This window comes from Alosa sapidissima, chromosome 14 (genome assembly GCF_018492685.1).
Source record: "Alosa sapidissima isolate fAloSap1 chromosome 14, fAloSap1.pri, whole genome shotgun sequence".
NCBI classification, from domain to species: Eukaryota; Metazoa; Chordata; class Actinopteri; order Clupeiformes; family Clupeidae; genus Alosa; species Alosa sapidissima.
In genome coordinates, this window is record NC_055970.1 from 10,989,657 (window position 1) to 11,194,290 (window position 204,634).

The following is a 204,634-nucleotide window of genomic DNA, read 5'->3' on the forward strand; positions in this document are numbered from 1 at the left end:
CGGGCTCTGGATCTGTGCAGATCTGACTTGATGTGATGCATGCTGGGTTGAACACAATGCATACTGGGATGGACGCAATGCATACTGGTTAGAAATTCTGTCCGACTTCTGTCAGCCGGGGAGGGACTTACCACCGTGACACCATGTCACATGACCTTAAAATATCGCGGGAGTCTTAGCCTGCAGACAGATCTTGTAGTTGCCTTCCACGAGCTGCACGAGCTGAAACACGCCCTCATGACGTCAGTTCAAAGACGTGATAGGGCCATTTGGGAGGAATCTCCTCATGACGATTTTGATGGGAGTGTCATGCTGCTTCCTTATGTTGGAATATGCGAAAATAAACAGAAATCGAAGGGATACTTTCTTATACGTGATTTCTGCAACAATAACAGGCTTGCCTACTGAAAACGTTTGGATATTCTGTTATTTTCTGCTGTTGGCTAAATAGATAGACACACATATAGGGGAAACACTTGATATTGAATTTATGTGCTACAATGCAGGCCTGTTAACTGTATGACAACAGTGGTTTATTTAAACTACATCATAAGAATTTATTTCGTCAGTCATCATGCTCATTTTAATGAGTAAGAATGAAAGTTCTGCTGTATTGCAAACAAAATTCTGCGATATCTCCCGCGAGTCACGTCAGGCAGACTGTAGCCTGTCTGTCCGGGATGAGCTGCCCTCTGTTGTACCTCCTCCCGGCTAGCCTCTTAAGCCATCCTGTTCAGAGTCTATGGTTGCTATAGCAACCGCTGCTGTGCTTCATACACTGAGGAGATAAGCATGCAATTGTGGTTGAAATACTCCCGAAACACAAAGAAAACAAACCAAAATATATCTATGCAAGAACATGGGATGTTGTTGTATTCCAAACAATAAGCCAACAGTCGTGGAAGGGCATTACTACGGTTAAATCTCACTATAATCTCCTAGCTGTGCGATATGTCCCATTACAACCCATTGATTTGATTTGTGTTCTTGCCGTCCACTAGGCTATTTTGCTGTGGCGCGAACAAAACGTGACGTCACTTGCAAGGGGTGAATATTCTATAGGTGACCTTACCAGAGCAGAAACCAAAAACACACAAAAGTGCTGAGATTCAGTACTTCCTCCACCACTGCCTTCCGCCCACACTTTTAAATGCTATGAAAACACATCGCCTAGACTACCGTTCTAAAATCAACCTCTGCTTTCTGATCTTACACATCACACTTCACCAAGATGGTGGCCATTTCAGTAGATTTATTCACTAACATTGTTGTGGAAACACAATAAGCATGGAAACTAAATGCACACTTCCTGCAACTGCAGCTTACTTGAAATAAGTTACTCCTCTAGTAGCCTAAGTATTCACATGAAATAAAACAATAAAACATTGAGACCATTCAACAAAGCACACTTGGTAATCATAGACATAATATACATAGACGCTGCATCGACCGCTACTCCCTACTAGCGCTGACGAGACGTGGAGCCGCCATCTTGGACCGGTCATCCACTCCACTCAGTGTAATCTGTTTCGCCGGTGCGATGAGCTGTCAGCACACTTAATCAATCATATCTCACTGAATACCGAACAGATTCTCACGCTTTTTTTTTTTGCTGCAAAGGTCATACATGTAGCTATGATAGAGGACACATGATTTAGCATATTTTTAATATTCATAGTGGGTTTAACAGTAATAGAATATTCTGATATATGATATAAAGTGACCTGACGTCCGATATCAAAACTGGGAACATCCATGTTTGACAGCATAGACAAAACTACTTTGATACAAGTTTATTGAGTTAAATATAGTTCAGTTGACAGAAAAGTTCCATCAACAGCATTATTCACAGAAAGGTTCCATAAACAGGGCTCTCAAGTTTTGAAGTTTTCAAGGAGTGAGACTTTGTTTCTGGGGGGGAGGCATTGGCACAGTGCCACGTCCCCTCCCCCCTGATCGAAGTACATGAAAGTCCTACGTCTGCTTGAACTACTCGTGGCGCCAAAACAACCAAATGAGAAAAAGCCAAAATGGTCTCTTGAACAGTGGTGGTTCTGTCCGTGTGTGTGTGTGTGTTTATGAGTGATGTTGTGTGTTGTAAGTGTTTGTGGCAAATTTTGATGCCTTGATGACTGATACTGGGGGCTCCCATTTAAAGCCCTGTGGTTCAATGTCAGCCATTTTTACAGTCATGAGGCCATCCTTAAAAATATTCTTGTTTGCAGTAAAATGGGTCGGTAGGTAGGTCAATATATATTTTTTTTAAGATTCAAAGTAAAAAAAAAAAATACAATTTTGGTCATGGTGATTACGTAGCTATGAATTTAAACAAATGTGACATGGCAGACTTTGATCTTGAAATCTCCTGGCTTCTTCTTCTTATTATAACCTTTTCTTTTTACCTTTTCAAGAATTAATGCGACGCTAACCGCTTAACGTACAGACATGTTGAAATAACCGTTCTGAAGGTCTGGAGTGGGGCAAGAGAGTTATTATTTCAGATTTTTTATAAAGTTTATACTTTTTAAGAAATAGGGGATTAAAAATGGTAAAAAGCTAATTTTTCCCCCATAGACTTGAATGGCTGTGATGTCATAATGGCCTAAAGCCAGCTGCGCTCGTTAAGCTCCCAGAGTAGTTCCCGGGCAAATTAGAACACTGACACAGGTGTCACCTGTGAATTCAACCGTCTCAGCTTCTAATGCATACAATCTGGTGCTCCCTAAAACTACACATCCCGTAATTAACTTGTGCGCATGCGCAGTAGCGTTCTCCTTGCCTCATTGATTCGATTCTACAGGCACTGCTGCTGTCAAGCATCCTCTTGAAGAAAGTTTACGTTCTTGTTGTCTGGTTCGTCCAACAAACGACGATGAAACGGACGTTTTCCTACCACACCCAATGTAAGTTACAATTATTTGTGTTTTGTATTTGAATGGAGTGTGTGAAGTCTGTTTAAAACGACTCGGCTAATCAAGTAAGCAAGCAAGCTGGCGTTAGCTTTAAACTTGTAGCTTAGCAACATAGTAAGTTCAGAGCCCGTCTACGGAGAGCCTTGCCACTCCGTATCAAGTCCCATTGTACCGAATTTTGGATGCAGTTCCACCAGAGTTCCACTGGGGGCGATCGCCATGAGTGCAGAATTAATGGGAGTCAATGGAGCTAGACGGCTAAATTTGTCTCTTTCACCTGATTGTCGTTGACAAATTTCAAATTTGATTGTAGTTTGTATAACTTCAACATGGGTTATAGGTCAAAAGTTGAATGAACGAGTACTTATGTCCTTTTGATTTCTTACAGGTTGGGTCGTTGTTGCACATAACACGCTAGCATTGTGCTAATGAATGACATCATTGACACATTTGAAAGGCTTTTTAGAACAATTAAGTGACTTTAAAATATATAATACTCAACCAAGTGTATTTTCTTTGCCTCCCCTTTCGAATGCAATACTCAAATTACTTGAAAAAAAATTATATCCCAAGAAAAGTGGATTTTGAGGGGTACAGCTCCATAGACCTCCATGCATTCTGCACTCGTGGACGAGCGCCCTCATGTGGAACCACAGAAGGAACTGCAACCAGTTCAGAAACCGGAAGTTTTCCGAGAGTGGCAGTTCTCCCCTTATTAGACATTCTCTGGTAAGTTCATGTTTCTAGGTTCGCGGTTGTGTGCAGTGGAGGCGGTAGCAGCTAGCTAAGGACTCAAATTGCCAGCCAGCCGCCTTTCGTAGCGATAGCTGGCCTGACGAGGGAAATGGCAAACAGTCACTGGCTGAAACTTAGCCTTCGTTTTGAACTACGTTTGTATGAGTGGCTCAATGAGTTAAATCTCCAGTTACAAGGCTAAGACAAGCACCTACCTCACCTAGCAGATCTAAGATTACTGCATTCACCAAAAAACTTGAGGTATGGGACAGGCGCCTCGATCACGACAGTATTATGCCTTTGAGAATCTGAGTGAAATCACTGAAACGTCTGATTCGGGAGCCACTGTAGGCCTACATCACATCCCTGCAAAGTTTATTTCAAAAATATTTCCCAACCAGCAGTGATCCATTTAATGCAGCATGTTGGCACATTATGTATTTATTTATTATATCTGCAGCACCAGCTGATTTTAACTCTGCTGCCGAGGATATATTTGGAACTTGTCATTATTTCAATAAATTTGACAATTTTAAGTTTGACCTACCACTTTCTTAGAACGATGAGGGACAGGTGGGGTTTAAAAATGCCCCCTTGATCTAAGTGGGGAATGAAAGAAAAAGTTTGAGAACCACTGGCGTAAAATAACTTGATTGTAGGCTTAGCTGTTAGTTTGTTGCTCAGTTGAACATATTTATCTAACAGCTGCCCCCCCCCCCTTCTATTTCTGTTAGGTGCCGCTTCACTCTGCTACTGAAGGATCAGGCTGACTGCAACTGCTATGGATGGCAGGAAAACACAGTACACGTGAATTTCTAGATGAAGAGTGAATAAATGCACTTGCTTAACTGATAACAAGTTGTCAGTGGTTATTTACACACCATTGACACAAGTGTGAACATTTGTATGGACTCAATGATGAAGTCAAATGTCAAGGCCAACCCCACCTTGAGTGTGACATCTCAAGAATGCCTGACGCACAAGGTTTTTTGGTACAAGGGTTTGTATGAACGCAAAGATTAAGTGATTCAATGTTTTTTTTTCAGGAATCTCCCCACCAACATTAACCCAGCAGCTTTCCATCCACTATTGTAATTCCTCTGGCATTACATTTCTAGTTTTGTATGTTCCCACCTTGCTAAAATTGCTTGGGTACACTTTGGTCAACCAGACGATGGGGAAAAAGCGGATTTAATAGCAATTTAGCCAGACGTCTTCTATGCAATGCTTCTATGTGGCAACAACAATCCTTCAACAATCTTGAATATTTTGTTAAATGCACATGCAGAGGAGGGGCAGCAGGCTACGAGAGAGAGCGGGGCGGGGTAAGGAAAGGCTGGGTGCGTAAATAGCGCAGCTCAATGGCAATGCAAGGATCTTATATTTATTTGAATTTAAATTAAATGAAATTAAACAAAGAATATTAATATGTGGCGGCCGATTTTGATTTAATGGCGCACCGCCACAGATTAGTCAATGTATGGGAAACACTGATGTAATGACACAAGCAATGTAATAATGCTAATTTGTTGGGGTAGGACTATTCAGCAGGCAGAGGTGGAAAGTAACAAATTACATTCACTCACGTTACTGTATTGAGTAGCTTTTTGTGTATGTTGTATTTTCTAAGTAGTTTTTAAAATCAGGTAATTCATTTTATTGTACTTGGCTACATTACAAATCCCATCCGTTACTGAGTAAAAAAAGTTAAGACTAACGTAAACTGAAAGGGAGAAAAAAAATCCCCTACCGTGGCAATCAAGCTGGCACCAAGTCTCTCTGAAAGAGATGGAGATGGAGGCGGATCACAAGATCCTTCAGATTACCTATGGAAAGTGTATTTTCTGCTCTTTCAGTGGGTTGTCTCAGTTCGTTTTTAGCACTACGATAGCGGAGATATTCAAGCAGTTTACCTGAGTGTACTGTACATTTGCAAAGGCAGGACATTTGCAAAACGCATGGACATATACTTTTACAAATAATTGTGTAAACTACTCGTCTTTTTTCTATATTGATCTACTTTTACACAAAGCCTCACAAGACCAGGTGCTAGGGCTCAGTTGTGTTTCTCAAGTGGCTGAAATGTGGTCAGTTTATAAAACAATATTCTAACCTCTGTAACTTTGTGCCAGTACTTCACACTATTTTTCTGATTGTTTCCTAAACTACAGGGTCTCAGCTTTCTAAAGAGGTCAAGGATTTGATGGTAAGCTAAAATAGGTGGGAACAGTGCCCTCTGAAGTTCTGTGCACTGCAAAGCTAGCAAGGATGAGCGTGCCTAAATTTGAAAAATCAACTGCTGCTCAAATTTAAAAGAGAGCCTCGGTGATTTTTCACATAGATCTCCGTTTTCGAGGTCACTGAGTATATATATTTTTTTTTTTAAAAAACGAAAACAATTGGTTTTACCTATAGCTCGAGTTGCTGCAGCCAAGCAGCTACAGCGCTACACTATGGGGGCATGGGCATGGGGGCTCACGATCATGCCCCCAGAGTGTAGTGCTGTATCTGCCTGGTTCCTTTAGCTGCTCGCTGCAGCAACTCGAGTTAGGTAAAACTGATTATTTTATTTTTCTAAGTAACTTTTACTTAAAGTACATTTTAAATGAACTACTTTTTACTTTTACTTGAGTACATTTTCAGATTGGTAATTTAACTTGTACTTGAGGAATATTTCATCAAAGTATTGGTCATTCTTTGGGAAAGTGTATTTTGGTCTGATTAGGCCCACAACACACATTAGAACATATATTAATATTTCTTGAAGGCCTTCTGTTGACCTACGTTTAAGTTGATCTTTTCTGTCATTTTTGTATGTAAATGATCAGTCATCCTGAGTTCACCAGCACAATGACCTCATGATGTACACGCTGGCAGAAATCTGGTGTCACCATTATTTATTGGCTTGTTATTTAGTGTATGTGTGAAATTACATTAACATTACATTACATCAACATTACTCTGATCATGTATTTAAGCATGATCCATAGGACCATATTGGTCTTTTATGGATGGGTGGAGCCAGGCTGGAAATTGTATACAGCAGGTGGAAAAGCACAAAAGAACACCTTATCCAAACCACTGATAAGCAAAGTTCACATTAAGATAAAGCAATTTAGATAAAGGTAAGAGGGAAATCAAATTAGGGTATTTGTTTCAGAGATGTTATAATGTGTGTAACATTAGCAGTATCTGCGCAACTAAATACAATAAAACTAATAAATATACCACATGTAATAACAGAGAGTTTTTTCAGAGCATATGAAGTGAGTGTAACACCTCATCCAAACCATTGTGGTGATAAACAAAGTTCACATTTAGATAAAGCAATTTAGATAAAGTGGGAGGAAAACCAAATGAGGGTGTTTCAGAGATTGTAGTGTGCGTTATATCAGCAGTTATATCAGCAGTGTCTGGCAAACTAAATAATAAAGGCTGCTTATTGAATGCACATTAAGACAGTGCCATGAGTGAACATTTGCAAGAAACATCTTACCAAAAGAGTTGAAGAAGAGTGAACACTAAGGGACTTCTTCAGTTGAATGAAAGAGTTTACTGATCACAAATATGTCATGATGGTTCCAGTTACATAACAAAGACGTGCACTTACACATGCAGGCTGTGGTGCTTTGTCTGCATATATATGGACAGGCGTAGTAAACGAAGGGACCTTTTGCCACGTCTAACGTCTATTTTATGAGAAAGTCTTCCAACGAACAAAGGATAGTAAGCTGACAAAGTGGAATCATGCAGGTATTTTATCAGAATGGAAAAGAAACCCCAGAGCCCGTAAAAGCTAAAATATCTGGTAAGTATTTCACTCAAGCTTATAGTTTATCAATGGCACTGATAACTATTTTCTTTGTTTTTAAGTCTATGTTCAAACAAGTTTACATATAAAGTTTGTTGTATGTGCATTGAGTGATGGCCCTGATTTATGGTAATTGTAGCTGAACAACAAAGTTATTGCTTTAAACCCTCTCTCACTGGTTTACAACTACACTGGTGACAAAAGTTGATATTGAACAGCTGGTTGTAATGATCAGATAGATAGATAGATAAATAGATATAGAGAGATACTTTATTGATCATACCATGGGAAACAGCATGATTCCTTCTTTCCTTGTGTTTGCCTGCATCCAGGCACAGTTCCTGACTGGTTACAGGGGACCCTTGTGCGCAATGGACCTGGGATGTTCTCTGTTGGGGACACGGCCTATAAACACTGGTTTGATGGCATGTCTCTCCTCCATAGCTTCACCTTTAAAGATGGTGAGAGCGAGGAGCAGAGCACACAGCACTACTTGCACTGAGTCGCAATGCAATACAACAGCTACTGATAGTGAATGCTGTCACTTTCCAGGTGATGTCTACTACCGGAGTAAATTTCTCAAGAGTAATACTTTCAAAAAGAACACTGGTGCCAACAGGATTGTGGTGTCTGAATTTGGAACCATGGTCTATCCTGATCCCTGCAAAAACATTTTTTCAAAGTAATACCTGAATTTCAGTGTAATAGTTTCTCATTTTCAGTTGAAACTTATAAAATGAAAAGGAACTGAAATGAAATGATGTTAAGCTGAAGAGAATTCAGACCCATTACATATATGGCTTCTCCACAGGGCTTTTACCTATCTCAGCAATGCCATCCCTGATTTCACGGACAACGGCCTTGTGAGCATTATAAGATATGGTGAGGACTACTATGCAGCATCTGAAGTGAACTACATCAACCAGATCGACCCTCACACTCTGGAGACAGTCGGGCGAGTGAGTTGAAACATATTTACTCTAATAATACTGATTACTGAAAATATGTATTTCTTTGTTTGTTTTTTCATTGAGTTTACGAATGTGTACAAATTATCATTTTGCAACATTATCATTTCAGAAAAATCACTAATTAAGCAAGGTGTGAAAGAAAGCCCTCCGTGACATTATGAAACTGATATTCATCCTCAGCCAATATGTGTGAATAACTTCTGTTCCAGGTAAATTACAGGAACCATATTGCACTGAACCTGGCTACTGCTCACCCTCACTATGATGAGGAAGGAAACACATACAACATGGGCACAGCGATCATGGGGTTTGGCCGACCCAAGTACATGATATTCAAAGTTCCAGCCAACGCATCAGGTATTAGCATTAAAAACTGCTGTGGACAGGATGACGTACAGTAAAGCATTTTTTACTTAGGCTGTGTTCACATTTGCCATCTTTTTTGAAGCTGCTGACTGAAAATGACTTCAGTTATAGAGATATAGAGAAATACATTTAAGCAATATGGCACGAGTAAGAGTGGCTTTGGTAGCAGATATTGACATGCCTGTGATTCGGCCATAGGCACGAGGCCAGACCTAAATGTTGTTATACAGTTTGAATTTATTTATTTATTTATGTATACATTTTTTTTATTTATTGCTAATGTGATTGCAAAAACTCCAAGCTTTTTGACTAAACAAACCTCTGTAGTAGCTCTTCATTTAACATGTTTAAACTAACTTACAGGCTAGCTAACTACTTTGCCTCACAACAATTTCCTATCTGAGCTGATTGCTGCAGAACCAACCATCTTATTTACATAATGACAGAGAAATGAAGAAATGTAGAGATACAGAAAAAGATCAATGAAGAAATGTAGACATACATAAAAAAATGAATGCAGAAATGAATTCTCATTTTTCATGACCAAACTGTGTAGACGCCTTTTTTTATTTCTGTCTGCAGATAAAGACAGTAAAAAGCCAGACTTGAGTAAAGTGGAGAAGGTGTGCTCCATCCCCTTCAGATCAGCCCTCTACCCGAGTTACTTCCACAGCTTTGGCATGACGGAGAACTACATTGTCTTCGTGGACCAGGCCTTTAAGCTGGACATCCTCGGGCTTGCAACGGCCTACTTCAGAGGGGTCAATTGGGGAGGCTGTCTCAAGTTTGACAAAGATGATGTTGTAAGTGACAGATTTACTTTGAAGCGGCCATTGTGTGATGTTTCCCCTTTACGTTCCAGATCATGTATATGACTTATATTGTTCTGTTGTAGACAGTATTCCATCTGATCAACCGGAAGACTGGGAAAGCAGTTTCCACAAAGTTCTATGGAGATCCTTTTGTGGTGTTCCACCACATAAATGCATATGAGGAAAACGGCCATGTTGTATTTGATCTGATCACATACAAAGACAGCAATCTGTACGACATGTTCTACATTGACAACTTGAAACAGGACACGGACAAATTCATAGAAAGCCACAAGATCTTCTCACCACCAGTCTGTCAGAGATTCGCCTTACCCATCGCTGTTGAAAAGGTGCAGCAGATATCTCTGCATGAATTGCAGTCCAATTAGATAAGGTTAACCCTTAAAGGAGTACCGTCACACCGGTGTGACAGGAATGTTGGGAAATTAACATTCTAAAGAATATCTGGGTTCATTGAATTCAACATAGAATTTTAGAACCTTCAATTGTTGTGGAACTTAGAATGTTCAAAAACCTACACCTTTAATAGAGTCCCGAAGTCTGACGTAGCGTTTCCATGACAGCAGAATCACTGGATCTAAACAAACTTTCGAAGTGGCTTAAATAGCATTGAATGTAGACATGTGGCATCATTTCTAGCTAATAAATTGTTTTAAATGTAGGCTATACCCATTTAAACGTGCTTTGCCTGCTAGGCAGCAGCTTACCCAGATAACACGGATTCCCTGGCAGGTGTAATATAAAGAAACAAAATTCCAGTGGATATTTCACGTCTTCTCAAAGACTGGCGGCTGTTAAGAGTGACGTTTTTTGCTTAAAAAATAAAGCCAAAATACGTGCGTGAATTTTAGGATTTTAACCGCATGCTGTGAAGTTACATGCAGGTCTCTTTTACGGAGGAAACCCATGCTAAAATAAAACTCTGTAGTCACGAATTTGATCGTGTTGGTATGAATATATGTTGTAGTATGTGATTCCTACAGTGTAAAAAAATATACTAACATCTTAGAAACGTTGTAAAATTATTTAAATAGATTAAGAAAGCCACCGCTAATGGTGATTTCAATGGTTAGATTGATTTGTTTAGATCCAGTGAAATTGCTGCCTTGGCAACGCTACGTCATGGCTTCAGTACTCTATTCAATTTGAATTACATCTGTTAATGCTGTGTGGGGCACACTCTCTCTTTCAGGACACTCCAGTAGGCACAAACCTTGTGACACTAGAAGACACCACAGCAAAAGCAGTGATGCAGAAGGATAGCTCAGTCTTCTGTTCGCCTGACCTACTCCTTGTGGGTAGGTTTTCTGCTTCAAATGGTCAATAACCTGGCTGACACTGGACCAATTTTCAGATGAAAATTAAGCCAAGTTTATGTTTGCTTTTTATATGTAAATAGATACGGTCATTTTACACGTTGACCCTTTTCGTTTGTTTCGTGAGCTTGAAGTGAACAGACAAAATCAACGCTCCGTCGGTATCCGTATCTGTTTTTAACGTTGAGCATAATTGAGGCTTTAATCTGGACCATAGACCTCTCCAGACTGACTGAAGCTAACTCTCCAAGTCCTGACCCAGGGGGTCTGGGCCCTTTCAGTTCACATTCGATTTCCAATGAGCTTTACCAGAGGTGAAATTTAAACTAAGTTGGTATATTAAACTCATACTGAATCTTTTCAGTAGTACAGCAAACATATCTGATTTTGTAAAAGGTTACTCTATTTACTATTTTCAAAAAGAAATTATATGTGCGTATCGTTTAATGCTGACGCCATCCACCATATTATATTGCCCTCCCCATGCGTGAAAAATGCTTGATTGTTTGAGCGGAGCGATATACCCCCATTGATACAATGTGGAATTCCACATTAAAAGGTGTCTTTTGTTAAGCTGCAAGTGGTCACGTGCTTAATATTGTATCACATTAATGATGAAGGGTCAACACAGTAGTAAACCATACTTTAATAATTAAAATCTGAATTCTTTTGGTCGAGTAATGTTATTGTAGGCACATGATTGCCTGTGGTAACTAAATCTAATTTGACTGAGATCCCACATCAGATAAACATGCCTCATACTAGCTCAGGAGTTTTTATTCTCATTAGTTAAATGCACTAATGCACATTGCACACACACATACACAAACACTCAAATAGCATTTGATCAAATGAGGATATGTTGTGCGTCTTTTGGAACTTTTTATATTATTGTTATTTTTTTTCACAGGTTTAGAATTGCCACAGATTAATTACAAATTTAATGCCAAAAAGTACAGATATTTCTACGGCTCCAGGGTGGAGTGGTCTCCACATCCAAACAAGGTAAGACGATGTCACAACACTCGATAGGGCAACAGATAACAGTAGGGACAGATTTTCTCATAAGGGTTACAAATGCAGTCCCTCATGTTTCCCGCAGATTGCCAAAGTAGACATCGTCACCAGGACTCATAAAGAGTGGCGCAGTGAAGAGTGCTACCCATCTGAGCCCGTTTTTGTGGCCTCACCCGGCGCTGTGGAGGAGGATGACGGTAAGTGGCACAAATAGAACACAAGTCAAGGCAAGATATCACAGTTTAAAGCAACCTGTGTTTACCATGGTGCTTTACACAATAAAAGAAAAAATAAATGCAAAGCAGGAATATGAAAATATAGTGTCATTTCTGAGAATCGTCACATGTGTTGTGATGGTATGATGTCAAAACTATCCATACAGATTCATAAGTATATGGTGTTAACAGTATGAATATATTTTTCCTTTTTCTTAATTTCAGGAGTCCTTTTGTCCTCGATCGTGTCTCTTAATCCAGCAAAAAAACCCTTTATGCTTATTTTGGACGCCAAAACAATGGAGGAGATTGCACGTGCAGAAGTGGATGCTTCTTTCCACATGGACCTGCACGGCTGTTTCATTCCTCGCAAGGACAGTAACTAAGTAGGGTTTGGTATGGTCATATTGTACATAGATAGATAGATAGATACTTTATTGATCCCCAGGGGGAAATTCAAGTTAGAGGGTTTTATATTGTGGCTTCATTAAAGTTTGTAGTTTGTAAAGGGATGCATAAGATTGAGCTAAAACCAAACACAACAAATTATTTATAAAGAATATTTGAATAATATAGTTTGTATGTACTTGTTTACACATAATATGTATTTTAAAGCTACAGTGTGTAGGTAATCTTTTGTTAGAAATGGAATAGTATTCAAAATGTTTTCATTAGTACATAATACCTGTAAATATGTTTTTGTTAGCTTAGAATGAGCTCTTTATACCTAAATAGGGTGTGGGTCTGCATCTGTCATGTTACCCCCCGCCATCATCCCAGAAAGGACAAACCAGCCCCAACGGAAAAGAAGTATAGGAATAGTAACCGTATAGGAATACTATAGATATACATAGGAATCTTACAGTATTTTAGGACATATAGAGTATAGTAAATGAAACGCCTATGAAGGAAGGTGCTTGCTTGATAACCCTAGTGAAATGCTCTTGAAGGCTGTTCTGTTGGTTGTTTTTGTTAGTGATTTGTGATTTGTTAGTGATTTTGGTTTTGACGGTAAATAGGGCTTGGTTATTGATTGGCTGTGTGAAATCCCCTATATAGCACAATGAATGATAGGTATATTACAGAATATCATTGAAGTATCATACACTACTGTAGAACATCTTTTAGGGGGAAAAAACCCTGGTTCTAACAGGGTAATTTTGTGTTTTCACCACTTGAGGGCTATCAGAGTTTACCCAACACACTTGGAACTGGAGTGTCAATTAGTTACAAGTTAGCAAGCTCATCACTAGAGGCCACTGTAGCTTTATTTATGTTTAACTCAAGTCTTCAATAAGGTGTATTATGTAATGAACTTAATTGATTTAAAATAAATTTACTTTAAGTATTCATATTCATATAGTACTTGGCATATTGCATTTGGCCTTTTGTGAATCATATGAGGAATTTGTGTTTGTTGTGTATTTGTTTAATAACAAATGAAGAAGAGGTAATCTCCAGGAATTTAAATTAAAACTGTTACTGGTTTTCAAACCACATCACAAATGGCATTTTTAATCTGGGCTAACATGATGTCTAGTTGATTAAAACAAATACCAAGCAAAAGGGTTAGAAATCTGTAGAATCTGTATTGTCAGGACTCAGGAGGGAAGTGAGCAGACAAAAAAATCATTGGTGGTGGCATCATTTGTTAAGTGTAGTGAACTTCTATTACGCACTGATTTGGTACAATATTATTTTAGCTCAAGATCCTCCCAAAAGCTTAAAATGCATGAAATGAAATGAAAAGCATGAAAGTATAGCACAAAATAATATCACAAAGGTCTTGAGCACAGACTAGACTACACCGAAAGAAATACATCCAGTCCCAGGACCTTTTGAACATGCCTACGTAATGCATTTATCTGGAGACTTTAGACTCTAGACCAGGGGTGTCAAGCCATCTGAATACATTTGTTGTCTTCCCCTTGGATTCACACACACGACAGTGACTGGCTGCCCTTTGTGGTCAATTTATTAAAAAAGAAAACCAGTAGAACTGGAGGACCAGTGAACAAACTGAATAAGAATCTTGGATCATAACTTTTCCTCATATCAGATGTGTTTGGTTCAATGAGCTGGAAAAGATATCTTCAGCTTCAAGACTAACTTGTGGTAATTAAATGTTTTGTATACTTGGTACAAAACCCATGACCAATGACCAAAAGTCCACTTTCATGGGTTAAACATTCACTTGAAACTTGAAAATCCTGATTGATAGACCTCTAAATATATTCCTGCCTGTCAATCACAAAACAACGTAGTAATAGGTCAAGCAAACAATATTTTTTTATTCCCAGTGTGACTAATCAATATCCCAATTCAGGGTACCTATCATTCCATTCACTCTGACAACTTGACTGATAATGCTAGGATATACTGTTTGCATCATGGAAACAATTTGTGTATAATGTGGCCACTGAACATCTCCAACACATTCAGGACATGATGTCATCAAACTATTTATACAATTTACAATTTACCCAGGAAGGCAATCAATGCCTTTTTAATTCAGACACAATATTTACATTTCTGTTGTAAGCTATAACAGTCATAAAATACATTTAAAATTTGTGTTGGTCCCTTTCTTTATCTATAAGCACTCAACATGACACAGTATCATTATTAAAACTAATCTCAAGTGTTATGACTTTTAAATCATTCTAAATAATATTTTACCATATGCAACATGTTGCAGTAAAATGGAATAAAATTAAATTGATAAATTCTTGAGTATTTCCAGGTTGCTCTACTTTTCTACTTTAGTGGGGCAGCCGTGGCCTACTGGTTAGCGCTTCGGACTTGTAACCAGAGGGTTGCCGGTTTGAACCCCACCAGTAGGCATGGCTGAAGTGCCCTTGAGCAAGGCACCTAACCCCTCACTGTGCCGGGATTAGTGTGTGTTCACTGTGTGCTGAGTGTGTTTCACTAATTCACGGATTGGGATAAATGCAGAGACCAAATTTCCCTCACGGGATAAAAAGAGTATATACTTATACTTTTATTTTTGGAATAAAATTAAATTGATAAATTCTTGAGTATTTCCAGGTTGCTCTACTTTTCTGTCAGTAAAACAGGGCTCCTCAGATAGAGAAAACCATCTGTCAGTGGCAAAAAGTCGTCAATTTTCAGTTTCTAGGACAATAAGCGGAATAGCGCCTTGATGAACGTCTTCCTTCTCTGGTTTGGTTGCCATAGTAGTGTATGTGCGTAATTCACAAGTCGATGCCACAACTGGTGATGATTTGCACCAGAACAAATTCTGGTGCAAATTTTTCTTTGTCTGAACTCGCGTTGCATTAAACAGTATGGAATTGGTATCAGGCAACTATTACTGGCAAGGCAAATAGTAACGGGAGATACATATGTTACCACAATGTAGTATGCTCTGTTAAAATTTGCAACATTCAGTGCAAAATCTTATTGCGTGGTTGGGCATCCAACAAAGAAAAAATAACAGAACCACAATGGTCACTGACTTTGTAACTCTAGAACGGCTTGCAGTATGATGGTTGTTCACACTTCCCTGACAAATGAACCTTAAAAGCATCAAGCAACAAATTGACAATAAGAGCATTGGTAGAACGAAAGCAATGAGAACGTGTTGAAGAAGGTACAGAGCAAGCCAACTCTGCCCATTTGGGAAAGTGAGCACGCACATGTTTTCCCCAGCAACAGTTTTTACTGTGGCAAAAATGGCTGCTGGTGCGGTGGCCACAATGGCCAAGATCCATAATCCTGCACTAACCCATTTGACAGAAAACTTCCTATGCCAAGTGCAGTTTCTCAGTGTTGAGGTGACAGACCAGCAACAGGTGATGCTCATTGCAGTCAAGAAGAACACACTAGCATACATGTTCATAACATTGATTGACACAATAGCTTTACACAACTTTACACCAATGGCCAGCTGAAGTTCAAAGCAATGTGCACTGCCCAAAATGGCAGTGTGAGGACGGACTGAAAGTCAGTTACAGCTAAGTTAAGGACGAAAAAGTTAAAGGAACCGTATGTAAGAAAAATATTTCAATTAATCATAAAATGGCCCTGATATGTCACTAGATATTAAGAAATCATGTTCATTTCAAATACTTATATCACTGACAACAGTAGTCCGGCCAGGATATTGTCATTTAAAAAGTGAAGTTGCAGCCCTCAACTGATGTTGATGTTGTGTTTTGTCATGTCATGTTGTGTTTTGGCCTGATGCGCCACCCTCCACCTATCTACTAATCACGAAGTCAGTAGTGTTTCGCCATCAGGGTTGGCAACCTCGAGTCAGGGGGGAGGGGGAGGGGATACACCGCTCTTCAGTATTTTGAAAGTGATTGCAGTACCAGTTTTGGCCACAATCTTACATATGGTTCCTTTAATGCTGGATTTCTTTCCTTTCTGCCTTAACTTCATAAGAAAAAATACCAACAGGTTTCCAACGAGTATAAGTATTGATGTGTCATCTATGGACTCAAGACTGTTAAATTAATGATCCGACAGAGTTTTGTTATATGGTCCGTTTCCAGTCAGGTTGAGGATCTCCTCCATCCTTTCAGTAAGAGTGACGGCAGGTGCTTTCATCAGCACCGGTCTGTTTAATGTTTGTATATCAACACAACTGACTTCAGTGACATCTCAATACAACCACTACCTCATGTTCCACATTTATAGTCTGAAAAAACAAGCAATTGTTTGTCAGCTCTTGAGGTAACAAACTCTGTAAAACTGCGTTCACTGTTGTTCCGCTCACTACCTATCTAACAGCTTTTTATATAGGATCCTTTTGCCACTCCTGCCTTAGGTGGGAGAGCATTGGAGAAAGTTGTGATTGACAGTGTGTTCTGATGATGCAGCTAGTAACATTCTATATTTGATGTATACGGTAGTCCAGTCAAGAGCTGTATAATAGAGCACAATTCTGACAGCCCTGCTGGAAGAAACTAGCCTGGGTGTTCCCATGCTGCCTTGCGCGCGATTTGATTCACGCTGCTAAGGCAGCCTGGAGCAGATTTTCGCCTGAGATAGGGAACGATCACAGAACAAGGGGGAAAGCAAGACGATGATGAGCTATGCACAAACACATTTGATAGACATCCGTGGCACCCAATCGGATCTGGGCATTTTTTTCAAATACGAGAAAATTAACGTTTGGTTCCCAGACCACGTCTCATTGAGAAGTGGTGGCGCTAGCCAGGCTATTTATTGGGTGCCACGGATGTCTATCAAATGCGTTTGTGCATAGCTCATCATCGTCTTGCTTTCCCCCTTGTTCTGTGATCGTTCCCTATCTCAGGCGAAAATTTGCTCCATGGTCTCTAGGCTGCCTTAGCAGCGTGAATCAAATCGCGCGCAAGGCAGCATGGAACACCCAGGCTAGGAAGAAACAGCCTCTTTAAAAGAGTTTAAGCCAGGTGCTCTTTGTCGCCCCTTTAAAGAGGTATTTCACTTCATAGAGCAAATTGAGAAGATGTTTGGGAGTAAGGCTGGTTCCAATCTCATGGAGCTCTTCAATGCAGTGAGTGTCGTGGAGAAAAGAGTTCAGGAACTTTCCAGCAGGCTCCCATCGTGCTGTAGTATGCAGGGGAAAAAATAAGCAATTGTTTGTCAGAAAAAAAATGTGTAAAAGTCATACGGTTGAGGATAAGAATAGACAACACAATTGAGAAACATCTGGGAAAAAACAAAACTTGAAAGATGGACATCTCGGAAACAAGAGCCAGAGTAATAAGATGAAACGCTCCCTCACCTACCAGCCACCAGCCAACAATACTGCTCCCTCACCTACCAGCCACCAGCCAACATTACTGCTACACCAACACTGCTGCTACACCAACATCCAGCCACCAGCCAACACCGCTGCTACACCAACATCCAGCAGCCAGCCAACACTGCTGCTACACCAACACTGCTGCTACACCAACATCCAGCCACCAGCCAACACCGCTGCTACACCAACATCCAGCCAACACCACTGCTACACCAACATCCAGCAGCCAGCCAACACTGCTGCTACACCAACACTGCTGCTACACCAACATCCAGCCACCAGCCAACACCGCTGCTACACCAACATCCAGCAGCCAGCCAACACTGCTGCTACACCAACACTGCTGCTACACCAACATCCAGCCACCAGCCAACACCGCTGCTACACCAACATCCAGCCAACACCACTGCTACACCAACATCCAACAGCCAGCCAACACCACTGCTACACCAACATCCAGCCAACACCACTGCTACACCAACATCTAACAACCAGCCAACACTGCTGCTACACCAACATCCAACAGCCAGCCAACACCACTGCTACACCAACATCCAACAGCCAGCCAACACTGCTGCTACACCAACATCCAGCAGCCAGCCAACACTGCTGCTACACCAACATCCAGCAGCCAGCCAACACCACTGCTACACCAACACTGCTGCTACACCAACATCCAGCCAACACTGCTGCTACACCAACATCCAGCCAACACTGCTGCTACACCAACATCCAGCAGCCAGCCAACACCACTGCTACACCAACATCCAGCCAACACCACTGCTACACCAACATCCAGCAGCCAGCCAACACTGCTGCTACACCAACATCCAGCCAACACCACTGCTACACCAACATCCAGCAGCCAGCCAACACCACTGCTACACCAACATCCAGCCAACACCACTGCTACACCAACATCCAGCCAACACTGCTGCTACACCAACATCCAGCCACCAGCCAACACTGCTGCTACACCAACATCCAGCCAACACTGCTGCTACACCAACATCCAGCAGCCAGCCAACACTGCTGCTACACCAACATCCAACATCCAACCAACACTGCTACAGCAGCATCCAGCAGCCAGCCAACACCGCTGCTACACCAGCATCCAGCAGCCAGCCAACACTGCTGCTACACCAACATCCAGCAGCCAGCCAACACCACTGCTACACCAACATCCAGCAGCCAGCCAACACTGCTGCTACAGCAGCATCCAGCAGCCAGCCAACACCGCTGCTACACCAGCATCCAGCAGCCAGCCAACACTGCTGCTACAGCAATATCCAGCAGCCAGCCAACACCGCTGCTACACCACCTGTGTAAGTACCCAGCCATCATCACTGCTCCTCCACCTGCAGCTGCCCGCCACCGCTGCTACATCAATATCCAACAGACAGACAACTAGCTGCTCCACCACCTGTCAGTACCCAGCCATCATCACTGTTCCACCACCTGCCAGTACTTAGTCATCATCACTGATTCCACCATACCAACCGCAAGACAACATTGCTGCTATGCCAACATCCAGCTGCCAACCAACATTACACTGCTAACATTACTGCACCAACCAGTTTTTAACTTCTCGCTGATGCTACACTAACATGCTACACCAACCAGTACAGTAGCCTAGCCTATTTGCACATATCTGTGAGCTGGGGGTGGAGCAATCTTGTTTTAGCTTTAGATGGTGTGACATGGGGATGATAATGTTTGTAAGATTTTTAATGACCTGTTGTACTTGTACATTTTTTCATCTGTCAGTATATTTTACTGTTATTATTCCACCTACCCAAGGACTATGGGCGGAAATTAGCAATATTTGCTATAACCTGACACTACTTGTGCAAGGATAATGCATTTTTGTGCACTGTCCCTGATTAAATAAATACATTACAATTACAACATCCAGCAGGCAGCCAAAATCACTACTATTCCAACTATATTAAACCTATTTGTTAAGCCACCCATGTAGAAGTGTAAACCTAACTGTAAATGCATGAACATTAAAACAGTAAAGCTAGGACGCAACAACAGCAGTGGATAAAATGAATATACAATAACTTCAAATTTGCTGGTGTTTCTTGTTTAAATATATAGGCCTATTATGGTTACATTTATTTAATAGATTTAGCATGGTCCTTTCTGTAAAGTTAGTATTCGATTAGCCTACTTATTTAGCCTACTAGATTAACTCTTTGACATTGTTGTCTTATTTCCTCTAAAGATAAACGCCACGATCAACATGAAATAGCCTACCAAAAGCAAAAGCCATGCCAGTGCTGATAAGAAAGCTGTCAAACATTTTCTGACTAACTATGTAAAATAAACTTTTGATAAATTAAATTTTAATATGATGTTTACCTCAGATTATCCATGTGGTTTTCCGTTGTTGAATCAACAGTGCCGGTTGATCCAGTCGTCGTCCAACTTCACGTCAAATTTGACTCAAATGACACACGTTCATTTCTTCAAATCAGTGTGTGGGGAAAACCGCGTTAAATGTCACAATACTCGATATTGCAACAGATAGCCTAACGGTAGGGACAGATTTTCTCATAAGGGTTACAAATTCTGTCCATCATCTTTACCGTAGAACCAGAACTCGAGTGGAGTGAAGTGCTACCCATTTGAGCCTATTCTTGTGGCCTCACCCGGCGCTGTAGAGGATGACGGTAAGTGGCACAGAACACAAGCAGAGCCCGTTTACGGAGAGCCGGATCACTCCCTATTAACTCCATTGTACCTGCAATCTGTTACAGTTCCGCTAGGGGCGATCAGGAATAAGTGCAAAAACAATGGGGGTCTATGGAGCTAGACGGCTAAATTTGTCTCTTTCACCTGGTTGTCGTTGAAAATCGAGGATTTGATTGTGGTTTCTGCAAGCTCACTATGGATTATAGGTCAAAAGTTGAATGAACGAGTACTTACGTCCTTTCGATTTCTTACAGGTTGGGTCGTTGTTGCCCACAACACACTAGCTTTCTGCTAATGAATTTGAGGGGTACAGCTCCATAGACCTCCATTAATTCTGCACTTATTCGTGAGCGCCCTCATGTGGAACCAGAAAAGGAACTGCAACCAGTCCAGAAACCGAAAGTTTCCCGAGAGTGGCGGTTCTCCCCTTATTAGACATTCTCTGACACAAGTCAAGTCAAGACAGGGGTGGAGCCAGACGGGTGGCTCGGTGTGGCACAGGCTACCCTTAAAATTGGACTGGCCACCCCAAAATCCTAGTCTATGGTTGGCCATTATGACGGTCTATGGCGGGACCTTTCTTGATGCACCTGCAGCGCTAGTTTGAAGTGTCAGACAGACGTTGGAAAGTGGCAAACACGCTTGCCATTATACATGACTTATTGTTTTTAGCAGTTGAGTTTAGGCCTACAGGCTACTGCTTGTGCTAACAGGCAAAGATATCTATTTACCTATCGCATCTGCCAGTGCCTATTTATCTAATCACACACACACAAGTTGCGTCTGTTGAATCACGTCATTCTAGACTTATTTTCCTACCTGCTTATTTTACCTAGCCTACCCTGCCAACATTTGCTAGGTCATTAAGTGTTAACTGTGCCTAAAAGCATTTAATTATAATACTGTCCTAATCAAGGTTTGAAAATCGGAGGTGCAGGCTACTGTGACCTTGGTGCCCCCTTCTTTCAATATTATTATGACCGCCGCGCAGCGAAGCGGCGGTCATATAGGTTTAGTCAGATTTTTTTTTTTTTTTCTTTTTTTTTTTTTTCTTTTTCGCATGCCCAAATTTCCGTCAATGATTCCCGGGACACTGAAAGACCGGGGTACACGAAACTTGGTGGACATGTAACCCCACATGGATAGCATGGAACCATCGTTTTTCGTTTTGATCTGTAGCCCCCCCGCTGAATTGGACCCCCCGAAAGGAGGGTAGGGCAGACACAGTTTTCTGTGAATATCTCGAAAACCGTAGGGTTTAGGAGGACCATTTTTTTTTTGTATGTTGATCTCAAGGGGCCATGTCAACCCATTCCATAACCACTCATTTCATGTATAGCGCCACCTAGTTAAACACAAAAAAGTAAAAATGAGGTGGTGTAATTGAAGGTATCTGTGACCTAACATAGTCAAAACTGCACGAAATTGGAAGTGTAGGATCATTATGACACCCTCTGTATGCACGCCAAGTTTTGTGGAATTCCGTTCATGGGGGGCCACACAATAAATTAATTTATGTTACTATACACCAACTGGCCTGTAGGTGGCCGGAGACAGTTTTCTGTGAATATCTCGAGAACTGTAGGGCCTAGGAGGTCCACCTTTTTTTGTATGTTGGTCTTAAGGGGGCATGTCAACCCATCCCATTACCACTTATTTCATGTATAGCGCCACCTAGTTAAAAATTAAAAAGCAAAAAATTAGGTGTTTTCATCTCAATATCTCTGGCTGACAAGGTCAAAACTGCACGAAATTAAAAGTGTAGGATCATTATGACACCCTCTGAATGCATGCCGAGTTTTGTGTACTTTCGTTCATGGGGGGCCTTACAATAAAATAATTTATGTGTACATTTAGTGACGTACACCAACAAGGATTCCCGGCACACTGAAAGACCGGGGTACACAAAACTTGGTGGGCATGTACCCCCACATGGATAGCATGGAACCGTCATTTTTCGTTTTCATCTGCAGCCCCCCCGCTGGACTGGACCCCCCGAAAGGAGGGTAGGGCAGACACAGTTCTCTGTGAATCTTTTATGGTATGTTGGTCTCAAGGGCCCACATCAACCTGGCTCATAATCACTCATTTGTGATTTGCCCCCCCCCCCCGGTAAAAAATGAAAATCAGTAGGATTAAAAGAAAGCCAAAACTAGATGTACCGCATAGCGGTACAAAATATGACCGCCGCTCAGTCCTGTACATCCATTCCGCGAAAATAAATCACACTTCAATTTGTCTCCATCTTTTACTCCATCCCCCACTCTTGAAACTTTTGTGTATGCTTGTTTGGCATGCCTGAGTGTGTGTGTGCGGCTGCACAGAAAGTAGCCTACTTGTGCTGAAAAGGTGAATAGATTGTAGAATAGCCAAAGAAGATGTAGCATTGTTATAAAACCTTTAAAATCTCTAAACAATCACAAGTAGGGCAGGTCATCACAGTTCATCCATTGCAACTGGATTGATGAAAGGTCACTTACACCTGTAGGCTACATTGTATTTGGGAAAAGCAAAAGGTATCAGCATAATGTTATTTATTTATTTTTTATGTATTTATAAACAAAAACATCTCTGTCAGTTCCATGCCGTTTTCAACAGCTATCAAAAACAAAGGTCATTTTTGGATGGATGGATTTTTTGTGAATATTTCTTCTTCTACATAAGATTTTAGTCATCTTTAGTTCATGTAATACTTTATTGTCAATGCACAAATTAAGTAGTAGTCTGAAACGTTATTGTTAATGCACAAATTAAGTAACAGTAGTCTGAAACGAAATGCTGTTTTACATCTAACCAGTGGTGCAAATAACTGACATGTCCAAATGGGCCTTGATGAAATGCGTCGCTAGACTGTTCATACACATTTTAACGGGCCAAAGCTGAAGAGCTTTAGTCCGTTATTGTTCGTGCAAATATAGGCTGATTCATGTTCCCTTGCATTGTGTAACTGAGGTCCATGGCTAGTCTGGCTTTCATCAGACCAAGCTCAATCTTTTAAGAAATCAGAAAATAAATAGCGGGCAGATCAGGCTGGGTTCACCCAGCCTAGTCCATAGGCACCCGATATTGTTTAATTTTCAGATTGAGATATACACGCTCTGGCTATTCTAAATGCAAAAATGCATTAGGGAGTTATGACAAAACTGTAACTAACAAACTAGATCCTAATAGAAAGCTGTTAGCTTCCCTAAGCTACAGGTAGGATTATAAGGTAGGCCTATTTACAACATAAATTGTCAATAGGCTATGCTGGCGACACAAATAAAATCTCCTTTGGAAACCAATGGCTTACGACTTACAGTATCAAGCGGACTTAAACTGCCATATCGTGGCGAAAAGTTGTAATAACATTCACGCAGTTCCATGAGTCAAGGAAAGCGCGAATGAAGTAGCCACTTCTAAATGGGACCCACTACACAGTAGCTTAAGGTGTGTTGCTAAAGCAGCCATAATGAAATGAAGGTGTCATTGTTTGGATACTTCACACACACGTGCTTTTTAATTTCACAGACTACAACTACCAAGCTGGAATCAAAGCACATCGATTCCCCTCTCACACCCTGCACGCACTTAAAACAAAATAAACAGGCGTCTCAGTCTCACTCATGTATAGGCAAAACTGTATCAGACCGGTGTAACGTTGGTAAATCTTCCATTGCACAGAATGATTTTGTAGCACGTGCAATAAATGACAGTCGAAAGATACAAACAGTGCTGCTATCAATTTGCCTGGTATAACCGCATTTATAGTTTTCTACAAATGCAATCAATCAAATGGGCCTCCATCACTCAACCAACGCTAACGGTAACATTACCTAGGTCCTTATTGATATTACAAGATTAACGTACCTGCAGTAAAAACCAAGCATGTCCGATAAACATCCTCACTTCATCCTCACTTACACTTCATGTGAACATCGTCCTGTCCTTATTAGATGTTCGCTGCGGTAAATTACAGTCCTTGTAGGAAGTGTCCATTATTTTTTCAACCCACTTTTAACTTCCAAAAAAATTACGTCTCACTGCAACGATGCGCCATCTAGTGGACAAACGACTACTTATCGCCAATACTGAAAATGCAGCCATGATGATGATGATGAATATTTTGGCTTTCTTTTGATCCTATTGAATTTGTAATTATGTATCGGCCGTTCTAATACCGATAGTATGTGGGTGCCTGTGTGTGTGCATGTTTATATGTGTGCACCGCCATTTACAGGCCAATGAGTGTACAGTCACTAAATGTACACATAACCTAATTTTTTTAGCCCCCCCCATGGATGAAATTCTACGAAACTTGGCATACCCCCAGACCCCCAGAGAATGCCAGGTCAATCATACACATAAAATTTGGTGCAGTTCTGAACATCTTAACTGAAGATAGGGGCGATTAAAGCAGAATAATATTGCATTTTCATTTTTGACCGGGGCGGGGGGGGGGAGGGGGGCAAATCACAAATGAGTGATTATGAGCCAGGTTGATGTGGGCCCTTGAGACCAACATACCATAAAAGATTCACAGAGAACTGTGTCTGCCCTACCCTCCTTTCAGGGGTCCAGTCCAGCGGGGGGGCTGCAGATGAAAACGAAAAATGACGGTTCCATGCTATCCATGTGGGGGTACATGCCCACCAAGTTTTGTGTACCCCGGTCTTTCAGTGTCCCGGGAATCCTTGTTGGTGTACGTCACTAAATGTACACATAAATTATTTTATTGTAAGGCCCCCCATGAACGAAAGTACACAAAACTTGGCATGCATTCAGTGGGTGTCATAATGATCCTACACTTTTAATTTCGTGCAGTTTTGACCTTGTCAGCCAGAGATATTGAGATGAAAACACCTAATTTTTTGCTTTTTAAATTTTTAACTAGGTGGCGCTATACATGAAATAAGTGGTAATGGGATGGGTTGACATGCCCCCTTAAGACCAACATACAAAAAAAAGGTGGACCTCCTAGGCCCTACGGTTCTCGAGATATTCACAGAAAACTGTCTCCGGCCACCTACAGGCCAGTTGGTGTATAGTAACATAAATTAATTTATTGTGTGGCCCCCCATGAACGGAATTCCACAAAACTTGGCGTGCATACAGAGGGTGTCATAATGATCCTACACTTCCAATTTCGTGCAGTTTTGACTATGTTAGGTCACAGATACCTTCAATTACACCACCTCATTTTTACTTTTTTGTGTTTAACTAGGTGGCGCTATACATGAAATGAGTGGTTATGGAATGGGTTGACATGGCCCCTTGAGATCAACATACAAAAAAAAAATGGTCCTCCTAAACCCTACGGTTTTCGAGATATTCACAGAAAACTGTGTCTGCCCTACCCTCCTTTCGGGGGGTCCAATTCAGCGGGGGGGCTACAGATCAAAACGAAAAACGATGGTTCCATGCTATCCATGTGGGGTTACATGTCCACCAAGTTTCGTGTACCCCGGTCTTTCAGTGTCCCGGGAATCATTGACGGAAATTTGGGCATGCGAAAAAGAAAAAAAAAAAAAAAAAAAAAATCTGACTAAACCTATATGACCGCCGCTTCGCTGCGCGGCGGTCATAATAAATATTCATCATCATCATCATGGCTGCATTTTCAGTATTGGCGAGAAGTAGTCGTTTGTCCACTAGATGGCGCATCGTTGCAGTGAGACGTAATTTTGTTAAAAGTTAAAAGTGGGTTGGAAAAAAACAATGGACGCTTCATACAAGGACTGTAATTTACCGCAGCGAACATCTAATAAGGATAGGACGATGTTCACATGAAGTGTAATTCCCATTTCTTCTTGAAGCCGAAATAAATCTGAGGATGTTTATCGGACATGCTTGGTTTTTACTGCAGGTACGTTAATCTTGTAATATCAATAAGGACCTAGGTAATGTTACCGTTAGCGTTGGTTGAGTGATGGAGGCATTTGATTTATTGCATTTGTAGAAAACTATAAATGCGGTTATACCAAGCAAATGTATAGCAGCACTGTTTGTATCTTTCGACTGTCATTTATTGCACGTGCTACAAAATCATTCTGTGCAATGGAAGATTTACCAACGTTACACCGGTCTGATACAGTTTTGCCTATACATGCGTGAGACTGAGACGCCTGTTTATTTTGTTTTAAGTGCGTGCAGGGTGTGAGAGGGGAATCGATGTGCTTTGATTACAGCTTGGTAGTTAAATTAAAAAGCACGTGTGTGTGAAGTATCCAAACAATGACACCTTCATTTCATTATGGCTGCTTTAGCAAAACACCTTAAGCTACTGTGTAGTGGGTCCCATTTAGAAGTGGCTACTTCATTCGCGCTTTCCTTGACTCATGGAGCTGCGTGAATGTTATTACAACTTTTCGCCACGATATGACAGTTTAAGTCCGCTTGATACTGTAAGGCGTAAGCCATTGGTTTCCAAAGGAGATTTTATTTGTGTCGCCAGCATAGCCTATTGACAATTTATGTTGTAAATAGGCCTACCTTATAATCCTACCTGTAGCTTAGGGAAGCTAACAGCTTTCTGTTAGGATCTAGTTTGTTAGTTACCGTTTTGTCATAACTCTCTGATGCATTTTTGCATTTAGAATAGCCAGAGCGTGTATATCTCAATCGGAAAATTAAACAATATCGGGTGCCTATGGACTAGGCTGGGTGAACCCAGCCTGATCTGCCCGCTATTTATTTTTTGATTTCTTAAAAGATTGAGCTTGGTCTGATGAAAGCCAGACTAGCCATGGACCTCAGTTAAACAATGCAAGGGAACATGAATCAGCCTATATTTGCACTAACAATAACGGACAAAAGCTCTTCAACTTTGGCCCGTTAAAATGTGTATGAACAGTCTAGCGACGCATTTCATCAAGGCCCATTTGGACATGTCAGTTATTTGCACCACTGGTTAGATGTAAAACAGCATTTCGTTTCAGACTAGGCTACTGTTACTTAATTTGTGCATTAACAATAACGTTTCAGACTACTGTTACTTAATTTGTGCATTGATAATAAAGTATTACATGAACTAAAGATGACTAAAATCTTATGTAGAAGAAGAAACATTCACAAAAAATCCATCCATCCAAAAATGACCTTTGTTTTTGATAGCTGTTGAAAACGGCATGGAACTGACAGAGATGTTTTTGTTTAAAAATACATAAAAAATAAATAAATAAATAAATAAATAACATTATGCTGATACCTTTTGCTTTTCCCAAATACAATGTAGCCTACAGGTGTAAGTGACCTTTCATCAATCCAGTTGCAATGGATGAACTGTGATGAACTGCCCTACTTGTGATTGTTTAGAGATTTTAAAGGTTTTATAACAATTCTACATCTTCTTTGGCTATTCTACAATCTATTCACCTTTTCAGCACCAGTAGGGTACTTTCTGTGCAGCCGCACACACACACTCAGGCATGCCAAACAAGCATACACAAAAGTTTCAAGAGTGGGGGATGGAGTAAAATATGGAGACAAATTGAAGTGTGATTTATTTTCGCGGAACGGATGTACAGGACTGAGCGGCGGTCATATTTTGTACCGCTATGCGGTACATCTAGTTTGCATCCGACTAATAGTGATTTTCATTTAACCTATGGCCTGTCAAAATAATATTAGCATTCACAGCGCAAATTAATTTAGTCTTTTACGCAGTGGAGAAAGTGACTGCGCACGGCAAGAAATCTCGGTGGAATGCTTTGCGAACTCTTCCCATATAGCCTAATACATACAAACCATATATCAGAATAAACAGCAGACCTTACCGAACACAAAGGTGTGAAGCATCCCCCTGTACAGATAGCCATTCCAGAGTAATCCGGTTTTGAATTTGCAGCAAATTTCTACATGTCTCCAACTTTGGGCTTTACATTTCATAGCAGGTCAAATAAAACATAGGCTAAATGTTAAATATAGCCTAGATATTTGTAAATATTAAATTCAGATGATTTACAGTTCTATGTAATCGTTCATGTTTCATGTTTTTGGTCATGTTTCGTAGCCTACAGTGATGCAGGTCTATAGCCTACTATTCATCAAGTTCACGCATTATAAACACTCGTCGCATATAGACTAGGCTAAGCAATATGAATTCTGGTGACCATTCAACCAGTCAAGGATTTGTTGTGAAATATTTAAATTTTGGGAAGTTTAAGTAGCTTAGGCTAAACTGTATGTTTCTTTTGTCCCCCATGCCTGTTTTATTCGTCCCGACCAGGAGGGATAAATGAAACATTGCGCACGTTCCACTTTTGCTTATATTTTGAACGGTTTTGTTCAGAGCTGAAAGTGCAACAGTATTTGACAAAAGACAGATGTAAGTTATTGCTAGTGACAAAATATTAACTTTCGGTGTGGTCTCTTTGTAAATAATGTTTAATTAAAAAGTATTTTGATCGTCCCAGCTGTCCCCTAGGCAGGTGTCCTATATCCAAGGGGAATATTCTCACCCCTATGTGTTGCCACTCTGTTTCGAGAGACAAGGGGTAGGCTAGGGGAAGGAGAAGGGGAAGGGGAAGGGGAAGAATGACAAATGGGATTGAGCCTTAGGGTCTGTATGAATGTAACATTATGTTTAGATTAAGGTTAGTCTTTAATTGGTGTTTATTTCATTCATGTTTCATACAAAAGTATTTTAAGCATTTAGTTGAGAGGTGTTTGTTGATTTTGGATGACTTTGTTATAGCTCTTTGCCAGCTCAGACAAAAAAAGCAGGTCAAATTATTTTTTAACAGCTACAGAAATAGATGGCCATAGATAGCCATATAATAGAATAGAATATATTTTAATGTCCCTCCCCATGATGGAATTTGTTTTAGCACAGCATAACCCATTAGCATTAATAGACAACTTAGATTTAATATGTTTGTTTATTTGTATTTACACAGCATAACCCATTAATAGAGATTTAATATGTTTGTTTATTTGTATTTGCATTTTATTCAAATACAAAGACATTGTATGTGAGAGTATGGTCTTTGCCCTTCAATTGATGAGTAAGGTGTTTGGTGCATGGTTTTCCTAACGTATTTGTGCTAATTTAACATCTTGAGCCTGTTTCTGTTTATCTGGATGTTTTGCCTCATGCCACCCTTGAATTAATCAGTGCTCCACTAGGGCCACCCTTGTTAAAAATGTCTAGAATCGCCACTGAGTCAAGATATCACAATTTAAAACAACCTGTGTTTACCAGTGCTTTACACAATTAAAGGGAAAAAATGTCAAGCAAGAACATGAAAATATAGTGTCATATCCATAGACTGTAAAAAATAGGTAATATCTGAGGATTGTCACAAAACAACACGTTGTAATGTTGCAATGTCAATCGGTAATATCTGAGGATTGTCACAAAACAACACGTTGTAATGTTGCAATGTCAATCGATAAGATTCATGTAGCCTATCGGCCTGCTGTTAGTTTTCAGCAGTATGAATATATTTGCTTTCGTGACTTCATTTCCGGAGTCCTTCTGTCCTCGATTGTGTCTCTTAATCCAGCAAAAAAAAAAACAACCTTTATGTTTATCTTGAACGGCAAAACAATGGCAGAGATTGCACGTGCAGAAGTGGATTCCTATTTTCACATGGACCTGCATGGCTATTTCATTCATAGCAAGAACAGCAGGGTTTGGTTATGTTGGACCATGTTAGAGGGTTTCACATTGTGGCTCTTAAAACTTCATTAAAGTTCATTAAAGTTCGTAATTTGTAGGGATGCGCTAAATTGAGCTAAAGCCAAACACATTTAAAAAAAAAAAATCATATTCTATAATCATATTTTGTATTATAGAAATGGAATAGTATTCAAAGCAATGTTTTCATTAGTGCATAATTAGGCTACCTGTATTGTCTTGTATGTACATAAGTGTTTTTGCTATCTTAGAATTAGCTCATTATAGGTCTGTATGGAGTCTATGATATATATATAAAATAATATATATATCATAGATAATAATATATATATAGCATAGAGTCTATGATATATATATATATATATATATAAAATTATATATATATCATAGACTAAATATAAAATATTTATATTTTATAGGAATCTTACAGTAGTTTGGGACATAGGCCTATGTATGCTTTGTATTTTAAGATTGTAGCCTATAAGAATGCTATACAGGTGCATCTAGAAATCATACACATAAAGTTAAATATTTCAAGTATTTTTTGTTTTTATCTGAAAACAAAAAAAGGTTTGACATATTTCACTTAATATGTAATGAATCTAGAATATATGAAGGTATATTTTGGAAAAAATGTACAGGGCAAGGATATTAGGCCTATTGGGTTATTTCAGAATATCGTGGAAGTATTATGCACTACTAACTTCTTCTAGTATTTCTATAGTTCTTTTTAGTCAGGGAAAAAACCCTGCTCTAAGAAGGTCCTTTTGTGTGTTTTCACCACTTGAGGGCTGGCCATCTCAGTTTAACCAATGTCCTTTTAGGCAAGTCCCTCCACTCGACGGCCATATTGCAACGCTTTTTGGGCACTCATCGGGCATCTATTTCGGCAGAAATGCGCGCAAGGCTTCACGACACCAATATTGCTCCAGCAGCGAGATCACAACACATGATTGGCAGGATGTCTTCACAACACACCACATTATTGGCTCAATGTAGCCTATTCACAACATGATTGGCTCAATGGCAACGTTTTGCCACGAAGGGCTGTGATATGCGTAGACAATATTGGCAGTGTAAACTAAGCCCATGTATTTCTATGGAGGATTATCAAAGGACCCTGAGCAAACTGATCAACATCTTGGACAATGAATGTCATCCACTCCACAGCACAATTACAAAGCAAAAGAGCTTGATCAGCTGGAGACTTCGCTCACTGCTATGAACAACTGACATGCTGAGGAAGTCATTTGTCCCCAGGGCCATTGAACGGTTCAATGCTTCACTAAAGGGAAGAGGAGAGATAGACTTCTCTGCATAGTCTGTCTGCCTTTCCACCCTCTCCATGTTTGAGTACTGACTGTCTGTTTTACTACTGTCCACAGCCTACTGTTTTACCACTGTTTTACTGCTACACTGTTTTCATGCTATATTAGCACACATGACCAATGGCTTCTGCTACAATACTGAATGGCTGTAACCCTACCTCAACCTATTCTTGCACTGACATAGTTTTTATATTACCTTGTCTACATTATACATTACTCTCTTATATGTCCATATTTATTTATGCTGGTCTCAGACCTTATTCTTCTATTCAATTCTGTTGCAATGTTGGGCTACTTATTGCACCTTCACCTTGACACTTACTCTCTTAGAGCACCTTACCATGCACACAGAATTACAGGCCCAGTCCCGGCCCTGTCACTGCAAGCGCCTCATGCTTGATCATCCTTAAGCACACTGTGGATTTTTTGTTTTAGTTTATATAGTATTTTTAGTATTTAATATTTTAGTTTTCTTATCTTGTACTGTCTCTATTGTACAGTGGAGTTTTGGTATATGTATATACTTATATTTACTCTTTATTTTTACTCTTTAAGTGCATGTTGTGTGTGATGTCTGTATGCTACGGAGACCTTGAACTTCCCCTTGGGGATCAATAAAGTATCTATCTATCTATCTAATTAGTGAAATTGTCAATATCCTATAAGGACAAATTTGAACTATGTCTGGTCATATCTTATGCATCTTGTATCTTGTTTACAGATTGATAAGATGGATTTAGGTGCAATATGCGGTATTTTGCACGTTTATTTTTTAAGCATTGCGCCCAGGGGTGTGGCAATTAACAACCTAGGGAGGGTCCTAGCGCGTTGTCTAAAAATTGCTATCATACACCACCTAAACCTGGTCAGAAGTCAATGGCGAGTTGTTCATATGCTATTTTAAGAGCGCATGTCAACAGTCATATTGGCAGGTGCACGCACCATCCTTCTATCATTAATGAACGCACACCAGCGCACGTCCATGCAAAGCATTACAAATTGCACGATTACAATGGGAAACATAATTAGAATAAAGATATTACGAAATACTGTGCATCTCATGATGAGCAAGTTATTCACCATCATTTGCAAATTGGTAATGACGGTTAAAAGTGATTAGGGGAGAGGCGAGAGACACGGAGCACAGCTGAAGACGCACTGTCACGATATAAGCAACTCCTCTGCAGGATTATTCAGTCATTGGAGCAATATTAGGGTAAGTATTGCTTTTTCCAGCCTATGTTTTCGGTGGTAACCCATTGTCAGTCAATAGTGAAAGTAACTGCATATAACTGTCTTGTCGTTGACTGACTCCTTGGTGAAGTTAGTTTCACTTTGCCAATGAGTTCAAATAATAGACGTGCGTGAAGGCTATGCTAGGTTTTAGTAAAGCATGGTTTAAGAATGACTATTCCATACGGTCTCGCAAGCAGCAAATGCGCCGTTGAATGCCAAAATACCGATGCATTTATTTGACATATCGCGCTTTGCGCTGTTAAAGGGAATGACAGATGTCATTCTCATTGGTTTAAAATGATGCCCCAAACACACCCATATGACTGATTAAAAAACCTAGGAACACCTTGTTGCGCCATGCGCTCCACGTTTGATAAGAAAAACCCCTCCCAATGTGAACTGGACATCCTACTAAATTTGAATAGACTTTTGACGAGTGACGATGCGCTTTAGAATGTCATGATAGGGCCCTTAATCTACTTAATGCTGACTTGAAGGGGGTGAATATTTAGGCAATTGCTTATTTTGTATTCTATATTTTTAGTTAATTAACATTACTTTGTAGAAATCTGCTTTCACTTTGACATTAAATAGGGTAGTTTTGTAAATTATTGTAAAAACAAAAAAGGCCAAATTAAAATTGATCAAGATTCCATTCATAAAAACAGTAAAAGGGGAAATACTTTTTATAGGCATTGCATGTTATGTATGCACACGCCAGCCAGTTATAATGGAGACATTGATAATGGGCTAAGCCCGAAACGTTTGTTTCCTAGCTTTTTGTCCTTACTCATTGTAAAAACCTCGGCTCTCAATACAAATTGTATTAGTATCGAGCCCTTGAGTGCGCCTCTGCTTTTTTCTACTGTAATACTCAACTTTTGGAGTTCACGCACCAGGCAAAACATTACAAACGTAAAACGCAGACGCCGATTCGCCATTGTTCCACACCAGCCAGTTAAACATTGAATAGGCCTATCAATAGATTAGGGGTGGGGAGGCCTATTGCTTTGGCTGCGGTATGAGTGATGCGTGTGAGTCTGTTTCCGTTGGCAGCAGTTAGCATGTTAAAAAAGCAGGGAAGGCAGTAGAGGAGGATGGGCTGGACTATGCTTTTGTACAGAAGGAGCAGGTGACAGGGGGCAACAGAAAGTGATCTGAGCTTACGGATGGCATAGAGTCTCTGTTGACTGCGTTTTTGTATGTCAGTGGTGTGTTGCTCAAAGCTGAGTTTATTGTCCAGGGTGAGTCCAAGGTATTTGAAACAGTCCACTATTTCTATGGTGTTGTTGTTGATGCAGGTGGGGTTGTGGATTGTGTCAGATGGTGTTCTGGTGTTGGTGATTACAAGTTCCTTGGTTTTACTGATGTTAAGCTGAAGGTAGTTGTCAGTGCACCATTGTGTGAGGTGGGAAATTAAGTCTTGGTATGCAGATATGGAGTTATTGTCATTGAGAAGTGCAAGTACAGCAGTGTCATCAGAGTATTTGAAGTATGTGGTGATGGGTGTGGGACTGACGCAGTCATTGGTGTAGAGGGTGAAGAGGAAGGGGCTTAGGACATACCCCTGCGGGGCGCCGGTGTTAATTGTGGTGAGTGGTGATGTAACTGTAGTTATCTTGACGGCTTGTGGTCTGTCACTGAGGAAGTTGTGGATCCAGTGGATGAGGGTCGGGGGGACGTGCAGGTGGTGGAGTTTGTTGATCATCAGGTGGCGTTGGATGGTGTTGAAGGCAGAACTGAAGTCAATGAAGAGTAATCTGGCGAAGTTTGTAGGTGTTTCAAGATGTTGGAGGAGGGAGTGGAGGAGACATGCCACAGCATCCTCTGTCCCTCTCCTGGCCTTGTAGGCAAACTGGTGGCTGTCCAGCTGTGGGCTGACAACTGGGAGGAGGGTTCTGAGGATCAGTTTTTCCAGGCATTTCATGATTATTGAGGTGAGTGCAACTGGCCGGTAGTGGTTGAGTTCGGAGGGGCAGGGTTTCTTGGGTATTGGTATGATAGTAGATGTTTTCCACAGCACTGGTACAGTAGCAGATATCACTGGAACACACAAACATAAAGATACATACATATGCACACACGCACACACACATAAAAACACACACATGCAGGCAAGCAGGGACATGCACACACACACACACACACACCATTACCCCCCCACACACACTCACAAGCAATCACATTTTCTTAGATTTGAAAAAAGCTTTTGACACTGTCAACCATGAAATACTTATCCACAAAATGTCTTATTTTAATTTTTCATCTAGTGTTACTGACTGGAAGAGATCTTACCTGTCAAAGAGAGTTCAGTGTGTGAGAGTTAGTGGTGAGACATCACCACCCCTGAGGAACGAACTGGGCCCTATTCTGTTCAGCATCTACATAAATGACCTGCCATCAGTGTACACTGGATGTGAGGTACAGATGTATGCTGATGATACAGTCATTATTTGTTCATGCAAAAACTAAAGCCCAAGCTGCTGCCAAGCTCAGCGATACAATGGTACATGTACGTAAATGGCTTACTTGCTCTCAGCTGTATTTCAATGTTAAGAAGACAGTCTGTATGTTTTTTAGCAAAAGCAACACTGTATCTCACTGTGATCCCAATGTCTGTGTGTCTGGGGAGGTCATTCAAACAGTTACACAGTTTAAATATCTGGGCATTATTCTTGACTCTACCCTATCATTTAAACATCAAGTGAGAAAGGTAGTGCAAATAACCAAATACAGCGATCTTTAGGTATATAAGGAACTGTTTGACAACACCTGTAGCAAATCTATACATGAATACTATGATAATCCCTCACCTAACATATTGTATGACAAGCTGGACCCAGGTATGTAGCACAACATTAAGGCCTATTTTATCACTTCACAAACAAGCACTTAAAGTCTTGGACAAAAAAAAAAAACTTTACCACCACTGTAACATTCTTACTCAGTTGGGAAAATATTTTAAAACACAGTGATGCATGCCTAATTTTTAAGATCATTAATGGGAAGGCTCCCCCTCCACTCAGCACTTTTATACAGCAAAAGTCATCTAGCAGCAGAACCACAAGGTCTGCCTTAAGAGGGGACTGTGTAGTCCCTCTTAGGTCCAGTGGACATTAGAAACTCCACCTCTCACCATACATTCACACACCATCTTAAGGACTGGCTTTTGAGCTACAAAAATGTGAGCACCTCTCATAATACATTAATGTTGGTCTGCCTCTATAGTTTAGCTGTCCTGTAACCCATGGTGTATGTATGATAGATAGATGGATAGATGGTTACTTTATTGATCCCTTAAAGGTTGTATGGCTGTATGGTTATATGTCTTATGTTCTAAATGTTTTAATGGAGCCAGTCCTATGGCATTATGTTTTATTGCTGTATATCAATTGCTATGTGATTTAATATGTTCTATTTTTTAGCCACCATGTGCCTAGTATAACATCTTGCCAATGGACTACAGTTGACAATTAGCCTGCTGGCTAACACTGGCACATTTACAGAAATGTTGATCAATGTGCACTGTCCTTTAAATAAATAAATTAAATGAACACACACAAATGCAGGCAAACAGACACACACACGCGCACGCACACACACACACACACACACACCATTACCCCCACACACACACTCACAAGCAAACACAGAGCAAAGAATATGCACACACTTATTTACATATACATTTACATACACAAAAGTTGCAAGAGTAGGGGATGGAGATGGAGACAAATTGACAAGCGTGATTTATTTTTGCGGAGAGAATAATAATGCTTTATTTGTATAGTACCTTTCATACACAGAGTGCAGCTCAAAGTGCTTTACATTTGGAGCAACACAATAATAGTCAGTCAGTCATTATCAATCACTTTCACTTTTCTTCATTGCTGTGGCCATTTATGATCAGCAACATATCAGAAATATAGAAAATAACATGTAACACAGTTATTAGAGAAGAGTCAGTCATTCCCCTTTGTTGCTGTGGCCGTTTATGATCCAATCAGCAACATATCAGAAATTATTAACTATTATTAATTATTAACTAATTATTAATTATTAACTATTATACTACTATGGATATATAAAGGCTTTGCTGACAAATGCCTAGGCCCCGTTGATGCGGACTCCAAGCAGCCAACCTTAGCTTGAATGTGCAGGACTGAGCAGCGGTCATATTGTCTAGTTATAGTGTAAGAGACATCACTCGTCAGGACCAATGAGGGAAATGGGAGTGGTCGAAGGAAATCGTGAAGCTGTCCGCGCGCTGTTGGAAATATGTCAATTGATTATAAACCCCTGTTAAACCTAATAAATCTGACTCCGCTCAATATTAGAAAAGTTTCGGTTCATTGTAACATTGTTATCCTTAGTGGGTTGATACGCCCACAATACATATTGTTAATGAGAATGCCTAACTCGTTTTCTTGTGACACGCGCTCAAGCTTAGGAATGAATATATACTATAGTCTCCTCCATCTGCCATCGCTGACAAACTGCCCACCGCTGTGTAATGCTTGGTCATTTCATAATAACATGCCAGCTCCCAGGTGATTTAGTTTCTACGGCGGCGATAACTAATCCCAACCGTCCATTATGCTAGTAACGTTACCTAAACTGCTACTCTGGACTACAAGTACAATAGTAAGGCTATGCGGGTCAGAACATCACAATTTATTTGTCAGGTACAAGCAATTCATCCAATACATTATAGAAGGTACATCTAAATGAATAATGTGAAAGTTAAGAAAACAGGCTAAGAGAATACTAAGGAAAATCATACGAGACAATCAGAGAATGAACATACCAGCTCAGAGGATGATGACTACACACCTTAGTGGTGCGGGAGATTCTGACTACAGAATGGCTCCTAGAATGCTCTGTGAACCTCACTTAGGCTAACTAGTTTGTGGTTGGTTACATTGATATGGATCACATGATTGGAGGTCAGCTGATTTTGGGTCACATGAGAAGTACTTTGATGAGACTTGAGACCATTGTTGTAGCGAGTGTGCATTAATCAAGACATGACAATGTACACATTAATTACATTTCCTGCTTCCTAGTTAGTTTCTCCTGTGAAAAAGGCAAAGGTTAGAGATATAATAAAAAGTTGTTGTAGCAGCAATATGTGACAATGGGCCCACCATGAGGTCATACCATCATGTGGTAGGGTAATTAATCAACAGTTCACATGATCAGGAGTTTGATCAGTATAGAAACAGTAGGACTCCTTACAATAGCAATGCTATAAGATTTTGGGAACACACATATGTGTGCAATATATTTGTACAATGCTTGAATTTTCCCTGATTTGCTCATTTATAGGGTGTCTTTTTGTGTGTGTGTGTGGGGGGGGGGGGGGGTCTCAGTTATCGGGGGTTTGAAAAGAAATTGTAAGAATTACTATTCTGCCAAACAATATGTGTTATTCCAAAATGGTTCTCGCTTTAAATATTGCCTGTAGTTCCTTTTTGTTCTCTGCTGCCAGGGTCCTGTCCTCGACAAAGAAGGTAAACAACGGCTATCAATTATAAGAATGGGTCAGGAGGAGGTCCAGACGAATTGAGATGAGCCATCAGAATCTCATGAACTCAACCATTGTTAGGAAGTATTGCCATGCAAATATAGACAAAAGGTGTTCTCACATTTATTGTTAAAAAGAATTCCACTGCATGCCTAGAGACAAAAGGGCTAATTGCCAAGATGACCCTGCCAATTAGTTGGCAGGAAGTCAAGTATCAGAGACTATTTTGGCAAGGGGACGCTATCTTAGGAAGTAGGTGACGTCGATAGTAAGTGGGAGTCTCAGTCAATATTGCTTAACCAATCGATAAAGAAGGGAGTTACGAACAACAGAGAATGCTGTCGGCCCCTAGTAAGAGGGTGTGTATATTCATTAAGTGTGTATATAAGTGTTGGCTTTCCATTATTTGGGGATTCATTTTGACGCCGGTGTTTCGAAAAGTTTATTGGGAACCTTATTACTGCTTTGATTGGAATAAAGGATTACTCTTTTTATTACATTTTGATTGGAATAAAGGATTACTTTTATTACATTTTTGGAGGGCCTCCGTTTTTCTTACATTGGCGAGCCACCCACCGCGCAATTTCTGGAAAAAGAGGGGAGGTAAGTACTTGCTATACCAAATTTCTACCAGAGATCTGCATGTTAAAATGACCTAATCAGGAGGCATTAGGATAGGAGAGGAAAGCTATCCTAATTGTTTGCTTTGCAAGAAAGGCCAGCAGCGCCTGCATTGCCTTAGGAAGTTGGCCAAGTTTAATGTGGACAAGACCTTGATGACCCTTTTCTATAGGTCCTTCCGTAGCTGCCGTAGCCTGCCTACTCTCGTCGTTTTCTCCTCAAGCCTATTTGCAACCCACCTCCACCCCATTTCCTCCTCATACATCTGCTTATCAATGTCTAGTTGTTGTCATTGATGTCTGGTCTGTTCTGTAACCCATGGGGGGTTTAATCTTACTGCTCCCTCTGCCTTAGGCTTTCCGTGTTTGCATGGAAGGGCAGGGAGCTCCCAGAAAAGAGCCATACTGCCAAATGAAACATTATGCATTGCAAATAGTAATTAACTATCTGGACAAAGTGGTCCTGACTGAACTGTCTTTTTTTTTTTTTGGTGAGAGGAACACTTTGCTGCTATTTTCTTAGGTGTGATGCTTGCCTGATTGCCAATGACGCTATAATTGCTGGATGTATCTGAAATGAGGTTCCGGCTGGGATAAGTCTCTGTTCTCTATAAAGAGGGCAGTCTGAAGTGATGTGGTGGGGAGCAGACGTGGAAGATGGAGCTGGGGGGGGGGGGGGGGTTCAGCTTGTCTGGCCTAGTGAATGTTAGCAGGGCCCCTTATACATCTGACAGCCTACCTCCAGTATTGCGTTTGTGTAAAAAAAAAGTTTTTTTTTTATCAATCTGTATCCGTGTGGATGTGGTTCTTGTCTTGGGGTAAATTAGTCCCTCGAGATGACAAAATTGCCGCTGTTAAGTGTATAGGTTAAACCAATACATGGTAGGACTTTGACATTCTGTGCTTGTACTGTAGTGCTTGTACTCTGAATAACTTTCCACCTTTGTAACCATGATGCCACTGATCAGTTGAGTCTAAAATCTATATGACAAGGGCATCTCTTATGACCAGCCTTTGAGAGAGTGTGATTAAAATGCTGTAGGGTAATTCCGGCGCAAAACTGTCACATCCATAACGGCAACACAATGCAATGGTATTTAGTTGGTGTTAAAGCCATCTGAATACATTTGTTGTCTTCCCCTTGGATTCACACACATGACAGTGACTGTCCTTTGTGGTCACATTATTGGAAAAGAAAACCAGTAGAACTGGAGGACCAGTAAGCAAACTGAATAAGAATCTTCAGGATCATAACTTTTCCTCAGGTGTGTTTGGCTCAATGAGCTGGAAAAGATATCTTCAGCTTCAACACTAACTTGAGGCAATTTTATTTCGTCCACTTAAGTGTTTCGAATACTTTACAAGTGGAGTCCCACCATGGCCACAAAGTCAGCTTTCATGGGTTAAAAATTTACTTGAGCCTGTGATAAAATCCTGACCTTCATACCATAAAGCTTGAGATGACATTGTACGTACTAGTACTCCTATTCTAATAATAGCATTCTCCGAACTCCGAATTGTCGTTTCATCATACCTAAAGATAATGTTTTGTATGCTGATAATGCAATAGGACTTGTTCCTGCACATATTTTTGCAGCAATTACAGTTTCACTGGGCTACATCATAACAGATTTGAACTCCTTAACCTTGAATAGAACATAGTAATTAACTCTTCCATATCAGCCATGAATAAGCATCAAATGTAAAGGCTGAACTTGAATTTCAACAAACCAATAAAGTCTCTGTCGGTGAACTATCCAAGTAAAGTGTTACTAGATCTTTGGCAGATGCTTATGGAAACTACTCAAATACAGTGCCTATAAAAAGTATTACCCTCTTCTTGGATATTTCCCCTTTTACTGCTTTTATCAATGGAATCTTGATCAATTTTGATTTGGCCTTTTTTACAGTACTTTACAAAAATCCACTCTTTAATGTCAAAGTGAAAGCAAATTTATTTTATTAATATTAAAATGACTGACCTAAATCAACAGGGCTGTTCACACCATAATTGACATATCCATGCAGGCTCCATGCTTTAATTGCGGCCAAAGGTGCATCTACTAAATGCTGAGTTGAAGGGTGTGAATATTTATGCAATTGCTTATTTTGTATGGAAGCATATGGGTAGCTTTATTCAAATGAGAATGCAATCTGCAATATGCAATTCAAAAAGACATTACATTATGCAATTGACAATTCATTATGCAATTTAATATTGCAATTTGCAATAATATCCAACAAATTTTATTTTAATCTGCAAAGTGACAATGAAATCCTAAAATCAATTCCAATCATTTTGGTTAAAAAATAGAATAAACATGGATTGTATTGCATTCCATTTTGCCATGGTACTTCAGTCTCAAAATTCAAATGGCAATTCATTTTGCATTTCAATTTTCAATATTCAGTTCCATCACTTAACTGTCAATTCGTTTTGCAATTTAATATTTAAAGTGCAATGTAGGATTGCATTTTAAAAACATATTTGGCAAAACTGTCAATGCCAGCCTAAAAAGATTTTGGATTATTTTGGGCAAAACGTTTTGCCATCGTTTTGAGGCATTTTATTCAAATGGAAAAGAAATAGCGCCCCCCGTGATTGCATTGCACTTTGGTCACGCTCTTTGTGTTGCAAAATTCAAATGGCCATTCAATCTGCCAAACGCATTGCAATCTGTCAAGTCACTCGTCAAGGCGGGGAACTAGGCTACGTCACTTCCGTGTTTACGTCTTCCGTGCAGTCTCTGGCCGACAGACCCGGCTGTAGAGTGACAGGGGGCATTTGCGATTTTCAAGGGGGCACATTTTTTTTTATGGGGGGGGGGGGGAGTGTTGGCGGCGCAAACATATCATGTCACAGTTGATGAATAATGTTAACCGTGACCGCGAGTAGGCCTAGTGTCCGCGAGACCCAGCTGTGTTCTTACATTATTAAGGCTCTTACTGTATGTTGCTGCTGATAACTTTGCCAACCAGCGGCATCTTTAGCAGCACCCCCTCCCCCCAGCATAGATTTGGCCAAACGTGGGCCCGGAGCGACCGCACCCCCCGGTCCGCTTATGAGGCTAGCCAGACCACGGAGGGGAGTCTCCGTTGTGTGTGTGTGTGTGTGTGTGTGTGTGTGTGTGTGTGAGAGCAGGGCAAGGAAAGGCTGTGTGAGTTTTAGCCTAACTGACGACAATGGACGACAGAGTGGGCGATCTAGCCCTACTTGTCCTGTGAACTCCAAAGAGCTCTGCAATCTCCCTAATAGGAGAGGTAACCCTCTATTCCTTCCAGTGGTATCCACAGGTCTCCCCACCAATCCTACATTGCACTTTAAATATTAAATTGCAAAACGAATTGACAGTTACCTGATGAAACTGAATATTGAAAATTGAAATGCAAAACGAATTGCCATTTGAATTTTAAGACTGAAGTACCATGGCAAAATGGAATGCAATTCAATCCATGTTTATTCTATTTTTTAACCAAAATTATTGGAATTGATTTTAGGATTTCATTGTCACTTAAAATACAGATTAAAATACAATTTGTTGGATATTATTGCAAATTCCAATATTAAATTGCATAATGAATTGTCAATTGCATAATGTAATGTTTTTTTGAATTGCATATTGCAGATTGCATTCTCATTTGAATAAAGCTACTCATATGCTTCCATAACTTTGTATTATATACTTTTAATTAATTAACATTACTTTGTTATAATCTGCTTTCACTTTGACATTTTGTAAATTATTGTAAAAAAAAAAAAGGCCAAATTAAATTTATCAAGATTCATTCATAAAAACAGTAAAAGGGGAAATATCCAAGAGGAGGTGAATACTTTTTATAGGCACTGTATGTTATGTATGTATGTACACGACAGCCAGTTAAACATTGAATAGGCCACTATGATTTCTCTATCAGCAAGCAATTAAAAGCAAGATAACTAAAGATAGCTGCGAGGTTTCTAAGAAGTGTGATGGTTTATAGTTGTTAGTAGAATAGAGGTATTGTGGGGTGGGGTTAAACCTTTCACAAGTCTTCATAAACGTCTGTCACTGCATGTGAATGTAAAATAATTCTTTCAAGACAGGCTCTGACATCCTGAAAGGAAAATGTACATTTACAATCAAAACAAAGAAGAGAATCCTGAGCCAGTTGAAGCAGATATCACTGGTAAGTTTTTTTTGTTTGTTGTTGTTTGTTGTTTTGGTGGGTGTGTGTGTGGGGGGGTGATATTTGTGACACAATGCAAGTAGAATGCTCCATTGACTTGAATGGGATTTCCGAAAGTTCTAGCGGTCATTATTTCTTGGGAAAGGACCTCTGAAAACAAGAATGACCGCTGTCAATGGCAACGGAGTTTGTGCTTAGAACTTCATTCAAAAGTGAAAGCAGACAGTTGATCAGCTGTGTTCTAAAGAATGTTTGATTCAACGCCGGTCATCATGGGAAAATAAGTCCCTTCAGGTCGAAACAAGACCCCTCCGCTGGCGCGTCGGGGTCCGTTTCGCCCTGTCGGGACTTATTTTCCCCATAATGACCGGAGTTCTATACATTATCCCTTACTTATCTATAACAAGGACCCGTATATTCCTTTGTTTGACTGAAAAGGGAAATAATGTAAGATCTGTAACAATGTCACCAAATTGTAAATGTTCTTATAAAAGTCTTATATTGCTAGCCTAAACATAACTTTTTTTTTTGGATACTGTTGAGTTGCATGTTACCAGACAGTATGTTTAATGGGTACAGATGTATCATAACAGAGGTAGAAATGCATGTATTAAATGTATTACAATTTGATCCTTAAGGAAAGATTCACAAGTTCCGTGGACCATAAAAGAATTTTGAGAATGTCAAGTATTTTAAGAATAGTTAATAAATTAATTTATAGAGGAGGACTGCATAACTCTAGCCTGGTCCTACTAGACTCTTGTACATTTCATAATGTACAGTCTGGCCACTTTCCATTGCCAAGCGTTAACTTCCTTGAAGGCGAGTACTCTGTTGAATTTTAAAACTATTGGATCTGCCCAGAGCCACTCTGGATCTTCCATAACCAATCGCTAACGTTTGGTCATGACGTATCGACCTCACAACCTCAACGTCATCGTTCTTAGCCACCCCCTCTGTTCGCTGATAAAATTTGGCCTGAGAAAACCCATGAATATACCGAAATCCCAGACGATGTACTGAAGGAAAATGAAAATTGAGCAGAAGTACGTACTGTAGGAGGGCGGAGTTAGGCTAGCATAACTCTGGCTTGCTGACTGTATCTCTACAAAGAAAAAAGTTATCATTGTGAAGAGTAGGAGACATTTTCTTGACCTAAAGCTTATTTATATCTGGGCCTACATGCTCAAATTAGAGATACAACAAATTACTTAAACTTGACATCACAGCAAGTCATCTCAATCTGTTTTCATTCACTGCCAGATTTTGGCCAAGATATTTGTAGCGACTCTTTCTGTAAGTTTGAGACACAACGGTGTTCATTTCTGCTTGCAGGAACTCTTCCAGACTGGCTTCAAGGCACTTTGGTGCGTATTGGTCCAGGTATATTCTCTGTGGGTGAGACGTCCTACAACCACTGGTTCGATGGAATGGCCTTGATGCACAGCTTTACAATTAAAGATGGTGAGGGATGCTTCCTCATGTACAAGAAACACCTGTTTGGACCCAATACATGATTGAGGAGTTTATTATTCCTTCCGGATTTTTAATATATATTTTTTTTCAGTGATTTTGTGTCAATGATTCCGGGGACACAGAAAAAGGGGCACCACGAAACTTGGTGACACGGAACCACTGTGTTTCGTTTTGATCCGTCCACACACACGCACTCATGAACACACGCAAAAACACGCACATGAAGATACACACACACACACACACACACACAAGCAAAAACTCACACACAGATATTACATTACATTACATTTGGCTGACGCATGTTTAGCCAAAGCGATTTAAATATGTCAACTATATTACAAGGGATTACATTGTCCCCAGAGCAACTTGGGGTTAAGTGCCTTGCTCAAGGGCACAACGGTGGAAGCTGGGAATTGAACCGACAACTTTCAGGCTACTGCATGCTAGCCCAGTTCCTTAACCGCTACACTACCACCGATATGCACATATAAGCAAACACACATGCACACACACATTTACATACACATTTACATACACAAAAGTTGCAAGAGTAGAGGGTGAAGCTGGAGATGGAGACAAATTGACAAGCGTGATTTATTTTTGCAGAGAGAATGTGCAGGACTGAGCGGCGGTCATATTTTCTAGTTATAGCAATGCTATAAGATTTTGTGAACACACATATTGTGCAATATATTTGTACAATGCTTACATTTTCCCTGATTTGCAAATTTTGCACATTTGCACATTTATAGGGGTTTTTTGTGTGCTGTGTGTGCGTGTGGAATTTATTTCAATTGCGGTATTACAACTTCAAGTGACAAGCTGATACATATGTTTAGGTGGAGTGAGTCACCGAAGCAGGTATCTCCGTGGGGACACTTATAAAGCCAACATGGAGGCCAAGAGAATCGTCGTATCTGAGATGGGCACAATGGCTTACCCGGACCCTAGAAAAAACATATTTTCCAAGTAAGTAACTGCTGTATCTAGTAGTAGCCTCTTGTTGGGATTCAGGACATATTATCTTGCTAAAGGTACATGGTCTGTCTATCTGTATGTAAAAATGAAATTTTTTAATACGCAGGTTCATTACCTTCCTCAACCATGCCGTCCCAGACTTTACAGATAACTGTGGAGCGAATATAATACAATATGGGAAGGATTTTTATGCCACCTCTGAAACCAACTACATCAGAAAAATTAATCCAGAGACCCTGGAAACTCTGGATAAGGTAGCTAAGCCACTGGTCTGACCTACCCCACTGATCTTGGGGCAGCCGTGGCCCACTGGTTAGCACTCTGGACTTGTAACCGGAGGGTTGCCGGTTCGAGGCCGACCAGTGGGCCGCGGCTGAAGTGCCCTTGAGCAAGGCACCTAACCCCTCACTGCTCCCCGAGCGCCGCCGTTGAAGCAGGCAGCTCACTGCGCCGGGATTAGTGTGTGCTTCACTTCACTGTGTGCTGTTTGTGTTTCACTAATTCACCGATTGGGTTAAATGCAGAGACTAAATTTCCCTCACGGGATCAAAAAAGTATATATACTTATACTTATATACTGATCTCTCCCATGACACGTTTTGGTCAATCATTACTCTTACTCTTACTGCCTTTCAGGTGGACTACCTCAAATACCTTCCTTTGAACGTGGTGTCCTCCCATCCACATTATGATAAAGAGGGAAATGCCTACAGCGTGGGCACATCAATTGCTGATAAGGCCAAGACCAAGTACACAATATTCAAGGTTCCAGCAGGGACTAATGCAGAGGGTAGGTGTTTGGATTGGATGGAGTCACATGAGTTGTGAGTCATATTGAACCAACTATAATTTGAAATTCCAGACAGTATAATTTTAATTATTTTTTTTTAATAGTCCTGACAGACAAGCCAACAGATTTGTGACACTGTTTGACCACAAGTTTGACCACATTGCTCTATACAAGCATCAAATATAGTAGGCTAGTCACAGAGCACATAATCATCTGCAGTGATGCATCATGCATCATTCCAATATGAGCGGACTCTTTTTGTGACAAAATGATTCCCACTGACTTTTTTACAGATACCACTCCTGTCCTGAAGAACATGGAAGCCGTCTGCTCAATTCCCTGCCGTTCCCTTCTCAGCCCCAGCTATCACCATAGCTTTGGCATGACTGACAACTACTTTGTTTTCATCGAGCAGCCCTACAAACTCGACATCCTTAAGATGGCTACAGCTTATATGCGCGGAGTTAACTGGTCTAGCTGCCTGAAATTTCATCCAGAGGAAAATGTAAGTGATATCAGATTTATGATTCGGCTATAATTCAAATTCAGTATCTTGACAGACATGTAACAGGGACACCTGCTGCAATATCTCATTTTCGCCCATTTTCCCCCAGACTCTGATTCATCTTATTGACAGAAAAACAAAGAAAGAGGTGCTGACTAAGTACTACACTGGTGCTACGGTTGTCTACCATCATGTGAATGCATTTGAAGATGACGGCCATGTGGTGTTTGATGTGATTGCCTATGATGATAACAGTCTGTATGACATGTTCTACCTTGATGAGTTGAAACAAAGAATGGACCCAGGGTCATCCTCCAACAAACATTACAGTTCACCAAAATGCAAGAGGTTTGTTCTACCACTCACTGACAAGGTACGTTGCCTGGCTGTTCGGTAATAGCCCTACTTATAATATCGACAATTATGTAGTCAAACATTGCTTATCATTTACAAAACATTTCTGTTGATGTCAGGAGTCTGAAGTAGGAGAGGACTTAGTGAAGCTGAAATACACTACAGCCAGTGCTGTGAAAGAGAAAGATGGAAAGTTGCTCTGCCAACCAGAGGTTCTATGTGGAGGTAAATCCTCTTTAAGTCTGCTTTCTGTAAATATATACTATATCAATGCTTTTGCTCAAATGCTCGTCAACATTTTGTCTCATAGGACAGAAGCTGGGTTCTGTTTTCAGCTTTTTCTTGTTTCCTAAAAATCTATGCAGGTGTAGAACTACCCAGGATAAATTATGATTACAATGGCAAGAAGCACAGATTTGTCTACTTGACAGGAGTGGAGATGTCAGCGGTCGCCACAAAGGTTGGATCCCTCCCATTGTATCATGCCACTATGAATAATAAATTCATAGCTGTAATTTATAAACATATTTTAAATGTAATAAATAATATTACCACAATTGATTATGTATATACATCACAACAGATTGTTAAGCTTGATGTTGAGACAAAGAAAGTGCAAGAATGGACTGCAGAAAACTTCTGGCCATCTGAGGCTGTCTTCATAGCCAGACCAAATGCAGTTGAAGAAGATGATGGTAAGTCATAATGTGTAGACCAAATAAAACCCTGGACATGGAGTTACAGTTATTGTATAGTTTTCAATATCAATACACTTGAACATGTGTATAACCCTTGTAATGCTTTTCTTTTCTTCTGCTTTTCTTTTCTTGTAGGTGTGGTCCTAACATCTGTGATAAATACAGTGGAGGGTGAACAAGGATTTTTACTTGTCCTTGATGCAAAGACTTTGAAAGAAATAGCTAGGGCCCGAGTACAAGCACAGCTGGCCATGGACATGCATGGACGCTTCATTCCACAGGGCAGTTAAATTCAGTGTCAAGAGTATGCATTTTTGCTAGGACTATTATGGATGAATTATTTTCGTCAGTTTCTAGATGTGAAATGAAAGACTGTGATACACCACTTTTGCATATTTTACTTGTGTCTGTCAATATATAGGCTAATCATTATAAATGTAATGATTATGAGCTATTTATATAATGCCACACTAAGAGTCTAAATCTCAAGAGTTTCTGGTGTTTCTGGTCAGAAAACCAAATATTTTTTGAGTACATGATGCACAGGGACTACACTATTATGAGTAGGCTACACAAGGACTGCCCTTACATCTTATTGTGAACCTGTCTCACTCAATAGTCTGAAAGTATCTTTGTTTACATGTTGACGGTTTATAAGTGATATAACACCACTTGTTCAGCGGTGTCTTACTTAGAGTGTTTAGGCTTATGGAATCAAATCCTTTTTATACAGTATGTCAGTCATGGACTGTATGTTAAGTGGTTGGACCTTCAATGACAATTTGTTTTATTGACAGATTTTCTTTTCAACATTTCAGCATTTTAACATGCATTTTCCCAGCATTTTGCGGTGATTTTTTTAACAATTATATCTGTCATATGCAAGTCTATGTAGCTCTCTGTCTTTGTTACCCAAACAACAGCCCACAACAAGAAATGTTACAATGTCTACCATCATGTGAATGCATTTGAAGATGACGGCCATGTGGTGTTTGATGTGATTGCCTATGGTGATACAATAAAACTAGAAATCCTGGCAAAATGGAGCAAAACGTTTTCCTTTTGAACATGCCCCAGTCAGACCTACCTCGAAATAGCAGGTCGATTTAATTGGCTAATCTGCCAGATGTAGCCATCAATCAAATCAAATCCAAATATGTGGGGTAAGTTTAAAAGCAAAATGTTTTGCACAGTTTTGCTACGATTTCGGGTTGCAAAGACATGTTTGGTCGCACATGGCTTTTGAGGTACTTTTCTCTCTTTTGGTGGGTGTGTCAGAGGTGCTATCCTATCAGCATCGACCTGTATACAACCCCCCCATTTTAAAAAACGATACGATACAACTTTATTTGTCAGTTTGTGCTGAAATTCTTTTTGCATCCCTAGCAGTGAAAAAGCAGTGAGCACAGCATGCACCTTGTCATTTACAGATACTGTAAGAGTGAAAAGTTGAAAAGGAAATTAAACCTTTATTTACATAGATTTCACCAGGCTTGGAATAAATTTAGAAAAGAAAGCAAACAATGGCCTTCTTAGAGCACTATTATGTACCATTGTTTATGTTGAATCACACACTTTTGCAACGTGAACCATGATTTCTTAATAGTTTCTAGGGTACTGAAAACGCATGGCAGCCAGGGTGCGTTCATTCACAAGGAACAAAGTGTGACTGGATAAAAACTATTCACTCCCCATCACTACATGTTCTCACACTCTGCCAATCAAATTGCATAATGGTAGGAAATGGGAATAGGAAGCAATTAGGAAAAGAGAGGAGGATGCAAAGAGTAAATGGTAAATGGAAATATTATTAACGACACCATGTTTTTCATCTGTTTGAAAATATTTAGACCTGCAGAGAAGACCTAGCAGGCCCTGATGGTCTGCCACTTCAATATCTGTATATTTTTGGGCCTATTCTATCTCTTTACCAATGAATAAAATTGATCAAAGATTCATATACCCACCTCATTTCTTCTTCAGTGACTTTAACTATATAACTATAACTTCCATTTACTCAAGTGCATGTGGTGTGTAGCCTACATTTCCTATAGTCATAAACATTTCAGGGTTAAAGTCGTGAAAGAACTGAAATGTCTGTTGTGAAATTTAGCATTAATATGAAACACGCTTTAGGTCAAGTCCACCATAGGTATAAGGTCATGTAGGCTAAAGGGTCAAGGCCCATAGAGGGTTTATGCAAAGGTCTTGTGGAGTAGGCTAATATATGGCAAGGGTCACAATTGGGAAGTTATTGTTAAAGGTGCGATTTGTACGATTGTTACCAAACGTTCTGTAGGCCAAAATCAAAACACTGGTGAACGTTCTCAAGACTACCAGACGCGAGCCTCTTCTGGGTTGCCAGATGTAATGAAGACTTAGCTAACGTTCGTTGACCTGCAACTGCTTTAACGTTTCTCCAACCATGACCCAGCTACACCAAAGATCCTTGATTACTAGCTCCGCTTTAACCCTCTCTGGCTACACATTACGAAAACAGTGAAAACAAAAAATACCTCTCTAACCAAAGTAACATATTTAGCTGAAGTTAGCGATGCAGATTAAGTTTAGCCTAGGCTACCTGTTGTGGAGAAATATGGCCAGCTCTGCGTCAGACTTGATATTCTTCGTTTGATGAAGACGTCACCATCTCAGGAAGCTCCTCCGATGTCCACTTAATTTGTTTCTTGTTTTAATTTGGAAATTTGCCTGCCTCTCGTAGGCGTTCATGACTACAACTGACAACTGTTGACAGTTGGCCTTTGCTAATTTGGCAACCCAAATAGGAGGACGCGCTAGCCCATTATTAATACGCTATTCTAGAATGAATCGTTCAAAACATAAACGAAAATTCCAAGAGATTCCGCCCTGTAACTCATTGTAACTTTTTTTCATGGGTTTTACGGGGTTTTACGGGTTAGAGTAATGTTGTCAAATAAGCCATTACTTCAATTCATCGTGTTTCCTTACTCTCTGACAACATATGGTGATCATTTTTGGAATGGTTACAGTTTATTTTCCATTATTTCCTACATACTGGACCTTTAAAGGTGCGATTTGTAGGTAGGGTTGCCACCTGTCCAGGATTTTCATGATTGTCCAGGATTTTCATGGTCTGTCCAGAAAAATAAAAATAAAAATCCTGGACACTGAATGTCCCGGATTTTTGTACATGATGCGCAAAATGTGTATTTCACTAATTGAAGCGTGCCTACGTCCAAGAAATATAGCCAGCTCTGCGTCAGACTTGATATTCTTCGTTTGACGAAGACGTCACCATCTCAGGAAGCTCCTCCGATGTCCACTTAATTTGTTTCTTGTTTTAATTTTGGAAAATTGCCTGCCTCTCTTAGGCGTTCATGACTAACTGACAGCTGTTGACAGTTGGCCTGACAGTTGACTTTGGCAACCCAAATAGGGGGACGCGCTAGCCCATTATTAATACGCTATTCTAGAATTAATCGTTCAAAACATAAACGAAAATTCCAAGGGATTCCGCCCCGTAACTCATTTTTTTCATGGGTTTTACGGGGTTTTACGGGTTAGAGTAATGTTGTCAAATAAGCCATTGTTTCAATTTATCGTGTTTCCTTACTCTCTGACAACATATGGTGATCATTTTTGGAATGGTTACAGTTTATTTTCCATTATTTCCTACATACTGGACCTGTAGCCTATTGTTATGCAATTGTTCCTTTCTTCATACTGGCAAGCCTGGGGAATGTTCTAAAGCAAAACATTTTGTCCGGTCTGGAACTGACGCAAGGAGGTGCGTAGCCTAATCAAGGGAAAGTTTTTGACCACATGCAATGGAATCTAAGAAACGCTGCTAGAGGGCGTCCTTGGATAAAAATCGTTCTCTATCTAAAATCTGAAATCGTGTGATCAAGAAAACAGCTATTTACCTCTTTTTTTTTACCATGAGTATCTTACCACTGAGTAAGATACTCATGTCCCTCTTTCTCTAGAAAAACAAACTGCGGTCTATCGAGAGAAAAAAACGATCCAAAGAACGATTAATAAATAAATAAAGAAAAAACAAATCGAGCACATCTCACATGACATCATCTTTCCGCGACGGCATGTAGACAACTTGCAGCATTGATCTTGGGGACATGACTTTTCTCTTTTCTGCGTGATTGATTCTAATTTGGGAAGTTTATTTTGTACGTTGAAATCGTAGAACTCTGAAGTGTCATTATGATTGCGGTTTCAAGATTTGCTGTCAGATGTCATGTAAGTTAGCCTACTGCAGTTGTTGTTGGGGAGTCTTTGCTCAGTCTTCATTGTGATAGCATAGCTAACTAAATTAGCCACTGACCGGTGATGGTCGTCTCATGTTGTGCATTATCGACAGCTTGAACGGTTGATAAAATAGGTGTTTTCAATATGTATATTTTACATTTACTGTAGTTTGATGTATGTGCAGGTGGCATCTTGACTGTCCACGTTAATTTTAGGTCTCCTGTCACAACGTTACTACTGTTATTAGTCTACTATATAATACTGCTGTTAACGTTGTTTTGCAGAGCAACGTGTGCAGATATGTGGCCAGGACATTGGCAACACAAACTGATGGCGAAGTAAGAATTGCAAGTGTATTAAAAGATAAATTTCCTCAAGCCACGTCTCTAAGGGTGGTAGATATATCCGGTAAGCTTCACGTTACTCAATCACATTATGTAACCTATTGTGACTGTTTGTAGAGCGACACAACTCCTGTGACGTTAATTGATGGCCGAGATGTACTATTTTACAGGTGGCTGCGGAGCTATGTATGAAATACATATAGAATCTGATGAATTTAAAGGTAAAAGAACAGTACAGCAACACCAGCTCGTGAATCAGGTAACTACCTTCACATGAACACTTTAACACATAGCACTAATTATATTATTAGGCTAATGATTGATTACAATTAATTTATGCTGTAATTTGACTTTGGCAAAGTTTTTTCACAAGACTGTCTACACCCTATAGCTTTCTTTTCTTTTTTAACCTATTTGGGTGATTAACTTCATTGACTGTTATAGAAATGTGTTATTGGGAAAATGCATGCACTGTTAAGATTTGCATGTATGTAGAGTGTAGTCTGCAATTTTTCTGCTGTGAGAAAATATTTATAGAACTATGTCACACATCTCAAGGTAATAGTTGACTTTTGCACCTGTCTTCTGTGCATAGTGATGCATTGTCCTTAATGATGCATATTTGTAGAATGTTTAGACAGCTGAAATATGTAAACGAAAACACAAAGGACTGAAACATGGTGTGCAAAGTGCCTTATCATTGCAATATAAGTAATTTCTTTTTATTTCAAGAATGACTTGCCACACTTTAAGTTTAAGGCACATTTTATAGGCAACTTTTGATACGGTTTTCTAATTAATTTTCCTGCTATGTTAAGTCATGTAACTGACAGATAAAAAAAAATAAAAGAACAGGTAACTCCAACTATCTGCCGAACTATGCAGCTATGGTCCAAGTTGGATCACCCCATGATAATGTTCACATCAACTGTATCGCCCAAAAACATGAGTTGACATGAGTATTTGCAAGACTTTCATCAAGGTCAACCATGCTGTTGTTGGAGTTTGTAGTCTGTAGATAGATTACGAGTTTCAACCAAAACTCCTAACTACTACTTTAGTAAAAAAGTACTTTTACTTTACTTTACTTACTACTTTAGATATTTAGCTATAGCACTTATAGCCAATCAATATAAGTTCAACTGGGCAGTTGTGTTTGAGACATGCATGTGTTTGGTAGTTATGCATTAGCCTCTCACACTCGGTTTTCTTTTTTTCTTTTTAGGCACTAAAGGATGAGATCCAAGCCATGCATGGTCTTCGAATATTCACTGGTGTCCCGGGAAAGTAGAAAGCAGTTTGTTATTTTGAACTCCAAAATATGTTTTTGATTGAGAATTCCAGAGAGTATCAAAAGCAAATATTTATGATTCGCCTCACAGTGTTGCTTCCTGTCCTTTTTTTTTTTTTTTTCCTTCTTTTTAAGACTCGGTAGTTTTTCTGTTTATTCATGCCTGAAAAAATAGAAACATTCAAATAAATAATTTATTTCATTTTATGTAAACTGAATGGAGAAGTCAAATCTGAACAGTTACGTGTACAAAACTCCTTAGAATCATTCAATCTATTAATAGCTGGAAAAGGGACTGAATTTGACTGTACAGCATTCATCATTATGTCTCAGGCATTAATTTTCCCTCCATTACTGTCCCTCTGTAGTGTGAGATACAGTGAACTATTTATGGAATGAAAGTGACCTTAGATGCTACTATACGCACAAGCTCTATGTTAAGAATCCATGCTGTTACTTAGTCAGTTACCAAAGATGAAAAAGGCCATTCCACATCGTTTCAGCTACCAGCATTCAGCACACCATCTCAGAATTGGCTGATATTTTTCTGTTCTTGAAGAACACTCTGACATGACTCTGACATCAGGCAATTCTGAAATGGTGGGATGTAAAGATGTTCCCAATTTGACTGAAATGACCTGGAATGACCCAGAAGGTGTTATTCACAAGTCCGTCTATATTGGCCTTTCCCTGAGGTCATACAAAATCTTATGCTCTGCAGCACTTGTTTAGATCAATGACTTGTTGAACAGTTAATTCACCGATAACAAACAGTAGTAGCTACAAAGATTGTATATTGTTATTAATAACGTGTACATGTTGAGAGTAAAGTTGTATATTGCATCAAAATATATCTTATTCTTATGTCTGTATTTCCTTTAATATGTACATAAACATTCTGACCGCTTGGGGCCTAAAATGGCAATACAGTTTCATGTTTCTTTGCCACCGGTAGATGGAGGGTGTCGTCACAGACCAGCATTAATATACCGGTAGCAATAGGTTAGAAAAGTGAAAACAATTCCTTGCCTAATGGTACCTTAGTCTGAGTTTTGTTAGATCCAGTATAGGCTATACTGTTCATTTTTCAAATCCATATTCAAGCTATGGTAGTTAAGCATTTTGGGCTTGTCCTCTATGCCTGGAAGCAGTCACGTTTCAGCAGCCTACTGGAAAGAAACCTGTAACAAAAATAGACCAAAGGGGCTAAATTGCTATTATCTGACTAGACTAGTCCATTTATGTGCTATTCTTAAAAATGGCACTTAAAATCAGTTTAAGGTTATATATATTTTTTGTTACACGTGTACACACCGTTTTACGGTAGTCTTTCACAGCAGCAAAATCAGTTCAGCCATAGCAAGAAGAAGCATTTGCTGCACTCTACAGGGATACGCAACCTGCTGTAACCACATCGCTGGGAGGGGTTGACGGACCCGTTAGTTTGCTATCTCCGCCTGCTCATGAAACCTACGGATATGCCAAAGGAGGGAGCGGAGATGACTGAAGAAACTGAGCAGATGATTGAGAAAAATTGTGCAAAAGAACCAGAGAATGTCGCGTCTCCGGGGGATGCCAAAGAAATGCGCGTCGTAGTGCTTACTAGCTTTGGGGGTCTCAACAAACTCCGGGTAACCAAGAAACCGATGCCAGATCCACAGGAAGGAGAAGTCAAAATTCGCGTTAAAGCATGGTAAATAAATTACAGTCTTTTGTGGATAAGCTGGTTACTCAAGGTACTTACAATTCAGAGTTAGAGGAAATTATAGTTGGATGTGGAACTTTGTGAAGCTGGCAGGATTCCAGCAACATGTTGCACTAGGCATCAGCAGATATTTGGTCCATGATGAAGTGGTGTGTTCTTTCTCACTTCCATCAGTTTTTCTGGAGCCTCTCTGCATTGTTTAGGATATTGCCTTATTAGTAATACCATAGTGTTTCAAAATTGCTCATTTGCGTGTAAGCTGCATCTCTTGGTTTACTATTGATCCAACCCGATCAATAAATCAACAGCGATTAAGTTAGAAATACTGTAGGGAGCAAGCGTGCAAGATTAATGTTGGAAAAAATTATCAGGTCAAGTAGCCTAACTCTCGTTGTCATTAAGCCTAGCGCACACATCAATTTAGGGTAGGCTAATCTTGTTTATTTGGAGAGATTGCCTAACTATTTCAGTGGGGAGCGCATATGACATTTCCAAATCTACACTGCTGCTAGGCGAAACACATTTAATATGCACATGTATATAAATTGTTTAATATGGATCAATCAAATATAAATCCACAACACGTGAATTAATGAATAAGCTAATCTAACACCCACACCAGCCATTAGTTTAGGACTACCTCTTGAAAACACAACACAACAAGGGATTTGACCCTCTTATCTTTTCGTGGGAGGTAGGCCTAAGCTTCCCCGTTTTTATTTGTTCTGCTATAGTAGCCTTTTTCAGGGACAGAGTGATGGGAAATGTATCTCATGCATACCTATTAAGTGCCCATGTGTATCTCATGTGCGAGTGAAAAATATTTTAGAGCCAATGAACTTTTCATTTAGGCAATATTTCACTTATAGGCTAATAGGTATTTTATGCAATTCTGTGAAATTGACTTAAATGAGACTGAGGACTCTAATACTGACTAAAACTATCTGTTCCTTCTCATTCATTTTTGTTTTCTGAGCTGACAAACAACCCCTTAAAATGTATAGGATTTATTACATGTTTATGATGATTGGGGGTTTGCACTGTCCATGTAGCAAATATGAGTTTTCATTTGAGATTTATCTTGGCAGTGGCTTGAACTTTCTGGACCTCATGGTTCGACAAGGAAATATTGATAATCCTCCCAAGACTCCTCTTGTACCTGGTTTTGAATGCTCAGGCATTGTAGAGGCTCTGGGAGACAACACAACAGGATTTGAGGTAGGTGAATCACCCTCCGATGACTCACTGACGCCCCATCGGAAATAACGGTAGGCCTTTGTGTAAACTACCATTTTAAAAGTACGCTTTTAAAGTATACACATGGACTTAATCTACAAATACTTCGATTTCTTGAACAGTTGTGGTTGAAAGAAATCCGTTTTCATAGTAAAATGGTTTGATCAATTTAACATGGACAACAAATGCATGATCAGGTTGTCTTTAAACTGAAATGCATCAAGCACATTATTGTAATCCCTAATAATAATAATAATAATATTTTATTTCTATTGGATTTTTCAAGCAAATGTAAGCACAAAGTGCTTTACAAAAAGGAAAAAGTACAAAACATTACAAAAAAACATACAAAACATTTAAGTCATTTAAATAAATTAAATGGAGAAAAATAATGTTAAAATGGTGAAAATCATCCAATGGTTATGATTACAATCAGCTGGATAATTCACCATTGTTTATTGATATCTTTGACTTTTGTCTGTTTTTCACATGTGAACATGTGTTATTACATGTGAATGTGATGAGTTTACAGTATACAGTATGATTGAAGTGCTATTATATGGTGGGCGGGCTGCTCCCATAAGTCAGCCAAAATGTGTTTTCCATGTCAGCCTCTAACCTTGATCAGATGGGTGCTGTTATTCTCCACAGATTGGCGACCGGGTCATGGCATTTGTGAATTACAATGCCTGGGCTGAGGTGGTCTGTACGCCACTGGATTTTGTCTACAAGATCCCCGATGATATGACTTTCACTGAGGCCGCTGCCTTTTCCATGAACTTTGTGGCCGCCTACATGATGTTGTTTGAAGTTGCCAACCTCCGAGAGGGCATGTCAGTGTTGGTGCACTCAGCAGGAGGAGGTGTGGTACGTTACCTGCCCGTGTTCTCAAAAGATGTTTAAGTGACTTGTACTGTAAGTGCTTGTAAGTGACTAATAATGACTTGTACGATATTTATTTGGGACATCAATTTCAGCTTCAGGTCATACCCAGCTTGTTAAATGCTAGCAGCACTTCCAGCTTCAAACTATATGCCACTGTGTGAATGAATCATCTCAGTTAGTGTGCTGTCATTTTACTGTGAACAGATATGACCTTCAGGTCATGACCTGTATCCCCTCCTATCTTTCTCATCTGCATATAGCAAGAGATTAAAAATAATTCACATAGTTGTTATTCACACACTCTCCTGGATATCATTTTCAGGGTCAAGCTGTTGCTCAGCTCTGCTCAACTGTTCCCAACGTCACCTTGTTTGGCACTGCCTCACCCTGTAAACACGAGGCCATCAAAGACTCGGTGACTCACCTGTTCGACAGAAACATCGATTATGTGCCAGAAGTGAAAAAGTAAGGAATCTTTTGCCAATACCAACTACTCAGACATGTTGCATGCTACTGAGAGAAAATAAACCCTATATCTCAACTCTGGTTTAAAGTCAGTGATGTGGTTTAGAGTGTGATAATAATAATAATAATAATAATAATACATGTATTTTTTTATAGCGCTTTTCTAGACACTCAAAGACGCTTAACAGTTTTGATTACATAGATACAACAAACAGACAAGGTACATAGACAAGGTTACATGACAGACAAAAGAAAAGAAAATGGACAAAACAGAGGCAAAGCTAGAGAGGTTGGCAATGAAAAGGAGGGGAACACTGAGAAAGTCTCAATATGCAATGGAAGTTTCAATAGCAGAATATAAGACAGGGAAGGACTCCTTAGATGAAGGGGATGGGAATTGTATGGTAAATGTATGCAGATGCAAGTTGATAGTCGTAATGCTAATATGATCATAGAAGCCACGTCAGTATTGTGCGGATGGATCATTACCCATAATTGAGTGCGGGTCTGTGTGGCCATGGTCGCCATGGCAACACATCGAGGGAGAGGGAGGGAAGGTGTTTCTTAAGGGAGGAGTGCCCATAGTATCTAAATGTAGCAACCGGCAGCAGCTGATGTGACATGTGCAGCAGCTGGACCAATGAAGAGTCTTTCTGTTCAAAAATCCTATCATGGTTCACAATAGAGGTTGTAGAAGAACTTGAGTTCTCTGTGCTACTTCTTTTGAATACCTTGTCCATGGAGTGAATAGAGCTCCTCAAGACTTTTGACAACTCCCTATGAGATTGTTTTTGTTAATTGTCCTTAACAGGTAACAGGTGCGATTTATTAGTCATTTGGTCAAGGCTGATGTATCCAGGCCTTGTGTGTGGGATCATGCCAGGGATGTATACGATTCATCATTAAGTGAAATACTTGGAGAAATATCTCTAAAGCTTGAGTATGAGAACCATCATCACAGTACTTAACCAATGCAGTACACGTTAAAGAATATCAAACCAGGGAGTGTGAGGGAGGGAGGGGGAGCTTAATACTTCTTTCATCTCCATGACCCCCACATTCTTCTCAGGATCAGCACAAAAGTAAAATTAAATTGGTTTCAAGTCATTCAGTCCACACAGGCCATAGGCATCACAAGACCGCTAAATCAGGCTGCCACACACGCTGCCCAGCCAATGGGAAAGTATTAGGACCTCTTGAACATAGCGTGCTTTTCATTCCTGCCCAGTTTTTCCAATGCCTTAGTCATTGTATGGAAAGAAATATACCTATTAGTTGTAGGTTATATAAACAGCAAGTTAAATTTCCATTTGATCCATTCCATGCGTTCTGCTGGCATTTTGCGTCAGACTGCTAGCCGTTCCTCTTTCATTATGGGCCCATGTTATGCCTGCCACATCGGGGCACCAGGCGGGGCGTTACGTGTCTTTAGTTTGTGACCAACGCAGTTGTCATCTTCCTATCAGGTGCGCACGTTGTCTAAATAGTGAATCAATATAAGCACCCAAGGGTGTGTCAGTGTCAGATGCTCTCATTAGTTTATTGGATGAATTAATTGGATGAAACGTAAGTAACCAATTTGAACCATACGCCTGGCATCTATTTATTCTTTCTTTAAATTAGCAAAAGTGGACTTGGACACACCCTAAATGCACTTCAACCATACACTTGACTAGGGCCCTAGAACTCCTTAAAGTGGATAAATTGTTTTACTCAGCCCATAGTTGGGGATTAGGATCTTCATGAGGAAAGTTGAAATATGTGTGGTATGATGGAAGCATGTGGTTAGGTACACTCTGCAGGCTGATTTTGAGATGAGATGCTTCCTTGTGTTTTTATTAAATATCTTGGCCTTGGGTGCTGAATGCTGCCTAGGCCTCTCAAAAGAAGAGAGACTGATGGAATGTCATGTGCCCCCATCCCCCTTCCCCCCCCCCCCCCACCCCAGGATCTCTCCAGAGGGGGTAGACATTGTACTGGATTGCTTATGCGGAGAGAATACTGGGAAAGGCCTGAGCCTTCTCAAGCCCCTGGGAACGTACATCCTTTATGGTAGGTATGGAGCCCATGCCATGAGCCAGCCTTCTAAAAAACTTTTACCCAAGCACAGACAGATGTCTGTTTTGATAGGCATCTGTATGCCCTCATTACATGACTGGTTTTGCGGTCATTGCTGGCATCTCCCAAGTGGACTGAGTTCTACTGACTTAAGATCATGGCTGTCAAATAGGGTTTAAAAGTCAAAACCACAACAAATTAGCATTTGCCATTTAATGTATTAAAATGTGCTATTAACTTGTTATCTAAGAGATTGAATATTTAGTTGTTCACCTTTAAGTTTGCTAGTTTGAAAGAGAACCCTAAATCTGTTCTGTGTTTTTTAATGAGTTGTACAATGACATTTATGTCTCACTCTGTTTCTCTGTAATACAGTAGCATGGAATTGAATAATGAATTCCAGTTGAATATGACTTGTTTCCAGGCTCATCAAACATGGTAACAGGAGAGACAAAAAGTTTCTTCAGCTTTGCCAAATCTGTGAGTACTGCCTCAAGTAACTTTATTGTCATAAAAAAGAATGAAGAAAATAAATGCATTCCAATGTATAGGCCCCCTCTGTATATTAACCTCATAACCGAAGAAATTTAGCAAAAGCAATGTATAAACCTTGGTTAATGGGTGGGAAATTACGGTATTCTGTGATGTCTTATGGTTTCATTGGAATCCTATTCAAATAAAAGTAACAGGTTTTTCCTGATCACTCATATGAATGGGACACTTTTGAAACGTATGGACTTGAATATTTTCTATGTTGTTTTCTCCAGTGGTGGCAAGTGGAGAAGGTGAACCCCATTAAGCTCTATGATGAGAACAAAGTCATGGCTGGGTTCTCGCTCCTGAACCTCCTCTTTAAGCAGGGTGGATGCAGCCAGGTGAAGAACGCGGTCCACAAACTCTTTTCCCTTTATAACGAGAAGAAGATAAAACCTCTCGTAGACTCCCTATGGGCACTGGAGGAGGTAAGTAGTACTAGTAATAGTACTTACTGTACTATTATTAATAAGATTTATTTATCGAATTGCCACGAGTTTCATTCAGAGATGCATCATTTTAGTACTTGAGTTCTTGGTATCATTTGGCGACAAACAGAAAATTGCCCTCCTGCTTAGTTTACCCTTCGCTATGGTGATAACAGGTGACAGGAGCACACGGAAGCTGATCAAACGATCATGTGCCGACCATCTGGATTATATCCAGTCGAGTCATGCCAGTGCCATGAATCAGAATCACTGTCAGCTGTCAGTAGTTAGGTTCTCTCTCTATCAGATGGTGGGTGGGCTGTCCAGCCTGCTCCTGTCTCCCATGGCTGCTCTCGCCCACCAAAGTCCAGGCAGCTCACTACCTCCCCTCTGTTTGTTCCCAGCTCGCGCTTTTATAGATGTGAGAAAAATATATTCTTTGAAACGCAAATGTGGCATTTAGGGTTTTAGCACAGACTAGTCCAGGGGTGGGCAAACTTTTTGGCTCAAGGGCCACACATTTTTTATAGCCTATAATTTAGTATGAAAAGTATTTCTTTTAAAATATGTATTGCTTAAAAATACTGATAATTTTATGCTGTTTAACAAATGTATAAATTGTGCACTGTCGCTCCGCTATGGCTAGTGCTGTACCTTGGGCTGGGCCTTCACACAGTTTTTAAATGGTCAGTAGTGGGAACTACTGTTGCCTTCATGATTTCCTTTTAAACGTTTCTTATAAGAAGGAGATATCAATTACCAACAATGACAAGCCAGCTGGAACCTGCGGCTCTCTCTCCCTCTCGTGAGTGCAGACGCGTTCCCAATTAAATGGATCGCATAATGTTCACGTTAGATCTGCTGCAAAGGAGATAACTAAGAGTTAACTTAGGTTAACATGATGTTATCTCTATTTAACATGATGTTTTGGCATTGACATTGTAAATGTTCTCTAAGGAGAGTGAAAAGCAGTTTGCAGTAAAGCTAACCAACGTCAACTCTCGCAGGAAAAACATAGCGAGCAGCCTGATAACCAAATGAAATGCTCAGCGGGCCGGATGAAAGTGCTTGGCGGGCCGGATCCGGCCCGCGGGCCGCAGTTTGCCCACCCCTGGACTAGTCGGATCTTATGTGAGAAAGGTATTGTTTCGGCGCATTTTTCCTAATTTTCTCTTTTTTTGGCTGTAAGATACATTTTAGCTGATATATAGAGCACAATAAAAAAATATATATCAGATCATATCTGGCAACTGATATCTGGTAACTTCACTGCTGGTGAAGCCTAGATGTTTTGTGAATGGTTGTTTTCTCACTGAATCGGTGTCATGCCAGTAGTAGTTAAGGCCCCATCCACACGGAGACGCTTTTTGGGTTAAACGCACAGGTTTTGCATCGTCTTGGCCGATCGTCCAAACGAATCCTGTAAACGCACTGCCCGAAACTGCACTTTTTTGAAACCTGGTCCCATGGTGGAAAAATCTAAAATCGTAGTCCTTGCGAGTTCGTTTGGTCGGCGAAACCGCATACTTGCGTATTGATGATGTCATCTCCACACCTCAGCTGCCCTGGACTTGACACTTATAGTATTGCCTAACAATACTAGTTTTCATACATAACATTACCTACGATTACACTCAGTAGGATATATCCCAACTGGTGAAGCGCAGCGCCAATAGCTTATCATGACTTGGTGGACTGAACAGCGTTTTCCCTGTGTTTTCTTGATGCATTCTAGCTACTGTCAGTGGCGCGAGAGAACTAGTCAGTAGTTATTAGGGAAGTGCGGTGTAAGTTTAAATTAATTTGTGCGTAGTGCTGGTGTCATTAATTTATTTTACAATCTTACAACATAAATAAATGCATTCATAGTCTAGTGAAGTCGGATATGAGCATACAAAGACGCTTAGAACTCATGTTAAGCCTGCACCCTTCACAAACCGTAAAAATTAAGTTTATTAGTTTTACAGTTGACTACAGTTGACAGTTCACTATCTGTCCACACAAACAATTCTGGTTTCCTTGCACTAGCCATTTTCGTCGTAGCCTATTCTGTCTGTTTGTATAGCCTACAGCGCGCAAGCTTTGGTCAATTCCTGTAACAGAAACAGTGGCACCTATAGACCTGGGATATGAAGTAACGTGTTGAGTCGTGTTGAGATGGATCCGTTTGGACGCAAATATTCTTGATACGGTTCCAGGGAAGACGGAGGAAAAAAAGATCGGTTTGGTATGTGTGGACTAGCCCTTAGTCTTTCAGATGAGCATTAATGAACAAAATACTCCTTCATCAAGTGAAAATGCTCACTAAATGCCTTAATAGCTAGCTGCATTGCAGTGCTGTTCATGTGTCCTTATACAGCCATATTTTATATTTGCACACTCACAAAACCTAAATGGTCCAGTTAATCTTAAATGGTATACACTCTATGGTCTCTATGGGCAGTCTCCTGTTCCAGCCACTAATAACTTTGTTGTTGAGTAAAATTTGGCACAGATCTATTGTTTGCTATCCCTGTGAATCAAGTGTGTGTTAGTGTTTGTAAGGCTTATTGTATTATACAAATGCTAGCATTATTCATCACCAACACACAATAATAATGGTTGTAAGGGGACTACATTATTCACTTTTGCTTTGACATTGTTGTGTTTCCTGAGGGTATGAAGTGTGGAGCTCCGTCATGGTGTTTTTTTCACTGGCTCCGTTGGGAGTCCTGTCTGATAAGTTGTTTTGCCTTCACTCTATGCCTCTTTACGCTTTTGCTTGGACTCATACACACTGAGACATTTGACATTCCCTGGCTCACGCGTCTTCACATTAGCGGCAAAATATGCATTATGCTCTCACGGATGTCACTGTTGTGGTGTTGGCTGATTTCGAGGAAAAACACTCCTCCATTTGCAGTAATATTATTCAGTGGCCATATGCTTTTTTGAGAGGAAAATTGCTGCCTGAAAGCGTGTGTAGGCATTAGTGTTTGCAAGCATCACATTTCAATGCAATTTGCATGTACTTCTGTTTCATTTTGCAGCCATGCTTCCTCTAAGAGCAACAGGGGACCTGCATCTATTTGGTACTGCCGTGCTTAAGCGCTCTGGTTCAGTGTTTTTTAGCTGTCTCACCCGAGTTTAACGTTTCACTTTTATCTGGAAAATGCAATAATGTGTAGTTAGATGACAAATTAACGAGCCTAACATATTGCAATGTTTTGTTGAAATAATTGATACAAAAAGTAATATTGTTATCAACAGTGGGGAAAATCTAGCTGGTCGTCAGATTGCTTGGAAGACTGCTGAATGATCCAATCTATCTTTAAATTACAGGAACATCTGTCTGTCTCTTGGTCTGTCGCATATCTGTCAAACCGTTCGTCCGATTGATTTCAAACTTGGCAGGTGTCTTGCGACGGGCACGAGTAAGTGCAGTGCCACGTTTGACGTTGTTCGGATAAGAAATACAATATATTGTTAAATATATCGGTAAAAAAAAGTTTTTCTTAAATTTCCCCTGGGGATCAATAAAGTATCTATCTATCTATCTATCTAAGAAGCACACATTGGCTTTCGCCGCTCTACTGTAACCACTCCTCCTCTCACTCACACAGCACTGAAGGCTACCAGAGAGGATAAGTAGGCCTTTGGCAGAACTGAATCCATGGGTTAAAAGTTTTTTTGTTTTTTTTTTGGTATATTTTTTTGGGCTTTTATTCCTTTATTGCGGATAGGATAGTGGAGAATGACAGGAAGTGAATGTGAGAGAGAGACGGGGTGGGATTCGGAAAGGACCACGGGGCAGGAATCGAACCCGGGTTGCCGGCGTACGGTGCAGGTGTCCCAGCCAGTTGCGCCACGGCTGGGGCCAAATCCGTGGGTTAAAAGTTAAGCGAGTGCCAGATGTGTGGATTATCATGTCTGACCTCAACAATAAAGACTCCCTGAATGCGGTTTGCTTTCACAAAGTGAATCCAGTAGCTATTCAAAATGTAGTAGCTATTCAAAACAACATAAAAAAAAGCCATGTGCAATAAACACTTCAAATAGCCTAGGCTACGTTGGACTGTCTTTACAAACGACAATTCCGACTGCAAGGAACCAAATTGAAACGAGCGATAATGGTTCCGAATTTACGGAACCCTGGAGGGGTCATTGCAAGATATTTTTTGGTGTATATCCAGATAACGTGCGCTCATTTTACTAAATTGTGTACTCATTGTACTACTGTAAATTGTGCACACATTTTACTAAATCGTGCCCACGTTTTACTAAATAGTAATTGTAAAATAAACGCACAATTTAGTAAACATTTTTGGTGCACACAATTTAATAAACATTTGTGCACACAATTTAATAAACATTTTGTGCACACAATTTAGTAAAACATGCACACAATTTAGTAAAACGTGTGCACTATAGTAAATTGTGCGGACAATTTAGTCAAATGTGTGCACGATTTAGTAATTGAGTGCACAATTCAGTAAAATGAGTGCAATATTTAGTCAAATGAGCACACAATATACTAAATTGTGCACACAATCTAGTAAAATGAGACCACAATTAAACAAAACGAGTGCACAATTTACTAAAATGAGCGCACATTCTCTCAATATACAAAAACGATATACAAAAATATCTTGCAATGACACCTCCTGGGCTCTGTATGAATTTAAGGTTGTTTCAGAATGCCACACACGCAAGCATGATCAGCTACAGACAAAGAGTGGCAGACAAAGCGTGATGTCACTTAAAGGGACACCAGGCAAGCCTGATGCTTTTTCTCTACGAAACTCCCCCTCGCCCGGTCTGAAGCTCTTTTCCTTTTCTTTGCGTCTTCCGTCAAGGGTTTTCGCTGCTTCTTCGCCGGCTCTGCTATTATACACACGTTTGCAATAATCGTTAGCCTGCCTCTGTGCTGTAAACTGATCCTGCTTCGGTCGGTGGGTAGGATACACCGAACTTGCAAGTGGGATATTCTTCCTACAGGCAGTAGGGGCAGGCGAGAGAGCCTTCATTTGCCCCGTAATGAGTCATTTAACCATATACCGACTTACGAAGATGATTAATTAACACGAAAACGTTGCCTGGTGTCCCTTTAAAGGTTACCAGAGACTGTTTTTGAGTGTCATCATTGCAAATTTCATATATGATGATGCATCATTCCACAAAATGGTTTGCCTTCTCTATCATCAAGTTATTCACATAAACACATAAACATATAGCCTTGACTCAAAACAGCTGTTTGGCTTATGTCATTTTGACCTGTGAAACATGTCACATGCAGCCATGCTTAAATTCTGCTTACTGCACATTTATTATTATGATATAATATTCAGTATTCATTATTGAATGCTTATAGCTGGAATTATGTTTTTCCATATCATTTTTTTTTTAAAGCAGGCCTACCTTGGGGCTTGTAATTGGACTGCAGGTTTTCTACAGGAATAGCATGTTTGAATGGGCACTGAGTCTGTTGATTGGGAGGAGGCTGTGTGTGTTTGTACATTCATAGAGCTTGTGCACTAATGGTGTCACCATGTGATATGGGTTCAGGCGGGTGATACCTATCTGGTGGGATGCTATATGGGTGGAGTTAAATTCTTCAAGATGAATTATCAAATCCAAACTAGAAATGTAATGCCAGAGGAATTGCAATAGTGGATGGAAAGCTGCTGGGTCAATGTTGGTGGGGAGATTCCTGAAAAACAAATTTAATCACTTAATCTTTGAGTTCATATAAACCCTTGAACCAAAAAACCTTGTGTGTCAGGCATTCTTGAGATATCACACTCAAGGTGGGTTTGACCTTGACATTTGACTTCATCGTTGAGTCCATACAAATGTTCACACCAAATTTGATGCATGTGCGTCAAGCCATTCTGAAGTTGTGACACAAGCACAAAAGCTGGCCTTTGGAAAATGTAGTTCAGAGAAAGCCTAATTGTATGCAATGCAAGACTACCTGCAAAACGGGGCTTTCAGTTGGTGTTGATGACTGCTCATTCTGCACCCAGATAACAATTAGTCATTGAATCTATGTTAAAATCAACATTACTTTGTCAACGTTAAAATCATTGAATCAACGTCGCACTGCAACATTTATTCTACATCACTTTTGCACCCTTCATTAATATTGAAGCAACGTTGAAATTCTAAATACAGATCAACGGGATTTCAATGGTATTTTCACTAAAATGAATATTGAAACAATGTTGAAATTACAACCAAATTAAAGATCAGCGTGATTTCAATGGTATTTCAATTGATATTAAACCTCAGTAAACCACTATTAGCCTAATCTGGCAACATATTGGGAAATTCATATCCTGCTTTATCTACAGCCAGGATAAATTCTCAAAAAGTATAAACCTTTTAAAAAATCTGAAATAATAACTCTCTTGCCCCACTCCAGACCTTCAGAACGGTTATTTCAACATGTCTGTACGTTAGGCGGTTAGAGTCGCATTCACTCTTGAAAAGGTAAAAAGAAAAGGTTATAAGAAGAAGAAGCCAGGAGATTTCAAGATAGTGGATTCCATCCACTATAATAATAATAATAATAATAATAATAATAATAAGAAGAAGAAGAAGCCAGGAGATTTCAAGAGAGTGGATTCCATCCACTATAATGATCAGAAATAATCAAATCAGGACTCAGAAGCAAAACGGAATTGGAAGATCAATATCAATATCCAGTCCTGGAGATCGGCGCCACCCACATTTGTTGGCATGCTTGGGTGTGGACCCCCATTTCTGTACCACATTTAGAGGCCATCAGAAGCTCACACATAGTGCCATATTTCTTGTATACATCATCTCTGAGACCAAGCCCAGCAAGGAGTGGTTAGAAACAAATCAGATAGCCAAATCCTCTCACTCATGAGAAGATCACCGCGTGTCTCTTTATATTTGTATGGTGCGTTTAGGATATCGCCCATCATGCCTGATGGTAATTTTGATACCATAGATTTAATAGAGACCCAGTCAGACCAATAGTATGAAAAATCAGGAACAGAGTTTATTTACAATGATGCGCATCAAGGGAGAGACAGCATGATTTCACCTAAAGATCCATGAGCTGCTCTAACTAGACAAGGAAATAGTTAGGGTTTAAGTATCCTTCCAGGCTGACGGGAGATGGCGTTGGTCATCCCAGCTCACGTGGACTACACTGAATCAGACCCTGATTAGTGGCAGCCTGGCAATCCGGAGCAGATAGCTACTGACGCAGCCATGCAGAACAGTGAAACACTGCAAAGTCATAATATTCCTGCTTATCTCTAAACACAGTCACACACAGATATACACAGGGACAGTACAGATATCATACAGTCATTACATAGAATCATACTTTTAGTATCAAAGTGACCCACTAATGAGAAATGCAGAACATTAAACCACATATTGGAATATTGGGCATAATGTTCTATTCCACTTTCTCTCATGCCTCAGCCGCCAGGATACATCTAGTGCCTCTTCTGCCAGTAGTAACAAAAGCACAACCAACCACATGTAGATTTCACAGTGAGCACCAGATAGGTATCACCAGCCTGAACCCAAATAGCATCCCACCAGATATCACCGGCCTGAACCCAAATAGCATCCCACCAGATAGGTATCACCTGCCTGAACCCAAATAGCATCCCAACGTCTGTGCAAGTGCGCCAGGGTGCTGTGTGCTCAGAAGGAGTGTCATTCAGATGAGGCGAATGCCACCTCCACCTCAGTTGTCTCAGGTGGCTGATGGTTAAATGCAGTAAATGCCATTGTAGTTTGGATTGGCAATGGGGGAGAGCCCACATGCCTCAGGTGCAGAACACACAAGGGGTATCGTAACACCCCCAATTATCGCCACTTTTGTTCAGAAATTCTAAAACAACAATGTTTTTTAACACTTCAAAATAACATTTGCTAAATTAACCTGAGATTTTTCAGTAGCCATAGGTGTGTAGATTTGAACAAAATCTGGTTTGTTTGTTAACGGGAGCATTTACTGCCTGAAATATCCGATTTTGTTTACCACGCTCGGAGTTATACTGCTGGCCTGATGGGTCGCCTATTTACACCGTTTCAACGGCACATGAACGGTTAGACCGAGAATTCTCGTCGTGAAATTAAAATTCCACTGAAGCTCCAAGCGGTTGTGTACACGCAGCCTTACAACACTGTCTACAGCTCTTTGAGTCACGGTAAAATGTCATTTTTGGTACATGGCTAATTTAGATACACCTATGGTGTGGGTGGTTGCGTTTCTTTAGGAGTCTGCTGTCTTGGTTTGTATAGAAATTGATATTAAGTGACACATACACGCAAGACGGTGGAAATACGGGACCGACGGTAATAGGGGGAGTTCCAATAGAACTCCCAATTTCAGACCGCAGCACTGCCAGATCAGGTGAACGCAGGGGAAACAAGACGGGCAGAACTGACACACTGACAAGCAGCTGCGGCAGCCGATCCCAACATCACTCCGCTAAGAACGAATCTGAGAGTCTCAAAATCCTCAGAGGGATTTGGAAGAAAATAGTTGCAAAAGTGGAATCCGGATGAGGGCCAGGCGTCAGAGGCACCTCTGTTCCCACTATCAGGTTCAACTGTGAAATGCAACAGGAAAGTGAGATGTGAGTTGCAGCAAGGTGAAGTGGGGTTGATTGTGTGATGCTCTGCTGTACTGTGGACGTGCATGTGCAGTACTGTGGAATAGAGTCCCCTCCCAGGGACAATAAAACTAAATAACTAATAACAAATAAACATAAAACATGCAGATTACCAGGTCTGTAATGACACCCCAAAGATTGCAGAAGGGTTTTTATTATTCAGTTTTTTAATAGTTGCGCAGTTCTGCACAATTGATTGTCAGTAGATCAGACAGTTAGACAAATAATATTTAGAGTTGGCAACAGTCTTTGTTTTGCAGAATTAATACTCATCAAGTTATGGTTTCCTGCTCATACTGTGTAATCAGAGCAAGTTGTTACAGCTCATGGTATAACAGTATGCCCCACTTGAATGAAAGCAAAATCCTCTATCTGAAAAAATCTTTTATGGTGATTTGATTTAAAGAGGTGGGAAAATGATTGCAATTGTCCTGATTGTCATAAGTCTGTCACAAACGACCCTTTAATCTCACCTGCGTGGAGATATGATTTCACAGAATCATTGATGAGAAAGTGAATGTTCTTACAGGTCTGGCTATCCCACAGGGCTCCCCAAGCCATCCAGCAGTGCAATCACGTTGCCATGGATTTTTCACTTAAAGGCTTTCAGACTGTTGGCAGAAGCTTGTATGTAAATAATCTCTGACTGCCACTGCGAAGAAACATTGGCTTCTGTATTTCAGCTTGTCAGAGGCAGCCTCTGTGTCCAATCATCGTGACAAGTGACAACATAACAAAGAATTAATACATTTATCCTTTTGCTTTTGCAAATATTTCAGACATGTCATAGTCTTTCCATATGAACAGTCTCACGAGAAGCATGTCAAATTAATTGAGAGGATCAGAGAGGATATATTGCAAATAATGGACCAGTGGGAAATAAGAAAAGGTGTTCGTGTACCCTCTCTCTCTCGGTGAGTAAGATAAAGCAACCTGAGGTGAATCCGATTTAGTCATCCCTCCGGCTACCCCTTGCCGTGGGAGACAAAATGTCATTACTCGAGTGCGGTTTAGGCTCAGCTGATCCCTCTTCCCATCTTAGCCCAGCAGGAGTGGGCTATCTGGCTCTTTAATAGAGTACCTGTATGGCCTGAGTCCCTTCTGGGCAGGTTGGGTAATGTAGTTTAGTCTCTCTATGACAGTGATGTAGCGAGTCTCTGTGGCGGTGCTGACCGAGCAGCAATAGAAAAAGGTTTCCTTGTTTACAGACGCTTTGTGGCAGCGGGAACCTTTCAAGTTGCCGTATAAAAGAGTAATAGTGTTTCAGCTGTCTCCTGCTATTTTTTTAGATGTGATGCACTCTGCTCTAGGCACAGGGTTCAATTATGCAAACCGATGCACACCCAATCCACACAACACATCAGTCGCCGCACCATGCACCGTTACACTGCGAGGCACCTTCAAGGGTCCTGTGTAATGATGGCAATTTCATCTGTGCAGAGAGGAGCGGTGAGGGGAAATGTCACAGGAATCTTCTCACTGATCAAATCGACATCTGCCACAAGGCTCACACGCCTGCATGGGTGCGGCACTCAAGGAAAATCGAACACCTCTGAAAATGGGCAAGAGAGTGGGATCTAATTTTGGCCGTGCTTACTCACAGAGGGGACTTTTTTTTCCCCTTTCTCCCCAGCTGATTTATAAGGCGGCAGGGCGAGCATTGCAGAAGGGATCTGTTCGCACAGGGAGACAGAGATGGAGCTTTTCTGTTGAGACAGGTGTTGTCAGCATGTGGGCTGCTCGCAGAGCCCAGTGCAGCAGCCTCCACACCTCGTTCACACACATGGATTCTCTCACACACACACACACACACACACACACACACACACACACACGCACACGCACACGCACACATATTCACACACGCTCAGACACAAATACACATACCCTCTCATACTCGCTCACGCACATACATACACACACACACTCTCTTTCTCTCTCGCTTTCTTTCTCTTTCTCTCTCTCTCACACACACATTCACACTCGCACACAAATACACACACGCATACTCTCACACACGTACACACGTACTCTCACACACACACAAACACACTCTCTCTCTCTCACACACAGACTCACACACTCACACCCGCATAAAAATACACATACTCTCTTGCGCACACACACACACACACACACACACACACACACACAAGCACACACAAGCACACACAGACTTCAGCCTTGCCGATAGTTTCAAAGCTTGTTGTGGAGTTGTCAAGCCAGGTCTGATTTAGAGTGTCTGACCCAACTCATTAAACCTTGGTCCAGCAAGCCCAACTGAGCACTCCCTCAGAGCTAAAGGTGCCGTGAGGGAAGAGCATCCCTGGCTAGACTACATACATACTCATGCTGCAGGAGTCTGTAGCACAGGAGAGCATCTCAATAAATAAATATATTTTGTGCAATAAGGCATTTTTTTTCTAGTGCCTTCATAACTATGAAAAGCTAAATATACAGTATGTGGTTAATAGTAGTTGTGCCGAGAAAACCATTCTCTTTGTTTCAGTATTATGTTTTGTTTTGTATGCTTTTCCATCTCTACAACCACTTTCAACAGCTGAGACCTGGATGTTAGAAATGTTTTCTTCTCTCTCTCTCTCTCTCTCTCTCTCTCTCTCTTTTTTCTTCTCTTTTTTTCCCTGGCAGACAGACCCCAGCAGCGCAGTTTCACGTCATTAACTGCTGTGCAGAATTAGAGACAGGCGACTGTACATCACCGTTGTTCTCCGTTGCCACCGTGGCTGACATTTCCTCCTTGGCGATGCCACGCTTTGCACAGTTGCCATGGGAACTAGGGCCCTTTGCTAATAAATATGCCTGTGTTTGTTGACCTCTTCGCACAGCCGTGCTGCGAGACAGTGACCAGGCGAGAGAGGGAGAGGGAGGGAGATCCAGAGGCATTTGAATGGCCACTGACCAGAAAGGCTGGAGAGCGGCTCTAACATTCCCATCCCCCCGTCGTTCCCGACGACAACTCGCATGTTGTCATCCATGGTTCTATTCGAGTGCATCATCGAAGGCCCTTCGTGGGGGGGAGATGGCGAATTGCCTTGACAGCACCAGTGATCTCGGTTTAAATTGCTCAGAATTGTGCTCATGGAAACACACCAGCAGCAAAGTTCCCTCACACCTCTCTTTCAGGATTCTGATGCTTTCCCCATGTCCTGACCCAGTGGGCTCTTGCGTCAACACCCTGTTTAAATGAGCATTACATGCTGAATTAATGTCAGGGTCTGCTACGTTAGTTATGGCCAGCTTGCTAATTTAATTGTCCCCACACCTGGCAAGACTAGGAAATGTCAAGGAGCTTTTTAATGCAGCGTACTGGCATGAGTCATTGTCTTGTTCCTAGTGTGTGAAGGATCTGCATAATGCAGAAATATTATCTTATAATTAGATGTAGGCTGCAAAAACTGCAGCGTTAGCTTTGTATTATTGGTTCTGTTGCTTTGTGTTATCTTGTGTTCAGGAGTAAAATATGTTCTATATAAGACTTATGTCTGTTATTTTACATCTGTGGCTGAGCTTCTGTTTGTGTCCCACAGATGTCTTTGTGACCAGTGCTACCAATATCTCATTTCCGTTTGTAGTGCTGTCATAAAGCCAACACAGGGTTGTTACACCAAATTGCATCAGATAATGTAATTCTCCTACTCGCCACGGCATCTCTTAGACCAAAAACAAATGGGAAATGAAAAGCGCAAATTGCAATAACATAAGGGCTCAGTTGTTGGTGTAGGTTGGGTTTAAAATCCTTTTTCTCAAATGCTGTGACATTTATTGTTGGCAACACAGAGCTCTTGCAGTATGTTGTGTGTTTTCATTTGTTCCTTATTTCATTTCTCGCTCTCCCAAGCGTGGTTAAAGCAAAGCAACTAAGCAAAACAGCAAATCAAAGTGTTTTTCCTACAAAAAAAAGGAAAAGGTTTGACGAAAACTTTGTGTAGTGTGTCTGAAAAAAGATATGTTCCAACGTACAAACTAATTTCAAACTTAATTTGTTTACTCACTTTTTGTGATCAGATTAAAAAGCTTTATCTGCTATGCCCAATTATTCTATTGCAATGGTATTAGTAATACATATCCATTATGCAACAAGAATGTAATTGTGAGTTTAAGTTCAAATATTGAAAAAATTGAAAGGGGTGTTATAAGTGTGTCTCAGTCTTCATATTTCATGGACGATGCTGGTATTTTTTGCTGGTATCCATTTCCAGCTCAGTCTCCCTTTTGTCATGGCTTTCTTAACACCTGTCCTTGCAAACCTGCCAGAGATTTGCAGAATTTGTCATTGGGCACATACTGTAGGAGGTTGCTGGTAATTGCGCTGTCTTTGACTGAATAGACAGGGTTTGCATTTGCCAAGGAATGTCAGGAGATATATCAAGCATTGTGTCCTGGTGAACTGAATGCTTGGCACAAAGTGGTACACACTAACAAGACGCACCTCTGTGTCTATCTTTGGAATGTAGGTCTTTTGGTGCTTTTGCTTCATGTTTTGAGTTCCAAGGTCTATGAATGCAACATGTTATGACTGGATGTGAGGAATCCGAGGCAGCCACCCCACATTTCGGGAGGTGCGCCACAAGATGAGGTGGTGGTATTAAGGAAAGAAAGTGACAGCAGGTCAATACATAAACTAGAAATGTATTGTCCAAATCAGCTGATCCAGGAAGTGTACAACAGGAACTCGGATATGAAATCCAGGAAAATTCAGTACACACTAAGCAACAGTTCCAAGCAGCCAACCAGGACACTATGCATCATGTCCAAACAAAACGACCTAATCCAAACTATATCCCCTTGCCTCGCAACAAGCAAGGTTAACCTTTAAACTTCAATTCACTTTAAACTTCAAACTATTTCCCTGAATCTCTAGCTCTTTCTGTGTCTCCAACCGGAAATTAGTCAATCTTTATTCTTTATTCAATCTTTATTACTTTTGCTCATTTTGAATGAGTGCTGTCAGGGGGTGTGGAATATATCCCTGAAACCATGAAGTGCCAGGTCAAAGAGCAGTGCTTTGAGTGCCAGGAGCCCAGTGTGTGGGATGGAAACAAGCAGGGAGACTTCAGCCACCGCTAGACCCTCACCCAGCTCCATGTACACATATGGACAGCTTGCCTGCCTCTATGCCACAGATCCATGAGCAAGCAGACGGTGCGTTATGTACAGTACCAATGGAGCCCTTTCAGTAGCAACATAATTCTGAGCAAGGCATCCGCAATCACAAAAGCACAACTCAAGGGGTTGTACTGGGAATCGGAGTCCTGTTTCTGATGGCCTTGACACATTGTTTCCTCCCATACGTCATTCTCATGCCAGCTTCTGTCTGTCCACCAACACAGAATGGCTGAGTAGGGCTCAACCACTGTCCTACTTTCATGCCTGGCATTGTGTTCCATGGCTGCCTGGATTGTGTAGTGTTTATGAACTACATGAATGAGGACCACGACACAAAGGGACACATTCATTCTGGGTTCACCGCAAATTAGATAATGCCTCGCATCACTGGTGACTAGGCCCTGAGTAATCGTGCGCGGAGAAGTGGAAGGGTGGCTGTTTAGCTGCTCTGTAAATGCAGCCTGGGTCTCACTCAGCATCGTTCTTCATGTAATGCCACGACTCTCTAGTCATAGTGCTCATGAGTTAAACCACATCAGAGGTTTTTAATGTGTTAGCTGTCAAGAGTTAGTAGCGGGAACGAGAACAAGTCCGCGCTATCTTCAGAGGGCTCACTGATGACCATGAGTTTGCAGAGCTGTAGTCTCAGCCTGGATCATGCTCTGCCTTTATGCATGAGTTCCCCCTTGGTGCTTTTCAGAGCGTTTGAAAAAAGTTTGGCTCCTAAATCTGCTTTAGCAAGCGATTAGGAAGGGAAGGGAGCTGTGGGGAAATGAGAGCGATTCTTCACCGTGTGGAATTATGGGGGCAGGCTCCCACATTAGTGTGCTGTGATTTCAGGTGCCATCTTTGGATTCTCAAGACAACAGCACTATGCTGAGCTTGTGAATAGGGTGATCTGTATGTCATTGCAGTGTGAATCTGCCATTTTGAGGCAGTGAGTTGTCCTTCACTTCACTTTCACAATGCTGCCTGCCATTATGTTGGAGGAAAACTGTCACTCTTCTTACTGCTTTTCTATCCAGCTTTTGAGAATCCACTTGAGTAGCTCCAGACTCTTTTATGCTACACGAGGCATTGCCAGACTTTTTCATTGTCTGCTTTCAGTAGATCAAGGTCAGTTAAAAGGGCCTGTTATTATTCCTTTTACAAGCATTAGATATGTTGAGGATTTTGCCCCCCCTCCCCCACTTGTCTCCCTGCTTATAAAGTGCACGTTCTATAAGACCATCCCACATTATAATACTCACATAGTACTTTCAACTCTTTTAATTACTCTTGAACAATACTGTTTACCAATATTGGTTCTGTATAAAATGCGAAGAATGTGCAGTAATATTTTATGATAAATCTGTATTAATAGTGTTTTCATCTATGAAGCATCCTGTGTACTTTAAAGAAGGTAATGTTTTTGAGATCCTCTCTGAACCTCTCCGTCTAAGGCATAAACCTATGAAATTGCTCTCATTCTTTTTTTGTTAGTTATTGTAAATCATTGGCAGAGTTCTGTGTTTGAGAGAGATAGTGATCTTTGTTATGACTTATTTGTGCATATGGTCACAGACAAGCTTTCTAGAAGACATAGAGCTTTAAATTAGCCTGTAAAATGTAACGCACAAGAGGAACATTTTGCAGTCACGTGAAGCTATTTGCATGCCGGCTGCAAAGACAAAGTAGATCATTTTTATGAAGAGCTTTCTCAGCGATGCGTTTGATTGGGCTCGCCCAGCATTGCTTATGATGCTTATGTGTGACGGCCACAATGGGACTGTTCGACCACAATCAGGCCCCGCTGATAACCGCACAGCCTTCCAAGCAGAGTTGAGGGGAGGTTGCATGGCGCTTTCAGCAGCTGACGCTGCAATAGATGTTGTGATGATTGATGGGAGTGTAACTTTAGAGACGGGCAGTCTCAGGGATTTATCAAGGCAACAGTGGGAGCTGTGGCGGGCCCCCAGAGCTACGTGAAGTCCCTGCAACTTAAATGCACAGTTGAAAATGGCACATTTCTCAGACACGGCTACGGCTGAGAGCTCAAGATAAGAGCTGCTTGCAATCAGCATTAAGCACCATGTAGTGAGGAGCAGACAATGGAGGTGTCCTGGCTATAGAGGCCTGGAGGATACACACACTAGAACAGTGAAGCTCTTTTTCACTGCTTGACTTTTGCATGTGGCAGGAGGCGAGTACTGTCAATGTCATTTTTTCCAGCAAGTGTGTAATTCACTGAATTTATTTAACCCCTTGGCATATTTGGTATACCGTATAGTTTATTTTGATTATATTGGTATTTCAGTAGCTGGTGTACCGTATGTAGTTTATTTTGATTATAGTTTATAGTTGTAATGCTTCTTGGTCTTTACCTCTTGTTGTGGACACCCTTAACGCTGCTTGTGCAAATTCTTAAACTACCTCCTGGTTTTTGCCTCATCATCGGTTTAATGTTTCCGCAGACAACTCGAATAATAATAATGGTCTCAAATTCTGCTCACTCCTGCACTTAATTGGGACTTATTTCTCAGATGGAAGTTTGTAAATTCATATCCTCACAATTGTAAAAGGAGACCCTCTCTTCTCAGTGCTATCACATTCATCGAAATGTCTGGAAATTAGCATCAATAATGGAAGGAGATGCATTGCAGGATCAAAATGGAAACACCATTGCAGTAGTTCCAGAGGTAATTTCCATCTGTGTCTAGCATCTAGTAACAGACTTTGCGTAAAGAGATCTGGGTATAAGAATCTCAGTTTTAGAAATCACTTTGTGCCTGATATCTGCCCATTGCTTAGGCAAGTCCATGCATGGTGCCTTGAGTATTTAGTGGGATGAAAGTTAGCTGCCTTTTGCCACTCATTAAGCCCCGGTCCAACCCAGACAGTGGTCTAATAATCGTTGGTCTGTGGGCGTCTGATAGTATTCTGCTGTCCTTGTTTCTGTGCAGAAAAACAAGCACCGCTGTCCACCCACCCGTTTTGTTTGTCCACCCTGTCTTGATTTGCACAGGCCTTCCAGCAGCATTCTTTAAGAATAAATATGCCAAAATGACTTATCATTATATTCAACCTATTTCATATCTGATGATTATTCTGTTATTATAACTTCATTATTTGAACTTGCATATCTATTAATATTGTTCCAGTCATACATTTTCAAGTACAAGAATGTAAAATCAAGTGATTATATATGTATATAGCTTCAGTACTTTGAAATCATATGCAGACGATGTTTACCGTTGTATTTGAAGGGCACAGTAACATTAAGTTCCTCTGTTGGGGTGGGTTTTTCAGGTCAGCTGTAGTGTCTATTAAGTTACTTGGCTGAAACTTTTGTTTGTTTTGTGTTTATTTTAAGTGTTACATCACCTCTCTGTGGGTGTACCTGTTTGAAACAGACACGGGAATGTCCTACCCCATTAGCCTGTCAGAGCAGCAGGTAGTCCAGCCTTAACTTACTTAACGACTCCACTGCCCCCTACTGTGCACTTTGAAGCATTACACACAGTAATGGGCAATAGTTGCTGTTTATCAAACGACATGCCATTAAAATGCAGCTTGCGATTTTTATATAACTTAGCCACCAAGCTCAGTAACCCTAGGTGCTGCAAGGGATGTAGATGCATAAAGGCCCAGACCTAAAAGGGGGCCAAAAATTAAAATACCGTTGCAAGAATCATGATTTTATGTAAGCTCTCTGGTTGTTTTTTCCACAAAAAATAAAGTCAGTGCTCTATAGCAGGGATAGGAAGCATGGCTTGAACTATTTGATAACAGTTTCTTGCATCTGTTCCATTGGCTAAATTCATTATGGGCGAATTCTCATCAAAATATGTCGAAAAAACACTTTACTCTGTAAGCCCGGTTTCCGTTAGAGCGCTACCTCCATCAATTCTGGGATAATGGCCGTTTAGCTTGTCTTAGCTTGTAAAGTACACATTCAAAGCAAGTGTTGTTGCAAAAATTGAAAGAATATAGAATACACCCAGAGTACTAAAGAAGGGAGGTGGAAAACACCAGGAAAGTGTCCACTCTGTGAAGTTAAGACATCTGTATATTCTGTGGTTAGCAACCCCCATGTCAACAGCAGTACTGACACCCCAGCTGTGCTAGGAAAAAGTGTCCCCTTTTTTATACTGCTGACAGGAGGGTCTGACTTTGTGTGTGGCTACAAGTATCTGTATGTGGGGAGTATAGTGTGGAAAAAGGGCTTTTTCTTGTCTTTTATTTGCAGGTGAAAGAGGCTATGCAGAGAATCCATGACCGAGGCAACATAGGGAAACTCATCCTGGATGTGGAGAAGTCCCCCACACCTTTGGTAACTTGAGGTTTTATTTATTCTTTTTAACCCACAAAAACTTTACAATCGTTAATGAACTAGTAACATTTGGTTATTCTAGGTCTAGGCTGTCTTCCTTCAAGATTTGAAGGAAGACATTAGACATTAGAAAGTGAAAATTATACTGTTCTTACCGGCTATAAATGTCAAAATGTCAAAGGCCTTTGGCACAGTGTGTGGAACTTCAGACACTTAAGGGATTAGCAGTTTAACAGTTGTGTGAAAGGTTTATCAGGGTGGAGTCTGGTGACAGTCAACAACACTGTCCTCACGCTGGAGCAAATAAAAGGTTTCCATGGCAACGGCTCAGCCTGGAACCCATCTCAAGGGGAAGTATACTGTATGCAGAGATAATTGCTAACATGAACATTGTTTTATAATCTGTCGTATGGATTTGACCAGTTCCCAGTGGGAATTGTCAAGAGTCCGCTGCAGTTGCAGCCGGTAATGACAAGGCTCAGACATGCAGTGTAATTATGGGTGGCACGGGGCTAACGGAAATATTAATGTTTGAATACAATTGTACTGTATAACTAGTGCCATGTGCTTTCTCTCACACTCTCTCTTCTTTCTTTCTTTCTTTCTTTCTTTCTTTCTTTCTTTCTTTCTTTCTGGGCACTTATTTAGAAAATTCCAGACTGTGCAAAGAGACATCTTAGGCTTTGGCTTCACTGAATTGCTGGTTCATGTGATATTGGCCAAATAAGCACTGTCAACACTTTAAAATGGAAATGTCTTACACCCTCCTTTGTCTTACACCGTCCTCTCTCAGACCGTACTGTGTGCTGTTGGAGACAGGCCGATAATTACCCTTTCTCCTCCCTCATGCTGTAGATGGCTAACGATAGTACAGAGACCAGCGAGGCAGGTGAAGAGGAGGAGGAACACGAGGGTGACAATGACAACAAGGAGCGGATGCCCTTTATCCAGTAAGCCCTGAACGCTACGCTGGGGCCTAAGGAGAGCCGGAGGGACCAGAGGAACAGAGACTATTCCAAGACCTGAGCTACGCACCCGCGAATCCATGCTGTTGTACAATGTATGAGTGTGTGTGTGTTTGTATTGTAGTTGCATTGTCGCCCAGTTTCATCAACATTTGACATGTTAGAAGCAAAAGTATGATAAATTTACAAAAAAGTCTAAAAAAAAAACAACCAACACAAGAATTCTAACAAAAGTGCCATTCTCCAATGCAGTGTTGAAGTGTATTAGTGTTGTGTTTGTGTGATAATCGGTTTCCTTGGTGTCTGGGATGTGCACTGGTCGGGGTTTGGAAACACATTTCTCAATTAGAACCTGACATAGGATCTCACTGTTTGTTAATGCATCATTGCATTTTAGCATTCACTTCCGTTGTGTGGCGTTTAGCATTTGGCTTAATCCACCCTGTAGTAGCAGTGCCTTTGTGTTGTCTTGGAGATGTATATTTCCTTTTCCTTCTCCCTCATGGTCATTAGAACCCTTGATTTACACATCATCCCCAGTATACTGTATGCTGTGTGGTATTTGTGTCGTTAGATGGTTTTTTTTTTAGTTATGTTAAAGGATAACCTCCAGGCCTCACTCTTTTTTTGAGACTTAAAATCTGATTGTGGTGATGAGTGATTGACTTTGCACTGTTGCGTGTGTGTGTGTGTGATGAGATGTAATGTTTACCGTACCGTCAGGTGCCTGTGCATGTAGTGCCACACAGAAACGAACAGCTCCATTTTCACATCATGATAAGCTTGAAACCTGCTAGAACATTCCTCTCACACAGAAATCAGAATATCTTGATCTAACAAGTCAGCTGTTCTATTTGTGCCAGAAATGCTTATCTATGCCCTGTGCAGAACACACAAACAACTCAAACTGAAGTTGTGTTATTCAGTTAACATTCAGTTTATATTGTGAACTCGATAACGCGCAAACCTCCCAACCTCATAGTCTTAACCTAGGTGTGTCTGGATCACAGAGTGTGGTTTAGATTTATTCACCAAGTTCTAGAATTACCTCAAGCAAGTAGAATCACTAGAAGTGATTATACATTTTGTTACAAAGGGTTCTACCTTTAAGTGATGCATTGGAACATCAAATCAGGAACAATTTTAAAGACTTTCAAATCACACTTCTGACAAACCACATTTGTTTTCAACCAGTTACAGATGAACTCAGACTTTTGAAGAGCAAATGAAGAGCAGAACATTAGTTGTCAAAATATGCTTTCAGGTACAAAAGTGCAGATAAATGATCCATGGAGAGTATACAGTGTCCCCCTTTGCTTTTGTGAATTGCCGTAGTCAAATTCTCTGTTTGTATGTGTCTGAGTGTGAGAGCGATGTTTTATCTGAATGGGTAATCCATTTGCCTTAAAAAAAAATAAACATTGAAAAATATTAGTCCTATATGGCTATTCCATAGGAAGTGTCAAGGTGCAGATAGACAAGAAAATATTGACAAATGTATGTTATTGTTGTGTTCTGCTCTACTTCTGTTGTTCGTAGGTATCCTGTCCTTTTCACCTTAATAAATGGATCTGCAGAGCAAACATGACACGTCGGGTTGTTTAATGATGATGCAATATGCATGTCAAGACACATAGTCAGCTTTAAGATGCAGTACATGCTTTTCTCTTTTATCTTTCACCTATTGGGTTATCAAACACTAATCAGTCTTGGGAAGCTGTGCTAACCATAATTGCAATAGCAGGACTGTTATCTTTATCTTGTTATTTCTCGTCCCCCACAGAAATGTAATCTCCCTCATAAAATGCCCTTTTATGTTATCGGATTAGATATGTAAATCTTTATACCGGTACCTTGTGTACATTGGTATCTCGTTGGGCACTAGTGGCAATCAATAATGCTGTGTGAGGCAGCCTCAACCGGTGATGTTATAAAAATACTTCTTTGGTTTTGGGTCTCCTGAATATGTTTAAATTGTTCTGTCATTGTCAGTATGACTAAGTATCTAACACTGTGACCTGGTGTCAAATGGCTGTTGAAATATGCATGTAACATTAATTTTTGCATTGCGAGGGTCCTTATAAACTCTACAGCTGCATACAGTATTCCATATATTCTTTAAGTCACAGCTTCGAGTTGCTTAAGTCTCCTTGTTTTTGTCAGACTTTTTTTCTACACCCTACCCTCCTTCCATCTCATAACATTGCATACTAAAAATAGCCTCCTCCAGGAACACAGAGGTCCTCAGCAAATATGTTTCTAATAGAAAAATATCTAAATAGAGAATAGAGACAGAAGTCATAGTATGAGAACAGTTATTGATGCAAAGTGCAAATAATCATAATATTGTTGACAATTACCTTTAAACTAATGACAAATATATTTGGTTAATATTATGGCTACATACATATTACAAACAACACATCCATTATGCACTATTTTTGTGTTTCTCATGTCTGTATATTGCATGGTATTACTATGGAGTCATGGTCCAGGGGGGTTCCTTTGATTGCATAAAGTTACCATTTATCATGGTGTTACAAAATAGGGTTCTGGAGAGAGCTGCATGATGGGTCTGTTTACTGTACTCGCACATCATGTAACAGTGTGGCAGTCAATGAATTTACAGCTTGTTTGGGCAATGAATGGGGAAAACTACTAAATGAGCGGCACCCTAGCGCAGGTAAATATTTATGAATGGGCAGAAACAGGGCGTTGATTGTTCTCACTTCGTCCCAGGTATTCTAATCCCTCTTGAAGTCTCAAGGGGGCACACACAGGCTCTACACTGTAAGCCAATGAGATGCCAGAACCTTACTGTGCAAACCTGCAGCCCCCTATTTGGAGAGCCGTCTACAGTCTCCGTGTTTGGTGAACTGTCCACAGAGTCAGGGAGCTTCTTTCAGTGGTATAAAGTGAGCCCCTGTGCGTGCCAGACTCCCGACGGCTGCAGCGATGATGATGGCGTGCCCAAAGCTCCTGGTCCTCCTGCTCGTCGTCTGCACGGCCCTGCTTCAGCATGGGGACGCCAGGCCCTCCCGCTCCAGGAAAGCAGCCCCAGGTCGGCAGAGAGGTAACACACATCACACTGTAGAGTTAGGACAGTCACACTTTCAAGGATATATGTGGATACCCAGGACATGTCTTAAGACTAACAGGACAGCCAGGTGGTAGCCTATACTTGCACATTGCATGAGAGTCAAGTTTAGTTTCCAGTGCCGTGTGAATTGAGCTCCTTTTACTATTTCTCTCCGTCTCCTCATTTTGCCTGAGATGCAGCAGATGAAGAAGATATGAAGGTGCAGATAGACAAGCTATGGCTAGAAGTCAACTCACTAAAGGAGATGCAGGCTCTACAGACAGGTGGGTGTCCTTGTGGTGTCTGATGTAACACCACTTTAATGGATTTGAGAGAATACCTAAACTTGCAGTCTATTATTCTTCTCTGACAATTTTTTAATCATCAAAAATGCATGCAGATAAGGCTAACCTGACAAAGATATGCTCATCTTGTGACAGGGCAAAGCTACAGTACCACTAGTAAACTGACATGGAGCATGTCATAGCTGTGTTGCCTCAGTGGGGAAACCTGCATTCAGTGTAGAACTTTTCTATTTTACCAGATAACCAGTCACAGTCAGTGAATTGTGTACCAAAAGAACAACTAACCATGGTGTGTGATCAACATGTCATGGGTTTTAATTTAGGGGAGCACAAATACCGATGCAACATATTTCCCAAAACTGGAAATGCCAGTGGATTAAATGCACTGCACTGATGTCAATGACATTTCAATGTACATGTAGCCTTAGTTGCTCACTAAGAAAGGGTTGATGCACTGGATCACAAGAGCAATCTCTCCACTAGAGGGCGTCATCGAACTTCTACAGTTGAGCCATGCCAGTACTGACTCAATGCACCCATCAATCACAATCAATCACCCTTCAATGCACCCTTCTCTGTGACTTGGCCAGGATGCTTTTGAGCTTTAGATTGCTGCACTTGAAACTAAGTTGTAATACTCTAATTGCAGATTGCATACAACATGCATGATAACAGTTTATATCCTCTTAGGCCTTCTGATGTTTATTTTCCTAAACCTGCTGATATCAGGCCGTATACAAATACCTAAAATAGGCCTATGCTTCTGTCTGAACGTGCTTCTGTGAAGGGATTTGTTTGTTTTTGGAGAGACTTACTTGTTCCACGAGAGAGTAAATGTTTAGAGATGATTAAAGTATAAGCAAATTTGAATTAGCATGCTATGTGCTTGCTTGACAAGGGAATTGGCAAGAAAGTGTTGGATTGTTAGTTTAAGAGGCTACTGAACAGTTACATGATGGGATATAAGATTGGGCTAACTTTCCAACTTAAAATAATGTACTGAGCTAAAATGGCTACTACAAATATTCTTACTAAAATAATTAGTATCCTTTATGTGTATCCTTTTGTCAACATTTTTTTTCCTTTTTATATTTTTTCATGCTTTTCTAGTTTGTCTGCGTGGAATCAAAGCATACAGGAAATGTTACCTGGCTATTGAAGAGCCCAAACACTACCATGAGGCCAATGAAGACTGTATCGCTCAAGGTGGCACACTAGCTATCCCACGTGACATGCAAGAGAACAATGACCTGAGAGAATATGCCAAACGGAGCTCTCCGGGTGCCAAGGATTTCTGGATTGGTGTGACAGACATTGTTAAAGAGGGCCAGTATGTGGATGTTAACAGCATGCCAGTCACTTTCTTTAACTGGGACAAGTCCAAAAAACAACCCACAGGTGGCAAGAGAGTGAGCTGTGTCACTCTCTCCCTGGCTGCACAGGGCAGGTGGCATGATGAAGTCTGTCGCAGTCAGAAGAAATACATTTGTGAATACCTAATTCCTTAATTTGTTTCAGAATGCAGTAAATCTACCCAAACTTGTCCAAAGAAGTAAACACACTGACTTGTTTGACTTTAACATCCATGTTGTCTTCCTACTTTGATCAAAATCAAATGAACTGTTGATTTTGCAATGCAAAACACAATTTAGCTTACAGGATGTCTAAACAGTATTAAGGATAGCACTACAGGATTGTATTATTATTATTATTATTATTATTATTATTATTATTGTTGTTGTTGTTATTATTATTATGCTGTTGTGCACATGAATAGACAGGTGATGTCAGGACGCAAGATGTTTAGGAAGTGACGCACAGCCTGTGAGCCGAATTCTCGCGAAACTGACGAACGGCCATTTTTACCCCCATTGATTGCTGTTTGTGCATAGGTGGTGAACTGAAAAGAAAGTATCTGCGATTAGTTTGATTGCAAGTTTTTATCTGCTCAGTTTGACTTAGATACCCAACTGGATTGAACCAAACTGAAATTATGTTTGTGTATAACGTTACCGCTCTTCACATTTCCTGTTGACATCCGATTTGGGATAGATGTCCGTATAAACTGTCGCCCAAATGGAAATGGTGCCCAGCGAAGAAAACCAGCTCGTACCCAAAGAGGTGAGATTATCACATACAGAGTGACCGGGTTTTGGCATCAGTGGGCCCTCGGCAATTGAGTGCGAGATAACGTTATCAATTAAGCACCACGGACGTCCATAATAAACGGGTTTAGTAGACGTTGACATCGATCTTTCTAACTTACAAGTGAATTGTACGAACTAGTGGCAAATTAGCTAGCTAGCTGATGTTAGCTGTGTATTTAAGCTTGTTAGCAGGACGGCTAATAGTAGCAAGCTAGTAAGCCAGTTCAAGCTAAGAGTAATAACGTTGGTCAACTGTCCAGCTAGATATTAATTTCTCTGCTCTTGTTGATTGAGATAAAAGTTGAATGTAACGTTACAGTTTTGTTATTCAGAAGATGGAAGAGGCATGACAGCCAGAGTGCACAGATGTCCACCTTAATTGTTCCATAGTTTTTGTAACTTAACGTCACTAGCTACAGCACCTAGCCAGTTAGCTAGCCAGGTAGCTAGCACGTAGCTCATTTGCTAGATGGATAGGGTCTACAGCTAACAAACGCTAGCTAAACATTGAGAAAGCCATTTTAATCCATCTTATTAAAATATAAGCAAGTTCCGTGTCCTGGCTGTGTTAAATCAAGTCATTGTTGATGAGAGTGGAATAAACACGACAGCAGTGCTTTAACATCAGTGGTGGAAACTTGACGGATGTTATTTGCCGTTGTGCTGAAGAATTGAAAGGCGACATTTACATGACAACAGCCTATAGCCCATGGCTAACTGTTGTAGCTTTCAATTGGGGAGTCAACGTTGTCAACATTTGCAAACCACCTTCTAGGGCCTTCATTGTTGTGATCCGGATTGGTGACCAAACTGGTCATCAGTAAATTATGCTTTCTGAAATGGTGCTCGTTAGAAAGCAGTGACAGGACAGCGCCTGGCCAGTTAACGTTAACTAAATGATTTTGATGACCCTTAGCACGATAACTACAGCGCTATCTGGATTTTCGTCCACTCAAAGTAGCTACGTACGACATCTATCTAAATAAGCCATTTGACTAGAAAGGCTGTTCATGGATGTTGGACGTCTTAGTTCCGTATTAGGTAAGAAAGTCTGACGGAAGCACCTGTGATTGCGTCATTGCACGAACAAAACAAATAGCCGACAACGTTGTCGTGGCAGACTTATCGCCAAGGCCTAGTTGTAACTGTGATATATTTTGAACTGTCATTATGAAAAGAGATCTGAGTCGTGGACGTAACATTTAGCCTACCCAAACAAAAACAGCATCTGGTGTTAATTTCCTGGTGTAATACCCTGTCTTAAATGTATTTTATTAAAATGTTTCCAAAATTAAAAATAGACTCGAGACCATTTCCCAGTTGTCAGCACACATACTTGTTTTAAGATATGGTTGTGAAGATCTTTAACTCGCAGTTAAGTAGCAATCATCTCCTAAGTCTACAGTTTGAAGTGCAAATCACAGAACTCAAGAATGTAGCTGTTGGTGATTCTAGTCCTGCAGCAATGTGCAACTACAGACTTCTCGCCAAACGTCGCCTTTGCGTCTATCTTCTGCAGGTTCTGTGGAGTTCTCGAATGGGTTATGTGGATTAAAAGGGACGGAACAAAAATCTTTTAGAAAAACTTATGCTGATAATGGTCACAAAAGAAACAAGCTAAGAGGCCTTCCATGACTGATTAAATTCTGCTGAGCATTATAAAAGTACTCGACTACAATACTGCAATAAGTTCGTTGAGTTCAAATGATTTGAACAAACATGTTCTTTCTTTACTAATTTATGGTCCCTCAGAATATAGGCTACACCCTTAAGGCAGAGTTGAACAACTATAGCATTTCACTGCATGTTTTACATTTTATCTCTGTATGTAATGAATAAAAACTCGTTGAATCCTTGGTATATATTGGCAACAATGTAATGCTGTTGAAATGTAGCAATGACATATTTTCTGAGAAAGAATAACTAGGCCTAAACTACATCTTTGTTTTTTTCTGACTTATTATGTTAGTCCTGTCATAGTGCTTTGATGTAGCCTACCTTATTTAAGCCAATAGACCTGTCTAGTTATGAGTTTCTGCTCCATCATTATAGTACTTTTGTGGGGAAATCAGCATCTTCTTGACTGAAAACAGGCCGGGGTATGTGCAGTGCAGCATATCAGTTTAAAGAGAAATATTCAACGATTGGTTTCCTTGTTGGAGTTTGCTTTGTTTGAGGAAGCAGGGTTATGTGCAGTGCAGGCCATAAATTCTTCCCATTTCAATGGACAGCCTGTAGTCTGATGCAGGTAAAGGTGGTACTAGCTGATGATCAGATATCAGATAGTTGCTTGGTGGCTTAAAGCAAGAATGTTTTTGTACAAATCCTCAGATGCACAGATGTCAGGTGTCCTGATTAGTTCACACTGAAGCTACAGTTCATGACACAAACAGGAGCAGGATAGAACTTATAATGCGGACAACATTTTTTATTTTATTTTTTTTATATATATGTCCTATATTTCTATTTTGATACATACATGTTCTATATTTCAGTCTTGCACTTTGATTTAATGTTTATTGTCTATGGCTATGTCCATAGTATGTCTATGTCTGTATTTAAAGCATGTCTATGTCTGCATGGGAAAGTAAGAAACGAAATTTCAATTCTTTGTATGACCAGTGCATGTAAAGAAATTGACAATAAAAGCCGACTTGACTTGACTTGACTTGAACTATTAGAATATGTAGCCTATTGTAGAAATAAACAATTCATGTTTTGGCAGCTGGGGAAAAAAATCTCCTAGGTGTAAAATGGTCACATTGAGTGGCCCATCCAGTCACCTGACCAACCCCTACCTAAAGGAGATCTTTTGCTTCTCTGGCCCATTGCTTCAGTTTGCTGTAGGGTCATAATATTTACAGAACCGGCCCTTCCTGTGACTATCAGAAGGGACCCCTACCTCTGTCCACACTGGCATAAGGCCTTGGCAGGCTTAGCTCCACATGTCCAGTCCCACCAGTGGAGATGAAAGCACACACATGACTGACCCATGCAATACTTTTAAATGCCAGTGTGGTTTACCATTCAGTTCTTATTTTTGATTTGTACGTGTGAATTTGCAGTATTAGGCAGTCTCGCTGTTTTAGTTCCTAGATGGTGCAGACCCAGATCGATGGCTTCAGGTTTGTTGTAGGGCCGGTTCTCATGAACTCCATTGGTTGCTTGAGGTGGGTTGAGGAGCCAGGGATGCCCTTTTCAGTAGACCACCTGCTAGCTGCTGTTAAATGACTATGACCGTGGGCTTGTGATGTCAGGCTAGTCAATATACTAGAGGTAGGCTATTAATTACGTTTCAGATTATTTCTAAAGAGTACTCGGTAGCCTCTATGTGGACGCTGTTTTGTTTTTGTACCATGTTCCAGCACTCGCATGAGTAATGAGTTGACAACTTAAAAACCCCAGTTAAAATGATCCACACTGAGTGTTCCTCTTATAATAGACTCCTACAAGTACTTAAATCAGGAAGTGAAAGCTGCTTTAAAAAAAATCTCGTTTGTATGCCTCAGTCTCATTATCCCAATATTTGGTAGTGTAAACCTTCATTTATCTCATTTAACCTCTTAAGTTTCTTTACATGTTACCATGTCATTGCACCTATTTTATGCTTAATTAAACAATTAGACAATATTGAGCCCAATTTGTTTGGATTGTAAACTAAGGTGTAGTCTTAAGGGCCTATGGATGTCTGTAATCAGATTGTTGCACATTCCAGTTTTTACATGCTGCGTTGTGAATATATTGTGTGATTCACTTTTATCATCTTTCATTTCTTCACTGTCAACCTGTCGTCTGGAATCACTAGATGATTTGTCATGCATGTTCTTAAAAACAAACAAACAAACATTTGGCAGATTATGCCAGCTGGACAAAGTATAGGGTAGCCGAAATAAACCGTAATCGTTTTTGCCAAGTGACCTGTGTTCATCTGATTCCTGGCCTGCTTAACTCTGTGCTTCTCTGTGCCAGTGAGAGCACAGGCGTCCTTATGTCTGCACCTTGTGATATTATCCATGATAAAAATACCCCCTAAGCTGATAATACCGCACTGTGTATCGACATCTCTGGGACTTTTGGAGCAGCAAGCTGTCAGATTTAGCCAAGATTGCCAGATTCCGATCCTCCCCCCTCTCTTTTCCAACAATCTTACGGAGGCGTGAATGAAAATTACCTGCGAGAGAATTCTCAGAGTCTTGTGGCATTTAGAGTCTGGGCAATGCTAACAACAGCATCACTGTAGCCTAACATTTCTTTGTCTTTGTCACACTTTGAAGAAAGAAAGAAAGAAACAAAATAAGCCCTCAGTCATGTTTTTTTGGCTCCAGGGGCTGTTTTGGAGTTGCAGACAAAGCATTTTTGAGGAAATGAAGCAGAGATATTCTCAGGTAGCTTCTGCTAACATTGCACTTGCGTGTGAGCGTGGTGTGTGTGTGTGTGTTCTCTGTCTTTATCTATCTCTATCTCAATTTATCTGTGAGTGAAAGAGTGGAAGTCTTGGAGCCTCTGCGTGCCTGTGCATGCTGGGTCCCCAGAGTGCTTGTTTGCTAGTGTTCTTCCCCACTAACCTTTGACCCACAACACACTCATTTTCAAGAGCCCTGAACCCAGCAACACAATCTAGTACAGACAAACTGATGGTAGACTTGCTAGCATCTGAAAGGCTAATAATATACTCTGTAGCAGCTACCTCCTCAAAAGAGAGTGGTGGGTGTAGTCTATAGAAAGCAAAACACAGCCTGGCTGCCAAGCCATTGCTCAAGTCAAGTGATCCCCTTCCCTGTCCCAGTTGTTTTTCCCCATGCTTAGCTGCAAACACTGCCCCCAACTCACCAATATCCAAGAAACGTGTCTCTTACATCATTCTTGGAACTGGGCAGCCGTAGGTTTTATTAGTATCAGTAATATGAGCGGTGTAGCGCTGTGCAGTCAACAATAGGCCCTTGGCAGTGGTGCTAAAGGAGAGGAGCTTCAGCCTCTTGGAGGAAAGAAATGGAGAACAAAGCCCTTTTTCAGGGAGATCTTAAAAAAAATGGTCTTGGTGACTGAGCATAGCTGGCCGTGTTCCTAAATCACGTTCAAATCTGTTGTTGCCGAGCCTTGTTTGGTGCATATTGAAAGTTTTTCAGCAGGTGATTGTTTCCTACTAACAGGCATGTCAGTGTATTGTTCCCGCATGAGTTCTCGGCCACTGGTTTTGACAGACGTGTTTTGGCCGGGGTCTGGCTACGCACAGGTAGCTTGATGGTCCTCCATCTCCACGTCTTTTGTATGCCTCCGAGCCGTCAATTTTAAGCTGTGTCTTTGGAGAGCTTAATGTAACAAGGTCTACAGTAGGTCGTATTAAGACTGCATTGCACAAGCAGGCTGCTCCAGTTTTGTGCAGGTCATGTCTGCTGCCCTTTCCTGTGTGTTAATGTTTTGAGGAATATCTGTTTGATTTGCTGTGGAACTGTGAGACTGATGGTTGACATCATGGTTGAACATGTGAGGTCTTTGTCCAGTTCTGTCAGATTTGTTATAACAGATCCATACTAATGAAATGGTGTGTTATGCTAAAGTGTTATGCTAAGTTATGGTGCATATTGCTTTGCAAGTCTGCATGTCTGTGTCATGTATGCATTAGCTCAGCGCTTACACGCTGTGTGTGTGTCCCAAGCAGATAGAGAGTGCAGCTGAGGAGCCTCGTGTGCTGTGCATCGTCCAGGATACCACCAATGCCAAGACGGTCAATGAGCGTCTGACCCTTAACCTGCCGGCCTCCACAACCCTCTCCAAACTTTTCGAGGACGTGGCCCACAAGGCTGGCTATGTGAACGGCACCTTTGACTTGGCCTGGGGCAACTCAGCGGACATGGTGAGTGGCCATTTATGCCATGCCATTTCTTCAGTGGCCAAACATACCACTAACCACAGCACTGATGAGGGGTGAAGTCCCTATTAACAATGAAATACATACAGTGTCCATCAATCTTGTCTGTTTTATTGCATATTATTGTATGCAATACTTTAGGCCTAAATGTTAATAACATGTGCTTAGTTGTGTGTGTATATATAGTAACTATCCTATATATAGTGACTCTCTGGGTGGAGTTTTGGGGGTGTCAGAAAATACAAGGCTAGGCCTGTATGAGCGGTGTATTTTTAACTGCATCATAGTGTTTACTGATGATTATGATTACAAGGCCCCCCCTCCTGAGCTCAGGGTGCTTAAGAGTAATGAAGGCCGTGTGTGTGTGTGTGTGTGTGTGTACATTCTCTGTGCTGTGTGTGTGTGTGTGTGTGTGTGTGTGTCATGAGTGTGCTGTTTTTCGCCTGGCCACATGCTAATCCTGCCGCTGACCCTGAGCACAGGTGCCTGGGCTGGAGTTAGCTCACTGAGTAGGTCAGTGGATTAGACCGCATTCCACGCCTGGCCAGCCTTTCTCCGCTCCTCTACCATATACAGGCCTCACATGGACGCAGGAACTTAGATAAGGCATTTGACCAGTCTCTGTGAGATACTAAGCCTATAGAGTCCACTATTTTTATTCAGTATCATTTGTTATACCGATATATCATTTGTCATACCGATACGGTTACCGATACCAAAATCATTTGTTTTGAATTACCGATATGGCCTTTCAGCCCGAATCCCACACTAGTGCATTTTCCAGCAACGGGCATACAGCAGGGTGTAACAGGGAAAGTTCTCTCACTGACAAGCTGCTTATCAGGGTCTGCAAGACGTTCCCGGGTTTTTAATAGTCATGCTCACAAAAGGCTGAATAATGTAATCTTCGCCTGACGCTCAGTTGACTCTGAGACGCATTCAGCAGAACGAGCTCAGCTTGCACACCTGCAGGCCACGGCATGGGCTTCACCTCACAAAAAAGAGCATTTGAGAGCAGACGCATACCTTATCCCATCACTTCCCTTGCTCAGACTTGGCAGCGAGCCGTTGTTCCCGGTAGGCAGACGAGAGCAGGCTTCTTACAGCGACCTTCCCCTCTCTGGTCTTAACTGGCCGTCTGTGGTCTTCCTCCTCTTCCCCCCCCCCCCCCCAGGCGCCCCTGGACCAGGCCAGTGAGATGACCTTGGTGGAGTCGGGGTTCGAGGCGGGCAAGAAGAACTTTCTCCAGCTGATCGATAAGGATGGGGAGCAGCCACAGATCGCCTCTGTGAGTGGGCGCTGCACTCACACACACACTCTCACACACACACCCACGCTGGCCAAACCGGGTCTCAAAACAGCTTAGAAGTTTGCTTATCTCATTGTGTTGCACACGCTGAGTGTTTGCTTAACCATCAGCACTAAAATGAAATATTCCCTAATGCAATTGACGGGGCAATTCGTTGTTAATGTTACTGCTTTTAATAGATTATAAGCATTATAAAAGTGATTTGCCACATGAGCGTGATTGGATGCTCTAGACGTGACTATGTTTGCCTTGCGGGGGTTGACCTCTGACCCTGACTCTGTGTACAGGACGAGTCGGGCACGGCGGACAGCAGCGGATTGGACGACAGCTCCCAGGACCGCTTCATCGGGCCACTGCCCAGAGACGGCACCGTGGGCTGCAGCAGCGACTACAGCAGTCCCAGCTACTCGTACTCCTCCATCCTCAACAAGTCTGAGACCGGTAGGTCCTCCGCCCTGCCTCCACCCTGCCTCCTCCACCTCCTCCTCCACAAAGGAACATGCATGAGAAAAAAGATACAGTGTTTCCCACAGAATTCTATTTCTATTTGTGGTGGTGGGTTTGCAGAATTAACTTGAATGCAAAAGTTTTTAAACAAATTTGCACAACGGGGTTATGATGCTAACCAGATTTAAGCACAATTTAGCAAGTCGTCTTCTATGCCTTGCAGGATGTTTTCTTTAAACATGCATGTAGGTTCTTTGAGAGACAAAGAAACAAGGAGAGGCACAAAGGTGCACTGCACATAGCTCTACAATGAAAGAATTCCATCCAATTTAAATAGTACAACATGGAAAATCATTGTGTGGTGGTCATTGTTGATATTGTGGTGGGCCCTCAGCCCTGCCTCCTCCACCTCCTCCTGCACAAAGGAACATGCATGAGAAAAAAGATACGGCTCCTGCTCAGTCACCTGTAGCCGGTCACTCACCTGACTTGCTTTCTTTTGTCTCTTTCGGCCTACGTGTCCTCTCTCCCTCACAGGGTATGTGGGGTTGGTCAATCAGGCCATGACGTGCTACCTGAACAGCCTTCTGCAGACACTGTTCATGACTCCGGAGTTCCGAAATGCACTGTACAAGTGAGCTACTTTTCACCAGGATGCATGAGCCCATTCATGTCCAATTTTGTGTGTGTGTGTGTGAGAGAGTGAAGGTTTTATCTTCAGAAAACTAATGGTCATGTTGTTGCCCGTCCCTAGTTGGGAGTTTGAGTCGGAGTCGGAGGAGGACCCGGTCACCAGTATCCCATACCAGCTGCAGAGACTCTTTGTGCTTCTGCAGACCAGCAAGAAGCGTGCCATCGAGACCACAGATGTCACGCGGAGCTTCGGCTGGGACAGCAGCGAGGGTGAGTCCGTGCCCCCCCCCCCCCCACACACATACACACACACACATACACCTCTACAGGAACATCCCTTACATGTACACCATAACACTCAGGGAAGCCTTTAGAAAAACAATTGCACTTTACCCCCAAGGATGTATCTGGTATTGTGAAACACAGCTCTTAGTTGTTGCATTTTTTACTTTGACCGTGTCCGTGTCTGTGTCTGTGTGCGCATGTGTTTGTGTTTTTTAGCCTGGCAGCAGCATGACGTACAAGAGCTGTGCCGGGTCATGTTCGACGCCCTTGAGCAGAAGTGGAAGCAGACTGAGCAGGTAGATCTCATGCACCCCCTCACACACACATAGCCCCTCCCCAAGCCCCACCCATTTGCATTTAGTCAACACTAATCCTCAGCCAATGGGAGCCCTCCCCCGGGGACACAGAACAAAGAGGCCTGTGTGGAAAAGGCAGAGAAAGTGGCGAAAAGTCTCGAGGTCAGCTATTTCTGATCTGGGGCGGTTTGTGTAAACACCCAGCGCTCCGAGGTGTGGCCGGCCACGCTGGACTCATGTGAGCGCCGGGGAGTGTGAGGCATTCATTAAAGGGTACTACTACATACTCGCCGCTCGCGACCGGTAGCGCGACAATGTGACGTCAAAATTGTGTCATTTCCCCTGTCGCACGAGAAATTTCAGCCTCGCACAGGCAGGTCGTGCACAGGAGATTTTATTTCAGATGCACGCGACAAGCAGGATGAGCTTGAAGCCAAGATCAGGGAGCATGCGTGCCTCTATACAGACATCAACCACATTCAGGCATTTTTGCCTAGCCCACATCTTGAATAAACATGATGTTTGAATAGTCAGTTTGAAAAGAGAGGGAAATTAACCTGGCTAGGTTACCAGCGCGAGTTCGTGATTTTTAAATAGTTTGCTGCATATGTTAATGAAGCTATCAGAGAGAGATGTAACACATGGAATTAAGAGGAAAGAATAGAAACGCACACACCTTGGAAACTAGATGATAATGATGATGGTAGTTGTGAATAGCAGCAACCAAATTCTGAAGTACCATCACAGTACTGCCAATGCTTCTGACAGCTTCTTCTACTGTGTAACGTAGTTAGCGTTAGCCTTTTCACAACAGCGACACCTCTGTCCAGGAGAATATTGCAACTAGTGTCGCGACCACAACGCACGAGTATAAATGGTTACGGCGCTCCCGTGACGTCACATTGTCGCGCTACAGGTCGGGAACGGCGAGTATGTAGGACGCTTAAGGAGGCGCTCGGCTCAGCTGAGTGCCGCCGACACACTTGACTGACTTGTGCTGTGTCTCCACTCACCCACACCCAAACAAGAGGCCAGGGTCAGTTGTCTTTTAAGGCCCACCTACAAGGTTCTGCAAACAGCACAGCAGGGCAGCATGATTTGTGTATATATATATATATTTTTGGCCTTTTTATGCCTTTAATGAGACAGGACAGTAGAGAATGACAGGAAGGGAGTGGTAGAGAGAGTCGGGGTGGAATCCGGAAAGGACCACGGGGCGGGAATCGAACCCCGGTCTCCGGTGTACAGTGCAGGTGCCCCAGCCAGATGTACCATGGCCAGGGCAAAGGGCAGCATGATTTGGGGGCAGGGTGGAGTGTGGGTCATGGAATGTAAACTATACCAACATTGTAGGCAAACTATTAATGTGCATTACAGGCATTAATGTGAGTGGGTAACGGTCAAAGTGCTTATTGAGTGTTCATTGTCCACTTTGATGAAAAGTATGTGGTGCTTTGGGAATGGGTACATGAGTCCGTTGTTATGAGTCCATTGTTCCTCGTCTGAGTCCACTCTCTTGTGTGTCCAGGCGGATCTGATCAACCAGCTGTATCAGGGCAAGCTCAAAGACTACGTGCGCTGTCTGGAGTGTGGCTACGAGAGCTGGAGGATCGACACGTACCTGGACATCCCTCTCGTCATCCGGCCGTTTGGGTCCAGCCAGGCCTTTGGGAGTGTGGTGAGTTCCACCACCACCACCACCACCACCACCACACCACACACACGTGGCGTGGTGCATTCAGAGTTTTACAGCTCAGAAGTCAGATGAGTTCACACTGCTTGGGGACAGTGGCTTTAGTTAGTTGGGTGGTGTTGATGCAGCCCATGGCTAATTGCCGTTGCTTTGTGTCCTAACTGCTGATTTTGTTCCTGCGTGGGGGTTCACAGGAGGAGGCTCTGCAGGCCTTCGTCCAGCCTGAGACTCTGGACGGACCCAACCAGTACTTCTGCGAGCGCTGCAAGAAGAAATGCGATGCCCGCAAGGTGAGCCTCAGCCCAGGAGGTCGTTCTGTCCCTTTTAAATAGCCTTTCAGATGGAGCCTGTTGTGAGTCTGTGTTGTTTTTGATAAAGTGGTCTGCTACCTGCTGTCAATCAGCTATATCTTTACCTTTCAAACGACTTTGAAAAGTCCTCTTAAGTTCAGGCACAGAAATGTTCTCTGCTTTAAGTGGACAGCTTTGGACAGCTCTCCTCATTGGGCTCTTTTTGTGTCCATCTGCCTTCTGCAGGGCCTGAGGTTTCTGCACTTTCCCTACCTGCTGACCCTGCAGCTGAAACGCTTTGACTTTGACTACACCACTATGCACCGCATCAAGCTCAATGACCGCATGACCTTCCCTGAGGAGCTCGACATGAGCCCCTTCATCGATGTGGAGGATGAGGTGAGCGACCCGAAACCCAGGGTGAACAATTCCTTCATTTGTCTCCGTTGATACATTTCAAATGTAGACCTTCTGTAGCTCGTGCTAATAATGCTTTTAATCTCTCTACATAAGGACATGATTAATGGATGTGTAGAACCAGTCATTGCTGGTGTGCCGGCGCCTCGGCCTCACTCTCCTCCTCTCCCCTCTCCTCCCCCTACGCAACAGAAGTCTCCTCAGACGGAGAGCTGCACCGACAGTGGGGCGGAGAACGAGGGCAGTTGCCACAGTGACCAGATGAGTAACGACTTCTCCACGGACGACGGCGTGGACGAGGGCATCTGCCTCGACAGCGCTGGCAGCACAGAGAGGGTACTGAAGCCAAAGGTGAGCCAACACACACACACACACACACACACACACACACACACACACACACACACACACACACAGAGCACTCCCAATGCACTCTTAAGTATCTCCATATGAGTACATTTCAAAGGAGAAGCCAGAAAGCCCTCTGGGTCACCTTTTGAAGCTTTTTCAGTTCTCCCAGTTCTTTAGCTGAGAGCTAGCGGTTCACTTTCTCTCACTGTCTGATTGATTTGCCCTTAAAGGAGAATTCCGGTGTGATATTGACCTAAAGTGTGTTAAATAATGATGCCTAGTGTGAACGTATGTCTCAAAGCTCATCTCGGCTTGTCCCCTGCACAAATAATTCCGTGGAAAAGCATGGATTCCAGTTGCTGCAACTGGAATCCATGCATTTCCACGGAATTATTTTTGGAATCTGATCCCTTGTCATACCTGTTCATTCATACTCGTCGCTCGACTTATCGTGACTAAATTGAAGATAGTGGCGAACGGTAAACTTCCTCAAGGTACTGTCTGCATAAATCGTCTTGTAAATAAACTACTAGTGCTTTTTCAAAGTTCTCAATGTCTCATTTTAAATGTCAAGGCCCTCGGGAGTCTACCAGTGAAGTATGGAGCTACTTTGAGCCTCGTAAATGGTGTAAAACAGTGATTTATTTGCATGGCTAGGCCGATGCCCAAAGCACCCCCATCGAAAAACTGTTGGTAGCATTGGCTAACTAGCGCCAGCTTTCTGAGTGCAGGGGACAAGCCGAGATGAGCTATGAGACAAACGTTCACACTCGGTATCATGTTTCAACACACATTAGGTCAATATCTCACCGGAATTCTCCTTTAATGTCCACATCTGTGGAGAATTAGCTTCTCTCCTCAATTCACTCAACACCTGCCTCATCACTGACTTTGAACTGACTCTCTCCCTCTCCCTCTCCCTCTCTCCCGCTCTCCCCCCTCAGAGCTCGCTGACCTTTGAGCTGTTCTCCGTCATGGTGCACTCTGGGAGTGCGGCAGGGGGACACTATTACGCCTGCATCAAGTCCTTCAGTGACGGCCAGTGGTACAGCTTCAACGACCAGCACGTCAGCAAGGTCAGTCCTGGAGTAGCCTGCAGCGAGGCACCAGGGCATGGGCTACTGGTCAAAGTAACAATGGGAGGGTGGGGGTGGGTGGATTGGCTCAAATTCAACTTCTGCATTGAGCCTAATCCAGCACACAACTGCTAGGTGCCCAGTTTAGATGAGATTATGTCTGGGAGGTGACTGAGTGTGCATGTTTTGACTGGATTGCTCTGTGTGTGTTGTGCTTGTTTGCAGATCACACAGGATGACATCAGGAAGACATATGGGGGGTCCTCGGGGAGCAGAGGCTATTATTCCAGTGCCTTTGCCAGGTCAGTGCATCCAACCTGAACTGTGGCAAATACGGATGAATACTACCACCAAAGGCCTGCAGCTGCTAAATGTTCCACTGCTTGATGTTGTCATAAATAAAAGAGGAATAGCCCTTTGAAGTCAAGTGTTTTTAGTGTTGCCAGAAATGTCCTTCTTCCAAAAAATAAATAAATCGAATAAATAAATAAAAACAGAAAAGCTTTTTGGAAATTGCATCACCACACCACAATCAAAATGTTGATCAAAAGGAACTCTGTTCCTGGTGTTGCCGACTGACGTATTTCTCGGAGGGGAACAGGGGGCTTATTATTGCGGCATTAACAAAGCCCTGTTGTTAGCCCGTGTCATTTCATGCGGCCCCTCTTAGCCTGGAAGACGAACGCCTCCTGTAAAGAACATGCCGTGCCAGCTGATAACATTCAGACAGAAATAACATTGCGCTAACATTGTCTCTCTCTCTCTCTCTCTCTCTCTCTCTCTCTCTCTCTCTCTCTCTCTCTCTCTCTCTCTCTCTCTCGTGCAGTTCTACCAATGCATATATGCTCATATACAGGTTGAAAGATCCCACAAGGAATGCAAGTAAGGGGCAATGATTTCACTCTAGCTTTTACAATTTTTTTTTTTTGGATAAATGTCAGAGAAATGGGTAGATGTTGGATGTGTTCAATGTGGTGTGTGATTTGTGCAGAGTACTTGGATGCGGAGGATTTCCCAGAGCACATCAAGCGTCTCGTCCAGAGAGAGAAGGAGTCTGAGGAACAAGAGAAGAGGCAGCGGGAGATCGAGCGCAACACATGCAAGGTGACCACCCACACACTCATGGCCACTGAAGGACACTCCAACGCCACTCTGATATCAGAGCACAAAATGCCTTCTCTCAGCAGAAGTTTCTCACTTGATTGTACTCAATGCGGCCTCTCTCTCTCTCTGTCTGTCTGTCTGTCTGTCTGTCTGTCTGTCTCTGTCTGTCTGTCTGTCTGTCTGTCTCTGTCAGATCAAGCTGTTCTGCATGCATCCGGTGAAGAACATGATGATGATGGAGAACAAGCTCGAAGTGCACAAAGACAAAACGCTCCGTGAAGCCACAGAAATTGCATACAAGGTGTGTGTGGTCCGAATTTCTACCATGACGGTCAACATTGTAACATGTTCCCCAGAACAGCAGCTTGTGTGTGTGTGTGTGCGCGCGTGGTGGTATCGGCACTGGTGATTGATACTTAAAACCTGAGATTAGCCTTAGTGTGTGTGTGAGGGCAACTTGTAAGACCAGCCTCTTCATCCATCAATCTCTCAGTCTCAATCAATAACACCGGCTGTATCGTGATTGACTAACATTAGCTTAAGTGGCCAATGAGGCCCAGTCCACTTAATGTCCATGTGGTTTTGGCCGCTAGCTCATGGATCTGGAGGGCGTGGTGACGCTGGACTGCTGTCGGCTGGTGAAGTACGACGAGTTCCACGAGTACCTGGAGCGCTCGTACGAGGGCGAGGAGGACATGCCCATGGGCCTGCTCCTCGGCGGGGTCAAGTCCTCGTACATGTTCGACCTGCTGCTGGAGACGCGGCGGCCGGACCAGGTCTTTCAGCCCTACAAACCGGGAGGTAAGAGCTCGCCCGCAGACCCACACCTGCAGCTCAGGCGATCCTAAAGACAGCATTCCAGCATGCGCTACTGCGGTTTCACCTGAGCAAATAGCGGTTGTGAATTTTTTTTTTTAAATTTTTTTTTTTAATTTTTTTTTTGCTCCAGCCCTTGACAAATAAGGCTGTTTCTGCTCATTGAAGAGAAGTGTGTGTGTGTGCTTTTGGGAGTGTACCTTGTGTTGGCCCAGTCAGAAATACATCCATGAGGCCTCATTGAAATGGATATGCCTGTCTGATTATTATGTTTTAGTCAGTGAAACTTGGACTTTGGGGGGGGGGGGGGGGGTGTGTAAATGTAAAGGTTTTGCCGCCTCTGTTCCTGTCTTTGTACTGTCACGTATCACCTGTGTTGTTCTTCCCACATGCTTTGATCTTTCGCATGGCCATTGGGTTAAAGTCCAGCCAGCACCAAGGCTGTGGCTGTACAATGGCCTTGCACATCACCGGCTGTGTGTGAGCCCTCATGTTTGTTTGCATGCATGTGTTTGTGTGTGTGTGTGTGTGTGTGTGTGTGCCCCTGTAGAGGTCATGGTGAAAGTCCATGTTGTGGACCTGAAGAGCGAGACCATCGCCCCTCCTGTGAGCGTCAGGGCTTACCTGAACCAGACGGTCACCGAGTTCAAGCAACTCATTGCACAGGTACAGCTCACACTAAGCAGTGCAATGTGAAATGGAGTATCGAGCTGTTTGTTTGCATTCGCCTTATCATAAAGAGTAGATAGTCTTAAGCCATGCTTTGTGACCTATACATGTGACCATATGTGATGTGTGCGTTTGTGTTTGTGTGTCTGTGCGTTTGTGTGTGTGTGTGTGTGTGTGTGTGGCAGGCTGCGGGGCTTTCTGCAGAAACCATGCGTGTGGTCCTGGAGCGCTGCTATAATGACCTTCGGCTCCTCTATGTGCCCAACAAGACACTGAAAGCAGAAGGTTTCTTCAGGAGCAACAAGGTTTCCTTCTCTCTCATTCTCTCTCTCCGTCTCTGTCTCCCATAAGCACTGCTGAGGGCATCCTCTCCTTTAAGTTCTTTTGGATATCCTGCAGAGGCTGTGCCACAGCAGGTGCTGAATGTGTGACTAGCCTGTCTGCCCAGATGTGCCTGGAATGCTTTTGTAACCCTCACAGAGATTAGTATTACGACTTTTTACTGTTGATATAGCAGCAAAGCATCAGATGTGTGGTCCGTTCCAGTAAGCAGGCAAAAGCAAATGTGTATAAACTATTTTTTTAATTTTTTATTTGCCTTGAGTTTTGAACACACAAACTTTCTGAGATGGTTGTTCTTGGTGAACATGCATGAACTTTGGACTGAAGGTTACTTGGAAATTTCCGAGAAACCTGTTCACCTCGAATGTTTGCCTAATTTGAACGCATTGCTGCTTTGATCTCAGCTGACACATCAACTGATGTTGATAGAGCTACTCACTAATGCTACCTAAAAAGCAGACTTCACTCAAGTGCCACTTTTTTATTATGAAATCCACCAGGTTTGTACTGTAGATGGTAATCTATGGCAGATTTGAGTGTAAGCGCTGTGTTGCTTGATTGGCCAAAATGTGGTGACTGCCTGTCTCTCTCTGACTGTAACCTTTGTGTGACCCCAGGTGTTTGTGGAAAGCTCTGATTCTGCCGATCACCAGGTCACTTTCACTGACTCCCTTTTGTGGAAACTGCTGGACCGCCACGGGAACACAATCCGACTGTTTGTCTCTCTGCCCGAGCAGTCGCCGGGCTCCCTGGTCAATAGAACTAGTTGCCCCAAGGCGGGCGCCCCTAGTGGCGGTGGCGGGGACTCTGAGGACTCTCTGGAGGGGGGAGCCAAGGGCAGCAGGAAGTCTGTGGAGGCCATCCTGGAGGAGAGCACAGAGAAGCTCAAGAACCTGTCCCTGCAGCAGCAGCAGCAGCAGGCCAGCAGTGGCAGTGGCAGCGGCAGCCAGAAGAGCTCTGACCACAGCGAGTTCGAGCACATCAGCTCCCTGGCCCAGGAGCCGGAGTCGCCGTCCACCTCGCAGCCGGTCACTGCTGCTACCGCCGCCACTACTGCCACCCTTCCCCAGGCTACCCAGCAGCCCCTGCAACCGCAGCAGGAGAGCCGGACGCTCGCCGGGGGCAGCGGGAGCGTCGGTGGTTCCGGTGCCGCTACCGCTTCCACCTCCGACCCGGACAACCAGTTCCCGCTGGAGGAGCGCTCGGACTCGGACGTGAACAACGACCGCAGCACGAGCTCGGTGGACAGCGACATCCTGAGCTCGAGCCACAGCAGCGACACGCTGTGCAACGCCGACAGCAGCGGCCCGCTGCCGCTGGCCAACGGCCTGGACTCGCACAGCATCACCAGCAGCCGGCGCTCCAAGGCCCACGAGGGCAAGAAGGAGACGTGGGACACGGCCGAGGAGGACTCGGGCACCGACAGCGAGTACGACGAGAACGGCAAGAGCAAGAACGAGGCCCAGTACCTCTACTTCAGGGCTGAGCCCTACACGCAGGAGGAAGGCACGGGAGAAGGACAGAAATGTGAGTCCCTACGCTTCATCGTCCAGAACAGCAGCGGTCTGCCGTAGTGGGTAGAGAAAATCTGGCATAGATTCAATATAATCTTCAGTGTTTCCCACAGAATTGAATTCCATTTGTGGTGGTGGGTTTGCAGAATTAACTTGAATGCAACAATTTTTAACAAATTAGCACAGCGTGGTTATGATGCTAACCAGATTTAAGCACAATTTAGTACAACCTGGAAAATCATTGTGTGGTGGTCAATGTTGATATTGTGGTAGGCATAAGTCAATGTATGGGGAAACACTGATCTTATCATAGGGACCCTCTGAGATTTCTTTTTTTTTTTTTTAAGCATGTCCTTTATAATGCTTGTGTCAGGGCTCTACACTAACATTTTTTTCCAGGAGCACTTGTGCGCCCAAGTTAAAAAATTTAGGAGCACAGACAAAAATGTGGGCGCACAGTCAGTTCTGTACTTAACTTAAACATTACATAAACATATAACATAAACATTACACTTCAGCTAACAGTTAAACATGCCAGTGCACCAATTGCGAAGATTAAGAATGACTGACAACATTTAGGCTACAGGAAACAGGATTTTAAAGATCAGTGCCTACTTTATTTTCAGTCTGTTCTATTTTCCTACATTTTGTTAATGTTATTAAAAATATTATAATACATTGTCATATTTGCATTTAGCCTGTATATCAAGTATCCTGCCAAATGTAGGCTAATTTATTTATTTGTGAATCCATCTGTAGCTTATCCAAATATGCCTATGGTGACCTATTTGACTGCATACTGAATACTAGCTTACTACTAAAACAGTCCATTTTCTCTTCCACAAAACCCAACATAGTCAAGGATATATCAAGGATATATACATTTTTTTATACTTTTATTTTAAATATCTGCATTGATGGGGGCAGTTAGGCAAACGTTAGGCCTACGTTAGGCCTACTTTCGTTTTGCACTTCAGCTTGTATTCAGTGTAAACAAACAAGCATGCGTGGAAGCCTGGAGTTGTCAGTAGCGTTCTACCTTTGAATAAAATGGGAGTATTACGGGAGGCTACTTTGTGCCTGCTCGCTACAGCTATATTTTGCATATTGCAGCTAATACGTCAACTGGGCTAAAAGGCATGTTAGGTTACCTTTCCTTCTCTCACTGCATTCTCAGAATCTCATCCTGTTCCTCCTATATCCGATGAATTCGGTGGATAGAAGAACTAATTTCTTCAATCTTTGCATCTTGGCTGGCTAGTCTAACTTTCCGCTTTTTCTGCGCGCTCTTGGATTTGATAGAAGCGACTACTAGCGAGTCACAACGCGAAACTGCTAACGTTGATGGGAGGTGTAGTTTTTATGCTGCATTCACGACGTGATTCTATGGTTTGCACCAGTAATGTTTCTCGATATTGCGGTGTATTTTGTAGACAAACATTGACATGGTTAGAAGTCATTCGCACCAGTGCGCCTAAATATTTTTTTGCACTTGCACGCCATCATTTTTACTCGCATGTGCGAGTGAAATGGGCACACTGTAGAGCCCTGGCTTGTGTCATTTTTATGTATTTGATAGCATTTTGAGGGTAGCAAGTATTTCATGTAATATTATGTAGTGAAGTTAAGTACGATTTCATGTGGAACGAAATGACTAGTCCTCACAATTCTGTTCCTTATTCTGGTCTTGCAGGTCTACTGGTCCACGTGGACAAGAGAATCACACTGGCAGCGTTCAAGCATAACCTGGAACCCTTTGTGGGCGTCGCGTCCACACAGTTCAAAGTGTTCCGCGTCTATGCCAACAACCAGGAGTTTGAGAGCGTCCGGCTAAATGAGACGCTGTCCTCTTTCTCAGACGACAACAAGGTCAGTCGTCCTTACACGTCGGCTCATGCAGTGCTAATTGGAGAAGGTCTGTATCTAATTCATGAAGCGTGTCTGTGCACTAATAGCTGCTATATTGGTGCTCTTGCAGATAACCGTTCGGCTAGGGAGGGCGCTGAAGAAAGGAGAGTACCGAGTGAAGGTTTATCAACTGCTCGTCAATGACCCAGAGGTAAACACTGAAGCACAAGTCCTGTGAACACACGCGTGCACACACACACACACACACACACACACACGCTCGCACGCACACACACACACACACACACGCACGCGCGCACGCACGCATGCACACACGCACGCACGCATGCACACACGCACGCACGCATGCACACACGCACGCACGCATGCACACACGCACGCACGCATGCACACACACACGCACACACGCACGCACACGCACGCACGCACACGCACGCACGCACACACACACGCACACACACACACGCACGCACGCACGCACGCATGCACACACGCACGCACGCATGCACACACACACACGCTCGCACCATTGGTTATGTGTCCTGGGCACACTGAGCTTTAATTGTCTGACCACACGTTATTTCTGTCCCCTTCCCCCAGCCCTGTAAGTTCCTGGTGGACACAGTGTTTGCCAAAGGGATGACCGTGAGGCAGTCCAAAGAGGAGCTCCAGCCTCTGCTGAAGGACCAGTGCAAGCTGGATCTGAGCATCGACAGGTGAGTCACCCACCAACACCGCATGCCAACACAGAGGATGACATAGTGATTATCATGAACTTGTGTTTATGGGACTGCCACGTCGTTAGACCATAAAAATGATGAATTTTCATCAGTGTGGGAGTCAGAGTGTTAACCTTTTGGAAAGATGACTGTCTCATGACTAAAGCGCTCTGAAGCCGCAACTGAATACTAATGACCTGTCTTCCTTTGTGGTCAGATTTCGTCTCAGGAAGAAGACCTGGAAAAACCCCGGGACGGTGTTTCTGGACTACCACGTCTACGAAGAAGACATCAATATTTCCAGCAACTGGGAGGTTTTCTTGGAGGTTCTCGATGGTAAAGGTCAAGTTTGAATATTCTGATGTGTAGAAAATAGTAGCCTCTTGTCTGGGTGGTTCACTGGTGTGGAAAGTACATGTAAATGTCTGAGCAATGCTGTCTCCTTTTAATGTATATGAGAAACAACACAAACCAATGTAGCTATTTAACGCAGAGATGGTGCAGTCTGTTTTGGGAGGTGCACTAACACTAACTGTGTTTGTGCTTCAGAGCTACTTAAAGGCAAGGAGTCGACCCAGTCAGGTTTTTTTTGTTCTTTGTGGGCACACTTTACACCAGTGGTTCTGAGAGTGGCCTGTTTGTGCTTCAGAACCAGAGCGGATGAAGTCCATGTCCCAGCTGGCAGTGCTGACCCGACGCTGGAGGCCGTCCCAGATGAAGCTGGAGCCCTTCCAGGAGGTGGTGCTGGAGAGCAGCAGTGTGGAGGAACTCAAAGAAAAGGTGAATGGAGAACTGTGAAAACTGTGTGCGTGTTTTTAGATGAGGATCCAGACCACACATGTACAACATAATTCTAATGCTACTCATTCTAGAACTACGGTACATGTGTGTTGTGCTGTTTTAGGCTTAAGAGTTGACCACTAGAGGGAGCTAGTGAGCAGTGTACTAACAGTGATTTGCTTGGAAATTAAAGTATTGTGTGATAAATCATTAGAGTTTTGTTCCGTGGTTATTTTACAGCTCAGTGAACTGAGTGGGATTTCCCTTGAAAACCTGGAGTTTGCCAAGGTATGGTGGCCATTTTCTGCCGTTTTGTAAAATTCTGATCACACTGGCATTACTGGTTTCCCTCGGGCAGTATTTAATGCACATTTGTATGACTCTTCAGGGTCGAGGGACATTTCCTTGTGATATCTCGGTGTTGGAGATTCATCAGGATTTAGATTGGAACCCCAAAGTGTCCACCCTCAACGTCTGGCCTCTCTACATCTGTGATGATGGAGCTGTGGTCTTCTACAGGTAATCCCTCTGACCTTTTGCTGGCCAGCTGCGCATACCTCTGCACATCTGCCTCTCACTAGTCTCCCGAAGATCACAGACTCCTGTTTAAAGGCAACGCACCACAGACTCCTGTTTAAAGGCAACGCACCACATAAATACATAAATAAATACAGTGTTAACATATAATATTCATTTTCCCTGAGGATTTTTCTAGACTGGATTCGGTTTGTATTGGAGAAAGTGTGTTATTGATTTCTATTTTCCTCAACTTGGCCTTTTTCCCTTTCTGCACCTTAAAGCTATTGAGCCAGTTTTTGGAATGTTCTTTTACCATTGTGTGAAGGTCAATGGCATTTCAATACGTTATTCTGCAGTTGTGAGAGGTGTGTGTGTATGTGTGGCAGTTGTGCGTAATCTCTCCCCCTCTCTCTCCCTCCCCCACCCCCACCTTCACCCTCTCCCTCCCTTCCTCCTCCTCCTCCTCCTCTCCGGGCCCGTCTGCAGGGACAGTGCGGAGGAGCTGGTGGAGCTGTCGGAGGAGGAGCGCAGCGAGCTGATGAAGAAGGAGAGCAGCCGGCTGCTGAAGACGGGCCACCGCGTCAGCTACTCGCCCCGCAAAGAGAAGGCCCTGAAGATCTACCTGGACGGCGGGCCCGCCAAAGACCCCGCACAGGACTGAGGCCGAGGCGGAGCCCGCCTTTCCTCCTCGAAGCGTCGTCTCTCTCTCTTTCTTTCTTTCTTTCTTTCTTTCTTTCTCTCTCTCTCTCTCTGTCTTTCTTTCTTTCTTTCTTTCTTTCTTTTTCTCTCTCTCATTTCTTTCTTTCTTTCTTTCTGTTTTCTCTCTCTCTCTCTCTCTCTCTCTCTCTCTTTTTTAAATAAATAAAAGAAGAAAAAACTTTTATTTTTTGTTCCCGCTGGCCTGCCTGCCGCTGCGTAGCGCCCCCCAGCCCGCGTCCCTGCGTGGGTCCCGCGTTGAATCAACGTACCTAGTGCTGTTGGGCTGACGGCCCTGCACCCCGAACTGCAAAGGGGGAGGGGGGTCGGGGTATAGCGTGGCTCTGATAACTATTGTGCACTATAGTTTATTGTACTGTAAAGTTTAAAGGGATGTGCAAAAGCTATTTCATTTGTGAATCAAAAAGAAATGAAGAAAAACAAACAAACACAAAAATCCAATTCCATTCAGACAAATCAGACCCATCAGGTTCAGAGGGAGGTGCACAAGAGGAACAGAGGCTCATAAAGAGATGATCTCATTCGCTCTCTCTTTCTCTCTCTCTCTCTTTACCCCCCCCCCCCCCCGTCTCTCTCGATCTGATCCTCCTCTTCACTCTCCCTTTTTATTCTCGACAATGATTTTGTCTGTCCACTACTTTCATTCTTTTCTTTTCGCTCCCTCATGCCTTTTTTGTCTCTGAGCATTCTCTCTCTCTCTCTCTCTCTCTCTCTCTCTCTCTCTCTCTCTCTCTCTCTCTCTCTCTCTCTCTCTCTCTCTCTCTCTCTCTCTCTGTCTCATGGGGAGTGTTTTGATGGGAGCCCTCCCTGTTCATATGTGCACTTTTTTGTTTTCTCATTGGAGCATCTCCAAAGTGACTTGGAAATCTTCATCCACCTATGCCCCTGTGAAGCCACAGTCTAGTCTTCTTCCATTTCAATGTCTTCTGCAGACTCCAATCATAGTTTGATGCTGACGTGTAAAATTGTTGATTGATCGAATCATTTTCTTTTTTTGTTTTATCATTCAACTATAAAAGCGATAGTAAGTGAACTGCTTTCCTCTCACCCGCCCTACCCTTCATGGCTGTTGAGGTTTGCTGTTTCTCTGTACATTTGATTGTCTTTTTTTTTCTTCTCTCCTCTTGTTTGACCTCCCTTCATATGTGGGAGGTGCTGTGTCCCTCCAACGCCCGGCAGAACTGTGCCACCTCCTCAGGCTTCCTGAGCTTCAGATTGGAATGCTTCTCTGACTGAACGGAACAATATGTCCTCCCTGAGGGGGTGCTGCTCGATACTGGTACATATTAGTCTGCCTAGCCTCCAGGGATAGACACACAAACCAAGTAGAGAGCACCATTTACCTTTTTCTTTTTTTTTGCCTTTTTTTAAAAAAAAAATGTAAATTATTCTCACCCCAGACTTAATGATGATGTTAGGTCTTGTGAGTGACCTCTGGCACACATTTTAATTTTTTTGGTTTGTATTTAACCTTTTGTTCGTTTAGATTATGATGTGTTTTTTTTTTTTTTTTTTTTCTTTTTATTTGTGCACGATGTGAGCGGAGCCTTGGTTGGGGTGTGAGTGGGTTGGGGTGGGGGGTACTTGAGTGAGTTGTGCAGGTAACCAGAGCTTGAGGGGTTTAACTGGGCTGACCGCTGCTGCTGCTTGATGTAGACTGAAAAGCAGACTGAGTGGGTCGCGTACACACACACACACACACACTTAAACATACACACAGACAGACACACACACATCCCCAAGCCTGGTACCGCATCACCACAGAACCAGGGCAAATACACCAGGCTCCTTGTGCCGCCACAAGCTGTTCACAGTAGACATGCCAATACAGAAATAAAGAGATAATAAATTTCCCATTTTTGTTTTGTTTACTTTGTTCATTTGTCACCTTTATAGCTTGTGCTGTCATAGGTCTGAGCTTTTTAGGAATTCAACTGCATCTTTCCATTGCCGTTTTCATTTTGCGTGCCACCTTCGATCTTAAGCAATACTAGATCAAGTCCCTGAAGGTGGAATGTGTCTCTGAGGTCAACATTTGAAGTTCTCACAATAACAATGTAATTGTAAAGATATGATGAAGACAGGGTATGTGTCTAGTTTCTTCTTCTTAGTCACTGTGTTAAAAGGAACACAACACCTGTTTAACACAAAGAAACTGTTCAGAAACTGTGCATGGCAATACTGAAAAAACGTTCAGTTTCAGACTTTTGATCATACCTTTAGAGTTACAGGCTTTTTAGAGACTTCTGTTTCACAACAAAAATTACTTGCGCACCTTTGAAGTCCCTTTACGCTGGAATGGCTTTTCATTGCTTACAGTTTTTTTATTTATTCATGCAACAAAATCAAACCAGGGGAACACGGATAGTAACTCTTTATTGTCTTTAGCTTAACTGTGACTGAGGTACAGTGAGACTTTGGTCTTTGGGAAACCAACTGAAAACTGATTAACATTTATGCTCTTGGACTGGTAATGATGATATTTGCCATTTTAATTTAAGCAAGTTACCTTATATTTACAATAAATAAATACATCTTGCTAGTACTACATGGTATTCTGATAAATATGATTACACAATGTGTAGCTGTCAGGCATCTTGTTAAGGCTCCTGGTTGAGTATGTTGAAATGAACTCATTATTAATAACAGCGTACATATACTGGCCAAAACACCTATAGCGTTAGTTAAATGGTTAGCCCACTGCAGTAGAAAGGTCTGGACTTATGTGGCGTGATCGTGTTATGTGTTGAGCCTTGGGTTAGAGCTGGGTTATGTTCTTGGGTTAGCTGGGTTATGTTCCATTTGAGTGGGCTCTGTTTAACTACTGAAGACTGATGCTAGAATGGTGATCGGATGCCCTTGTTGTTTTAAACGCTAACCTACCAAGAGCCCACCACTGGATTGTCTACATGTGCGTCTGCTTGCTCCTCCATGTTGGGCTGTGGACTTTCAGATGATGTAGTCAATCTCAGAGTAGAGGGTGTCAGTCAGCTCCTCCTCGCTGGAGTTCTGGGGCTGTAGGCACATGGAGCCCCGCCTGGCAGAGAGACGACACATACATTCGTGAGGGAATATACCACACACCTGCTACATGAGGGAATATACCACAAACCTGCTACATCAGGGAATATATCACAAACCTGCTACATGCGCAAGGTCAGTATATCCCGGACAGCCTTTCTGGGTCACTACACTGGCTCAGAGACAGCAGATTGCCATAAACTGAAGATAGATACTTTGAAAGCTTGAATATGCTTTAATAAAATGGGTAACGAAGAACAGATACTAAACTTAATTTACATATTCACTTGGCCATGATTTATCACAGCTATCAAGACTACCAGTTCACTTATGACATTCACTAATTATCCCTGTCAGTCAAGCGGTTCCCTTTAATGACAGCGTCAGGGCCCTCCTACCCCATGTGTTGGCACTGAAGCTCCCCAGCACAGGGGCAGTGCTCCCTTGGACCCTCCCCTTCCATGTCCCAGGACAGGAGCTCCATCAGGTGATTGGTGGAGCTGTAACAGCGCTCGCGCTCAATTGGCTTGGAGTTGCACACAGGGAAGAGCAGGGCTGTTGAAGGGCAGGAGGAGCAGAAAAAAAAAAAAAACTGGCTTCAGAATGGACTTTTCTCTTGAGAGAGGACCTCCTTGGTTGTGTTTGGTTCAAATTTGAGAGTTCACAAGACCACATTTAATATTCTCTCTATATTGTCTCAAAAGGCAATTAAACAGTGGTCTTTTAATGTTCAAACCAAAGTCGAATAAAAGCAGGGTGAAATAAATTCAAAGCAAATGTTGGATGTTAAACAGTGACTTTCAAATAGCAGATGGTAGACATTTGAGATGAAATCCACACGCAGACAGACTATCTCCACTGGATACATTTCACTGTTTGTGTATGAAGAATCACATTCCAGGTTTTGGCAGGATAGGAGAGAGAGGGAGAGACTCTCACCTTTATGGAAAGCACAGCACAGGTCTGGGTTGCAGGGTTTTGGCAGGATAGGAGAGAGGGAGAGCGAGAGAGAGAGAGAGACTCACCTTTATGGAAAGCACAGCACAGGTCTGGGTTGCAGGGTTTTGCCAGGATAGGAGAGAGAGAGAGAGAGAGACTCACCTTTATGGAAAGCACAGCACAGGTCTGGGTTGCAGGGTTTTGCCAGGATAGGAGAGAGAGAGAGAGAGACTCACCTTTATGGAAAGCACAGCACAGGTCTGGGTTGCAGGGTTTTGGCAGGATAGGAGAGAGGGGGAGAGAGAGAGAGAGAGAGATTCACCTTTATGGAAAGCACAGCACAGGTCTGGGTTGCAGTCGCTCTGGTGTTGGCAGATGCTCCCTCTTTCTCCTTTAGTGGCATTTTGAGAACATTGGCCCCAGATGCACAGGTTCCCCGAGCAGCATTCCTCATCCTTACTACACGACTGCCCACCACATGGACACAAAATGCCAACAGTGAACATTTAATGAGCATTACATTAGGCTGACACACACACACACCATGTTAATGCCATAAAAACAGTTTACTTTTCATGGCGTGTATCCTGTATATTTCCACTCTGAGAAAAATGACTTAATGGCCGTCTTCAGCTTCATGACACAGTGTGTTTGTGAGAAACCTGGAGTGCTTACAGACTTGGTCAACCTCATGCATTCTTAATATGTCAGGCAAACACACACACTCATATGCCACCGCCAGTATTTCCAGTGTACTCTGACTGTCATGTTGTGCCCACGCCACCCTCGCTCACGGTGCTGCAGGGGCTAGAAAATCTGCTGAAACACGGCTCCGCTCCTCTCTCTTTCCCGTTCTCTCATCTGGATCCTCTTCAGTGAGTCAGGAGAAACACAGGAGTGCTCATATTTAGCCAGTCTTGCACTCTGACGTTCAAGTCAGAGGAGGAAAGCACAGACTGCTCATATCTGATTACACTTACACTTGTGGCTACACTGCAATGCAGGCACAATGCAGTCAGAGTTGCATCATATCGTCACAATGCTGGGTAGCCAAGGCCCTTTGGGCTATGTGTCTGTTTCTAGTAACAGCCTCTACAGCGATGGGAAAGCCCTCTCTACACCCTTACTGCTATGACCAGTATTATTGTGTAGTGCATTTCAAAAGGATTATATTAACATTACCATTCCGTAAATGCCATGTAAGCTCTTGCACATCTATTAAATGCTAGTTATGCTCCTTGAAAGGCATTTCATCTTTTGCTGATTTGTTAATGGGAAATCATATTGCACATAGTTATGCAGGCTGGTAAAATAACACTGCATTGCCCCATATAGTTTGGAATATTCTGTTTTGGATGATGTCTGGAACCCCTCCTTAATAGGTTGCCTACTTTTTAGCACCAGCGTGAAGACTGCAGTGCTTCATTACTATGGCCATTAATTGCCTTACCCTGTCCACTTCCTTGCAGGGTAGGCACTGGGAGTGGTGAGGCTCATAGAGGCAGTAGGTGCCCTTCTCACAGTCTTCCTCGATGATGCACTCCTGCGGGAGAGAGAGGGGAGGGGTGAGGACGCTCTCAGGGCATTTCAGACATGGAGAAGGTCAGTCGATGTTTGCATCAGGATCCAGTATCCTGTCCGAATGCAAAGATTCTAGACCATCCTTTCTGAAAGATGCGATGCAATCTACGTTGTGACTGCCAAGGAAACAACATTTTTGTTCACAAATAGATGTTATATAATTGATATAGTGCTGAGCTTAAACCATTCATATGCAGATAGTACGCCTGTCTTGAGCTGTTGCGCTGTAGACTGGAGTGTTTTATGCTATCTGTGCGCCCTCTCAGCATTCCACAGCCATTATGTGTTTCCCATTAGCTATCTGCTATCTTTTTGGCTGACCCGACCTGTGATGCTTGGCTTTTGAATTGAGAGCTATGATCACATACTGACCCTAGCTGTGGTTTTGTAATAAGAAACATCTGCACAGTCTAAAGCTGAGTGCATTACGCACAGCTTTATACCATAAGGTAATTCAACACAATGCTGAAATTATAAATCATAAATCAATATATATAAAACATATTGCATAGCAGAAGCTTATAGAGGTGTCATGTATGGCCCACAGAAGAGCATATAGGCCTCTCAAGCAGTCTGGGACTCCAAACTTGCCCCTTATGTGTGCAGAGCTGTTATATGATCTCAGCAATATTTAGCTGAACCATTAGTGACCCTGCAAACACTGGCCTGAACTTAAATCTGAGACAAGGGGGCTATATATCCAAAAACATGTTTAAGAAAATATGCAGTTTCCCCTTTTTGTCGTTTTACTTCATAAATATTCCTGGATCAGGACAGAAGAGGAAACCTCCCCACATCGAAATCAGCGCCAAAAAGAACTTCAGAGCTGTCACTGTTTAACATCAATGAAACCACGGAGTTACAGGCACTGCTGACCTATGCACTGCTGACCTACAGTATACTTGCTTCACTCAAACATTCAAACACATTGTTTACCAGTACATTTTCATCGACAACGCCATACATTTCCCAACACTCCAACATAGTTTTCATTACTCTGAATGACGTTCCTCTGGGCACTATCTGCGTCTGCCAGCCGTCCTCAGTACTTCAGTGCCTTGCCTCAAGCACTGAATGTAAATCCTATGTGAGCAGTCAGCAGCCTCATCAGTGTGCTGTCAAGACAGACATGCCCTGAAGGACAGGGTGGTGGCATGAAGACCTCTCAGGACTAACTCACGTCTGTATGAGAGAGAATTAGCTGTCTTTCTAAGAGTACTGTATGTTCTGTGTTTGTGTGACCGTGCAGATGAGGAGAACATAATGGAACACAGATAATGTTCCATTCCGTTCTGTTCCGTGGTGGAGCACAGTCACCATCTCAGAGGTACCTCCATAGCATATCAAAAGGACAACACTAGGGTTGTTTACGAATCCTTTTGGTGGTGGAGGATGACTTCCCGAAAACATGTTTCTAGCTCAGTCTATAGGCAGAGGAGAAAAGAGTACACCAAGAAGGACTCACATGATTAATATCATTTTCTTTGCTTGTCTGGATCGCACTTCTGGGAAAGTGGGTCTCTACAGTTGCATTATCAGTCACCTGAGTGAGCAAACAGATTCAATCCGGAACACATTACAGACACACATAAAAAACTAACCAATGATCAAGGGCTAGAGAGAATTATATTTATCTATGAAATTGTAATACCACAACTGCTTTACGTCTTTATTTTAGAAAACCTGATACATTCTTTGCCGCGGAAGGAATACATATATCATTAGATTACAAGTTATGGTAATGTCTGCTTTACAGTTGTAAGACATAACAACATTTCCTTTGAATACTGGACCAAGTAAATTGTTAGCCTATAGTAACCCATAACAGAGTTCCACAGAGGAAGCGGATATGAGGTGAGGGCCTACCTTCTCAGCCTGCTTGAGGAGGTGATTGGACTGATTTGCGGGCACACTCTCTGAGATATTTTCATGATGGTAATCCTGTGGATATGAGCTGGACTTCGCACTCTCGTTGTCTATCTAAATGACAGATTAACCTTATAAAAACAATGCAACATCCTCCCTTCACCTAGGCTATACATAATAACATAATTTACATACAAGATAGATGATACCTATCTACAGTCATGCATCCACCCCCATTATTGCAGAATGTAGGCCTACTATGCCTGATAACATTAGCTATAGTTATAGTTATGCATTGCAATGATTATTGGCAATGAACCTGTGCTATCTTACAGAGAAAAGCGCCTGTCAATGCCCATCTGTCTAAAAAAAAAGAAAGAAATACCAACCTGGTGCACCGCGTCTTCCAATTTGTGCTGCGTATCTTCCATCAGTTCCTCCACCTCCTTAAACATATCATTTAAGGTTGCGTGACCTTGGGATACATTTGCCTGGAGTGTGCAGTTAACGTCCGAATCCACGGTTGTTGGCATATCTGGTAGAATGCCATTTCCGACAGACAGACACAGGCTGAGAACGAAGAAGAGCATCATCTCGTCGCAGTGTTAAGCTACTCTGTCCGCTGAATGAGGCTGTTCTCGGAAGTCCACAGCCTCCGTATGCGCCGTGCAATGGATCTAAGCAGAGCAGCACTGTCATGCTGTCATGTGGCACCGCGAAGGAAGCCAGCTGTGCCACTCTTGGCAAGATGCCAAGACAGGACAGGGAGGACAGCGATGAAACAGCAAGAATAATTGGAAGGTCTTTTTGCTGGCAACGTTTCTCTTACAGACAACGTAATAATAAAAAAATAGACTAGAACTAAAACTTTGTAGGAAGCAAATGCTGTTAAAATGTAATAACATTGAAACTTTTCAGTTACCTTCATAGCCTTCATAGCTTTCCTAGCCATATGCAAATGATGCCAGCCAGAGGACGGTGGGCAGCCTGGACAGGAATCCTGCGCTCCACACTAGGCTACTAATGTGATGTTGGTTTCATTAAACGTATCAATTCTACAAAAACTCTTTTGTGGTGGCCTGTTTCTCGGAATAAATGCTGGTTGTAAGATCAATCCTGTCTCTTCAATAAATGCTTTATAACCATTTCAAGTTTAATGGGGAGAGAAACAGGCCACCAATAAAGAGAGTTTTTGTTGTAGTTTGTATCCGAGAGTTTAAGGATGGCAACTTCGTGTCTTCTGAAGTGGGACATCGGCTACCACTCATGATCCGAGCACGCCATCGCGTGGCAGGCCGGTGATAGTGATTTAGTGAGTTTATTGATGTCTCTGTCTTTATGTGTTTTGGTATGATATGATGGTCAATAGGCTTTGGACATTTTAATCGGCGCAGAGAGTGCTTTGCCCACCTGGGTAAACCAGGTGCATATTATTGGACTGCAAATGCAGAGCTAATAACCTCATTCATTGAACTACCTTTAATTTCTCATCAACTCAATACAACAGGAAAATAGAAGACATTCATTTTTTTTTTTTTTTGGTGAGGTGGGCTCTGCTGTAGAATGTAGGCTACTGTTGGATGTTTGAACTAATCTTTCCATCGTCACACTATAACAAGGTGACCGCAGAGTGGCGCTGTTTACATAAAACGATAATTTTAACCCCACACAAAGACCCTAGATAAAGTTAGATATGATGCAGCTTATATGAGTTCCTCCTATTTATAGTTTTAGTGCGTATTAACTTCTCCATTTAACATTCATCTTGCGGCACAGGATATCAAGCTGACTTAAAGTTGACTGCAATAGTATCCTACATAAACAAACTGTCATAATGTCACCCTTGACCAAAGGTCGAATGCCTATTGGTAGCTCAAACACGACCCTGGCATATTGTTAGAAACCTGTTGATATGACGATGTCGATCATCTGCCGTTTCCACTGAAAGTATGCTGGCCAGAAGGTAGAGAGCAGTATACTATAATTGTTCTCATTGCTGGAACCATAGACATAATATACATAGACGCCGCATTGGCTGCTGGAAACAAGAAATGCGGCCGCCATCTTGGACCGGTCATACTCCTCATTGCGTTGCAGCAGAAAACACAAGATGACAGCACTGTGCAGCATGTTCCTGCTCAAATCGGCGGACCATACTCGGGGGATTTACTTTTCACAAGTAAGATTTAACATTACCGTACTATTGGTTGTATTTTGTATTTTCGAACAATGTGGCCTGTATCATAGCTACATGTATGACCTTTGCAGCAAAAAAAACCGCGTGAAAATCTGTTCGGTATTCAGTGAGATATGATTAATTAAGTGTGCTGACAGCTCATTGCACCGGCCAAACAGATTACACTGAGTGGAGTGGATGACCGGTCCAAGATGGCGGCTCCAAATCTCGTCAGCGCTAGTAGGGAGCAGCGGTCGATGCGGCGTCTATGTATATTATGTCTATGGCTGGAACAACCTGAACATGTCAACTGTAATCCGGGTCAGTTTTAACACAAGTGGAGAGAGCTGTTTACCTACAGTAGGTCTACCCCCTAAATGTATTGGCTATAGGCCATATAGACTGGAAGCTGCGTTAAAAGGCTTATATTGATAGGCTACACAGCAAGTTGTTCAAAGCATAGTTCTCACATAGCCCACCTTGAGGGAAAAGTTTGAAGGCGAGCGTCAACAATTAATAGCCTATAATGAACTATTATAGCCTACCCTAACTGTTAAGCTAATAGTGTAACATTCCCTTTTCGAGCTACCTTAAATAATTCATCACCTGTAATTCTCGACAGTAAAATTATAGCCCACTGTAAAAAAAAAAAAAAGGATTTGGAAGTCTTCTCGTCTTGCAGTTGACTAGGCTGACTAGGCTACATGCACTGCGGTATTCACGTGACCGACCGTTTTTAAAAAATCAGTGCAGTGATATGCAGAGCAGCTGCAGATATTTTTATGCCCCAGTGCACATTTTCGTATTACTGCATCCATGTGCCACCTAGGCTTAGGCACTCTTTCCAGTGAAGTTAGGCAACTTCTACCCGCACGCCATTGGAATTCACAGGATTAGGCTATTCTTGAAGAATTGGAGCACAGTTTTTAAATAAATAATAATCGTTGATCGGCCTATTTATTTTGATTTAAAATATCAACTGTGATAACAATACACTGGACGTTTGCGTCGCTGTCAAAGACTCAGTCGGCGTACTTCTCATTGGAAGATGCGTTTTTGAGCACCGCCTTCAAAAACAAGCCAGAGGTTCAATGTTGAGCTCCCTCCGAAACATGCCTTCACACGACTGACAGACGGATCTGACTGTTACTGGTAGGATACAGTGTCCACCTGAAGTAGCTGGCTCCTTTACTCTTGTTTACTACAGGTATTCTGCAGCCAACTAGGAGTGAAGGTGCCGCGTAACTCATATCAGGCTACCTGGCAAATTGAAAGACGACAGAGGAATATGAAGTAAGTAGTATAAACCACTGCTTGTTTTCGCTATCAGTATAGACTGCGCTTTAGGCGCATGTGACAGGCGTTCACTTATTATTTTTGAAGGACCAAGATTCTATTTTGTTACCAACCATGCGGTTTCATTGGACTTCTCTAAACCCAAGTAACCATTCAATTATTTACGAACAGTGTTAAATGTTTCCAGCCCCGTACAAAATGTAACACGTTCTTCCTCCGAATTGTTGTTTTTTGCATGTTATAGACGACAGTTCTAAACTCTGGAAGGTATAGCCTGTTTGCTGTAAAATTTGTTTGAATTCGACAAATTATTCATAATTAAGCCTCTGGTTTCAACTCTTATGATATGTTCAACAGCTCTGTTGGCCATGTGAAATTGTCTAGTTATTTAGCCTATCTTGTCCGTCCGTTTCTGCTTATGAATATGAGTTGGAACAGATTTCACCTTGTTCGCAGCAGTTGGGGTAGGCTAGTTGTATGATTGACACTGACTTTCCTTTTCAGTGGTCTTGAAGGATAAAGGCACTCTTTCAAATTTAATTATGTTAAATTATGTTAATTTCAGTGCCAGTGCACTCTAAAATGATCACTGCTAAAATAGAAGTCTCATTACATTTGTTTCATTAAATATTTACACTCTGTTGAAAACAATGGTAGCCTACTGCATTTTAATCAGCGAAAGAGATCATTTTTATTAATACTTTATACTTCATCCTCAATACATCATAATTTTATAGAACATTGGCATAATTTTGAGGGAACATTCATTTATTTAGAATTACTGACACATACAGTAAAACCTAATACTGCAAAAACTACAATTACAAAAGTAGTGTGGAACTACAGAAGTAGTGTGTTTGACGTCCCTCATAAATGACAAAGGAAGCCTTTAGAATGTGTAGATCCTCTTTCATCTCGGTGTCCAGCCTCTCCCTAAACTGTGTGTTGTAAAAGTCAGAGTTTCACAATTTCTCTCGCGTCAATGGTGGGTAGTAGAGGGCAAGTGAAAAGAACAGAATGAGATGTCATCATTTTGTATGACTATGTATTGACTGTTGGATATCTGTTCCAATTACGAAAAGCTAAGCTGTTGTGTTGTGTAACTGGGCAGAGAAGGACAGGGAAACATCAACACAAATGGATACAGACACAGATAGATGAGTTATCGCTTTAGCAGCACGAGAAAGATAACTCTGGCTTTGACTGCTCCCCTCTGGAGTCAATAGCTTGTGCAACACTAACCCAACTGATTATCCCCTGTGTGTGACAGTGTGGACTAAAATACTGTGAACTGGCTGACTTTCTGTAGCGACCTATAATAGATGTGTGCTCCTACTGTAGAGCTGCAGTCAGACATGATCAGAGCAGTGTTTACTGTCGGACTTGTAGGACCAGTGCCTGTGTCGCTAGAGAATGTGGAGAATTTCAGATCTGTGAATTGAATGTATGGCTCCTGGCAGAGCTGTCTTGATTTGTGCTGCTGTGCCGGCGTGTGTATTCCAGTTTGCCTGAGGCGTCTGGGGTGATTTGTCTTTGCGAGGGCGGCCGCGTGAGGGGAGCTGACAGAAAGAATGCTGCACACGAGCAGGTTTGTGATTCAGAGAGACAGCCACGCAAACAGACCAATCCGCCCCCACCCACCCACCAACCACTTCTTTTGAATGAACAATCGTTTCCTGTGCATCCCACAATGGCTCAATGCCTTCTGCAGGTCCCTAGACAATTTTAAGTCTGTTTGTATTGCAGGGAGATCTTAGAGATCTTGTATGAGGAGATGCTAAGGAGAATATGTGTCTGGCTTGGCTGTCTGGATGTGTACATTGAAACAACACATTCCTTGAGTGCAGTTAAGGGTTTCAGACCCACAGGATTTCGATAAGTGTTGCATGCTTTTTATGTTCATTGGAAAACCACCCTTTTTTTTCTTGTCTCGTTGGAATTTCCTCAGGAATTCTCTGCGTTTTTGGCCTCTTACGCTGTCATATTGCATAATTCTGAAGCTTTGTGGCAAAAAACACACACATTTGGTTGCCATGTTCCCGAAAGTGATACTTCCAGATGAAGTATTCTTCACTTTAACTGTTTAGAAGGTAATATGCCTTTGTCCTCTTAAAAATGATGTACTGTGTTTACATTCCTACAAAACAACTTAACCTGTTTATGAGAAATGACGTAAGGCGTGTACCTAAAAAAAAGCAGCCGGGGAAAAGAAGCCGTTTTTATGACATCATCAAGTTAACTCCCACCATATTTGGTCTGGTCATTTGACAAAAACGCATGTCCTTCAGCAAGGATACTATTTGGTTCAGAACTTTCGAACGTTGTGGGATGTAGAAACCATAACAGATGAGGAACTGACATTTAGTCCTCAGTGTTCATAATTATTTAAAACTGAGTTTGCTGAGTTGCCGAGGTCTGAACAAAGCTGAACTGATTATCTCAGTGGAAATTCTTAAAGGTGGCAACAGGAGAGAGACAAAAAAAAATCGTATGGCTCATTAGGGTCTACAAACAAGACCATAAAAGAGCTAATTTGGGAATTCTCAGAAGAAGAAGAAGAAAAGTTTAGTTTGGGTCCAAATCAACAAAAATGAGTGAAAACACAGCTACTGATCTCAGCAGCTAAGTCAGTAATTAGTGGTTGGAGAAAGCTTGACTTAAACTCAGCATTGAAGGGGGAAAATACAGTGTTTTCCATCCAGAGCAGTCCGACCAGAGCAGGTTTGTCTAATTTTAAAACCAGGCACATGAGCTAACCACTCAGAAATCAAAGCAGTCTCTTCCAGCGAGTTCAGTGCCACCCAGACGTCCCAATAAAGAAACCAGATGAACTTTTAAGTCAACGCTGCTTTCATTGTATCTAAGGCAACGAGGTTGAGCATTAATTATGTACAGTCCCGTCTCTCCTTGCGAACACTTTCCTCGACCAGGTCGCTGAACTTTCTATTTCCTCCCTGAGCAGGCATGTTTCCCTCTCTGAGCCAAGCAAAGACGGACCCACATTTCCGTTCCCTCGATGTTAGTAATTGGGACAGGAAAGAGGAAGAGTGACTAGCATGCAGGACTTGTACAGGATTGGGACAAAAATGCAGGACAAGGCTTGGACAATGCAATGACTAGCATATTCATATGCTGAAATAAACCCTTGGAAGATTTAGCCAGCCTTGATACAGATTCAGAGACCCAAAACATTCATGTGTATTATTAAAATGATATATTCCTCAAATTCTTGTTTTTTTGCCAGCAGAGATTTAGAGAAGACGTGAAAGTTTAATTTCCCTGTCAAGGAAGTAAGCCCTCCTTTTCCATGACTCATGCTATATGGTTGAAGCCATGTAGAGCCGGTACCAGTCAGAGACATATGTGTTGCCTTTCTGACTCAGGAGATCACATGGCCTAGAGAGAGCAGATGTCTTCAGGGTCACTTGCTTCCTTCCTTAAGCACAAGACCTGCCTGTCACCCCTGAAAGCTATTTCTCCTGTTCTGCGCTCTATATCCAGAGGGGGTACAAACGCACTAGTGGACCCAGATAAAGCACATGAGCACATGGAGGAATATTTCACACGCACTGACAGAATTACATGGCAGTTAACTCGGTGGTGCTGGTGGTTTTCTACTGGAGCATTTACTCCTTAGTGTGAACATCATCGTGCCGTCATCGTGCCATACTACTTTGAAAATTTTTTTAGTGGCCATGATGGCATCTGTCAAACCTTTCATAAGTAAGCTGTAGGTTATGCTCTCTCCCTCCCCCTCTCTCCCCCCTCTCTCTCCCCTTTCTCTCTCTCTCTCTCTCTCTCTCTCTCTCTCTCTCTCTCTCTCTCTCTCTCTCTCTCCCCTCTCTCTCCTCTCTCTCTCGCTCTCTCAAGTGTCTGTAAGTGTTTTCAGAGAGCAGGGGACAGGTGGTACGCACACTGCGTTGGGTCAGACCAGTGCTGAGACAGTGCACAGCTGCTGCACGTCTCTGGGTCTTGCTTCTGTGTGAATTAATGACTTTCTCCTCGCTAGACGGACAGACCGGCTAGCTCTGGCCAGATAACAGCATTGTTTTCATTCTTCTCCAAGAGAATCTTCCTTTGTTTTGGCACAACTGCTACAAAGACGAGGCCTGCAGTTTTTTTTTGTGTGTGTGTGTCTGGATGACCAGCTTTATGAGATCCTGAAGAATAGTTTTCTGGTCTGGTGCAAGGGAGTCAACCCATGAGAAGCACCGGGAAACATTGTTCTCTCATCCAGACCCTCTGCTCTCAGACACATGGCCTGCTTATCACAGAGTGCAAACTGGGTTCCTTCCTGATTCGGGCCATGGCATAATTAACATGCTGTGTGTAACTCCCAGATCTCCTGCAACTTCCTCCTTGGGTGACATCAGCTTCCTCTTGTTTTTTTCTGACAGCCAGAGAGGCTCTTCATGAACAGCCCATGAAGCTTCCCCAACTTGACTTGTTTGCGTTCTGTCCTTGCATAGTTCTGTAGAAGGACAATGTGTTTACTGTATAGCTGTAAACCACAATCCACAGTGTAACCTGACCCTCCCTCCCCCAGAGAGCGAATATGTTGGCGTGCCGCATACTGTATCTGGTGGTGACATGGGGCAGGAGTGGGAGTGGAGTGGTCAAGGTAATATCACTTCATTAAATCTGCCTCATTACCATATGCCTGTGCACTGAAATCAAAAGGGTGTGTTCTCTGATTAGCCAAGGCTCTAAACCTCTGAAACGTTCACTGCATGACTGGCTCTTTATGTTGGCCGAAAACCTGTGCTGGCATCCAGCCTGAAGCGAAGAGTAGTGGTCAGACTGTTTCAGTGGTGGTTTTCTGTATTTTCTTTGTGCTTTCCGTTTTAATGGACTGCTCTCAAGCATGGCAGCAGTGATCTCATAAGAAGTCTCCTTGGTGTTAAATTGCCAGTCGAAACAGGTGCATATTTCACATCCTTGGAATTCTTGCCCAGTAATGCTTGACTACAGGATGGGGCAACTAAAAATTCCATTGTTCTCTCACTTTTTGAGGGATGTCGAGGAGTAGATGTTTTCTTTTTATTACTTCCAATACATCACAGTTTTGTTAGATCTAAATGCTGATTACTTATTATTAAAGGATTACATTTATACACGTATTCAGACGTTTGGGAATTTACTAGGTCAGAGTTGATAACGTCATGAACAAAGGCTGTTACAGTATACAGAGATGCGGCTTAAATTGAAATGAGGACATTTGTGTACTGTGAGATTTTTGTGTGTATTTGTGTGTGTATTTGCATGTGCTCATGTGTGTGACGCGAAAAGGCAAAAGAGAGAGAGAGAGAGAAAAGAAAAGAAAGGCTGGAGAGAATGCGTATGCGTGCGTATGCGTGTTTTAGTGAGGCTCTGTGGGCTAGTGCTGCCTCACCACTGGCTTTCCATTCTCTCAGCTGGTGAAGTCATGGTATTTAACTGGGCACAATGTAGCCTCAGCTCAAAGGCCAAGCCGTTTGGACAGCCTGAGCTACCTTTTCATTAGGCCCCATGGCGTTTGCAGGCAGTGGGATCTAATTATTTTCTCAAACCATCTATTTAGACCAGAATTCAAACCCACTGTTTTGTGATACAGATATTAATACTCTATGCCTCTATTTAGACTTAGCACAGCATATGTATTGCTGAGAGAGTTGAGGCTTTGAACGATATGAAGTAGAAATAACCACATATTTAAGTTGCTTCCTGGCGTTTGGGTCCAGGCTCTCTATCTACTTGTTAGTGGTCAACCGACTGCATGTTTTCTGTACTTTTACTGAGGTTAGAACTTTTACTGCTAAACTTAATGCCTAAATCGGCAGGACTTGGCTTCACGTTTGTTTGAAAACTATTATCGTTCCTCTCTCTCTCTCTCTCTCTCTCTCTCTCTTTCTGCCTCATATATGACACAAATGTGTTGAGGGAGACCATCTGTCGTATGCTGTCGTATGAACAGAGAAGTTTAATTTAGTGGGCATTACGTGTGGGCATGTGTGCCTGCCAGGTGGCCAAGTGCACACCATCTAATTGATGTGTCAAAGAAAAATTTAACAGAAAAATGAACATTCGTTTTTATGGCATTTCCCCCCTCGCTCTTAATAGCGTTCCCTCTATTCCCACAGCTCATTCCCATAATTCCCACTATTCCTGAACCAGTGTCCTTGTTATATTTCCTGGAAGTGTAATTAGGTTTCTTGTTTTTTTTCTAGAATGGGAGTTACTGCTCTTAATATTCTCTTTCTGATTAAACCATCCTTATGCCATGCCACACCACACGAAACATTGTGCAGTATGGAGATAAAGTGCCAAACTGCAGTTTAGAGAAGCTGAGTGCTTTTGAGTGACACTCTTCATACTAAGAGTATGCCAAAGCCTCCCACCCCCACCCCCTCTTTCAGTAGAATATAGAATAGCTGGAAGGGGGCCTGCCTGTGCTCTGTCTGCGGTTGTACTGCTATGTGTGTGTGTGTGTGTGTGTGTGTGTGTGTGTGTGTGTGTGTGTGTGTGTGGCGTCTGGGTTGTGGAATGCGGGCTGGGTGTTTGCAGGGCTGGGCTGGGCCCTCTCTGCTGCGGGTAGTCCATTCAGCGCCCGCACGACAGGAGCTGACACATCCTCTACGAGGGGCCGCCGGTGCCACAGGGACGGCGACGACTGAAAACACACGCTCTGGACTTTCCACCGTGCATCTGCCCCATGTGCTGTTGCTGCTGCTTTTGCCCTCTACCCCCCCCCCCCCCCCCCCCAGCTGCCGATCGGTTTACCCTTTCAAAACATGACCCGCATTAGATGTGGTGGACGCTATGACATCAGTTGAAATGTCTTCATGCCAGGACAGATTTAGCACCTGTGACAGTGAAAAGGGAAGCTATGGTGGATTGCAGAAGTCATAGAGGCCAGGATTCAAGCATTTGTTTTGTTTTTGCCAGCTCATTCCTTCTTATTGAGAACACCCCTCTACACCTGTGGTAGATTAGTAAACAAGGGCTTGTGTTATACAGGGGCTTGTTTCACTTGACCTGTTTGCATACAGACAGCTGATAAATGATAAGCAGGGCCGTCAAGAGACCATAAAACTGTGGGGGGGTTCCACTGATTATGTGTCGGCCATTTTCCAGCCCTGTGTGTGCTGCGCTTCACTTGAATACAATGTCTAGGGCAATGTTTCCAATCAGTGCATAATGCATTACTCACAGAGAGGTTTCTGACTTCTAAAGAGAGGACTTTCTACATCTGCCGGCAGGAGTGCTGACGCACTGCTATTTTGCCTTGATATTGAAATTTGATCATGTTTCAGTGGTGATTTTAAAGATACTGCAGTCTTAAGGCAGGTTACACGCCTGTCAGTGCTTGTTCACCAGGGAGCTCTAAAGAGCTGCAGAGGTAATTGGCATCCAGTAAGGAGAGCCAGAGAAGTGGTGTCATTCAGTTTGTTGGGCTTTGGAGACCATAATCACATGAAGATTTGAAGATGGCAAAATCTTTTGCAATTTGTCTTAAACTTAATTTACTAAACCTAAACTAAAGACACACTTAACTTTATGTTAACCTAACACGCACACACTGTATATTTATCCAGTATGTATCCAATCAGTGGAGCCTTTTATCTTAAAGCTATAGGTTTTGGCAGTTTAGTGGAGGGAAGGCAAAGTGTGCCTGCGAGGGCTTGCATACTGAGGTGTCCCATATGCCTGAAAAAATGCACCTCTGCCTGTGTCCTGTTCCGTTCTGTTCTGTACTGCAGAGCCAAAGCCACAAGACAAGCAAAACACTTTTTTTCTGCCTGCTCGGCAAAAACGAGCTCAGCTCACTCTCCTGCGAAATTGGCTGCTACGCTCACCAAAGTGTGAATGAGTTATAGAAAAAAGGGATGAGCAAAGCGCTCTGGTTTTTATTTAACGGTCTGCATAGCATTTTTGGGGGTATTTGAGGAATAAAGTGGATTTAAAAAATAAATGTAGCTGTTCAGTGCAGTTGGCCTCAGTAAAATGAAAATACTGACTGTAGTCTGCCTTAAGCCTAGCTCATACACAGCCAAAGAAGGACCATGGTAATCCACAGAGATGGAGTTTACTGGGAAGACGGTATGGAACATGTTATGTCATGTTATTATCTGAGCTCTATGTTTGGACTCACTGACACGGTTCCTTTTCATCAAACCAAACCAATGACATATCACAGATGACTCAATCTTACGTCATGTTTGATTGCCTTAGGGTGATACTCTTCAGCACCATTTACACAAAACAGTCATCACCGGGCATGTGCTCAGTGTTTTGAGTTAAGCAACTCCCTTTTGTCCTGTTCCATCTCACCCCATGCTATTGCTATTGCAGGCCAGTGCTAGTGATTTAGTTCAGTCATCTGCTCCCCTCGCTGCCAGCATTACTGTATGTAAAGCCATCTGTTCAGAATGCTGTGGTCCTTAATGCCCGCAATGTTCCTTATGCCCGCAATGGTCCTTAATGCCCGCAATGTTCCTTAATGCCCGCAATGTGCCTTAATGCCCGCAATGTTCCTTATTTGCCCGCAATGTGCCTTAATGCCCGCAATGTTCCTTATTTGCCCGCAATGTGCCTTAATGCCCGCAATATTCCTTAATGCCCGTAATGTGCCTTAATGCCCGCAATGTTCTACAATGTTCCTTAATGCCCGCAATGTTCCTTAATGCCTGCAATGTTCCTTAATGCCCGCAAGATGACTTCAGACTCAGACTTCTGTTTTGTTTTTGTTTCTTTTTTCCATCAGGTTGGGCAAGACATCAGACTCCAGGGCGTGTGTGTAAACCACTAGAGCAGCCGGAGCGGAGGGACAGACGCTGGGACAGACGAAGAGAGGGAGACGAACCACAGAGGTCAGCCCGGTCCCTGCTGTCTCACTCAGGGGTGAGGGGAGAGGTGAAGATGGCCGACACTGAGGACGAGCAAGGCAAGGCGGGAAAGCTCTTTGAGAACTTTGTCCAGGCGTCCACCTGCAAGGGCACACTGCAGGCCTTCAACATCATGTGCCGGCAGCTGGAGCTTGACCCGCTGGACCATGAGACTTTCTACAGCAGCCTCAAGGCCCGCGTCACCTCCTGGAAGGCCAAGGCCCTGTGGAGCAAGCTGGACAAGAGGACCAACCACAAAGAGTACAAGAAGGGGGCAGCCTGCGCTGGCACCAAGGTAAGCACTGTTCACTGTTTACATTCAATCCTCAATACAGCCGAAAGGCTTCAAAGACAATGGAAAAGGCCTCTCTGTTTGAGATTAAAGGAGACTAGACTCTGTGTGTGTGTGTGTGTGTGTGTGTGTGTGTGTGTGTGTGTGTGAGAGAGAGGCAGGGCTAGTAATCTGAATGAATCATGCAGCACTGTGTAGTAAGAGAACCTCTGTCAGCAGTTGTGGTTTTTTTGTTTTTGCAATCTATGTCAGACTATCAGCAGCTGGTGCTGATACCACAGCAAACATGACAAAGGCTATCTAGCCTGTCTATTCAAAACATGATATGTCAAGACTGATTAGGTCATTTTTGCGGAGCACGGTTGCAGCAAAATGGGAACAATGCCCCTTTCTGCAACTTCTGCTTGTAACTCTTTAACCAAGAATGGGCCTTAAGTAAACATGTGGAAAGTGCACTGTGCGTAGGTCCATTCCACTCCTTCCATCTCCACACACCCTTCTGTATCCACGTATGCATGCTTCCACAGCTACAGTACCCATGGATCATGCTGCTATCTCCCAGTGCTGCTATCTGCTGCTATCTATCAGTGGCTAGTCTGCAAACGTCTGCGTGACCAGCTCTGTGCGCCTGCCCACAGTAATGTCCTCCCTGTGCGATTATAGAGCACGTTCAGAAAAAAAACTCCTAGCCCAGCCCTCAGACGGCATCCTTCAGTAGCCTCCGGCTCTGTGATTATTTCAGCTGGTCCAGCACCGGGCCAGTTCCTGACACGCCCCCCCATCCACCCACCCCGTCTGGCTGGCACTCTGCCCAGATTATTATTACTAAAGTGTGTGTGTGTATGTGTGTGTGTGTGTCAGTAGCATGCGTGCGTGTGCGTCTGTGAGTGCCTGTGTTTGCAGTAAGTATTTTAAAATGAGTCTCGTTTTCTCAGTATGACTTGAAATCCTATTTGATACTAGCAGTAAACTTTCCTCTGACGGATGTTATGAGCCTTGCCAAGTGTCGGGACCTTGCTTCTCAATAGCAGTGATTAATACTGAAATACAGGGAAACAAAAGAACAGATGTGCATAGAGGCAGGCAGGGAGGCACTTCAGCACGGGTCATTAAGTGTATTTAAACAATCATATGCAAGGATTTGATTTATGAGAGGCTCTGGAAGTTTGAAGGGGGTGTCGGGTCGACGAGGAAACCGAGTCGTCTGAAAAAATAACAGCAAGTTCAGCGGATCATCTGCCCTGAGGCTGTTTTCTATTGAACTGAATGTGAGAGAACAACAACTGAGCCAAAAACAGCCCAAAACACTTCCCTTATTTAGTGATGCAGAGCAGTCACCCCGTCTGTGTCCTATAGGTGACTCTGTGTGTTTGTGTGTGGGTGGGATATGATGACGCAAGTGACAGTTTACTGTGAAACTGTGTGTGTGTGTGTGTGTGTGTGTGTGTGTGGAGGGGGGAATCGCGGAGAATGACATGCTATCACTCCCCACCCTGCCTCCAAATGTCTGGAGCCGCGGTCAGAGCAGGATATGAGGTCATGTTCACTCTATCATTCTGCTGGCGGTGGCGTGCCAGTGCCATGCGTTGCCTCTCTCCCCCCTCCTTCTCTCCTTCCCTCCTTCCCTCCCTCTCCTCACTTTTCCTTTTTTTTCTTTTAAATGTTGCTTTGTTTTTCCACCGTTGTCATGGCACTCCTCTGCTTTTGAGGAAAAGGGAGCAGCAGAATGGAGTATTTTGCCTCACCCCTCACCCCCACCACTGACAAGAATAACACGGGGAAGATTTCACATGGGAGGCTGGGGAGTGTTGTGTTCATCCTTTCTGTTGAGTTATTGCGTCTCTGCAGACTTCTGCATTGCTCCCGTTGTGTTGAAATATCTGGAGCATCGGTGTGCGGGAAAGTGTTTTATAATTTATTTTTCTAGCGCGCTAGTCTGGCCGAGGCTGGGAGACTTTTCCAGGGCGTTGCCGAGCCGCTGGCCAGATTGGACGTGGAAAGTATTCGGTCCTGGCCTGCCATCTGAGGAAGTGAAATCCTTACCTAGACTAGCAACCCAGTGTACTCCCGCAGACCCTGAAAGGGATTGTCATTTCCCACTTAGGCTGCACTTGGCTGTGAGTCTTAAAGTGTTTCTCGCCCCTTGTGCAAATTCAGCTGTAATTTTTGTGCACTTAGCAAAGTAAAGCACAATAAATCATTAGTTGTCTCCTCTCATGCCAGCTGGTAACTCATTAACTTGTTCAGTGGTAATAAACATATCTTGTCCTACATTCACTATTCTACAGCCCTGACACACTTGTCCTGGTGACTGCGAGTGTGACAGCATCTTGACAAATGTGTTTATTCCCCCCCCCCCTTCCTCGATTACACACTTTAATAGCACCCAGGATTGTTTTTATTTAAATGTGGCGGATCAGATTTGCTGGTTCTGACAGGCCGGTCTGGGGCTGTTTGGCTTTCACAGACCATGTGTCTGCTGAGGGCCTGTTTCACAGGCTCCCAGGCACTCCGGCTGCATGGGGACCCACCAGGGACTGTGTGTGTGTGTGTGTGCTCGTGTGTGTGTGTGTGCGTGTGTGTGTGTGTGTGTGCGTGCGCCGAGTTTCCCATGCTGCTCCAGATGCCGGACTGTGAGAGGAAGCTGGCAGGCCGTGTTGTCGTTTCGCCGGTGGTCTGCCCCCGGATGATTGAGTGCCTTTTTCAAACGGCGAGACCTAAACCAGCGCGAGCCGCGGCCGGCCCGCTTAGCCAAGCACTCCGAGCAGCTTTTGCAGTTCACATCCTCCATACCGACGCAAGGGGCTGGATCGCCTCTCCTCTTTGGGATGGCAAAACCAGAGAGCGTGCAGAGAGTCCAGCTGCATTCCAGGCTGAAGTAGCTGCCCGCTCTTTAAGCAGAGAAGGTCCACTGAATAGCGTGGATCCTCTCTGGACTCTGGCTACCTCATCCGTGCTGACTCGTGTCCCAGGACTTTGCCAGATCGACATAATTGAATTAGATAAGCCAGTGATTGACATCTGTCCACCCTCTGTAGTGGGATTACTGGGGTAATAACGACAAGATGGCGGGTCAACGTCCTCTGGCCCTAGTTAGGTGGAGGCCAGAGGTCAAAGCCCACTGCTGCTACCCCTGCACGTAGCTGTGGTGAGAACTGACCAAGCTCACTGGCTGCCCAGCCTTCGGGTGAGATGAGCCCTCCGAGCAGGAAATGCCTCACCTCTGCAGCTCATGATATGGGCTGTGTTTAAAGAGGCGAGAGGCCAGCAGGAACACAAGAACTGTTATTGTGATAACATCTGCACGGCCTGATAACAGACACGTCTCACTGTCCCGTGTGTGCCGCATGTCCCAGAGATAAAACAGAAGAGGCTGGGGTTGGGTGAGGGAGAGGATGGGGCCACCCCTGAAGAAGATCCCCATTGTGTCCTCCTCTGAGGCTGCTCTGTGCGGGCGCGGCCTCAAGAAAGACATCAGTGTTCCAGTCAGCAGCACACCTGGTGGGCCCCAAGCGAGCGGCTGAGCGGGCGTTCGAGCGAGCGAGTGGTGAGAAGGGTGCGGAGAAGTTTCATCAGTCAGCGACATGGCCGGCAGAATTAGGGCAGGCCTGTCCAGACAGAGCCATAGACACCTGTGTCTGCCTCATACCTGCAGGCCTGATGGATTGCAGATGCCCCCCTCTCTTTCTCTCTCTCTCTCTCTCTCTCTCCCTCTCTCTCTCTCTCTCTCTCTCTCCCTCTCTCCCTCTCTCTCTCTCTCCCTTCCTCTCTCTCTCTCTCACTCTCTCTCTCTCTCTCCTTCTCTCTCTCACTCTCTCTCTCTCTCTCTCTCTCCCTCTCTCTCTCTCTCTCCCCCTCTCTCCCTTCCTCTCTCTCTCTCTCACTCTATCTCTCTGCCCTTGTTCTCTCCACATCCCACCCCCAGCTCCCTGAGGTCCAGAAACTCTGTGATGACACAGCGCAGCATAATCACACAAACTTGCGCTAAAGACAGAGGCGGGGCGATTGGGGGGGGGGACAAACAGAATGACTAAATCTCATCCATGCTTTTATTGCCCTGGGATGAGCGGCCCTTATATGGCCTGCTCTCTGCTCTCCCTCCGTCTCTCTTTCTCTCTTTCTCTCTCTCCCTCACGCTCCATTTCTCTCTCTCTCTCTCTCTCTCTCCCTCTCGCTCCGTCTCTCTCTCTCTCTCTCTCTCTCTTTCTCTCTCTCTCTCTCGCGCGCGCTAGCTGTTGGCACGGGCGGCGGCGGTGACGGCACTGTAAAACGGCTCCCCGCTGGGAGAGGCTCTGGCTCGTCTGCCTCTGACCTGAGCCAGGGATGGTTGCGCTGTTTCCCGCCGCGCAGCTACCCAAACACGATAAAGCCACTCTGGAAACCTGAGCCCAGAGACTGGATCACAGGGTGGCGTGGGTGAGGACGGCAGTGACACCACCGGTCAGGGACTTCCTGTGGGCACGGTGGGTGCGCATCCCCCCCACACCGGTTAATGACGGGAAACGGGGCTCGCTGTTCAAACACACTCCGGGGCCATCCCTGGCCTGTGCCCATGCGCTATGTCCCGAGAGAGAGGGGTTACACACACAGCACCCCTCTGTTGTTGCCGAACATGGGTGGGATGTTCAAGGGGGGAAGGAAATTAAAGGATCAGAAAGAAAAAGGTCAGGTTGGGCTAGTGGGACATGAAAGTCAGGGGTGCGGGCAGGGCAGGCATGGACCGCTGACTGGCCGGTGAGGCGGGAGGACAGAAGAAGCGTCCAACCCAGCTGGGCTCAGCGGGGACTTGTGGGTCTGTCAGGCAGAAGAGAGTGTGTTGGTTAGACGATACCTCAAAGCCACCCCTCAACCCCCCTCTTAAACAGGCCTTTTATCCTGTTGAAAGTCGGGGATGAAGTCATAACCACATTGCACATTCTCAGACCGATACTGTAACCCAGAAAACTGACTTCATGCATATTTGAGTGAGACAGCTGCTTGAATAATGTCTCTGACAAGAAACGGTTGTCAGTAAGATTTAAGGCCTTAAGGTAATCATGGTTCTAATTTTGGTCCAGTGTAACAAAGGAGCATTCCACCAAACACACGTAGCTCTAGCTTGATGTCAGACCGGTAATTCAGTTTATCAGGCATGGCGTCATGATGCATTCTGTCCAAATCCATTTAATGTATCCCTACAATTCTGTACTTGTCTCTACTTGTCTAACTGTCTGTGAGTTACAGTAATGTGATTAACAGTAATAAGTATGTTAGCTAAGCTCCATCCCAGACAAAATAAATGGCTTGCATGATTTTTGGAGTGTCTTGTGTATACTATATCTGTGTATCTGGGCAGCTCTCCATAACCCTGGTGGTCTCCCCCCCCCCAACAGTGTCTGATCATTGGTGGGGGCCCATGTGGATTGAGGACGGCCATCGAGCTGGCTTTGCTCGGGGCTAAAGTGGTGGTGATCGAGAAGAGGGACACGTTCTCCCCGCAACAATGTGCTCCACCTCTGGCCCTACACCATCCACGACCTCCGGGGCCTGGGGGCAAAGAAGTTCTACGGCAAGTTCTGCGCCGGAGCCATAGACCACATCAGTGAGTACCGGCTTAAAGAGGATGTTGAGTACCCAATTAAAGAGGATGTTGAGTACCCGATGTTGAGTACCCAATTAAAGAGGATGTTGAGTACCCAATTAAAGAGGATGTTGAGTACCCAATTAAAGAGGATGTTGAGACAAAAAGATAAGAGCAAAAGAGAAGAGACAATATCATCTACAATGTAGGACAGTTATGTTCTCCATTAATAGAACTGAAACTCAGGGGTGTGTGTGTGTGTGTGCTTCTGCAAGTCATGGTGGTGACATTTGCATTTGTTGACATACCTCTTGGGCCTCATGGTCTTTGTCTGTTTGTCAGGTATTCGGCAGCTGCAGCTCATGCTTTTGAAAATCGCCCTGCTCGTAGCCGTTGAGTTCCACGTCAACGTGGAGTTCGTCAAGCTGCTGGAGCCTCCAGAAGACCAAGAGAATGAAGGTGATTGCGCCCCCTTTATCCAGCTCTCTTTATGCACGTTCACGTTCACACATGCAACTGCACAACTCAGTCCAACACCCAAATATTGCTTGCAATTTGCTAGTTTACATGTCTTTCCAAATAATATAACAGCACATGCCTTCCAATCTGACAGTTTATTATCCAATTTACAATACATGGTCAATAGAGATTGTTTTTGTTCATAGCTGAAAAAAAGTCTAAAAGTTACAGGCCTGTGCACATGCAAAACCGCTGTGGTTGGCAGGGAGGCAGGAGGCCTGTGTGATTCCATTACATCAGTGTGACATTGGCATGCACATCAAGGCTCCTGATAGCCAGAGCTTTTCCACCAGCACTCGCTCACCCGGTCTCCTGTTGCCCATTAGAGGGACATCAACTCCAGGAAGACAAAGCCCAACCGCAGAACAATGAACTTCCTGACTTCTCACAGTATCGCTCCGCCTGTGAAAATATATCTCCATGGCAACCAGCGGTCAACAGAGTTATGAAATGATACTAAAGCCCCAAAAGGAGAAAACCATCCTGTGTTGTTTCATGGCTAGAGTCCACTGACTCACCGCGTTTAGCAGCACACGTGGCAATGCTCCATGCTGTATCTTAAACCAAATAAAGGCCTAATCAAACGCTGATTGTTCAGCGTAATTATAACCATATACCTCCCTTTCATTGCCTTGCAGCTAGGTGCAGTGAGTTGCCAGATGTGCACACTTTTAAATGAGCATACAGTGCATTCTGTGGTAAATCAGAGTGCTGCTGATTTAAGGAGTGGCATTTCATCAGTGGCTGGCAGACCTGGGGGCTGCTTTTCATTTGCTTCCCTTTTAGTCTACTGATTAGCTGTTAGCTGTTAGCTAACACTCATTAGCTGTTAGCTAACCCCCCGCAACCCCCCCCCCCCCCCCCCCCTTACACACACACACACACACACTTCCTCTTCAGTGAGGAACGTCAGTGGGCTGTTAGAGGCTCGAGTGCTTTTCTAAATTAAGATCCTCTGTTGCTGTACGCCATGCGGACCTTGCCCTTCAAACCTGCCTGAAGTTGCACTGTCAGCACTGTTACTTGCTAGAAAAGGAGGACACTGATTAGTTTGAGTTGTGTTTACTGAAGATTCTGGCAAATGTGATTTGCATGAAATCCATCATATATCAGATGGCACTATTGTCTCTTATGTAATCATGGAACAGTAGACTGTGCTAAGATTGATTACGCAAGACACGACCCTGAGCGCTGCTTGTGTGAGAAGTTGCCATGGTGGCTGTACCGTTTTTCACCATGGTGTTGACAGGTGTGATAAATATGGCTTCTGACAGCAAACAACAAACAGTCTCTGTGTACCCGTTACATTTAGCTCTGTGTGTGTGTGTGTGTGTGTGTGTGTGTGTGTGTGTGTGTGTGTGTGTTTCGATGTGTATGTTTATATGTGTGTGTTTGTGTATGGCTGCATGTGTCCTGTGTGTGTGTGTGTGTGTGTGTGTGTGTGTGTGTGTCCAGGACCTGGTTGGAGGGCAGAACTCCGTCCTGCTGATCACCCTGTGGCGGACTTCGACTTTGACGTGGTGGTGGGAGCGGACGGCAGACGCAACACTCTGGAAGGTGGGTGTAGGAGAGAGAGTTGTGCTGCAGCTGCAGGCTGTGCTGGCGTCGGGTAAACAAAGTACATTTTTAGACACAAACATGGCCTTTTCACACAGTGGCTATACAAGTATGATAAAGTTTCTCCTATATTTGGAGAGGAAGTATTGGATGGAGACAGTGACAAGACTGTCGAAATATGATCCATTGCCCTGTGAAGATATACAAGCCAGAGCCAGAGTGCCATAGCTTTGCTTCCCAATTTGTTTACCGATAAGTTTTTATCCTCAGCTCTTCATTGCATTCCCTAAATAGCCTTAAAATACCAATGTCAACAAGTTTCAAGTTGGAATGTCTACACTTCCCAAAACACTTTTGAAAAGATGTGATGAGGAAAAAGGCCAACTTTTTGTCATGGTGTGGCATGCTGTCTTTATTAATACTAAAGCTGCATAACAACTGGAACTAAGATGCATGCAGAATTCTTGGCTGTTGCACTTCCTCTCTCTCCTTCGCTCTCTTTCTCTCTCTCTCTCTCTCTCTTTCTCTTTCTCTCATCCATTTAGAGGTCATTATTTCATCCAAGAAAGTTACGAAACCATAAAGTAAAGATTACTTCGGTAAAACTATACCCCATGATGTCATGGACCGCCCTGAAGGGTGGGGGGGGGGGTTGTGTTCCAAATCAGCGCAGCGCAGGGGCCTCAATAAAGCTGCCGGCCCGGGGCCCCTCCCAGCACCTCTGGCCGGGGGCCTCAGTGACTGATGCAGGCTCGCTGAACTCATTCTTTCATCCTCGTCATCTTTTTCTCCTCTCCAGCGCAGATGCCTCCTTCCTAAAAAGGGCATCGCATGATCAGAAAGAGTGGATTGCAATGTAGGGCGGCAGACATGGAAAGTAGTCCAAAGCAAACTTAGACTGAAAAACCAACTTCTAACTTGCATTTTTGGTGTGTGTGCGTGCTGTTTTCTTCCTGAAAATTAAGGGCTATTTTTGCATGCCTGGGGAAAGTTAAATATACCCCAACGCGGCCATCTGAAGGGACTCGCTGCTGCGTTCAGAAAGAGTGATGCGAGGGGGGATAAATGCCCCAGTGAATTAACATGACAGTAATAGAGCAGCTTTGGCCCGTAATCAACTGCAAGCTTTCCCTCGGAAGAGCACTTTCCTGGGCCTCATATATTATTTTGTAGGGGACGAGTGAGCGAGATTGGGGGTTGGGTGGAGAGAAGAGGAAGCACAAGGCCAGCTCATCTAGCTCATCTTCCTGCCCATCTCTCTCTTAGACTTGAGAAGGTAATGAGGGTGTATTCCTTTAAGCTGCAGAAACTCTAGCTGGGTATTAACATCCAGCCTCCAGGGCGAGCTATGGAAATGAGCTGGCAGCCCGCGCGCTGTCTCTGGGCCTCAGCCTGTCCCTTTGGTGTCTGTCTGTGTGTGTGTGTGTGTGTGCGTGTGTGTGTGTGTGTGTGTGTGTGTGTGTGTGCATACCCACGTCCCTGCACTTGTTGTTTTGTCACCGCAGCCTGTGTGGAGGATTAGATCATGCCTCCCTCTCAACACCCAGCGAAAAGGGAATTTTTCACAGTCAATGTTTTATGTCACACGGTGGGGGAACACTGACAGACAGCCAAATTGATTAAGTTGTTTTGCAAAGTTTGTTGCAAAGTTTTATGCTTATGCCTGAAATGTATAGTTATACTGCAGTGTTGCTGAATCATGATTTGCCTCTGATAGGCTGTAGCTGGCCTTATAGAACCTATTTAATCTCTAGCTGTATATGTCTGAGGGGAACAAAATGAAGAGCTCTAAGTTCTGTAGAATGGCTGCATAGAGTTGGATACACAACCTGTGAGTAAAATGTCTTCATCCACTATTGCAAATGAAAGTTTCATGGCCCTTTAAAATTGAATGAATAAGGCTCCATTTGCTGCTGGCCTTATTTAGAAACAACAAGTAATTCTTTAATGTCATCCGTGCCAGAGGAATGGACTTCATCGCACAAGGACAGAGCACTTTCATTACCAGTGTCCTTCACCCGGGCATCACTTAGCCTGCGGCACTGCAGTGGTAAAAATGGCCTCACCTTTGTAGAGGGCCCAAGCCTCAGTGGGCTTAAAATAACTGGCCTGTGATTTAGGCATTTAGGCAGGGCAGCAGATTTCCCATGGATTAGTGGCCTTCCCCTGGCCCACAGAATGTAATGTCACATTCTCTCTCTCTCTGTATTCTCTCTCCCTCTTGCTCTCTCCCCTCCCCTCTCTTTCTCTCTCTCTCCCTCTCTCTCTCTGCCTCCCTCTCTCTCCCCCTTCTAACTCTATCTATGTGGCACCCATTCCTGCAGGCTTTAAGAGGAAGGAGTTTCGGGGGAAACTAGCCATCGCCATCACGGCCAATTTCATCAACAGGAACACCACAGCCGAGGCCAAAGTGGAGGAGATCAGTGGGGTGGCCTTCATCTTCAACCAGAAATTCTTTATGGACCTCAAAGACGAGACAGGTTGGCCCAAAGCCTCCTTGTGTTTCTCAAATACTGTACAGTGTTGAAGGCTACAAACGAAAAGGACATAAATCCTAAATAACTATACTGTAACTGAATGTCAGAGACCTAATCCTTATAATCAAACACAGTTGCTAAAAATGCATTGAAATAAAAGGATTGTGCCTGTCATGTTATGTTTGTATGTGTAGTAGTCTTTAGAATGATGATTAGTACTCTTCATGTCCCCTGATGACCTCCTGTCCTCATACACCCCTCTGTCGCCCCCACTCAACCACAGGCATCGATCTGGAGAACATCGTCTACTACAGGGATAATACACACTACTTTGTCATGACGGCAAAGAAGCAGAGTTTACTGGACAAGGGAGTCATCATTAACGTGAGTGGCCAGTAGCTGTGTGTGTGTGTGTCTGTGTGTGTGTGTGTGTGTGTAAGTGTGTGTGTAAGTGTGTGTGTAAGTGTGTGTGTGTGTGTCTTGTTTTTGTGTGGGAGTTCCAGAAACTCTGAGGCAGTCCTCATCTGTGGTGGCCTGCCAACAGAAGAGTTTATTAGCAGGGGCACCATAAATACAGCCATGAGTGCCGACTGTTATAAACATCCCAAAGGAGGGCATATTTCACTGTGTTATGAGATGCCTAAGGTGGCATGTTCACACTCGCACTGCAGGCATGCACACACTCTCTCTCTCTCGCGCACACACACACACACATACACACTCACAAACACAAATATATTACTAAAAACACATTCTTTTCTGGATGTAGACAAACAGGCATGCAAGCAGATTTATGTTAACATAGGCACAAACATAAAAAACACAGACATGCAAACACATGCACCCACACTCTGTTTAATACATACTTTATTACTGGGGGAAACACACTGTTTAGACTGGCCTAGTGGTGCCGGAGTCATTGCTGTGAGTTTATTCACAGAAGGACGCAGAGCTAAAGAGTTTAGATTGGTGCTGTCACTGAGCACATCATTGCATGTCCTAGAGGTGTTTGTGTTCCAGTGGCTTCCTTCCCACAGGGCTTTGGTGAAGTGCCGCTGACGTCTTTTCTGTCGGAAACATTAGAGTCTTTTCTGTCGGAAACATTAACTGCAGCAATTCGTATTATCCGTCCACCATTGTCAAGCACATGACTCAAACCCTACTATAGACTACAAGAGCTACAGAAATAAATGGGCCTAATTTGACACCCTGCCTGCTGTTTTGTTTAGCATCCATTTTACTCCAAGCCAAAGAAATCCAAATGATGGGGCAGCCGTGGTCTACTGGTTAGGGCTTCGGCCTTGTAACCGAAGGGTTGCCGGTTGGATCCCCGACCAGTAGGAAAAATGTGGGTGGGGGAAGTGATTGAGCACTGCTGTCCCATGCCCACATCCACGGCTGAAGTGCCCTTGAGCAAGGCACCTAACCCTTCATTGCCCCCCGAGCGCCGCTGTAGCAGGCAGCTCACTGCGTCGGGATTAGTGTGTGCTTCACCTCACTGTGTGTTCACTGTGTGCTGAGCGTGTTTCACTAATTCACGGATTGGGTTAAATGCAGAGACCAAATTTCCCTCACGTGATCAAAAGAGTATATATACTTAATATAAATCCAAATGATTCCCTGCTGTTGTGTTACAGGACTATATTGACACTGAGATGCTGCTGAACAGTACCAACGTGGACCAGGAGGCTTTGCTGGGCTATGCCCGGGAGGCGGCTGACTACGCCACCCACTACCAGCTGCCCACCCTGGACTTTGCCATGAACCACCTGGGCCAGCCCGACGTGGCCATGTTCGACTTCACCTGCATGTACGCCTCCGAGAACGCGGCGCTCGTCCGGGAGCGCTTCGGACACCAGTTGCTGGTGGCGTTAGTGGGAGACAGTTTACTAGAGGTGAGACTGGCAAAGACACGACTAAGGAAGGATGAAAGTCTGAAAACAAGAGTGTAGTATACTTGATGGTGAAGAGGTTGAGAGAGTTAAAGCAGCACTATGTAGTTCTCTTAGCTTTAAATAATGGCTTTAAAGTGATTGTGATGAAAAGGAAAATGGCATTGGTGTCTGACATTGGCGTCTCTGAGAGTCTCCTGGTACTGTTGTGTAAGGTAAGTTGTACTAGGTAAGTTGGTGTCTTTAAAGAGCGAGCCGGGGCTAAATATAAGTTAGGGTAGGGTTCAATCTGTCACCACCGTGTATTTATGTTCGAGACTTCCTTGATTGAGCCTCTTGACAGACACAATCTCTGTGCTGTCTTTGAGAGTGCCAAGATGTTTGCTGACGAGTTTTGTTTTTTGTTCCATCAGCCGTTCTGGCCAATGGGCACGGGGTGCGCCCGTGGTTTCCTGGCAGCGTTTGACACGGCCTGGATGGTGAAGAGCTGGGCTCAGGGCAGAGCGCCCATAGAGGTGCTGGCAGAGAGGTGAGCAACACACAACACACACAAATTATTAGAAGAATGCAGTGAGAAGGTCGGAGTGGCTGTTCAGAGGTTTAAGCAGCACTACGGAGGTTTATATCAGCTGGTGTAGAACGAATGGGCTTAGTGGTGCAGTAGAAGCATTGTCATCTGACAAACTGTGGTTAGAAACCTAAACATGAATATGCAAGTTGCTTTGGATAAAAGTGTTTCCAGTCAGAGGCTTGGAAAAGCTCAAAGTCAGGAACTGTGCTTCAGTGAACCATTGTGATTGAGTTTGTGTGTCAAACATGAGAATGCAGGTAATGGTTGGGGCAGTAGGCTACAGAAAAGGGGATGTGGATTTTGTTTTCATTCCTTTGTTAATGCTAGCTTAACCAAATTATAGCTTTAACGATTAAAAGCTCTAGTCTATGAAATAAAAAAAACATTTCTACAGCAGCAGTATATTAACCAGTCAGCCAACACATTATGTGTTTTCAATTTACTCTCTTTGGGAATTTCAGAGAAAGTCTGTACCGGCTACTACCTCAGACCACACCTGCGAACATCGCCAAAGACTTTGACCAGTATACTGTTGACCCAGGGACGCGTTACCCCAACCTCAATTCAAACTGCGTCAGACCTCACCAGGTGAGCTGAGATATGCTAATGAAATCCTTCCTTTCCCTTCCACTTCCACGTCCACGTCATGAAAACAATATGCAGATCCAGGAGTGGAAAGTTGTACTGCACCTTACTCAAATCTTCTGATGATAAATAGCAACATTTTGCATGTTGGGTATCAGCTAAGCTGGTGCATGTGTTTACTCACAAATCTTGTGGTTGGCGTCTGTGTCGTTTCCTAGGTGCGTCACCTCTACATCAATGGAGAGCTGAAGGCCTGTTCTTTAGAGCGAGCAGCAACAGTGCGCCGCCCCGTCAACCTGTCTAGACGAGGTCAGTCCATTGTTGTTGGCATGTGGGGCTTTTCTAGTGTGGGATAAATGCTGGTTTTACTTGAGAGAATTGCGGATGCCAGTGTCTGCACAGCAGGGGAAGATGCTATTTATTTGATGTTTATGTGACACTGCCTGTGTACACGCTGTAGCCTGCCTGAAATGGGCCTCAGTGGAAACCCTCCCTCCAACATGAGAGAGCAGCACGTTTCAATTAGACATGTGTTTTGGACATCATGGGCCCCACTGGTCGCCAGCTCAAGAATACTATGAGGAGAAAAGGCCCTCTGGAGTCATATTTTTGACAATAGGAGCGAGGAGCGAGAACCCCCCCCCCCCCCCCCCCCCCACACACACACACACACACACACACACACACACACAACACACACACACAAACACACACACACACACACACACACACACACACACACACACATACATACACAAATGTCAGACTTTAAAGAAACTGGAATAAAATAGAGAACCCAACAGCATCAGTCTACAAACATTTGTAAGAGAACAGGATTTGCAGCACCACACATGTGCAGTTCATGAGCAGAACGTGTTTTGGGCATAAGATGGTACTTCTGGTACTTCTGGTACTTGTTCTTGTTGACCGATCTGACTCACTGTGAGCTCAGTCCTCTCCATTTTTCCCACAAATACCCCAAACCTCTTTTGTCTTTTATGGGCCTGTCTGAAGAATGACCTTTCCATTTTCAACGTTAAAAAGAAATCTTAGGGCATGAGAAAAGCTGGATTAGTCTATTATGATTGCTGTGCTTTCTCTCTTTCTTACAGAAGACAGAAATATGCTTTGCAATTTATGCATTTTTTTTTATTAGTTACTGAACAGTCACAAACATTAGTGGTTAATGTCAGTTTATTGTGTGAGTTTTTTATTATATTTCAGAGAAACACACACAGCTTTTGACCTTTAACCTACAGTACCTGTCAGCACATCCCCGCCCTTCCTTAACAACGTCATGTTACTCAATGAGAAGCAGGTCTGAACACATCACATACCTCTGCTGCGGTCTGCCCTGTTATCTTCTCCCCCTTAACCTACTGTATCACTACAATCACCTGTGCACGCTTATGAGTGGGCCACTGCTCTTCACCACTCATATCCTTATTGTGGGGAGACGGGCACTGACGTAGGAGACGAGATAACATCTTTATCTGATGCATAAAGCGTCACAGGCCACAGTTACAACCTTACAAGGAGTTTTTTTTTTTTTATAGGGGAGTTGTTTTTGCAATGACTCGTGTATGGTTGGATGCAACCTTTGACACAGTGGCATATCGGGAATGCATTAATCATGCACTGGAATGACATTGAGAATTGTGCTATGGTATGACGAAATTTACCATAACATAACAGAAAAGCTGCCAAAAAGGGTGTCTGTATTGGTGTCTGAATACATGTTTCAATGGAGTGTGAGATATGAGGATATGTACTACTACTCCACTGTCTCATGTGAGTGTGTGGTATTGTGTTGACCGATGTCAATGTGTCAATGTGTCGTGTGTGTGTGTGTGTGTGTGTGTGTGTGTGTGTGTGTGTGTGTGTGTGTGCTCTCCAGAATCCGAGGTGAGGCCTGGCCGGCTGCAGACCTGGTGTCAGAAGCAGACAGATGGCTACCGGGGCGTGAGCGTGTGTGACCTCACTTCCTCCTGGGCCAACGGCCTGGCCCTGTGTGCCCTCATCCACCGCTTCAGGCCCGGCCTCATGTAAGACCCCCACTGCCCGCCGCCCCTCCCCAGGGGCCTGCTGACGCAACACACACCCTGACACTGTTGTGCGCCTTCCAGCTTTGATCTAACCCTATAATTCAGCCCCGACTGCTCGTCTTGACATGTGTGATATACGGTGCTTATAAAAGCTGAGTCTGTGCATGGTGCCGATGAATACCCCATTATCCTGCTCACTTTTATTGTTCATGAGCTCATGGATGCGAATGCCCCGCAGCACGGGCCAAGATGAGATCAGCCATGAAGCGAATGATCAGATGTTTATGTCTCCTCACCACCGCAATTGGTCTCATGATACACATGTGGGCCCCATTGTGAGCGAGTCTCTCTCTGCCTCTTGCCCCCTGGCTGCAGCTCAGAGGCCCGTTTTGTAAAGAGTAAATATGGGCAATGCGTGTGAAGAACACTTTGACCTGTGTCAAGAGTTTTTTTTTTTCTTCTTCTTCCCACCTCCCCCCTCCTACACACACACACACACACACACACACACACACACACACACACACATATATACACACACACACACACACACACACACACACACACACACACACACACACACACACACACACATATATACATACACACACACACACACACACACACACACACACACACACACACACATACACACTCACACACACACACACACACTCACTCGCTCGCTCGCCCTCTCGCTCTCTCTCTCTCTCTCAGCTGTTTCCTTATCTCAGTATTTTTCTGAGAGTTGTGAAGGAACCAAGCAACCCGAGGGCCAGGCATTCAGTGTAAAAAGTTCAAAGAGAGTCTGTCTGTGTGCCTGGGAGCGGAGTTGTTTGGAGAGCCTGACATTGACATGTGGTAGAGTTCTCAGTCCTTATCAAGGGTCATTCCTCACATAGTTAGTGTTTCTTAAGACAGACACTCCAGATAGCACTTACCAGTTTCACAACACCCTTAGCTTCCAAACGGCCAAACTGTCAGTGATGTCTCTGTGTCTGCATTTTACGTGGACTTGAGGATTGGGTTGTTTACGTTTTTTGTTTTGTGTTTGCACATTTAAACAACAGAGGGGTATTTCACAAAACCTAGATAAGGGATTAAGCTGGTATTTTTAGGTTATCCTGGATGAATTTAGCCTTGACTTGGTTTCACAAAAGAGATGGCACATAAGTTACCATGGGGATTTATTCTCTGCACCTAGCCTGGTCCCGACCAGGCTAACAGCCAAGCTAAGTTAATTGTAATGGTAATTATGTTGTCTTATTGGTTCAGCTAGCTGTCATTCACATTAGACCTCCATGCTAATTTTTAAGGAGCTTTATTACATTTATAAACTATTTGATAAATGTATTTGTTCGCAAAACAAAACAGATTGTCTGCCTACTACCATATGGTTATTATTTTAATTGTGATAGCCTTATAATTATTAACATAGGCCTAGGTAGCCTACTCATTGTTTGCTTGTTTTATTGATAGACGTTTGATGAATGAATGAGCCTACTGTAGTTGATTGGAAGTAGAGGGGCAAGTTTTCGAAGGTATTTTCAACTATAATATTAAGGTAAATCATACTATGTGCATTCTTTGCAGTGGCAAGCGCTTTCTTAATGATGTTGTGTGCCGAGACAAGGAAGCACTGACACGTGGGTGCATACGTAAATTTGCATTCAGTTGGTCTACCACGCCTACTTCTGCTGTTTTACAGAAATAGCCATGATTCCCCATTCCAAAAAGGATAACTTTACTTCATTGTTAGTCTATATCAAAAGCGGTTGTTCACTTTGTGTGAATGACGCTATTTTCCGCGTCTTTTTTATTCCAACCGTGGGCACTTTGGAGCAGAAACGAGAACGCGCACACATCCTAAATTCCATACACCTGGCTTGACATAGTCGCTCCTACTCATCCTGGATTGGCATTAGTGAAACGAGTTGAGCTAGGATGACCAGACAACGCTATGTCAAACCTCGCTTTATCACTTATCTTGGATGTCTTAATTCTGCCTTTGTGAAATACCCCTCTGCATATCCAAGTCCTTATCCCTGTTTTTAGGAACTCTGTTATGCAACTTGGAATGACAGTTGTTGACTGTGCAGGCATGCCTTCAATAGAACATGTATACAGAGTTGTGTATACTGTATGGAGATATGAATAGCCATATACGTCCCATAAGTCCCATAACTGGGATACAGGTTTGCAGGTAAACACAATCAGCATTGCGTCAGTGTTCGTGAACTCTCCATGCACCATGCTCATTGATCCCTGTTTGCCAATCTACCTGCAGAGATTATGATTCGCTCAACGAGGAGGACTGCGCTCAGAACCTGCAGTTGGCCTTTGACGTTTCCGAGCGCGAGTTCGGCATCAAGCCGTTCTCCACTGGCAAGGACTTGGCCGGCGGCCAGGAGCCGGACAAAGTCACCATGGTTACCTACCTGTCCAAGTTTTACGAGCTGTTCAGGGGAACGCCTCTCCCACCCTCAGGTAAATTGCCGCCTCTACACCATCTGGTAACATGCGCTGTGGAAAAGGGCCTCTGCAACACATGCCCCTTCATAGCACTTGATTACAGTATCACTCTCACTCAGGAAGGGATCCCATTCAACAGGAAACCTGCACCACTCTCTTTCAGTAGGTCACGGATTAGTATCTTTCCCCAGCCCAGGGCCACGCTTTACGCAGGACAACTGTGACAAATCTTTTCTCTCTATTGTGCTTTAGACTTAGCTGAGGCGCCTAGCCGGGCAGAGGTGGCGTGGGTGTCGTTGGGGTTTGTTTCCTTCAAGAGACACTTGAGTTATGGAGGCCGGAGAGTGTGAGATTTCATCCAGCCTCCCGTAAAAGAACGGCCTGTTACACAACCCCTATCCGCCATGAAGCGCGGAATGTGAGGAATGCCCATCTGCCCCGCTACAGGTTACCTCAGTAGAGCTAGATGAACAGGGAGACCTATGGAGAACTCTCTCTTCATACCCTTTGTAAAGCACACAAGTACATTTGGCTCTGTGTGACCTAGGAGCGGTCATCGGATCTTCTTCAGTTACAGGCCTTGTCAGTTCCCCTGATCCGTGAGTGCGTTATCAAATAAAAAAGTGTGCTTTCCTTTGATCTGGTATCATGAAACGTTGGTTGCTGTGGTGTCCAGGAAAACATTTGTTTATTAGTGGGCAGATTTCATGAGGAAAGCAGATGGAGTTGGCCTGGACTCTGCTTTCCATTGCAGCATTATAAGGGCCCTTTTTTCTTAATTTGATTTGAACATTTATATTGGCTGTTCACTTTTGTGTGTCATTAATAACAGAGTGCAGTGGAAAGTCATAAAGCTTTAACAGAGGGTCATATATTTTTTTTCTGATGCAGATTCAAGGAGAGAGGGCGATGCTAACGACAATGACTCTTCTCACAAACCCACACGGCCTGTTTACAAATCATTCAGCTTCACACAGCCAAGAAAGCGGATACCAAAGGTAGAGTCAGCACTCACTAGTTCCTTCATACTGTGTGTAAGTGTACTTCAATTGGCTTGGACACGTTTGTGGTGGGATAATATTTCCAATGACTACAGGAACGTTTTGACCAATACTGCCTTTGCGGTTCAAAGAAAACATGGAAAGTAGAATCTCACAGATATCTGATTATGCTGGATTTTTTTGTAGTTTTGGGAGACATTACTGTGACCCTTTTTCACTAAGAGCAGAGATTCAAATGATATTATTCTTATATGTCAGGATGATAAGAAGCTGGAGGAAAATGACCCGACCTACAAGCGAAGACGGAAGATTTGCAGCTATTTAGAAGAGGTTGGTTTCGCTCCGTACTCCGTGCCATGTTGTTCCATCTGGCTCTGATTTGATCAAGTCTTATCTGACGGAAATATAGAACTGCCTGGATCAGAATCACAAAAATGAGGTGTACGGCTCATGCTCAATCGAATTGCCGTTTTGTTCACAGGCCACAAATTTTTCCAGTCAGAGTTCGTCGGCAAGTAAAGACGGGCAGGAACTCAAGGAGAACAAGGTGAAGTCCATGGCTACCCAGCTTCTGGCCAAGTTTGAGGAGCGTGCCCCTAGCTGCAGCCTCCGAAGACAGGTGAGAACCATCGGACACGTCTGTCAGACTTGGACTACTTCCATGATATCAGAGACCACATATTGTTCACTCTTTTGGGAAAAATCCTTGGTGTCAACCAACGCAGGGCCTGAGGATCCTCTGTAGCGTTTGAGAGATGTCGCTCTTCATAACGGCTCTTCTGCTCCATGTCTGTCAAATCCGTAGGGATTTCTGCATGTTTGTCCAGTTTCCTCTCCTTCTTCCACTGTCCACTTTAACCCTTTCCTTTCCTGGCTTCCTCTCCTCTTCTCTGCCGCTGCACCTCAGTCAGAGTTGTGCGCGGTGAGGCCACGGCGGCCTCTCTCCCTCGACATGACCGAGAGCCCCCTGTTTACCCGACCTAAGGAGCCACACCCACCACCTCCACCTCCACCTCCTCCACCCAGGAGACAGGTACAGATCTGCAGCAGCACACTCTCACGCACACAGCAGCCCCTGCTCTCAGTAGGTGAGACGGGAGGTTATGTAATGGGTTTGAGTGCCACAGGCTGGAATTTGCCGGTAAGCTGTAGACTTGCACGAGATGTGTCTGTGTCTGTTGCTGCTGCTGCTGCCCCACCCATGCAGCACACCACTGGGTCTCAAACGCACAGGCTGTCATCCAGCGTGAGGCCATGAGGCCATAGACTTTCTCTCTCCCTCCCTCACTCTCTCTCACTTTCACCCCTCTCACTCTCTCCCCCTCTCTCTCTCTCTCCCTCACTCTCTCACTTTCACCCCTCTCTCTCTCTATCCCTCCCTCTCACCCCCCCTCTCTCCCTCTCTCTCTATCTATCTCTCCCTCTCTATCTATCTATCTATCTCTCCCTCTCTATCTATCCTATCTCTCACTCTCTCTCTCTATCTATCTCTCTCTCCCTCTCACTCTCTCTCTCCCCTCTCTCTCTCTCTCTCTCCTTGTCCCTCCTTTGCTCTCTCTCTCACGTGTGCTGTGTGTTTGCGGTTTCAGTCTGCAGCTGCGGTCAGACGTAAGGAGGAGCGCCGGCCTCCCCCTCCCCCCCCTCCCCTCGCCCCAGGCCAGCCCCCTCTTCACTCGCAGGCGGCCCAGACAGGTCGTGCACTCGTACGAGCAGTCGCAGCCCAACTGCGCAGACACAGCTGCTCCATCCGCAAGCGCTGTGGACTCCGCAGACGGGGCCGACTGCCCTGGCCACCCGCTCTCCCCTCACTCGGCCATCATAGCCATAAAGGGGATGATGCAGCGCATGCAGAGGGTGGAGGATGAGATCACCCAGGTGACCTGTCTCTCTCGCTCTCTCTCTCTCTCTCTCTCTCGCTCTCTCTACTGCTGTCTGTCTTCATCTGTCTGGTTTTTCTGACTCTTTACTGTCCACTGCTGCGTTTATGTAGTTTCCATTGAGAATCTGAGAATAGAGAAGAGAATGGACTTACAGTATGGCCTGTTAATTTATGTCCATGGCATGGAAAATCGCCATGTCAGGGGTTGACGTAAACCTTTCCGTTCAGACCTCACTGTCTCTCTTGCCTCTCTCTCTCTCTCTCTCTTCTCTCTCTCTCTCTCTCTCTCTCTCTCTCTCTCTCCATCTCTCTCTCTCTCCTCCCTCCCTACCCTCTGTGGCGTCCTGCAGAGGAAAGCCCAGACGCAGAATGCTCGAGAGTTTCACAAAAAGAGCATAAAGGAGAAAGCCGTCCACTTGAGCTCTCTGTTCTCCAGCTCCGAGACCTCGGCGGCTCAGGTGACCGTCTTGCAGTGTGCAGCCCACAACCCCACTGAGCGCACCTGTGTTGTTGCATGCGTCTCTCTTTTTTATCACCGCGGCTGGTTTCACTTGTTTTTTTTTGTTTTGCATTCCACGCTGTTCAGCCAGCACCTTCCCCCTGTGGTCAAGGCCGTCACTGCATCATTTTAGACAATATTTTGCTTGCTCCAAATTACTCATGTGTGATGTATAATAGATAAAATGTTTTTCTTGTGTTAAAATGAGAACTACTAGCGTAGGCTATACAGTGAAAATGGCAAATACATAGACTGAAATTCTTAGATATGCAGTATGCATGCAGTTAGCTGTTTTCAGCTTTTGGCATGTCCATTGATAAGTTGCATGCACCTGTGTTGAATTAGGACTGTGAAGGTTGGACTGGACTACTCTGAAAAGGGAATAGATCATTTTTGGGTCTGGATCATATCAGAAATGAAAGAAGGAAAATCTCACACCTGTAAGATTTGTGCCGTGTGCTTTAGGTTGATTGTTGCTAGCATGAGGACATGGTGTTCTGTGTGTATTTAATCACCTGTTCTGTTTTTATAGCGCAAGTCTATAAATGCTTGTTTACGTCAAGGCTCGCTACAAAGCTCATTTTTTAACCAATCTTAACGCCCAGTAAAAACACATTAGACAACCACTAGTTTCAGGAGAACCCATTAAAAATAAATGGTCTCTCGTTGTTCCATTGCGTAGTTTATAATCCCCACCGAGGCTGAAGCCTGCAGAAGCCATCACCGAGGTGTGCCTCGCCTGCTGACCCCATCCTGCTAAACTGAGTGGAAGCTCACATCCTCAAGTCTCATAGAGTGAGACGGAGGTATGGAGAGAGGGAAGGACAGAGAGAGAGAAAGAGGGAGAGGTATAGGCAGGGAAGGAGCGAGAGAGAGAGGGAGAGGTATAGGCAGGGAAGGACAGAGAGAAAGAGGGGGAGAGGGGAGGTATAGGCAGGGAAAGACAGAGAGAAAGAGGGGGAGAGGGGAGGCATAGGCAGGGAAGGACAGAGAGAGAGAGGGAGAAGGAGAGGTATAGGCAGGGAAGGACAGAGAGAGAGAGGGAGAAGGAGAGGTATAGGCAGGGAAGGACGGAGAGGAAGAGGGGGAGAGGGGAGGCATAGGCAGGGAAGGACAGAGAGAGAGAGGGAGAAGGAGAGGTATAGGCAGGGAAGGACGGAGAGGAAGAGGGGGAGAGGGAGAGGTATAGGCAGGGAAAGACAGAGGAAGAGGGGGAGAGGGGAGGTAGAGGCAGGGAAGGACAGAGAGAGAGAGGGGGAGAGGGGAGGTACTGTATGAGGTATGGTTACCTTTGGGGCTTTGTTGTACTGTAGGAGCCCTGGTGCTTTACCACAGGCTGCAGGGAAAGCCATCAGCCATCAGCCATCAGGGTTCCAGCGCTGCCAGAAGATGACTTTTACTCCCTGTCACTCAGAGCAGACAAAGGGAAGAGTCCAGGGTTTCAGGTCATCAGATCTTTGCTCAAAATGGCAGACAAAAGTTGTTTGGCAGGTGCCTCGGAGAAGGTCACTAATCCACCCGGATGGGGAGCCAGGTCTCAGACTTTACAATGGAGCCTGTTGGGTTACCAGCTGCTAGTAGAAACACAACTGGCAGTGTTCTCATGAGAGCAGCTGGATGGGGACTTTGTCTTTATTGCTGCACCAAGTCAGTTAGGCCAGCAGGACACATGGTAGAGGAGTGCAGGGAGTGTGCATGGGTTGTAATGTGGGACTGCACATTTGTTAGAGCTTCACATCTGTTTGATGAGACGTTGTCTGCATGTGTTTTGGCCTCCCCCTACCAATATAGGGTGTGTGTATGATGAGGAATATCAAAAAATTGATGCGATTAGTATCCAGGATGGGGAAACAGGTTTGAGTCTTTACAGGGGGACATCTACAATTACTTAATGAGTAATAGGTTAACATATACACACACACACACACACACACACACACACACACACACACCATCACAAACATAAATACACCATGCAAGCACATAAACATCATACAAACACATGACTCAAGTGTACTGCAGGCCAGGGCAGGAAGACTCCATCATTAACCCCATCATAGGCTCCTGGTGGTAGTAGTGCCTTTCCCCTCTAACACTGCTGTCTGTCTCTGACTCTTCTCTCCTCTCTGCTGTCCATGGGGGCCTCCTCCTCCTCACCTCCTCCTCTGCTCCGGACAGCCTGACTCCTCTGCTCCGCCGCTGCCTCCTAACTCCGACAGCCAGCTAACTCCCAAAATAACTCCGGCAATAACTCCACTCCTGCCCCTTGTGCCAGAATGCCCTGCTTCCTCCTGCCCCCCTCCTCTTCCTCTTCCTCTTCCTCCTTCCTCTTCTCCTCCCGCTCCTCCTGCTCCCACTTTCATATCCTCCACATTCTGTCTGCTGAAGCAGCCGCAGCAGGTAAAGGATCCACCCCCCCCACTCATGGACCAGTCTCTCCATCTTTAACCCTCCCTGGAACACTTCATCTTTTCATCATTAACCACAGTGTCATCTCTCTTCTTCATTTCTTTGCTCACGGCACATGTTCGATGGGGAAATAACACTAAACCCAGAGGCCACAAGAATTAGATATGCAGCTTTGTAGAAACACAGCTCAGAGACAAGCAGTCAATGACATTCGGATGGTGAGTGCCCCTCCAAGTGCCTCAAAGCCACATGCATGCTCTCTATGTGGATGATGTTATTGTAACATGCATGGTTATCTGTCGTAGTTTGTGGTACTGTATTGAAGCTTCTAAACTATACTTTAAAAGCTGAAATCTGAAGTGTTGTTATTCTACAAGTGTTGTTATTCTACTTACATATCAGAACTTTAATGCATTGCTTCACAGCATCATGCTGTTTATGTTGCTTTACAACAGAAAAGAGTGGGTGATGAGCAGATATGATCTTGTTTTGATTTCAGCGTAGAGCCAACACATCCCATTTTACGCTCCACAAGCAAATAGAAACACCCCAGTCAAAGCAGGAGCCTGCTGCTCCCAAGCAGGTATTTCTGTCACCGTGTTCGTGTGTCCATGCGCTTGCCATCAGTGCCTGCAGAGCGCACAGCCCCCAAAGGAAGCTCTTGCATGCCAGTGTGTGCTGTGATTTTTTTTGGCCAAGCCCAAGCCACAGGTTTAGATTAGCCAGCGAGTCTCTGGGAACATCAAAGGGAGGGAAGTTTATTATTGTGGTGCTGCTCCTTATGGGACTGTCTGCCCCAAAGACACACACACACACACACACACACCTCTCCTCAGGGGTAGATTCCTGATCAGGATCAGGCCATAGGGACACACAGGACCCTAAACCACTCCAACATTCCCCCGTTTCCACAATAGCACAACATTCCAGGCAGTCTTGGCATTGCTAGAAATGGTTTGAAATTGAAATCTGTTTGATGGGTAAACTGATGAGTGGGTGGAGGGGTGAGGATTGCTGCAAGTTAGAAGTCAAATGGCCTTGGAAGGAAGAGTGGTTTGGGATCACAGGGTCAAATCTGAGGCATGCTTCTAACGCTGGGTGAAAAAAATAATGTGGGTCCATCTGAGTGGGAGGAAAACATCTGAGCACTTTGGGATCAGTATCTTTTACTGATATCTAACCGCATGCTGCATGCAAACAGGTGTTGAGCCCAGTTGTGTTTCCAATTCAAATTCCTCTGCTGACTTACTTCCTCTGCTGTCTGGTTTGTCTGAACTAACCCCTGATACTGTCTGGTTTATCTGAACTAACCCCTGATACTGTCTGCATCAAAGATGTCTCTGTTCCTTTCTTCCTCTCACTCCTTCTTTTCCTCCCTACTCTGTGTCTGTCTGCGTCCGTCAGCGCACGGTGGGGAAGGTGTCTCTGGTGGTAGGAGCCAGGGCTGAGACTATAGCCTCTCTCTATGAGAGCGATCACAGGCCCAAGGCCAACAGTCCTCCTACCTCCCCGGTAAGCAGTGATCTGTGTGTGCGCGTGTGTGTGTATGCAAGCGTATGCATGTGCTTGTTTAATATGATAAATATCCTTGTCAGGACTAGCAGAAATATCTTATGTAGGGGAACTGGCTTCAGGCACAGAAGGAGTTAGATAAATATGGTGGGATTGTAACTTCCTGAACTTTTCCTCACCTGGCTGGCAGGTTATTGCAGCCTTGGGCTTTGTGGTGTTAGCGTGCCGAGTGTTACCTTACCGCATGTGGCTGTGTGTGTGTGTGTGTGTGTGTGTGTGTAGGCCACAGAGGATGTGTTCCAGGTTAGTTTTCACACTCTCAGTGGCACATGAGGGGCAGCGTCACCCTCCAGCTGTACAGGAGTATGTGTGTGTGTGGGGGGGTGAGTAAGGCGGTTCTGTGGGAAACGGGACGGTAGTTTGTTCATAAGGGAAACGTCAAATTCAACCAGGGTGACCCTCTGGAAAAACTGACTCAACCTGCCCTTGTGTGTGTGAATGCTTCCTGTTTTTTTATATGTTTTTTTTTCTTTCAAAAATCTGTTTCCTGGTTGGCCACGGCAGAGTATTTCAGCACGTTGAGGAGGGAAGTCTGCCTCCACATTATTCTACTCTGCCCACAGTGATTAAACAGATGAGACAAAGTCTAAACACTGGCACCCTCCTGAACTCTCCCAGGCCAGGCCAGGCCAGGCAGAGCCAGATCAAACATCAATAAAGTTACTGTGTCATATAACTCGCCCTCTCTCTCTCTCTCTCTGTCTCGTTCTCTCTCTCCCCCCTCACAGGGCTCCTTCCGTAGGGAGTTAGGTGGCAGCGAGTTATGTCACGCCTGTAACAGACGGGTCTATGTTGTGGAGAGAATCAGTGCTGAGGGCTTGTTCTTCCACAGAGAGTGTTTCCGCTGTGACACATGCAGTGCTTCGTTAAGCCAGGGAAGACATGCCTTCGATTCTGAAACTGGTGAGTCGCAGATCAGACTGGTGCAAAATTCCAGAATTGAATTGAAACTGGCTCTTAAATTCCAATTCAATTCTTGAATTTCACTTGCATTTCAATTGAGGTAGCAAACAGGAAGCAGAATTGCAATTTGAATTGTGCACAACCCTGTCACAGATGCCACACCTGAAAAATGCCCCAGTGTATCAGTTATGATGTAATTTATTGCTATTTGTAGGTCTTCATTTATGCTCTTTCCTCAGGCAAGCTGTACTGCAAACTGCACTTTGCGCAACGCACATCCGGTGTGAAGCGAGAGAGAGCTTTTGGTCTGCACATGGTAACTGACCTCCACCTCATCAATCACATAGCACGTCTTCCTCTTCCTTTCCATATCTGATGCCTGACCGGTGTGTATGCATCTCTGTTTCCAGAGAAACCACGGCACAGATGTCCAGGACGGCCCTGAGACGGACGGTTCCAGTGTGGGCAACAGCGCGCGGCAGTCTCCAGGTACCCTGGGCTCGCTGCTCAGGAAGAGCCTGAGTTGGCCCGTGCACGTGACGCGGGCCGTGTGTGCCGTGCCCCGCCGCCTGTCCTGCTGGCTACGTGGCGCCGCCCAGGCCACGCGTGTCCACCTCTGGGCCCACGCAGAGGACTATGGCTTCCTGTACGAGCTGCTGAGCGTGGGCCTGCCCCTGATGGGCATCCAGATGGAGGTTTTGCTCCACATGTACGCCGAGCTCGAGCGCGGCGCTGACGCGGCCCCCGGCCCTGGGCCACTGTCCCCCCAGACCCTCGTACAGTGGGCCCAACAGCAGCTGGGCCTCACGCCCACTTAAAAAAGAATGGAACTCCCATGATCCTCTGGGGCTCCATGCCATTTTAGAGCTTTCATTCGCGTTTCCTCAACGCATGTTTGAACTGCATGCTGGTATTGATGATGGCTGGCCACTGTGTATATACCTGTAAACAAGTTTGTTTGTTTTTTTCCTAACAATCTGCTCAAAGCAGGCCGTAGTTTGCTCTTAAGGTAATTTCAAGAAAATTAAAGACAATTAGCAAGTGCCTGATGTAAAACATATGTTTCACGTCCTAGGATTGATGTGTGTGTGTAGCGCGATATGCCTGAAGAATCTAAATGTACATCCTTACATCCAAATCTCTTTTCTGAATCTATCTGATGAGTTGCTCAGGACAACTCCTCCAGATGTGTTTTCAGTGCTTTTACTTCAGGTTACTGTAGTCCCAGTCTTTCTGAACATTGTGAATAATGCACAATGTCTTGAAGCACTTTATAATGGTGGTCTGTCCTGGCCCGTGCATGTGCCTGTTTGAGAGATTGTTTTTATGAATTTGTTGTGTGCAGATAAGAATGATGAGATTTGTGCAAATGCTGTACGTTTACTAAACCCAATAGAACTCAGCAGGAGAGGCAGTGTGTGCCTGTAAGGCCATGTGCAATGAAAATACCAAAACAGGGTTTCATCTTTTAAGCCATTCACTGCCAAATCTTCCTTTAACAGGTTTACATTTGTGTGTGTGGATGTGTGTGTTACAATCTTCCGTTAGAAAACATATGAGAAGTATCTTCCATCTCAAACATGCTGTACCATTGAATTGTAACACTTTTTTTATTTGACTTTTTTTTCCCCCCAAACTATAATTTTGCTGACTTGTGCAGTTGTGCCTGTACGTTTGTGTTCTTGAAATGCAGCTGGATGAAAGTAGGCCTGTGGGATCTCTCTGACTGGCATACCCTTGGTGCCATCTCTTTTCCAGTCCATGTAAAGATGACCCAGGTTCAGAGAAGGATGAGTTTCATACCCTCTTCTCTTTGCAGGACAGAGTTAGAAATTGACGAAAAAAGGTGCACTGAGCACCTTCATCGTCTGCTTGATTTCTGACAGCAGAGAGAAGAACGGCAGAATTAACATTGCTCATCTTCATCCTCTGAATCTGGTTCATCAGTAGTTTTAAAGGCATGTCATTCCACTGCTGTCACTCACCCGATCGAGTACTTGTATGCATGAACAACACAATTGCATGTATGAAAGAGCACCTTATATGCCATGTACCCCAAAGACAATGGAGACGCTGTAGAAATGAACTGCTTTTCACCAAAGATCTTGTTAGATTTCTGGTGTTCTCCACATTTATACACTGAACAGTTAAGCTTATTGACTGAAACCCATCACTGGCTGGACACAGTTTTACTCCTACCAGTGTGACGTGTCCGATATGTGAAGAGTTAAGCAGTGACAGTTTACATCCATGATATTTTTATATGGTAATAAGCATTTATTTGTAAACGTACACATTTAGGGAGAATTTTTCACTGACATGTTTCTCACTGATTTAACTAAAACATGCGTGTGATGTCCTTTTCTCTCTTGCTGTTGCTCTTTGCTAGCTTTCTGTCCATGTTGTAATGTCTTTCTTTTATTTTTCTCTTCTTTGATTCACTTTTAGTCTTTTTCCAAGTTCCCTACGTTGACACCTCTGAGTCTGAATCATGTCAGCCCTGAAGGTGATCAACTCTGCATGGTCACCTGGCGTTGTGTAGTGGTCCCTCTCATCATAAGAAAGCATGATCAGCTTTCTATACTGTTCAGCACCTACTGTTCGGTCCACATACAACCTTTCACCTCACTATTTCCAAAACTAAAATGTTTGTTCATTCCATTGCCTCGCATTTCAAGTGTGTTTTGGCATGCCTGTATTTCATTCTGATGGGGTGCAGTGCTTTTTGAGTGCATGTTCATTCTAAATTCTGCAAGAAAAAAATGCTGGCCTTTTTTAACTGTCTCCTATTTTCTATATTTCTCTGTCTTTTATGTTTGTCTTCTCTATTTCAGAATCCGTTACTCTTTCTGAAACCCGTTCAAGAGCTCCTTAGTCCTTGTCCTCTTGACAAGTGGGGATTCATGTACCTGAGTGGACTGTAGTTTAAGTGGCACCTTTTATCTGACATGTTGTAAAACTGTATAAAGTTATTTCAAGTGAAACTTGTATTTTCCAAATGGAAATGTGCATATTAATTTCTTTATAATATTCAAAGCAATGCACACATACAATAAATTAACTGACTTGTTTTAGTTTGCAGTATTTCCTTTTTTATGTTTCTCACAAGAGGGTCTTGCTATATCTTTCTAATGATGGTGTATATTCAGAAAGCACATAATATGCAGATGTCTATAATTCAAATACAATTCAAAGTGCTACAAAGTCTGGGGTACAAGTGCTACAAAGTCTGGATTATGTTACAACTGCATTGCGCAGCAGGTTCTGATGTTTTTTAATGTCAAGTAAGTCATTTCTGTAAAATCTTCTAATTAATTCTGATGGTAAATGATCATGTAAAGGAGAGATCAACACAACTAACATTCCCTCTGGCCACCAAGGCTATACTGTTTAGCCTGCTTGGAAACCCACAATCAAATTACAGCAGTTTGGAAGCTAGCTAGCTTTTATAAAAGCCTATTGTTGTTGCTGTTTACAAGGCTATTTGGTTGGTTGGTTGGTTAACTCCCTAGTTTTAAACAAAACTCCATAATGCCTCTTTACAAGTCTGTATCATCATTGTCCATTGTCCTGGCATCATCTTAATCTTATGTAGTGTTGTAATGTCATGTCAGGGCAGATTAGCGACCCCTAAACATTCTTTCCCATCCCTGATAGTAGCTGCAGGAGGCCAGTGTGTGGACAGAGTCAGCTCCAAACGCACTCGGAACCGATAAGGCCAGAGTTCCTAAGTGGATGTGGACGAGAGCTGCCGCTTAAAAATGACCCGTCAAAACCTAAGAGGGGATGTTTGGGCAGTGAGGTCACCAGTCGCATATCGTAACCACGCAGCACTAGTTGACGTAAACCTCCTATATAACACATACTTGGCCGATAAAGCTTCCACAGGGGGTTGTCAATACCATATGTGGGCTCCATCCCTGCTTTGTATCTTATTTCGGCCCACATGCTGAAACCACCCCATACCTGGTTATCATTACTCTAGCAAATTCTGTAGGAATCCCTTAACATAATATCTTATCTTGCTTAAGCATTTATTTTATAACTCGTAAGTAACTAGTAGAGGGTAATCAGACTTGGATTCTCAATGAAATCCCACCACTGTGTGTTTGCATCATTAACTCTTAAAACTAGTTCTAATGGTTTGCATTTACCTGCACACTCTTTTGAAATGAGGGGAATGAATGGAGTTATTTTAGAGTTCTTGGACTTGAGCTGAACTCCTGCACAGAGTACATTTCCTCTCGTGGGATATGGACCTGTGAGGGAAATGCATTCTTGGGTTATGAAGTGACTGTGTGCATGCCATGTCAGGCCACTCATAAAGAAGACAAGAGCTCTCATGTGATTTATTATAGGCGATGTGGAGCTCCAGGCATATCAGACTACATGACATGCTTCTCTGTAGTGTTAGGCCCAGTCACGATTTGTCATCGGCAAAACCAGCTGGGTGCCTCAGTGACTAAAGGCTGCTGTATGTTTAAACGTCTCAAGAAAGATCCCCTCAGGCTGAGAAACAATGGGCAAGGTAAGCATGTCATATACTGTACATACATGTGAATACAGACAGTGGTCAAATTAATACATCAGCAGATAGATAAATAGAAAGACGGACAGAGATAGAGGCAGGTGTAATTTGATAGAGATGGAGATAGACAGGCAGATAGATAAATAGATACACGCACACAAAGAAAACCTTATTTACCCTGAAACATCAATGGAATGATGATGAACATTGTGTGCAGAGCTCATCAGATAAGTGCAGACCTATGTCATACAATACCATTTTTCATTCACTATTGTGGTCTCTCACGCAACACTCTCTAGACTTTGTCTCATCACCATAGATACCATCAAAACTCTCAAGCAAATACTGCCGACCTCAGAGCAGTATTTGAGAGAGAGTGGCTTCTGTTGTCCCTGGATATGGTGTTTATCTGGGCTCCGAGTCCTTGCCTGTTTTCACTCTCCCAACTGGACCCTCCAGGCCGCTTGGAGATAGCAGGCAGGCGATATCTCCCTCCCCCTGGATGCAGCTGCCATTGAGTCATCCCAGGACACAATAGCCCTGTTAGCTCCTGAATCTCACAGCACTCCCTATACTTCAGAGGATTCCTTAACTCTTCCCTCATCACGCAGAAATTGGGGGAGGTGAAGCTGCCGTCCAAGCGTAACATTACTCACACGTTTATGTTGGCAAATGTGCTGATTCTTTTGCTGGACTGAGCTTTTTAATCTAGTCCGCTCTCACAATTGATACATACTTGGGTGTGTGGCTAAAATGAGAGTCATCTTGTTCATCTTGTTAAGTCTATCAGCGGTTCAGAAAACCTGGGGCCTCATTTCAACACAACAATCAATTTGGTGTCAGAGGGGCAATCTTGAGATGACGACACTTGAACAAACCGAGATTCTGACTGACCTGCTGCAGCAGGGTAGGACATGAGAACCTTAACAGATCCGACCATGTTCCTGCTTTGAGAATGGCAGGAGGAAGTAGCCAATGGAGCCAGTGCTCCATGCCCAACACGGTCAGTATAAGGAGGAAGTCACAGAGTCCACCACTCCACCAGGACCCAGTTGACCAGGTAGCCCCACTGCAACTTCGTCAAAACCTGAGTCCAGGTGCCATAGATCACTCAGGACAGACGGAGGAAACAGCCACTGAGACCACCACCGTCCAGGTGATAGCAGTGGAGACACCATGATGAGGAATGATGAAGCTATCCTGCTACAAGGGTGAAGACCTGCTTGAGAACTACGTCATCCAAATCTTAGCTAGCAGTCCAGTTAATCACCTGGTCAGAGGAGACAGGGGACCAGGTCACCCTTAGCCTGGAAGGCAAGCCAATGTCCCGGCAGGTCACCAGTCAGCAGAGCAGCCATCACAGGGGCACGCCAGTGCTGTTTCGGCTGACGAGTTTTCATAGATCAAGACAAGCTGGTCTCTTGCCATTGGAGTAATAAAGAGAACCTGGGTTGCTATGCTGAACCCAACCCAGGAGTCTTCCATATTGCAACCACTGGTCCTGGACCCCACCACCTCACCACCGTCGTGATCACAACTGTCATGAGTCAAACAAACAGAGCTACTGCAGTGCCATGGCACGGCACGGCCCACTGGTGGTCCCAGAGACCACCACAACAGTGCCACCTGTTCTAGAAAAGCTTCCGCACCACGGCTGCCACTGCCAGAACTTCCCAAGACAACTGCTGACAGATGAAACCGGACAGGCGATCAAGCACCTATCTGCACCTAGCCTGAGACAGAAGCTGCAGAAGCTTCTGAAGCGTGTCACCAATGTCCTGATGAGGTCACGCTTGGTCCAGCATGAGATCAACACTGAAGTGGCCCTTGTCGGCTGCAAAGTGGACAAACAGAAGAAATGGCGGAGACAGGCATCATCGAGTCCAGCAGCAGACCTTAGGCCCCAGTGCTGGAGTTCCCAGACCCGCACTCACTGTTTTTCCTAGACACTGCAACGTGGGTATCTCTCCAGATCTCTCCACAAGGGCAAGCGCGAGGGACAAGTCATCTCCTATATCAGCTGTTATATCAGCCAACCAGAGAGGAACAACTGTGCCGAGAGCTGCTGGCAGTCATCCTGGGGGGATTCACCACCACAGAGCCAGGCCTACTGGAGCCACTCTCGCCTGCACACTAATCATGCTTCTCTCACATGGCTTCTTAACTTCAAATAGCCAGAGGGGCCGCTGGCTTGGTGGCTAGAAACTCTGCAAGGCTGTAACTTTGAGATTTACATGTACCACTATACTGGCAGCCTCCATGCCAACCTCATCTGACCTTGTAACGTAAGAGCCATGTGGCAGTGGCGTTGCCAGACATATGTGGCCTTGTAGGATTTAGGTGGCTCAAACCAAAAAGAGATCTATAGATTGGTTTCACTGTTGTTTTAAGACCGCATTAAAACATTCAGAGTATCTACCTGTAGCCCTAATGCATTGCTTCCGAAGTTTTCCTAAATTTAATCTGACACTGCCATCTACTGGTTAATTTGGATACATGTAACAGGGTCCATATTTTGTCTCATCAAAGTTCATTACAACTCCTAGTCTAAGAGCAAGTCGTTTTGTGCAAGTGTAGGATACTAGCCGATTCCAAGTGAATAAATGAAGACCCAGAGAACCACACATTTTTGTCAGTAAGCCTACATTTAAAAAGATTGCATCCCATATGTTTTCATATTCATTTTTGATCAGGGAGACACATAAACCAATAGCCTACGCTACGTCTACGGAAAGGGTAAGATAGAGACGTCATATGCGCGCACAGGTGTGTTCTTAGTTTTAAGATATTAAGAGGCAAACTGACCGTTGTTGGAAGCCCTCTGACTGTCAATGCCCTCCTGCGGACTGTGTCAACCAGTGCCAAAGCCTTGCTTGTAATTCTGATTGATGCTGCACTTGAACCAGTAAAAACGGAGTAAAACGGAACTGACAGAGCGTTGCAGCCAATCTAAAGCGGTCTGACGAAAGTAGGTGGGACAAGTCGCCCACTTGCAGCTTACGTGAGAACGCATCGTTATTCCAGCCCATCATCAGGGATACACCAAGGATAAAACAAAGATAATAATCGTTTTGCAAAATGGTTTCCCACTCGCTTGCCTGGCCGATGATTTGTTTTACAACACTGTGGGGTTTGGTTGGAGTTGTAGCCCCCTTTTTCGTGCCAAAAGGTCCAAATAGAGGGTAAGTAGGCTTTAAACGTCAGTGATTCTAGTAGTCCTCTATACGATTTATTGAATTATTTATCTGAGGCCATCGAGCGAAATGGATAGTCAAGGATATTGAGAAACATATATTGTGTTGTTTCGGGTTGAGCTTTATGTTGTTTGTATTTTAGGGTAAGGAGGACTCGGAACGGTTTTCTTATAAGGCCCGTCGTTTTAGCATCCTTAGCGCAGTGTAGTGCAGTGCATCTTGCTACCTATTTCTGCCTGACTGCCACAACCTTGATTTCTCACTATGTCTGATGTAAACTACACATTCTCTAAGTGATCCTTCATCTACCAGTTCATCTAATCATTTTTTATTCGTTTTGTTTTCGTTTCAGAGTTATCATCACAAGTTTGATATTGACAGCCGTCTGCTGCTATTTGTTGTAAGTATAAACGTGCGTCCATTTCTGTTGTAGGCCATTGAACAATATGCTATCAAGTAGACCTATACAAGTAACACTCTCTGTCTTAACCTCTTATAACGTATTCACCCTTGAACTATGATGTAAGTATCATGTAATTAATTAATTTGTGCTCCATCTCAGCTGGTTAATAGCCATCCTGGCTCAAACCAACCCCTTGTTTGGACCTCAGTTGAAGAACGAAACCATTTGGTACTTGAGATATTTCTGGGAGTAGATACAGGTATGTACCATCATGGTAATGGTTATGGTTATGGTATTTTGCAGACGCCTTTGTCCAAAGCGACACACATCCCTGCTGTATTCGTACAGAATGTTACTAAAACGTTCTAAATAAACAATAATTAATAATTGTATTCTACCTATACTAGTACGCATCCTCTGCTAGTAGTCCTTTTCCCCTCTGCCTTTTAGTTTAGAAACAGTGGAAGTCTCTTGGCTCCAGACACTCGATGCTAGTAGAGATCCAAAGGACTCAATCTTGATTAATTTAAATACAACATCGTTAACCTTAACCCTGTCATAATAGTATAGCAAAATTGATTATTTTAAGATTTCATCATCTTTAAGATTTTCTTCTATTACATCGTCTATCATGTAATATACCGGTAAGCATCCTTTATCTATATTCAGTATAGGCCTTCTTCTGGAAGGCTTCATGTTCAGGAGTGTGCAGGCATCACTATGAACACTGTGGTGCACTGCACATCAAGCCCAAAAATGCTCCAGCTGTTTGTGTGTGGTCTTTTGTAATGTTTTTTGTTGTGGAGAAAGTGGAGACTTTCTAATGAGGAGACACAGCACTCAAAGAATCTACCATAGAAATGTATGGCCAAACATGGCAGTCATCTACACATATTCTGCCACCAAAAGTTGTCATGTGAATACATCGTGCCAATCATGTGGTATGTTGTGAATACATCGTGCCAGTCATGTTTTGTGAGCTTGCAGCTGGAGCGAGGTTAGTGTAACATGATTCGTGAAGCCAGAGTTAAAAATATCAGATGTAACCTGTGTTATACGCCAGAAGCCAATATACTTCATGTCTGCTTTTTGCCTGCGTGTGACACCAGTCTTTATTTGTTGCATCCCACCCTATGATATTACATCTAGTCTTTAAACTGGAAATATAAAGATCTTCTTTTCATCCTTCGTTCATCTTCTTTTGCAGCTTGTTGTGGAAAGCCATGGGATAGACCCTTGATCCCCTCTGTCAATTGGCCTATAAATATCAAGACTTTATATTGTATTTAATTTGTCAATACATATCAATACTTTATTTATAAATAGTGTGTACAATATGTTCTCAGATCCTGCTTTTGACTTGTTTCTGTCTTGTGATGTGCTCAGAGCCAACAGGTGCTTTGAGCAGCCTGATATGTACATTGCCGTCACAATTGTGGAAATAATCATAGCAAATGGTTAGCTCTATATATTGTTCAGAGTAGATTGGACCCACTTGTAAATGTAAATCAGGATTTATTTCAGTGAAATGATACTCTCCCTCAAATCACTGAACAGGTATACATGCCTGATTTGCTGAAATATTTTGTGTGAAGCACATTTTTGTAGCATATTTTGTTTAATGTCAGTATACCTTTTTGTTCAACATGCCAAAATGCAATTCATGGGGAAGGGTTGAATCAGGAAACCATTGATCAGATGTGATGAGGAACCCTTAGCAAAATGATATGCACTGACCAGCTATCTAGCCAGTCTGATCCAATTAGCTCTTTATCCTGAAGTCCAAAAGAAAAGAAGACGAGGTGTCATTTTGTCCTTCCCTAGTCCTCTAAATAAATGGATAAATGAATACATTATAAAAACAAACTCAACTATCTGCAGTTCTGCTGGGTACGTTTCATATAAGAACCTTAAATATTACCTTTCAAATATTCGGCCACTGCCAAGACCAGACTGTAGTGTTGTATGTTAATAGTGTTGATTATTTAATTTCAGAAGTAGTGTTGGTAATGTTTGGCTGTATAGTGTGATTGTGTGATAGAAAAATACTGTTTCATGGTGTAAGTCAAATGCTCTAAAGAAACACAAACATTCATGAATATGCTTGCCAATTTCTCTATTAATAAAATCCTGTAAGTGGCTGATATGTTTTTATGTCATTCTTTGATATACAACCCCAAAACAGAAAAAGTTGGGACCAGGCTTGTGCAAAATTCCAGAATTGAATTGAAACTGGCTCTTAAATTCCAATTCAATTCTTGAATTTTACTTGCATTTCAATTAAGGTAGCAAACAGGAATAATATCATGTCATAATATACAAGTCTCGTAAACCCATATTTAGCAGCATAAAGGACATAGACAACATATGTTGAAAATGAAAATTTGGACTATTTAATGGAAAGTATATGTTCATTTTGAATTTGATGCCAGCAACATGTTTCAAAAAAAGTTGGGACGGAAGCAGGTTTACCACTGTGCTGCTTCACCTCTTCATTTAACACAATTCTGTAAATGTTTAGGAACTGAGGAGACCATTTGCTACAGTTTTGATAATGAAATGTTGTCCCATTACTCCACAATATAGAATTTCAGTTGCTCAACAGTATGGGGTATTCTTAGTCATGCTTTTCATTTTATCATGCACCTAATTTGACAAATCAGGACTGCAGACAGGCCATCTTAGCACCTGGACTCTTCCTCTATGGAGAAATACTATTTAAATATATGCAGAATTCATTTTGGCATTGTTTTCCAGAAATATTCAAGGTCGTCTCTGGAAAAGACATTGCCTGGATGGCAGTATATGTTGCTCAAAACCTGTATACATCATTCAGAATTGTTTGTGCTGTGCCAAATGTGCAAGATGCCCATGCTGTTGGCACTAGTGCTCCTCCACACCGTCATAGATGTTGGGTTTCGAAGTGAACACTAAAACAAGTTGGATAGGTTGGATACTTGGATAGGCCCTCTCCTCTTTAGCCCAGATGAGTCCTTGATTTCCAAAAAGAATGGCAAACTTTGATTGGTCTAACCACAGGACCTTTTTTTCACGTTACCTCAGTCCATTTTAAACAAGCTCAGGCCCAGATAAGAGGGTGGTATTTTCTGTATCATGTCTGAATACAATTTTAGCTGTTACAATGTTGGCTGCAGTTTTTGAATTGATATTAAACTGTGCACATAGACAATGGCCATACAATGACAGGTCTGTTAACAGGTCTGGTATTAATGCAGTGCCATCTGAGGTCCAAAAGACCACGGCCATCCAATCTGCTTTTTCCCTTGTTTGCAAAGATTTCTCTGGATTCTCTGAATGTTTTAATAATATTATGTCCTGTAGATGATTAACTCCCCAAATACTTCACAATTTCATGTTAAGAAGCATTAAAAATGACATTGTTTCATCATTTGTGCACGCAAGTTTACACATAGTGATGAATACCTCTACATCTTTACTTCTAAGAGTCCCTGCCTCTCTAGGATGCTCTTTTTCATACCCAATTGTGTTGCCACTTACCCTAATTAGTTGTGAAACATTCTTCATTTTGTTTTCTTTATCATTACACAACTTTTCCAGCATTTTATTACCCCGTCCCAACTTTTTTTGAAACATGTTGCTGATATCAAATTCAAAATTAGCATATATTTTCCACAAAATAGTCAAATTTGTCATTTTCAACATTTGATATGTTGTCTGTGTTCTTTTTGCAACTAAACATGAGTTTAAGAGATTTGCAGATTATTAGATTCTGTTTTTATTCATATTTTACACAACGTCCCAACTTTTTCTGGTTTGGGGTTGTATAAATATCTTGTTGTATCCTCAAATCTAGGTATTAGGATTTAGCGTTCAACTGAATCACCACACAAGACCTGTTTTTACTAAGTTTGGTCAGAAGTCTAATGACTGACATCCTCGGCCAATTCACTACTGTCAGTGCTCTTTCAATCATACACTGCACATATACACTGCACTTCTGAATGTAATGAATGTCTGAACAGACAAGAGATTTAGGGGTTCTATAAACTGCTGGAGTCCATCTTTAAGCTAAAAGTCTGCTGAAAGTTCACAACACAAAATAGATTGTTAGTTGAAGAAAGCACCAGCACAGCTGGATATAATACCATTGCTAATACAACACTGAGGGGAGGCAAATCAAATTCATTTATTGTTTAAAAGGTGCCAGGAGTTGTTCTCCCCTGGTAGAAGAGGTCGTTATTGGAGTGTCTCAATCCTCCTCCTGGGAAGTTGCACAGCAGCACACTGCCCTCCACATCCTTCTGAAAAAGCCTTGGATAGGGGTCACTGCAGATTATAGAAGGCACACACTTCTGGTCAGTTTCATCTCTAAAAAGGTTAACTATTAAGGGATGCATTATGAAAGTGAGAAATGTTTCGTAATGAGACGAGTCCTCAGCTTACGGCTGCTAATGGTTGATGCGATGCTGAAGGTGTCAGGGTTCTTCATGGTAGGAGTTATGTGTGCATCACACTGAAACAAAATAATGTACAAATACTTTAGTTCTATTCATTTTTAATGCTTTTTGGGATATAATTTTTCATTGGTAACTCTGGAAGACTAAGGACTCACTTCCTCCTCCCCTTGGGCGGGCCCTTCATTTTCTTCCTCTACATTTGTAAGTGTATCTTCAGGATCCTTGGCATTCTGTTCTGCCTCCTGTTCTGCTTTCCTTCTCTTTTCTTCATCTCGGGCAGATAAAATGTCCTTGAAATCATGAATAATGCTCTTTACAATTAAGCCTTTTGTGCGTATACAGTGCTCCTTGTCAGTCAGAAATGAGTCAATGTCCCAGCCGTCTCTCACAGGGAAGATTAGCAAGTAACCATCGTAACACCGTCCTGCAATCTCTTGATGGACAACAACAGTTGACTCCTGCAGTTTGTCCAGTGACCGTGGGAGTGCTGCCTCTTTGTCTGTTATGTCTTGCTGAATGAGAGTACATAACTGGTCAGCCAGCTGGAAGCATTTGAGGAGGTCTGAGAACGGGAAAAGTCTGTAGACAAACCTGGCCACAAGATTTCTCAGCGCATTTTTCTGATGGAGGCATGGATCATCCTCCTTCTCTGACGTGCCGACCACATGATCTATTCTATCCTGGTGTGTCTTTAATATGGCCTCTGACACAAAGCTGGCAAAGTCTCTTGAGACCATGCGAGCCCTGGCAGCCACCGCATACTGTAAGTTGGCTTGTATTCCTGAGCCCTCCAGTAGCTGCTCATAAATGGAGCGAGCCATGTCAATGACCTCCTTAATGTGGATATGAAAATTGTCTTTTCGGTCGTCTCTGGTCACCCTTGCCCCACACATGGCCAGTCTGTCCACCACTTCGTCCAACACTGGCCAGACATGTAGCTGAGCAGCAACATTGTCGTCATCTGGAAATACCAGACGCAGGACAAAAACTAAGACACATGTCACAGTGTCTTCATGAATGACCAGCTTCATGGAGGCAGTAGGATATTTTCTTTCTGAAGCCTTCAGCATGAGAGTCAGGATGTTTCCAGGTAGCAGCGGCAAAGAGTTTGAACAAAAGTGCTTTGAAAGTTTACAAAAAATAAATCCAGTTAATAAAACCATTAATTCATCACTGTTGCAGTTTGCGGCCTGTTTCATGATCTCCATGGATTTCAGTTTGCGTTGAAGGGACTGGACTATCCTCATGGCTGTAAGATGGATATAATACGCAATCCTATCTTGAGGGAGCTTTCTGAGGACCTCCACTGCAATGCTACCGGCCTTGGCTCTCAGAAAGAGACACAAGGCATGGTTGGCAGCATCTACCAGCAGATCGGCCTCCATGGCATGGACCAGCCTGGCAACCACATCCACCACTATTTCGGATATGTGGTGGTCCTGGGCAAATGGCCGGTAGATGAACCGGTAGCCAATGACCTTCACTGCCATTTTGACTGCCCACAGTGGTGGTGAGGAGATGCTTGATATCTCACTGCTGAAAAGGACAAAGTGTTGTCTATTAGAACACAAAGATATTCAACACTCAGAAAGGTTATAATTTAAGGTATCAATGCACAATTCAACGAAACTTTAATCTCACGACTGTGTATAATTTACCGAATTGCTAGAGCGTTAGAAGTTTCCTTAACCTCCAACAGCTCTTGGTCAATCTCGCGCTGGATATCCATCAGCTTTATGAGGATGTTTACCTCCCAGATCTAAGTAAATATTTTAAACCAAACATTGTAACTTGATTTAACACCATAATCAATATTTTCTTTAACTTTCAAATGTTTCAGAACTAAATCAACAACATCAACAGGAATAATAATAATTATCGATTTTGCTTACCAAACAGGATGGGCCATCAACAATCCCAGTCATTTGACAAGACCTGTTTAAGAGCAATACAAAATGATCTTCCAGGCCACTGTTAACCCTCATTCTTGTAATCAAGACATTGAAATTTCAGAGTTCAGTATTCAATCTGACCTGTCCATGAAGGCTTCTCTCTCCTGATAAGCCAAATATTCCATCATGTCATGCATGGTGAAGTGGGGCCTTATGATCCCATGCCTTTGGAGGCCCATGAAAATCGTCAACATTTCCTTCTGCAAGAAATGCATTTAGTGAGAGCCCACCTATCCACACAGACTATGCCCACTGTCACACATTAGCACACTGAAGTTAAGTTTAATGAATATATTGATTAAAAAACAAAACAATGAAATACCTTCTCGGTGTGGAAGACATGTTCCCAGTGGGGTTCAACGATGTGGATCTGAAATGATCAGGGTTTAAAATAGTGAGATGAATTAAATAGTAATAACATAATAATAACTACAATATTATATATATATGCTAATGTGGTCGTGCAGATATCTGTCAAAGAATTAACGTTATAATTTTTTCCTGAGGTGCTGTTTCTTTTATATAGCCTACAGACCTGGCTGATGTTACCTGAAAGATAATATGTTAGATAAAGAAGTTAATTTAGCTCTCATTCAAGTACCTCTTTGCAAACACCCATATTTGAAATCATCTGAATAGTTCCGTAAAGTTCTTGCGCTTCTTAAAGTCGTGGCTTTCTCGAGATTGTGTTTTCTGAAATGGTCTACCTTTAGCGTTCTGTGCGTTTTTAGCAAACATTGTATTATGACATCAGCGTCAGGAACACACTTGGTGCATTCTAACATCATCATAAAGTAAGCCACTGTCGCCTAGGTATCAAACTACACATTTAAAAACAAATGTAGCCTACATCTCAAATTCTCTGAGACACTAGAAAAGCTAATTATTCTCTGATCCGTCCCACAATCACAGGCCATACCAGCAGGTGGTGCCACAACTCAATTAAACACCAATTTCACAATTTTCATTTCTGTTTTGTCTGCTCCCTTAAGCTTTCATGGTTGAAAACTACACAGCCTTCGACAGAAGAGGCTGTCTTGTAGATAGCCTGCATTTGAAGTTCAATTCAATTCAATTCAATTCAAATTTAAATGAGCTCAGTTTCTTGTTTTTTGAAAGTCTTTAGGTTTCATTTTAGTAGGCTATTGAGGCGACTTCGTCCACCGTCTTTGATATATTTCCATATATTTCCTTTTTAACCACAGGGTGGTGCCATAACTCCAGAACTATTATGCACGTTGTATTAAAATATTTTGGTCGATTACTTGAGCCTCATATTCAAATAAGCGTAGGTTATTGATATTTTTATCTGCAGTTGATGTTATTCTAGTAACGAGGCTGTGTAGTTTTACGCAAGTGGTGGGGCTGATGGGATGCAGAAAAGTCAGATAGGCCTACAAGATTCCAACAGCCAAACATGATTCAATCATGAAAAAGTGCATGTGAAGTTTAGTTTTATACACAATTTTCCATCAGGTGGCTTCCAGGTGGGTCTATTGTAAACAGGATTAGGAACTCAACTGAGTTCAATTTGTTCATGTCTCATGGGTGGATGCACACCCTGGGAGGATGCACAGTAGGCTATACAGTTCTGGCTTCCAGTCTTGTGGGAAAAGTCGTCTAGATGTTCTGTGCTGATTGCAAATGTCACACAGCATTTTTCTTTGAGAATATGATTTAAGAATGATCTATACATAAAATACTTATTAATTTAAGGTTGTCCAGTTTTTGTCATATGTGTAGTTTTGTAAGTTATGCTATGTTAATTTTTGCTGCAATAGGATCAATTCGATATTGTGTCAAAAAAGTGAAAAGTGGACATGAATCATTACATTTGTGACTGACCTCACAGTATATCCGACCTTACCAAAATGGTGCTCAGAACGGTTCACAGTAATCAGATGCGAGAAGACACGCCTCCTTTTCCGGACACGTTATTGTTGCATCAGATATCCAGCACTGAAAGAAATGGCAAGCTCAGGAGAGCAAGGTAAGAAGATAATAAAACATTTTATTTCCCTATCCAAACGAGGAGAGCGTAAGAAGGCATGACACATTGCAACAATACAAAATATATGTTTTGTTCAATCTGTGGATGGAAAACCTGTTTGGAAATTACGTTTGACGCATCAAAAAATGGCTAATAATGCCTCCCAGCTAACATAACATTTTGCATTATCAATGTGTAATAAAGACGGAAGATAATACACTAGCCTGACATAGAATAAGCAAAAAAAATTGTTCCAGGTATGATGGTTGAGTCCTGATTAGATTGCTAGCTAACGTTGATGTTAATGGTAATGTTGTTCAGCTTAGAACCATATGTATCTGGTTTTACACTGTTTTCTGGTAACCTTTGTTTTGGAGTGAGTGTAGGCTCAGTGTATGTTGCACGTCCCAGTAGCTTCTAGGCATTCGTATATTTATCAACTATAGTATGTATTTCAACCAGCATATTCTTTGAATCTGCCTCAACTGACAGAATAATAAACTGATTCTTGGTAACTCATTATCCACATGGTAGCCTACACACTCCACTATTGTTAATGTCTGATTTTAAGTAATCCCGGTAGACATAGTAGGACTGCTAACCTTATTTCTCGGGTCAGTTTTCCTTTCAGTTTTGAAATTACTTCTAATGAGCGCCAGCGCCCCTTCATACACATTTAGTCTTCGAATATTTGGTCCTTTATGAACATACGAGTCCTGGTATTGATAGATATTGATTGATAGTCCTGGTATTGATAGATAGATATACTTTATTGATCCCTAGGGGAAATTCAAGAATTTCCCCTAGGGATCAATAAAGGTGAGTGGCATATGACCTCTACCATTACTTGACTGTTCGCCTGCGTACACATGTCAGCATCACCCATCCCTCGGCGTGCTAGCCCACCAGACCCACAAGAATGTTTGCAGATGCACCGTCTGTACGTGTTTGTGTGTGTGCCCTCTTGTCTCCACAGCCTTTGATTATGGCTTCTTGCTGGGCATAAGGGAGGAGGCCCGCAGGGCACAGGCGCTGAACGAGTACCTGAGCACTCGCAGTTACCTGGCCGGCTTTTGTCCATCTCCAGCCGACGCTGAAGCCTTTGCGCTTCTGGGCAAGCCCCCACTCTCAAAGCATGTTCACGCCCTGCGCTGGTACAGGCATATAGAGGCCCTTCAGCAGGGCCCCCAGGCCCCCCCAGAACTCTGCAGTGAGTAGACAGGCCCTGAGGTCAGGCCAGGCTACAGGCTCTGTGTGTACAGTAGTGAGTGCATGTAGTATGCTGCCAAAAAGTGACATAGAGATAAGAGTAAATATGCTATGCATTTATTATACAAACCTTATGCCCTCAATTTGATTGGGCAATTGTCTTTAGAGCATGCACACTGCTAGACAATGAATTGAGTTTTTCCCCCCCGTTGAGTGTGAAATAGTGGTTTCAATAAACTGACTCAGAGTAGTAGAGGCTGGGCCTTTTGTTTTGTCTTTGTTGAGCCTGCTAGATCCATCCACATTATTTCACTATAATTTTGCCATTATCTCGCGGTACCTTTTGTCTGTGTGTGTTTGTGTCTGTGTCTGTGTGTGTGTGTGTCTATGTCTGTGTGTGTGTGTGTGTTTGTCTGTGCGTGAGCGCATGTGTGCATTTGTGTGTGTGAATAAATGAATGTATCAGTGTGTTGTGGTCTCCATAAGCAGATGTTTGCAAGTTGATGTGCACGTGGTGGCTTTGTCTATGAGATTGCACCATTTCCACTTCAAACTGATTTCTACCAACAGGTGTACCTGCACGGGATTATTCCCACAGGTTACCTTTGTCACCCACGCATAGATGGAGCATGAACGTACACAGTTGCCACTCTAATCCCTAGCATAATCACTTTCTCTCTGCTGCTAATGCAGCCTAGGCCCAGGAGGGATAATGAGCTCACAAAACCCACCATTTGTCTTTCAGCGAAGGGGAAGCGAGTCCAGCCTCCTTGGTCTCCTCCCGAAGGTAGTGAACCATCCAAGCTCAAGCTTTATAACAGCCTCACACGCAGCAAGGTGAGATCTTGGTGCAGCTGCGGAGCACTTTGGCTGTTGGCCTCTGGTTCGGTCTCAGTTTTGTAACAGCAAAATGCAAACCTGTTGTTAGGTGGCTGTTCTCTCTCATTCTCTCATTATGATGTGTAGTGGATGATTATTGTATTTTTGTATATTGCAGGAAGTGTTTGTGCCCCAGAATGGAAACAAGGTATCATGGTATTGTTGTGGACCGACGGTTTATGATGCCTCACACATGGGCCATGCCAGGTAATGATGCTACGGAGCTCTGCAGCCTGACGGCGTGTTATTGACTAGTTGCACTAGTGTAGTGACGAACCACTGCAAACCAGTTTCCTGTTTGGTTTGCCCACTGTAAGACAGAAATGGAATTTCGTCACTACGCTAACATAACTGGTCAATACACCCAGTAGGGCCAGAAGGCATGTTATATACAACCAGTTGGGTCAGTCAGTCTGCAGACAACAAGCCACTCTGTACTTTTCTGCATGTTAACCTGCAATGCAGCATTCCCAAGACAATTAAGGTTGCCATCAGGAAACATGCCATCAGGAAACATGCCATGTTGATTGGCATCATGTCCTGACTGTGGTGTTGTGTGACGTCACTACATTCCTTGCCTTCTTATTCCCCAGATCCTACATATCCTTTGATATCCTACGAAGAATATTGAAGGACTATTTCAAATATGATGTATTCTATGCCATGAACATCACAGATATAGATGACAAGGTGAGAGAAGTTGAAGATGAGTTTTCTCTTCCCCACTACATGTGTATGGGTTGCATCATGTATGTTGTTAAACCTGAATTACCTGTGTAAGAATTTGTGCGTGCTGCTTATATTCTCTCACCATAGACTCTGCTTGTTTACTAGATCATCAAGAGAGCCAGACAGAACTACCTTTTGGAGCAGTACAAAGAGAAGAAACCTGTGGCTGCCCAGATCCTGAAGGATGTCCTCACAGCCAGGGAGGTGAGGAAGGAAGAGTGCTCTCTTCACTAGCACACACTAAACGTGCCCCTGATATTGGTGATATTGATTTACCACTCTGTCTCATCAGTGACCTCAGTGGTATTTTTTTTTTATTGTGTAAACAGGTTTATAGGCAGCTCAGTGCCAAAGAAAATGACTGTGGTTAAGTTGATTGTCGTTGGTCTTGTTGTGGTTTTGTGACGTTGTTGTCATGTTTGCGCAGCCGTTCAAGACGAAGCTGGCTGAAACAACAGACCCGGATAAAAAGCAGATGCTGGAGAGGCTGGACTCGGCTGTGACCGCTGCCCTGGCTCCTCTGCAGGAGGCAGTGAAGAGTGGAGCCTCCGACGCCAGCGTCCAGAGCCAGGCACAGGTGGGCCAGCGGATCTGGGACATAACTAAAGAGCTTATTGGGCAAGGTCCCTTATAACACTAGCTTACCATGGTTACATGGACATATTTTTTTCTAATCAGAATAGAAGTGTCCATGTAAACGTGGCTACTGATACATTCCACCACAGCCAACCCCTGTTTCCATTGATACCATTATAATTTACTTGGTTTCAAGTGACCATGCGCCAAGGTTGATACTTGCTTCAGCAATGTGTATTTGAAGGAAAACTTTGAAGGCAAAGACATATTTTCCTACATTACACTTACTCATTACTATAATTAAAGCAGAAATGATCCTAATGCTTATCTGTGTGTATGTATAATGCTTATTTTATCTTTGTGTATTTTGTATCACGCGCATGTAGATGGTTTGTTTATTCTTCCATTCATTTTCCATTGTTAAAGGTTTTGCTGGAAGAGGCCAAAGATCTCCTCTCTGACTGGCTGGACACTCAGTTCGGCAGTCAGGTCACAGAGAACTCCATCTTCTCGCTTCTGCCCAAATACTGGGAGGGAGAATACCACAAGGATATGGATGCCCTCAATGTGAGTGCTATTTATGAACTCCAGTACTCAAGTCATGAGACAAAATAGGGTGTGCTGCATTTGAATGGGTTAGTAGACTGAATAAGTTAGTAGGTCTGAGGAAGAGGTTAGTAGGTCTGAGTCTAAACCAGGGCAATTCACTTTGCTATACACTGTATAGTATACAGCCCAGCATCACAAGGGTATGAGGCTTTTTTTTGTATGATGGTTGTATTTATATATGTATATTTGTCACCAACTCCACAAATCTTTTCTGATCTTCACTTGAAGGTTCTTCCATCAGATGTACTCACACGGGTCAGCGAGTATGTGCCAGAGATTGTAGACTTTGTGAAGAAAGTTGTAGGCAACGGCTATGGGTAAGAATATGAATCTCCTCCATTTTCTCGTGTATGTATATTTGTTCAGCCAGGCCAATCACCATTTGCTTCCATTTGCAGATATGAGTCCAATGGTTCTGTGTATTTTGACACAGCAAAGTTTGACAGCAACCCCAAACATTCCTATGCCAAACTGGTGCCTGAGGCAGTTGGCGACCAGAAGGCTCTTCAGGAGGGTGAAGGTAAGATACCAGGAAGGATGGGCAGGAAGATGGAGTTTTTCACTATGTCTTGTCGCACTATTGTATTGGTCAGAAGAGAGAAACACAAGTCATTGATTGCCTAGGCAGTCGTGGCCTACTGGTTGGCGCTTCGGACTTGTAATCGGAGGGTTACTGGTTCGAACCCCAACCAGTAGGCACGGCTGAAGTGCCTTTGAGCAAGGCACCTAACCCCTCACTGCTCCCCGAGCGCTGCTGTTGTTGTAGGCAGCTCACTGCGCCGGGATTAGTGTGTGCTTCACCTCACTGTGTGTTCACTGTGTGCTGAGTGTGTTTCACTAATTCACGGATTGGGATAAATGCAGAGACCAAATTTCCCTCACGGGATCAAAAGAGTATATATACTTATACTTATACTTATACTTATACTTAGATCTTTGGAAGCTGCATTTATCTTTTCATTTTTCAGTTTATAAATTCATATGGTCTTAAGTGTTTTGAGCTGTTTTTTCTTTCTTTCTGAGCTGGTAAATTGGTCTGACTGAGCGTGCTGTGTCTCTTCTGTTCTGTAGGAGACCTGAGCATCTCTGCGGATCGACTCGGTGAGAAGCGTTCCCCTAATGACTTTGCCCTCTGGAAGGCCTCCAAGCCTGGGGAGCCCTCCTGGGATTCCCCTTGGGGAAAGGTGAACTTTCAACACAACACACACACACACACATGCACACACACTTCATTTTAAGCTTGCCAAGGAAAGTTATGCTAAACTTTGTTTTCAGGGAAGCTGCACTGACGTTTTAAATAACTCACTTGGTTTGCTGTAGGGGCGGCCAGGCTGGCACATTGAGTGTTCAGCGATGGCAGGATCTATTTTGGGAGAGTCAATGGATATCCATGGTGGAGGATTTGATCTTCGGTTCCCCCATCATGACAATGAGTTGGCACAATCTGAGGTAGATGCAGTTTATGATGATGAACCATTCACCCAAGCCAGCCAATGTCATGTTATTGTCACTGGTTCATTTTGTTATGTATATTGACAGTTGTTTGAATTGCATCTTCACAGGCCTTCTTTGAAAATGACCACTGGGTTCGCTACTTTTTGCACACTGGCCACCTTACCATTGCAGGCTGCAAAATGTCAAAGTCTTTAAAAAACTTCATCACTATTAAAGATGCATTGGCTAAAAATTCAGGTAATTTGCATGTAAAGCAAAACCTCAGTGAATCTTGTCTTGTGTTCTTTCCATTTGAATCCTGGTCATGTGAGATGAGTTCCTGTGCAGATGATGTAGTGACATGTTCCCACTCATTGCCCTCTAGCACGACAGCTTCGTCTGGCCTTCCTCATGCACTCCTGGAAGGATACACTGGACTACTCCAGCAACACTATGGAGTCCGCCATTCAGTATGAGAAGTTCATGAACGTGAGTTATGAACACATTGGATATCTTAAACCTAAAGAAACAATATATCTGACCTGTATTAAAGCAATTTGTTAACGTTAACTATTTTTGTTTGTAAACACATTTAAGATGAGCTGTTTGTTTTTGGTGTCTGGCTTCAGGAGTTCTTCCTGAATGTGAAGGACATCCTTAGGAGCCCCACTGACATCACAGGCCAGTTTGAGAAATGGGAGGCTGCAGAGATTGAACTCAACAACGGGTGAGAAACTTCAGAGAATATACATACTACATGTAAAAATGGTTCACAACATACTGTATCATTATAACTATATTTTGAAACATGAAATCTTTATAGTAGTAAATACCAAATAGTTACATTAATAACTTCTTATAGTCGTTGCCTTTATGGTGTGATGGTTGCTTGTGGGGATTAACCATTCAGCGGTCCTGTCCTGTCCTGTCCTGTCTGTAGTCTCTATGAGCGGAGAGCGGCAGTGCACGAGGCCCTGTGTGACAACATCGACACGCGGACAGCTATGGAGGAGATGAGGTCTCTGGTTAGCCAGAGCAACACCTACATCGCCAGCAGGAAGAGCTCCAAGCTGCTTCCCAACCGCATGCTGCTCCAGAGCATCGCTGTCTACCTGACAGACATGCTCAGGGTGAGAGCGAGAGTCCTAACAGCGGTGATACATGGGTCAACTTTCTGAGCAGTGTTGCACAATCACGATTGATTCCAAAGGTTTTCATTTGACGATAACTAATGATTGAACTTCTCCTAATAAAACATTGTTGCCTAATATCAAAGAATAAGTGCCAACAACGCTCAGTAAAACTGCCCAGCAACATTGCCCATAAAGTTGCCCTGTATATTGTTACCAAGTATAATTCCTTCCAGCATGCATCTCTGAGCATTTTTACCTTGCTTTGCACCCCTCTGTAGATATTTGGTGCTATTGAGGGATCTGAGACCATTGGTTTCCCTGTTGGAGGAAGTGGCCAGAGTGCTGATGTAAGTGCACACACTATATATACCAGTCATGCTTTGGAATTGTGACATAGTATGTTGCATCACTCTGATGGTGTGTATCCTTGCAGTTGGAAAGCACTGTGATGCCATATCTCAAAGTCCTGTCAGACTTCAGGGAAGGAGTGAGGAAAATTGCACGGGAGCAGAAAGGTAAATGAGATTGGTTGACACTGCCTGTCAATCCTTTGTCTCTAAACTAATGTGTCAAACAAACAACCCTGTTCAGCTGACTGACATGTGCTCTGTTCTGCCCCAGTGACTGAGGTGCTGCAGTTGTGCGATGTGGTGCGTGATGACACTCTGCCTGAACTCGGCGTCCGCTTTGAGGACCACGAAGGTAATTGTGTGTTTCCTCACACTGCTCACACAGTCATTTACAACGCTCCAGATGCCTGCGTCCCTGAGCTGCACAGGGTCCAGCGTCAGACAGTTTGCTCAGATTACTGACATGAAGCATGACGTCCACAAAGGACTGTGGGAAAAGTGCTGACGCATGCTGGGCTTCCTTTGTCCTTTATCTCTCAGTGGCTCTGCACCTAATAAAATGAATGGACTTACAGACATACAGTATGACGTGGCCAGTAGAGTATTAGCACGAGATTGCATCACATTGCATCACATTGCCAAATTGATATGCACAAATGGATGAAACGCATATTTCTCTCTGCTAAATTTGGGACTCTGGGATTTCTTTGGTTTTCCATAGGACTTCCCACCGTTGTCAAGCTGGTTGATCGGGAAACCCTGATGAAGGAGAAGGAGGATAAGAAAAGGGTAAGTGCCCAGGCAGGCACCTCTGAGTTCTGTGTTTGGGGAAAACTCATTCAAAGCCAATCTGCATGGGGTTTGACAGTAGCTGTCCATCAGCACTGAATTATCTCCTCCTTCTCGTAAGACGATCAGCCTTCCTCTCAATGGAAAATGTGCCTTAACATCTCATGCATGCTCAAGGATGCAGAGACAAGAAAAGCATGAAAAGACCTAGACACAAGTCATAAAAAATTTATCTGAGCCTGTCAATATGAATGGCGGGCTTAAGAATATATTGTGAGGCTCGTGTTGCACATGCCAATTGTTGGGCCTGTTTTGAGTTACTCCTAGCAAAGTCTTTGTGAACACAGGCCACTTTGGCCACTTTGAAATGCTTTAAACCCAGCAGATGCTTAGCACATGGTGGAACCGTTTCCTGACTTCTGAGAATTACACCCTAGTCATTCTTCTTGTGTTTCTGGATAGCTTGTTATTGACTCCTCTTTCAGTCTGAGGGAGAATTTCACATGGCTAGCAAAAGGCTGGGGGAATAGAAAGTTGCATGTACTGTATATGGCTCTGACTTGTTAGAACAATAGTTTATCTCCACAGACAATGATTTGGTGTGAGGTCAAAGCTTCTCATTTTTACTTTTGTAACCTGGGAAAATGTGGAGCTCTAACTAAGTCTAAATCAAAAATGTCCCTAAATGTTTTTCATTTGCTACACAGTTATGGAACCTAACTGAATTCATACTAACAAAGTCAATTTAAAGTCAAAGTAAATTGAGCCCTAGCATTATTAGAGCTATGCTTATTCTGAAGTTTGATTTGTGGTGTTGACGAATGCTTTTTGGGAAGTAATTTCCTGTGACAATCACGATTAATTTATGAAGCAGGACGTGATTCAGATGAGAATTTGAATCACAAACAGGCACCCGTCATTGGTAATTCAGTTTCATTCACTCTCCTCGCTCCGGTAAATGGCTTAACAATGGTATTCTGTTCATTTTTCAGATGGAGGAGGAAAAGCGGAAGAAAAAGGAGGAGGCAGCTAAAAGGAAACAGGAACTGGAGGTGAGTGGATGAGAGGCGCTGTACATGCATTTGGATTCATTTGTTATAACAATACTTGCATGACATGTTTGTGTTGTGGTTGATAATGCATTATCACAGATTAATACACATAAGTGGATTAGTAAAAAATCTATTTAGTTTCAGTTCCACGATCATTCCATCGAGTTGTAGAAAGTAGAATGTAAGCATATTTGTAGAAATGATTTCTCAACAATTGTGTTTTTCTGTGTTTTCCCCCCCCACATAGATGGCTAAACTGGCCAAGATGAAGACTCCTCCCAGTGAGATGTTCCGCACTGAAACAGACAAATTCTCTGCATTTGATGACACTGTACGTTTTCAAACTCAAATTTGATTTATTTACGTTTGATCCATGAAAGATTGTGTAGCAAACATTTCTCATTTTTGTGTGAATATTATGTTTGCAGCAAAATGTTATGAGATAAATATCATTCATTATCATTAATAAGTAGCTGTATGTCATTATGTTATTTTCTTCTTGCCTTCCTCTTTATTGCAGGTTTCTTATGACTAATGTAATTTCACACTGTTTCCCCACACTAGGGTTTCCCCACACATGACGCAGAGGGCAAGGAGCTGAGCAAGGGACAAACCAAGAAACTACGCAAACTTTATGAGGCACAAGAAAAATTACATCAAGAATATCTTCAGACGAGTCAGAATGGCAACTGAGGATCCTGGGAGATTGAGTCCGTCTGGCCCAACCCTGCAATCCGCCCATTCTGTGTCCTTTCTATGTCCTGGTGCACTTCTAAAATTGAGGCCAGCAGGATGCCTGTAATCTGTGTGTCCTTGGACTGATACTGGGCTTTATATTTTCCACGTGGCTGGGACATGACTGACAAGTGATTCAACTTACTTACTGTGGTGTTAACAATTGTAAGGAGAGGACATCAACGGGGGTTGACCAAGTGAATGGAAACATGATAGAACATACTTCTTAAGATATAAGGCTGTATTGAATGCCCTCTTTACAGTCAATTTGTGTTCCCATTCAGCTTGCAGGTTTACCATAATGGTTAAAGAAATATTGAAAAATATTTCCAACAAATGTTTATAAGGACATGAAACACAAATAATAAAATACATTCTTCCAATAATTTTTAATGACTCATTATTTTAAACCTATTAGCTCTTCCCCTAGTTGCCCACCTCCCTTTTAAATTAAAGTGCAATAGAATTGATGTTGATGACACTAAAATAAAAGCAGGAATCTGACAGACACTTTAACTTTCTACTTCGTTGACAATTTCTTTTTCAAGTAACTAATACTCTGTATATAGAGTGTATTGCAATAAAGAGAGATGTAATAACCTTATATTATTGTTCATATTGCTTTATGACATTTAGCAACAGATGCAAGCACTGTGCTGTGAGCTTTGAGATTTTGGTGCTCAAATGTAGATTTTTCCTGACCAATGAGGTTTAACTTCACTGCTTAGTGGGCCGCTTCATTGAGGCTTCGAGCGTGAAGTCACAAAAACAGCTCAAACCAAGGTAAGGATCGGAACTTGGCGAACAAAGATTGTAAAATGTATCGTTATTTGCTGCTCATTGCTAGTTCTTTCTTAATGCGCATACTAATGCAAAATGTGTACCCTTAACTACAACCTGTAAATTTGCTGCGTGCAATGGTGTTGGTCATTTTGTAAGCTTACTGGCGCGGGCTAATGTTCGCGTTCGAGATGGAACGAATCAAGGTAGCAAAGCAGTTACTTTTGGCTTTTAACAGAGTTTGGGGCTTATTTTGAACGACAAGTATTATTGCTATTGTCTACCCTATATATTGCATTGTTAACTGCATGGACACTAAAGCCAACACTTTATAATACCTGCAAATGTTAGAAGAGCTAGATTGCTAGGTTAGCTTAAAATGCTGTCAGCTGTACTGCTGTCAGTGTTAGCTTGCCAGCTAGCTATGTCATGATTGCAGATAATATGTTCATATGCCACTATAGCAGATCATTTAATACTCTTACGTTGGGTAGCTGTCTGTTTGACGACTATCTGATGTATTTGTGAACTTGCTAACTCAGCCGGTGTATTTCTAGATTGTCCGCTTGAAAAGTGGCACCGCCCAATTTATTTTCTTATGGAGGCACGCAGTGAGCATTGTAGGTCCTAGCCTTTTGGGTAACTTATTGTAGCTATCTGTGCTAGATGGATAGTTCTAGCATGTTGGTTGTTGCTAACTAGCGAGTAATTAGCTAGCATTTGTTAGCTACATCCAATTGCTGTTTTTAAAAACTGTTCGTTGCTGCTAAATGGCACCTTCACGACCAATGTACACTATACCAGTGTATTCATAATATGTCGGTGCCTATGTCTATGTTGTCGAAAATGTAACGTTGTCCTCTTTAAGCACAGAAATGACTACTCCAGCATTACTTTGCTTTAGCTAAGCTTGCATTGCGTCATTGACTGCGCATCATCGTAGTTTCGGCATGACTGATTCGAACGTGTTTGTATTTCAAAACAATACAAACCTGCAAACTTTAACTTGCACACCAAATAGCATGGTAACTATTTAGCAGCTACAATATTTTGCAATCATCGATGACCGTTAGCTTTCAGAAACTAGCGGAATGAGCGTAAACAATGTGGGACTGTTGCACTTATAAGAGTGGCAAGTCAAGTTACATGCCCCATACAAATGATGACGGTAATGGAGCTTTAACGTTAACGTTAACCTTATAACTTCAGCCGAACGTAACTTGTCTGACTTGAGCTTCAAGTTGTTTAACTTGCTCAATTTGATGTTAAATAGTCACTGTCTTGGCTAGCTAGTATATCATATCATCTAGCAATCATATGTTACATTAGCCTAATTCAGTAATTGCAATATTTTCTTACAGCCTAAACTTTTTAGTTGCATCTCAAAAGTTCTATTTATTTTGACTGATCTAAAGTCTCGAACGTTAACGTTTTTAAATACTTTATCCATAGTTCGATAGCAATTCTGACTTGTCATCATGACTTGCCATCACAGCGGTATGTGACACTACTCTGTTTTGATAGGAAACTGGAGCTGTGATTTTAAAATGGACGGAGACAAGGGTGAAGCCAAAGGTAAGCTATGGTATAGGCCTAATTGTACTGAAGGACTGATTTTATCTTTGCATTCTTTTGTGATAAAGCCAGGTACTCAAGTAGTTACCAATCTAAATGTAGTTATTGAATTATTAATTTGATGGCAATTATTTTTTATACCTAGCGTGGGTAATTAGATATGTATGCTGTTTAAGGACACTGAGCCCATTGAGACATATTGCCTTAACTGATCAGGTGTCACTGAAATTTTCATGAAGCTCAATTTTTCTTTGCCAAGACATGCCTGTGAAATTAAGAGTGGTGGTAAGAGTATCTACTTGTAAGCCACACACATCTTGATAACACACTTGATCTTTTAAATGTAAGCAAGGGGCTCTGAACACATTTAATATTCTTTCCTTGAGAAAGTGGTGTCTGGCAGCTCTATTTCTGGTTTGTCACATTTATTTCTAACCCAATAGAAATGTGGTCATCAGCTATTCTGATGAATTACAGATAATAATATTAGGTGTCCTATGTTTCTGTATTACAGGTAAAGTGGGTGATCAGGTGATGCAGAACCCTCAGGCCTTGGCAGCTCTTCAGGACAGACTGGACAGCATGCCACATGGCCCCTCCATAATGGAGACGTAAGTAATGTTTCTCTTATGGGTGAATTACAACCTTGCATGTCACATTTAGACAATAAAGCAGCTGTCTCAAGTCATTAGGTAAACTTGACATGAGGTCACAATGAATATGTAGTACTCTGTTTTCATCTCTTTCAGTTTACCGAAGGCTGTGAAGAGAAGAGTCAACGCCTTAAAGAATCTTCAGGTGAAGAGTGCACACATAGAAGCCAAATTTTATGAAGAGGTTCACGAGTTGGAAAGAAAATATGCCGCCCTTTATCAGCCTCTATTTGACAAGGTAAGAAGGGTTTCTCAAGACTGAGTCAGTTTTGGGAACATTGTGAAAGATGCTACATGGGGATTCGCTTTTGGAAACATTGACTTATGTTGTATTTGGGACTCATGTTTAGGAACATTTTGACTAATGCTGTGTCTGGGGTATTTGTTTATCATATTTTGTCTCTGCATGAGGTGTTAGTTAAGCTGTTCCCATGACCTTAAAATGAAAAAAAAAAAAAAAAACCTCTCCCTTCCTTCCTCTATGTCAAGGTAGTTGATCACTTGGATCTCAGACATGGAGTGTGTTCATAAACTGACACTCTGAGCGTTCCAAGCACACTCTGGCACTTTGAACCTGTTCGTAAATTTGGAGTGTTGTTGTAATTGTTTGTTTATTCTAAGTGTCGCGCATTCAGAGCACACTCTGGGCACTCCAGCAGAAGGGACAGAGTAGCAGAGTCACTCCAACTAAAAACAGTGGCAGAGCGTGTTATGAGGAAATAGGACTGATGCGGACATGGAATTATAGACCATATAATCAGTAGTTAAACCAGATCGGTCACGTGTTCACCTCAATTCAATCCGCTGTTAGTGTTAATGTCAATAGCCCTATTTACACTGCCTTATTTCCCGAAAATGTATGTACCTTTATCGCGTAACGCCTGTCCTTTTTACACACACGAGGCGGAATGGCGGGTCGACTTGGCCCGCCAATTTTACCACCAAACAGGGTAGACATAAAGGCGAAACAATTTATTCCGGCACCAGTGTAAATGCGTTAAAGGAAAATTCCGGTATTTAGCACTTTGAGTCCCTTTTCTGGTTTGTTTGGGATGAACTAGAGTGGTGAACACCGAAATTTTGATGATTGGTCCGGTCTCGACGTTTCTGACTCGTTTTGAATCGCCTTTACTGCTTCAGAGTGGCTGCCTACAGGCATGCATAAACATGTCCTTAAAACAACCCTTAACATTCGTTTTTAAAACTGTGCAACTCACCTTTTAAGGCAGAATGGTGGGATTTTGATGATGCTACATATGTCCAACCCACCACAGGAGATTTAAAATCTGACTGATCAAAAGCAGCAATAGCAGAGACAGCACATTACGACAATCTTTAAATCCACAAAGCTTCCAATCATTTAACACCTGAATGCAATCGGTTGCCATATAGGCCATCCTAAAATCCAGCGATATAACAAAGCAAGAACTCCTTGAGCATCTGTCCTAGCCAGCTTTTACATTTTCACATTATAACTGCTGTTAGCCACATAACATCTAGAAGCTGGACATTAGCAAACATGGCTTAATGTCACTGTTTAACAAACAAACTAGCATGCTATGCAGCTAAACAAGCAAACACAGCTAAATGTAATGACAATGAACTCTTACCTTTATGGTTTACACGTTATCCATAGTTAGTCCACTGTTATTTCCGTCATGCATCCTTCTCAATATGAGCTAGATAGAGATAGCCTGGCCAAATTCTACTATCACACATGTCTGACTAAATTCAACATTCTCTCCAGAAACACTTTGTTGTAGCCTATATAGCCTATGGACCTGGCCCAAAACTTGCGATAGCAGGCTTTACCCTTACAAACTGTCATAGTATAATAGGATATGCAGTTTCTGGCATCCATAAGAAAAGCATTTGTAGATGAATGGCCAACATAACTGTATCCTACATCTGACTATCTTCGGGGAATAGCAACATTCCTCTCCTTCACTAATGTGACGCACAACTTTATTTTCATACAATAATGAATCGCCTACATGACCATTAAGCACATTGAAGAGGCTTTCTGTTCATTGTATCACATTTTATTTTCATTTGTCAAAAGTTATGGGGGTAAAATTAGTGATGGCAAAATCCCCAGTTCAAAAAGTCATGCATAGTGTGTTCCCATGTGTTAGGCTACTCCTCACACACAATGGTGCACGTCACGCTTCATTTTGCTATTTGGTCCTGCCTCCAGGCTCCTCAATTTGCTGGCTTGTATGTATACACTCGGGTACGAAGTACAAGGCTGGCAATGTTTCGCATCGTTTTTAGACACACGATGTGGCATAAAGATGTCTGCTCTTCCCGTGAATGTTGTGCGATCTCAGTGTAAAAAACGACCGACATTGATCCATGAGAAACTGTTTGTTAATTCATAGGGAGATGAACTGCTGAGCGCTATTCCATTTTCAGAGTGCCAGGTTGCATGTACGAGTGCACCCATGGTGTTATTTTTGACTCTCTTCCAGAGAAAAGAGGTGGTGTGTGGTGCCGTAGAGCCCACAGATGAGGAGTGCGAGTGGCAGAGTGACCATGAGGAGGAGGAGCTCTCTGTGAGTTGGCCCATGCGGAGGATTTCAATTCACTTTTGCATTTCAAATCAGTGTCTCTATAAACACAGCTGTAAAGGCCTTTGCACACCAAGTCTGCATTTTTGTATGTGTTTGTTAATATGTCAAATTAAGAACTCTGTACTAGGAAACCTCATTCACACAAAAAAGGTGTGAAAAATGCACAAAAGGTAGTCTGTTCTGCAAACTATTGGACAAAAGCTTCTGAGTTGATGAGTAAAAGTGATTGACACAAGATGAGGTTGTGCTTGTTTTTAAATGTGCGACAGTTTTGGATGAAAAATACAGACTTGGTTTGCATAACCCCTAGATATAACCATACGGCAAAGTTCAGGTATCAGAAGACCTTTTTATTATTGATCACAAGTTGCATAATTGTCAACACATATTTGTGGCAGTAACCAGATATTATGGTTGTTTAAAACGGCATATTTCCATTTGGAAAATTCTGTAGTAGGTTAGATTAATATAACGTATTTGCTAGCGCAATGGCTGCTCAAAGTGCTTAGATAAAGAGTCTTTCAACAAAGAGAGAACAAAGAGAACTAATAGAGAAAGATAAGAAGGCATTCTTATGCATGTCTCTAGGAGGAAATGAAGTCAAAAGCAACAATGGAGGAGAAGAAGGAAGGCGATACTGCAGAGGAGAATCCAAAGGGAATTCCCGAATTCTGGCTCACTATATTCAGAAGTGTCGACATGCTCAGTGACATGCTACAGGTGATTGTGGACAATGAAACATGACATGTTGGACAGTGGGTTCCAAGTCTTTTAGGTCGGTTTTTCTGATTACTAACCTGAATTTCTTAACTCTGTTTCCAACAGGAACATGATGAGCCTATATTGAAACACCTACAAGATATTAAAGTTCTCTTTTCCGAGCCTAATCAGCCAATGGTAAGGCAATGCTAAGGTATTTTTTTGTTTGTATGTAGTGGCATAATGAGATATTGTAGGAAGTTGAAATTCAGATAAAAATAGTGCACTGATTTAATTGATGTTACTAGATTCAATGTACGATTGAAATGAGCTGGCCCAGTGCCTTGTTCAGGCCTTTGTTTGATTTTCTGTCAATTTACTTGTCTTTTTCTTACTTTTATTCTCTTTATAACACCGGTAATGTCTCATAGGTGTTTCAAAATGGATTTTGTAAAGTGCTTTGCAAGTAAATAGTTGTTTATGAAAAGTACTATATCTCTAAACTCGCCTTTCCTTGTTTATGTTTTGTCTTTCCGTCATCAGAGCTTCACGTTGGAGTTTCACTTTGAGTCCAACAATTACTTCAACAACACTGTTCTCACTAAAAAGTACAAGATGAAGTCTGAGCCAGATGTTGAAGACCCCTTCTCCTTTGAAGGACCTGAGATAATTGATTGTGAAGGGTGAGTTTGCAGTCAGATTTTATAAAATTACCTCAACAACAACTCCAGTAAAGACTAGAGGCTTGGATGTCTGCTCCTGTTTAAGTAGAACATGCTGTTCAAAAGATTGAATAATTGTTCATCATTCAGTAGATTAAGTAATTGAAGCAGGATGCAATTTTCAGTTTGTTGATCCAATGGAATTATGTTTACCTTTTGGTCTTGTTTGTACCACTACAAATCTGCGCATTCCTTTCTTGCTGTGATAGCTGCGAAATCGACTGGAAGAAAGGCAAGGATGTGACGGTGAAAACCATCAAGAAGAAGCAGAAGCACAAGGGAAGAGGGACCGTGAGGACGGTCACCAAACAAGTGCCCAACGACTCCTTTTTCAACTTCTTCAACCCCATCAAAGGTAGCCCACCACACTCAAGAGCACAGCCCTTGACAGTGCCAGTCGCGATGCAAGTGTTTTTTGAGAGTTACCAGCCTCTATTCACTCTGTGAATGAGTTCGGGTTTTTCCAGGCTAGTGTGTTCCTACTCTAGAACACAAACCTGCATAGTGCATATCCTGGATGACCGGTGGGAATGACAAATGCATTGCTCTGCCGTTCACTTAAGCAGTAAGCCCCGAGAGGCCGTAGGTTACGCTTATTTTAGAACAGCTAAGGGGCGTTGTTAGGCTTATTGAGTGGCTTATTGCTTTTCTAAAACGGTTATTATATACTGTATATCTGGGAAGATTTTATAAAATAAAGGCACAGCAACAAGTAACGATTTATTCATAGATAATCATTCTTCCACCAAGAAATATATTTCTTTTATCTGATTGCCAAGCAACGTCGAGACACAGCTACTTTAACTTTTGTATCAAGTTATGGTAGCGAATTAATATAGAACGAAATGCGGTCAAGGTGTATGTTTATGCTGGATTTTACAACAACATCAAACACGATTCAGCCAATCACAATCAAGGACTGGAACTATCAGTTTTAGAAATGACCATATACCATCAAAATGAATTTCAAGATGTTATTAAAGCCTAGTTGCCTGATAAAAGCATACCTCAAAAAGTGGTGCAGTGTTGCTTTAAGCTTGTCCTCTTAGCAGTTGATCAGTAGCACCAGTAGATGGCAGCAGTAGCATGGTATTGCCAGAGCTGTACATAGGCTCTCCTCAGAGAGAACTCCTCAGGAAGCTTGTGGTGTTTTGAAAGTTATATTTGTCTTTATATTGTCAAAGAGAACATGTTTGTGGATTTTCCCATTCAGAAACATATATTAGTTGGTAGCCTTAGCATTTTTTTGTTTTAAAGGAATTATCCGGAGTAAAATGCACTTTAGATCGATTTACGGATGATTGGGAGTACATACGTTGAGTTGACAATCAAATCATGTCATTCGGATGTGTTTTGAGAAAGTTCGATGTTACCGTTTTTAGTCAAAGCTCGTTAGCGTGGAAGTGAGAAGGGCATATTATTTCGCCGCTACAAAACGCTATTTTTATACCTCTTCTACAGTTCCAAACAACATTGCACTTACGTGGTAGTGAGTAGAGGGTCCCTAAAGCCAAACCGAAGTATCCCGAGGTCTTTATGTGGTCGGATAGAGAGTCCAGAATGAATTTCATCAAGCCAGTACCTTTCCGGAAATGTTGCCATCTTTGCTGCCATCTTAAGGGGAAAGTCCGTAGGAGTCGATTGCCAAGTGTGCTCTGGAAATTCACAATTTCGTCGGCGTTTAAAAAAAAAAAAAAGTCCAGTCCATACAACTTCATTTCAATTTCAAAAGAAATACTGGACTATTTTTTTTTTTTTTTTTTTTAAACGGCGACGAAATTGTGAATTTCCAGAACTTTCGAACTTTCTCAAAACACATCCGAATTACATGATTTGGATGTCAACTCAACGTATGTACTCTCAATCATCCGTAAATCGATCTAAAGTGCATTTTACTCCGGATAATTCCTTTAACCTAAATTCTTTTTTTCCCTCTCTTTTTACAGTTTCGTCAGATGGAGAGTTGGTAAGTCAGTTAAAGTTAATCATGTCTCTAATCGTTTGCCAATTCTGCTGTGGTGGAGCAGTTGTGATTCATTAATTCGTGGCTGCAGCAGATGGTGTGTTGATGTAATATGTGTGTCTTTGCAGGATGAGGACTCGGAGTTCACTCTTGCGACAGATTTTGAGATTGGCCACTTCTTCCGGGAGCGGATAGTTCCCCGAGCTGTGCTTTATTTCACAGGGGAGGCACTGGAGGACGATGAGAGTGTAGGGTCATTTCAAATACTCAATATCTCGTTTTTTTGTGCCATCTCTAAAACCCTTTATGTTTTCACTGATCTAACGTGTTTGTTTTTGCGTTGACCTTCAGTTTGAGGAAGAGGAACTGGATGAAGGGGAGGAAGAGGTAAGAGATAAGAATGAAAGGGCTTTAAGTCATTTGGACAAATGGTTGTTTGATACCATCTGTTTTGTTGGTGTGGTGAGGTGACGTTTCTCTCTATGTGAATAGGATCAGGATGACGATGCTGATGAAGACGATGATGAGGAGGGAGAGAGCGATACCAAGGTCAGTTCAATACTGCACGCATAATAATGATGCGTAGGAAAAATGGCCAGTGGGGCATTGTGGGTACAGGATTTGAACTTAAGTGGAGAGGCCAAATGTGGAGTATCTGATGGTCATTTATCATCTGTTATACACAAAGTATACATTTAAATTGTCCAGACCACACGTCTCAGACAAAACAACCTTTGCATTTCTGTCCTGTTCATTAAATTTAGCCCATACAAACGTTAAAATATCCTTTGTTTGAATGGCTGACTCCCCAGGTTATATGAACTCAACTGAGTTGTGTAGTTTGAATGGCTGACACCCCAGTTTCTGTGAACTCTGAGTTGTGTAGTTTGATGTGTGTGTGTGTGTGTGTGTGTGTGTGTGTGTACTGACGGGTCCCTGTGTGTTCCCTTCTTCCCCCTTCCCCTGTTACAGGCATAACTCATTCTCACCTCATGCATTTCTAGGTAAGGGGGAAATGACATGGGCGCACTCCAGCCTCCTTCCTGTCCCTAGGTCCACCCTAGTCCATTCACTCTGTCTGTCTTTCTTTGGACTTACAGCTCTCTCTCTCTCTCTCTCTCTCTCTCCCCCCTTTCTGTAGACCTTGGTAGATCCACCCCTATTGCCATTCTAACTAGTATTTGTGTCTTCTGAACTTGCTCCCTAGTTTCTTACTAGCAAATTAACAACTGAACAACTGAAAGGGCTCCTTAGTGTTGCTTTGTCACCTTCACCCCTGAAGCCATACAGTAGTCATTCATTTAGGACCATTACCTAACTAGTAGATATTAGAAGATTATATTTCAACTTCTATAGAATGTCTTCAGTTACTGATGGCAGTTCTCCTCAGAGGAGAGCATAAGGGGGCAAGATCTAGGATGCCCTGTGTTTTGGTGGTGGCACCCCTCCTAGGTGTGATGCTCTAGATTCTGTGTGTGTGTTTACTCCACTGCACTGGCCTCTGTCTCATCGGGGCATTTTCTGTATTTCTTTGTATTGCTGCTTTCTTGTCTACACACCATATCTAACCTGTGTGCATACTACAGCTCTCGTGTCACAACAAAACAAAGACCCCAAGTAGCCCTGCGGTCTTTAACTTTTCTCTTTGTCTCTCTCCTCTCCCTTCCGACTCTTCCGTCTGCGTGTCATTTCCTCCCACCTGTTGTCTTCTTACACTCGTCTCCCTCCCTCCCTCTCTCTCTCTCTCCCTCCCTCTCTCTCCCTCTCCCCCTCCCCCCCCCCCTCTCTCTCTGTCCATGTGTGTTGTCCTTCATCTGGTCTCTATGTGTTGTTCGTCCCCCTGTCTCTGTTGCTCAGGGTGGGGACCCCCAGCCTGCCGAGTGCAAGCAGCAGTAACGTGAGGAGCGGCGCGGACGTCTCCACCTTCCAGGCCCAAATCCACATGAATTAACATAAGCTGGACTGGGCTCTGTAGACCACGTATAGCCACCACCACTCTGCAGAGTGCCTGCCTGGTCTGCAGTCCCAATGCAATACACAACACAAATGTGGACAAGAGATATAAACAAAAGTTGAAATTTTTTTTTTTTTTTAAATAATGCATGACTTGTCTATGCGCCCCTAAACTCAGAAAATAAGAAAAAAAAAAAAAAAAAGTCAGATAGTGTTAATGAAATTGTAAATATAATTGCTAATGGGGAAAGGGGAGGGGATAGGGTCAGGCCATTGTGTTCTGTAAACGAGGGTTGAAATGAGAGCTAGGAGCAAACGTCCGGTCACATTTTGCAAGTGTCACGTTGAGTTGTTTTTTCTTCATTTGTTTTTGTCTTTGTTTTTTAGTTTTTTTTTTTTTATATCTTGATGTCTTCTTTTTTTTCCTCCTAAATCTGACGCCACATTCCAGATTGCCCTTTTAAAAAAACGTATGCTCCAACACAGCCCAGTCAAGTGAGCAGTTCCGTGTTGACTTGATATCATAGGTTACTCAGGGTTTTATATGCCAAGAAACAGAGGGTGAGCACCCAATGTGAAACTGTGGACATGACACCCACTTAAATGTTTTTTTTTTTTTTTTTTTTCTCTCCCCTGTTCAGAAATATTTGAAACTCTAGTTTCACTTGTAAGGTTATTTATATGAATGTTCCTTGTTTTTTTTTTTTTTAATGGTTTGGACCTATTCTACATAATTCAGTCTCATGAAGCTTGGTGGAGCCCAGAGAGGGAGTGTATACTTTGTGTACCATACCCTGTGGACACATAGCCCTTATAGAACTTTAACAACAGTGCTCTTGTTCGACAACCCAAGCGCTTACTAAAGAATTAAACATGTATATTGCCAAATGGAGTCAAGTGGTGTCTCTGTTTTACCCTAACCTATGGTATGGTATGCCTTTGTCCTATTCTGTGACCTCACCTGTTCCCCCTGAAGTGTTTCCAGAATTTTTTTTTTTTTATGTCTTGAGGTGAAGTCTCTTTGTGGCTGTTTGTAAATCACGGTCCTCTCTACCTCAAAGTTTGACCTCTCTTCAAAACTCTCATCCTCAACTATGCGATGAATACTAGAGGCTCACTCCATAGACATTGTTTAACATTATGTGTTGAAAAAGCCTCTGGTGGCTTTGCTGCAGGAACAGCTGTTAGTTGCAATAAAAGTAGATCTAGTCACTGTCCAGCTCTCTCTTTGTGCTGTAAGGAAGATTGAATTTTGTGCCTTTGAATAGAAACACTTCATGACTCATCCTGCGGAGTATCACTCCATTTTGTTGGAATTGTATGCTGTAGGATATTGCTCTACAGATTTGATTACACGCTAGTTGACAAGTAATAAAAGTATTCAGTGTTTCTTAATCACAATATATTGTATGGCACATTCAAGCAATATGACACTGACATTGTCTTATTTGTGAGCTGGTGAGATACAACTACTTGTGTATTTCTCTGCAAGTGTTCAAAAAACAACCCCATTTCCCAAAAAGGTTGGGACGCTGTGTAAAATGTACAGAAAAATGCAACAGTTTACAAATTATAAATATTATTAATAGAGAATAGTTCAAAGACAGCTTATTGTTGCTGAAATATAAATGTTACTGTTTTTTTGTGAATAATATACGTTCATTTTGAGTTTGATGCCAGCACGTCTAAAAGAAGTTGGATCGGTCATGTTTGCCACCGAGTTGCTTCACCTCGTAACAGCAGTCTGTAAATGTTTGGAGGAGGAAACCAGTTGTAGGAGTTTTGAGAATATACTGTTAATTCTTGCCTGGTTAAAATACCAGCTGCTCACCAGTCTGGGATTTTTTATTTATTTATTTTGTTCATTCCATGATGCACCCAGTGGGACAGATATGAACTACAGGCTGGCCATTTTAGCACTTGGGACTCCTTCTAGATAGATAGATACTTTTATGTATAACTACTTATACTTATATGTATATTTAGATAATTATATGGAGCAATACTGTTGTAATATGTACAGTTTTCCTGAAATTTTGAATATGTTTACTGAAAAAGATGTCTGGATGGAAGCATGTTATTCAAAACCTGTGTATAGTATCAGTCAGCACTAATTGTGCTTTTCCAGATGTGCAAGCTACCCATGCCAAAGGCACTAATGCACCCCCATACCATCATGCTGGCTTTTGAACTGTGCACTTATAAGTTGGATGGTCCCTCTCGAGGATGTAAAGTCCCATGATTTCCAAACAGGATTACACGTTTTGATTGGTGTAACCACAGGGCCGTTTCTACTTAATTTTTAGTCCATCTTCAATGAGGTTTGGCCCAGATTTCTGGATTATATCTGAATATGGTTCCTTTGCATAGTGTTTTAACCAGCGTTTGTGGATGAAGCTTCAAACTGTTCATAGATAGTGGTATTAGAAGATTTCCTGTGCCCATACAATATTATCCAATATTGGATAGTATATCCAATATTATTTTTCAGCATGTCCCTTGTTTACAAAGATTTCTTTGGATGATTTTGGGGGATTTGTGCTTTTAATAAGACAGAACATTCTTTGAGATATGTTGCTGGCATTACATTCCAAATGAGCGTATATTTTTCATGAAAAAGTCAAATTAGTCAGCGGGGGGGTTGACTAAAACGGGGTTGCAGAATTCCATTAAACCCTTTAAGGGCCCACGTGTGCTGCCATCCCTTCTGTCCGTAGGCAGAGGCCCTTCTCACTGCCCATCTGAGACCGGAGGAAGAATTTAACAGCTGATGATCAGCCTCTGCAGTGATGATACCTAATGCGGGCGAAATCTCCCACACACGCAGGCTCCATTATTCACAGTGATGACTATTGGCACTATTTTTATGATGTAGTTTGATGTGTTGAGTTGTGACTTGGCATATCACGAACAACGGGTCCTAATCTGTTGCTATGCTATTGTGTTGTCTTTGGAAGTCACACGCGCACGACCAATCGCTGGTGTGAAATAGCATTTGCAAGGCCTTCTATTGCGAGATCAAGCTATTGTTTACTCCAGTTCTCAATTACACCACTCTCTTGAACAAGCATAATATAACTTACTGGCATGTATGTAAATTCTGTAAGCAGTTATCCATGACCCCATTTTTTTTTTTTTTAACTGTCACCCCATTGGCCTTGTCCTCACGGGGCCATGCCCCCAGCCCTCTCTATGTGCCACCTGCTTTTGTTCCCACGGTTCGCTGGGCCCGACTCGAATAGTGGAGGCTTATCTGAACAATGCCATAAATACCTGGCATGGCCCATCACAAGGGCATTTACTGGGATGCCATGCGTGTGGGTGGCGTGGCGTGCACTTGAAAACTGAGAGCCCATGACTGGGGGGCCCCCATGAAAACGAGACCCTCTCTGTGGGCTATGTTTAGGTGCATAACAATGGTGGCTCCCAGAGGGTATGTTCTTGTTAAAGGAAGCCTGTTGCAATGCAGCAGGGCACCATGGCCAGATTAGAGGGGCCATTTTATTGACACCCAGGGCTTGCCAAGATTACACATTTGTTTGTTACCATAAACATTTGTGAGGGGTCTGTCGGATCTTTAAGTATCTAAGTAAGCTTGACCCCGACCTTTATTCCTTGACGCATTTGGAAGGGGGTGATTAACATTATTAAGAACTGACTGATTTGACTACACGGTTATAGATGAAGTGTCTCATCTTCTCACTTAAAATACACTCCTTCGTGACTCCTTTACTGATGGTTTGATTAAATTCTTTTAAACTTATTTTATTTGTCATGAGTAAACTGTTGCGTACAGATGTTTATGGCTAGTTGTGAAAGATGTGCTTCACACCCTTGTTTAATCTGTGAGTTGAGGTGAACAGTAATGTGAACTCTTAGATTTATTATACACATGACAACAGTCCTACACAGAACTCATCAGTGTTCATTAATAAACTCTACATTCCTCCACATAACCATGACCATCCATGTAGAGAAGTGAGACAGAATATGGATGATCAGACAAAATAAAGGTTTTACATTTGTTTCGTATATAGCCTATAATACTTTCAGTTTTGCTTTTTTGAGAAGGATATTGCCATGTTGGGATCTCACCGTAAGATTGTCACACATTGTTTGATGACCTTGGTGACCAAATTGCTCCACTCCTTATTTGCAAACAGCCTTACCCACTGACTCACATCCAGGTACATACACCGATGTTTGACTGCCATGACTCCTCTGATTTTCTCAGTCATGTCATGCCAAGGCACCCTAATTTCATGTCTATTTTGCACAATGAGTGGGTCTGGTACAACGAGGTCCAGGCCAGGTCCTCTATTTCTCCCCTTGCCTCTATTTGTTGCTTGCTGCCAGTGCTGTGGCAGTGAAGAGCTCTAACATTTCCAAGTGCTGTTCCTCTGATAAGGTTCATGTCACCAGTCTCAGCACCAAAACACAGACACACTCACTCACAAACACACACACACATGAAAAGTGAGTGTTGAGAATGGGTTGTAGTGAGGGTTGGAATCAGGAGCAAATGGCTCCACAGGGCACTGTGGCTACCTCAGGAAAGATGTCTTGTTTACAAAATGTAGAAAGATGTCTTGTTTGCAAAATGTAGAAAGATCAAACTATCAGCAGTATCTGAAATAATCCAATATTAATAGACCTTAAATTAAATCACGGAACATTTTCATTGAACACAGATCATTTCGAGTTAATTTGCACTCAAAAACGAAAGTATTGAAAACAGCACAACTTCTCTCTGTGTAGGACAACACATTTGTTTTAAGAGTGTGGTAGCAGACTGGGAACACTGTCATTTGCAGTAAATAGCATCTTGAACACTTGAAGGTGTGCAGCCAGGCAATATTGTACCATGTTTAAAAGGACAGATCTTATAAAAATATAATTCAATAAGGATTTCACTAAATTCTTTCAGAAGTATACTTTTTGGGCATGCCATTTTTAGGCTAAATAAATAGTAATATTCTTGCTTATATTGTATAATAAATGTAAGTACTAAGTTACCACAGACCAGTCACTTGCCATTAAACAGCCTATACTTACACTTTTATGCTTCTTGGTTTCACTGCTCAGAAACCCAACCTACTCGTACATTCCATCCTGCGTGACGTCAGCTGGGAAGGGTGCGAGTCACTTGCTATAAAAAGTTACTGCTGCGACTTCCATTCATAGCCAACACTTGGACTACACGCGGCAAACAGGCGAGCAGTCTGGAGGCACGCGCTCTGCTTTTCTGACACATTAAAAAGGCGACATAACTGATTTAAAACAATGAAAATGTCTGCTGCCGAGACTACCAGTTCGATGGTTTTGAAAGAGGGAGAGTTGGAGAAAAGAAGCGACAATCTGCTTCAGTTTTGGAAAAGAAAGACGTGCGTCTTAACGCCAGACAGTCTGAGCATATACCCTGACGCTCAGAAGAAATCCAAAGGCAAAGAGTTGAAACTTCAGGCGATTAAGAAAGTTGACTGTGTGGAGAGGACAGGGAAGTTCGTCTACTTTACCATCGTCACCACTGACAACAAAGAGATAGACTTCAGATGCATGGACGAGGATGGATGTTGGAATGCTGTGATCACTATGGCTCTTATCGACTTCCAAAACCGAAAAGCCATTCAGGACTTCAAGTCACGACAAGAATCAGATAATGCATCTCCAGGGCATCAAGACAGACACATGGCGAGAGCTCCATAAGCAACCACTAAACGACAGTTCACAGTTTTTCAGTGGTGAGTTTATTTACATTAATCTGATCCCCAGTTCACTCCGCATATTGCGCTGTTCTTCTGTGTCCTGATAAGGAGACGCGCGCTTCAGCGTGCGCCGAACAAACTTTCAATTTCAATTTAATTTCAAGTTCAAATGAGAAATGCTATTGAAACAAGTTTGCAAAGTTAGTAACTGACAAATTTTCATGTGTCCAGTACAGACCATGAAGACAGTCGTTGGACCAAAGGAAGGACTTTCTGAGGGAAGATGAAGGACTATTGAAGGACTGAGGGACAGAAGCTGTTGTTTGAGACTCGAAAGAGAACTTACTACAGTCCGCTGGCATGAAACATAGCCTGAAGACTATTGTATGGACTGAGGAAAGAAGGGGCTGAGTTCCATACACGTTTACAAATGCAAGACATATTTAATGAAAGAATGCTTTCGTGCACATATGTATGTATTTATTCATTCATGAAAACACATGAACATGTCAAACATTACATTTTAATGTTTTAATTTATTTCGTATTTCAAAATATTTATTTAAATAAATGACTTTTCTATAAAACCAAGCATGACTTACTGATTTGTTTTGTAAAGTGCAGTCTTTAACCAAGTACTCATTTTGTGAGGTTTTCCATTACATTGAAAAGTTTAGTGGCATATTTATAGTCATAAACTGAAATACCTGTACAGAAGTCTGTGACAGCAATTTACTCCATGTACTCCTTCCTACATCCTGTGAGTCACTAAGGCAGTAAAGTGTTATCAGCCAAAAGTGTCTGTGCCAACACTGAAGTGCTTTGGACAGCCAGGTGTGTCTTTTGATGCTCAGGCCCTATCTTCATGGCCCTTCAGACTCAAACTGGCCATTCTGCACACATCACCAGCAGTCATAACTAACAAGACTGTAGCCTACATATCTGTCAAACACTCATAACAACAGATTCATTCAAATTCATACTATAACATAGGTGTTTAATATAATGAAAATACATCATAGGCTGTGAATACAATCATACATACAATAATCTCTGCCAATATATATATAACAATTCTGCTTTCATTCATATAATTACAGTACAGGTTATGATTTATGTGATCATTCTGGCTGGTGATTTTGGGTTTACAGGTAAGGTCACCAGCCAGAATGATCACATAAATCATAACCTGTACTGTAAGAGCACGTGGAGCCAATCAAATTAATGAATCTCACGGTCAATGCATTAGAGTTGGCAGCTCTGTTGTACACATTTCATGTCATCACAGTTTTTTGGTACAGAATGCCTGAGTTTCTGGTCTCTATAGGGACGGTCTCATTGTAAACACTCCTATTTTCTAGTGATTACTCTCTGTGTTCTCCTGTCCTTGAAAAGGAAAAGAAAGACTGCAGCATTTACGGCACACTGAATGTATCCAAATGAAGACACGCCATAGTTCTCATATAAGAGGCCTCCAATGGTAGGGCCAACTGTGCGCATAAGGGACTGCACTGAAGCACACAGCCCCATCATAGTGCCTAGAGGGAGAGGGAGAGCCGAGGTACATAGTAATACTCACATAGCATTCTCTCTCTCTCACACACACACACACACACACACACACACACACACTCAGATGCATAGAGAAGCATGGAACAACTCTTGATGTAACAGGTATCCTAGCGACTGTACTGCTCGTCTTGCATGACAAGCCTTTGTTAAGGCAGGCTGATTAAATGCTGGACTGTGAAATAGCCTGGGGGTAAACACACACACTCACCTGTGTCTGATGAGGGTATGCTCTTGGTGAGCATGCTGTCTGTGATTACATTGAACATACTCAGGGAGAACATCATGGGAATGACAATAAGACTGAACTGGAATACATTGGCCATGAGTGCCTGCAGAACAACACAGAAGACAAAGAGGTAAAACAATACACAATTTGTGTAAGGATGTTGCATAAGGCAAGACACAATGTACATATTTAAAGTATGCCATTTTTGTGACAAATGATAAAAAGCTCAAATTCAGAAAAGTTCAGCTGACAGCAGAAAGCACTTTTGTGTCATTATATGCTCCACTTGCAGGACAGTTTCTAAAAATGCCCCCTGATTCAATTTTAATGGAATTGAATTGGGGACGGAGAACAGAGCCGACGCTGTGTTCTGGCCGAGCCCTGGGGTTACGGGCAAGAGAATGAATGGGCCAGTCAGTGACGTTTCCTGTGCACAGATGGGAGCTGGGCTGCATCTTACACATGGGACTCCCAACCGACGGCTGGTAGAGCTGATGTGTCTGTACATTATGTAAGCCAGATAGCTATTCACTATTAATTACTAGTCAATTGATCAGTTACATAACTAGTTTAGTCAATAAACTTTAGAAATCATTTGTTTTAGTGACTAACAAAAACTAAAGTCATCAATGGCACTCACCTTGTATATGAGTCTATACATGCTCATAGTTAGTCTGATGTAAACACTTTAGATACGGATACTTAGATACTGTAAAGTACTACTGTATATGAATGTAATGTGGTGGTAGTGCTGCTGCATGCAATTTACAATATTTACAATGTGGTTGGGACACACTATGCTAACCCAAGTGTGGGGTACTCAGGCATGCTTACCTGAGCCAGGCCCACCAGACTAGACACCCCAACAGACAGGAGCAGCAGCGTCTTTTCAGAGTATCTGGCTGTCATGCGTCCTATCACAGCCCCCTGCATGACCTACGTAAGGACAGCAAGAGAAAATGTAAAGTACATGAAGGATTCATACTTCAAATAAACCGTCTGCTGTTTTTAGTGAAGTCCTTGGGAGGACCTTGCGCTAGACTTCACAAGTCATCTGATATTAGCTTGTGCAACAAATGACTAAAGTTCTTATCTTGTGACCTTCTGAAATACATAGGAATACACCATTAGACATCCACAAACCTGCACTCAAAGACAACTTTCATGAATGTAAGTGTGTGTGTCTTTGTGTGTGTACATTAGTATTTGTATACATATACAGTATATGTAGTAATGTGTGTATGTGTGTGTATACATGTATGTGTGTGTATGTGTGTATAGGAGGTGGGCAGGGTAAACCAGAATAGGCTTTACTTGAGCAATGACAAAAGCAGCGGGTCCTGGGAGTTGGCTCTGTGGGCCAAACCTGTCTAAGTGCTACCGCAGAGACGTCACTCAAGAGGCTTATCAGGGCTGTCTCTAAAGCACCTGCGCTCCCTCTGAAGTCTCCTGACTCATGCGACTTTTGCTCCTGGTGACTCATTCTCCCAGTGCTTTGGGAAAACTAGGTGCTTTACTTGTCCACATATGATAGCATTGCTATGCATTTCGTCACTAAATCTTTCTTACATTACATTACATTGTTCAATTCTGTAAGTTGAACCAATGACAAAAGAATGAATTATTTATATCCCTTTTAAATGTTTATAAATCCTACCCTCAAACAGCATAATCATATAAATTCCATCATATTTTAGTTCTGTGTTTTTATTTTGTAATATCTTGTTATATAGTAACAAGATATATGGTAAACTGTGAGAAACAATGTTGGAGAGCTTACATTTTCAGACCACTGTCCTAATTGAGAGTGACTCAGAGAAGCTATTAGCTAAAGCCCAGCACTGCTTACGCACTCTTGCAGCAGCCAGCCCTTCATCCTCCAACGGCCATAAACACGCCACTCCTACACATTCTGTGAGCGTGGATTACAGGCACATTCAATAGACAGCTCAGTGGAGCAAAGGCAAACTTCAACCAGCAGACCAAATCAATCAAATCAACCCAAAGCCACTAGCCCCAATTCAAGCCCAGCACAAACACAGTGAGTTTACAAACAGAAGGACAACGCAATAGATGGGGGTTGTGGTTGTGGAGGGTGGCTTTAGAAGAATACTGCATGAGACCTTCTACTTAAAACAATCGAGACATGCTCCTTCTGTAAACTAAATATTTCACTTCAATTTGTGAAATATATTTGTGTGTGTGTGTGTGTGTGTGTGTGTGTGTGTGTGTGTATGGTTGTGTGTGAGAGTGAAAAGACTTTTGAAAAGGATTTTGTCAGATAAACAGCTCCTTCAACATCCTATCCGATGTCAAATATAACAGAGCTTGCTGAGCCTACTCATATGGTGGTCTGGAAAGCGTCGGCATGTAGTCTGTGTACCATTCTCCCTGCTGTGTTAGTAAACACAGGCTTTCTGTGGAGTTGGACTGGAATGCTGAATGCTGGGGCTGGAATGTCGGTGCACATGACTAGTACTACAAAGTCACTGGCAGAGGAGGAGTCAGGTAAACACCAGGCCAATGACATCTGAATACCCTAAAAGTATGTGCCAATGTTACACAAGAGTTAAGAAATGGCTTGTTAAACACTGTTTGAGTTTGTGTAAAGCAGCTCAAACCGTTCTTTCTTCTGGTCGACTCAGAAGTGGAGGCTAAAAATATGGATGGCATTCCACTGCCCTATCACAATAGTTCACGCGGTGATACCATGGAGGTTACCATGGAGATTTCATAAACAAGTTCATGTGAACTTCCCCGGCAATTAGAAAGAATTCTAATTCAGCTGAGTAAAAGTGAAGCCGTTGTAGTCTGAGAGAGCTGGACTCCCTAACTCACTCACTGTGCCCACACAGAGACTGCTGTGCTACAAGCAACGTGGGAGTAACCGACCCAACAAGCAGTGCTTTCTTGTCTTCCATCACACTGGGCAGGGTCCAGTGTGATGGAAGACAAGCATGCATGAATTCCAGCATGGACACACAACACTAACGTAACATAGCACAGACATGTGACCTGAGATTTGATTCTGTGGTAGGGTGCCCTAAAATACAGATTTGTTCAGAGGTACAACTTGCAACTTTCTACCACCATTCCAACACATGGAATGAATGGCTTTTTTAAAACAATTAAGTCACAATTTAATATCGCTAAATGATCTCCTTTAATCAAACCATTGCTATTGTATCTTGTGAGGCGTAAGTGTGGAGAGTGGTGATATGCTGGCGAGGTCACATGGGATCTATGGTTTCAGATTATTGCATCATGATGAGATCAACCCCTGCAACAGTGCCTGAGTGACAGCCAGGCCTGGGATGCCATGAATGCCCACCGCTGACTGCATTAACTCTTATAGCCAGAGACAGAGTCTCCACTCCGATGAGACACCAAAAGGGAGATAAAGCACTTTTTATTACCCTATATGTTGCTTGAGGCCTGCTAATTTCCAACAGATTTGGCTATCAAGTAGGAATCTGTCCCAAGGCTATAATGTGGTGTCGACCTACATGCAAAATAGTTGTTAAGAATGGAAGGTCCTGGCAAACAGGAAATGTATGACTTCTGCCAGTTCTCTTTGCTGAAACATAATGTCATGGAGAGTCAAATGAAGGTCACTGCTTACCATCTGCATCACACCAAAGTAGGCCATCAGGTAGCCATTCTGCTCAGGTTGCAACTGGAAGAAATTGATGGCAATGACGGAGAACATGACCTGAAAGATACCTGTGTCAGGGGACAGAACGAAGAGAGAGACAAAAGAGAGAAATGAAACACACTATTCAGAACAGATAGTGAGAGCTCTGCAGCTAATCCCAACCCTCAAAACGACCAAAAATACATTTGAACGCTTAGTTTGCCTATTAAACAAAGGAGGCTTTTGAAAAAGTCCCCTAAAAGTTCTGGAATTTGGACTGGGCTGAGGAGGGCAGGGCACACCCAAACAGCGTCCGACTGGGGAGCTGCTCCCCCCGGCCCTGTGACACATGTGTTTCCATATTCTCAAGCCATGTTTGCTCTCTAGGTGTGTCTCTACAAGTGAGCTTTTTCCTCTCTAGTGGTTCTGAGGTCAGAGGATGGAGAGGGAGAGCGCTCACTCGCAGGGAAAAGGGCTGAAGTATTTCCTGTTAACGCACAAACTCAAGAGCCCTTCACTGTTATGACGAAGGGCTTTATTTCTAGCCCTACTGGTGTGTGTATGTCTGTGAGTGTGTGTATGTGTGTGTGTGTGCATGTGTGTGTGTATGTGTTTGTGTGTGTGTGTGTGTGTGTGTGTGTGTGTGTGTGTGTGTGTGTGTGTGTGTGTGTGTGGTGCAAAGGTGAAGCAGACATAAAAGATGAGTGTTGAAATAAAGAGAGAAGTCTGTGTCTGACATCCCCATCACTTCTGCACAGGACCACTGATGCGGTTTCCTGCCAAAACAAACATAGCTACACGAGAGGAAGAGGAAACTCATCTAGTCCCTGGCAGATGTCTTTAATACAGTATCTTTGCCTGGCTCAGCCTTGCCAAAAGACAGCTCACATTGGATGGAAACACTACTTGGAAATAACAAAGGGCATCAGATTTGTGCATCTGCACTAATATATTGTTGATTATATTTTCCAAACAGCAGCAGTCACTGTTGTGCTATGACACTGTGATGCTGTGCAGTTTCTATTGTCATGATAGTGCTTTGAACCACTGTGCTCTGTGATGCACTTCCTGCACTATGCATACTTCATATGCCTCATTAACATTTCATAATGGGTAAGGGAAACAATGTAACTCTATGGGTGAGTGAAACAATGTAACTCTATGGGTGAGTGAAACAATGTAACTCTATGGGTGAGTGAAACAAGGTAACTCTATGATCCACATTCTTCCAAGAGAATGCTAGTCACCTGAGGGGAGGCCAGAGGTGATTTTGACGATGAAGGTCTTCGCCACTCCAGGGTACTTCATGAGCCTGGTGATGTCACCCAGGTTAAAGATGGAGCGGTTCTCTGAAAGCAAATGACATCACACAGGCCATTGACCTTCTGGTGAGACATGTGGAAACGCTGTAAAAAATGATGGGCTATCTCAAAGCGTGCCGTCAGATTTGCTTATCAGAGTCTTACTGTTATTCTGGTCCTGTGCAATCTGTGCTTTAGTGTGTTTGGGGATGAATTTCAAAACCAACAGCAAACTTATAAAGCTCCCAACAACAGCAGTACAAGCAGCATATCCCTCCCTGTGAAGTAGAAATACATCACACTAGCCATTAATGCATGCACCTCTCCTGCTTTAAATTAAGCCACATTGCAGTTATATCTAACACATTACATTGTACAACGACAAATTATTCTTTAAATAATGCAGTAACAGAGATGTCACCATAAATTTAGAACCTTTTGCATGAATAATGACCTACTGTAATGTGTTCAGGAGGCATTATAATAGAATAAAGGCCTGAATATCTCATTTAATGGGAACAAAATGTTGAACATACGGACCTTTTTCATAGAGGTTAAAACCATCCTAAGCACCAATGTATTTGTACAGTGTTCACTGTATGAGCCTGGAGACTCGAGCACATAATAGTCCACTCAGAAGCCTGCCGAAAGAATGCCCAGAGCAGAGAGACTGAGAAAAGACGCCTTTGTGTTTAGTTGGGACTAAAAATAATTGAGAAATGTGAGAATCTGTGCCCCACACAGTCTCTTGAAAAGGTCAATGAAACCACCATATGCATTATTCAGAGAGAGAATCAAGCCATACAGATGCACCGAGGACAATGAGAGAAAGAAAGAGAAAATAAGAGTGAGAGAGAGAGCTTGTGAGAGAGAGAGGGAGAGAGCTGGAAAGAAATCCCCACCAAAATAAACTTTTTTGTTGTGTGGTAGAAAAGGCCTGACTCACTCAGTCCAATTGCACAGAGAAAAACAGAGCACTTAACTGTTCTTATGTCATACATGGCAGCACACATTTGTCACACTAAACACCGTTAGGAAAGTTGGACCCACATCCAACGCGTCTCTTCACCCCCCCCCCCCCCCCCCCCCCAAACACATGTAATGTGATCTGTAAAACATATTTAAGTTGGCTAAACACACACTGAAAAACAAAGACAGGGCTTGTGCTTGTGTTCCCGTCCTCATTTTCTGTAAGTGGGCTTGTGAGAAAAACAGATAGGCTTTCTTCATCAACACAGTCTGGCCGTCACCGAGGAAGTGAGAATGCTTCAGGAATGAGTCACTCCGGACACACACACACACACACACATGCGCGCATATGCATGCACATAAATACATACACACACATACGCACATGCACATAAATACATACACACACACACACACACACACACACACACACAACCACACACACACACACACAACCACACACACACACACACACACAGCCTCAGCTGTGGCCCATACCACAGCCATTACCACTGTGACTGTATGGGCCCAGGACAGCTGTGAGTGACAGACACTGTAAGGAGATACCAAAGAGCCTGACCAAGAGAGTGTGTCCGTGTGTCTGCTTGCATGTCTGTGTGACAAGAGGGAGTGTGCAAGTATCCACGTGTCTGTGTGTGTGTGTATTCATGTGACAAATTGTGTTTGAAAATCAAAATTCACTTGCACATCAACTGTGCACCACACTATCCCCACACAGCAGAAAGACATCCGGCGTAAACATGTGTGTGTGTTGAGGTTAGCTACATGCAGCATGTGTGTGTTGAGGCTGCTGTGATGTGCGGGATGGGAGAGGCGGGGGCGCAGTGAGGTGAGGGAAGCCAGCGCTGACATGGAGGAGAAACAAGGGATTAGACGAGTCAGGGA

The 204,634-nt window shown here is 42.8% G+C and overlaps 14 protein-coding genes, 2 long non-coding RNA genes and 1 pseudogene across 36 annotated transcripts in view; 13 read left to right on the forward strand and 4 right to left on the reverse strand.

Annotated features, from left to right (window-relative positions):
• The first annotated feature begins 2,712 nt into the window (after window positions 1-2,712).
• LOC121681229 lies at window positions 2,713-4,502 on the forward strand. Its single transcript, XR_006022032.1, has 2 exons — window positions 2,713-2,903; window positions 4,382-4,502. It is a non-coding gene; the product is annotated as an uncharacterized LOC121681229 (long non-coding RNA).
• Window positions 4,503-7,394: 2,892 nt separating this feature from the next.
• bco1l (beta-carotene oxygenase 1, like) lies at window positions 7,395-12,905 on the forward strand. Its single transcript, XM_042060832.1, has 11 exons — window positions 7,395-7,455; window positions 7,791-7,919; window positions 8,011-8,140; window positions 8,270-8,417; window positions 8,639-8,786; window positions 9,378-9,598; window positions 9,691-9,957; window positions 10,821-10,926; window positions 11,855-11,949; window positions 12,047-12,158; window positions 12,402-12,905. Exons 1-11 carry the CDS (start codon window positions 7,395-7,397, stop codon window positions 12,560-12,562), a joined length of 1,578 nt encoding a protein of 525 aa, XP_041916766.1. The 3' UTR covers window positions 12,563-12,905.
• A 2,152-nt stretch (window positions 12,906-15,057) lies between these two features.
• On the reverse strand, window positions 15,058-16,157 carry LOC121682426 (annotated as a pseudogene).
• Window positions 16,158-42,989: 26,832 nt separating this feature from the next.
• Window positions 42,990-48,844, forward strand: bco1 (beta-carotene oxygenase 1). The gene is made up of 11 exons (XM_042060827.1): window positions 42,990-43,134; window positions 44,470-44,598; window positions 45,453-45,582; window positions 45,698-45,845; window positions 46,228-46,381; window positions 46,675-46,886; window positions 46,996-47,259; window positions 47,360-47,465; window positions 47,606-47,700; window positions 47,824-47,935; window positions 48,074-48,844. Exons 1-11 carry the CDS (start codon window positions 43,074-43,076, stop codon window positions 48,226-48,228), a joined length of 1,566 nt encoding a protein of 521 aa, XP_041916761.1. The 5' UTR covers window positions 42,990-43,073; the 3' UTR covers window positions 48,229-48,844.
• Window positions 48,845-51,990: 3,146 nt separating this feature from the next.
• Window positions 51,991-54,682, forward strand: bola3 (bolA family member 3). The gene is made up of 4 exons (XM_042060831.1): window positions 51,991-52,174; window positions 52,468-52,591; window positions 52,698-52,786; window positions 53,753-54,682. The coding sequence occupies exons 1-4, from the start codon at window positions 52,139-52,141 to the stop codon at window positions 53,816-53,818; spliced, it is 315 nt and encodes a 104-aa protein (XP_041916765.1). The 5' UTR covers window positions 51,991-52,138; the 3' UTR covers window positions 53,819-54,682.
• An 86-nt stretch (window positions 54,683-54,768) lies between these two features.
• On the forward strand, window positions 54,769-80,376 carry vat1l (vesicle amine transport 1-like). Its single transcript, XM_042060828.1, has 9 exons — window positions 54,769-55,511; window positions 56,612-56,741; window positions 57,411-57,626; window positions 57,967-58,109; window positions 60,058-60,161; window positions 60,592-60,647; window positions 60,935-61,129; window positions 79,133-79,216; window positions 80,072-80,376. The coding sequence occupies exons 1-9, from the start codon at window positions 55,282-55,284 to the stop codon at window positions 80,168-80,170; spliced, it is 1,257 nt and encodes a 418-aa protein (XP_041916762.1). The 5' UTR covers window positions 54,769-55,281; the 3' UTR covers window positions 80,171-80,376.
• Window positions 80,377-83,084: 2,708 nt separating this feature from the next.
• clec3a (C-type lectin domain family 3, member A) lies at window positions 83,085-85,145 on the forward strand. 5 transcript variants are annotated; one of them, XM_042061929.1, is made up of 3 exons: window positions 83,085-83,254; window positions 83,461-83,544; window positions 84,676-85,145. In XM_042061929.1, the coding sequence occupies exons 1-3, from the start codon at window positions 83,137-83,139 to the stop codon at window positions 85,071-85,073; spliced, it is 600 nt and encodes a 199-aa protein (XP_041917863.1). In that variant the 5' UTR covers window positions 83,085-83,136; the 3' UTR covers window positions 85,074-85,145. The 5 variants fall into 5 exon arrangements, with proteins under 5 accessions (XP_041917863.1, XP_041917864.1, XP_041917865.1 ...); XM_042061930.1 differs by having other exon boundaries at window positions 83,464-83,544; XM_042061931.1 differs by having other exon boundaries at window positions 83,085-83,242.
• A 265-nt stretch (window positions 85,146-85,410) lies between these two features.
• On the forward strand, window positions 85,411-109,281 carry usp47 (ubiquitin specific peptidase 47). Of its 8 annotated transcripts, none has more exons than XM_042061331.1 (29): window positions 85,411-85,686; window positions 90,038-90,097; window positions 91,372-91,566; window positions 92,756-92,869; window positions 93,178-93,331; window positions 93,875-93,971; window positions 94,092-94,240; window positions 94,472-94,551; window positions 96,080-96,229; window positions 96,439-96,534; window positions 96,781-96,954; window positions 97,144-97,302; window positions 98,247-98,378; window positions 98,604-98,680; window positions 99,205-99,260; window positions 99,370-99,482; window positions 99,676-99,783; window positions 100,076-100,283; window positions 100,849-100,964; window positions 101,153-101,272; window positions 101,927-102,836; window positions 104,517-104,692; window positions 104,802-104,882; window positions 105,293-105,408; window positions 105,629-105,747; window positions 106,061-106,191; window positions 106,432-106,479; window positions 106,580-106,710; window positions 107,197-109,281. In XM_042061331.1, the coding sequence occupies exons 1-29, from the start codon at window positions 85,642-85,644 to the stop codon at window positions 107,369-107,371; spliced, it is 4,290 nt and encodes a 1,429-aa protein (XP_041917265.1). In that variant the 5' UTR covers window positions 85,411-85,641; the 3' UTR covers window positions 107,372-109,281. The 8 variants fall into 8 exon arrangements, with proteins under 8 accessions (XP_041917265.1, XP_041917262.1, XP_041917268.1 ...); XM_042061328.1 differs by having other exon boundaries at window positions 96,781-96,933; window positions 97,048-97,302; XM_042061334.1 differs by having other exon boundaries at window positions 96,781-96,933; window positions 105,629-105,753; window positions 106,067-106,191.
• Window positions 109,282-109,786: 505 nt separating this feature from the next.
• dkk3a (dickkopf WNT signaling pathway inhibitor 3a) lies at window positions 109,787-115,546 on the reverse strand. The gene is made up of 7 exons (XM_042061336.1): window positions 115,224-115,546; window positions 114,835-114,948; window positions 114,434-114,511; window positions 112,838-112,930; window positions 111,710-111,854; window positions 110,847-111,003; window positions 109,787-110,464 (listed from the first exon to the last, which is right to left on the reverse strand). The coding sequence occupies exons 1-7, from the start codon at window positions 115,425-115,427 to the stop codon at window positions 110,377-110,379; spliced, it is 879 nt and encodes a 292-aa protein (XP_041917270.1). The 5' UTR covers window positions 115,428-115,546; the 3' UTR covers window positions 109,787-110,376.
• Window positions 115,547-117,864: 2,318 nt separating this feature from the next.
• On the forward strand, window positions 117,865-156,477 carry mical2a (microtubule associated monooxygenase, calponin and LIM domain containing 2a). The gene is given in 24 exon segments (XM_042061264.1): window positions 117,865-118,303; window positions 127,050-127,465; window positions 132,835-132,936; window positions 132,938-133,043; window positions 133,365-133,481; window positions 134,997-135,098; window positions 137,423-137,578; window positions 137,859-137,959; window positions 139,213-139,470; window positions 139,881-139,996; window positions 140,500-140,626; window positions 140,842-140,932; window positions 142,521-142,668; window positions 144,956-145,155; window positions 146,032-146,138; window positions 146,400-146,471; window positions 146,623-146,760; window positions 148,371-148,478; window positions 151,075-151,146; window positions 151,428-151,511; window positions 152,333-152,440; window positions 153,229-153,403; window positions 153,643-153,719; window positions 153,814-156,477. Coding segments are annotated over 23 exon segments (3,234 nt in total). The 5' UTR covers window positions 117,865-118,303; window positions 127,050-127,204; the 3' UTR covers window positions 154,222-156,477.
• Window positions 156,478-160,801: 4,324 nt separating this feature from the next.
• On the forward strand, window positions 160,802-163,669 carry atpv0e2 (ATPase H+ transporting V0 subunit e2). Its single transcript, XM_042061298.1, has 4 exons — window positions 160,802-161,113; window positions 161,478-161,525; window positions 161,688-161,787; window positions 162,736-163,669. The coding sequence occupies exons 1-3, from the start codon at window positions 161,010-161,012 to the stop codon at window positions 161,779-161,781; spliced, it is 246 nt and encodes an 81-aa protein (XP_041917232.1). The 5' UTR covers window positions 160,802-161,009; the 3' UTR covers window positions 161,782-161,787; window positions 162,736-163,669.
• Window positions 163,670-165,672: 2,003 nt separating this feature from the next.
• Window positions 165,673-169,310, reverse strand: LOC121681509. Of its 2 annotated transcripts, none has more exons than XM_042061275.1 (8): window positions 168,521-169,310; window positions 168,242-168,289; window positions 168,001-168,119; window positions 167,860-167,902; window positions 167,626-167,726; window positions 166,123-167,500; window positions 165,954-166,023; window positions 165,673-165,836 (listed from the first exon to the last, which is right to left on the reverse strand). In XM_042061275.1, the coding sequence occupies exons 1-8, from the start codon at window positions 168,548-168,550 to the stop codon at window positions 165,760-165,762; spliced, it is 1,866 nt and encodes a 621-aa protein (XP_041917209.1). In that variant the 5' UTR covers window positions 168,551-169,310; the 3' UTR covers window positions 165,673-165,759. The 2 variants fall into 2 exon arrangements, with proteins under 2 accessions (XP_041917209.1, XP_041917208.1); XM_042061274.1 differs by having other exon boundaries at window positions 166,123-167,503; window positions 168,521-169,309.
• Window positions 169,311-169,797: 487 nt separating this feature from the next.
• On the forward strand, window positions 169,798-179,790 carry cars1 (cysteinyl-tRNA synthetase 1). 2 transcript variants are annotated; one of them, XM_042061270.1, is made up of 23 exons: window positions 169,798-169,909; window positions 170,886-171,119; window positions 171,864-171,955; window positions 172,116-172,204; window positions 172,591-172,687; window positions 172,832-172,930; window positions 173,154-173,303; window positions 173,729-173,869; window positions 174,140-174,228; window positions 174,310-174,431; window positions 174,983-175,095; window positions 175,232-175,360; window positions 175,474-175,603; window positions 175,731-175,834; window positions 175,975-176,072; window positions 176,286-176,475; window positions 176,757-176,825; window positions 176,912-176,993; window positions 177,100-177,180; window positions 177,550-177,617; window positions 178,610-178,669; window positions 178,917-179,000; window positions 179,234-179,790. In XM_042061270.1, the coding sequence occupies exons 1-23, from the start codon at window positions 169,888-169,890 to the stop codon at window positions 179,360-179,362; spliced, it is 2,472 nt and encodes an 823-aa protein (XP_041917204.1). In that variant the 5' UTR covers window positions 169,798-169,887; the 3' UTR covers window positions 179,363-179,790. The 2 variants fall into 2 exon arrangements, with proteins under 2 accessions (XP_041917204.1, XP_041917205.1); XM_042061271.1 differs by lacking the exon at window positions 170,886-171,119 and having other exon boundaries at window positions 169,806-169,909.
• Window positions 179,791-180,115: 325 nt separating this feature from the next.
• Window positions 180,116-191,210, forward strand: nap1l4b (nucleosome assembly protein 1-like 4b). Of its 3 annotated transcripts, XM_042061286.1 has the most exons (15): window positions 181,155-181,352; window positions 181,709-181,759; window positions 182,274-182,370; window positions 182,509-182,650; window positions 184,884-184,967; window positions 185,574-185,705; window positions 185,811-185,882; window positions 186,228-186,367; window positions 186,616-186,761; window positions 188,353-188,372; window positions 188,498-188,617; window positions 188,721-188,756; window positions 188,862-188,918; window positions 189,342-189,373; window positions 190,227-191,210. In XM_042061286.1, exons 1-14 carry the CDS (start codon window positions 181,289-181,291, stop codon window positions 189,345-189,347), a joined length of 1,167 nt encoding a protein of 388 aa, XP_041917220.1. In that variant the 5' UTR covers window positions 181,155-181,288; the 3' UTR covers window positions 189,348-189,373; window positions 190,227-191,210. The 3 variants fall into 3 exon arrangements, with proteins under 3 accessions (XP_041917221.1, XP_041917220.1, XP_041917219.1); XM_042061287.1 differs by lacking the exons at window positions 181,155-181,352; window positions 189,342-189,373 and adding an exon at window positions 180,116-180,187; XM_042061285.1 differs by lacking the exon at window positions 189,342-189,373.
• A 4,303-nt stretch (window positions 191,211-195,513) lies between these two features.
• Window positions 195,514-196,603, forward strand: LOC121681518 (pleckstrin homology-like domain family A member 2). 2 transcript variants are annotated; one of them, XM_042061296.1, is made up of 2 exons: window positions 195,514-196,063; window positions 196,259-196,603. In XM_042061296.1, the coding sequence occupies exon 1, from the start codon at window positions 195,606-195,608 to the stop codon at window positions 196,026-196,028; it is 423 nt and encodes a 140-aa protein (XP_041917230.1). In that variant the 5' UTR covers window positions 195,514-195,605; the 3' UTR covers window positions 196,029-196,063; window positions 196,259-196,603. The 2 variants fall into 2 exon arrangements, with proteins under 2 accessions (XP_041917230.1, XP_041917231.1); XM_042061297.1 differs by having other exon boundaries at window positions 196,264-196,566.
• Window positions 196,604-196,996: 393 nt separating this feature from the next.
• The window catches only part of slc22a18 (solute carrier family 22 member 18), a 16,249-nt gene continuing 8,611 nt past the window's right edge, over window positions 196,997-204,634 (reverse strand). For all 5 annotated transcript variants that reach the window (XM_042061284.1, XM_042061281.1, XM_042061280.1 and 2 more), the window contains exons 6-11: window positions 202,925-203,037; window positions 202,706-202,807; window positions 201,447-201,547; window positions 198,659-198,760; window positions 197,807-197,927; window positions 196,997-197,564 (exon numbers count right to left, since the gene is read on the reverse strand). In XM_042061284.1, the coding sequence (XP_041917218.1) occupies window positions 197,377-197,564; window positions 197,807-197,927; window positions 198,659-198,760; window positions 201,447-201,547; window positions 202,706-202,807; window positions 202,925-203,037 (727 nt within the window). In that variant the 3' untranslated portion in view covers window positions 196,997-197,376. The remainder of the gene's footprint in view (window positions 197,565-197,806; window positions 197,928-198,658; window positions 198,761-201,446; window positions 201,548-202,705; window positions 202,808-202,924; window positions 203,038-204,634) is intronic.
• The window catches only part of LOC121681520, a 22,634-nt gene continuing 15,092 nt past the window's right edge, over window positions 197,093-204,634 (forward strand). The window contains exons 1-3 of the long non-coding RNA XR_006022160.1: window positions 197,093-197,182; window positions 198,781-198,790; window positions 200,831-200,834. This is a non-coding gene — a long non-coding RNA (uncharacterized LOC121681520). The remainder of the gene's footprint in view (window positions 197,183-198,780; window positions 198,791-200,830; window positions 200,835-204,634) is intronic.

Bases quoted from the DNA above. Each gene is read 5' to 3' on its own strand.
- atpv0e2 (XM_042061298.1), top strand. From the start codon at position 161,010: ATGGTTTCCCACTCGCTTGCCTGGCCGATGATTTGTTTTACAACACTG. The intron at 161,114-161,477 runs GTAAGTAGGCTT...TTTTCGTTTCAG, and splicing joins CCAAAAGGTCCAAATAGAGG to AGTTATCATCACAAGTTTGA. The intron at 161,526-161,687 runs GTAAGTATAAAC...GCTCCATCTCAG, and splicing joins GCCGTCTGCTGCTATTTGTT to CTGGTTAATAGCCATCCTGG.
- LOC121681518 (XM_042061296.1), top strand. From the start codon at position 195,606: ATGAAAATGTCTGCTGCCGAGACTACCAGTTCGATGGTTTTGAAAGAG.
- LOC121681509 (XM_042061274.1), bottom strand. From the start codon at position 168,550: ATGATTTCAAATATGGGTGTTTGCAAAGAG. The intron at 167,727-167,859 runs GTAAGCAAAATC...ATATTTACTTAG, and splicing joins TTGATGGCCCATCCTGTTTG to ATCTGGGAGGTAAACATCCT. The intron at 167,504-167,625 runs GTAAATTATACA...TGTCCTTTTCAG, and splicing joins TCTAACGCTCTAGCAATTCG to CAGTGAGATATCAAGCATCT.
- clec3a (XM_042061929.1), top strand. From the start codon at position 83,137: ATGATGATGGCGTGCCCAAAGCTCCTGGTCCTCCTGCTCGTCGTCTGC. The intron at 83,255-83,460 runs GTAACACACATC...CCTGAGATGCAG, and splicing joins AGCCCCAGGTCGGCAGAGAG to CAGATGAAGAAGATATGAAG. The intron at 83,545-84,675 runs GTGGGTGTCCTT...ATGCTTTTCTAG, and splicing joins GATGCAGGCTCTACAGACAG to TTTGTCTGCGTGGAATCAAA.
- cars1 (XM_042061270.1), top strand. From the start codon at position 169,888: ATGGCAAGCTCAGGAGAGCAAG. The intron at 175,835-175,974 runs GTGAGTTATGAA...GTCTGGCTTCAG, and splicing joins AGTATGAGAAGTTCATGAAC to GAGTTCTTCCTGAATGTGAA. The intron at 176,826-176,911 runs GTAAGTGCACAC...GTATCCTTGCAG, and splicing joins GAAGTGGCCAGAGTGCTGAT to TTGGAAAGCACTGTGATGCC.
- bco1l (XM_042060832.1), top strand. From the start codon at position 7,395: ATGCAGGTATTTTATCAGAATGGAAAAGAAACCCCAGAGCCCGTAAAA. The intron at 9,958-10,820 runs GTGCAGCAGATA...TCTCTCTTTCAG, and splicing joins TACCCATCGCTGTTGAAAAG to GACACTCCAGTAGGCACAAA. The intron at 11,950-12,046 runs GTAAGACGATGT...TGTTTCCCGCAG, and splicing joins GGTCTCCACATCCAAACAAG to ATTGCCAAAGTAGACATCGT.
- dkk3a (XM_042061336.1), bottom strand. From the start codon at position 115,427: ATGATGCTCTTCTTCGTTCTCAGCCTGTGTCTGTCTGTCGGAAATGGC. The intron at 114,949-115,223 runs GTTGGTATTTCT...TCTGTCATTTAG, and splicing joins TGGAAGACGCGGTGCACCAG to ATAGACAACGAGAGTGCGAA. The intron at 111,855-112,837 runs GTAAGGCAATTA...TGTGGTGGGCAG, and splicing joins CCTGCAAGGAAGTGGACAGG to TCGTGTAGTAAGGATGAGGA.
- usp47 (XM_042061328.1), top strand. From the start codon at position 85,642: ATGGAAATGGTGCCCAGCGAAGAAAACCAGCTCGTACCCAAAGAG. The intron at 91,567-92,755 runs GTGAGTGGCCAT...CCCCCCCCCCAG, and splicing joins GGGGCAACTCAGCGGACATG to GCGCCCCTGGACCAGGCCAG. The intron at 99,483-99,675 runs GTGACCACCCAC...TGTCTCTGTCAG, and splicing joins TCGAGCGCAACACATGCAAG to ATCAAGCTGTTCTGCATGCA.
- nap1l4b (XM_042061285.1), top strand. From the start codon at position 181,289: ATGTGGGACTGTTGCACTTATAAGAGTGGCAAGTCAAGTTACATGCCC. The intron at 181,353-181,708 runs GTAATGGAGCTT...CTGTTTTGATAG, and splicing joins GCCCCATACAAATGATGACG to GAAACTGGAGCTGTGATTTT. The intron at 186,762-188,352 runs GTAGCCCACCAC...CTCTTTTTACAG, and splicing joins CTTCTTCAACCCCATCAAAG to TTTCGTCAGATGGAGAGTTG.
- vat1l (XM_042060828.1), top strand. From the start codon at position 55,282: ATGAAACCTACGGATATGCCAAAGGAGGGAGCGGAGATGACTGAAGAA. The intron at 56,742-57,410 runs GTAGGTGAATCA...TATTCTCCACAG, and splicing joins ACAACACAACAGGATTTGAG to ATTGGCGACCGGGTCATGGC. The intron at 60,162-60,591 runs GTAGGTATGGAG...ACTTGTTTCCAG, and splicing joins GGGAACGTACATCCTTTATG to GCTCATCAAACATGGTAACA.
- bco1 (XM_042060827.1), top strand. From the start codon at position 43,074: ATGTACATTTACAATCAAAACAAAGAAGAGAATCCTGAGCCAGTTGAA. The intron at 46,382-46,674 runs GTAGGTGTTTGG...ACTTTTTTACAG, and splicing joins AGCAGGGACTAATGCAGAGG to ATACCACTCCTGTCCTGAAG. The intron at 47,701-47,823 runs GTTGGATCCCTC...ACATCACAACAG, and splicing joins TGTCAGCGGTCGCCACAAAG to ATTGTTAAGCTTGATGTTGA.
- bola3 (XM_042060831.1), top strand. From the start codon at position 52,139: ATGATTGCGGTTTCAAGATTTGCTGTCAGATGTCAT. The intron at 52,175-52,467 runs GTAAGTTAGCCT...GTTGTTTTGCAG, and splicing joins GATTTGCTGTCAGATGTCAT to AGCAACGTGTGCAGATATGT. The intron at 52,787-53,752 runs GTAACTACCTTC...TTTTCTTTTTAG, and splicing joins AACACCAGCTCGTGAATCAG to GCACTAAAGGATGAGATCCA.